At 51.5% G+C, this 253,996-nt stretch overlaps 6 protein-coding genes across 7 annotated transcripts; 2 read left to right on the top strand and 4 right to left on the bottom strand.

The window, feature by feature from the left end:
* Nucleotides 1-30,743: 30,743 nt before the first annotated feature.
* LRRC43 (leucine rich repeat containing 43) lies at nucleotides 30,744-43,954 on the top strand. Its single transcript, XM_062182838.1, has 12 exons — nucleotides 30,744-30,848; nucleotides 33,009-33,248; nucleotides 34,125-34,235; nucleotides 35,511-35,653; nucleotides 36,257-36,495; nucleotides 36,962-37,149; nucleotides 37,403-37,638; nucleotides 38,870-39,011; nucleotides 39,152-39,259; nucleotides 39,354-39,542; nucleotides 39,762-39,795; nucleotides 43,827-43,954. Exons 1-12 carry the CDS (start codon nucleotides 30,744-30,746, stop codon nucleotides 43,952-43,954), a joined length of 1,863 nt encoding a protein of 620 aa, XP_062038822.1.
* A 1,670-nt stretch (nucleotides 43,955-45,624) lies between these two features.
* Nucleotides 45,625-46,954, top strand: B3GNT4 (UDP-GlcNAc:betaGal beta-1,3-N-acetylglucosaminyltransferase 4). Its single transcript, XM_062182000.1, has one exon. The coding sequence runs from the start codon at nucleotides 45,628-45,630 to the stop codon at nucleotides 46,687-46,689; it is 1,062 nt and encodes a 353-aa protein (XP_062037984.1). The 5' UTR covers nucleotides 45,625-45,627; the 3' UTR covers nucleotides 46,690-46,954.
* A 185-nt stretch (nucleotides 46,955-47,139) lies between these two features.
* Nucleotides 47,140-62,348, bottom strand: DIABLO (diablo IAP-binding mitochondrial protein). Of its 2 annotated transcripts, XM_062181998.1 has the most exons (6): nucleotides 62,264-62,348; nucleotides 61,877-62,003; nucleotides 55,868-55,999; nucleotides 55,131-55,241; nucleotides 54,353-54,449; nucleotides 47,140-47,602 (listed from the first exon to the last, which is right to left on the bottom strand). In XM_062181998.1, the coding sequence occupies exons 1-6, from the start codon at nucleotides 62,311-62,313 to the stop codon at nucleotides 47,406-47,408; spliced, it is 714 nt and encodes a 237-aa protein (XP_062037982.1). In that variant the 5' UTR covers nucleotides 62,314-62,348; the 3' UTR covers nucleotides 47,140-47,405. The 2 variants fall into 2 exon arrangements, with proteins under 2 accessions (XP_062037982.1, XP_062037983.1); XM_062181999.1 differs by lacking the exon at nucleotides 61,877-62,003 and having other exon boundaries at nucleotides 62,264-62,330.
* Nucleotides 62,349-62,659: 311 nt separating this feature from the next.
* On the bottom strand, nucleotides 62,660-64,301 carry LOC133751793 (uncharacterized). The gene is made up of 2 exons (XM_062181921.1): nucleotides 63,459-64,301; nucleotides 62,660-62,809 (listed from the first exon to the last, which is right to left on the bottom strand). The coding sequence occupies exon 2, from the start codon at nucleotides 62,803-62,805 to the stop codon at nucleotides 62,671-62,673; it is 135 nt and encodes a 44-aa protein (XP_062037905.1). The 5' UTR covers nucleotides 62,806-62,809; nucleotides 63,459-64,301; the 3' UTR covers nucleotides 62,660-62,670.
* Nucleotides 64,302-66,616: 2,315 nt separating this feature from the next.
* Nucleotides 66,617-94,581, bottom strand: VPS33A (VPS33A core subunit of CORVET and HOPS complexes). Its single transcript, XM_062181920.1, has 13 exons — nucleotides 94,466-94,581; nucleotides 92,938-93,003; nucleotides 90,591-90,718; nucleotides 89,689-89,875; nucleotides 87,146-87,262; nucleotides 86,179-86,353; nucleotides 82,937-83,127; nucleotides 77,441-77,567; nucleotides 76,536-76,603; nucleotides 75,789-75,926; nucleotides 73,021-73,158; nucleotides 69,678-69,846; nucleotides 66,617-68,752 (listed from the first exon to the last, which is right to left on the bottom strand). The coding sequence occupies exons 1-13, from the start codon at nucleotides 94,565-94,567 to the stop codon at nucleotides 68,571-68,573; spliced, it is 1,788 nt and encodes a 595-aa protein (XP_062037904.1). The 5' UTR covers nucleotides 94,568-94,581; the 3' UTR covers nucleotides 66,617-68,570.
* A 1,767-nt stretch (nucleotides 94,582-96,348) lies between these two features.
* On the bottom strand, nucleotides 96,349-234,132 carry CLIP1 (CAP-Gly domain containing linker protein 1). Its single transcript, XM_062181922.1, has 26 exons — nucleotides 234,092-234,132; nucleotides 229,519-229,571; nucleotides 187,564-187,756; nucleotides 184,861-185,420; nucleotides 175,780-175,904; nucleotides 173,137-173,359; nucleotides 167,033-167,230; nucleotides 166,414-166,517; nucleotides 162,848-162,908; nucleotides 151,830-152,774; nucleotides 149,197-149,313; nucleotides 146,885-146,942; nucleotides 146,002-146,085; nucleotides 145,103-145,259; nucleotides 141,336-141,501; nucleotides 141,022-141,237; nucleotides 135,719-137,974; nucleotides 134,496-134,612; nucleotides 131,317-131,423; nucleotides 127,040-127,160; nucleotides 110,354-110,406; nucleotides 104,104-104,221; nucleotides 103,787-103,937; nucleotides 103,071-103,120; nucleotides 98,617-98,741; nucleotides 96,349-97,994 (listed from the first exon to the last, which is right to left on the bottom strand). Exons 3-26 carry the CDS (start codon nucleotides 187,646-187,648, stop codon nucleotides 97,769-97,771), a joined length of 6,423 nt encoding a protein of 2,140 aa, XP_062037906.1. The 5' UTR covers nucleotides 187,649-187,756; nucleotides 229,519-229,571; nucleotides 234,092-234,132; the 3' UTR covers nucleotides 96,349-97,768.
* Between the last annotated feature and the right edge of the window lie 19,864 nt (nucleotides 234,133-253,996).

The following is a 253,996-nucleotide window of genomic DNA, read 5'->3' as shown; positions in this document are numbered from 1 at the left end:
CAAGCCCACACCTGTCCCAGGGGAAAAAGTCCTCGTGACACAAAGCAAGACCTTGGGCCCAGACCTGGTCCCTGGAAAGGTGAGTGGTTCCGGGGGTTTCCGGGGGCTGGAAGGAAGTCCTTTTCCATTGAGCCAAGCAGCAAGCATCTCTCTTGTTCTTTTCAGTGTTTGGAGTCCAGCTCCACATACGTGGGATCGTAAGACATGCTAGGGGCATAATTTGGACAAGTTCGAACGGGCCGGGGAGGGAGTCGCAGTTCGAGCGCCCAGGATAGAGGCAGAGCGTCGGGAAGGAGTGCATCCAGTGCCGGGACGTCAGCCCCAAGCCACGTGTAGCAGCTGCAGCCGTAACCCACGCCTCTGAGCCACCTGCACACTGGTGCAGCCGATCGCCCTGTTTCACAGAGGAAGAAACCAAAGCCGTTCCCGAGGTAACCCGAGTGAGAAGGCCACAAGGTCCTGTCCGTCTTGCCCGTGACAGTGCCCTCTCTGTCCTGCTGCTGCCGAGCCGGGTCCTGGAGAAGCATCTGTGGCCACCCCTCCCCTGACAAGAGCTCCCACTAGGTTTTCCTAGGCAACCCCAGGGCTCTCCCAGGGAGACCCCGCGGCAACCTCTCCCCCACCCACCGCCTCGCTCCCTCCGCTCGGTTTTCCGAGCAGGTCGCGTTTGCTCTAGTTCTGTTTCTCTTTTAAGGTTTTCCCAAGGCCTGTTTCCTCCAGCCAAGCCCTTCCCCCATCTCTAATTCTTCTCCCAGAGTTCCTGTTTTTCTTCAGGTCTTTCCTTAACCAGCCGTGATATTCCTGGCATGCATACACTCACGTGTGTGCACACGCAGGAGGTCAGGTCACCTGGTTTCTCCTCCTCCCCACGACTCTGAGCCCACGAGGACAAGCACAGAACTAGCACGCGGCAGATGCCAGCAGGCAGAACCAGCGCTGCCCCAGGCTCACATCCTTCGGGAGGGTGGGCTGGGGGAGGGGGTTCTGGGCACGACCTCGGGATGGGGAGACGGGGATTTGCAGGGGCAAACTTCAAGGTCTAAGACGCCACAGTCATTTTAACAACTTCACTCGAGTAACCCAGCTTGTGGACACAAGGGTAATCGGAAGCGTTCCTCGCGACGTGGACTTGACCCTGCAGAGTGGTCACCTGCAGAGTGGTCACTCTGTGTGGCCTGTCAGGATCTGACAGAGACGTGGTGTGGTCACACTTGTCCTAAGTTGTAGTAAGTACGCTTTCTGCCTTTCCAGTTGAGCAGAGCGTCAGCGTATGCGGAGGTAGAGAGCAGTGTGATGAGCCCCACACACCCTTCATCCACCTTAGCGAGCAGTGCCTCCTCCTCTCTGCCCACCCCCCCGCCACCCGCCCCAGTCATCCCAGAGCCTGTCCCCGACCCCGTGTGTCCCCAGCAACAGTGTTCCTTCCAGAATTGCAAGAATCCTGCAATGTTGGTCATTTAAAATCTCCCCAGGGCTGTGAAAAGCCCCAAGGCCACAGTCAGTGAGGTCACTGTTTAGAGGCAGCTCTCCTGCCTAGATGGGTTTGGTAATCTCTGAATCCAGTCTGGAGACACCAGCAGGCTGGTTGGTTCCATTACAGTGGGGCTGGGGCAGCGGTAGCAGATCTTCCTCCCCGTTCCACTCACCTGTCCACTGCCCTCGTGCCATCCTGGTGGTGTCACCCCGGTCCTCCATGCTGGCCAGCCATGGCAAGTAACCGAGACACCCAGAAGCTCCCCCGGTTTCTGTCCCTGCTCCCCCTAACGCTCGCTGTGTCGCCAAGCTTTCCTTCCCTCCCAGTCCCCTCATCCCAAAGGCTGGCTGTGGACCACAGCAGTGGCTTCACCCGAGGCACATCTGTCTCCATCCCAAGCGCGGGGCACTGAGATTGGGTAGGAGCAGCGCTGACCACGCCGAGGGGGCGAGGACTGAGCCAGGAGGGCAGGATGACAGCGCTCGGTAGGGGAGCGCAGCGCCACTGCTCTCAGCCTCTCTCTGATGCCCTCCTTGTCCTGCCCCTGGGGCTTTTTGTTATTTGTTATCAGTTATCTGCTCTGCCTCTTGCATTCTTCTGTTCCAGTGACTCATTTCTCTGTGTTCACAAGTTTCTCTTTCTCAAATCTCTGCTTCACACCAACTTGTAACTTTCAGCCTCCCCTCCCGAAAGCCTGGCTGTCCTCAAACACCCTGCAGCCAGCCCAGGCTCTCCCTGCCTCCCCCTGCCCCCCACAGCCTCCCCACCCCCACTGCCATCCCAGAAACCTCCTGCCTGGACAACTAGAATATTCTCCACATTTCAGCTCTTGCTTCCCGTTACTCAACTCACCACCAACTCAACTAGGATGATCTTTCTTTATTATTATTATTATTTAAAGATTTATGTATTTATTTGAAAGGCAGAGTTGGGGGGTGTCTTCCATCACTGGTTTACTCCCCAGATGGCCACAACAGTCAGAGCTAAGCCAGGCCGAGGCCAGGAATCAGAAACTTCATCTGGGTCTCCCACGTGGGTGGCAGCGACCCAAGAACCTGGGCCAACTTCTACTGCTTTTCCAGGTGCATTAGCAAGGAGCTGGATGGGAAGTGGAGCAGGCAGGACAGGACCTGGTGCCCATAAGGGATGCCAGCGTCACAGGTGGTGGTTTAACCCACTGCACCACAAGACCAGCCGGTAAGGCAGTCTTCTTCAAGATGCTTACAATGGATTACAGCCTTCCCTCTTAAACCCTCAGCGGCTGCCTGTTGATTTTTTTTTTTTTAAGGTTTACTTATTTATTTGAAAGGAATAGTGAGAGAAAGAGGGGGGGGGGGAGGTTCCATCCACCTATTCACTCCCCCAGATGGACACATGGCCAGGACTGGGACAGACGGAAGCCAGGAGCCAGAAGCTTCTTCCTGGTCACCCATGTGGGTGGCAGGAGCTTCAGAACTTGGGTTATCTTCCTCTGCTTTGCCAGACACATTATTAGCAGGGAGCTGGACCAGAAGTGGAGCAGCTGGGACTCAACCCGGCACTCATACGGGATGCAGGCATCGCAGGCAGTAGTGTAACCCGCTGTGCCACAATGCTGGTCCCTCCTGCACTTAGAATGAAATTCTGATCCTAAGCTACCATCTCACATGATCTGGCTCCTGACTCCCCTGGGTGAGTGACAGCTGTCGTGTGCCTGGGTGTCTCCGGTGACACGTGGGCAATCACCACAGCTGCTCGACAGCCTGGCCTGGCCTGGCCCCCACACTTTGAACTCCCAGCAGCCACCACTGCGCCTTTCTGTGCCTTCGTCACTGGCCGCCTTCTCCGTAGTGTAACTGTTGGTCCCCCTCCCCCCCCCCCCACCAACAGGGACCACGTCTCCCTTTATCAGCCATCTACCATTGCACAGCCCCTGCATCCTGGGCACCCCGTAAGGGCGTGATTTAAATCACATCTACCGCTACCTTGCCAGGGCGAGGCAGCAGCCGCCTATGAAGTATTACTGCTATTACTGTGCCCACTCTAGAGATAAGGAAATTGAGGCTCAGACGGTTATGCAACTTGCCCAAGCATCCCTGCCACCCCGTACATATCTGAGCTGTAGTTCTGGGTGTGTCCAACCAAAGCCGAGAGCTGTGCCCTCCGTCCTAGTGCGCCAGCCTCCCCCCCTCCCCCAGACATCTTCAAAGGAGCTGGTAGAAGTGGGATTATCGTCCTGACTTTACCCATCACAAGGGCACTCAACACCAGGAGCTGATATTGCATGTGATGGTGGAAGATCAAGGAACAAGACAGGCATGGCCATGCTCCCATGCTGTCCTGGGCAGCTGGGCAAGACACAGAAATGCCAGGCACTCAAATGCCAGGCACTCAGATGGGAGAGGAAGGAGTAAAACTGACTTCTCCCCTCCAGTTCCTCACTAGGCCCAGTGCCTCTTGAGAGTGGTGTGGCTGTAGACAGTGAACCCATCTCTCTGTGCGCTGACCCGGGGCTGGCCCCGGGAGCCCTGGGGGCCACGCCACACACACACAGACCTGTCAGAGCTAGGGAATGGGTTTGGCAGGTTGTAGGGCACAGATGAGCATGGAAAATCGCTGCACTGCTTCACACAGCCACGCAGCACAAACCAAAGTGAAGAAAGCAAGTCCGTGCACCAGGTACTTGGAAAACTTCATGGGAAATGGAATTCAAATATAAGCTTATTTTTGTGCAAAAAATTTTGAAATTCTTGCATTAGAGGTGTCGTCAGTTCATCAAAGTGCATATTAGGGAAAAAAAACTAAGCATGGAGTTCAAACATGTTTTACACCAAAGTAAATTTATCTTTTAACAAAATGTTTCTTGGGCCAGCCTTGTGGTACAGTGGGTTAAGCCACCATCTGCCATGCCGGCATCCCATATCAGAGCTGTGGTTCAAGTCCCAGCTGCTTCACTTCTGACCCAGCTCCCTGCTCTTGTGCTTGGGAAACCAGTGGAAGATGACCTGAAGACTTGGGCCCCTGCTACCCACATGGGAGCCCTGGAAGAAACTTCTGGCTCCTGGCTTCGGCCTGGCCCAGCCCTAGCCATTATGGCCATTTGAGGAGTGAGCCAGCAGATGGAAGATCTCTCTCTTTCTGTGTCTCCCTCTCTCTAACTCTGCCTTTCAAGTAAATACATAACTCTTTTTTAAAACATGTTCTCCCCCCCCCCATAATTTGAAAAGCAGGGTGACACAGAGAGATCTTCCATCTCCTGGTTTACTCCAGAGCCAGGAGCTCCATCTGGGCCTCCAACTTGGGGGCAGAGACCCAAGTCCCTGAGCCATCATCTGGTGCCTACCAGATACATTAGCAGAAGCTGGATCAGAAACAGGCAGGGGATTCAGTTCCAGGAGATTTAATACAGGAGGCAGGCCTGCATCCTAAGCCACAGCATAGCCCACGGTGCCACAATGCCAGCCCCTTAAACTTATCTTTCAATTCTATTTTTCCACAAATTTTACTTTAAAACAAATTTTTAATTTGAAGGAATTTAATACATTATATTCTCAGGGTCACAAGAAATGCATAATTAATATTTTATCACTGTCATTGATTCTCATGTTGATGTGATACTAATACAAAGACAACACCGCCTGAGTCCCAGCCGCCCCACTTCTGATCCTGATATTATTGGGGCCGGTGCAGCGGGTTAACGCCCTGGCCTGAAGCGCTGGCATCCCATAGGGCACTGGTTCGAGACTCGGCTGCTCCACTTCCAATCCCACTCTCTGCTGTGGCCTGGGAAAGCAGTAGAAGATGGCCCAACTGCTTGGGCCCCTGCACCCATGTGGGAGACCCAGAAGAAGCTCTGGCTCCTGGCTTTGGATCAGCTCAGCTCTGGCTGTTGTGGCCATTTGGGGAATGAACCAACAGATGGAAGACCTCTCTGTCTCTCTCTGTCTCCCTGTCACTACCTCTCTTTGTAACTCTGTCTCTCAAATAGATAACCCACTACGCCACAGTGCCGCCGCTTTCCTTCCTTTTCCTTCCTCCCTCTCTTCCTCTCTCTCTCCCCTTCCTTCCTCCTTCCCTTCCCTTCCTTTCCCTTTCCGTGTCCATGAACCAGCTGCTGGGGCGGCTGCCTACCTCTGCATCGGCTCAAAGAACCTGGAAGTAGGGTTCTGCTGCCTCGTGGGGAGGTGGCGCTCCCCTGGGGTCACAGCTGCGGAGCTGTGTCCACCTTGGTTTTCTGTACACCTTGACTCATTCCTTATCTTGGCTACTGTGAACCATGCTGCTATAAACATGGTGGGGCAGGTGTGTCTGATACAATGTGTTCATGTCTTGGGTATATACCCAGTGGTGGAATCATATAGCAAGACTATTTCTGTGTGTGTGTGTTTTTTTTTTTTTTAAGAAATCTCCATATTGTTTTCCACAGTGGCTGCGCTAATGTACATCCCCACCAGCAGGGTATAAGAGCTCCCCTTTCTCCACATTCTTGCCAGCATTTGTTACCGTTTTTGGGTAATAGCCATTTTGGCGGGGTGAGGTGATATCTCATTGTGGTTTTCCTTTGCATTTATCTGATGGCTGGTGATATTGGGCATTTTTTTCATATATTTGTTGGCCATTTGTATTTCTTCTTTTGAGAAATAATGAGGTCCTTTGCCCATTTCTTCTTCTGCTGCTTCTTCTTCTTCTTCTTTTTAAAGATTTATTTGAAAGGAAGAGTTACAGAGAGGAGGAGTCAGAGAGAGAGAGAAAGGTCTTCCATCCGATGGTTCACTCCCCAGATGGCCCAAACGGCCAGAGCTGCACCAATCCAAAGCCAGGAGCCAGGAGCTTCTTCCGGGTCTCCCGCGCAGGTGCAGGGGCCCAAGGACTTGGGCCATCTTCTACTGCCTTCCCAGGCCACAGCAGAGAGCTGGATCATAAGTGGAGCAGCCAGGACTTGAACCAGCACCCATACAGCATGCCAGCACTGCAGACAACGGCTTTACCCGCTACACCACAGCACCAGCCCCGCCCATTTCTTAATTGGATTGGTTTGGTTTTTTTGTTGTTATTGTTAAGTTTTTTGAGTTGCTGATGTATTCTGGATATTAATCCTTAGTCTGGTAGCTTGCAAATATCTCTCTCAGTCTGTTGGGTATCTCTATTGATCATTTCCTTTGCTGTGCAAAAGCTTCTGAGTTTGATATAATCGCATTTGTCTAGTTTTGTCTTTGTTCCCTGTGCTTTGGCGGTCTTGTCCAAGAAGTCGTCCCCTACACCAATGTCTTGGGGTGTTTCCTCTATATTTTCTTCCAGCAGCTTCATAATGTCAGGTCTTTTTTTTTTTTAAGATTTATTTATTTATTTGAAAGAGTTACACAGAGAGAGGAGAGGCAGAGAGAGAGAGAAAGGTCTTCCATCCAATGGCTCACTCCCATTGGCTGCAATGGTCAAAGCTGAGCTGATCTGAAGCCAGGAGCCAGGAGCTTCTTCTGGGTCTCCCACATGGGTGCAGGGGCCCAAGGAGTTGGGCCATCTTCTACTGCTTTCCCAGGCCATAGCAGAGAGCGGGATTGGAAGTGGAGCAGCCGAGTCTCGAATCAGTGCCCTATGGGATGCCAGCGCTTCAGGCGAGGGTGTTAACCTGCTGCGCCACAGCACCAGCCCCAATAATATTAGGTCTTAAATTCAGGCCTTTGTTCCATCTTGAGTCGATATTTGTATATGGTGAGGGGTAGGAATCTAATTTCATTTATATATATAATAATATATAAATATATATATACACAGTTTTTGCTGGCACCATCAAACCTTTTGAAATATTCTCACACAACAACACTGAACAGAATAAAGTATTTAGGAGGCGATTTAACCAAGGAAGTGCAAGACTTACATGGAAAATGACACCGTGTTGCTGAAGGGTATATTGAGCCACAGAGAGGGGTGGTAGCCTGACAAGGATAAGCCTTGCAGTGTGCTGAGCGAAAGAAGCCAGACGCGAGGTCTCGCGCAGTGCAGACAAACTCACAGAGGCACGGCAGACTGGTGGTGGCCGGGGACCAGGCGGAGGGTAGAGAAGGACCGCCTAACGCACCTGACAGAGTTGTGGAACCTAGCACAGGTGGCGCTTCCACAATGTTACAAAAATGCCCAATGCTGCTACTCTACACTGCAAGATGTTCATTCCATGTCATGTGAATTTCACCTCAATACAAAAATGCTGAAAGAAATTAAAGACCCAAATATGGGGAAGCCCCCGGTGCTCACAGTTAGGAAGACTCAGTGTCGGCATCTCCACCCCCACCCCCCACCCCAGCAATTGGCAGATTCCCGGCCAGCGCCATCAAAGCTCCAACTGCCTTTTTTTTTTTTTTTTTCCCAGAAAGGGACGAGGTAATCCTAAAATTCATGTGGCCACTGATCTTGAGAAAGAAGGAAAAAGGTGAAATCCCATTTCCCAATTTTAAAACTTACTCTAACTCTACAGTAATCAAGGAAATGCGGTAGACTTGTAGATCACGGAGTAGAATTGAGAGTCCAGAAAAAAACTGTGAATCTGTCATCAAATGATTTTCAGCAAGGGAGAGAGCAGGCTTTTCAGTAACAGGTGTGGGGGATTAGAATAGGGTAAGCCTTCATGACAGCTTTTTAGATATGACATCAAAAGCATAAGCAACCACGGAAAAATAGGCAAATTTTACTTCCTCAAAAATTAAAAGCTTTATGGGACCGGTGCGTTGGCATAGGGAGTAAAGCCCCTGCCTGCAGTGCCAGCATCCCATATGGGCTGCAGTTCAAGTCCCAGCAGCTCTACTTCCGATCCAGCTCTCTGCTATGGCCTGGGAAAGCGGTAGAAGATGGCCCAAGTCCCTGGGCCACGTGGGAGACCCAGAAGAAGCTCCTGGCTCCTCGCTTCAGATCGGTGCAGCTCTGGCTGTTGTGGCCAACTGAGGAGCGAATCAACAGATAGAAGATCTCTTTCTCTCTCTCTCTCTCTGCCTCTCCTTTTCTTCTCTCTGTGTAACAGTGACTTTCAATTAAGTAAATAATTGAAAGCTGGGGCCGGTGCTGTGGCACAGGGAAAACCCTGACCTGAAGTGCTGGCATCCCAAATGGGTGCCGGTTGGAGTCCCACCTGCTGCTATTCCGATCCAGCTCTCTGCTGTGGCCTGGGAAAGCAGTAGAAGATGGCCCAAGCCCTTGGGCCCCTGCACCCACGTGGGAGACCAGGAAGAAGCTCCTGGCTCCTGGCTTTGGATCGGTGCAGCTCTGGCCATTGCGGCCATCTGGGAGTGAACTAGCGGATGGAAGACCTCTCTCTCTGTCTCTACCTCTCTCTGTAACTCTGTCTTTCAAATAAAATAAAATAAATCTTTAAAAAAATTGAAAGCTTCTGTGTATCAAAGGACACTTCCAAGAAAGTGAAAAGAGAACCCCCAGAGTGGGAGAAAATATTTGTAAATCATATGTCTGATAAGGGACTATAACCCAGAACTCACAAAGATCTCTAATCAACCATAAAATGACAACCCATTTTTAAAAAATGGACAGAGGATTTGATGAATAGATCTTTCTCCAAAGAAGAGCTATAAGTGGCCAATAAGTAGAAGAAAGGATATTCAGCATCAGTAGTCATTAGAAAAATACAAATGAAAACCACTTCACACCTAACTAGGATGGCTACCATTAAGCAAACCAACGGAAAAGGAAAGTAAGTGTTAGCAAAGGTGCAGAGATATTGGAATCCCGTCCATGGCGACTGGGAATGTGGAGCGGTGTGGCCGCTGGGAAGACTCAGGCAGGTCCCCCAGAAGCTGAACAGGGAGTGACCGTGTGGCCCGGCAGTCCCCAACCCCAGGCGTCCACTCAAAATAATGAAAACAAGGTCTCAAATAGAAACATGTCTGCTGAGGGTATAAAATTTCATTTTTAAAAATTTATTTATTTGAAAGGCACAGAGAGAGAGAGAGAGAAAGCTCCCATGCTTTGGTTCACCACCCAAATGCCCACAATGGCCAGTACTGGGCTGGGCTGATGTTAGGAACCCAGATCTCAATCCAAGTCTTCCAAGTGCTTGAGCCTGCTATCCCCCAGGGTGTGTGCATTAGCAGGAAGGTGCATTGGAAGTGGAGCTGGACTCCAGCATCCCAAGTAGCATCTTAACTGCTAGGTCAAATCTGCCCTGAAGCATTATTTTTAAATTTTTTTGAGTGGACAGTGAGACAGAGAGACAGAGAGAAAGGTCTTCCTTTTGCCGTTGGTTCACCCTCCAATGGCCGCCGCGGTAGGCGCGCTGCGGCCGGCGCACCGTGCTGATCCAATGGCAGGAGCCAGGTGCTTCTCCTGGTCTCCCATGGGGTGCAGGGCCCAAGCACTTGGGCCATCCTCCACTGCACTCCCTGGCCACAGCAGAGAGCTGGCCTGGAAGAGGGGCAACTGGGACAGGATCGGTGCCCCGACCGGGACTAGAACCCGGTGTGCCGGCGCCGCAGGCAGAGGATTAGCCTAGTGAGCCACGGCGCCGGCCCCTGAAGCATTATTTTTAATAGCCACATGTGGAGACAACCCAGGTGCCTTTGAGTAGGTGAGCGGATAAACAAATGGGACGTATTCCTACAGCGGAAGGGTATTCGGCCGTTAGAATGAAGTTCTGGGGCTGATCTTGTGACACAGAAGATTAAGCTGCTGCTTGCCACACCAGCATCCCGAATCATCACCAGCTGGAGTTCTGGCTGCTCTGCTTCTGCTCTAGCTTCCTGCTAAAGTGCCTGGGGAGGAAGCACTTAATGGCCCAAGTGCTTGGGCCCCTGCCACCCACGTAGGACACCTTGATGCACTCCTGGCTGCTGACTTCAGGCTGGCCCAGATCTGGCTGCAGTAGCCATTTGGGGAGTGAACCAACAAGTAGAAGATTTCTCTGTCTCTGTCTCTCTCTGGCTTCCTCCTTCTCTCTGTCATTCTGCCTTTCAAATAAACAAATCTTTAAAAGGATGAAGTTCTGACAACTGCTATAACATGGATGAACCTTGGAAGCATGCTGCTAAGTGAAAGAAGCTATACACGCAAGGCCACATAGCACATGGCTCTGTTTCTGTAGAACAGGCAGGGACATGGGGACAGAGGGAGACTGGTGGTTGCCTGGGGCTGGAGAAAGGAGAACAGTAAGTGTCTGGTACCAGGATGACAACAACATTGCAGCATTAGGCAGTGGTGATGGTTGTATGCTCTGTGAACACACACAGCTAAATTGTGCATTTAAGGGCCAGCAATGTGGCATAGCAAGTTAAGCATCCACCTACAACACCAGCCCCCGATATGGGCACCGATTTGAGTCCCTTCTCGGCTGCTCCACTTCTGATCCAGCTCCGTGCTCATGGCCTGGAAAAGCAGTAGAAGATGGCCCAAGTCCTTGGGCCCCTGCACTCACCTCATGTGGGAGACTCAGAAGCTCCAGTCTCCTTGCTTCAGATCAGCTCAGCTTTGGCCATTGCGGCCATTTGGGGAGTGAACCAGTGGATGGAAGACCTCTCTCTCTGTAACTCTGCCTCTCATGTAAATAAATAAATAAATAAATATATTTTTAAATTGTGCACTCAGGGACTGGCGCTGGCACGTAGAGGGTGAAAGCTGCCGCCCAAGTCTGGGTCTCTGTGGGAGACCCAGAGGAAGCTCCTGACTTCAAATCGGCACAGCTCTCGCCATTGTGGCCAATTGGGGAATGAACCAGTGGATGGAAGACCTCTCTCTCTGCCTCTCCTTCTCTCTCTGTGTAACTCTTTCAAATAAATAAATAAATTTTTTTTTTTAAAAAGCGTACATTCAGAGGGATGAAGTAATTTGCCTAATGTCGCACAATATGTAGTAAGGAGAGGACCAGACACGAAACCCAAGAATTTCTGTTCCTCACACAAATGCTATTGGAGGAAGACATTTCTGGGGTCATTAAATAAAGTATTAATTTAAAAAAAAAAAATGAAGCCTCAGAATGGTTACTCTGAATATTCTCTTTATAAAGTCCTGGAGTTTTGGCCGGCGCCGCGGCTCACTAGGCTAATCCTCTGCCTTGCGGCGCCGGCACACCGGGTTCTAGTCCCGGTCGGGGCACCGATCCTGTCCCGGTTGCCCCTCTTCCAGGCCAGCTCTCTGCTGTGGCCAGGGAGTGCAGTGGAAGATGGCCCAAGTGCTTGGGCCCTGCACCCCATGGGAGACCAGGAGAAGCACCTGGCTCCTGCCATCGGATCAGCGCCAGCCGCGGCGGCCATTGGAGGGTGAACCAACGGCAAAAAGGAAGACCTTTCTCTCTGTCTCTCTCTCACTGTCCACTCTGCCTGTCAAAAAAAAAAAAAAAAAAAAAGTCCTGGAGTTTTGGGTCATCAATTAAAGGGCTTGGTTATACTGAGAAATTTGTTATTCAAGGAGTGGTCTGCCTCTGGTGGGCTGCCCTGGTTGTGCCATTCTGCCGGGGGTGTAGAGTAGATGCACAGGGGCTGGTGCTGTGGTGCAGTGGGTTAAGATGTCATCTGCAGGGCTGGCATCTCATACGGGCGCCAGTTCAAGTCCTAGCTGTTCCACTTCCCATCCAGCTCTCTACTAATGTGCCTGAGAAAGTAGCAGAGGATGGCTCAAGTCCTTGGGAGCCTGAACACACATGGGAGACCCAAAAGAAGCTCCTGGCTCCTGGCTTCGTCCTGGCCCAGCCCCGGTCCTTGTGGTTATTTGGGGAGTGAACCAGCAGATGGAAGATTTCCCAGTGTCTCTACTTCTGTGTCACTCTTTCAAATAAGTATGTAAATAATAAAAATGTTTAAAAGAGAGTAGATGCAGAGTGGACCCTCACCCGATTTCAGAAATCAGAGAAAAGAAACACATTTATAAACCCACTGCTCCACTGAGAAGCCAAAGTATTTTACCTTTGCCAGTACCTCAAATTCACATTGCTCACTTGTCATCTTGTTTTCTCTAGCTGATTTTATTTATGTATTTTTTAAATTAAGAGATTGGCATTTAGTACCACAGTTAAGACAGAACTTGGGATGCCTACACCAAGTGTTAGCATGCCTGGGTTTGAGTCCCAGCACTGCTTCTGACGCTAGCTTTCTGCTGACGTATACCCTGGGAGGCAGCAATGGCCCAGGTGCTTGGATCCCTGCCACCCCCATGGGGTACACAGGTCGAATTCCTGGTTCCCAACTTCAACCTGGCTCAGCCCTGGCTGTGGCAGGCATTTGGGGAATGAACCAGTGGATGGAAAACTCTCTAAAAAAAATTCTTTAGAAACTGAAATCTTGTTCATTTTACTGATTTCCAAAATATACACTAGATACAAAAATTTAGTAAAATACATAAAGTAAGCTATTCCCCTCAGAAATTATTGTTTCTGGTGTTTCAGCCCGTATGTGTTACATGGAGTGCATGACTCTCTCTCTCTCTCTCACACACACACACATGTATTTTTAACACAGTGGGGGTATAATCATAAATATAGTTTTTGTTATTTATTTGAAAGTTAGTGCTACAAAGAGAGAAGGAGACAGAGATCTTCCACTTTCACTCTCCAAATATCTGCAACAGCCAGGGCTGGGCCAGGCTGAAGCCAGGAGCTTCTGCGTCTCCCATGAGGGTGGCAGGGGCCAAAGTTCCTGGACCACCCTCTGCTGCTCTCCAAGGTGCACCAGCTACTGCAGCTAGGACTCAAACCAGCGCCTATATGGGTTGCTGAAGTTGCAGGCAGCAGCCCGACCTGCTATGCCACAGTGCCAGCTCCTCCCCTTTTTTTACACTTAGCCAAAAGGCAGAGAAGTGATTTTTTTAAAACTATTTATTTGAAAGGCAGAGTTACAGAGAAGTAGAGAGAAAGAGAGAGAGAGAGATCTTCCATCTGCTGGTTCACTCCCCAGAGGGCCACAACGACCAGAGCTCTGCCAATCCGAAGCCAGGAGCCAGGAGTTTCTTCCAGGTCTCCCACGTGGGTGCAGGGGCCCAAGGACTTGGGCCAACTTCTGCTTTCCCAGGCCATAGCAGAGAGCTGGATTGGAAGTGGAGCAGCTGGGCCTCGCACGGGTGCCCACATGGGATGCTGGCACTGCAGGTGGCAGCTTTACCTGCTACACCACAGCACCAGCCCCATACTTCTGTAACCTGCTTTCATAAATTTTCACTGTTTTTGGAGCATTTTACCATGCAATTATAGGTGCTCTTTGAGAAAATTATTTTGAATGTAGTCTGCTCATTTGCCACATTGTTTTCAGTCTGGGTTCCTGGATAGCTGAAAATGAATCTCTCAGATCTCCCATTTAGGGAAGCGTCACTGCTCTATCCTGAACCCGGTGTCCCCTCCCTGGGGCGGCCTTGCTTCGCACCAGCTTCTGGCTTGCGCCTGGGGGACGTGTGACTCCCTGCCAGGAATTGGCTGGGGGCCTTCCCACACGCCTTGCTGAAATCTCTCAGGAAGCGAGTGCAGGCTGCGAGTGCCCCTCTCTCGCCTGCTCCCTCCCTGGCCCCATGGCCCTGGCTCGCTGCTGCTGGCTCGCTGGGCTGGAGGGGTCCCCCAGCGCTACGGAGCACGCAAGCGCCGGGTGTCTGCACCTCTGTGATCCTCTCCTCAGAAGGCTGAGAGCCCCCCGTCGGGGCAGAGCCCCCTACAAGCCTCTGTTGCGTATTTCTGCAAAGGGACTTTCTCTGCGCAGCCCCCCTCCGCCGTTATCTCCGGAGAAACTGCTGCTGCCGCCAGGGGCCTGGCGCCTCCTGTTTATCTGCCCGCGGAGTTTCGAATTGATTTGCTGCTTGATTTCTTGTTTCCTCTCAGCTTTACTTTTTTCCCCTCGGCTCCCTTCTCTCCTTTTCTCTCTGTCATTACCTGATTTCCTCTTCTGTTCCCTGTCTGTGTTCTCTCCGGTCTCTTGATTCTGCAGAATCAGAAAATGAAATGGTTCCTCACAGCCCGGGTATCCCCCGGTCTTCCTTGACGGCCTGGGAAAGTTGGAAGCTTTCGCTCCACCTCAGAGAAGCAAATCGCATGGTCACATCACTGTTTTGCTTCTCTGTGACCCTTGGTTCTCTGGTTTTTCTCGAGTCACTGGCATTTGACTCATTTTGGACTGTTTGGCCCTGGGAATTGCTCGGTGACAGGAGACGACCTTGATCACAAAATGCCAAGCTCTGCTCGTGGTTTCGCCCCTCTCCGGGCCCTGAGCCGCTGGAGCGTCAGGCCCCGGGGACGTGTGACACCCCGCGTGGGATCGGGTTTTCCCCGCGCTGGTGCTGCGGCAGGTGGGTGGTCTTGGCTCTGACGTGAACCTCGGCCCCTAATCTCCCCATCTCCCCTCTCTTTCTTGTTTCTGAGAATCCGTGAAGGGAGGCATCCAGGCTAATGTCCCCGGCCTGGCGGGCCGCCCACACCAGGCCTGTGGGCCTCGCGTGGGGCACACCGAGCCGGCGCGTCCTGACGCCTGCCGCCGCCCGCAGGGGCGCAGGAGACCCCGCACGCCCGGGACCCGTCCTGACGGGAAATCCGTGGGGCCCAGAAGCACAGCGAAGGTGGCCGGGGCCGAGGGGAGAGGGGAGAGGGGCGCGAGGCACGTCGGCTGAGCTGACGGCTCGGGGGCTCCTGTCAGGGTGAGTCACGTGGTGCGCCCCGAGGCACCGCCTCCTCAGACAGGCGGCGGCAGGCGCGCGCGCGCCGTGCGGCCCACGGAGTTTGCGCACAGAAGCCCGCGTGCCGTCGCGGCGTCGTGGTGTCGTGCCGTCGTGCCGTCGTGGCGTCGCGGCGTCGCGGCGTCGTGCCGTCACGCCGTCGTGCCGTCGTGCCGTCGCCCCGTCTTGCCGTAAAGGCGGGCGGCGAGGTGCTGCCGCCTCTCCCGGCTGGGCCGCTTTTCCAGCGGAGAATCCGCGGTGAAGGGCTGTGGTGGCGGGGACGCCTCGGCGGTGGCCTGGCTGTTGCTTGTCGCCGTCAGGTTAGTCACTTCACGCGACCGGCCCCACACGAGCGCGAGGAATGCGGTGCGTGATGACGTCACGACCGCTGTGTCTGCATCAGAGGTTTTCCAGCCCCATTGTAATTATTATTTTTTTAAAAAAAGATTTGTTTATTTAAGAGGCAGAGAGAGAGAGATCATCCATCCGCTGGGTCACTCCCCAAATGGCTGCGCCGGCCCGGAGCTGGGCCTGGCCGAAGCCAGGAGCAGGAGCTTCTTCCAGGTCTCCCAGGTGAGTGCAGGGCCCAAGGACTGGGGCCGTCTTCTGCTTTCCCAGGCACGTTAACCGGCAGTTGGATCGGAAGTGGAGCAGCCAGGACTTAGACCGGCGCCCAGCCTTGCAGGGAGAGGCCTGACCTACTCCGCCAGGGCCGGGCCCTCCGCGGTAAACTTACTCGGCTGCCGTGATACACGCAGCCTGCCCCGAATGTCCTTGTGCGTGGCTACACTAGGAAAAAAATAGAACTGTACATTAAGGGGCGAACTATATCATAGTTAATTGCATCAGCGGGGCCGCTGAGGGCCGACTGCTCCCTGCCGACGCCGTAGCACCTGGGAGGGCAGCAGAGCAGGCCCTGGTGCTTGGACCTGCACCCAGGGGGGCCTGGCTCTCGGCTTCACCTGGCGCAGCCCTGGAGGTTGAGGGTGTTTGGCGAGAGAACCAGCAGGTGGAAGCTCTCTCCCAGTTTCCCTCCGTCTTTCAAATAAAGTGAAAATGAGTTTTCAGTCACTAAGACTTTTAAGACCGTGACAAGCACAGAGCGTTAAGACAGGTTGGGGTCCCTCTGAGCACAGGGCCCTGGCACTGTAGCCCCCAGAGCTGGCCTTGTGCTCCGGAGTGGAGTCTGGGATGTCGTGCCCGGGAGGGGAGAGGCACGTGGCTGGTCCCTGGGCCTCCGCATGGAGCAGCTCCGCCAGGGGCCGGCCGGGAGCTCCAGTGTGGTTTTAGTCAGAAGCGGGCTGTGGACTCGGCACACCGCCGGGGCCAGCGGCTGAGTCATACCTAGAAGCACTGGCTTTCGGTGGAAAGCTGAGAGATGCGAGGCTGCCACCAGGTCCGTGGAGCCCCGGGGCGGGGGACAAGGACACAGGGCGGGGTGGGGGGGCTGGGAGCCTGTGACTCACTGGGGAGCCCGCCGGCCAGCACAGCTCCAGCCTGGCTTCCCCGGCTTCCCCAGCCTTTCCCGGGGCGGCCTCCTGGAGCACAGGCTTCCCTCGCCAGATCCCACGTCAGGGAGCCGGCAAGGCCCCCGGAGCAGTCTCTCCTGTCAAAACCATCAGAACCCTCTTCTCATCCAGCAGGGGGCACACCTCCGGGTTTACTTAACTCATTTATGAAGGACTGAGTGCAACACAGGGGAGCCCAGGGAGGGGAGGGGAGGAGGAGAAACTGGTGTCCAGCTCTCTTCTGTCCATCAGCGAGGAAAATGACTCAGGGGTAAACAGCTCTGGGCATGTGCTTGGGGCCCGCAGTCACTGTAGCCTTGGCAGTCTCCATCCATAGAAATCAGTTACATTCCACTTCCTCCCGTTCTGGGACAGAGTGCCAGCACGTAGTAGGTCTGACCAAAGTCCTCTCTCCAGGGGCAGAGCCACGGACAGAGCACTCAGGGTTGACGGGAACTTCTGTCATGTGTGGTCCGGCACGGTAGCCACCGGCCCCATGGCCACCAAACTCTTGAAATGTGGCCAGTGTGACTGAGTTTTAAAAAAATGGTTCAATGTGAAATTATTTTAGATTTATGGAAAAGCTGCAGACGGTATGGAGCATCCCCCCAGTGCTCACCCAGCTTCCCACGCCTGAGCACCCTTCATGGCCCCGATGCGGTCATCACCACCGAGGTTAGCACTGCCCAGTGTTAGGAACTAGACAGTAGGCTTGGGTTGGGTTTTTATCTCTTGGTAAAGATTTATTTGAAGAGCAAAGTGACAGAAGGGGGGAGACAGGGAGAGACATCTTCCATCCTCTGGTTCACTTCCCAGATGGCTACAGTGGCAGGACTGTGCCAGACTGAAGCCAGGAGCCTGGAGATCCATTCAGGTCTCGCATGGAGTGGCAGGAGCTTGAGCACTTGGGCGGTCTTCACTGCCTTTCCCGGACCATCAGCAGGGAGCTGGATCGGAAGCAAGGCAGCCAGGACTGCACCGGAGCTCGGAGACGAGATGCTGTGCCACACCAGCACCTTGCTTGGGTTTTGACCAGTTTCTCTGCTAATGGCTGCTGCCCAGTCCAGGGTGCGCCCAGGTCCCCATGCGCTATTGAGTCGCCAAATCCCCTGGTCTGTGGCAGTTTCTCAGCCCTTCCTTGTTTGTCACAACCCGGACATGTTCGGAGTAGGGGTGTTGTCGAGGGCCTGTCCCTGTGGGTCTGATGGAGACAGGATTGGGGGTGGGGGGGTGAGGTTTGGGGCAGAAGGCCACAGAGGGACTGAGGCGCCCGTCCCTTGTCAGGTTGGCACGGCACCCATAGGACTGATGACGTCCACCTGGCTTGCTGGCCAAGGTGGTGTCTGCCAGGGCCCTCTTCTGGGCTCTGGTCACAGGGAGTGGATTCATAGTCCAGCCCACCTTCAGGGGTGGGGAAAGCTGAGTTTCCCTCTTGGAATCTGAATCTGGAACCCTTTGAAGGCTGTTTGAGGTGCCTTCCCCACTCGGTTCCTTGGTGCGTGGCAGGTACTTGGAGGCTGTGCAGCTTCCCTGTCTCTCCTTAAAATTTCACTGGCAGGGTGCGCCTTGCTCCAAGGAGCTGTCCACACTGTTGTGTCCTGGGCCTCTATGCGTCACTCACTCATTCAAGTTCACCATTTCAGGTATCTGTCAATCATTTACTTTTGTCATGATAGACTAGAAGAGGCTGATTTTTTCTTTGAAAGGATATATTATCGTTTTTGAGAGAGCGTTCCCATATGCTAGTTTACTCTCCAAGTGCCCACAGGAGCCAGGAGCTAGGAACTTAGTCTGGCATCTGAGTTTCCCACATGGGTAGCAGGGACCCAACTACGCGAACCATTTCCTGCTGCCCTCCAGGGTCTGCATTAGCAGGAAGCTGAAATTGGGAGCGGACCCAGAACTTGACCCAGGCACTCCAATATGGATGCAGGTGTCCTAGCTGGCGTCTTAACTGCTAGGCCAAATGCCTACTCTGGGGGATTTTGCTAATAAAAGCGAAGGTTTTCTGATAAAGAACAAAGAGAGTGAGTGTGTGCACCACAGGGGAGTTTTGGGAAGGACTGTCCTCAGACTCCACCTTGTTGCAAAGGAGGTGCAGCCCAGTGTGGGAGCTGAGGAGAGAAACACACCTGCAAGAGAGAGAGGAGCCTCCGAGTCCGAGCCACTTCCCCCGTTTGGGTGAGCTTACACAAGCCACGCGTTCTCTTTGGGCCTGGGTTCTCCCAAAGATGAGATCAGAGGAAGGTGCCGATTGGCTTAGGATCAGCGGTTCTTGGGCTTGAGAGTGCTTGTTAAGACAGGCTTGATGTGGGGCCAGCGCTATGGCATAGTGGATAAAGCTGCTGTCTGCAGTGCCGGCATCCCTTATGGATGCCAGTTCAAGTCCTGGCTGCTCCACTTTGGATCCAGCTCTCTGTTATGGCTTGGGAAAGCAGTAGAAGATGGCCCAAGTGTTTGGGCCCCTGCACCTGTGTGGAAGACCCAGAGGAAGCTCCTGGCTCCTGGCTTCAGATCAGCCCAGCTCCGGCTGTTGTGGCCATCTAGGAAGTGAACCAGTGGATGGAAGACTTCTATCTCTCCCCCCACCTCTGCCTCTCTGTAACTCTGCCTTTCAAATAAATAAATAAATCTTTTAAAAAATCATTAAAAAAAAAAAAGGAAAAAAAAGACCTGCTTGATGGATGGGCATTTGGCACCATGAGTAAGATGCCACTTAGACGGCTGTGTCCCATGGCCACAGTGCCCAAGTCAGCTCCACTTCTGATTCTAGTTTCTACCTGTGTGCACCCTGAGGGGCTGCAAGTGATGCCTTCAGCTCTTGGGTCCCTGCCACCCATAAGGGAGACTGGGATGAAGTTCCAGGCTCCTGGCTTTGAACTGCTCAAGCCCTAGCAGTTGCAGGAATTAGGGGAGTGAACCAATGAATAGAAAATCTCTTTTTCCCTTGTCTTTCTGCCTTTCAAATTAAGTAAGTAGATAGATAGATAAAATTTAAAAAATCATGGGGCCAGTGCTGTGGTGTAGCAGGTAAAACTGCCTCCTACAACACCATCCCATATGGGCATCCATTCAAGTCCCAGCTGCTCCTCTTCTGATCTAGCTCTTTGATATGGCCTGGGAAAGCAGCAGAGGATGGCCCAAGTGCTTCGTCCCCTTTCACCTGCATGGGAGACTCCGAAGAAGCTCCTGGCTTCAGGTTGGCCTGGCTTTGGCCATTGTGGCCATTTGTGGAGTGAACCAGCAGATGGAAGACCTCTCTATGTCTCTCCCTCTCTTTGTAATTCTGCCTCTCAAGTAAATAAATAAATCTTTTTTTAAAATGTAAAAATTACAAAACCAATTGCTGACTGCACGCAGAAGGTCTGGTTCTGTAGGAGGGGCTCAGGATGTGTATTTCCAATACGATGTCACCCTATGCTGCCATTGCTGGGCCAGGAACCAGACCATGCTTCCAGAACCACCCATCCAGTTTGTCTCCAAGAACCCTTGACAGCTTTGGAGCCCACACGTACTCAAATGGGAAGTTCTGTGGGCCTAGCTGTAAAGGAACCCCTGGTGGAAAGATGGAGCAGACCCTTGGGACCCTGGGCATGCAGTGGGGGCCATGCACAGGACACTGTGCTGTGCCAGGCGTGGCTGGGAGGGGCCGGGCCGGGCAGAGCAGTGAAGTACTAACTGGGCCTGGCTTCTACCACTCACCAGTGCATGGACTAAGTGACTGCCTGCCTCAGTTTCCCACAGGGAGATCAGAGACGGCACTGTCATGACGTAAAGAAAACGCTCAGTAAATATTTATTGCTGTTGAGATTATTTTTGTTACCAAGTTTGTCCAGTGGGGGAAATGGTAGTGACACAGATAATGTCTACTGTGTGCACATGGGTTTCTGGAACCTTCCTGTACTCCCTCAGCCACGATACCACCCAGCTTGGATTCCCATTTGCTAGTTTCAACACCCTCACAAAAATCCAGAACAGATGACAAGAAAAATTCAATATAATTTATTAAATAGATTCTGAGGGGCTCCTCCAAGGAGCACAATAAATAGCAATAAATTAATGCAGCCCCCTCCTGCCTTCGAAAGGGTATTATGAAAATAAATAGAATTCCACGCACAGGAGAGAAACACTCCTTACACACCAGGACTGGCAGCAGTGGTGCAGTCTTTTCCAAGTTGACTGGGGAGTCCTCAGCCTTCCTGGGCCTGGCACTCCGGCTTCACTAGAACTCTTCATCGACGGTGTGGACCTCGTAGCTCATGGTGATGGCCTCGCACCGAGCTCCCAGGCTTCTGAGGCCGGCATGAACCTGGGCCATGCACCGCGAGAACTGCTGCAGAACAGCCAGCACGAAGCTTTTGCACTCCAGGACAGTAGGCGTCGACCTGCAAGGCATGCCAGCTTCTGGCTCGTCCTGGGTTGGTTTGTCCTGGAGTTTGTCCAGGTGTTCTGTGATGATCTCAATGAGAGTTTTGTTGCTTTGATCTTTGATGGCCTGGAGATGCATCTGGATCGCTCCGATGCTGCTTGATGAGTGGGCACCGGGAGCGAAACACGGCAGCGAGGGTTGTGTGTTTGGCTGTGGCACGTTATTCTCTTGTATATTCTGTGGAACAGGGAGGAGAATTGGCAAGCATTAGGTTTGCAGTAACAGCTGGAAGTCCGGCAGCTAATGGAACCAGCCAGAATCACCCTCAGCTGCCTGCTGGGATGACCCTCCTGGGGCTGTGGCCGTCGTCACTCCCTTTGCAGTTGCTTGTCGGAGCTGGCTCGAGATGCAGCAGCAGCCCCGGCACCTGTGCCCTCTGCCTCCTGCCCCATCTCGCTGAGGCCTCTGCAGCCTCTGGAGTCTGCCCCTTGACAGCCACTCCAATCAAGGTCCTATGCTTGTCCCTCGGGGCCTCCCAGATGCCAGGGGAGGGCTTTCCACACCAACCACGAACCCCAGACCACCCCCCTCCCTCTCTCTCCCTGCAGACTGTTAGCCCTGGGTGAGGACGAATGGCTAAGAGCACCTGTCAGCCTGAGCCGTCTGTCACTGTGTGCGCATGGGTTGTGTTGCTGAGGCCACGGCTACACAAACACCAGAGTAGATGGGAAGGGCAATGCCAGTTTCTCCAACCGCGTCCAGGTTTTGATATTTGTTTGCTTGTTTACTTAGAGCTACCTGATCCCTGAGTACTGACATCTGTTTAGTCCCACCCTTGACTCCTGACAGCCAGGCTCAGCTGACACAGACAAGTGGCTGGGACGTCTAATCCAGCCAGCTGCACCCCACCACCACCACCGGGCGGCGAGACATCCTCGCTGGGACGTCTTCCAGCTTAGATGGGCTGGCGCTGCCCCTGCGTGCGAGGTGGCCCAGCTGAGGCAGGACAGCTCATTTCCTAGTCTTGTGGCCCAGAGGGGTGAGGGGTTTGGGGTAATGAGGCCACTAGCGTAGGCCCCACACCCCAGGAGAAATCACCAAGGCTGTGGCTCTCTGGGCCGGCCTCTGCCTCTGCTGCTTTCCTGAGTGTACCTGTGCCCTCCGGAGACTCTGAGCCTGCAGCTTTCAGCCCTGGCCACAGCTCGGCCTCCACAGCCGGGGTAATGGAAGGCATTGCAAACAAATAGTTTGGACCAGAAATCTTGAGGGTACTTACATATTCTTCCAGCAGCTTCTTAGACAAGGTCTCTAATTCTCTGAATATCTTTTTCATGTCACACGGTGATGGCGTAGGTGCCGTTCGGCACAGCAGCCAGCTTCCCGCATAGCAGAACAGGAACAGAGCAGACTTCGTGAGTCCTGGAGAAAGAGCCACTGTGTGAGGTACACGGTCAGACCCCCGCCCCCCACCCCAGCTTCAGTCGCTGAAGAAGCCCTTGTTGAGCTCCGCAGGGTGGAAACCTCCCAGAGCTTTCCACCAGAGAGCAGCAGGCCGGGTACCTGTATGAGAGGCCATGGCAAGACAGCGAGCAAGGCCTACTTGGGCAGCAGCTCCCAGAGCCAGACGTGCTCGCCATGGCCACCGGGAGATATATAAAGGGCCCAAGCGAGGCAGAGGGGAGTCAGTGTCCCGCCCATGGCAAAATCATTGCTCAGCTTTTCTCCAGAAAACACTTTCAAGATGTGGCCGCCAGACCATGCTGAGTGAAAGCAGGGCTGGAGGAAACAGTGAGGTTACCCTCAAGGTAGGCAGCAGCCTGACTCAGTGCGCACACACGCTGTCACGACACAGGAAGACACACACATCTGGGCCATTCTTGGAAAGGGCTCGTTGATAATGACTAAAGGAAATTCTGCAGCCGGGTCGCCAGGCACAGCCGCCAAGGAGCAGATGACTTAGAGGAGCTGAGGGCAGGCACCTCACGTGGAGTGTCTGTAGGACGTGCACATGGGGTTATCTTTGGAAATTTCTGAAACCAGGCCCATGCCAGGCTGTGGGCACGGCCCGGCTAACCGCTCTGAGCGTGGTGAGTCTAAGGCTTCCCCCACACTCCGCCCTACCTCGGGCACCTCTGGACTGTGCTGCACCTTTGCAACTCAGGCCCTAGAACCAGGGATCATTTTCTGAAATCACTGGTTCCTATTTTGAACACCATCCTTGACCAGGCTGTCTTCTGTGGCCTTGGGAATGGCCAAGAATAATTTAGGCAAGGTCTAAGGACCAGACCTAGCAGATCAACACAGGGGTGGGCTAGGAGTGGGGGGTGATCTGCTTTAAGTCAAGGGGCAGGGAAAAGCCTGTCTGAGGAGGTAACATTTAAGCCAAGACCCAACAAATGAGGAGGAGCCAGGCTGCAGGATATGTGGACACTAACACCAATGGCCTTAAGCAACAGTGAGCCTGTTGTCCCTCCAAGAGCAGGGGCTGGAGTGAAGTGGGACAGGGGAGGGCATCGGAGAGGTGGGCAGGGGCCGGATTCCAGAGGGCCTTGTGGCCATGATGAACTTGGCTTTAAGGGGCTGGTGTAGACAGCAGGTTAAGCCCCTACCCCACAGGAGAGCACTGCTTCAAGTCCTGGCTGCTCTGCTTCCAGTCCAGCTCCCTGCTAACGTGCCTGAGAGGTAGTGCGTGATGGCCCAAGTATTTGGGCCCCTGACACCCATGTGGAAATTCCTAGCTCTCGGCTTCAGTCTGGTCCAGCTCTGGCTGTTGAGGCTGATTGGGGACTGAATCAGTGGATGCGAGAACTTAGCTTTTATTTCAAGTGTGGTGAGACACCATTGAATGGCTTCAGGTAGTGAAATGTAGACTCTGTGTACTTTAAATGAGAGAGAAAGATAGGCTATGAGTGCAGAGTAGATTGGGAGAAGTCTACACGGCAGCAGGAGGACCAGTGTGGGGAGAGGCAGCTCTCGTGGGAGGGGATGGAGGCCACAGACCTGGCCCACAGACTGAGGCAGAAGTGAACCAAGGGTGGCTTCTGAGATTTTAAGAAAGCAAATGGGTGAGTGATATGCAGTGAGGAAGAGAAGTCAAGAGATGGGAAATCAGGAGTCCTGCTGGGAAGAGGTGAGGTTGGGCTGCTGGTGTGCATCTGTGCATCGCCTCAGCCCCTGGATGGAGTCCAGAGCCAGTGATGAGGGCAGGTCTGGGCAGCCCGCAGGTCCCAAGATGCACAACAGGAACCTCCTGCCACCCTGAGTCCCCCTTTCCCGCCAGCCACTGCTGTCTCTCTTCCTTCTCATCCCCGCTCCTGACACAGCGGCCTGCAGCACTGCAGTGGCTCCCACCCCAACAATGTAACCAAGCTCCTCTAGCAAAATCTGGGTAGGCACGGCTCTTATCCCATAAATTATGCCACGTTGCAAGGCAAAGGGCTCTGTAACTGCAGTAAGTGTTACTAGTGAGTTTACTTTAAAATAGAGAAATTAGAGGCAGGCATTTTGCCTTATGGTTAAGACACTGGTTATCATGCCTGTGGCCCACAGTTCGAGTGCCTGGGTTCAGAGCCTGCCTCTGGCTCTTGACTCCAGCTTCCTCCCAGTGCTGACCCTGGGAGACAGCAGTGATAACTCACATAGTTGGGTTCTTGCCACCCACATAGAATATGTGGATTGAGTTTCCAGCTCCTGGCTTTAGCTTTGGCCCAGCCCCAGCTGTTGTGAACATTTGGTGAGTGAACCAGTTTTCTCTCTCTCTCTCTAATTCATTAATTAAAATGTCAATAAACAGATAAAATAGAGGAATTATCCTGGATTACCCAGGTGGGCTCTTTATACTTTTTTAAAAAGATCTATTTATTTAAAAGGCAGAGAGTTGCAGAGAGAGAAAGATCTTCCATTCACTGGTTCACTCCCCAGATGGCCAAAAGGGCCAGGGCTTGAACTGAACCAAGCCAAAGCCAGGAGCCAGGAACTCCACCTGGCAGGGGCCCAAGCACTTGGGCCATCTTCTGCTGCTGTCCCAGGCCATTAGCAGGGAGCTGGATGGGAAGTGGAGCAGTCAGGACTTGAACCAGTGCTCTTAGCTTGCCGGTGTCACATTGGGCAGTGTGTGGCACCGCTGTGTCTACAATACCGGCCACCGTAATCAGCTGAGCCCTTGAACATAGGAGGGCAGAGTCCTGAGAAGCACTCGGTTGTCCTTGCTGATGGAAGGTGGAGGGGCTGTAGGGAGGCCCGAGGAGGAAGTGAGTTTGGGCCGCAGCCAGTGAGCTTGCCAGGGAGGCCTGAGCCCAAGATGAGGTGCTGGCCCAGCCAGCCCTTTACGTTCACTCCTGGGGACCCTTAGCAGAGGCTACCCACACGGGCCTCGGACCTACAGAAACTGTGAGACTGTCAGTCTGGTGTTTTTGAAAGTGCTAAGTTTGTAGTGTTGGTCCTGGCAATGATAGAGAGCTAATACTTCCAGAAGTTCATGAAAAATACATGTTTTGAAAAGTGACGCATGGATTTCATATTTTTGCACCAAGATAAACATCTTTTTTCCCCCAAAGAAACCTTTTATTTAATGAGTACAAATTTCATAAGTACAACTTTAGGAATATAGTGATCTTCCCACCATACCCGCCCCCTACCCTCACTCCCACCCAATCTCCTCCTCCCTCTCCCATTCCCAGTTCCATTTTTCCATTGAAAACAAACAAACAAACAAAAACCACACTGTTCCTCAACAGTCAAGACAATGGCCGTTCAAGTCGTTGCTTCTCAAAGGGTCAATCCTAGAGAAGGTTCCATGCCCTGCTGAGAACAGTGTCTGTTCTGCAACTGTAGAGAGGAAAGTTCTGTAGGTACCTGTGTGTTAGCTCCACTTGGTCTATGGTGTTGATTAACTCTGCTGTCTCCTTGCTGACTTTCTGTCTGGTTGATCTGTCCATTGCTGAAAGTGGGGTATTGAAATCCCCCATCATTTGAATCTCTGTCTCCCTTTAAATCTCTTTTTTGTTGTTGTTGACAGGCAGAGTTAGTGAGAGAGAGACAGAAAGGTCTTCCTTCCGTTGGTTCACCCCCCAAATGGCCGCTATGGCCGGCGCGCTGCACCGATCCGAAGCCAGGAGCAAGGTGCTTCCTCCTGGTCTCCCATGGGGTGCAGGGCCCAAGCACTTGGGCCATCCTCCACTGCACTCCCTGGCCACAGCAGAGAGCTGGCCTGGAAGAGGGGCAACCAGGATAGAATCCGGCACCCCAACTGGGACTAGAACCCAGGGTGCTGGCGCCACAGGCGGAGGATTAGCCTAGTGAGCCATGGCGCCAGCCTCCCTTTAAATCTCTTAACGTTTCTTTTTAAATAGCCAGGTGCCCTGTAGTTAGGTACATATACATTTGTAATAGTTACATCTTCCTGACTTTTAACAGTTTTTGCGTTAAAGTCTATTTTGTCTGATACTACGATGGCTACACCAGCTCTTTTTTGGTGTCTGTTAGCATCGAATATCTTTTTCCATCCTTTCACTTTCAGTCTGTGTGCATCTTTGTCTGTGAGATATAGGGAGCAAATAAATGGGTTTTGCTTTTTTTGATCCATTCAGCCAATCTGTGTCTTTTAACTGGAAAGTTAATGCCATTTACATCCAAGGTTCTATTGATAAGTAATGACTTTGCCCTGCCATTTTTCCATAAATATTCCTATTTTTTACTTTGGATTTCCTTTGAACTTCCTTTACCCTTTCCATAAGGATGACCATGTGTTCTGTGTTTCTGTGTGCAGCACATCTTCTGCAGGGCTGGACAGTGTCTGTTTATCATGGATGGTCTTTATTTCATCTTTGTCCATAAGTGAGAGCTTTGCAGGGTATAGTATTCTGAGTTGACAGTTTTTTTCTCTTTGGACTTAGGATAGATCTTGCCACTTTCTCCTGCCTGTAGGGTTTCTGTTGAGGAGTCTGCAGTGAGTCTAATTGGAGCTCCTCTGAAAGTAATCTGACGTTTCTCCCATGTGCATTTTAGAATCTTTATGTTTTACTGTGGAGAGTTTGATTACAATGTGTTGTGGGGAAGATCTTTTCTGGTCACGTCGGTTAGGAGTTCTGTGTGCTTCCTGTACTTGGATGTCCCTTTCTTTCTCCAAATTGAGGAAATTTCCTGTTACTATTTCACTAAAAAGGCCTTCTAATCCTTTCTCGCCTTCCACACCTTTGGGAACTCCTAGAACCTATATGTTGGGTGATTGGATAGTATCCTATAGATTCCCACAGTGTCGTTCAGTTTCCTAATTTCTTTTTCTTGTGTTTGGTCTGACTGTATAATTTCCTGTGCTTTATCTTCTAAGTCAGACATTCTTTCTTCTGCTTCACCAATTCTGTTGTTAAGCATCTTTTCTGCAGACGTTGTGAATTATCCTGGCACGTGGCCAGTGACCTGGTGCTACCGGCCCTCTTGGGTTCTCCTCAGCTGTCACTTGAATTGACCACTCCTGGTACCTCATGGTGCCAGCCACTTCCAGCTTCAGGACCTCCTCTTGCTCCTCTGTTGTGACGCTGTCCTGATGCACTTTGCCGTCTGTGGCACCTGTTCTCTGTAAGCTGGATAACTCCTTGTCTCCTTTCCCCCACTTTTTTAAATTAAAGTTTTTGTTTTCCATTTATTTATTCATTTGAGAGAAAGAGACTGAAACTGGCCTCGCATCTGCTGGTTTGCCCCCTGAAGCTTGCAATGGCCAGGGCCAGGCTGGGCCAAAGCTGGGAGCTGGGGACTCAGCCCAGATCTCCCGCGTGGATGACGGAGACACAGTAACTTTTTTTTTTTTTTTTTGACAGGCAGAGTGGACAGTGAGAGAGACAGAAAGGTCTTCCTTGTCCGTTGGTTCACCCTCCCAGTGGCCGCTGCAGCCAGCATGCTGCAGCCGGCGCACTGCGCTGATCCGAAGCCAGGAGCCAGGTGCTTCTCCTGGTCTCCCATGCGGGTGCAGGGCCCAAGGACCTGGGCCATCCTCCACTGCACTCCCTGGCCACAGCAGAGAGCTGGCCTGGAAGAACGGCGACTGGGACAGAATCTGGCGCCCCAACCGGGACTGGAACCCGGTGTGCTGGCGCTGCAGGCGGAGGATTAGCCTAGTGAGCCGCGGCACTAGCCAAGACACAGTAACTTGACTCCCACTGGTGCCCCCAGGGTCCGTATTAGCAGGAAGCCGAAGGCAGACATGGAACCCAGGTGCTTTGACGTGAGATGTGGGCATCTGAACCCTTGACTTAACCAGCAGGCCAAATGCCTGCTCATTAATTTTTTTTTAATTACTTATGTATTTGAAAGGTAGAGATACAGAAACAGAGACACAGAGAGCTCCTATTCACTGGTTCTCTCCTCCATGCCCGTAACAGCCAGGGCTGGATCAGGCTGAAGCCAGGAGCCAGGACTCAGTCCAGGACTCCCCTATGGGTGGCAAGAACCCAGCCACTTGCGATGACCACTTGTCTCCCAGGGTGCACCCGCGCAGCAAGCTGGATTCACGAACACAGCAGGAACGTGAACACAAGCACTTGAATGTGGGATTGGGCGTCCCAAGTGGGACGTTAACTGCTGAGCTGAACTCCTGCCCCTGGCTCTATTTCAGTGACCCCCTAGTGCTTGTACGCATTTACGGGGTACAGTATGGTAGTTTGGTCCATGTGTGCAGTGTGTCGGCATTGCCATCCCTTTGAACATGTCTCATTTCATGACTTGGGACCTTTGACCTCTGCCAGTTATTTAAAAATATATCATAAACTGTTAGAGACCGTTCTTACCCTACGTGCCCTACTGTGGTCTGGAGCATCAGAACTAATCCCTCCTGTCTAACTGTAGTTGGGTCCCTGCCCGCCCCTTCTCCCGTGCTTAGCCCTTTAATTAATGCACATCCAGCGTGCTCACCCCAACCTGTATTCATTACACTCGAATGTCTTTTTCCTTCAGGATCTAAATGTCCTCCTGAGTGTCCCACCTGTGCTTAGGCGCAAGGATCTGACGCAGAGCCATGATGACCGTGGAGACGGAGGACCTGTTTGTGAAGTAAGGTTCCAAGAGGTGGCGGTGGAAAGGGAGGGTTGAGGGTGACTTCTGGGTCTCTGGTTTGGATGGATGGTGGTGCTACGAACAGTGGATCCCAGAGAGAAGGAAGCATTTGGGGCTTGCGCGAAGTGATGGATTCGATTTTTAACATGGAAGTTAGAGCTAGTATGTGATGCTTGGGTGACGACACACTGCAGGCCATGGAGCCTGAAGGAAGGGACTAGAGACATACACGTGGCTGCTATCCGTGGATTGTGACTGATGCAGCTGTGTGCTGTGGGAGACGACCATGTGAGACCCAAGAGGTGTGGAGGCCTGGGACGTGCCTTGGTGATGGGACCAGGAGAGGAAGACGGTTTCGTCCACGACACTGAGCAGGGAGAGAAAAGTACCAGGAGAAAGTGTTGTCATGGAACGAGATGAGTAGTTTTTCGGCAGAGGAAATGGTTGGCGTCCTCCTGAGCCAGGAAGAGGTCAAAGAAGATAAGGGCTGAGGAAGTTCACCGTTCGGTGACATGAGGTCATGGGAACTCTACAAGGGGAATTTGAACTTCACTAGGGGAGTCTGAATGCTGTAGGATATGGTGGGAGCCACGGCGGTGGTTTGGAAAGTGAGGAGAAGAGAGTGCAGGCTGCTGTGTGAAGAGCGGGGATGAGGGGCCGCCGCCAAGGCGCAGCAGGTAAAGCCTCCGCCTGCAGGGCCGGCATCCCATGTGGGCGCCGGTTTGAGTCCCGGCTGCTCCACTTCCGATCCAGCTCTCCACTATGGCCTGGGAAAGCAGTGGAGGATGGCCCAAGTCCTTGGGCCCCTGCACCCACGTGGGAGACCTGGAGGAAGCTCCTGGCTCTTGGCTTTGGATCGGCACAGCTCTAGCCATTGCGGTCATTTGGGGAGTGAACCAGTGGAATGAGGACCTCTCTCACTTTCTCTCTGCCTCTCCTCTGTGTAACACTTTCAAATATAAAATAATTATTAAAAAAAAAAAAAAGGCTGGGCAGATGTGAGAATAAGTGGCTGCTTTCATGGGTCGGGGGTTTCCTTGTGGGAGGAGAAAAATGTTGAAAATTAGATTGTGGTGAGTTGTGCTGTGCAAAGCCCATGTGTACACTTAGACACGTATGTGTATATATATTTATTTAAAAGGCAGAGAAGAGAGAAAGAGTTGATTCATTCACTGGTTCACTCCCCGGATGCCTGCCTGGGTTGTGCACGTGGCCTGGACCCACCTATTTGAGGTTCCCCGGGGTGCAGAGCTGGACTCAAACCAGGCACCAGGTCATGAGATGTGGGCGGCCCAAGCGGTAGCCCATTAAATGGCAACGTTTATGGGATGTAAATCACACCTCCACCACGATCTGCCTTTCCCGGTTCTAGAAGCCAGAATCTGGGAGACAGAGACCTCAGGCTTGGGTCAGGCCGCAGCCCAGCCCAGGACGCCCTGCCTGGAGCCGTGCCAGTCCTGTCGGGTGGAGGTGGTGACCAGCATAGGGAAGTGCTCAGCCCCGCTGGGAGCCCCGGGTGTGAGGCTGCGGGCTTGCGGGGTCGGGCGCGCTGCTGCCCCAGGATTAAACATGAGGGTAGGAGAGAAAAGCCAGGTGGTGTGGGGGAGGTCTCTGACCCCCAGCCCGAGGGCTTTTCCTCTGCGGAATCGCGGATCCAGCGGTTGCCCCCTCTCGCGATTTGCCCCCTCTCGCTGGATCTGGCGCGCTCCCGCGGCTGACGGTCACCTAGCAACGTGGACAGTGGCGGACAGCCATGGAGGGGCGCTCAGCTTCCGGGCCGGGGACCGTGAGCGCGGCGGTGCGCGAGCACCTGCGGCAGCTGTGCCTGCGCGAGTTCCCGTGTGGCACGGGCAGCTGGGTGCGCGCTCCGGGGCCTGGGCCAGGGCCGGGGAGTGGCTGTGGGGACCGGGACGCTGCGGGGCTGCCCGGAACAGGCCCCCACCTGGGCCTGGCTTGAGCAGGGCTGTGTGCTGGACTCCAGCTTCTGGACGCAGGTTTCCCTGTGGGGGCAGGGCTTCCGTCTGAGCCCGATTTCTCAACCTGCAGGCACCGGTGGGCAGAGGCTGGGGCTGCCCTTCCTGGGAGCGGGCTGTTGAGAAGCGCTTTCCACCCCGCGGTCCCCTCCCTGCCCCTGGGGTCACGGGCCTTTCCCCCATGGCTTTCAGAGGGAGGAGAGCCTGATGTGGCTCAGGGGGCCGGAGCTGCTGCCCCCTACTTTCCAGGCTCGGGGGAAACAGAAGGAAGTGAGTTGCTACAGCTGAAGAAGAAAGTGGTTTCTGCACCCACGAATGACCTTCCCCTCTGACTTCAACCTGGGCACGGGTTGCACAGATGTGACCCTGACTCTGTGTGGCCAGAGGCTCTGGGTCATCAGCTAGGTGCCCAGGATGGGGACAAAAATGGTGACATGGAGAACCAGGGCCCAGAGAGGCCTGAATGGTCTTGGTGGCCTTGGTGGAAGCTGGGCCTCCCCACAGAGAAGTGGGCAGAACCCCTTTTTGCTTCCTGGTTCCCTTCTGTAGGAAAGCTGAGCCATAGTCAGGGGTGCACAGAGCCGGGGCAGCGTGCTGGGCGCCAGGCAGGACGGGGCACTGAGGCTTCACAGGTGCATGGAGCAAGGGGTGGGAGGGAGGCTCGCAGGTGCATCCCTTCGCATCTCGGGGTCTGGGTTTGCCTTTGCAGCCTAACAGCCTCTTCAGAAAGCTTTTCTTGTGATCAGAGCCCCCGCAGGCTGCCTGCAGTGCCTCTGGCCCTTAGGTAGCACGCTGGGGCCACAGGGAGTCCTGGCTTTGCAGAGATATTTGCAGCATCCTGGGGACAGGACCCAAGCCTGAACTTGAAATTCGTGTTTGCTGGCTGTGCACCTTGCACACATAGCCTGAAGGTCTCTTAAACAATATTTTAAGCAGTTTTGCGCTTTGGCTGTGACGGCTCACGCAAGGTCAGATGTGGAGTTTTCCGCTGGTGGTGTCATGTCGGTCGTTGCTAGGATAGTTTCAGGTGTTGGAACATGCTGGATTTTTGGGTTGGCAGTTTAGGGATGCTCACCCTGTACATAAATGTTTGTAAGTTTAGTATGAAATATATCATCGGCTGGCGCCGTGGCTTAACAGGATAATCCTCCGCCTTGTGGCGCCAGCACACCGGGTTCTAGTCCCGGTCGGGGTGCCGGATTCTATCCTGGTTGCCCCTCTTCCAGGCCAGCTCTCTGCTATGGCCCGGGAAGGCAGTGGAGGATGGCCCAAGTCCTTGGGCCCTGCACTCCATGGGAGACCAGGAGAAACACCTGGCTCCTGGCTTCGGATCAGCGAGATGCGCCGGCCGCAGCGGCCATTGGAGGGTGAACCAACGGCAAAAAGGAAGACCTTTCTCTCTGCCTCTTTCTCTCACTATCCACTCTGCCTGTCAAAAAGAAAAAAAAAATAGTTGAAATATATCATCACTTTTACTTTGTTTTTTTTTTTCAAGGATGTATTCATTTTGAAAGGCAGAATGATAGAGGGAGAAGGGGGAGAGAGCAAGAGAGAGCTTTCATCTACTGGTTCACTCCCCAGTGGCCACAAGAGCCAGGACTGGGTCAGGCTAAAGCCAGGGGCCAGGAACTCCATCCAGGTCTCCCATGTGGGTGGCAGAGACCCAAACGCATGGGCCGTCTCCTGCTGCTTTCCCCGGTGCATTAGCAGGGAGCTGGATTGGAAGCAGAGGGTACAGGACCTGGACCAGGCACTCTGCTGTGGGATGCTGGTGTGGCAGGCAGCAGCTTACGCCGCTGAGCCCCAGCACCGGCCTCTGCAGCACTTTTACTCCAACTCCAGAAGAAACCTGTACGGGCAGGAATGGACTCTAGGCATTTTGTGTCTTCCCCCTCTGAGGTCATATCCACAGGCAGTAGTTACTCAAAATTATCTTCCACGCATTGTCCAGAGCTCCAAACATCTCACCCCCAGTTATCCTCCTTTATTATCTTTCGGGTTTTGAGTTTTGGGCCTAGAGAGAGGCATCCCATCCACCCTTGCAGAATAAGTCTCGCTTTGGTCCTCGAACTGGGCAAACGTGGAGGGAGCCGGACCCCAGAGAGGAAGAGACAGTGGAAGCCCTGCTGGACCTCGTGCGCAGCCCCCACTCGCCCTGGGCTCTGCCGAGCGGCTCCAGCACGGAGGACCAGTTCCTGCGAGAGCTGGCCATCCAGGACCCACTGCTGCTCAAGGACTCCTTCTTCTACTCCTACTTCCGGACCCTGCGGGTGGTGGACAAGGAGGTGAGTCTGGGGGTGAGGGTAGGGTGGCCGCTCCAAAGTTCTCCACAGCTCCTTGGTGGAGGCCGGGGGAGGTCTGCCTTGGCCAAGGGCAGCTGTGCCCTGCTCTCTGATGGAGCCCACCGGCTTGTCACCAGGCAGGGCCTGAGCTCTGCCATTCTTCATGCCTCCAGGAAGGAGAGCCTTGGTGTGCCCTCCTGGGTCTCAGCAGAGACCTTTGGGAGGGCCTGCCATGGGCTTCATGTGGCCTGAGGGTCAGGGCCAGGGAGGGCTGGTGGCACAGTGCTGGCGTCCACGTGTGCTGTCACAGAGCCTCTGCTTGGCTCGGTAGTAGCCCAGCGCTGGCACGGAAACTTGGTCTCAGGCTTCCGTCTCCCTGGAAACAGGGCCACAGCACGGTGCAGGGAGGAGGGGTGGCCGAGTCATGCCGGGTTCCTGAGTTTACTTCCAGCAAAGCCCTTCCACCCTGGGAAAACCAGCCTGGTTGGTGGCCCCCAGGGAGAGAGGCCCAGCTAGGAAGGGCTCCCGGTGTCTCTGAGACCACCAGGCACTGACCTGCTCTGTGGAGAGCAGGGTGACGACTGTAGTCCCCACGTACCCTCGGTGCCAGCCCACCAGGAGGCCGGGGGTCCCTGTTCTCTGCCCTCCCCAGTGGCACGGGCCCCAGCAGAAGGCAGAAGACACCCCCAGTCCAAGGAGGCGAGGGTGGCAAGAGGCCTTTGAGTCGGGGCAGAAGGAAGCAATTCAGGACAGGCTTCTGGGGAGGCCAGAGTGGCGCCAGGGCTGGGTGCGGGAGCCCTGGTTTCCCTGATGTGGACTTGGCTCTGCCCACGCTGCCCGGCCCCTCCCCGCCCCCAGCCTCCTGTCCTTCCCTCCCAGGTGAGTCTGGTGGATAAAGACCTCCTGAAGTTTCTAAAGCTGGAGGAGCTGATTCTGAGCGCCAATCACATCAAGGAAGTGGACGCGGCCAATCTGCCCAGGACACTCAAGGTAGAGGCGCCCGCTCTGCCAGAGGCCCTGCCCCTCGGCAGCCCTGCGCAGGCTTACCCAGGCCTTCCGGGTGGAGGCCACTATCCTCAAGTGAAACATGAAGCCCTCCACCCAGCAGTTCTCTGCCCAGGCAGACACCCCAGAGAGGCAAAGGCAGGGCTTCAGACTCTTGTTTACCTGTGCGCACAGCAGCCAGGAGGTAGAGATGGCCCAAGTGTCTGTAAGCAGGTAGCCAGCAAACATGGCCCATCTACCGTGACACGGAAGGAACGCGTGACACCAGCTGCAGTGTGGGTGAGCCTTGAAATCGTGGTGCTAAGTGAGGGGAGCCACTCACAAAAGGGCAAGTCACGTGTAGCTTGTGTGTATAGACATGCAGAAAGGAGTTAGAGGCTCCGGGGGCTGTGGAGAGACCCAGGCACTGCCACTCTGTGTTTTGGGGGCTTCCATTCAGAAGGGTGAAAAGGTAGTGAGAGTGGTGCAGCATTCTGGATGTAACCAGTGCCGCTGAGTTGTGTCGTGTGCAGTGGGGTAGGCTGTTGCTGCGGGGGCCTGCACCCCAAAATGGAGTGCCTGTACCCCAAAATGGAGTGCCAGTTTGAGTCTCTGCACTTAAAAAAAAAAAAAAAAGATTTGTTTTATTCACTTGGAAAGAGTGACAAAAAGAGGAGGAAAGAAAGGTCTTCCATCTGCTGATTCACTCCCCAGTAGCCGCAATGCCAGGGCTGGATGGCTGAAGCCAAGAGCCAACAACTCCATAGGGGTCTCCCACATGGGTGCAGGGGTCCAAGCACTTGAGCCATCTTCTGCTGTTTTCCCAGGTGCATTAGCAGGGGGATGGATCAGAAGCGGAGCAGCCGGACTCAAATCATTGCCCATCTGGGATGGCAGCATTGCAGGCAGCAGCTTAACCTGTGCTTCTGATCCAGCTTCCTGCTAATGTGCCACTCACATGGGAGACCCAGATGGAATTCCTGGCTCCACTGGCCTGGCCCACCCTTGGCCATGTAGGCACTTGGGGAGTGACTAGTGATGGAAGGCGATCCTTCTGCCCTGTCTCCCTCTCTTCTCCTCTTTCTCTGTGTTTCTGCACTCTACCTTTCAAATACATAAATAATACATAATTTTTATAAAGGGAGTCTGGTTGTCCAGAGGGGCAGGGCGTGAACACCTGAGTTTTCTCCTCCTGAGTGTCCCAGGCAGAAGAAGCAGCCAGTCCTCTGCTGCCCAGCCCTGCCCAGCCCCGCCCAGCACTGCCGTCCGCTCTGCTTGCAGGTGCTGGAGCTGTACGGCAACGAGCTGGCCAGCATGGAGTCTCTGTGTGTCCACCCGCCGCCCCCGGGCCTCCAGCACTTGGGCTTAGGCCACAACAAGCTCCTGGGCCCGTTGGAAAGCCTGTATGTCACCGCCAGCCACTGGTAACTCAGACCCCCCGTGGGAAGGGCTTGGGCGAGTCTGCCCCGGCTGCCCACTCCCCGCGGGCCTCAGTCCTGGGCATTAACTAAGACTCAGTGACGACAGCACCCCCGGAGCCCAGGGAAGGATCCTGCAGGTGTCAGCCGGGGCTCTGCTCACCACCGCTCAGTGTTGCTGGGACCATGGTGGGCACTGCCAACACTTAGAGCATCCCCACCTCTGCCTTCTGGACGCCAGGAGTGCCCCCGTTCCCACCCCGCAGGGACCGCCTGTCACGGTGGGAGCCACCGCCCGGGACAGGTCTTCAGGATGCTCCACTGTTCCTGAAAGCCCAGCGTCCCCGGGAGGGGGTGCGGAGCAGTCCGCAGCCCATGGTTGCTGCCCCTTGTCTCCTTGGAGGGTGAGCCGTGGGACGCTCAGAGCCCTGGAGGTGCAGCCACGTGGCAGGCCCCACGGAGAAGGCCTGGGTACCAAGGCGAGGCAGAGGCAAGCTGTGGAGCCCTGAGGTCAGCCAGACCGCTGTCCTCTGCCCTGGACGCAGGGTGCTGGCCCCTTGCTCCACAGGCTTCTGAACTCCCTGGTGGGGTCTCGCCCCCACCCCCCAGGCCCAGCCTTGTCTCCCTCGACCTGGGCTTCAACGACCTGACCGACCTGCAGAGCATGATGGCTGCCCTCCGGAGCCTGCGGCGCCTGCGGCTGCTGGTGCTGCAGGGGAACCCACTGGCCCTGGTGCCGTACTACCGCGGCTTCACCATCGACAGCCTGGCCCCCCTCTGTGTGCTGGACGACATCACCGTGTCCCCCAATGAGAAGCACCAGTTCCGGGGGCTCAGCCTCCACGGTGGTGAGGGGAGCTGCACCCCAGCGCCTGCCCTCCTGGGTACCAGCGCCTTTGGCCCTGAGACCCCCTACCCGGACAGGTGCAGTTTCTTCCCAGGCGTTGGTTTCTGAGATTTGGGGACAGGGCCTTCCGTTTCTCCACCTCTGCGGTAGCTTTAGATCGCCCCCTAGCGGCCCATGGCGCGAGGTGCATCAGCGCCAAGGTCAGAGGGAGTAAACTATAAAGGAGAGCGGTGCCTGCAGTGAGCTGGACACGTGCTGAGGTCACCCTCTTTGACCACCTGTGCCAAGTGTCCGATGAGACAGACCTGGAGAACAGGCAGGGAAGGGTACCGTGACTGACCCCACCGTCACGCGGTTGAACGTGGCACAGCCGAGCTCTGAGGCCCTGCCCAGGACGCCCCTCGCCTCGGGTGGGGTCTGCCGGCCTCTGTTCCGTGGGCCCCTGAGTCCCGCACTCTCCCTGGCAGATCTCTTGGCACACGCGGCGCAGTTAGTGGTGACCATTGGCAATATCAGAGGGGTTCTGGACAGCTCCGTCTTGGACCCTGAGCCAGGGCCCGAAGGCCCGTTTGCCTCTTACACCTATTACGTGACCTACGACTTCGTGGAGGATGAGGAGGGCGACAGGAAGGAGTACAGTGGCGTGCTGGCCGAGGTGCGCCCCGCGCTGCACCTGCAAGTGTGGGTGGCTTTGCACCTTGGCGCGGCCCTCTGGTTCCTGGCCCCCTCCCCCGGCCCCGGCGATTCCCACGTTCACGCCGCCCCCTCCCCGGCCCGCCCTGCGATTCCTGCACCCGCGCCCGCCTCGGGTCTTCACCCTCCTGCGGGTTCACGCAGAGCTGCGGCCCCCAACATGTAGGTGCGGGCACGCGAGGTGCGTGAGGCGAGAGCTCTCGTGTCTCTCATAGATCGTCCAGCCGTCCCCCAGCACCGAGCTGCTGGGCGAGGACTTCAACGAAGACTTCCCGGAGGAGTTGGGTGGGGAGGCCTCCGAGGAGGCGGAGTCTGCAGAGTCTGCGACCACCGAGCTGCTGGACTCGGAGCTGTCCTTGGTTTCGGCCGCCCTGCCCAGGTCCGGAGACTCGGCCGAAGAGCTGGCGAAGCTGCGGCCCCGGATGGATGACCACCTCTGCCTGTCCCCAGGGTGAGGGGACCGCCTGCGTGGGGCCTGCCCTGCAGGTGGGGCTGGCGTTCCCCTCCCCTCCTGGGCTCCAGCACCTGCACCCAAGCAGGGGGTCCCGGGTCCCCAAGGGGCCAGGTTGCTCAAGGCCTGAGACAGTAAAGGTGGAGCTCTTCATTCATCGCTCTGCTTGAAACCCTTTTTGGTTCAAGTCCTTGATCCATCGGCCCAGTGTGGTTGGCGCCCTCCCCCCCAGGCTGCGTGTCTGGCTCTTTGCCAGCATAATGAGCCCCATCCCATGTCTTCCATGAGCTACTTTAAAACAACAACAACAATACTTATTTGAAAGGAGAGAGAGAAGTCTTCATTTGCTGTTCACTCCCAGGACGGCCGCAGCAGCCAGGGCTGGGCCCACGTGGGTGCAGAGGCCCAAGCACTTGGGCCGTCTTCTGCTTTCCCAGGCCACAGCAGGGAGCTGGATTGGAAGAGGAGCAGCAGGTGGCAGCCTTACTGGCTATGGCACAGCACCAGCCCTTCCATGAACTTATGTGTCCTGCATTTTGTCTTATTTGATAGGAATCTTACTTCTTTAAATGCCATTTTTCTTTTTAGCTGATACATAGTAATTATATTTAAAGAATTATTTTAAAAATTTCATGGAAAACATGCATTATTTTTAGGCTTCATTTTCACACAGCATCTTTTAAAATTATTTGAGAAGTGGAGAGAAGGAGAGGGACACGCTATTGACAGAGCTCTTATTGTCCACATGTCTGCAGTGGCCATGGCTGAGCCTGGCCAGAGCCAGGATCCAGGAACTCATTCTGGTTCTGCGTGTGGGAGGCAGGAATACAACTCCTTGAACCAGCTCTGCTGCCTCCCGGCTCTGTGGTGAGCAGGAGGCTGCAGCCAGGCTTGAACCCCGGGTGCTGTGATGCGAGAGGTCCTAACTGGAGCCTCAGCCAGCAGGCTCAGTGCCCGCCCTGGGGGCGCTTGCTGACCTTGGGATCGCTGAGAGGCAGTGGGGCTGCCTGTGGGAATTTGTAACGTTTGCTGCTCCCTTACTCTGACTTGGCTGAACTGAAAGCTGCCTCACGGGGCCGGGCCGTTACCCTCGGTTGTGAGCTCAGTCCAGCCCCACAGGAGGCCTCTCTTCGCCTGACCTCCCCTCCTGGGCTTCTGGTCCCGTTTCCTGCCGGGGTCCTGCACTGTGCTGGAACCCGCATGATGAGCCCTTGGCTGCACCGCCCCCCAGGACAGTCCTGTTCAGCACAGCCCGCAAGCCCTGGAGCGAGGTGATCGCCTGTGGCTACGAGATGCAGCACGGCCTGAAGGACCTGGTGCCGCTCAAGGCCTTCCTGCTGGCAGGGACCACGGTGACTGTCATGGAGGAGAAGGTGGGCCCCTCTGCACTGCCCACACCAGCTGCCCTGTCGCCCACTCCCTGTTGGCCACTCAGCCTCCCCAGGGGGCAGGCCCCCGGCGGCCACAGCCTATTCCCTTCCTTGCTCACTCCAGGCCACGCCCTGCCCCCTAGATCCTGTCTTGGCCCTTGATGTCACCCTCTGTGGACAGTTCCTTGCCTACCAAGAAAGGGAAGAAGGAGAAAGACAAGAGAGGGAAGGCAGAGAAGGAGTCTCCCAAGGTACCAGCCGGGCAGGGCTAGCTGAGCCAGGGGCCCCCGCGGGGTGACCCTGGCCTCACCTGGCCCCACCCCACCCTCCCAGCCTCCCCCACAGGAGCGAAAGGGGTCCAGGAGGAAGAAAGAGCCTCCCAGCGAGCTTCGGCAGGATCCGCCCGTCACGCGGGTGCTGGGCAGCTGCCTGGTGGTCCTGGAGCCCCTGCTTGCAGGGGAGCCCCTGGTGTCCACTGTGTGCAACTTTGGGGTGGTCCGCACTCCGGAATCCGACAGGCTCATGTTTGCCAGGGTACAGGGGCCCGGGCCATGTCCCTCCACTGTGCCCTCCCCCACCCACAGAAGCCCTGCACCCAGGTCAGGGTGGGAGATGGAGGCTGCGGGAGGGGCCTGGCACTAGGAGTCACCCCCGGGGTTCTGGCATCTTGGGCACAGCCTGCCTCAGGTGTGTGCCAGGCTCCCTCAGGAGCCCCCCACGCCAGTGAGTGTCTCGTTTCCTGTTCTCTCTCAGGACTCGAAGAAGGCTAAGAAGGGTGCCAAGAAAGGTAAGTGCCGTGGCGGTGACTGTGGAGTGCAGAGGGGTGGAAGGAAGGAGGTGGCATCTTCCGGTCCCTGGCAGGGCCACGTCCATCCCAGGACCAAGTCCTGGGCCTTGCCTGCAGCCCCCAGGCCCCGTGGTGGGAAAAGGCAGGGGCGTGGGCAGCCCAGGGAGCTGCGATCTGTGCAGAAGGAACCTGGACGTGCTCTGGGGCAGCAGTCGCAGCTCTGAAGTAGTGAAGTGTCAGGCTTGAGTTTTAGAGGCTTGGAGGCACTGCCAGGAAGCGGGGAGGGGCCAGGAGGCTGCCGCGAGCACACCGGGCAAGATCGGCAGAAAAGCCAAAGCCACCGCAGTGTGCACCCAGTGTCGACTGGGGAGGCACACGAGTGGCTGTGCAGCACTAGGCCTCGGAGCGCACGGGCCCAGGGCCCGGCCGCCCGCTGTGGGATGTGCGGGTGCGATCAGCGAGGCCCAGGGCCCGGCCGCCCGCTGTGGGATGTGCAGGTGCGATCAGCGAGGCCCAGGGCCCGGCCGCCCGCTGTGGGATGTGCGGGTGCGATCAGCGAGGCCCAGGGCCCGGCCGCCCGCTGTGGGATGTGCGGGTGCGATCAGCGAGGCCCAGGGCCCGGCCGTCCGCTGTGGGATGTGCCTGGGACGTGCGGGTGTGATCAGCGAGGCCCATCAGCGAGGCCCAGGGCCCGGCCACCCGCTGTGGGATGTGCCTGGGACGTGCGGGTGGGATCAGCGAGGCCCAGGGCCTGGCCGCCCGCTGTGGGATGTGCGGGTGCGATCAGTGAGGCCTAGGGCCCGGCCGTCCGCTGTGGGATGTGCGGGTGCGATCAGCGAGGCCCAGGGCCTGGTCGTCCGCTGTGGGATGTGCCTGGGACGTGTGGGTGTGATCAGCGAGGCCCAGGGCCTGGCCGCCCGCTGTGGGATGTGCGGGTGCGATCAGCGAGGCCCAGGGCCCGGCCGTCCGCTGTGGGATGTGCGGGTGCGATCAGCGAGGCCCAGGGCCCGGCCGTCCACTGTGGGATGTGCCTGGGACGTGCAGGTGCGATCAGTGAGGCCCAGGGCCCGGCCGCCCGCTGTGGGATGTGCAGGTGTGATCAGCGAGGCCCAGGGCCTGGTCGTCCGCTGTGGGATGTGCCTGGGACGTGCGGGTGTGATCAGCGAGGCCCAGGGCCCGGCCGCCCGCTGTGGGATGTGCGGGTGTGATCAGCGAGGCCCAGGGCCCGGCCGCCCGCTGTGGGATGTGCCTGGGACGTGCAGGTGTGATCAGCGAGGCCCAGGGCCCGGCCGCCCGCTGTGGGATGTGCGGGTGTGATCAGCGAGGCCCAGGGCCCGGCCGCCCGCTGTGGGATGTGCGGGTGCGATCAGCGAGGCCCAGGGCCCGGCCGTCCGCTGTGGGATGTGCGGGTGTGATCAGTGAGGCCCAGGGCCTGGCCGTCCGCTGTGGGATGCGCCTGGGACGTGCGGGTGTGATCAGCGAGGCCCAGGGCCCGGCCGCCCGCTGTGGGATGTGCAGGTGCGATCAGCGAGGCCCAGGGCCCAGCCGCCCGCTGTGGGATGTGCGGGTGTGATCAGCGAGGCCCAGGGCCCGGCCGCCCGCTGTGGGATGTGCGGGTGTGATCAGCGAGGCCCAGGGCCCGGCCGCCCGCTGTGGGATGTGCCTGGGACACGCAGCTGAGCAGAGTGGATGTGCGGTTGCTGAGGGCCGCGAGAGGGGAAGCGCAGTGACTGCTCGTGAGCGCATGATTTCCACTTGGGGTGATGGAAGGTTCTGGAATTAGGTGGCGAGGGCGACACAACATTGAGAATATACTGAAAACCACTGCATTATGCATCTTAAAGTGGAGAATTTTATGTTTTCTGAATTTTTTATCTCATGAAAAAGTTACCTTCAGTGTCAGGTACGAGGCAAGACTGGGGAAGGGCTGGCCTGCAGCTGGCCCCCGGGTTAGGGGGTGAGGTTGGCCAGGCTGGGCTGGGGCGCACGTCTGAAGGCTTTTCCACGAGGACCCCTCCCCTTTTTCACCTTCTCCGCCTCAGCCCCGCCTATCACCGACAGCAGGTGGATAGGGGCTGCTCTAGTCACCCCTCCCCCTCGCCCCTCTCTCACTCGTGGCCTGGGCCTCCGGGTTAGGGCAGCCCCGCAGGAAGCGCTGTGTGTATGGTTTAATTTCATCTCCTCTCCCATGTTGCCAGCGCTGGGCCGGCGGAGGGCAGGCCCTGGCCTCAGCACAGTGGCAGTGGTGCGCAGACCCTCACCGAGGGACCGGGCCTGTTGTGGGGGGCACTCCACCAGGATGAATGAGCTCAGGCCACAGAAGGGAAAAGGGTCAGCACCATTGTCTGGGCCTGTAACCTGCGAGGACCACAGTCCCGTTAGAACAAAGGCCTGGATTATTTATTTTATTTTTTTTTTTGACAGGCAGAATTAGAGAGAGAAAGGTCTTCCTTCTGTTGATTCACCCCCCACCCCCAAGTGGCTGCTGTGGCTGGCGCACCGCACTGATCCGAAGCCAGGAGCCAGGTGCTTCCTCCTGGTCTCCCATGCGGGTGCAGGTCCCAAGCACTTGGGCCATCCTCCACTGCCTTCCCAGGCCACAGCAGAGAGCTGGACTGGAAGAGGGGCAACCGGGACAGAATCCGGCGCCCCAACTGGGACTAGAACCCGGGGTGCCGGCACCGCAGGTGGAGGATTAGCCTATTGAGCCACGGCGCCGGCCTAACGCCTGGATATTTATAGGAAGACAAAGAGGTGAACGTGTGCCGTCCGTCATCCGGTAAAGCGGTGACCAAGCTGATAGAACAAGGAGGGCAGCAGGCACGAGGCGTTCCCGTGCCGTCCCCGCTGTGTCCACGCCAGCCCGAGAGAGAGATGGAACTGCAGGAGCCTGAGGGCTGGACGGGGTCATGGGAGCAGCAGGAATCCCAGGACATGGCCTGGGGAAAGGGGAGGGTGCCTGGAATGCAGGAAAAGCCCCGCACTGCTGGGGGCACACGCACTTGGATCCAAGGAGGAATCGAAAGGGAACTCGGATGAGGAAGAAAGCGAGACTAAAGGCCTGCATGGGCGCCCTGTGCTGTGCCCGCGGCCGGAGGGGCGCGGTTTCCCGGGCTCATCACCCTCTCATTGTCACCCGTCTCGGGTGGGGCCTGAAGCGCTGGCATCCCACATGGGCGCCTGCTGCCCCTCTTCCGATCCAGCTCTCTGCTATGGCCTGGGATAGCAGTGGAGGATGGTCAAGTCCTTGGGCCCCTGCACCCACATGGGAGACCTGGAAGAAGCTCCTGGCTTCAGATCGGCGCAGCTCCGGCTGTTGTGGCCATTGGGGAGTGACCCAGCGGATGGAAGACCTCTCTCTGTCTCTACCTCTCTCTGTAACTTTTTCAAATAAATTAAAAAGAGTTCTTGGTACTTAAAATAGCCAAACAGCAGGAGAAAAATGACTTCCTCCCCTGGACTGCGAGACCCAGGCGCACCGGGCTCGGTGAGACAGGTGGGCTGGGGTGGGTGGTTTTCGTAAACGTCTTTGCAAATCTCTCCCACCGGGCTTAACTGGACACAGCTGGGTTCTCGCGGCGGCTCTGCAGCTGGGGACGGCGTGGCTGTAGTGGTGAAGGAAGTCAGCCTCACGGGGCGCCGCGCTGGCTAAGAGGGAGTCGTCAGGGCTGTCCAGTAGCTGCTTTGTTGTTTACTGGTGTGACACCAAGCTCGAGTAGAGGTGTTCACAGTGTGAAAGCCCAGCCTGATCCGTGAGCTGGCCACGGTCCGCCCGCTACCCCCCACCCCCGCCCGGCATGGCTTGCCGGGCTGTGCAGAGGCTCCAGCGCGCCCGCCACACGCCTCCCGGGGCGTCGGAGGGCCTCTGAGCACCGGGGAGCTGCTGAGTCCGCCCGAGGACGCAGGTGTCCCCCGTGCCCACCCGAGCTCCCCGCCGTGCGAGAATCCGTTCGCAGGCGCGCTGCTCTCGGCCCGGCAAGCTGCCCCCCGCGCCTCTCCGCACTCAACACGCGCGTCTCTTGCTTTCTCAGAAAAGCCGAAAGCGGCGGCTCCGGCCAACGACAGCCAGTACCAGCCCGAGGCGCTGACGGTGGAGGTGCAGGTCCAGCTGAGCCAGTGCCGCACTGCCGCGGAGGCGCTGCACAGCTTCGCCGTCTAGCGCGGCACAGTAAAGCGGCGCCCAGCCCCGAGCCTCGCGTCTGCTTGGCGCGTCGCGGGCGGGGGGGCGTGGCCGAGACCTGGGAAGGGGCGCGCGGTCGCCCGAGGCCCCGCCCCTCCCCCCGAGACCCCGGCCCCGACGCGGGGGCGTGGCCAGGCCGGCCCACGGCCAGAGGCCGCGAGTCCCCGGCGTGGTGGGTGCTCCGGGCAGGGCTGGCCGCGGGAGCTCCCGGCCGGTGGTGCGGCGCGCAGGTAGGTCGGGAGGGGCGGGGAGGCCGCTGGGCCGCGAGTTCGCCCCGCCGAGGGCAGCGTGGTCGGAGGCGGGTGTCGTGGACCCGGGCTCTGGTAACTCCCGCTGATGGGCCCTTGCTCCGGGGACCCCGTCCCGTCTGCCCCCGAACCCCTTCGCAGGCCCTGGGTCTTGGCGGCCTCCCGCGCCCAGGGGTCCTGCATTCCACTCGGAGGGGTCGTGCGCCGCCCCTCCCTCCCGGAGCCCGCAGGGAGCGTGGGGGACGTCCAGGCCGAGGAGGGGCTCCGCGGGGCGGCGGACGGGGCCGAGGCCGAGCAGAGGCCCCGCGGCCTCGCCCGCGGATCTACTGGCCACACCTGCGGTCCCGCCGCCACCTGCCTCTCCCGGAGCCTCCGCTCCCCCGCGCGGCCGCGAACGTGCGCCTCCCCGGTCACCGTCCCGCCTTGCCCCCTGGTTTCTCCTCAGCGCACGGTTCGGGTGAGTCTGGTCTGCGTCCGTGGCGAGGGCAGCGGCCCGTCGGCCTCGCCGTCGCGGGCTCCGTGCACAGGTGAGAAGGGAGGACGCCCGGCTGCCTTGCGGGGAACCGGCGGCGTAAGGCCACGGCCTGGCTGTGCGGCTGTGACCCTGGGCGAGTCCCCCGGGGATGCGGTTTCTCTCCCTCCTTTGGGTCACTGCGAGACTTCACGAAGGAGAACCAGAATTGAGTAAGCGGTGGGCAGGGAGAGGCTGCAGCTCTCCCACTTGCTGGCCTGCTCTGTGCCGGCGGAACCGCCGAGACCCCTGCGGGCAGAGGCGAAGGGCGCGCGCTTCGGCGGCCGCTGCCGCCTGCTCCGCTCCCCATCCCGGGCTCGGTAGCTGGGGACACGCAACACAGCTCGCCACGTCGGAGCAGCCTCGAGTTCTTCTGGGAGATGATTTGACTTATTGGTTAGTCCAGAGTTGTTCTAGTTTACTCTCCAAATGCCCCCAACAGCCAGAGCTGGGCCAGGCCAGTCCCCAGCTGCCTTCCCAGGGTGTGCGTTAGCAGAGCCCGGGCTGGTCAGCCACTCCCACGTGGCACGTGCGGGGTCTCACTGCGCCAGACACCCACCCTAGAATGATTTTACTTGAGTGGAAGAGCTCCCAGTGTCGAGTTGCGCTTAGAATTTGACCCAAAGCTAAACGAAGTCTGTGCTGTTCACACGGACTCAGGTGGCTGAGCCCCGGGAAGGGGGGCCGTGTTTGTGGCGTAGGCTTCAAGGGGGGGTCAGTCACTGGGGGTTGTTGGCCCAGGAGCCCGCGTGCCGGGTGCAGCAGCTGTGCTGTTTCTGGGGAGGGGCTGGAAAGCCAGAGACCTGCTGAAAACAAAGCCCCAGTGGCAGCAGAGAGCTTGGTCAGCTTTTGGGGATGGGGACCCAGGCGCGCTCTCCTTGCAGGGCCCGGCGATGCCGTGCAGGCTGGGCTGGCTGCTCCTGTGCGGCCTTGCAGTGCTGCTGCCCGGCTGCCTGCTCTTCCTGAAGAAGAAGGCCAGGCCGCTGGGGGCCCCCGCGGCCCACCCGCCCTTCTGGGCTCCCCCCGGGCCCCGCCGCAGCCAGTGCCCACCCAACGACACAATGGCGGACGCCTCCCTGTTCCTGCCTGTTCGCCACCGCCTCTTCCTGACCTATCGCCACTGCCGCAACTTCTCTGTCCTGCTGCAGCCTTCGGGGTGTGCGCAGGACACCTTCCTGCTCCTGGCGATCAAGTCCCAGCCGGGCCACGTGGAGCGCCGGGCGGCCATCCGCAGCACCTGGGGCCGGGCGGGGGCCTGGGCCAGGGGCCGGCGGCTGAAGCTCGTGTTTCTCCTCGGGGTGGGGGGACCTGCCCCCGTGGCCCGGCTGCTGGCCTACGAGAGCGGGGAGTTTGACGACATCCTGCAGTGGGACTTCGCCGAGGACTTCTTCAACCTGACGCTCAAGGAGCTGCACCTGCAGCGCTGGGTGGCAGCCGCCTGCCCCCAGGCACGCTTTGTGCTCAAGGGGGACGACGACGTCTTCATCCACGTCCCCAACGTGCTGGAGTTCCTGGACGGCTGCGACCCAGCCCAGGACCTCCTGGTGGGAGATGTCATCTACATGGCCAGGCCCAACCGGAACACCAAGGTCAAGTACTTCATCCCTCGGGCTATGTACAGGGGCGGCCTCTACCCGCCCTACGCTGGGGGCGGGGGCTACGTCATGTCCAGAGCCACCGTGCGGCGCCTGCGGGCAGCCGTGGAAGCGGCTGAGCTTTTCCCCATCGACGACGTCTTTGTGGGCATGTGCCTGCGGAAGCTGGGGGTGAGGCCCACCCACCACGCTGGTTTCAGGACATTGGGGATCCGGCGGCCCCTGGACCCCCTGGACCCCTGCCTGTACCGAGAGCTCCTGCTCGTGCACCGCCTGTGCCCCCTGGAGCTGTGGACCATGTGGGCGCTGGTGACGGACGAGGGGCTCGACTGCACGGCTGCCCTCAGACCCCAGCTCTGAGCACCTGCCCGGAGGACGCCGGGTGTCGCTCTCCTACTGTGGAAGGAACAGGAACTGAAAACGGACTCGAACCCCTTCCCACCTGGGTCGCTTTGATTAAAACCCTGGAACCTGGCGCATGCCCAAGCACACCAGATGCTGCCGGAGGCCCTGGAATCCCCGAGCCGCCTCAGGCTGCTGGCTGCGGGGAGGGGGCTGCGGAGGCTCACAGAGCACACGTCTCCTTTTTTAAATGCCAAAAAATAAATTCTTCTTTGGGTAGGACCAGAAGGAACACAAGGCATGTGTCAGAGTCCTGGTGAGAGCACCTGGTGTGCCACTGACTCCTTGGCTTGACGTCCTTGGGGGTGGTGGGCCCAGGTCAGACAGCGTCACAAAACACTTAGAAATCTTACAAACCCGACAGGTTCTGCGCCCCCACCAACGCACATCTTTACGAAGAGGCAAGTGTGAAATCACTTTGAAAATTTAAGATAAAACAGGTTAAAAAGCTACTGAACTTGGGGCATAACAAACAAGGCCCCCCTCCGGCTCCCAGTAGCACTTGGCATGTGAGGTAAGAGCAGGGAGTGGGAGCAGCTGTGCGGGAGGGGTGGGCACTCACAGTTCACAAAGGCCTCTGGCCTCACTGGCCAGGGCGGGGCCTCTGCCTCTCTGGGCGGAGCCCTGGTGGCATTCATGCCGCCTTCCCCACTGTGCAGGCAGCCGGGCGGGCCTCAGTCCTCTCTCAGGTAGGCCTCCTGCTCGGGCTCGCCCCTCTCCTCCCCGTCCTCCTGGGTCTTCTGCCGCAGCTCCTGGGTCTGGGCTTCTGCCAGCTTTATCTCCGCTTTCTGCGAGAGCTGGCGCACCTCCTGCACCTGGGACTTCACCAGCTGGACATGGCTCCTGGCGGTCACCGAGGCCTGATCGGCTCCTGCAAGGACAAGACAGCTGCAGAGCGCTGCGTGCGGGTGCAGAGCCAGGCGCTCCTTCCCTGCCCCGCCCACCTGCTGTCCCCCAGCAGAGCAGACCACCTCTGGCTTCAGTCTGCACGTGGCTAACCCACGCCCAGGTATCAGCAACCAACATTACTGTGACTGTGAGTGCAACTCGGCCATCTTTACAGCTACAGGGGCTCACCCTTTACGGATTTAACTTTTCACTGAACAACTCATACATTTCTTTTTCACAAATTAAGAGATCACTAATAGGGGCTGGCACTGTGGCATAGCGGGTTTAAGCCCTGGCTTGCAGCACCAGCATCCCATATGGGTGCTGGTTTGAATCCTAGCTGCCTTTTTTTTTTTTTTTTTTTTTTTTTAAGATTTGTTTACTTGAAAATCAGTTTACAGAGAGAGAGGAGGAGAGGCAGAAAGAGAAAGGTCTTCCATGCGCTGGTTTACTCCCCAGATGGCCGCACCAGCCAGAGCTGCGTTGATCTGAAGCCAGGAGCTTCCTTCGGGTCTCCCACGTGGGTGCAGGGGCCCAAGGACTTGGGCCATCTTCCACTGCTTTCCCAGGCCACAGTAGAGAGCTAGATGGGAAGTGGAGCAGCTGGGATTTGAACCAGCGCCCACATAGGATGCTGGCAGTGCAGGCGGGGGCTTTACCTGCTGTGCCATAGCACAGGAGATCACCCTGCATGATCTCCAGAGATAACTCTCAACTCCCAAAAGAGGTTATCCTCATCTTTAAGAATGTGACAACATCCATGTGGAATGCACAGAAAAATACCATTAACATAAACATATGGCATAAGCAGCATTTATTATTTTTTTCATTTAAAAACGTGTTCCGCGCTCTGTGGTTCCCTGCTGCCAGTGTGATTCATGAGGATATGCACACAGTACTGATTTTGTTTCTAGACCATTTGTCTTAAGTTACTCATTAACAACACGCTCTGACAATGCTGACAGGGACTGAATACCTTCCTTCCTTCTTACCCCCGATGAATACATGTATGCATGTTTGTAGGCATGTATGTATTTGGCAGAGTTACACTGAGAAGACACACTTCCCATCTGCTGGCCAGGCTGACGCCAGGAGCCTGGAACTCCACCTGAGTGCCCTACATGGCTACAGGGGCCCCAGGACCTGGGCCTTCTGCTGCTGTCCCAGGAGCACTGCAGGAAGCTGGATCAGAAGTGGAGCAGCTGGGACTTGAGCTGGCGTCCATGTGGGACGCTGGCATTGTGGGTGGTACCTTAATCCACTATGCCACAACACTGACCCATCTTTTACTTCTGACTTTAATAGAAAACATTTCTGATATTAAGTCAGATTACTTAATCTTTATCATGTTAAGAAAATTTTCTCTTCATAATTGTATTTTAAGTTTGTGGATGCTTTATTTTTTTAAACTTACTTATTTGGGGGCTGCCACTGTGGCACAGCGGGTAAAACCAGTGCAAGTCCCGGCTGCTCCACCTCTGATCCAGCTCCCTGCTAGTGTGCCTGAAAGCAGCGGAGGGTGGCCCAAGCACTAGGGCTTCCTCCTGGAAGCAGCAGCTCCTGGCTTCAGATCGGCCCAGCTCTGGCCGTTGTGGCCATTTGGGGAGTGAACTGGCAGACAGAAGATCTGTTTCTCTTTCAAATAAATATTTTTTAAAAATTTATTTATTTGAAAGGTAGAGTGACAGCGAAAGAGGGTAAGACAGGCAGAGAGAAGTCTTTAATCTGCTGTCTCATTCCCCAAATGGCCACCATAGCCAGGGCTAGACCAAGCCAAAGCCAGGAACCTCTAACTTCATCCAGGTCTCCCACTTAGGTGGCATGAGCCCAAGGGCATGGGCCATCTTCCACTGCTTTCCCAGGCACGTTAGCGGCAAGCTGGATCAGAAGCGGAGCAGCCGGGAATGGAACCAGTGCTCATATGGGATGCTGGTGGCTTAACTGCTGCACTACAACAATGCTCCCGCCTCCACCCTAAACAGCTAAGTGCATTTTCCACAAACTTTCTGAAACCTCTCTCAGGTTTTGTTTTTTGTTTCTTTTTGACAGGCAGAGTTAGATAGTGAGAGAGAAAGGTCTTCCTTCTGTTAGTTCACTCCCCAAATAGCCGCCACGGCCGGCGCTGTGCCAATCTTAAGCCAGGAGCCAGGTGTTTCTTCCTGGTCTCCCATGCGGGTGCAGGGCCCAAGGACTTGGGCCATCCTCCACTGCCTTCCCAGGCCACAGCAGAGCGCTGGACTGGAAGAGGAGCGACCAGGACAGAATCCAGCGCCCCGACCGGGACTAGAACCCAGGGTACCGGTGCTGCAGGTGGAGGATTAGTCAAGTGAGCCAAGGCGCCGGGCTTTTTTTTTTTTAAATATTTATTTATTTACTTGAAAGAGTTACAGAGAAGGAGAGGCAGAGAGGGAGAGAGGTCTTCTGTTCGCTGGTTCACTCCCCAATTGGCCGCAATGGCCGGAGCTGGGCTGATCTGGAAGCCAGGAGCCAGGAGCTTCTTCTGGGTCTCCCATGCAGGTGTAGGGCCAAAGGACTTGGGCCATCTTCTGCTTTCCCAGGCCATAGCAGAGAGCTGGATCAGAAGTGGAGCAGCTGGCACCGCGGCTCAATAGGCTAATCCTCCACCTTGTGGCGCCGGCACAACAGGTTCTAGTCCCGGTAGGGGCACCAGATTCTGTCCCGGTTGCCCCTCTTCCTGTCCAGCTCTCTGCTGTGGCCTGGGAAGGCAGTGGAGGATGGCCCAAGTCCTTGGGCCCTGCACCCCATGGGAGACCAGGAGAAGCACCTGGCTCCTGGCTTCGGATCAGCGCGGTGTGCAGGCCGCAGTGCGCCGGCCGCGCCGGCCATTGGAGGGTGAACCAACGGCAAAGGAAGACCTTTCTCTCTCTCTCTCTCTCTCTCTCTCATTGTCCGCTCTGCCTGTCAAAAAAAAAAAAAAAAAAAAGTGGAGCAGCCAGGACTTGAACCGGCGCCCATAAGGGATGCCAGCACTGCAGGTGGCGGCTTTATCTGCTACACCACAGCACTGGCCCCTCATGGTTTCTTTATTTCTAGAACACATCTTGGATTTACATAGATTGTAATAGTCTGGGGTCGGTGCTATAGCACAGTGGGTTAAGCTGCTGTCTACTGCACTGGCATCCCATAGGGGCCCAGGTTCAAGTGCCAGCTGGTCCACTTCCAATCCCGCTCCTGCTAACATGCCTGGGAAAGCATCAGAGGCTGGTGCAAGTGCTTGGGCCCCTGCACCCACATGGGAAGACAGGGAGGTTCCTGGTTTCTTCCTGGCCCAGCCCTGGCTTTTACAGCTATTTGAGGAGTGAACCAGCTGATGGAAGCTCATTGGTTTAATAAATTAAGAAGTCATACTAATTGCATACAATTAAAACTCCAAATTCTACAACAGCCCTTTCTGATGTTACTTTTGCTCTAAAAAGTTATCCTTTCCATCTTTCCCTCATTTTTCATTTTCTCAAACCTATTGTTTTTTTCGCCTTTTATTTAATTCCTTCTTACATTTTAATTCTTTTGTCCTGCTTTTCTCTATTTTGCTGTTTTTGTAACTTAGTTAAGACTATTTTTAATATTTATTGCAGTGAACATCATTCATGGTCCTTGTGTATAAAACACATGCCTTTATTTCTTTTTAAATTAATTTATTTGAAAGCAGAGTTGCAGAGAGAGAAGTCTTCCATCTGCTGATTCATTCTGGCCAGAGCTGGGCCAATCCAAAGCCAGGAGCTTCTTCCGGGTCTCCCATACAGGCGCAGGGGCCCAAGGACTTGGGCCAGCTTCTACTGCTTTCCCAGGCCATTAGCAGGGAGCTGGATCAGAAGTGGAGCAGCTCGGACTTGAACTGGCACCTACAAGGGAAGCTGGCACTGCAGGCGGCATCCCTTTACTGGCTACGCCACAGCACTGGCCCCAACATATACCTTTAAAAAAAGCTATAAATTTCTCAGGGCTGGCGTTGTGGCAGATCAGGTAAAACCACCACCTATGATGCTGGCATCCCATATAGGCACTCGTTTTTATCCTGGCTGCTCCACTTCCAATCCAGCTCCTTGCTAATGGCCTGGGAAAAGCAGCAAAAGATGGCCCACTTGGACCCTGCACCCACGAAGGAGGACCTGGATGGAGCTCCTGGCTTTGGTCTGGCCTAGCCCTGGCTGTTGTGGCCACCTGGGGAATCAACCAGCAGATGGAAGATCTCTGCCTCTAACTCTTTGAAATAAAAATAATAATAATTTCTCTTTAACAGCCACTTTTGTTTATAACTCCTGGCTCTGCTGTATATACTGCATTGATCACAGTTCTAAGTATTTTCAAATTTCCATTTAAATTTTAAATATTTATTTATTTGAAAGCGCTATGGCTGGCACTGCAGCTCAGTAGGCTAATCCTCTGCCTGCAGCGCTGGCACCCCGGGTTCTAGTCCTGGTTGCTCCTCTTCCAGGCTAGCTCTCTGCTGTGGCCCGGGAGTGCAGTGGAGGGTGGCTCAAGTGCTTGGGCCCTGCACCCGCACGGGAGACCAGGAGGAAGCACCCGGCTCCTGGCTTTGGATCAGTGCAGCGCGCCGGCCGTAGCAGCCGTTTGGGTGGTGAACCAACGGAAGGAAAACCTTTCTCTCTGTCTCTCTCACTGTCTAACTCTGCCTGTCCAAAAAAAAGAAAAAAGAAAAAGAAAAAGAAAAAAGAGCTACACAGGGAGGAGAGAGAGGTCTTCCATCTGCTGGTTCACTCCCCAAATGGCTGCAACAACCAGGGCTGAGCCAGGCAGAAGCCAAAAGCCTCTTGCAGGTCTCCCCCATGTGCATCATGGGCACAGACTTGGGCCATCTTCTGCTGCCTTCTCAGGCCGTTATTAGGGAGCTGGATCCGAAGTGGAGCAGCTGGGACTCGAATCAGCAACATGACCTGCTACACCACAACACCGACCCTAACTATGATTTTTTTTTTTTTTTTATAATTTTTTTGACAGGCAGAGTGGACAGAGAGAGAGAGAAAAAGGTCTTCCTTTTCCGTTGGTTCACCCTCCAATGGCTGGTGTGCTGTGGCAGGCACTTGGGCCATCCTCCACTGCCCTCCTGGGCCACAGCAGAGAGCTGGCCTGGAAGAGGGGCAACCGGGACAGAATCCGGCACCACAGGCAGAGGATTAGCCTATTGAGCTGCGGTGCCGGCTTTTATGTTTTTAGAAGTATATTCTTAAGAAATTTTGTTGGTAATGGGTTGAAGGTCAGTGAATGCCAGTGAATGGTAATCAACTTCTTAAAAGATTTTGTCTTCCTTTTTGTGGGAAACTCAATTTCTCCTTGGGAGTCTATCAATTTTTGCCTCGAATCCTTTCTCTGCCTTTTAACAGAGCTCTGTCAGCTTTTATGGATAGCTTTCTTTTTTCTAATTTAAATCTTTCTGTTTTGCATCTGCCTCTATTAAAAATTTTTAGCAGGGGCCGGCACAGTGGGTTAACGTCTTGGCCTGAAACACTGGCATCCCATATGGGCGCCGGCTGGAGACCTGGCTGCTCCACTTCTGATCCAGCTCTCTGCTTTGGCCTGGGAAAGTAGAAGATGGCCCAAGTCCTTGGGCCCCTGCATGGGAGACCTGGAAGAAGCTCCTGGCTTCGGATTGGCGCAGCTCCAGCCATTGTGGCCAACTGGGGAGTGAACCAGTGGATGGAAGACCTCTCTCTCTCTCCCCTCTGTGTAACTCTTTCAAATGAATCTTTGAAAAAAAGTTTTAGCTAGAATTTTCTGATTATGAAAGTATCATTTTAATAAGTATTCTTACTGTAATCACTGATGTTCGAACTTGTTCTATTCATTATTTTACAGCTAGATCGGAAGCAGACCAAATGAGACTCGAACCAGCACTCTGGCTGGGATGCCAGTGTCACAGGTGGCATCTTAAGCTGCTGTGCCACAACACCGGCCCTCAATACTTTGTGTTATTTTCTGAGTTCCACTTCTTTTTAAGCCTTTACTGCCTCAACTGAATCTATAAAGTTTTTAAAAATTGACAGAAAAGAAAAAAGAAAACAACAAAAACATTTATTTATTTGAAAGGCAGAGTTACGGAGAAAGGCAAAGACAGAAATCTTCCATCTGCTGGAGCACTTCACCAATAGCCATAATGACCAGGGCTGGGCCAGGCCAAAGGCAGGAGCTGCTTCTGAGTCTCCCACATGGGTGGCAGGGATCCAAAGTTGTCTGCTTTCCCAGGCATATTAGCAGGCAACTGGATCAGAAGTGGAGCAGCCAGTACTGGTGCCCATATGGAATGCTGGTCCCCCTACTAATTTTTTAGTGTTTAAGTTTATTCTTCTGCATGCTTTCACTTCTTTGACAAACTGATCTGACTACTTAAAGGCTTGTTTTACACAACGGCAGTCCCATGTCTCTCTCTCGAAACCTCTCTGTTACTCTGCCTTTCAAAGAAATCAGTCTTTAAAATGGTCCATGATGGATTGAGGACCTCAAGTCTCATCCAGCTGTGTCACTGTGACTATTAATAAATTGGGTTATAAAAAAATAAAATTCTTAGAGTATTTGGAAGCAATCAGACTTTCCAGCTGTAGTGGTTTAATTGGTTTTTACAGACAACCTAATTTCCTGTCTGGTTTATTTGTACACAGGGAGAAAAGAGGGGCACTCATGTAAAGTACTGGTTACTACACACAAACCAGGAGAATTTCTCAGAGCCCCTCGCGAGCACACAAAGCCTCTAACCTACCAGTCTGGTACGCAGCTTCTGCGGCCATTTCTGAAAGACTGAGCGCTGTCATCCAGGTCGTCTCCAGTTTCAGATATTCTTGTTGTTTTGAGGTCATCTATGAATTGTTTCAGAGAACATGGAGAATTTACACAGAAGAGCACATTTGGGAATAGTTACTAATTAGACACTTTTATTAAATTTTTTAATACTCAGAGGTTGAAAGGCAGAATTACAAAGAGAGGGAGAGACAGAGGGGTCTTCCATCCACTAGTTCACACCCCAGATGGCCACAATGGAACTGCCAGGATATGAACTGGTGCCATGTGAGATGCTGGTGTCACAGGCAGAGGCCTAGCCTACTATGCCACAGCACCAGTCCCTAATTAGACAATTTAATTCAGGAATTAGGATACCACCATGAGGGGCCCGCACTGTGGCTAGTGGGTAAAGCCGCCACCTGCAGTGCCAGCATCCAGCATGGGCACTGGTTCTAGTCCCAGCTGTTCCACTTCCAATCCAGCTCTCTGCTATAGCCTGGGAAAGCAGTAGAGGATGGCCCAGGTCCTTGGGCCCCTGCACCCACATGAGAGAACCAAAAGAAGCTCCTGGGTTCGGATTGGCGCAGCTCTTGCTGTTGCAGCCAATTGAGTAAGCCAACGGATGAAGTCCTCTCTCTCTCTCTGCCTCCTCCTCTCTCTGTTAACTCTGACTTTCAAATAAATAGGTTAAAAAAAAAGAAGATCCCACCTTGAGGAAGGAACGCTGACACAGAAATGCCTGGTAATTCTTTGCTCACCTCAACTCTGGCTCCTATGATCACCTGCCACACTTCATCTTCCTCCTGGGAGTTCATTTTCCCAAGTAAACTTGTATATCGTCGGTACAGAGAAATCAGGGTGTACACAGCCTACAAATACAGAGTGAGTCTGAGCAAAGCAAGTGAGGCCTGCTGGAAGGGTTCACCCTCACCCAATGGCACACTCCTTAGAGGAAGAACAGGCATTACCCCAGGGCACTAGGATCTCCACTGATGCACTGTTTTTGAGTTTGTTAGCAATCAGCCATTCAGAACACATGAAGGAAAAATCAGAAGATTAAAATAAAAAGCTACTACAAAATGTAAGTAAAATAAATGTATAAATGAGACAAGTAATTTGATTATATACACTCATTTCTATTTGCTCAGCTCAGTGGTTAATTCTCAGCAAGGCTCTAGTGGTAGGCTCTGGATGACTTTACCCCTAACTAAACCAGATCACAACCTGTTTTTTTTTTTTTTAAAAAAAAAAGGTTCCTGGAGAAAGCAAAAATCAGTGATTTACCAGGACTGAAAAATACTTCTGTCAAGGGCCAAACAGCGAGTATTTCAATCGTTGTGGGTCTTGCAGTCTCTGCTGAAACTATTCAAACTCTCAGAAGTGTCACAGACATACTGTGAACCAGTGAGTGCCAATGCGTTTCAGACACAGCTATGGGGCTGCACCCACTTGTGACCTACAGTTTGCTACGCCCTGGCCAGCAGAGCAGACCCACCTTAGTGTACTCAGTGATTGCTTCAATCAGCGCATAGGTGGTTTGAGAGAGAAAGGTAGAGGTGCTGTCGGTCACCAGAGACACGGCCCTCCTCATCAGTGCGTCGTTACTCAGAGAATGCGGTTCTGATTCCTGAAAGAAACAGTTACTCAACTTTAAAAAATTCATTTGTTTGAAAGGCAGCCCAGTGGAGAGAAGGTAGAAGACAGATCTTCCACTCGCTGGCTGGCTCCCCAAATACCTGCTAGAGTTAGGGCTGGACCAGGCCAAAGCCAGGAGTCTGGAACTCAATTTGGGACTCCCATATGGATAGGAGGGACCCAGGGACTACTTGGGCCATCTGCTCTCCCAGGACAACGGTGGGAGGCTGGAACGAAGCCGCAGAAGCAGGACTCATCAGCACCCAGAAATGGGATGTGGGAGTTCAAGTAGCTGCTTAACCCTCTGCGCCACTACACCTGTCTGTTATTCAATTTTAACTCAAAGCTCAAGTTGAAAACTCTGTCACAGTCAGCCATGTTAAAATTTTTTTTTTTCTTACTATGTAGTTTTCTTTAAGATTTTACTCATTTATTTGACAGGTCGAGTTAGATAGTGAGGAGAGACAGGGAGAGACAGAGAGAGAGGTCTTCCATCCACTGGTTCACACCCCAAATGGCTGTAATGGCTGGAACTGGACCAATCCAAAGCCAGGAATCAGGAGCTTCTTCCTGGTTTCCCACGTGGGTGCAGCGACCCAAGGACTTGGGCCATCTACCACTGCTTTCGCAGGCCACAGCAGAGAACTGGATTGGAAGAGGAGCAGCTGGGACTAGAACCGGCGCCCACATGGGATGCCTACACTGCAGGCAGAGGATTAACCCACTGCGCCACAGCACTGGCTCCACTATGTAGTTTTCAAGTAGCAACTGCACTGTATTTCTCTGGATTAACTTTTTTTTTTTTTGGGGGGGGGGGATTTGACTAATTAAGGAAATATAGGGAAATAATTCCAGCATATGCTTTCTTGCTACTTTCAGGAGCAAACAAAGTATTTCTTAAATAAAATCCTAGTACTATAACCAAAAGTTCATAAAATCATGATTCATTAACAATGGTAGATGCTTGAGATACCAGAAAACACAGCTGCACTTTCTGCTCTCAGATTTCAGACAGGTGGGGGCAGGGAGAGAACGAGAACTAGGAAGGCATGCCGCCCCCTCCCCCTCTCATGGGCCTGAGGCAGAGGTCCAGGCGCACACAGGGAACACCTAGAAAAGGCTTAGGGATGCGATGAGGACTAAGCCGCGTCTCAGGGTGGAGGGTGGGGACGCCTGCATTCCGGATCAGAGGGCCTGGATTCAGGTCCCAGCTCTGCTCCTGACTTCGGCTTCCTGCTAACGCCCATTAACTTCATGCCAGCCAGGTGGGAGACTCGATGGCATCCCACCCTCTGCTGCTGTCATTTGGGGAGTTCATTAGCAGATGAAGACACATGTATCTGTCTCTCTGCCTTTCAAATGCAAATACATTTTAAAATGATCACAACTGTGGCCGGCACTGTGACACAGCAGGTAAAGCCACTGCCTATGACACCAGCATCCCACATGGGCACGGTTCAAGACCCGGCTGCTCCACTTCCGATCCAGCTCTCTGCTGATGCACATGGGAACGCAGCATTAGCCCAATGCTTGGGCCCCCGAACCCACGTGGGAAGCCAGATGAAGCTCCTGGCTCCTGCTTTGGCCTGGCCTAGCCTTGGCCGTTGAGGCCATCTGGGGAGTGAAATAGTGGACAGAAGATCTCTCTCTGACTCTCCCTCTAATTCTGACTTTCAAATAAATTAATCTTTTTTAAAAAAGTTTGAGAAATTGGAATTAAAATAATTTTATTTTGGTACAAAACTTTTTTGAAATCCATACACACCTTTTCCATAATAGCATTTTTCATTAAATTTTTCGATATCTGTATGCATAGATTTCAAACGTTTTTACACTAAAAATTTTTTAGGGGTTAGCATTGTGGCATAGTGGGTGAACCCACTGTGTGCAATGCTGGCATCCCATTAAGGGCATTGGTTCTAGTCCCAGATGCTCCACTTCCGATCCAGTTTCCTGCTAATGGCCTGGGAAACGCACAAAATGGTCCATGTATTTGGGTCCCTGCCACCCATGGGAAACCTGGAAGAAGCTCCTCATTCCTGGTTCAACCTGGCCTAGCCCCAGCCACTGCGGTCATCTGAGGAGTAAGGCAGCAGATGGAAGCGCTCTCTGTAAACCTGCCTTTCAAATAATCTTAAAAATTATTATTACACGAGAGGCAGAGACAGAATGAGAGAGATGAAGACAGCTTCCACCCACGGTTCACTCCCAAATGCTCAACATGGGGTGGGGGGGGGGGGAGGCAGAAACTGGGAACTGAAAACTGAACCTGGATCTCCATTTTTCTGTGAACTTTCTGAAGCACCTGTGTTAACTTTCCCTCAAAATCACACACTGGGACCACAAACGAAATCTCACTCCCAAATCTGCTGACTCAGGAGAGTGCCACAGGACTATCATCAAACATCAAAATATACACTATTAAATGGCCTGGAGAGGCAGCTGGCATTGGCCAGAGGCTAGGAAGGGGTTTAAAGAAATGTGGGACTTGGCAGTGAGGACAGCTGGGCTTAGAATGGGCAGGCACCACAGGAAAAGAACACATTAGCTGCACGCAAGCCACGTCTGGGAATCCAGCCTGGTTGGAACAGGTGGATTAAGGACAAGACAGCCAGGGCAACGGTGGACAGAAGGGCTAGGGTTTTAGTTCTGTACCACATCATAGAGCATCTGGGGGTTCTGAACAACGGGAGAAAGAGGTCTGTACATCAGGAAAATGAGTGACTTAGAGGTTCCAGTCAAATGGCCCAGAACTCAAGCATTTGGGGCTCAGAAAAGTAGTACGTGACCTAAAAATATCTTCCCAAGGAAGAAAGGTTGTCCTAACTATGGATGAAAATGGCCTGTTGTTCAAGCGAGGGTTTAGGGCCAAAGCTTCCTCAGCATAAATATATGACAGCAAGAGCGACACACTCAGGTGGGGTTGTGAGCCTCAGTGGATGCTGCAACTGTCTGTCATAAACGCAGTCAACATCACCATAAACACATCCCACAGGAAAACTTGCTGACACGAGGCTTACTAATCTCTTATCTAGCTCTATCCCACTAAGAATATAACTGGGGGGGGGGGGGGGGGGGCTCTGTGGCATATCAAGTTAATGCCCTGGCCTGCAGTGCTGGCATCCCTTATGGGCACTGGTTTGAGTCCCGGCTGCTCCACTTCCAATCCAGCTCTCTGCTATGGCCTGGGAAAGCAATGGAAGATGGCCCAAGTCCTTGGGCCCCTGCACCTGCATGGGAGACCCAAAGAAGCTCCTGGCTTCAGATTCGTGCAGCTCCGGCCATTGTGGCCAATTGAGGAGTGACCCAGTGGGTGGAAGACATCACTCTTTCTGCCTCTCCATCTCTCTCTGTGTGTAACTCTGACTTTCAAATAAATAAATAAATAAATCTTTTAAAAAAAATACTAAAAAAAAAAAATATAACCAGAGGCTGGCGCTGTGGCGTAGCAGGTAAAGCCACACCGCCTCCAGTGCCAGCATCCCACGTGGGCACCAGTTTGAGTCCTGGCTGCTCCACTTCTGATCCAGCTCTCTTCTATTGCCTGGGAAAGCAGAAGATGGCCCAAGTCCTTGGGCCCCAGCACTCGTGTGGGAGACCCGGAAGAAGCTCCTGGCTCCAGATTGGCACAGCTCCAGCCGTTGTGGCCACTGGGGAGTGAACCAGCAGATAAAAGACCCCTCCATATCTCTCTGCCTCTCAAATAAATCTCAAAAAAAGAGAATATAACCAGTTCATTTTTTAAAATGAGGTGCCACTTTCAAATCTAATGCCTTTGTGACATCTTTGCCAAGTTGTCTCAGACTGACATTTCCAAAACTGAACTCTTGATTTCTTCTTTTCAAAACTCACCCCTGGGGCCGGCGCTGTGGCGTAGCAGGTAAAGCCGCTACCTGCAGTGCTGGCATCCCATATGGGCACCAGTTCAAGTCCCGGCTGCTCTACTTCCAATCCAGCTCTCTGTTGTGGCCTGGGAAAGCAGTAGGGGATGGCCCAAGTCCTTGGGCCCCTGCACCCACGTGGGAGATGGAAGAAGCTCCTGGCTTTGGGTCAGCGCAGCTCTGGCCATTGCAGCCAACTGGGGAGTGAACCAGCAGATGGAAGACCTCTCTCTCTCTCTCTCTCTCTCTCTCTGCCTAACTCTTTCAAATAAATAAATAAATCTTAAAAAACAAAACCTCACCCTTTTCATCTCAGTAAGTTCCAGATCCATTCTTTCAGATGCTTAAGCTTTTTATTTTTAAAGATTTATTTATTTGAAAGGCAGAGTGACAGAGACGGAAAGACAGAGAGCTTCCATTCAATGTTTCACTCTTCAAACAGCACAACAGCCAGGTCTGGCCAGGGCAAAGTCAGAACCCAGGGACCACATTACACTCAGTGACAGGGGCCCAGCTACTTGGCTCCTCTTCAGCTGCTGTCTCAGGCTTAGTAACAGAGGCGGAGCAGCAAGGAGCACCAGCATTTGGCTATGGGATGCCAGTGTCACAGGCGGCAGTTTAACCCACTGCAACTCAATGCCCACCCATGTTTAGATCTTCGAAAAACTAGAAATCTGGCGCTGGCGCTGTAGCGTAACAGGTAAAGCCACCACCTGCAGTGCCGGCATCCCATATGGGCGCTGGTTCAAGGTCCTGCTGTTCTACTTCCGATCCACAGCTCTCTGCTGTGGCCTGGGAAAGCAGTAGAAGATGGCCCAAGCCCTTGGGCTCTTGTACCTGCTTGGGAGACACGGAAAAAGGTCCTGGCTCCTGGCTTCGGAACGGCGCAGCTCTGGCCGTTGGGGCCAATTGGGGAGTGAACCAGTGGGTGGAAGACTCTCCTCTTCTGCCACTCTGCCTTTCAAAGGTACAGCAAATCCTTTTTTCAATGGAGCTAACATTTTCCCTCTATCCCTAAATACTACTTAGAAGTCTTCAAAAAGTTAATGAAACATAGGTATTATGAAAAAAAATACATGGATGTTGAAATTTTTGGCAACAAAACAAACTTATCTTTTAATTCCACTTTTTCACAATTTTATTTAAAGATTTCTTTATTTGAAAGTCAGAGAGAGAAAGAGAGACAGGGACAGAGAGATCTTCCACCCCCTGGTTCACGCCCCAAAGGGCTGCAATGGCCAGGAGCTTCTTCCAGGTCTCCCACATGAGTGCAGGAGCCCAAGGCCTAGAGCCATCTTTCTGCTGCTTTCCCAGGCCACAGCAGAGAGCTGGATCAGAAGTGGAGCAGCCGGGACTCGAACCAGCGCCCATGTGGGATGCCGGCATCACAGTCGGCAGCTTTACCAGCTAAGCCACAATGTCACCCCCTCCACGAACGCTGACATACCTTCACTGTCTCCCCCATTCCACCCAAGTCACACGGGCGTCCCTGTCTGTCTCCCAGGCCTCTGCACCAAGGGCTCCCCGTCTGGAAGCGCTGCCCCTGCCAGACGCCATCATGGCTCACTGTACCACACCATCAGCTCCTCTTATTTTTCTTAGGTTTTGTTTATTTGAAAGGCAGGCAGACAGACTGCCGACTGTCTCCCATCCACTGGCCTGCTCCCCAGATGCCACCACAGCTGGGGCCCGGCCAGAACCCAGGCCAGCCTCAGAGTGTGCGTGGACGCCCGGGGGCTGGACCCGGGCCCTCCGACCCGGGAGGCGGCGCCCCAGGAAGCGACTTTTCCAGAGCGCCAACTGCCCCCGCAGCTGTTCCCGCCCCCGCACTCACCGCCAGCTCACACTTTACCTTGGCGCTTCGTCCCTGCTCTCCGGACACTCGGGGTCCGCTCCCTCCACGCCGCAGGGCACTCGGGAAGCTCTGTGCCCTGACCGCCACGGGCCCCTCGGACCTCCCTGCCCACCCGGGGCTCGGAGCGCCTTACCTGGGCGATGGGCACCGCACACAGCGTGACCCCAAGTCCAACCGCCGCCGCCCTGCGCCAGGGCCTCACCAGCTCCGAGAAGCAGCGCTTCGGGCCGCCGGCCGCGGCAGGAACACAGCGCCCGCGCCTGCAGGGACCACGGCGCCGCGTCGGCACGGCCGCCGCCAGGGAAGGCGGGCGCCCAGGGACCCGTCGGGGCGGCTGCAGTAACTGACCAGCGGTCAGCGAGAAACGAGCCGCGGGCTGCAGCCTCGGGCTCCCGAGGGGGCGGGACGCCGCGGCCCAGCCCGGCCGAGGGAAGCGCGCGCAGGCAGGGCCGGCCCCGCGGCCGCGCCGCCGCGCCCTCCTCGCCGCCTCCCTCCCTCCCCCGCACGGCCGCAGAGGTACCTGAGCCAGGCGGACACGCTGCGCGACAGCCAGATCCTCAGAGCCGCCATCCCGCGGCGAGCGGACGCCGGACGCACGCGCCGGAAGTGACGCAGCTCCGCGAGCGGGAGGGCGGGGAGCCGCCTCCGCCGGAGGGGGCGCGGCCTCATGGGCACGCCCCCACCGCAGAAGGCAGCCAGGATTGGACGGGCCGGAGCGAGGGGCGGGGCCTAGGGCAACGGCTGTAACGGTCGCGCCCGCTGCCCAGCAGCCGGAGGTTCCCTGTAGGGTGGGCCGGGCGGCGGGCCTGCGGGCGCAGAGCCTAGAGGGCGCGAGAAGCTGGCGGGCGGCCTGGGGCTCGGGCCGGGGCCGGGTCGGCTGCTCCGAGGCGGGAGGCGGGAGGCGGGACGGGCGTGGCGGCGGCGCTGTCACTTCAGCACCAAGAAGTAGGTGGTCCAGCCGGCCAGCAGCAGCGCCCCGATGAGCACCGTGTAGCTGAGGAGCACGAAGGCCAGCAGCTCCCGCAGCAGCTGCAGCGCGTGGATGGCGGACGAGCCCGGCATCGCCCTGCGCGGGAGCCGGGAGAGCCCTGGAGCGCGGCGGCCCCGGCCCCGGCCCCAGCCCCAGCCCCAGCCCCGGCGGCGGCCCCGGCCCCGGCCCCGGCCCCGGCCCGGCCGTTCCGCGCGGGACGCACACGGCAGGAACCGCCGAGGCCCGGCCTTGTTCCAGCAGCAGAGCGCTTGCCTCCCCCAGAGCCCGCCCGGACCGCTCTCGGCATTCGCCCCCGGAATTCCTCCCACACCAAAAGTTGTCCGCCTTCTTCGCTGGTCTGGGCTCGGAGAAGCGTGGCGCTCCGCGCCGCTGCGGTGGGAGCCTCCTCCCCGGCCCGCTCCTGCCACTCCCGCGTTTTTCGTGCTGCCAGAGCCGCTAATGGGCTGGTGCAGCGACGCTTTTCCTTGCCGTCGCTCGAGCTGCAGCCCCAGGTGTGGGAAGGGAAGGGAGCCCCGTGGGGCCCTCCCTGCAGCCCCTCTGCTACCCCGGCCGGCCGGCACCTTCTTGGTCCTGGGCTCACCTTCCCCTGGGCCCCGGCGCACCTGTCCTGGCACTTCTTAGCCCAGCTCGGGCGGAAGCAGGGGGGATGCACCACCGGCCTGCTCTTGCCTGCTTCCACTGCTGTGGGCCCTGGCCTCCCCTCGGCACCACCCATCCCACTCACTTGGCCAAGTTTCCGAGTCCTGCCCCGTGTGGCTCGCCTTCCTCCGGTGAGAGCAGCAGCACGGTCAGGCAGCAGCGCAGCACTCAAGGACTAGGTGTGGTCCGGCGGCCAATTACACCCCAGAGAGGTTCCCAGCTCGCAGAGCTGCGCAGGCGAGCTCAGCCGGGCGGGGCACTGGCGACCCCGCCCTCCGTGTGGCCGCCTGGGATGAGCGAGCGGGCGCAGACGGTACTTCCAGCCCCTTCTTGCTGTTCCAATCACTGAGGGTGGGCTAGAGGCCAACAGTTCCATTTCTAACAAACTCCCAAGGGGAGCAGCCCCAGCCACTCGGTCTGGGAGCCAGAACCACAGCAGGTGCACTCGGGACCACCCCGCTAAGGCCAAAGTCCTGTCTTCAACGGGCCAGGGCAGGCGTGCGGGTGAGAGCTCAGCTAATTTACAGAACCTGCAGCTTACAGGCACCTTCCCGGCCTGCCCACTTCCAATTCCAACCGCTCCACATGGGAGGCAAAAGGACACAGCTGGGGCTTCGGCGAGCAAACAACAGTTTCCCGGTTAACAAAGGCAAGCGTGCGCTTCGTGCAGCTCCCGGACCACCTGCTTGTGGTGCTGGCTTTCCTGAGAGGCTGTTTCTTCGACCTTTGAGAAAAGCAGGCAGTGTGGCCATCAGGCCTTCCATAAACATCTTCATCCAAGAAGCAAACGGCTCCCTAATCCAATCAGGATCTCATTATCGAATCACTGCCTCGGCAGACGAGGGCTAACGGGAGCAGGACATCATCCAGCTGCTCAGGAAGCGCTGAGCAGTAACTGCTCCCCAGGGGACGGGGCGTCGGAAGGGCTCCCAGGCCAGGCCGGCTGCGGCGCGCACCCTGACCCCAGCCCACGGGGCGGCTGGCTGCGGCTGTGCAGAGCCGGCCCAGCTCGGCTCCTCAGCATCAGGCCTTCCCGAGGCGGCCCCCGCTCACCTCCCGATCTGGGGTATCTGACAGCAGGAGTAACAAGCTAGGAAGATTACATCCCTTGGAGTTCAAGAAACCTTACATCACTGCCTTTCCCTCCCACTGTCTGATGTCCACAGCCGTGCGTCATCAGTAAACCGCACGGCTGAACACGTCACACTTGGGCAGTCATTCAGCGGCCGGGACAGTCTAAGGGATATCTGCTGTCTTTATGATGGCCCCCTTCCTGTCTGCTTCAGACACCTCGTTCATTTTGGTATTAGAATTTCTGGGGGCTGGCATTGCGGAGTAGCAGATAAAGCCGCTGCCTGCAATGCTGGCATCCCATATGGACACCAGTTCGAAACACAGCTGCTCCATTTCTGATCCAGTTCCCTTTACTGTGCCTGGGAAAGCAGTGGGAGATGGCCCAAGTCCTTGCGGGAGACTCGGATGGAGCTCCCGGCTCCTGGCTTCGGCCTGGCATAGCCCTAGCATTTGCAGCCATTTGGAGAACAAACCAGCAGATGAAAGATCTCTGTCTCTCCCTCTCTCTCTGTAACTCTGCCTTTCAAATAAATCCTTAAAAAAAATTTCTTCTTGGGGCCGATGTTGTGGTACAGTGAGTAAAGCGGTTGCCTGTGACACTGGCATCCCTTACGAGCTCCAGTTCGAGTCCTGGCTGCTCCACCTCTGATCCAGCTCCCTGCTAATGCATCTGGGAAAGCAGCGGAAGGCGGCCCAAGTGTTTAGGTCCTTGCAACCCACTCGGGAGACTCAGTGGACTTCTGGGCTCCGGCTTTGACCCGGCTCAACCCTTAGCCAGTGAGGCTATTTGGGGAGTGAATCAGCATGTGGAAGACTTCCTTCTCCAGTTCTCTCTCTCTCTGCCTCTCCTGCTCCCCCTCCCTGCTCTGTAACTACTTTTCAAATAAGTCTTTTTTAAAAAGTACTTCTTCTGGCCGGCGCCGCAGCTCACTAGGCTAATCCTCCGCCTTGCGGCGCCGGCACACCGGGTTCTAGTTCCGGTCGGGGCACCGGATTCTGACCCGGTTGCCCCTCTTCCAGGCCAGCTCTCTGCTGTGGCCAGGGAGTGCAGTGGAGGATGGCCCAAGTCCTTGGGCCCTGCACCCCATGGGAGACCAGGAGAAGCACCTGGCTCCTGCCATCGGAACAGCGCGGTGCGCCGGCCGCAGCGCGCCAACCGCGGCGGCCATTGGAGGATGAACCAACGGCAAAAAAGGAAGACCTTTCTCACTGTCTCTCTCTCTCACTGTCCACTCTGCCTGTCAAAAAAAAAAAGTACTTCTTCAACTCAACTCTGCTGACTACAGACATTTTGTCTGGATATGTCCGGCTTGTCTTCTATATACAATCGAGGGGCCTGCATTATGGCACATCTTTGTCTCTTCCCTCCTTCTCTGTAACTCTACTTTTTAAATAAATCTTTAAACAATGTAAAACAGCAAAAAATGCAGATCAGCATGTCATGGTGAATCATACATAGTTAAAATCTAGTACCAGGAGGGCAGAGCTACTATGGAATAGAACTCACATTAAGATCTTTACAGTTCTGAGAACTAAGTGTCCTTTTTTTTTTTATTTTTTTTTATTTTTTGGTAAATATTTATTTTGAGAGAGAGAGAGAGAAAGTCTTCCATCCACTGGTTCACTCCCCAAATGGCCACAACAGCCAGCAGCCAGGAATGGGCCAGGCTGAAGCCAGAAGCTTATTCTGGGTCTCTCACACGGCCCAGGCACTTGGGCCGTTTTCTATGGCTTTTTCCAGGAACATTAGCAGAGAGCTGGATCAGAAGTGCAGCAGCCAGGACATGAACTGGCCCCCATATGGGATGCCAGTGTCACGGGCAGTGGCTTCATCCATATGCCACAATGCTGACTCCCTCAACGTCCTATTTTTAACATTCCCTCTTTTAATTATTACTCTCTTGCTCCACAATTAAACCACAGTTACAATACTTATTTTGTGCTGGCTAAAACTCAAAATGTATAGTAAGACACAAGACAATGTCTATGTGGATTTCTCTGTTAGGAGGATTGCTGGTGTAGCAGGATTCTGCGTACCCCGCCAGATGAGAGCCCAGACAACCCACCCTCCCTAGGACAGAGGTACCATCCACACACCCTTCCTCACAGAGGGCACGCTCAGAGACAGACGACTTCAAGCAGTAAATGAACCTACACAAAGGAGTCTAATAGTTAACTTTCCACTCTGTATTTACATACAGATGAAGCAACTGCCTCACTACCCCTGTGCCACGTGCAGTCTGGAGCTGACTGAGCACACACGTGGAGCCCAGGGAGCGGGGACAACGAGGCTGCAGCTGGCATGTGTTCACAGGACAGAGGGAGGCCTGAGCAGACTTGCACTGAATCCCACGAGCCAAACACACCGAGGGACAAGGCGGGCTTTATCCTCTAAAGCAGCTGAGGCTGGAAGCATAAACGAATCTCCCTGGGAGAGCAAGTATTTGAAATAGGCTTTCCTAAAGAATGGTTTTCCATTTTAGAAACAGTTTGGCATGTCCAAATACTAAATGTCAAAGCCAAATTAATTTCATGAGAAGCACATATTTTAAATATTACCCCCACCACACTTCATTCTTACAATAAAGTGATTTAAAAAAAAAAAAAAGACAACGTGGGGCAAGCTTTGAGATGAGGTTAAGCCACCTCTTTGGTCACCCCGCATCTCATGTCAGAGTGCCTGGGACCGAGTGCCATCCCCACTTGGGATCCAGGTTCCTGCTAAGGCACCTGGGAGACAGCAGATGGTGACGGCCCAAGTACTTGCGGTCCTGCCACCCCTGTGGGAGACCCAAATGGTCTAGTTTCAGCCTGGCCCAGATCTTGCTCTTGCAGGCATTTGGGGAGCGAACCAGCAGATGGAAGATCTTTCTCTAATGTTCCTTCTCTCTGTCATTGTGCATTTCAAATAAATAAATAAAGCTTAAAAAGCACAGAACTTCTGACCCACTCATAAGATGCAGTGTAGCATACTCGTCAGAATTCCACCAATGAAAAGGCGGGGAATCCTGTGTGGTTACTGATGAGCCACGGAAGACACCTGGGCTGGGCCACTGTGTGTCTGAGGGACATAACGTGCAAAGGCCCACCTGGTTCTGGGGACGTGGGCAGGGCAGGGGCCATCAGTGTGGCCCCCTCCCCCGTGCTCTTCACTCCTCCAGTCCCTGCCGTGGAGCAGGAGGGAGGTGGGGACACAGTGGATTCCAACACTCCACCAACCCCGCTCTCGACCACAGCCTGAGAGTCTCCTGCAGCAGGAGCAGGAGCCGCTGAACTCCAAGGTCACGGAGGGGACGCATAGCAGAAGCTGAGGTCACCAGACCAGGGACGGAAACACTGGGCTAGATGTTTACAAGCCAATGGATGTGGGGAGAAAGATGGGAGGTGGTTACCAGGGAGACGGGCCTGCCAGGCGCTGAAGCAGCAAGAGTCATCCCTGTGGAGGGAGGGACGAGCTGGACACTGGGCCTAGGATGGATGGACACAGAGAAGGACTGAACGCGCAGCAGAGGCACCTGCCACGCCCAGTTCCGGAGGCACCATCGCGCCTCACTGGACGGCAACACCGCAGACAGCTGCTCCCTCAGCACCGTGTTCTTCAGTTTAACCCAGGGACACGCAGCTGACAAGAAGCTCCCCCAAGCCGCTAGCTTTCTTAGAAGGAACACGACAGAGACTGGTGACACCGCATACAGGGTGCCGCCCCGAGGGAACTCTACCCAGTGGCAGGAGGAGCTCTCGCCCGAGCAGCACTGTGTGCTGGGGTGGCCTTTCCACTCTGAATTTCACTTGTACCCCTGGCCCCTGCATGCAGCCTGCGTGCAGCCCAGGGGCCATCTCTCGCTACCCCTCTCCCATATTTCCAGGCACCTCTAATGAAGATCCTCAGCTGGGAAAATGCAAAACCAATTTCTCTTTTACCTTCTATTTCTTTTCCCTCCTATTCTTCTTTCTTCAAGAAATTAGGAATGTCAAGAGAGAAGCAGGAGGGAATACGCTGTAGTAGCACGGAAGAAGCTGACCCCAAAGTAAGTGTTGTGTTCCTGTTTCTTCCACGGGGTTTCACTTCCTGTCTGCAACGTCTTCAGAAGTTCTGCGGCGCACCTGCTGTCTCCTCGGCGCGCTAGAACGGTCTCTCCATCAGAGCCTCCAGCCAGCTGGTGCCGTTCATCAGCTTCGTGGTGGCGATGACATACTCCGTCCCTCCATCCTCCAGCTGGGAGAGAAACCGCAGCGCCGCGATCTCAGCGAAGGTCACACCCCCAAGGAAAAACACCAGCGTGACTCGGTTTTCTCCTGGTTGGCCTAAAATGTGAACATTTCAGAATTAGAAACTATTATTGGTGCGTCTCTTTCCACTTTTTATTTATTTTTAAAAGATTATTTATTTACTTGCAAGTCAGAGTTACACAGAGACAGGAGATCCTGGTCCTTGCTAGCGCACCTGGGAAAGCAGTGGAAGATGGCCCTAGTGCTTGGGCTCCTGCACCCAAGGGGGAGACCTGGATGAAGCTCCTGGCAAACGGCTTTGGCCTGGCTAGTGCTGCCATTTGTGGTTATCTGAGGTGAGAACCAGTGGATGGAAGACTTTCTCTGTCTCCCTCTCTGTGTAACTCTTTCAAAGTAAAATTTTTTTTTTGACAGGCAGAGTGGATAGTGAAAGAGAAAGACAGAGAGAAAGGTCTTCCTTTGTCCTTGGTTCACCCTCCAATGGCCGCTGCGGCCAGCGCACCGTGCTGATCCGAAGCCAGGAGCCAGGTGCTTCTCCTGGTCTCCCATGGGGTGCAGGGCCCAAGCACTTGGGCCATCCACCACTGCACTCCCGGGCCACAGCAGAGAGCTGGCCTGGAAGAGGGGCAACCAGGATAGAATCCGGCGCCCTGACCGGGACTAGAACCTGGGGTGCCGGCGCCGCAAGGCAGAGGATTAGCCTGTTAAGCCACGGCGCCGGCAAAGTAAATAAATAACTTCAACAAGAACCATTCTGTCCTCCACACGGATGAAAAGGCAGATGTGCCTTGGAAGACGCTGCGTCTGAACCTCGCACACACCGATCTGCAGCTCCAGCTCTTCCTAACTGCTGCGTTCCTCCACGCAGAGGCGCGGGTGCTGCTCCCGAGGGAGTGACGTGGTTCTCGCACTTAACGACCGCGAGAGCGGTCCTGGTCCCAAGCGCATGATGCAGCAACCGCACGACACACCCAGCGCGCCACGCCAGGCCGCCACTCACGTTTCTTCTGCAGCCCTGTGGGCAGGGGCTGCCGCTCCTCGAAGTGGGGCCCCGGGAGCATGCGGAGGACCTCCTCGATGCTGCGCCAGCCAGGCCGCGACAGCAGCTGGGCCAGCCGCACGCTGAGCGGCGCGTAACCGCTGTACACGTAGGATATGTCGGTAGGGTTCTGTTAAAGAAACAAACGGAAGCTCAGAGACTTGGAGACAGAGACTCGGAACTGCGGCTGTTTGGGCAGTCCAGAATTACTGATCTGTATTTGAAGGCAGAGATACAAAGCCTGTCCCCCTCCACACACACACGCACACGCACACATGCACACGCACACTGTGCTTGCTCCAATTCGCTCCACTCCAGCTGCGCGGTTCTCGGCAGCCAGAGCTTCCCTTTTGAGTCCAGAGCCGAGCAGTCAGCCCCAGGTTCTGCACATGAAAACCTGCCCTTCTGCTTGGCAAGAAACTCCCTGGGGGTAACGGAGCGCACCCTCCCCGAGGAGCAGCATGCACGACCTTTGAACCCAGCACTGTACTTTTAGGGTCCTTTGGGCTTTTCTCCTACAGAAGTGCTTGTAGGCCCTAAGACAGCGGACAGAGTGAAAACACATGAACTGAAACACTGTATGGAATGGCAAAAGGCCGGAAACAACCTCAACCTCTGTTAAATCCTAAGCTATATCCTCACAACTACTAAGTAGCCAGCAACTAAAAAGAAATAAGAAGGAGAAGGGGGAGACCACAGGAAATCTTCAAGACCCCGTAAGCGGTGGGGAAGTTGAAGACAACCGGAGGCTGTCCAGCGGGGCTGGGTCTGTGGGCCCCTGGGCCCCTGGCAGATGTCCGGGGCAGCAGGCACACGCCGAGGCTGGGAGGCGGGCATCCTCCCCACTGCAGCATCCCGTCCCGTAGGGGTGAGCCGGTGCTTCTAACCACATCTTCAAGCTAGTCGCAATTTCCCACCCAGAATTCGCAGAGGGGGCTGAGCCCACCCAAGAGGAGTTGGGCTGTCTCCAAGAGACTCCCACTGTCTCCCTGGCCCCAGGCCAATCAGCATACACAGTGAGGGTGCCCGTCCACTGGGCACCTCCACAGAAACACCCAATGAGAAGACAGTAAAGCCTTCAAGACCCCGGCACTCCCTGAGACCCAGCGTCCTGCGCAGGCGTGCATCTGCTCTCCTCTGACGGGACGCTTCACTGTCACTTTGCAAAACACAAATAAAGTCTCTGCTTTTTCGCAAAGTGTCTCCCAGCTTTTTAATTCCATACTAAGCTGAGGAAAAGAACCCACCAACTTGCTCCGGGAACCACTGTCCCCTCCGGGACCAGTAACACAACCCAAACCAGCAAGAAGGGACTTCAAAAAGTTGGTGGAAAATGAAATTTGGGGCCAGCGCTGTGGTGTAGCAGGTAAAGCTGCCGCCTGCAGCACCAGCATCCCATACAGGCACTGCTCCACCTCTGATCCAGCTCCCTGCTAATGTGCCTGGGAAAGCAGCAGGAGATGGCCCAAGCGCTCGAGCCCCTGCACCCAGAAGCAGCTCCTGGCTCCTGTCTTGGGCCTGACTCAGCCCTGGCCAGTGTGGTCAGTAGGGGAGTGCACCAGCGAATGGAACCTTCTCTCTCTCTGCCTCTGCCTCTCTGTAACTCTGCCTCTTATAAATAAGTAGGAAACAGAAAGAAAATGAAATTCAACAAGTTCATTTTGGGGCAGTAAAAAATTGAAACCCATGCAGTTTTTTCATATGTATTTTCCACAAATTTTACTTATTTAAGAGGAAGAGAGAGAGAAAGTGAGAGGGAGACAGATGTACTCTGAGCGCGCTCTCATCTACTGGCTCATTCCCCCAAATGCTCCCTGTGCTGGCTAGGACTGGCCAAAGCTCAAGGTGGGAACTCAACTCAGGTCTTCCACCCAGGTGCCAGGACCCGCTATCTCAGCCATCACTGCCGCCTCGCAGGGTCGGCATTCGCAGGAGCTGGAGCCAGGAGCCGGAGCCGGGGAGTGAACCCAGGAACAACAATGTGAGACACAGGTTTTTTTTTCTTTTTGACAGGCAGAGTGGACAGTGAGAGAGAGAGAGACAGAGAGAAAGGTCTTCCTTTGCCGTTGGTTCACCCTCCAATGGCCGCCGCGGTAGGCGCGCTGCGGCCGGCGCATCGCGCTGATCCGATGGCAGGAGCCAGGTGCTTCTCCTGGTCTCCCATGGGGTGCAGGGCCCAAGGACCTGGGCCATCCTCCACTGCACTCCCTGGCCATAGCAGAGAGCTGGCCTGGAAGAGGGGCAACCGGGACAGGATCGGTGCCCCGACCGGGACTAGAACCCGGTGTGCTGGTGCCGCAAGGCGGAGGATTAGCCTGTTGACCCATGGCGCTGGCCGAGACACAGGTTTTAACAGGCATCTTAACTACTAGGCTACATGTCCAGCCTTCTGTGAAGTTGAAGTTCTTGAAGCTCCCTCATATATTATGGACATAATGAAACAGAAACTAAGGGTACTATCGCTTTCAGGGAGAAAAAATTTAATTTTGCTATTGAAAGAGGAGACTGTCAAGTTATGAACCTTTATTTCCTTTATGACAAACCAAAAAGAAAAAGAAATCTAGAAACTTGCACCATTTGTGTAAAAATGTTTGTATATGTACACCACCTTTCTGGAAAGAGACTGAAAACTGGCTACAATGGTTGGCTCCCAGAACCAGGGTTCACTGTGGCAGGAAACTGACTTTTCAAAAGCTGCCTACCTCGCCTTACTCAAGCCACCTTGCTTGATTGTGGACGGGAGCCGGACATCTGCCACCTTCCCAGGCTCTGGGCCCAGCAGGCTGCAGGCTGTACTCGCCCCTTCCCAGGCTCTGGGCTCGGCAGGCTGCAGGCTGCACTCGCCCCTTCCCAGGCTCTGGGCTCGGCAGGCTGCAGGCTGCACTCGCCCCTTCCCAGGCTCTGGGCTCGGCAAGCTGCAGGCTGCACTCGGCCCCTTCCCAGACTCTGGGCTTCCTCTCTGACCCTGCGGAGGGCAGCTGGGTGCCCTGACCAGTGGCTCCTCATCCCTGGTTCTGCCTGCTGACTCTACACTGCTCCTCTCCAATTCCAGCAGAGGCTCGGGAACACCTCCCTGCCCTTTGGGCCTGGGCTGGCGAGGGCTCTCCACCACACCGGCAGTAGTCCCACCCTGACCACATCTACATTCTGTTCTCAAGACACCCAGTCTGAGAACATTCTCCTGCCTGCTGGGATTCTGATGGATACAACACATGAATGCACGCCTTTCACAACACGTTAGGAAGCTCTTTGTACAAAGTAAGGCAGGTGTCACAGGGAGTCAGGTAACGGAGAGCAGCCTTACTTGCTCATTGACGTCATCCATCCAGAGGCGCAGCGTCTTCCGGATGGTCGGGTAGTTGTTCCTGCCTCCCGTCTGCGGTCTCAGCAGGCCGGCCTTTTCCAGGTTGTGCAAGGTCAGTATGTGCTCGTAGCCGTAAGTCTACAAAAGATTCCATTTGGCCTTGATGTCAGATCAGGAAAAGCATTTCTGCAATTTTTTAAAATATTTATTTATTTGAAAGAGTTACAGAGAAAAGAGAGTGAGATCTTCTATCCACTGGTTCATTCCCTGGATGGCTACAATGGCCAGAGCTGTGCCAGTTTGAAGCCTCAGGAGCCGGGGTTTCTTTCTGGTATCCCCAGGGGTGCAGGGGCCCAAGCATGTGGGCCATCCTCTGCTGCTTTCCCAGGCCATTAGCAGGGAGCTGGAGCAGAAATGGAGCACCTGGCACTCGAAAGCCAGCGTCTGTATGTGTTGCCATCATCACGGGTGGTGGCTTTACCGGCCACGCCACAGCGCCGGCCCTGCCCAAAGGGCACCTCTGACAAATCCGCTTGTATTCCACGTACACTACTGAAGTCCAGCCATGACCGCCAGTGCACACAGCAGACAGGGCAGAGGACGAAACTTGTCCTAACGTGCCCGTTACTGTGAACCCAGCTCACGGCTGCAAGAGTGATTAACACTTTCAAAGTCAGTACTAAGACAGCATCAAGTAAACTCCAGCACATTTATACACGGGGTATAATTAGGTCAAAAACAAATAAGGCAGACCTACACTTCCTGATAGGAAAGACTTCTAGATATAGTCTTAAGAACAAAAGAGGTAATGTTTGCATAGTTGGATTTTGTATCTGCTGAAAAGCGTAACAGCAGCCACCACTTTCTACAAGGGACAGGCGCTGGTGCAGGGGCTGAGATGTCCCACATGGACTCCTAGCGTTCCAGTCCCAGCCCCGCCCCCAGGCCCAGTGCCCTGCTAATGCACATCCAGATGACGGCTCGAACGCCTGGGCCCCTGCCACCCGGGCTGGAGGCCCAGGTGCAGTCTGGCTCCTGGATTTACTTGGCCCAGCCCTGGCTGTTGCAGTCATTTGAGGAAGTGAACTAGCTGATGGAAGAGCTCTTTCCAAATGTCCAACTGTCTGTCACTTTCTCTCTTTCAAAAGAAAATAAACAGGCCGGCGCCACGGCTCAATAGGCTAATCCTCCACCTGGGGCGCCGGCACCCCGGGTTCTAGTCCCGGTCAGGGCGCCGGATTCTGTCCCGGTTGATCCTCTTCCAGTCCAGCTCTCTGCTGTGGCCTGGGAGCGCAGTGGGCCCTGTACCCACATGGGAGACCAGGAGAGGCACCTGGCTCCCGACTTCAGACCAGCGCGGTGTGCCGGCCGCAGCGGCCATTGGAGGGTGAACCAACGGAAAAGGAAGACCTTTCTCTCTCTCTCTCTCTCACTGTCCACTCTGCCTGTCAAAAAATAAAAGAAAATAAACAAAAACGTGAAGAAAAGAAGAGTATCTAGGAGCTGGGCACCGCTCTGATCAAGCGCTTTACTCACGTTAACTCTGCCATCTGTGTTACGACCCCATGAGTGGGCAGCACTGTTAGGTCCCTTTCACGCATGCCACCCAGCTCACAGCTCATAAGGAGCAGAGCTGGGCCTGGACTCAGCCATTCCCACTTGGTGTCTGTGTGTGTAAACTTTCTTCGTGTAGAGATGCAAACAAGGGCGTCTGGAAGTGGCTGACGCTGGTGACCTCTGGGGAGAGAATTGGGGGTGTCGCAGAGCACAGAGACGTTCCCATCTTGCTCCAGGTGCTTCTGCATTGTTTGAATTGTGTGTGATGAGGATGCACCTTATGTAAACTTGGAAAACGGTAAAAATAAAAACTAATGTTTAATTTTAATGACGGTGTACTCGGGGAAGGCACTGTGGTGAAGCAGGTAAAGTCACCTCCTGCAGTGCTGGCATCCCACCTGGTGCCAGTTCGCATCCCAGCTGTGCTACTTCCCATCCAGCAACAGAGGATGGCCCAAGTGCTTGGGCCTCTGCACCCATGTAGGAGACTTGGAAGAAGCTCCTGGCTCCTCGCTTCAGATTGGCCCAGCTCCAGCTATTGGGGCCTTTTGGGGAGTGAACCAGTGGATGCAGGACCTCTCCCCCCACGCCTCTGCTCTCTGTATCTCTGTCTGTCAAATAAATACATAAATCTTAAAAAATAATAGTAATAATAATGTGCTTAAACACTGCCTCTGATAGCGTCAAACAGAGGAGACACTTTGTAAATAACGGTGGGCTTTCCCTGTTACGAATACAGACTCAGTGTAGGTCAGCCTGCTACGGAACGGTTACAGAGACTTGGAACAGCTCTCTTTCTGCAGCTTAGGACCACGCTGTCAAGAGCATGGCACTAGACCCAAGTTGCCTGAGTCTTATTTATGAGCTGGGTGACTGTGGATGACTTAACAAGTCTGTGCCTCAGTTTTTTCATCCATAAAATGGGGACAGTGACGGTATCTAACTTGTAGGGATGTCATGAGGATAAACAAATGTATACACGCAAACCTCTTCCAAAAGACCCTGACATGCAGTAAATGCTCAGTAAAGGTTTGCCACTGTTGTTAACCTGCGGAACAAGAACAGACTTCAGAACAATTACTCTGGTATGACAACAATTAAAGGCAGTGGTAGCGATGCCACATTAGTTTTGTGAAGTATTTTTATCTTTAAGCACCTTTATTTTTTTAAAAAGTGCTTTCCCTCTTGGCAAGTTAATCATTTACACTGACCTGGAGAATTTCTCGTTTGTAATAATCCAGAACTTTCTGTTTGAGTCCACTATTGCACACGGACTGCAGGCAAACCAGCCTTAACACCTTGACCAACGGATGCTTCTGGGCGATGCAGTCCTCGATGTAGCTGTTGGCCTGAAGCAGAGACGCACGTGAACTCAGCATCTGCTCTGTGACTTGAGAACTCCAGGCTGATTAATTTCCAGGAGAACGGCTCGGTATTGTCTCCTCCTTCCCTACCCTGTGCCACGCACTCCAGCGGTCACCCAGGAGCCAGGGCAGTTGCGCCACTGGTCAGCCCCAAGGCTGTCTCTGAGGACAACCTACTGAGAGGCTGCCCAGGGCCAAGTCTACCTCAGGAACGCCAGGAACTTATTCAGCACTAAGCAACAGGAATATTTTTAGAAGCTGGGAATTTTCATAAGTGAATAATGAAAAATTTATTAACAGAACTGAATATTTAAGGAATTATGAGACAAAAAGCAAATATCTCAATTTCTCCATTATTCCCCTTTAAGAGCTTTGACTTTAGGGGCTGGGTCTCATCTCCACCCAGTGCAGAAGGCGTCATGAAAAGAAATGTGAAATATCCATTCCTTGACAAAATCTGCATTTTTACCTTTTGCATTTGCTCTTAAAAATATTTATGCAAGCCATGAGAATCACAGCAGTTCTTTTCTGGCTATGATATTATGTTTGATAAGCTTTCAACTATTTGTTAGAATAGTTTTATTGCCTACATACCTTATCAGTATCTATTCCAGACATAAACTCCTGTTCCACTGTTAATTTATCAAAGAAGTCTTCAGAAGCTAAAATATAACAAGCAAATTTTCAACTTAGAAATTAAATAAATGTAATCTGAGTCAGGTGCTTTCACACACAGAGCATGGTTAAGAAATAAGATGTGTAAAAATGAAAGCGAGCGAAGGCCAGACCATCCCGAAGAGAATCTTCTAAGAAGCATGGACAACCCCAGAATGCTGAACTCCTAACCTTCGTCAGATGCAGCTGACAACGGGCACCCTGAGGATCTGAACACAGACCTCAGCATTCTGTAGACCGAGCCCCGCTCAGCGGAAGTGCTTGTCACTTTCATCATCAGACCCAATCTAGCTTCAATTGTTTGCCATTTCTATTAATGTGAAAAGTGATTTTCCAGCATTATGTTTTATTTAAGAATTGAAGCACACTTCATAAACAGGGCACTGAACAGTCTCCCACTCAGCTTTGCCAGCCCTGTGTTTAAATGAACAAATGCCCGTGTTTGGCTTAATACACCTCTTTGGATTTCTTTCCAAATACTCAACATATGCTCTTGTACTAAGAAAGTTTTCAAGAGGGAAAAACCCAACCACACTGCTATAATTAAGTAACACTTTACAACCAGAAAAAAGTTAGACCAAAAATTAACTAATTTCATCTTACTTTGGGCAAACTCCTGGACAAATTTTTCATCTGTATCCCAAGTATTTTGTCATATGGTTACTAATGAAAACATTGAGTTGAAAACAAATGGAACGTTCTTAACTATGAACATGCGCCCGGCTCCCTCATGTTGCAAATCCTATGAGATGGTAACCCAGGGCTGACTTTGCCAAGGCCGGCTCCTGGCGCTGCCAACCGAGGCCCGGCCCTGCAGTACTCACTGGTGACATCTTTGATCAGCTCCGCAATTGAGGTGTGGTTTGCCAGGGAGCCTCTTGCCGCCTGCATGTGTGGCAGCTGGGAGACGAACTGCTTGATCTCCCCCACGGTCTTGGCGTTGTGTCGCTCCTGGAATGGGCAGACAGGCCACGCTGTTAGGTAGGGAAGAGATTCCACTTTGAGCTTTAATGTTTTTTTTTCTTTTAAGATTTATTTACTTATTTGAAAGAGTTACAGAGACAGAGGGACAGATACAGAGAGATCTTCCAGCCTCTGGTTCGCTACCAAACAGCACCAACAGCTGGGGCTGGGCCAGGCTGAAGCCAGGAGCCTGGAACTCCATCCGGGGCTTCTGTGTGGGGTAGCAGGGACCCACGTACTCTGGCCATCCTCTGCTGCTTTCCCAGGCGCACAAGCAGGAAGCTGGAGAGGAAGCAGGGCATCTGGGCACTGAATCGGAGCCCGTGTGGGCGGCAGCATCCCAGGCGGCGGCTTAACCCATTCTGAGGATGCTCCGTTTACATTACTGTGAAAGAATGTCCTACCCAGCTCCACACGGTCTAGAAAACCAGAAACGGGGCCGGCGCCGCGGCTCACTAGGCTAAGCCTCCACCTTGTGGCGCCGGCACACCGGGTTCTAGTCCCGGTTGGGGCACCGATCCTGTCCCGGTTGCCCCTCTTCCAGGCCAGCTCTCTGCTGTGGCCAGGGAGTGCAGTGGAGGATGGCCCAAGTGCTTGAGCCCTGCACCCCATGGGAGACCAGGAGAAGCACCTGGCTCCTGCCTTCGGATCAGTGCGGTGCGCCGGCCGCAGTGGCCATTGGAGGGTGAACCAACGGCAAAAGGAAGACCTTTCTCTCTGTCTCTCTCTCACTGTCCACTCTGCCTGTCAAAAAAAAAAAAAGAAAGAAAGAAAAGAAAAGAAAAACAGAAACGGTACGCACAGCAGCCCTCTGTACCTGCAGGCTTAACCAGCTTCAGACAGAAAATACTTGGAGAAAAACAGACGTTTTGTGCTTGTCATTATTCTCTAAGCAATAAGTAGCATTTACACTGTATGAGAGGTCTTTGAAAAGTTCATGGGAAAATCATACCACATTGTAGTCCTGTTTCTCCAGGATTGGGACGCATCCTTATATTTTGTATTATAAGTAACCTAGAGATGATTTAAAGTATACAGGAAGGGAGAGGCATCGGCCTAGCGTCTCTGCTCCACGCCAGGTCCCGGCTCGCTGCTCACGCACACCCTGGGTGGCTCAGGTGGTGGGGTCCTTGCCACTCACATGGGAGACCTGGACTGAGTTCCAGATGCCTGGTTCAGCCTGGCCCAGACCTGGCTCTTGTGTGTATTTGGGGAGTGAATCCGTGGATTTTAAATAAATCTTTGCCTTTTAAATAAATTAAATTAAATTAAATTAAATTAGAATTTTAAAGTATATAAGAAGATGCACACAAGTTATATGCAGGCACTGCCCCATTTATCTGAGGGACTTGAGCATCCCAGATTCTGGTACCCGCAGGATCCTGGAAGCGACCGCCCACTGCCCATGGACACCGCGGGGTATGAGCAGCGACAGACGGGCTCCTGGTGCCTGTCTCCCATGTGAGCACTTCACACGACAAGCGCCGACGACTGCCTTTGCTTCGTGCTGCCCACCCCCTGTGTCAGTATCTTGTGAGTGTCAGTGGAGGCCAGCACTAGCTAAATCACATAAATTCTGAGTAAAAACTAAGATGAAGAAGTCACATTGTGTGCAGAGGGGAGTAAACAGGACAACTCCTGTGTGACAGAATAGAGCCTTTCTGCTCTCAGTCTTGATTTCAGCCCACGAGCAAAGGGAACCCAGCAAAGTGATAAGAAGATCTGTGGGGTAAAATTTAATAATTTAAATCAAAGGTAACTTTGGAAATACAGAAATCAGGGGCTGGCATGATGGTGTAGTGGGTTAAGCCACTGCCTGCAACAGCAGCATCCCAGATGGGCACTAGTTTGAGTCCTGACTCCTTCACTTCCGATCCAGCTCCCTGCTAATGGCCTGAGACAGCAGCAGACGATGGCCTAAGTGCTTGGCCCCTGCACCCACATGGGAGCTCTGGATGAAGCTCCTGGCTTCTGCCTGGCCCAGCCCTGGCCATTGGGACCATTTGGGGAGTGGACCAGCAGATAGAAGATCTCTCTGTGTGTATCTCTCTCTGTAACTTTGCCTTTCTAATAAATAAAATAACTCTTAAAAAAGGAGGGGGGCTCTGATGCTGTGGTGTGGCAGGTAAAGCCGCTGCCTGCGATGCCTGCTTCCCATATGGCACCAGTTCGGGTCCCGGCTGCTCCACTTCTGATCCAGCTCTCTGCTACGGTCTGGGAAAGCACTACTAGAAGATGGCTCAAGTCCTTGGGCCCCTGCACCTGCGTGGGAGACCCAGAAGCTCCTGGCTCCTGGGTTTTACATCAGCACAGCTCCGGCCACTGTGGCCATCTGGGGAGTCAACCAGCAGATGGAAGACCTCTCTCTCTCTCTCTGCCTCTCTGTAACTCCGCCTTTCAAATAAAATAAATCTTAAAAACAAAATAAAATAAAGGGAGGCAGGATGCCAGTGCTGCAGTATAGTAGGTTAAGCCTTCTCCTGAGGCACTGGCATCCCATATGGGAGCTGGTTCTTGTCCTGGATGCTCCTCTTCCGATCCAGCTCTCTGAAGTGTTCTGGGAAAGCAGTAGAAGATGGCCCAAGTGCTTGGGCTTCTGCACCCAAGTAAGAGACCAGGAGAAGCACCTGGCTCCTGGCTTTGGATTGGTCCAGCTCCGGCATTTGCAGCCACCTGGGGAGTAAACCAGTGGATGGAAAACCCTTCTCTGTCTCTTCATCTCTCTGCCTATAACCCTCTCAAATAAAATAAATAAAAATCTTTTTTTTTAAAAAAAGACATAGGCCAGCACCGCGGCTCACTAGGCTAATCCTCCGCCTGCAGCACCGGCACTCCGAGTTCTAGTCCTGGTTGCCCCTCTTCCAGTCCAGCTCTCTGCTGTGGCCCGGGAAGGCAGTGGAGGTTGGCCCAAGTGCTTGGGCCCTGCACCCGCGTGGGAGACCAGGAGGAAGCACCTGGCTCCTGGCTTCGGATCGGTGCAGCGTGCTGGCCATAGCGGCCAGTTGGGGGGTGAACCAACGGAAGGAAGATCTTTCTCTCTGTTTCTCTCTCACTAACTCTGCCTGTCAAAAAAAATAAAAAGAAAAGGGAAAAAAAAAAAAAAAGAAAGCAATCATAACTATGATAACTCCTACTAAAGTAAAATCATACACTCAGTCAAAAATCAGTTTTCAAAAAACTCTCTCAGTTCACGCTTCCAGCCCAAATACCCAGTCGGTCATGTTGCTGAGTCCCTGTGTTTCAAAAGGGAGCTTAACACACCAAGAACTGAGCACGGGCAAGTGGAGGCAGGAAGGCGCTAACGAAGCCGCGACTTCAGAGCGCTGGGCTGCGGGGATTTCATCCCATTATCACCTGCCAGTCTCGTGGGAAGGACTCGGAGTCAGCACCACGAATCCAAGCCCTACTACACAGGATCTGCTATTTATCGCACAGCTGGCTGCTGCTTTGGCAACGAAGGAAATAATTTAAAAGAAGATAAAGTGTTTAAGATGAAAGCTTGTAAACTGCAAATACTTGTGTCCCCATGTCTCCCCAAAATGGAGGAAAAACTTAGCATAACACCTTTTATCATGGGTCTAGGAACACCTTTTATCATGGGTCTAGGAACACCTTTTATCATGGTCTAGGAACACCTTTTATCATGGGTCTAGGAACACCTTTTATCATGGTCTAGGAAAGACTTGAAGAGAGAGAAAATGAGGTGGGCCTTAAGCTGGCAGCTAAGATGTCGGCTGGGGGTCGTGTTGTGGTGCAGCAGGTTAAGCTGCCATTTGGGACACCCAGATCCCACACTGTAGATCCAGTGTGAGTCTTGGTTTCCTTGTTTTCTGCTAATGCATGTGGAAGACAATAGGTGATGGATCAAGTATGCAGGTGCCTACCACCTACATGGGAGCCTGGGACTGAACTTGGGCTTCTGACTTTGGCCAAGCCCACTCCTGGTTGTTGTGGGCATTTGGAGAGTGCTCCAGCACATTAAAGATCTCTCTCCCTGTCACTCTGCATCACTCTGCCTTTCACAGTAATTAACATTATAAAGGAGGGGGCAGTGTTGTAGCCCAGTGGGCCAGGCTGCCACGGGAACGCCTGGGCTCAGTCCTGGCTACTCTGCTCTTCTTCAAGGTTTTAACTAATTTATTTCCCTAAAAGGCAGAGTAACAGAGAGAGAGAGTGAGAGAAAGAAAGTTATCTTCCATCTGTTGGTTCACTTCCCAGATGGCCAAATAGCCAGGTCTGGGCCAGGCTGAAGCCAGGACCCAGGAATTGCATTCTAATCTCCAAGGTGGGTGACAGGGGCCTAAGTACTTGGGCCATCCTCTGCTGCTTTCCCAGGCCATTAGCAGGAAGCTGGATGGGAAGTGGAGCAGCCCAGATTTGAATAAGCACTTGGGATGCCAGCGTCATAAACAGCAGCCTCCCTGCACCACAGTGCCGGCTCCTCCCTCTATGCTTCTGATCCAGCTTGGTGCTCATGCTCCTGGGAGGCAGCAGGTGATGTCCCAAGAACTTGGGTTCCTGCCACCCACGTGGGAAACTCAGATGCAGTTACTGGCTCCTGACTTCAACCTGGCTGTTGTGGACATTTGGGAAGTGAATACGTGGATGAAAGATCTCTGTCACTCTACCTTTTCAAATAAATCAATCTTTAAAAAAATGATTTCGGGTAAGACAGCTGCATCCCACATCAGAGTCGCTGGGGTCAATCCCCAGGTCTAGCTCTTGACTTCAGCTTCCTGCGAAAGCACTCGCTGGGAGGCAGTGATGATGGCTCAAGTGACTGGGTTCTTGCTACCCACATAGGAGATTTGGATTGAGTTCCTGGCTCCCAGCTCCTGCTCCAGCCCTGGCCCAGGCCCAGCCACTGCAGGCATCTGGGGAGTGAACCAGCAGATGGGGTGTTCTCTCTGTGTTCCTGTCTCTGCTCCTCTGCTGTGGTGTAGGGGGTAAAGCTGCTGCTTACAATGCTGGCATCCCATGTGGGTGTCAGTGCGTATCCCAGCTGCTCCACTTCTGATGCAGATCCCGCCTAATGGCCTAGGACAAGCAGGGGAAGATGACCCCAGGTGTGTGAGCCCGATAGACCTGGATGAAACTCCCGGCTCCAGGCTTCGCCCTGGCCCAGTGCTGGTCATTGCAGCCATCTGGGGAGCAAAGCAGCGGATGGAAGATCTCTCTCTCTCTGTCTCTCCCTGTCTGCAACTCTTTCAAAGTAAATAAATAAATCTCAAAATCTGAATAATCCACAAAAAGGAAAAGAAAAAAGCAAACCGCGGGGCCTCCCCCGGTGGCCTCTGCAGCTACAGCAAAGCCCTGCCTGGCCGGGTGCTCCGAGCTCCGCTCCCAGGCTGCCTCACCTCGAAGGCCGCCGAGATGACCTTTGCCTTCTTGCTGAGCACCGAGCCCACCGCGTTGAAGTTCCTGTCCCGGATCTCGGCGTAGAGCTCCTCGGCAGAATTCAGCTGCAGCTTCTTCGCCTCGGCGGGGAGGTCCTTGCCATCGCCCTGCTTCTTGGGGGCGAACTTCTCGGGCGGCAGCTTGACGTAACCTGGCAACAGCGGGAGGGAGCAGCTTGGCGTGCGGCACAGAACGTGCAGCTCAGGAGAGGAGGTGGGGCGCTGGAGCCTCTGCCTGCCCGTGCCTTTTTCACGTCCTTTGGGGCTTCTACAGAAACCACGGCAGCAGCACCCAGGTCCTAAACTTTGACTCGGATTAGGCCACCTTTCCAGTCAAAAACCTTGCAGGCTCTCGCCGCTGTCTCTCAGGAAATGCCCCATTGGTGGGTCACGACATCACGCTGCTGGGTTTTAAGTCCCATTTAAAAGACAACTCAATAGCGACAGACACAGCAGGGGAAATGCCATCATACACCACACAGGCTAAGAGAAGCTGCTCTTTAAAGAAATAAACCCTTTGCTTCGGTGTTGTGCACACATGCACATCAAGGTGCATGATACATTTCACTCTGTGGGTTGCAGTCCAAAACAGTACGAAAGCCACTCTAGAACAAAGATTGCAAACCATGGCCTCAGGGCCAAATCCCACCCACTGCCTATTTTTATACATAAAGTTGATTGGCCCAGGCCATGGCCACTCTTTGTGTATCAGGTGCAGCTACTTCCATACTACAATGGCAGAGGCAAGGGGATTGCTCTGTGCAACCTGCTCTGAATAACACACAGAAGCCTAAAATATTTATTTTCTTGATCTTCACAGAATCAATTGTTTCCCCCCGCACACCTAGAATAAGCTCCCACATGTACCAGTGCCTTAAAATGTCAGCACCTTCTGACCCAGAACATCCTGCATTAGAAGCCGGTGTGGCCAAGCTGCCACTTGTGACTGGTGTCCCACACGGGAGCAGCAGTGCTGGTCGTGGTTGCGCTGCTTCCAATCCAGCTTTCTGCCAACGTCCCAGGGAAAGCAGCACAGGATGGATGAAGTGCTTGGGCCTCTGCTGTCCATGTGGAAGACCCCAACGGGGTTCCTGGCTCCTGACTTCCTGTTGCAGCCATTTGAGGAATGAACTAGCAAATGTCACTCTGCATTTCAAATAAGTAAGTAAATCTAAAAAAAAAAAAAAAAAACTGCAGAGGCCGGCGCTGTGGCGTAGTGGGTAAAGCCCCTACCTGCAATGCCGGCATCCCAAATGGGTGCCAGTTTGAGTCCTGGCTGCTCCACTTCCAATCCAACTCTCTGCTATGGCCTAGGAAAGCAGTAGAAGATGGCTCAAACCCTTGGGCCCCTGCACCCGCATGGGAGACCAGGAAGAAGCTCCTGGCTCCTGGCTTCAGACTGGCGCAGCTCCGGCCGTTGTGGCGGCCAATTGAGGAGAGAACCAGCGGATGGAAGACCTCTCTCTCTCTCTCTGCCTCTGCCTCTGCCTCTCCTTCTCTCTGTGTATAACTCTGACTTTCAAATAAATAAATAAATCTTTTAAAAAAAATACTGCATCAGGTTATGTAGGGAAAGAAAGTAATTGGATCTCTGAAACAAATCTCACGTTATGGCTAGCTTTATAACCACAAAAACAAAACAAGCTAAAATGCTCCACATTAGGGAAATGACTACAAACCAGACCACAATAGACACAGTGGATTTTAACGTAAGTAATAAATTATGCATATGTGGGGAAATGCCCATTATCCTACCAAGTGAAAAATGAAGTTCAAAACTATTTATACAACCTGATTCCATGTTCTTAAAAATTTACTTGAGAGGCAGAGAGTGAGCAAGACAGACAGAGAATGCCCATCTGCTGGTTCAGTCCCCAAGTGCCCCCAGTGGCGGGGCTGAGTCTGGCTGGAGCCAGGAGCCAGGACCCTCATCCAGGTCTTCTGCATGGGTGGCAGGAACCCAATTACCTGAGCCATCACTGCTGCCTCCCAGGGTCTCATTAGCAGGAAGCTGGAGTCATAAGCTGGAGTTGGGACTTGAACCCCGGTCCTCCAATGTGGGACATGGATGTCTTAACCAGCAGGCCAAATGTCCATCCCTGAGGGAAGGAGGCCTGGTGGACAGGGCACGGTAGGGTCTGTGGTGAGCTGGGGGCAGGACAGCTCCCCTGGGCACCTGATGCCTCATGGGCACATGGCCTCGGGGCTGCCAAGCTGCTAATATTTTTAAAGATTTGGCATAAATCAGAATTATTAAAAATTTCTCAATTTATAAATGGTGACACCAATGAACATCACGTGGGCCCAAACCAAACAGAGTGCACTTGTGACCTCTGACCTCATAAGCCTCCAAGCCCGGACTCCAGGGGCCTTCTGAGCCTCCGCTCGGTGACCCCAGGCTCCTGCCTCAGCCTTTTCCCCAGAGCGTTTCCCCATCTGTGCTCTCTGCTCCGGCAAGCGGCTGCCTGGTGGCCCATGTCCCCCGTGGCAGCGCCTCCGAAGAAAGTTGCTCTACTTTCCAAATCCAGGCAGACGCTGCCTCTTCCACCGCGCCATGGGATCTGCAGTGCTGCCCGTGCCAACCCTCGGCCTCTGCCAGCAGGGGCCCTGCACTGCCCCGGGCCCCGAACGCCTGGCCAGCCCTTGGGTCCCCGACTGAGCAGTGTGCAAACCAGGCCAGCATGTTTATGTTTGTAAGTCCTCTCTGATTTGCCTGAGAAGGAAGCGCCTTCTGCCAGGGTCACTGGGGGCACGGCCACGTGCTCTCCCTGCAGGGTTTCACTCCCAGGGTCCTGTGTGCTCTCTCTGTACAAGTGCACCACGTGCGTAGTCTGGACTACACAGGCACACCAGTGTACACGTAACACTTACAAATAAGTGTGGTTACAGGGTCTTGTGTCCCACATTTATTATTCTAATGGCTCCATGTATTTTATTATGTCCTCAACTTCTGGATAATTTATAAAGTGGCAAGACAAATTTTTACACAAAATCTGTGATCTCCTTTTCCAGATTCCTAAAGGGACATTCCTGGGCTCCGGACTCTCGGGCCAAGAGGTGGGAAAGTCTTAAGGTTGCCAAATTGCTTCCGAAACGGCTCCTATTAACCCGCACTTGGCAGTCATCACGAAAGCTGGCTCTCTGGCTTCACAGAGGGGGGCCGCCACGCGCCACCCACCAGCGGGAGCGGAGTCCCTACTCACTGTTCTGAATGCCGTAAATTTCGTCGATGAGTCCTTCGTACGTAAGCTGAGTGGCGAGAGGTGTTAATAAGTCCACGTTCCGGTCAAGCAGCAGCAGGTTATCAAAAACAGGGAATACTGAATTTTGGCTTCCGGTGAACTCTCTCTTCATCCGGATCATCATGTTGGCCACTTGCTGGAAAGAAAACACGGGATCAGCTGGGGCCCTCTGGGAACTAGCAGACTACAGGATTTTACTAAACAAAAGGAGACGAGCCGGGGAGAGCAGGACGGCAAGAAAGCCACGGCTACGGAGGAGCACTTGGGGCGGGCCGCCGGCTCCAACGCTGCAGCCAACGCGGCTGCTGCTTCCCAGTACAGCATAAAATCTGACACTGTGTGTTCTTGTCACTGGGAGCAGTTTTTCTACAGTTTTCCAAAGTCACTGCAAACACTGCATTAACAATGAGCCATCTTTCTCCACCGATCGACACGTGACCTCAGTTCATGCATGTTTCTGCTGAATGGAACCGGACTTAGAGCACGCTGCCCGTTCATTCCCGTCCCGCTCTCCACCAGCAGCCATGTCACCCGGGGCTGGACGGAGCTTCTCCAGCACCTGTGTTAGCCCCAAAAGGACAGTGACGTCACCATGTGCGGGAACATGCGGCGGCACTTCAGCGCTATGCCCGGGGGCCATTTTAATGAGCAAAATCAACAACAAGCACAGCTGTGTGCAAACTGTGACACTGGGTTCACCGGGTTGGGGACTTGTCCACAGTCTGAAAGGGCAAACAGGAGGCAGAGGGGCTCCAATCCTCACCACCTGGCCTGGCCGCAAAGCCCTGTGAGCGCTGATCCAGGTGCTGGAAGTTCACCTAGGCCAGAGGGCACATTCTCGGACAGAGACTTCGAGAACAGAGAGGCTCTGCTGTGTGTCAGAGGTTCCCACTGGGCCTCGTCTGGGAAGAAAGCAGCAGGTTCTCACCCGAGCGCAGTCTCCTTTCCCAAAGATCTGGGGGATGGTTCCGTACAGAGCTTGCAGGGTCATCAGCCCCTTGGCCGCGTGGTACAGGCTCGTCTGGTCGCCGTCCAGGTAGCACTCCTGCAGGGTAGGAGGACACAGGCTGGTACTGTTGGGCCGCCGGGTTCTGCCCCAACACTGCATCATTTCCATTCTTCCCCACGCTGCTGGGGACCCAAGTCCACTTCACAAGGCTGCCGTCTGAGGTCTCAGCCACGCAAGCAGCTTCCTCGGGCAGCGCTTCTGGAAAAGAAGTGTTCACCTGCGCGCCCACTCTTCTGAGTTTAAAACCTCTTAGATAGGGACAGGCGCTGCGGTGTAACTGGTAAAGCCACCGCCAAAGACACCGGCTTCCCATTTGGGCACTGGTTCGTGTCCCCAATGCTGCACTTCTGATCCAGCTCCCCGCTGATGGCCTGGGAAAGCAGCACAGGATGGCCCAAGTGCTGGGGTCCTTGCCACCCATGTGGGAGACCTGGAAGGAGCTCCTAGTTTCTGGCTTTGGATCAGTGCAGCTCTGGCCATTGTGGCCAATTGGGGAGTGAACCAGCAGATAAAAGACCTCTCTCTCTCTCTGTCTTTGTCTCTCTGTAACTCTGCCTTTCAAATAAATAAATAAATCTTTAACAAAAAACTATGCAGGGTGATCAAAATACTCCAAAATCAGTGAGTGGTGACAGCTGCACAACTCTGCAAATACACTAAAAACTACTGAAGTGCACACTTTAAAGAAATGGATTTTATGCTATGTGAAATGCAATAAAGCTATTTTTTTTTTTTAGAAATGTCACTTCTTTTATTTATTTTTATTTTTTATTTTATTTTTTGACAGGCAGAGTGGACAGTGAGAGAGAGAGACAGAGAGAAAGGTCTTCCTTTTGCCGTTGGTTCACCCTCCAATGGCTGCCGCAGCTGGTGTGCTGCAGCAGGCACACCGTGCTGATCCGAAGGCAGGAGCCAGGTGCTTATCCTGGTCTCCCATGGGGTGCAGGGCCCAAGCACCTGGGCCATCCTCCACTGCCTTCCCGGGCCACAGCAGAGAGCTGGCCTGGAAGAGGGACAACCGGGACAGAATCTGGTGCCCGGACCAGGACCAGAACCAGGTGTGCCGGCGCCACGAGGTGGAGGATTAGCCTGTTGACCCACGGCGCCGGCCAAGCTATTGTTTTAAAAACTTAACTACTTTTAAAGGAAAATGTCTACATAAAAAAACAGTAAAAAGTTAAAAGACCATAGACTAGGAGAAGATATCTGCAACTTTTATAGCCCATAATGATTAATATTCAAAATATAAAGAATTTTCGGGGCCAGTGTTGTGGCACAGGGGTTAAGCTGCTGCTTGCAATACTGGCTTCCCATACCCAAGTGCCAGTGCCAGTCCCAGCCTTCTGCTGACGCTCCTGGGAAAGCAGCAGAAATGGCTCATGCGCTTCAGTCCCTGCCACTCACGTGGAAGACCTGGATGAAGTTCCTGTCTCCTGGCTTCAGCCAGGCCCAGTACCGGCTGTTGCTGCCAACTGGGGAGTGAACCAGCAGATGGAAGATCTCTCTCTCTCTCTCTCTCTCTCTGCCTCTCCTTCTCTCTGTCACTCTGCCTTTTAAATAAATACATAAATCTTAAGAAAAAAATAATTTTCGGCCGGCACCATGGCTCACTTGGCTAATCCTCTGCCTGTGGCGTCAGCACACCGGGTTCTAGTCCCGGTTGAGGCGCCGGATTCTGTCCTGGTTGCTCCTCTTCCAGTCCAGATCTCTGCTGTGGCCCAGGAAGGCAGTGGAGGATGGCCCAAGTGCTTGGGCCCTGTACCCACATGGAAGACCAGGAGGAAACACCTGGCCACTGGCTTTGGATCGGCGCAGCGCTGGCCATAGCGGCCATTTGTGGGGTGAACCAATGGAAGGAAGACCTTTCTCTCTGTGTCTCTCTTTCTTTTTTATTTTTTAAATTTTTGACAGGCAGAGTGGACAGTGAGAGAGAGAAACAGAGAGAAAGATCTTCCTTTGCCGTTGGTTCACCCTCCAATGGCTGCCACAACCGGTGCGCTGCAGCCAGCGCAGTGCGCTGATCCAAAGGCAGGAGCCAGGTGCTTATCCTGGTCTCCCATGGGGTGCAGGACCCAAGCACTTGGGCCATCCTCCACTGCACTCCCTGGCCATAGCAGAGAGCTGGCCTGGAAGAGGGGCAACCAGGACAGAATCCAGCACCCCGACCAGGACTAGAACCTGGTGTGCCGGCGCCGCTATGCGGAGGATTAGCCTGTTGAGCCACGGCGCTGGTCTCTGTCTTTCTCTTTCACTAACTATGCCTGTCAAAAAGAAGAAAAAGAAAAAATAATTTTCAAGAAGAAAAAATGGCCAAATAAATGAAGTCATTTGCTTGTTCAGACAATAGGAACACTCAGCCTCACAGCAATCACAGAATCTGACTTCAAACAGTTTTGTGACACTTCCACACCCACCAGTTTTGTAACAGTTAGGGTCTGACGTCAGGAACAGGACAGACTTACTTTGAAGGCGCCCTCTGACTCCATGGATAAGAGATCCCCATCGAATGGGATGAGATCTAAGCTGTACTCCTCCCTGTGAATAAAAGAGCCCAGGACACCCAGGTCCTTCAACCGCTGTTCGCACAGCAAGCTCCGGCGTGGCACGAACAAGATGTGGAAGTCTCTGGCTGGGCCACGTCTGTCTTCGCTGCAAGGGAAACACAGTCCTTACTGCACGGGCTCCTCGGAGGCGCGCTCTAGTTTGCTTACTTCACCCCCACTGCCTGGCACCCAGCAGGCACCACCTGAGTGCTGGCTGGTACGCCTGTGGCCTCTGACTCTCAGACCCAAAGCAGGACAGCTGCTGCTCCCTCGCCACGCCCACCAAGGAGAGCAGCGCTCAGTCACAGCCCGCACTTCCAGCGCTCTCGCTAAGCATGGATGGGGCACGAAGGCTCCGAGGCTCACTGACATAGGCTATGTGTGTCTTACTGAAAACAAGCAGTTCTTCACCCAAACCGATGCAGCCACACAGCCTCCCATGTGCATGGAAGACCACCCCAGCTCCCACCTTGACTCCCCTTGACAGTGAGCTGCCAAAAATTGTCTGTATGCTTGTAAGATTTTAGGGGCCCCATCGATCAGTTGCACCAGAGTGCAGACTGCAGACCAAACTTCCTTTGAAGACCGGATGCTATATTAAATTTTAATCAGCCCTCATTTTGCTTATGCAATTCATATATAATTCATTAAAATATATTGAAAAATAACCATTAGAGCTTTGTTGTTGTTTTTTTTTTTTTTTTCTTTTTTTAAATCAGAGTCCTTTTTATTGATATAGGTTCAAATTTCCAGCTCAGGACACAGAAGCTATTATAAGAATCGATCTAATTTCTCTTAGACCAAAATGAGCTCTAAGATACCTGAGCACATTTTCAGCGATGATATCCATTAATTCTAGCCGGGGTCTGACAAAGAAAATAATATTCTTGACATCAGCTGCTGGCAAACGACTTCCTTTAAGTGTGAACATTTTTTCTACTTCATGTTCCTAGGAAAACATATACAGAAAAAATTAACAAAAACCTGAAGTTGACTTGGCATTTCCAAACTCAGAAAATTATAAACATTTCCAATCAAATGCATATTAGCATTTTATTACTCAAATTTAGAATCCCCCCCCCAAGCCGGCACTGTGGCATAGTGAGTAAAGCTGCCATCTGCACTGCCGGCATCCCACATGTTTGCTGGTTTGAATCCCAGCTGTTCCACTTCCAATCCAGCTCCCTGTTAATGCATCTGGGAAAACAGTGGAGGATGGCCCAAGCGCTTGGGCCCATGCACCCACACAGGAGATCTGGAAGCTCCTGGCTCCTGGCTTCAGATCAGCTCAGCTCCAGCCTTTGCAGCCATTTGGGGAGTGAAGCAGCAGATGGCAGAGCTCCAACTCTTCCAAATAAGTGAAAGAAATCTTTAAAAAAATGTAGTTCCCCCCAAACCAAATATGAAGGTACTTTGAAAAATTTGTGGAAAACAGAATTAAAAGATAAGCTTATTTTGGTAAAAAAAAAAAAAAAAAATTTGAAATTCTCGTGTACAAAGGTCTTCACAAAGTTTTCAGAGGAGATGGCATGGTATAGCCAGTCCAGCCACTACTGACATCACGGGCACCACTGGCATTCTGTATCAGAGCACTGGTTTGAGTCTTGGCTGCTCTGCTTCTGATCCAGCTCCCTGCTATGGCCTGGAAAAGCAGCGGAAATTGGCCCATGGCCCAAGTGCTTAGGTCCCTGCACCCACGTGGGAGACCTGGATGAAGCTCTTGGCTTTGATCTGGCTCCACCCTGGCAGTTGCAGCCACTTGGGGAGCGCACTAGTGGATGGAAGATCTCTTTCTCTGTCTCTCCCTGCCTGTCGCTCTGCCTTTGACATAAATAAAACAAAACCTTTTAAAAAGTTTATAGATGGGGCTGGCGCTGTGGCACAGTGGGTTAACGCCCTGGCCTGAAGTGCCAGCATCCCATACGGGTACCAGTTTGAGACCCGAGACCCAGCTGCTCCACTTCCAAACCAGCTCTCTGCTGTGGGCTGGGAAAGCAGTATATGATGGCCCAAATCCTTGGGCCCCTGCATCCGCGTGGAAGACCCAGAAGCTCCTGGCTCCTGGCTTTGGATCGGCACAGCTCCAGCCATTGCAGTCAATTGGGGAGTGAACCATCAAATGGAAGACCTCTCTCTCTCTCTCTCTCTCTCTCTCTCTGCCTCTCCTCTCTGTGTAACTCTGACTTTCAAATAAATAAATAAATCTTAAAAAAAAAAAAAAAGTGGGTTAAAGCCCCAGGCTGCAGCACCAGCATCCCATATGGGCGCTGGTTCGAGTCCTGGCTGCTCCACTTCCGATCCAGCTCTCTGCTGTGGCCTGGGAAAGCAGTAGAAGATGGCCCAAGTCCTTGGGCCCCTGCACCTGCATGGGAGACCTGGAAGAAGCTCCTGGCTTCGGATTGGCGCAGCTCCAGCCGTGCGGCCAACTCGGGAGTGAACCAGCGAATGGAAGACCTCTCTCTTTCTCTCTGGCTCTACCTCTCTCTATAACTCTTTCAAATAAATAAAATAAATCTAACAAAAAAGTTTATGGAAAATGCTATTACAAAAAAAAATTTTTGGGTTTCAAAAATTTCTTGCACCAAAATAAATTTATCTTTTAATTCCTCTTTCCATGAATTTCTGAAGAGCTTCTATGCATAAAAGACAAAATTTCAGGATAATGTCACTATTGGTGCACCAGCATTCAAATGACTGTCATTCAATAATCTATCAAAGACACCAGGTAATGGTCACACATTAGAATGCTAGAACAGCATAGACCACTGAACGGAAAATGTCAATCACACAACAGATTCGGTGTTTTGTTTATTCTTCTGAGAGGCAGAGAGAGACAGAGCTCTTGCCTGCTGGTTCACTCCCCAAGGCCTGCGACAGCAGAAGCCAGGAGACAGGAATTCAACCCAGGCCTCCCACCAGGGTGGCAGGAACCCAACCCCCTGAGCCATCACCACTGCCTTCCAGGGTCTGCATCATCGCCAGGCGGGGTCAGGAGCAGAGCCGAGTGCTGCAGTCAGGCGCCCTGATATGGGGTGCAGGTGTCGACCGCGACGCCAAACGCCTGCCCCGCACACAGCGTTCACGCAAACAGCTGTGCAAGCCACATACTCAGGTACTGCTAACGTGCACAATTACAATCCCGGAACGAACCCCAGAGAGCTCACTCACCTTCAGTAGTGAGTACTGTGCAATCAGGCCAAACGGTCCTGTTAAGTACTCATCCCAAACTATTGCCTGTGAGAGGGGAGAAACATTGTCGTTACAGCCAATCTCGGGAATTTCAGTAACACCAACACAAAACAGCGGTTCTGCACAGCAGGAGTATTTACTTCAAACTCTTGAGTCAAAAACTGCACTGGGCTCTGATCATATCATTAAGGACCAAGGAAAAGCAGCTCTAGGAGCAAGTCAGGCTCCTGCAGCCCTAGGGAAGCTCCCACAGGAAGAACTACAGTTTGTTGTGTAGCTGTCACTATCTGATGAAACTATATGGGAGGCGGTGCCCTGGCTCACTTGGTTAACCCTCCACCTGCGGCCCCAGCATCCCATATGGGCACTGGATTCTGTCCCGGTTGCCCCTCTTCCAGTCCAGCTCTCTGCTGTGGCCTGGGAGAGCAGTGGAGGATGGCCCAAGTGCTTGGGCCCTGCACCCCATGGGAGACCAGGAGGAAGCACCTGGCTCCTATTTGGGGAGTGAACCTACGGAAGGAAGACCTTTCTCTCTGTCACTCTCTCACTGTCTGTAGCTCTACCTGTCAAATGAATAAATAAAATCTTAAAAAGAAGAAGAAGAAACCCTACGGGGAAATGTCAGTGACAGCACCATCAATCTTACTTGACAGGCGGCCTCGGGGTTTCAGTACCTGTCCAGGTCCCTGGATCTCAGGAACGCACTGACAGGGAGCCAAAGCCCCAGCCTGCGACTTCTGGATACCAGACCATAGCTCCGGGGCCGCCTGGGTATCTCTACGCTACACTCCAGCATCACGCCTTTTTTAACTGAAAAACCTTAAACAGCTGGAAACCGACATTCAGTTGAAAGATAACGGGGATTTCTGTGCACAGAGGAAGCAACATTTTGCAGAACTTGAATTCACAGCCAGGACGCGACCCACGGTTTTAGATTCCTGTGACATCTGCGGAGTTTAAACTGCACCCCTACGGTTTAGCCTGCTTTATGCGCTCCACCTCCTGTCTCCCCAGGCCTGGTTCCTGAGGCTCCCGGCCGCACCGCCGGGTTCTCGGGGAGACGGGTAAATCCGCAAGAAGGGGAACACCGCTTCGGTCCCGTGAAGCCCCGGGCTCCAGCTCTGAGCTTCCTGACTCAGGGGGGCCAGGCTAGAGCCCCACCGTGTGTGCACGGAGGCTGCGGGTGTCGGTGCTTCAGGGGGCGCCCGGCGCCGGCACGGCCTCGAGCCTGGGGGACCTGGGGGACCTGGGGGCCTCGGGCCTGGGGGGCCTCGGGCCTCGCGCGGGCTCCAATCCGCTTCTGCAGACCCGCATGCCCCGCGGCTGCGGCTCCGTCCGCGGTGTCAAAACGCCGGCTGTGGCCCAGGCTCTCTCCGCTTCGCACGCGGCGCGGGGAACAGGACGCTGGGGCTCCTTTCTCCGCAAGCCCGCGGGGGACCTCGGGCGCCGCGAGCCCAGGCGGTCAGGGACCGGCCCGAGGGCGGCGCCGCTGCCTCTGGCCCCTCACCTTGCTTCCCGCGCACTTGTCCAGGAACTCGCGCAGCTCGCGGCGCACTGCCTCGCGCAGCACGTTCAGGTTCACTCGCCCGTAGGACAGGTGCGCCGCCATGTTCCCCCCGCCCCGCCCCCGACTCCAGCGGCGTCGGTCCCCTCAGTGCGCCGGGCGCACGCCGCTGATCACGTGGTAGCGTGTCCACGTGACCAGAGCGGCTGACGTGCACCCAAACCCGGAAGTAACACTCCGCCTTCCTGCCGCCTGGCGTCCGTCCCTTTCCGCTTTGTCGCAGCCTCAGAAGTTGGCCGGGGCCGGCTGGTTTCAGGTCCTGCCTTACATCGGGCGCTGACGAGGGGGATTAAAAAATGAGCCTGCTGTCACGCGCCCCGCCTAAAAATTGCGACTTCTGTCTCAGCAGCAAGGGTGCTTGGTATAAAATGGCAACTTAAATGGAAGTCACTTTGAATTATGTTCCTCAAAAGGCCCTAAACGTCGCACTAGTTAAGGCTCTTGGGGCCTGGGGGGCTAACATTTTCGGCCCGGGGCCATCAGCGCGGGACTGCAACACCAGCTGGGTCGGGGAAGTGCGCTGGCTGCCTGGCCTAAGGCGGGGAGGCCCCCGGGGGCCGTGAACGCGACCGTGTCCGTCAGTGACAGGCTGAGGGGTGACACTGAGGACCGCATTTGGAGACTGTGGGGTGGAAACGGGCCGTTCGGGTCTCGGAGTGTCCGGGCCCCTGAGCTCCACGTGGGCTAGGCCGGCTGGTGGCGGGGACTGCCATGGTCACATCGTGCGAACACACGGGGAGCCTAGCGGGCCATGTCTGAGCTGTCAGGGAGGGTGCCAACAGCTCCAAGGGGAGACCTGTTCAGGATGAAGGAGGCCCAGGCGTTCCCTCGCTTAACCGCCGCACCACAACGCAGCCCCTACAACGGGTTTTAAAAGCACCAATTTGACAGGCAGAGAGCCTGCGGGCTTACATCCGCCGGCTCACTCTCTAAATGCCTGCAGCGCCTGGGTCGGGGGGCGGGGAGGGACCCAGGAGCTCAGTCCAGGTTTCCCACGTGTGGCAGGGAGGGGAACGCAGGCACCCACCCCGCAGGCCCGCAGGTGTTCAGGTCTCCCGGATCAAGAGAGATCGCTGTGCTGCTACGGGTGCCGTAGAAACAGTACTCACATCCTCTGATCACCTGAGGTCAACACTGAATTGAGACCTGACTTTAGGGTATTGTATAGGAAAGGTAAGATGTATGTAAATGAAAGGCACAGTTAGAGAGCAAGAGCTCTTCCATCTGCTAGCTCCCTCCCCAAAAGGCCACAATGGCCGGGCTAGGCCAAGCTGAAGCCAGGAACCTGGAATTCCATCCAGGGGCCCAAGTACTTGAGCCGTCATCTGCTGCTCACCTGGGCGCATTAGCAGAGAGCTGGATGGGAAGTGGAGCAGCCGGGACTTGAACCAGCCGGCGCCCATGTGGGATGAGCCCTGTAACGTTCTTACCAAATTAGTAATGCTGCTTTGGAGACACCGTGGATGGACCTGTGTTTATAAAACTGATGTTCAGAAGCTTGGCACTGAAATGGTTCAGTGATCATTTCTGTAAATATCACAGCAACCTCTAGAGTTTCTGAAATTTCCATGGGCTAATAAAAACAGTCGCTACTACATGGTACCAATGGCACCACATATTTTTGTCATGTAATGGGATACAACAATGGGTAACAACCTTAGGTATTTAATGCTAAATGGGTCACAAAACACTTCGATAAAACCAGTTTCTTAAAAGCTATTTAGCAAAAAGACTGCAACAGAATTGCTATTGGGACCTGCAGAGTTTGCTTATTTGAAGAAAAACCACTGTAGAAAATACAGCAGGTAATAATGACTTTACTACCATTGACAAAAAGAATACCCATTTATTAAAGCAGATACAGAACACTTTTTTTGCTCAAGTTTTAATACTGCTTTACATGTTTTGTTTGTGAAACAGTTCCTATTATCTTCGGAACTAAAAATTTCACTGGTAATAGATTTATTTAATATTCACTTGTCCAGCACACAGTTGATCATCTTGAGGGGAAAATACAACAAAGGCATATATACAATTATAGACGTTCTTATTTATTATACATGTAGCATGGAATACACATTTGATGACTTTTTACATATTTTAGAAGACATTCAAATGAAGAGAAATGGATTCAGATTGGTTGATGAACTGTTCTGATGGTTGAGGTCTTTCATTTTTTTGTGATAAGAAAATCCAAAATTATTGTTGAATTTCTCATCATACATTCATCTAAAAACACAGTAAAAAAAAATCTTGTAAAGGAAGACTGTAGATTGCTTAATTTTGGTGTTGTCTAGTGGCTTAACTGACTGCTGGAGATATCTGCTAAAGAAAGAAAATGGAGAAAATCCTTCTAGTTGGGGATGGTAAACAAAACAAAACGGGGAAAACAGTTGCAGAGCCACCTGATGCTATTTTTGTCCTAGTCTATTATGTCGCAATGCTCATTTTAAGTATTTTCTTTTTCTTAAAGGTAAAAATCTGAAAAGAATGACATGTTGTGTATGTTTTTTCCCAAAATATAGATTTTTTTAAAAAATATGTACATATAATATATGGAAGCTGAACTTATGCAAAACCAATAAACAGGACAGCACAGTAGAGAAGTGGGTGCAGCATATAGAGTATAAAATGGCCCCACAGCAGGCTGGGGCCTCTCCCCTCCCTTCACCTGTTCCATGATTTTGTAATCACACCTACTTGTCATCAAGCCTGATAAAAAGGCACTACTGATAACAGGTAGTGCAAAGAGCTCAGATATTTCTTTGATTAGCAATAAAATACTTTAAATGAGTCAATGAAAATGCAAAATGGTACATTTTTTCAACTCATTCCAGTGTCAAAGCTTCACCAAAAAAAAAAAAAAAAAAATCTAAATATACAAAAAAATGCAGCCTGCAAATATTTTAGTGCAAATACGAAAAGTAACGGCATAATTTAACGTTACTTAAATAGGGTGTTTAAGGGGAAGGATGGTTCTGTGAGGCTTCTCCGGGCACAGTAAATGTAACGGCATCTGGTGCAGCGTCTTAAAACTGAAAAATCAGGAAAACAAAGTCGGGCTGAAGACTCACCTACTGAGTGTTTATTAGTCTAACCTAAAGGGCGATTTGTTCAAGATCAAAATATTTTCTTAGGTTTTTGGTGGGGGTCGAAAATAACGTGAGCTCTCGCGCAGTCTGCGCCCGACGCTGGTGTCAGCTGCCTCACTGCAGAGTCCGAGCGGCCGTTCGGGCCCGGGCGCCATCAGAAGGTCTCGTCGTCATTGCAGTTGGTTGCCCAGTGCCCAAACATCTCACAGATCTCGCAGTACGGGCGCTCCTCGCTCCGGCTGCCGTGGTGCGTGGAGTGCGGAGGGTCTTCCGACATCTGTGCCTGGGTGGGACAATCCTCCGTGTCGTGGAGGTCGAAGCAGTCACAGATGTCACAGAAGAGGCGGGGTTTCTTCTTGGACTGTCTCTCCTGGTCATCACTGCAGATGTGAACGGAAAAGTGGGAACTTTATCAGGACGAATTCCAGGGGCAGTTAACACTTGAAAATAAATTTTAAAAATAAGCAAGGACTAATTACAGCCCAGTCTGTGAGTCTCGGGTCTTAGAAGCATCTCTCTGGCCAGGTTTGCAGATGTCAACTTACGGCAAAGAAACCACAAGCAGTTTCTGTTTTCACAGTCTACTAACGTAACTTTTAAAGCACACTGATTGCGGGGCCAGCGCTGTGGCATAGCGGGCTAAGCCTCTGCCTGCAGTGCCGGCATCCCATATGGGCACCAGTTCTAGTCCTGGCTGCTCCTCTTCTGATCCAACTCTCTGCTGTGGCCTGAGAAGGCAGTGGAGGATGGCCCAGGTGCTTGGGCTCTTGCCCCCTGCCATGTGGGAGACCCAAAAGAGGCTCCTGGCTCCGGGCTACAGATCGGCTCAGCTCCTGCCACTGAGGCCGTTTGGGGACAAAACCAATGGAAGGAAGACCTTTCTCTCTGTCTCTCCCTCTCTCTGTCTGGAACTCTACCTCTCAAATAAAACAAAGAATAAAAAAATAAAACACTGATCTCGATGGCACTGAGGCTGCAGTCCACAGGGCCTATAAATGGTACCTGTCGTAGCTGTTCAGGTCCTCGCCGTTCCCGTTAAGGGCTGCCTCCGACATCATCTCCACCTTCATCTTGAGGTCTTGGTTCTTCCTTTGAAGGTCTACTATCACCGAATTTAGGAAATCAATCTGATTTAAAAAAAAAAAAAACACAAGATATATAAAGGCGTAAAACACACACAACCTTGAGTATGAGGAAGTCGTAACGTTTCACCCTCATGCTACAGAGTGTGGGGGACATCACAGAGGGGCCAAGGTGGCCGTTCCAGTCTCCGTGAGGATCAGGGACACAGAGACGTTTTGGTTGAAGAGCTGAGCTTGAACCAGGGCACCCCTACGAGATTTCACTTCCCCCTTCTCCCTTTCAATCCCCTGGAAGTGTTTAACGCAGCAGGTGCTGTGTTATACTGAAAAGCGTTGAAAATTCCATTTCAGTATCTTGCACTCTTCAGAAGTCAATCTTAAAATCTAGACAAATGGGCTTAAGTTTTTCTCCTTCTGCCACATAAAGAATATATGCACAAGTTTGAAAAGGCTCGAGAGGTCAGCTCTTCTTTTTACTCTAGAACCAGCCCAGGACTTCAGATTGAAGGCTAATGGGATGTCTAGCCAGCCACTCATTGGTAATGGCGAGGGAAAAGAGCCTGTCATCACGGTGGGGGTGGCAGGTCTTCAAAGGGAAGCTGAGGACGGACACTGCACAGGCTGACTTGGATGTGCTCAGAAGCACCTGTGCCACGACAGGGCAGGGGGCCGATGAGACGGCCCTCCCAGCAATTGCTTCTGAACCAGAGGTGCTTTCATTTCTTTAAAAAAAGGTCTTGGGGCTGGTGCTGTGGCCTAGCAGGTTAGGCCTCCACCAGCAGCACCAGCATCCTACGTGGGTCCCGGCTGCTCCACTTCTGATCCAGCTCCCTGCTAATGTGCGTGGGAGAGCAGTGGAAGATGGCACAAGTCCTTGGGCCCCTGCACCCATGTGGGAGACCTGGATTAAGCTCCTGGCTTCAGATCGGCCCAATTCCAGCTGTTGTGGCCACTTGGGGAATGCACAAGAAGATGGAAGATATATATCTCTCTCTCTCTCCGCCTTTCAAATAAATAAATAAAATTTTTTTAAAAGCTTCTTCTTTTCTACAAATAATAAAAAGATCTCATTTCTCTAAGTTGAAAGACCCGAGTTTACAATATTAAAATACGCATCTGTGCGGTCACACGCATTCACCCATACACAGCGCTGTGTCTGACTTCACAGGGGCGCATTCGGCCTCCCGCTGGGCAGGCTCCCGGCTGCACTCAGCAGCCTCTGTGGTTTGCCCCGGCACAGCACTGGCACGGCACCCTCCTGGCATCGCCAAGGACGCTTCAAAGACTTCATGGAAAAGTATTTTGGTGTAAATAAGTTTTGAAATCTAACCGTGGCTTTTTCACCATATGCACTTTCCACGAACCTTTTTGGAGACTCCCTGCATTTTCACTTCTCAAGCTGCACTTTCTAAAGTCATTCTCCTGCTACAAGCTCTGTTTCAGGAAGAAGAAAAAGCCACAAAACAGACGGAGAGAGAGCGGGAACCACATGCACACACATATGCACACGTGCACACACACAAATTAGGAAAACGTAAAACAAACCATTTGCTGATGGGAAGAAAAGTGTTGTCGGCAGCGGATGAAACGAACGGAAGCAGAGAGGCAAGGAGGGAGAGAAAACACGGTTAATACACGTCACAGCTGTGCGACACACGGTGCGGGACAGCGCAGGATCACGGTACCCTGCCCAGTCCTTTCCTGCCCCTCCGAGGAGACGACGATAAGGAAGCAAGCTCACATCACTGAGCGTTTGTTTGATCTGACTTCTGAGCAGGATGAACATGTACAAAATACACTGTTACGATGGCCTCAGTGCTTGGGCCCCTGCACCAGTGTGGGAGACCGGGAAGAAGCTCCTGGCTCCTGGCTTTGGATCAGCCCAGCTCTGGCCATTGTGGCCATTTGGGGAGTGAATCAGTGCATGGAAGCTTGCTCTCTTGCTGTCTCTCCCTCTCTCTCTCTGTAACTCTACCTCTCAAATAAATAAAATCTCAAGGGAAAAAAAAAAAAAAAGATGCGCAAAGCACCCATTGGCAGAGCAGTTCTACTTCTTGGCCTTTATCCTGCAGGAATACAAGTTCAGGTACAAAATGACAGCTGCCCAAGACAGCTCCTCTCGGTGTTTATAACAGACCTAAATTCAACCAATAGGGAGCAGACTAAATTAGGCACGTCTGTGTAATGGAATACTACACAGCTACAAAAAGGATACAAGCAGTGTATGTAGTATGCCATGATCATGCAAAAAACAGAGGGAGACTGAGTTAGTACTGGCTCTAACAGGGAGGGACACTGAGTTAGTGCTGGCTCTAACAGGGAGGGACTCTGAGTTAGTATGGCTCTAACAGGGAGGGAGACTGAGTTAGTATGGCTCTAACAGGGAGGGACACTGAGTTAGTGCTGGCTCTAACAGGGAGGGACACTGAGTTAGTATGGCTCTAACAGGGAGGGAGACTGAGTTAGTATGGCTCCAACAGGGAGGGAGACTGAGTTAGTATGGCTCTAACAGGGAGGGACACTGAGATAGTGCTGGCTCTAACAGGGAGGGACACTGAGTTAGTATGGCTCCAACAGGGAGGGAGACTGAGTTAGTATGGCTCTAACAGGGAGGGACACTGAGTTAGTATGGCTCTAACAGGGAGGGAGACTGAGTTAGTGCTGGCTCTAACAGGGAGGGAGACTGAGTTAGTGCTGGCTCTAACAGGGAGGGAGACTGAGTTAGTATGGCTCTAACAGGGAGGGACATTGAGGTAGTATGGCTCTAACAGGGAGGGACACTGAGTTAGTATGGCTCTCACAGGGAGGGAGACTGAGTTAGTATGGCTCTAACAGGGAGGGACACTGAGTTAGTATGGCTCTAACAGGGAGGGAGACTGAGTTAGTATGGCTCTAACAGGGAGGGACACTGAGTTAGTGCTGGCTCTAACAGGGAGGGACACTGAGTTAGTATGGCTCTAACAGGGAGGGACACTGAGTTAGTGCTGGCTCTAACAGGGAGGGACACTGAGTTAGTATGGCTCCAACAGGGAGGGAGACTGAGTTAGTATGGCTCTAACAGGGAGGGACTCTGAGTTAGTATGGCTCCAACAGGGAGGGAGACTGAGTTAGTATGGCTCTAACAGGGAGGGACACTGAGTTAGTATGGCTCTAACAGGGAGGGAGACTGAGTTAGTGCTGGCTCTAACAGGGAGGGAGACTGAGTTAGTGCTGGCTCTAACAGGGAGGGACTCTGAGTTAGTATGGCTCTAACAGGGAGGGACATTGAGGTAGTATGGCTCTAACAGGGAGGGACACTGAGTTAGTGCTGGCTCTAACAGGGAGGGACACTGAGTTAGTATGGCTCCAACAGGGAGGGAGACTGAGTTAGTGCTGGCTCTAACAGGGAGGGACACTGAGTTAGTATGGCTCTAACAGGGAGGGAGACTGAGTTAGTATGGCTCTCACAGGGAGGGAGACTGAGTTAGTATGGCTCTAACAGGGAGGGACTCTGAGTTAGTATGGCTCTAACAGGGAGGGACACTGAGATAGTGCTGGCTCTAACAGGGAGGGACACTGAGTTAGTGCTGGCTCTAACAGGGAGGGAGACTGAGTTAGTGCTGGCTCTAACAGGGAGGGACTCTGAGTTAGTATGGCTCCAACAGGGAGGGAGACTGAGTTAGTATGGCTCTAACAGGGAGGGACACTGAGTTAGTATGGCTCTAACAGGGAGGGAGACTGAGTTAGTGCTGGCTCTAACAGGGAGGGAGACTGAGTTAGTGCTGGCTCTAACAGGGAGGGACTCTGAGTTAGTATGGCTCTAACAGGGAGGGACATTGAGGTAGTATGGCTCTAACAGGGAGGGACACTGAGTTAGTGCTGGCTCTAACAGGGAGGGACACTGAGTTAGTATGGCTCCAACAGGGAGGGAGACTGAGTTAGTGCTGGCTCTAACAGGGAGGGACACTGAGTTAGTATGGCTCTAACAGGGAGGGAGACTGAGTTAGTATGGCTCTCACAGGGAGGGAGACTGAGTTAGTATGGCTCTAACAGGGAGGGACTCTGAGTTAGTATGGCTCTAACAGGGAGGGAGACTGAGTTAGTATGGCTCTAACAGGGAGGGACATTGAGGTAGTATGGCTCTAACAGGGAGGGAGACTGAGGTAGTATGGCTCTAACGCACATTTCCTAAAATCTCCAGGAAGAAGACACCTGTACCAGTACCGACCTGCTTGGGGCTTGGAAACCGAGCAGAAAGGAGACAGGGTTTGGAGGCAGGTGTTGCACTGTCTCTTTTTAATACTCACTGTGTGGAACAGGAATGCACTGCCCTTTCCAAATATTAAGTGGTTTTGAAAGAAACAAGAAAGGAAAGCGCGAGGGAGCAGTGATTACCTGGCTCTCCTGGGCTCTCTCGTCCTCTTCTGCCTGAGTGTCCGTATTACCTGACATCACACAGAGACAGAGGGGAGGCGGGTTTTAACACTTCACGTGGACTTCCTGGGAGTGCCACAGCCCTAAGGGGTCGCACAGACCCCAGCCCCGGCCCCCGTTCAGGCTTCTCCCTCAGGCCAACCGCCCTCTGGGTGAGGCCACCTGTCCCCCAAAGGGATCCCTCTCCTCCCAGGCCCTGAGCTCTCAGAGGCCATGAGTGCTGCTGGGATGGCGGCTGTCACCCACCCTCTCAAGAAGGTGACAGCACTCGCAGAGCCCAGGACGGCCCAGGAGGGGACAGCCGGGGAGAGCCGAGGACTGTGCCGTGGCGGCCCGGGAGGGGACAGCCGGGGAGAGCCGAGGACTGTGCCGTGGCGGCCCGGGAGGGGACAGCCGGGGAGAGCCGAGGACTGTGCCGTGGCGGCCCGGGAGGGGACAGCCGGGGAGAGCCGAGGACTGTGCCGTGGCGGCCTGGGAGGGGACAGCCGGGGAGAGCCGAGGACTGTGCCGTGGCGGCCCGGGAGGGGACAGCCGGGGAGAGCCGAGGATCGCGCCGTGGCGGCCCGGGAGGGGACAGCCGGGGGGAGCCGAGGACCGCGCCATGACGGCCCGGGAGGGGACAGCCGGGGAGAGCCGAGGACTGCGCCGCCCAGCCCACGGCCGTGCCGCCGCCTTACCGGAGGAGCTGCTGAGCTGCCTCTTGTTCTCTCTGAGCTGCAGCTCCAGGTTCTTCACCTTGAGCTCGAGCTTCACCTTGTCAGACTCCAGAGACTGCACCACGGAGTGCAAGGACTTGGCCGAGGCGTTCTCCCCCCTGAGCACCGTGACCTGAAACACAGGTGTGTCCTGCTCAGAGACTGCACCACGGAGTGCAAGGACTTGGCCGAGGCGTTCTCCCCCCTGAGCACCGTGACCTGAAACACAGGTGTGTCCTGCTCAGGCCCGGGCTGCGCCGACACACAGAGGCTGGGTGGGTGCCGTGCGGGGTCCCCACCTCGTTCCTCAGCTTCTCCAGCTCCGCGTCCTTCTCCGTGAGTAAGGCACTGGTGGTACGGATGGATTTCTGCAAGGAGGCTCTCTCTTCATCGGCATCTTGGATGTACTTGGATTCTCTAAAAGACCAAAGAGTTCAAGGTTCCACAAATCAACAGAGTGGGCAGTGTACAACTGTACAACAGACTCGCAACTTTAACTTTGGTGAATGTGGAAAGGGAGGAAAAAAAAAAGTATGACGGGGAAGTTACATAGGGGATTAAGGCTATTAAAGGCTCGCAAAATTTTACTTGAAATTTTACTTACTGTGAGGGGAGAAAAAGTTTACCTACGCATAGACATGCCAGAATCTGCATATCATTTGAACTTAAAGACACAAGTTAATAAACCTGGAAGATGTAGAATTAAAAACAAAAACCGTACCAAAATCTAACCCCAAGGTGAATTTTGTTACTTCTGGAGTAAATCATTACCAAGCAATAACAACAATTAAAATACAAACATGCAAAGCAGTTATACAGATGTCATGCAGAGCAGTTTTATGCTGGAAATATCGGTTGGTTCTCACTAATTTCAGTAACTTTTTAGCAAGTTCCGAGAATGTGTTTTAGGATCTCGTGGGCCAAAACGGGCACGCAGGTTATCCCCAGCATCCCGCTGAGGGGCTGCTCCTCCCCAGCCACAGACTCCGAGGAAGACAAGAACTGCTGGAAGGAATGGAAGGTGGCTCTCCCTAAAGCCTAGGACAGGAAACGCTCGTGTGGTTCTCCAGGTGCGGGATGAGAGCGTGAGGGAGCCGGGGTGGGGGCGGGCGGAGCACAGGGCTCAGGGAGAAGCATCTATCTGCAGTGTCTGGGAAGTGGGCAGAGAAAGGACAAGGGGAGAGAAACAGGGAGCGGGGCGAGCCCACACATGACAGAAGCCCAGGGGCAGGGCCGGGCGGGACCACTGACCGCAGTGTGGTTTCCTGGGAGAAAAAGGCATCAGTGGAGATGCTGGGGACAGCTAAGTAAAGCCTGTCCCGATACTGCGCCCTGGGGACGTAAGATGTTCACAGTGGGTGGGCTGAGTACAGGACATATGGGACCTGGCTTCATGGCCTTTGCAACTCTCCCGCAAATCCAAAACTACCTTAAAATAGAAGGTATTTGTTTTTTTTTTTTTTTTAATTGCATGCACTGTGGAACACAAAAGAAGAAAACCTGTATTACAAAAATCCCTTAGGACAAACAAAACTTGAGAGAACCGTCACAGGCTAGCCCACAGGCCGTCCCAACCCATGGCCCTGGTAAGCACAGAGCATGTGATGGTTCAGCCTGTTTTCAAACAGGAGACTGAGGCCCCGGTTAGAAATGGCAGGATGCACTGTCTGGTTAGTGAGACCCAAGCTATCCGGCACACGAGCTACAGAATTCTCATGGCTCATGGTTAAGTTGAAATTCTACATAAAGGTGGAAATAGAACGTGTCGCACTTATCTCATTGTGTGGCTTATGCTTATACTGCACAATGATAAGTAGTAAGAAAAGAATCTAAGACTGACGGCAATTTCTTGAATCAAAAAAACAAAGCACTTTTATGCACACCAGGAAGGGGTGTCCGTCAGTGCTGTTACACTACCAAGTAACACCTCGCGAGGAAACGAGGAAACGGGACCCTGGTGAGGTTCAGACGAAGCAAATGTAAATGTTCAGAATTTGTTTTTATTATTTATTTGGAAGGCGGAGAGACAGACTGCAGAGTTGCAGATTCTCTCCCCAAATGCCCACAACAGCTGGGGCTGGGCCGGGTCTCCCATGTGGGTGGCCGGGGCCCAGGCCCTTGAGCCATCACGTGCTACCTCCCAGGACTCCCTCCAGCAGAAAGCTGGGGTCAGGAGCAGAGCCAGGACTCGAACCCAGGCCCTCCAATATGGGCGCAGCTGTCCCAAGTGGCATCTTAGCTGCTATGCCAGACATCCACCCCCAAACAACACCACAAATGGAAGAAATGGGGGGCCAGAGGTGAGGTGCAGCGGGCTACACTGCTGCCTGCGATACCAGCATCTGACACCAGAGCAGCAGTTTCAGTCCTGGCGGCTCTGCTCCCAACCCACCTTCCTGCTAAAGCGCCTGGGAGGGCAGATGCCAGCCCAGTAGTTGGGCCCCTGGCACCCATGCGGGAGACATGGACGGAGTTCCTGGCTCCTGGTTTCAGCCTGACTCAGCCCTAGCTGTTGGTTGGGTCCTTCTGCAGAGTGAACCAGCAGATAGAAGATCTCTCTCTCTCTCTCTCTCTCTCTCTCTCTTCCTCTCTCTCTCTGCCTCCTTCCCTCCCTCCACCTCTGTCACTCTGCCTTTCAAATAAATAAATAAATGAAGAATGCCAGGCATTTTTGGCCACATATCTGATGCTATCCAACGACACAGTAAGTCTTGGGCTCCTCAAGTTCCTATTAAACTTATTTGGCTGTTGATTCTACTATAAAAACAATTTCCAGAGCTTCACTCATTATGAATGCAACTGAAATTTTAACAATGTGACTTTTAGTGTTTTAGGGAGCAATACCAAGGACTGAGGGCTGTTGAATACATCTCGATTCCCTTACAATCAGGAGCTGTTGGCTGAGATCCCAGACACTTGGTGCTGGGGAAGGATGAGTAAGCTGCCAGCTGGCCGAAGGAAACAGGGATGGGTGTCCTCCAGGACTCCTCCCCGCCTGCCTGCCTGTCCCCTGCACACACCTCCCAGCCAGGCTGCCTCCTAAGAGCACAGCAGACACACGATGAAGGGACACACCAAATGACAGGACAAGCACACCAGAGCAGCTCATCTCACTCACAGATCCTCGCTGCTGGCTTCTGTGGCCATTTCTCAGAGCAAACCAGGAGGGGCTGAATCAAACCATTTATGCCGACATTACACCCGAGTCCCATGTCCTATGCTGTTGGAGCAGGTTACAAGGACTCGGTATTACTAAAACACAAAGAGGGAAGAGAAAGCTAACATGGAAGAAGAGCTACAGGGCGAGAGATCTTTCCCTCTTCCCGGCCAGAGGGAACAGATCACCCAGATTCTTTTCTTACTACTTATGTAAGAAATAAATTCCAGTAATGAAGCAAATACCTTAAAGTGTTACTGGGCAAGCTTTACAAATGCAAGGTAACAGGAACCAAATATCAGAAACATGAAGAGAAATGCAAATACAGTGAGAACTAAATTTGCACTGCAGTTCTTTGCTGTGTACAGGTACCAAAAAGAAAATGTGTGTGTGTGTGCACGCGTGTGTACTGCTGAGAATAGTTTACAAAACAAAAGCAAGACACAGAGGGACAAAGGCAGCCAAAAAATGTATACAACAATCTGGTTTACTAAAAATATATGAAATTTATTTATCATAACGTGGATAGACTTTCTTTAGTCTTACCATTAAAGACACACAGATATAGCAAAGGAAGCAAGAGTAGGAAAGGGAAAAGAGAGGGGTGAGATGAGCATCGATCGGCAGCGCAGGCTCGGAGACAGTCAGACAGTCAGCAACCCACAGAGCGCTGGGGGGCGGGGGGGCCCAGGGCTCCATGGGACCGGGGGCAGCCATCGAGGGAGACCCCACAGTGACTCCAGCACAACCAGTCCTGACCCTCAAAAGCCCAGGCCCAAGACCTTGGTGTCCCTTCGCTGACATTGACCAGCCAGGGGAAAGGAAGGGGCAGGGGCGCTCAGAGGCAGGGCCCTCCCCACCCCAGCCAAGTCCTGGGAGCCACAGTCTGTGGTTGGCCCTGCTCTCTTGGTTACGCGTCTTGCAGTCTCGATGGAGAGAGGTTTGCCCAACTTGGAGACCAGTTTTCAAAGAGATGGTTATACTCTTACGTTTGGAGAAAAACTTTCACTGTGTGTTACTTGCAATTCAATGTTTACAGACACCAAAATAACACAACAGATACAGGATGCTGCTGACTTCTTAAGGATAACTAGTCTCATCCCACAGTCAGCAGCTCAGCTCTGCTCTTCAATGTCACGGCCTCAAGTGTTACAAACTGTCTCGCCTACTGCTGGGTGGTTACCACTTCTCAATTACACTGTTGCTTCAACGTTCCATGTTTACCTGAACAACCACATATCAAATACTCTAATGATTTAAGTACTTGCAAAGCTTTTTAATTAAGAGCACATCAAGTTCCTCTTGATACTCTATGCTCAATAAATTTATTTAACCATAGACCTAAACAGGAATCCTTTACCAAACTGACTTTTAGGAGGCATTTAAAGGTCCAAATTAGCTAAAGTACATTATCATTTTTATCTACATTTTCTGGTCAAAATAAGCAGTAATTTTCAAGAGGGAGGCCCCTAAACATCAGGGACACAGAAGGGGAACAGAGAGCCAAGTCAGGGCAGGCTTTCAGTCCCCGATCCGTCCTCTCTCAGAATCACATGCCTAATTGTGTTCTGAAAAGCAAGCGAATCAGTTAAAGTCACAGGAGGACTAATGGGCAAGTATCCTGTTTTGTTCCTACAGGTAAACAGCAAATAGCAGTCCCTGAAGCACAGTGAGAGGGGAACCTGCACAGAATCTGGAGACTAAAGCCGCGTCTGTCACATTAGCCCTGAGTCCCTGGCCAAGCGGCCTAACCTCAGTTTCAAGGTTTTAAAACACAAGCCCCTGGGGCTGGTACTGTGGCATAGTGGGCTAAAGCCTCTGCCTGTAGTGTCGGCATCCCATATGGGCGCCAGTTCTAGTCCCGGCTGCTCTTCTTCCGATCCAGCTCTCTGCTATGGCCTGGGATAGCAGTGGAGGATGGTCAAGTCCTTGAGCCCCTGCACCTGCATGGGAGACCTAGAAGAAGCTCCTGGCTCCTGCCTTCAGATCAGATCAGCTCCAGCTGCTGCAGCCATTTGGGGAGTGAACCACTGGATGGAAGACCTCTCTGTCTCTCCCTCTCTCTACTTCTCAAAATAAATAAATAAAATATTTTTAAAAAGAATACCTTCTTTAAAAAAAAAAATGCAACCCGCACCATCTAATTCACTTCTGGGAACTAGGCAAGGGGAGGGACCCTGTCCCTCGGCCCCTTGGCCCCTCGGCCCACCAGCCCATCTCCACGTGTCTGTCTGCAGAGAGCCACAGGGCAAGCCGTCTTCATTGCCTCACGTACCCTCGATGATGGCTTACGTGAGCTTTTTTTTTTTTTTTTAAAGAAATAAAACCTTAATTGTGTAAAATTAAACACCCCCAGGCCCACAGGGGGCAGAGCTCTGCTTGGACAGAGGAACAAGGCCAAGGCCCAGCAGACTTGTCCTGGAACCTGGCCAGGCCAGCAGCGTGGCCGTGGTGAGACACACGTGCGCCTTGGAGTGTCAACATGGCCTTAGTGAACTCTGAAAGGAGAATTAATCTAAGTCTATCTTAACTGAAGACAGAAAGGAGGACCGGCACCCACGGACCATGGCTTGCTGTCCTTTACGAAGCAGCTTATGGAAAACCCGGTATCTTTATGGGCCAAATCAAAGAGGTCTTCAACCCCTAAGTGACCGCCATGCTGGCAGCAGGGGACATGGCCAGTGGAGACACACATGTCTGGCATCAGGAGGACAGGGAGACCTGCTCTGCCCTGGCCAGGAGAAATAAAACACTTTGGCAAAGCATGGAGGAATTCTATTCCTATTCTTAAAGGTTTGCTTTTTCATTTTTAGTTCTGTTTTTAATAAACAAAAACAGGCGCACTCTCGTGATGTATGTCCTGCAGTAACTTATCAGGTAGGACGGGCTGTGTTCTCAGCGACAGCTCGCACCACACCTGCCAAACGCACAGGGAAGGCACTGAGTGTCTCTGGACAAAAACTGCACACAGTGGAAGGGCAGGCGGGGACCGGCAGGCCACTCTCACCCTTACTCAGAAAGGACTGGAAAAGCTACCCTGCATTTCCATTTCAATCTGAATAATAACGGCTATTTCTTAGAATATAAACAGAAGCATTTGAAACAGTGTTACCTATTATTAAACATTAAGCTTTTTAGATAACTGAAATTGGTGTTTATATGCACATTGACTACTGTATGTAGAATTATAGTATTTTTAGTTACTGAAACTAGGAGGTAACAGCAGTATTAGACAATCTGATTGCAGAACACTTCTGAATAAATGCATTTAACATGGCTTAAATATTAAGATATTCCTACATTAGCAACAGTGAAACTTCTGCAAATGAACTTTCGCAACCTTGTAACACACACACACACACACACACCATGAACACAGAAAGCAAGCCTACCTCTTTTTCATTTCTAACAACTGATTATTGAGCACAGATCTTTCTTCTTCCAGCTGGAAAAAAAAAAAAACAACACATAAAAAGGTTCAGTGTGTAGTAAGGCCGCAGAGAGGCCATTTCTCCCCCACACTCCCAGGCTCAGGGCAGCTACGGCAAGTGCTCTCTGCCCAGGCAACGATGCAGAGCGGGTGGTCACAAGGTCAGAGGGCATACAGCTATTAATTTACGCGTCACTCATGGCTGGACTGACTCCAGTTCCTCACGGACCTGAATAACAACACCCTGAGTAGCACATGGCACACCCTGAGTGAAAGCTTCGCTGGTGACACGCTGCTTCCTTTCTCAAACCACATGACTCGCACAGGGCTGGGAACAGGGGCCTCGCCTGACCCACACGTTAGGTCAGCACCCACTTACGGACTGGCTACCATATTTCCAGCATTTGTTTCTTACAGGAGAGTTACAGGAGAAATTTCCAGTGGCCCTTTGCGTCTAAAATCCTATTCTTAGTCCACAGAGGAGCAGAAAGCAGAGAGAGTCAAGTGGTTCATCTTGAGAAAGAGGAGTCATCTTTATCCCAAGCCTGCACCACAGCACAGTTTTATCAAACAAAAATTTCACACCACAGAAGGGTGAAGAGGCTCTCGATGTAGCTTTGCTTCATGAATCAAAGGATGGCCTCAGGAGGGTGGTAGTTCCCCAGAGTGCAGAAGCAAAGCCACTAGCTCGTCTGAAGTTACTGATGCCCACACTTTAAGTTTTTTTTTTTTTTTTAAGACTTCTTTTATTTATTTGAAAGACAGTTACAGAGAGAGGTAGAGACAGAGAGAGAGAGAGAGGTCTTTCCATCTGCTGATTCACTCCCCAAATGGCTCCAACAGTCAAGAGCTGGGCCCATCCAAAGCCAGGAGCTTCTTCCGGGTCTCGCACATGGGTGCAGGGTCCCAAAGACTTGGGCCATCTTCTACTGCTTTCCAAGGCCATAGCAGAGAGCTGGATTGGAAGTGGAGAAGACAGGACATGAACCAGCACCCATATGGGATGCTGGCACTACAGGATGGGGCTTTAACCCACTACACCATGGCACCGGCCCCACTTTAAGGTCTTTTAAAATGACTCTTGGGGCCAGCGCTGTGGCACAGTGGGTAACGCTGCAGCCTGCAGTGCCAGCATTCCATGTGGGTGCCAGTTCGTGTCTCCCGACTGCTCCATTTCCAATCCAGCTCCTTGTTAATGTGCCTGGGAAAGCAGTGGAAGATGGTCCAGGTCTTTGGGCCCTTGCACCCGCATGGGACACCCAGAAAAAGCTCCTGGCTCCTGGCTTCGGATCAGCCCAGCTCTGGCCATTGCGGCCATTTGGGGAATTAACCAGTGGACAGAGACCCCTCCCCCCGCCTCTGTCTAATAAATAAATAAATCTATAAAAACATAATTCTTAAATATGTGTATATTTAACATAAACATGCACTTATCATAAATCTAGAGGTTAATGTACTGGTTTTCTACTGCAGATTCTTTGCTTTCCTAGTCCACTAAGTTTCTTTTTTCTTTTTTAAAGATTTATTTATTTATTTATTTGAGAGTCAGAGTTACAGAGAGAGGGAGAGACAGAGAGATCTTCCATCTGCTGTTTCACTGCCCAGATGGCTACGATGACTGGAGCTGAGCCGGTCTCAAGCCAAGGAGCCAAGAGCTTCTTCTGGGTATCCCAGCCCAGCAATTGCATCCCCCACTGCTTTCCCAGGCCACAGCAGAGAGCTGGCTTAGAAGAGGAGCAGCCAGGACCAGAACCGGCGCCCATATGGGGTGCCGGCACTGCAGGTGGAAGCTTAACCTACAACACTACAGCACCGGCACCATCCTCTAAGTTTTTGCTACATGAATAATTCACAGAAATATTTAGAAGGAAAGGAAACAAAAAGCGTAGAAGGCAAACTTTTTTAAGATTTCTTTTTATTTACTTGAAAGGCAGAGTTACAGAGATAGAGGGGAGAGATGGGGTTGGGGGGAGAGGGAGAGAGAGAGAAAAAGAGCTTCCATCTGCTGGTTCACTCCCCAAGTGGCCACAACAGCTGGGGCTGGGCCAGACCAAGTAAGCTACCTACCACTTGCAACATCAGCATCCCAGATGGGCACTGGTTCAAGTTCCAGCTGCTCCCCTTCCCGTCCAGCTCATTGCCAATGTGCCTGGGAAGGCAGCAGAGGATGGCCCAAGTGCTCGGGCCCCTGACACCCATGTGGGAGATCCAGATGGAGTCTCCTGGCTCCTAGCTTTGGCCTGCGCCAGCCCAGGCTGTTGTGGGCATATGGAGAGTGAACAAGCAGACGCAAGAGTCTCTCTCTCTACAGTTGGTTCCCTAATTGACAAATGGGTAAAATGTATAATATTAAAAAGACAAAAAAAAAAAAAAAAAAGAAAAGTGAATCTTGGACAGTATGTGGGATGGCTGGAAATCTCAGACTGCTGGTGGGAATGTAAGACAGTAGTCAGTTTGGGAAACAGGTTGACAATTTCTCATGGAACTAAACACACACACAGCAATTCCAAACTCCTAGGTGCTTACCCAAGATAAAGGTAAACATACTTCCTGCTCTGTGCATGAATCTTCAAAGCAGTTATATTCATAAAAGCTCCGAAGTGGAATCACCCAAGTCCAAACGGATAAAAAATTTTGATGTAATCGCAGACTACCAATTAGCAACAACCAGGAGTGACTGCTGGCACACGTAACATGCATCAGCCTGCCCTGCACCAAGCTGAGCGACAGAAGCCACGAGACAGGGTACATTTCCCAGGATTCCTGACTCCGTGCTACTGTGGTCAGAGATCATACTTTGCAAGATTTCAACCCTTTGTAATTTATTGGACTGTCTTACGGTCCAGCACATGGTCTGTCCCGGAGTGCGTTCCCTGTGCGTTTGAGACCAGCGTGTATTCGGCTGCTGCTGGACGGCATGTTCTAGAGGTGACTGTTGGGTCTAGCTGGTTCTTGGTCAAGCTTCCCGTTCTCTGTTGATCTTCTGTGCAATGGTCTGTCCATTAATGGAATCAATGGAGTACTGAAGCACTGAACTATTATTGCTGAACTGCCTGTGTCTGTCATTTTTCGCTTTGTGTAGTCTGGGACTGTTATTAGACGAGTATATGTTTATAATCATTACATCTTCTTGACAGATCAACCTTTTTATCATTATAAGATGTGTCTCCCTACCTCTAATAACAATGTTTGCCTTAAACTCTATTTGGGGGGTTGGCACTCTGGCATGGTGGGTTAAGCCTCTGTCTGCAGCACTGGCATCCCATATGGACATCAGTTGGAGTCCCAGCTGCTCTACTTCCTATCCAGCTCCCTACTAGTGGCCTGGGAAAATAGCAGAGGATAGCTCAAGTGCTTGGGCCCCTGCATCCATGTGGGAAACTTCGAAGAAGCTCCTGGTTCGCCCAGCCCAGCCACTGCAGCCATGTGCGGAGTGAACCAGTGCATGGAAGGCTCAGAGCCCGAGACTCAGATGGGCCCTCGATGGGAGCGAGTGAAGCCGGGATGCTCACAGAACAGAGAACTCTCTCGCTGAGCGCGTCTCATCAGGCCGGTGCTCACCCATTTCCCCAGCGGGGTGGTTCACATCTGGGCTATCCCAGTCTCTTCTCTAAGCAAGCATTCTGAGCTCCAAAATAGCCGCTCTACCCGAAGCACCAAATGCACTCCCTCTGCCTCCCACACGCGGCCACCTGCTCTGGGAAGGGGAGAAGGTAGTGGGGTGAACAGGAAGAGCAGGGCTCAGAGCACAGAGCAGGGCGGGCAGGATGCAGCCATGCACTGCTCACATCCCGCTTTCAGGGCTGGCCTCGGTGCCCGGCTTCTGGGCGTGTCGGCAGACAGCTCAGCAGGACGCCCCTGCCGGGATGGCCACACTTGCAGTCACCTCTGCCAGGGTCATGCCCCCTCCCCATGACCGACCCACATGGGCTGATAAAGACTGGCCCTCAGAGTCCAGCCTGGGACAGGTCTGCAGGCTTCTCCCACCCCGGAGCTGTCCACGGCGTCGGTCAAGGCTGTCGGTGCACCTGCATCAGAGCTCAACTTCTCCCTCTCCCCGGTCCTATTTCCGTCCCCTCCTCCCCCTCGGGTGCAGCCCCGGGGGCTGTGACGCTGAACACTCAGCCTGCAGCAGTGTGCTTGGAGCCCTTAGAGGGTGCAGAGAAAGGCAGCATGTCTGAAAGACCGGTTTGAGTTCACACAGATACACGTGTGTATTATAAGTGCACAGACCTGAGTGCATTTGTACCCTGAAAACACACACACACAAGCAGCACTGTCTCATGTAGGTAGAAGGTTGCTGCTGATGCGGCCACAGGGCGGGGGATCTGCGACTGACTGAAGCCAGTGCATACAAAACCATGTCACCTCAGCTTTAAATCTTCACTCCGAGGGCACCAAGACAGCAGCTGCTCTTGGCTTAAGACTGCGAAGTGCAGCTCTGTCCATCCTCAACTACGCACGGGCGAAGCGCCAAAGACCCAGAGCCTCCAGCCGAGACCCTTGGCCGCCACGGTCTGGAGGGACCACAGTGCCAGGGAAAGGCTTTCTACAAATCCCCCAAGAAGCTGAAGACGACGACTCCGGAGAAGTCTGGAGGGATGGCATGTCACAAGCAAGAAACAGAAAATATGCAGAACGATAACAGGCAGGCTGTGAGAGACCCTCAGGACTAAACCTCTCTCTCAGCTCGGATGAAGGAAGATGCCCACGGAACCCAAGCAGACCACGGTTCCCTAAGTTGCAGATAAAATTCTAATTTTTAAAAATTATTATTTTTAAAATTATTTAGCTATTCTACTTTATTTGAAAGCCAGAGAAACAGAGACCTTATATCCACTGGTTCACTCTCCACACTTCTGCAACAGCTAGGCCAGGCCAAAGCCAGGAGCTGGGAACTCCATCCAGGTGTCCCATGTGGGTGGCAGGGACCCAAGTACCTGAGCTGTAACTGCTGCCTCCCAGGGTGTGCACTAGCAGGAAACGGTAACCATGAGTGGAGCCGAGACTTGAACACAGGATACAGGCATCCTACACAGAATCTTAACCACTGTACAAACGCCTATTCCTTTCTATATCTTCTTGAACTGCAGTAACAACCATGGTTGTTTTTTTCTTTGATATTAGTTATTGTGCATCATTTTTTCCCCAATGGGTTCTCTTACTGGATGTCCATACAATCCACTATAAGTTTTATTTACTTAATTTTTAACATAGTGTTTGGGCTCTGCACCCCATGGGAGACCAGGATAAGCACCTGGCTCCTGCCATCAGAACAGTGCGGTGCGCCGGCCGCAGCGCGCTACCGCGGCGGCCATTGGAGGGTGAACCAACGGCAAAGGAAGACCTTTCTCTCTGTCTCCCTCTCTCTCTCACTGTCCACTCTGCCTGTCAAAAAAAAAAACAAAACATATTTATTTATTTAAAAGGCAGAGTTAGAGCGTGTGTGGAGAGGGAGGGAAGGAGGGTGGGAGAGAGAGAGAGAGAGAGAGAGAGAGAGAGAGAGAATCTTTCATGTGCCGGTTCACTCCCCAGTGGCTACAATGGCCAACACTAAGTCAGGTTGTTCTTCTGGGTCTCCCACTTGGGTGGCAGGGGCCCAAACACTTGGGCTATCCTCTGAAGCGTTTCCTAGGCCATTAGCAGGGAGCTGGGTGGGAAGTGGAGCAGCTGGGACAGAATGCTGGTGTTGTAGGCAGCAGCTTTACCCACTACGCCACAATGCTTTTTCTTGAAGGTTCCATTCTTCCTTCACTTGGTGAAAATTTCTTTCTTCCTTCCCTTCCTTTCTTTCAAGATTTATTTATTTACTTGAAAGGCAGTTAGAGAGGGAGATTGGTCTTCTGTAATGACCTGCATTGGGCCAAGTCAAAGCCAGGAACCAGGAACTCCATTCAGGTCTCCCGTGTGGGTGCAGGGCCCAAGCACTTGGGCCGTCTTCTGCTGCTTTCCCAGGGTTGTCAGCAGGGAGCTGGATGGGAAGTGAGGGAGCTGGACTCCAAATGGAGCTTACATGGGATGCCAGCATCACAGGGGGTGGCTTCCTGTGCCGCACCACAGAGCTGCCCGGTGGAAATCTCTTCACCCCATCTCCCTTCTCCCAGTGCTTCTATTGAGTCTTGTGCTCAGGGAGGCTAACAATGCTCATCTGGACTACCTCTATTTTCCAGGGTTACTATCTTTCCTTTAATTGCTTTAATATCTCTGCTTTCTTCTTCATTATGGCTTTTCCTTCACATTTCTGTTTCTCATTTATTTGGAAGTTCTGATACGTTGTGGTCCTGGTCTTCTGTTTGTTTCCTTACCTCTTCACTCTGTGTGTTGCAGGGCCAGGGTTGTGAAGTAGAGGGTCAATCTGCTGCCTCCAATGCATCCCACATGGGCACCGGTTCAAGTCCCGGCTGCTCCACTTCCGATCCAGCTCCCTGCTAATGTGCTTGGGAAAGCAGCAGAAGGTGGCCCAAGTGCTTGGGCCCCTGCACCCACATGGGAGACCCGGAAGAAGCTCCTGGCTCCTGGCTTCAGCCTGGCCCAGCCCTGACTGTTGCGGTCACTTGGGGGAGTGAACCAGTGGATGGAAGACCGTTCTCTCTCTCTGTCTCTCCCTTTCTCTGTAACTGTGCCTTTCAAATGAGTAAAATAATTTTTTTTTTTTTAAAGTTAGTGTGTTGCTTCACCATCTCCTTGAGTGGCTGTTCTACTCAAACAACTCGAGTTTCCATGCAGCACAAGGCACTGCTTTCCTTCGGCTGCCACGCTCTCATGGCCTGCATTTCTCACCTCCCTCTGCATTCCTTTTCTCTGCTTCAGTTCCATTTCTTTTCTTTCTTTTTAAGATTTATTTATTATTTGAAAGTCAAGAGTAACACAGAGAAAGGAGAGGGTAGGTAGAGAGAGAGAGAGAGAGGTCTTCTATCCGATGGTTCACTCTCCAATTGGCCGCAATAGCCGGAGCTGCACCGATCCAAAGCCAGGAGCCAGGAGCCTCCTCCAGGTCTCCCACGTGGGTGCTGGGGCCCAAAGACTTGGGCCGTCCTCCACTGCACTCCCGGGCCACAGCAGAGAGCTGGATCAGAAGTGGAGCAGCTGGGTTTCGAACTGGCGCCCATGTGGGATGCCAGCACTTCAGGCCAGAGCGTTAACCCGCTGCGCCCCAGCGCCGGCCCCTCCATTTGTTTTCAAATGTTCATCTTATTGTAGACAGTTCTACCTGGAATTCCTGTGTGTTCACACAAAGAAGCAACTTTCCCCATGCCCTCCCCACCTTTGAACTTCATCTCCAGGCCACAGCTGAACAGCTGGGCTCGTTGTACCTGGGCCAGGCCAGGGTGGGCAAAGTGGGACCAGCCGAGGCTGTGCACAGACGCTGTGGGTCCTTCTCCTGCAGTTTCTCTGAGGGCCCCGAGTCTAAGCAGAGGCAGCCCCGTTCCCACAGGACACTGAGCTCGGGCTTCAGCCTCAGGGCAGGTTTCGCAGCTCGGCTTGGGCAACACTGGCTCTCACCAAGGGCCCCGGCTTCTTCTGTGCCTGGAGGGTGGCTGTGTGACCCTGTAAGAGCTCAGGACTTCTTCCCATGCAGGAGACAGAACCACAGCAGATCCCTGCTCTGGCCTCACCCTGGAAGCCTCCGCAGTGCTTGCAGGAACAGCAGCCACCTGGGGGCTGAGTGGATGGAGGCCACATGCTGAGGGTGGCAGCAGGCTGACCCCGCCTGCCCACCCGTGGACCTAGGATCACCTGGGAAAACAAGCCAGGTGGCTTGCCCCTATCTGGGGTGTGAGCAGCTCTGGGAAGGACTATGGCAGTTTTCCCTGCCTCTGGCTGAATCCCGAGGTGGCTGAAGGCTTCCGGTTATAAAGGCTTCTTGACTTTTCCCAAGGCTGCCTACTCACCTCCTCAGGCTAACCTTTTCCAAACTGCACTGGGCACAGGAACGGGAAGTATCAGGATGAAAATTCTCAGAGGGCTGGTGTTGTGCAGAGGTCAAGCTGGGGCATCAGTTTGAGCTCCAGCAACTCCGCTTCCAAGGCAGCTCCCTACCAATGTGTCTGGCAAGGTAGCAGATGATGGCCCAAGTACCTGGGCCCATGACACCCACATGGGAGACCCGAATGGGAGTCCCTGGCTCCTGGGTCAGCCTGGCCCAGCTCTGGCCACTGTGGTCATTTGGGGACTGAACCTGTGGATGGAAGATCTCTCTCCCTCCGTCTCCCTCCCTCTCAGTCATTCTGCCTTTCAAGTAAGCAAATCCTTAAAAAAATTGCTGATGATCTTGCTATTCATCTTCCTTTCTACGTACCCCAGGAACACAAGTCATATTTGTGTTTCTCATTTGCCAATTTCAAAGTTCACACCCTGGGACCAGCATTGTGGCACAGTGACACCGACATCCCGTATGGGAGGGTGGGTTTACATCATGGTGCTCCGCTTCGGATCCAGCTCCCTGCTAATGCTACTGGGAAAGCAACGAAGGATGGCCCCGGTGCTTGGACCCCTGTCACCCAGGCGGTAGACTCGGATGGAGTTTCAGGCTCCTTGTTCAGTGTGGCCATTTGAGCAGTGAACCAACAAATGGAGGGTTGGTATCTCTCTCCCCCTCTCTTTCTGAAATGCTTTCAAATTAATTAAATAAATAAATCTTTTAAAAGTTCACAGCTTGGGCCCGGCACTGTGTCACAATGGGTTAACGCCCTGGCCTGAAACGCTGGCATCCCATATGGACACCGCTTCTAGTCCTGGCTGCTCCACTTCCCATCCAGCTCTCTGCTATGGCCTGGGAAAGCAGTAGAAGATGGCCTAAGCCCTTGGGCCCCAGCACCCACGTGGGAGACCTGGAAGAAGCTCCTGGCTCCTGGCTTCGGATCAGCACAGCTCTGGCTGTTGTGGCCAATTGGGGGGTGAACCATCGGATGGAAGATCTCTCTCTCTCTCTCTGCCTCTCCTTCTCTCTGTGTAACTCTGACTTTAAAATAAATAAATAGCCGGCGCTGCGGCTCAACAGGCTAATCCTCCGCCTTGCGGCGCCGGCACACCGGGTTCTAGTCCCGGTCGGGGCACCGATCCTGTCCCGGTTGCCCCTCTTCCAGGCCAGCTCTCTGCTGTGGCCAGGGAGTGCAGTGGAGGATGGCCCAAGTCCTTGGGTCCTGCACCCCATGGGAGACCAGGAAAAGCACCTGGCTCCTGCCATCGGATCAGCGCGGTGCGCTGGCCGCAGCGCGCTACCGCGGCGGCCATTGGAGGGTGAACCAATGGCAAAAGGAAGACCTTTCTCTCTGTCTCTCTCTCACTGTCCACTCTGCCTGTCAAAAATTTAAAAAATAAATAAATAAATAAATCTTTTTAAAAAAAAGTTTACAGCTTGACCTTGATTGGCTTTGCTGGTTCTCTGGAAATACTATTTATTTATAAACTTTTTTGGAAGATTGATATTCATTTATTTGAAAGTCAGAGTTACAGAGAGAGAGGTAGAGAGAGAAAGTGAGAGGGAGAGGGAGAGAGAGAGAGAGCGAGAGAGAATCTTCCATTGCTGGTTTACTTCCCAGATGACTGCTATGGTCAGGGCTGATCCAGTCCAAAGCCAGGAGCCAGGAGCTTCTTTTAGGTCTCCCACATGGGTGGCAGGAGCCCAACACCTGGGCCACCTTCCTCTGCTTTTCCTAGGGCATTAGCAGGGAGCTGGATTAGAAGTGGAGTAGCCAGGACACAAACCAACACTCATATGGGATGCCAACATTGTAGGCAGCGGGCTTTACCTGCTACACCACAATGTCAGCCCCAAAAATATTTTAAATTAATTTCAGAGTGCCAGAGAGACAAACAGAAAGACAGAGAGACAGTAAGAGCAAAACCATCATCCATTGGTTCTTTAACAAATGCTTGTAGTGGCTCCTGGCCAGGGTCCATGAAACTGGGAGCTGGGAACTCAGTCGGGGTCTCCTAAGTGGGCGCAGGGACCCAAGAACTTGAGGCATCACCGCTGCGCCCGACTGTGTGTCAGCAGGAAGCTGGAGTTAGGAGTGGGGCTGAGAACCGGACCCGGGCACTCCCATCGGGGATGAAGATGTTCTAACCACTGGACCACATGCCTGCCCCTGCTGAAGGCATTTCAGGCACCAAACAGCTACGTTCCCACCACGAAGGGACGGAAGGGAAGGGGATTCCTGTGCACCCAGCAGCCCCCAAGCCTCGAGCAGTGACACCCGACGATCACTTCCCAGAAACAAGCCGCGGCCAGCCAGAGACAGCTCTCCCCCGACACTCAGGTCTGGGAGCCCGGGAGCGGCTACAGGCATCAACCCAGTTTTGTGTTTGCAGCTGTGCTGAGACCTCCGCCAGGCAACACCACTCAGGAAACGCAGGTCCCGTCCTCTGCTGCCCGTCCATGGGGCCGACTGTACCCGCATTTCACACAGGAGCAGGGGAATCAGCGCTGCCCCCACCCTTAGTGGTCATCCTCCCGAAGTCGGGCACCGGCGAGGTCTGGAAATCATAAAAGCAGGCGTCTCACAGGGACTCCTGCAGGACGCACAGGGCTATTTTTAGGATTCTCTATGAAAAGAAAAGAAAAGAAAAGAAAAGAAAAGAAAAGAAAAGAAAAGAAAAGAAAAGAAAAGAAAAGAAAAGAAAAGAAAAGAAAAGAAAAGAAAAGAAAAGAAAAGAGCGCCGTGTGTGGCTTCCACTTGCCCACATGGCAGCGCCCGGCCTGAATTGGCACCGGATGCTTCTACCATCCCCCTGCAGCAACTGCGGCACTCATCTGGGGACTGGGCTTCCGGCGGCCACAACTCAGCCACCAAGCCATGAAACCGGAGGAACTGGAACCTCGTGGGGAAGCAGAACGCGCAGTCACAGTCTCTGCTCCGTACCTGCCACCCCGCCCAGGCGCTCATTCACACAAACCCCGGGTCATGTCCGCTATTCCTTTCTCTTAGCCTGGGTGGGGACAGCAGAAGCCAGGGACTACCCCCAACCCCAACACAGCAGAGAACTGCAAAGCTCTCTCCTGGAGACAAGAGGCACGTGCTGGAAAATGAGGAACCCCACCCCGCCTTGCTCACTGCGGTAGGGGGTGGGAGGGAGGTGTCAGAGCAGACCCATGACTGGCAAGTTAGCAAGGAGAGGCGGGAGGTGCAGAAGAAACATGAGCAAGCTGAGTGGAAGAGGCAAACGAGGGCGCAAGGATCGCAGGCGGCCGCGCCAGTGTCCACAGAGGACGCAGAGGGAGCCCCTCGTGTGTGATGACTTCAGCAGGCATCACTCCCGGAGTGCCCAGTGGTGGCAAAGAGCAGCCAGGAGGGGATGGTGCAGGTGAGAGCGAAACGTAAAGGCAGCAAACGGATTACTCTTACAAAAAGTTTGCAAGAAAAGAAGATAAGGCAGTAAGAGCGTGACTGGTGGGGTAAGATTCAGAACCGCTGTCAGGGAATGGGTAGCGTCTCCCATCCCAGAGAGAAGCCACAGCGGCCTTGGAGCAGCTGCTGGAGGCGCGGTTGCACATCTCAGGGGTGAAAAACCACGCATGCACCGGCAGGAAGGCATCCAGCCATGGGGCGGGACGAAGGACTGACGCTGCCGCCTAGGCCCTGCGGCACCTCACAGACACGCGGCACTCAGTCAAAGAAGCCGGCCACAGGAGGACACCCAGCGTGGGGCTCGTGTGAATGCAACATGCGGAACAGGCAAATCCACGGAGACTCGAAGCACATCAGCGGCTGCCAGGAGCTGCACGGGAGCAAAGAGTGGGCAGTGACTGCCTCGTACTGAGGTGATGAAAACGCTCTGGAACTCGACAGCAGCAGTATTTGCACAAAATTGTGAGCGTCGAATTGAATGCCACGGACCGTGTATTTCACCACACACACGAACATACACATAACCAACTCAGAGCAGCAAGAAACTGCACCTGAGAGTGAACAGTCAACAGTAATTCTAGTGACAACTTTCCAGTGGCTTAAAAGCTTATTTATTTGTAAGGCAGAGCAATGTGCTAGCTGGCTTCCATCTGCTGGTTCCCTCTGTCCTTGATAGCCAGGGCTGGACGGGGCTGAAGCCAGCAGCCCGCAGCTCCACCTGGGTGTCCCACGTGCACGGCAGGGACCCCAGTACGTGAGCCATCATCTGCTGTGCACTCGCAGGACGTTAGATCAGCAGCTGAGGAAGGACTCGACCCCAGGTCCTCCAACAGGGGTGTGGGCAACTTAACCCCTGCACAACGCCAGCCCGAGTGCACTTTTGTAACACTGTTGGACCTCCCACCACATGCCTAGCTTCCAGGTACTTTATCTTAACAATAAGTATCAAGTAAGTAAACATAATTCCACTGGGTGCCAGGATAGGATACTAGCAGGGAAGACAGGCTTCAAAGTTAGATTTGATTTCAGCTCTCATCTCCTCCTTGGCTTAACTGGTGTCCTTAGCAGTGAGCTGGATCAGAAACAGAGCAGCTGGGACTTGAACTGGCACCCACTGGGGATGCCAGCATTGCAGGCAGAGGCTTAGCCCGTTATACCACAAGACGGACCGCATTACTTCACTTTTTTTTTTTTTTTAAGATTTATTTATTTATTTGAAAGTCAGAGTTACACAGAGAGAGGAGAGAGGAGAGAGAGGAGAGAGGAGAGATGGGAGAGGAGAGATGGGAGAGGAGAGAGGGGAGAGGAGAGAGAGGAGAGAGAGGAGAGAGAGGAGAGAGGGGAGAGGGGAGAGAGGAGAGAGGGGAGAGGGGAGAGAGGAGAGAGGGGAGAAGGGAGAGAGGGGAGAGGAGAGAGAGGAGAGAGAGGAGAGAGAGGAGAGAGGGGAGAAGGGAGAGAGGGGAGAGGGGAGAGGGGAGAGGGGAGAGAGGGGAGAGGGGAGAAGGGAGAGAGAGAGAGAGAGATCTTCCATCTGCTGACTCATTCTGCAATTGGCCACAACGGCCAGAGCTGAGCCAATCCGAAGTGAGGAGCCAGGAGCCTCCCCTAGGTATCCCACGCAGGTGCAGGGGCCCAAGCACATGGGCCATCTTGTACTGTTTTCCCAGACCACAGCAGAGAGCTGGATCGGAAATGGAGTAGCCGGGACTTGAATCGGCGCCCACACAGGATGTTGGCACCGCAGGCGGCGGCTTTACCTGCTATACCACAGCGCCGACCCCATTACTTCACTTTTGAGCCACTGCTTCCACATCTATAAAATCTTCCTATCTCAGAGGCATACTGCAAATATTTTATGAAACAACAGTAACACAATTAGCTCAGCAAATGAACCAGTCACAGTGCTGCTCACAGAATAAACGAAACAGAGCAGGGCCCGAGGTCAGTATCAGGCTAAGTCAATCCAGTCTCCATTGTCCTAATTTTAGAATGAAACACTCAATATTGTGAAAACACTAGAAATGAGATTTTTTTTAAAATAACTTTTTTTTAAAGATTTGTTTATTTGAGAGGCAGAGTTACAAAGAGAGGGAGAGACATAGAAAGAGGTCTTCCATCCACTGGTTCATGCCCCAAATAGCTGCAGCAGCTGGAGCTGGGCCGATCCTAAGCCAGGAGCTTCTTCCAGGTCTCCTACATGGGAGCAGGTATCCAAGGATTTGGGCTAATCTTCCACTGTTTCCCAGGCCAACAGCAGGGAGCTGGACTGGAAGTAGAGGAACTGGGACTTGAACCGCTGCCAAGAGATGCCAGCTCCACAGGCAGAAGCTTAACCTAACTACTCCACAGTACCAGGCCCCAACTTTTTTTTTTTTTTTTTTTTGGACAGGCAGAGTTAGACAGTGAGAGAGAGAGACAGAGAGAAAGGTCCTCTTTCCGTTGGTTCACCCCCCAAATGGCCACTACGGCCAGCGCGCTGCGCCAATCTGAAGCCAGGAGCCAGGTGCTTCCTTCCAGTCTCCCATGAGGGTACAGGGCCCAAGCACTTGGGCCATCCTCCACTGCCTTTCCGGGCCATAGCAGAGAGCTGGACTAGAAGAAGAGCAACCGGGACAGAATCTGGCGCCCCAACTGGGACTAGAACCCGGGGTGCTGGCGCCGCAGGTGAAGGATTAGCCAAGCGAGCCATGGCACCGGCCAACACTTTTTATTTTAAAGTAACATTTAGGGGCTGGTGCTGTGGCGTAGCAGGTAAAGCCACCACCTGAGGCACCAGCATCCCATGTGGGCACTGGTTCGAGTCCCAGCTGCTCCATTTCTGATCCAGCTCTCTGCTAATGGCCTGGAAAAGCAGTGGAGGATGGCCCAAATGCTTGGGCCCCTGCACCCACATGGAAGACCTAGAAGAAGCTCCTGGCTCCTGGCTTCCGTCTGGCCCAGCCCTAGCCATTGTAGCCATTTGGGGAGTGAATCAGTGAATGGAAGCTCTCTCTCTCTTTCTGCCTCTACCTCTTCTTATCTGTAACTCTGCCTTTCAAATAAATAAATAAACCTCAGGGGGGAAAAAAAAGTAACATTTCTAAGGTGGGCATTTGACAGGGGATGCCCACATCCCATACTGGAGTGCCTGGGTCTGAGTTCTGGTTCCGGCTCCCAACTGTAGCTCCTGATAACACACACCCTGGGAAGCAGTAGCTGATGGCTCAAAACCTTGGGTCCCTGCCCCCTGTGTGGGAGACCTGGGTTGAGTTCCTGGCTCCAAGCTTAAGCCAGGACTCAGCTCAGCCTTTGGCAGACACTTGGGAGTGAACCAGTGGATCAGAGCTCTGTCTCTGTCTCTGCCTCTTTAAGGAAAAAAATCACTAACATTTCTCCCCAGCAGCATAGCCGGGTAGCATATTTCCCAACACAGCTGATCAACAGTTGGACTTCACTCTAGAAAGCAACTATGCAAAAATTTGTAGTTTACAGAAAATACACAGCACTCTCAATTCTCGGAAATTTATTACACAACAGGAGTAAGAAAAGCCCAACGAGCTCATCAGTCTTTCTTTAAACTAAGGTTGCTTCTAAGTTACTTTAAATGGGTGAATCTCCACTCTTGAAATATCTGTACCAAGGGATGAGTGTGATCTTTCTTGATAATCAATATCATTTTTAGCAGTCTCCACCATCAAAGCCTATCACGCTTTAGTTCATACCCATTTGTTTCTTTCTTCAGAGTAAAACACAGAAAACTACAAACAGCAGAAAAATGTATCCCTCTCTTTAAAAGGAAGTCACTTGCTCAGCTGTTCTTATTTTCTAACACCCTGCAAATGGCTGGTTTTAAACTTTTAATCACAAAACCTTCTCAGCAGGAAGCCAAGGGAAATCCTTCCTGGGAAAGGGGGGCGGGCCGGAGGGGCCCGGGAGCCGCTGCCAGGGCACCTGTCTCCTCTGAGCCCCTTCCACTCTCAGCCACAGAGACCGGAGTCCAGCCAGGGCCACAGCGTAAGAGGAGGGGACGACTCTTACCACTCTACACAGAGACGTTCAGTGAAGTGAGAAAGAACAAGACGAGAACAGACTCCGTGCTCAGCCAGGCCCTCACCGACACGCTGGGTCGGAGACGCCAGACACAGAGGGTGCTCCGGCCTGCACCAAGGAAGAACGGCCTCTTCAGATCCAAGAGCGCCTACTTCACAGGGCTCCGGCCCTCGCGTGCGGAGAGGAGGAGACCCTAACGAAGTCACACACCCGCCTCGATGCAACGGCTAAGTGACACTGAGCAACCTGTAATCTCGCTTCTGCCACGTCCCCTTCTCTGAATGAGGATAACGTCCGTGCCATCTCTTTACAAGGCACGGTAGGGATGAACTTATTTGTTGTTTGCGCCTGTCGTGCAGTCAGAGCCACAGAACGTTAGCAAGCACTGCCAACGGCAACAGCGGCAGCATCCTGGTGTGCCTTTCACCAGCTAAGAAAACCGTGGAAAGCTATAATCAACCCTGTCACGCCTGGAACCGATTCTCCAGAAAGTGTCTTCACCACAAACCAAACCGAACTGCATCAACGAACTACAGCAGCCCAGGTGGGAGCCGGGGCAGAAACAGCGAGAACTGATGCTACCCAGCAAAAGTCTCTTTAAATTGTAGTTCCAGGTGCTGCTCTGAGGACAGATGTGAGTGACAGCTCAGCACTTGGACTCGACTGTCAAGAGGGGAGGACCGGGTGCTCCTCAGCACCACGTCTGTTCCCTGGTTTAACCATCTTCTGCGGCTCACATATGGAAGCAACGGGCTGTGGGCTTCTTGTGTTCATTCTGGCTATAACACACATTCCACGTGTACCAGCGAACACCAGCGCCCGGGCCACAGAATCCCATTAAGAACTGTGGGAACATTTTCGTAACTTAAAAAAAAAGAAAAGCAGGGTTCTGTTTAAATCAGCTGCCAGTCCTCGCACCAAATCCATAGTCCTGGACTGTTTCAAAAACTAATTTTGATCACCAAAAAAAGTAAAAAATCTCAAGAGAACAATGATTCTGAAACCTAAGCATCGTGGGGAGCAGACACTGCCCCTTCCCATTCAGAGACAGGGCTGCCGGAGGAAGATCTCGCTCCCAAGTTCCTGGGCCCTGTGCTTTCTTTTCTCCCCCAAGAACCTGCCAGTTCCCTCCTGCCCTGCATCCCAGGAGACTTGGAATGACCCGGCCTCCCCGGGCGGACCCAGCTCCGAGGAGCCTGCTGGCCCAGGACAAACAGCAGCAGGCGGCGTTGGCGCGGCACACAGCCCCCCACCAGCTGCCCACTGACCTTCTGGTGACTGGTGACCTCGTCCCTGCTCCGTCCCAGCTCCTCGGCAAGTTTGATGTTCTCTTCTTGCAGCGCTGAGAGCTGCTGGGACTTCTGAGCGGCCGCCTGCTTCAGGGTTTCGCTGCAAGGTTACCATGGAAACGAGTCAGGCAGGGAAACTGGGGGAGACAGCCAGCCCCACAGCACCGAGGAGAATTTATCTGGGTCACGTGCCCGCAGGAGCCACAACAGGGAGCGGCTGCACAGCTCCAGCCCCTCAGATAGGGTTGTCGCCCACAGTCATTGTATTTAAAAACCTGACAAACACGACGCCCCCTCCCACCACCTACACTGATCCCATCCGAAAAGGAATTCGGCTAGGAAGTAAATGACAAGTGAGGTGGTCAGCGTAAGCCCTCTTGTCTCTAGAAGCATCTCCATGAGATAATCACACTAAAACGCACTACACTGCTAACGTCATTTAGCTTGCTGCCAAGGCACTCTGTCGAACCGCACAGATCTGTAATCTGTTTTTCTCTGGCAGAAATAAAAACCCAGCGGTCCCATTTACCAGTACCTGCCTGAGTTAATCCCTGAGGGGAATCTGGGTATATTTTTAGAACTAGAGGTTAAATTCCCAAAGGAAACATGATTTTCTAATTAAATAACAGGCATCTTGTTTTGATAGTACAATACCAATTTGCAATTAAAAGAACCAAATGAAAATATAATAGAGCCTGCTAACCTGTACCCAAGAATATCAGCACATGAAATAGGAACAGTTATAGCATCTAGTTATTTAAATATCTTCCCATTATTAAAAGTAATCTAAAAATACATCCTAAATTATTACCCTTTACATATAGGTATTTAAAGTATTAGATTTGGGCACTGGATTTTAGTTTTATGCCATAGAAGGCTTTGACGCAATTACAAATTTTTAAAGAATTCTGTGCTGGATAAACTCCTTAGCAAGCTGTCGTATGTGGCTGAATTCTGGATCCAGTCATTGGGGTGTGAATCCATCCGTGGATTCATGAACACATCTATTTTTAACTTCAATTGTCTAATGGGTGGCAGTGCCTGGCATCTTCAATTTTCTCCATTTTTAACTCCCCATCTACCTATAATACCCATCCTGGATGACTTCCTGAATCTGGGGAAAAAAATCTTTACAAAAATTCTCCTACAACACTGACTGAGGCTTTTTACAGAGATGTTTTTGGCAAGGAAATCTGAGAAGGAATTTCAGTCTCAAGTGTTTAGTCATTCAAAGGCTGGGAGCCTCATCTCAATTAGGGATCTATGCACGCACACCCGCCTCACCCCCCCACTCCCAAAAGAGTATTACGAAAAAGATGTGCATGGATTGCAGGTTTTGCACCAAATTGAAAGTATCTTTTAATCCCACTTTCCATGAACTTTTTGAAATAGCTTCGCTGGATGTATGTACACACGCGGTACAGCTACAGTTCTTCTCCTGGTCAGAGCACATGCCTCTGTGATGGACTCAGCCTGATCCTGACGTCCCACCTCCCAGGTGGTCACTGCCTTCGGCAGGTCTTGCAGAGGGGCGAAGTCTGTGCTCCCGTTCCCTCTCTGTCTTTTAAGGATTGGTTTTAAAGTCCTTGGTTTATATTAAGACCCTGCGGTAAAGGAAACTGAGAGAGTCAAAGAACTAAAATTTTAAAATGGCCAAAATGACCTAAAAAAATGACATTTGATGTTTGACAATCTACAGACGGCTCCCGAGCATTTCTCATTTCTCCCCAAAGCTAAGGAGGTGATGTGATTACTTGTGTTCTAAGCTGAGAAAACGGAAGCTCAGAGAAGTACAAGAATTTGACCTAAATCAAAGCCAGGAAATAGCACTGCCACTGGGGGCGGGCTCAGTCGCGATCCAAACACGAGGACACTCGGTCTCTCTAGCGGGTCGTGTGGAACACATTTCACAGAGGAAAAAGGCTCTCAAGGCCCAAATTCTGAAAACACTCAAGGGACGATTCTGAAAATAGCTACAAAAATATTTCTAACGATGTTTAAAGAAGCTACATTTCTATCTATAGGACAGGGTATCTTCAAACAGAAAAGCCTAAAGTAAATGACAAAATAAGCATTATTAACACTGACCTACAAACATTTTACTTATGAATCCATAATAAATCTGTAATCATGCTAGATGCAAGAGCACTTCAAAAGGTCCAAGGAAAAATGGAATTAAAAAATAAGTTTATTTTGGTGGAAAAAAATTTTGATATCCATAGCTTTTTCCTAATACGCATTTTTCACACTTTTTCAAGACCCATGTATGCATGGACTTCAAAGGTCTCTGCACCAACATAATCATTCGATTCCATCTTCCAGGAACAAGTTGAAGTATACTTGTATATCCTAGACTCTGTTACTGTGCCAGATGAGAAATTAAAGACAAAAAAATCAGATTGTTTGTACTGTTTTTCCTAAGATCCAAAATTATGCATCAGTGAGGAAGCATTTCATGGTCACTCTCACTGAAAACAGAAGCTGGCTGGCCAAAGTCAAGAGCCTTGCTAGAGCCACTGTGCTAAGGGCACAGAGGGAAAGAACAGCAGGTCCCAGCTGCAGGCAGGATGCTCTGAGGGAGGCTCCGGGTCTACAACAGATCCACTCTGGCCCGGCCCCCTCATTACCTAGTGTGGCCCAGAGAGCTCAGAGGTGGGGCTATGGCAGTGGGAGGTTGGGTAGGGGATCTTCTGCCGCTCACATCCTCCCTCACCAGCTCCCTGCGTAACACAAATGAACTAAAGTCAGCTCAGTGTCCGTAACGGCCCAGCTTAGCAGAGCTACTGTGTCTCGGAGACAAGAAACCCTGACCGTAACTGAACTGTGAGATGCAATCACCCGTCTCCTGACCCATTACCTACCTGGATCATTTGGCTTTGAAAGGCCCTAAAAATCTAAACCTCTCTTCTCGGCCATAACCACAACTGAAAATCTATAAATGTAAGCAGGACTGTGGGAAACTGTCTGGATGTAACTTAGGGAAACGTCATTAACAGGAAGGGAATCCATCATCATCATCTCTTCAAGTGAGCGGCTCAGATCCGGTTAGTCCTAGGAGGACTTAGAGCATCGCAGTGGTTTACTCCATGCGTGGTGGACACAGAGTGCTGCGGATGGTGCCTTGGGAACAGCAGCTTGAAAATGCTGCTGGTGTCTGCATCTCACCTATTTGCTTTTTTTGGAGTCGGAAATAAATGACACAACCCCTTGGAGGGCAGGCACGGCGTGTGATTCACCTTCCTGTCTTTCCTAGCTTGACTGCACCTGACGCAGAGGACATACTCCTCCATCACCCACGGGGTGACTGGCTTTGGACTGTCAGGTTCATGCACTGTGCTTATCAGAAGACTTAGTGGAATCTTCACTGTAACCATCAGTTAAAATGCCAGATAAATACCAATCTAGTCACTACAGTAACTAAATGTGAAAGGCAAAGACTTAAGTCATCATCAACAAAGAAAACATGAACAGCCCACATGCCTGAAAAACCAGTCAGCAGGCTGACAGATAAAAACTAAGGCCCCCCAAACGCCGAGACTTAATTTCCAAGCCATCAGATTTAGTTACTCTTAAGATCAAGATATTGAGGGGCTGGCGTTGTGGCACAGTGGGTCAAGCCACCACTTAAAAGCGTTGGCATCCCGTATCAGAGGGCCGCTTCGAATCCCGGCTGCACTGCTCTGCTTCCAGTCCAGCTCCCTGCTAACGTGCTTGGGAAGGCGGAGGGTGGCCCAAGTGCTTGGGCCCCTGTACCCACGAGGGAGACCCAGAGTGAGTTCTTGGCTCCTGGCTTCAGCCTGGCCCAGCCCTAGCCATTGTGGCCATCTTGTGAGTGAACCAGTGGATGATGGAAGATATCTCTCTCTCTCTCTCTGTCAGTCTTTCAAATAAATAAGTGTTTTTAAAACATCAAGCACTGAAAATCCTGAACAAGACACCCTGGTTTTTGTCCTATAGAAAGAGTCTTGAGGGAGTTAGCAAACATCTCTGAGGGTTGAGACTGGCTTCCCTGCCCACAAGTAACCTCCCGCCTGACTCTGCCTGCATCTTCATGAGCTTTACAAAGCCACCACTCATCAGCGAGCACGCAGCTCACCCTGATCTTTTCCTGTGGCTGTGGGGACAGTTCTGGGAGGCAGGAGAGTGGCAAGGACATTTTACTTTTTCTCTTTTTCATATATTAAAAAAAAAAAAAGCACTGTTTCCACTTAGGCAATTGGAAATAAGTTCTGAGTCTCAAAGGAGAAGCAACTTACATTTCTTTCCTAAATTCTTCCATTTTTTGGTTCTCTACAGTCAGAAGTTCTTTTGACTTGTTGAGCTCTTCCACATTCTTCAGGTTGTTTTCTTTAAGTGTGTCCAACTTAAACACCAAGAGAAAAAAACTTGATGAAATTATTCCGTTTCCACGTGGCATGACTGGGTCAATTATTCATGAAAATGTGTATTAGAAAAAAAGATGAATCAGTCACTTGGAGAAAAAAAACACCAAAAACAGTCACCTGGGTGAAGAGATTACAAGTGAAAGGCTATTATAAAGCTCAAACCTCGTCCTCGCAGGCATCCCACACTTCCTGTGTGTGGCCAAATGGCAAACTGAACTGCTACAGAAATCCAAACACAAGCTTCCTTTCATCTTATGCACAAGCCTCAGTATTTATCAGCGAATCTGCTAACCAAGTATGACCCATCGTCAAAAAATGAATAAATAAGAAACTAATGACATCAGTAAGAATTAATCTTCGTAACAAAACAAATCCCCTTTGCTTCCCCACAGATTAGTCATTTAGAGTATGAGATTTTTCAACATCAGTAACAATTTATATAGTCTTCAATTCAAAATCTGTTGACTTGAATCAGGATATTTGTGGACTGGGAAAAAATTGAACTTTGAAGAGCAAAAAGCCATGCAGTGAGGGAGTGCATGTTTCCCACACACAGTCCCGTGGGAGACACGGCCAGCTTAGGGCCTGGACCCTGGTGGGAAAGCCACACGACTGGGGCATGCAGGTATGTCCCGGACCACAGCCTCCAGCAGGTGCCGGACCCCAGGTGCACAGCTGCCGTCGAGGCTGGGGACTCAGACGGCTGTCGCGACTCGGGGTGTCCCAGGCCTCGTGCACTTGTCTTCTACAGCCAGAAAGGGAGCCGTGTCCTTCAGCTGTGTCGCACGCCCCCGTCCCCTGCTAGTCTGAATGCTACCACCTCCCTTCCCACGCCTCTTACATGCCAGGTTCATGTCACCACCGGCCCAGGAAACGGCTCATCCTGTCTGTGTCTGGCTTCAACAGAGACACCAGGGTTAAGTTACAGGAGGACACGACTCCGTGGCTCATTCCAAAGGTCAGCGGCTTCCCTTGAGTTTTCCGTTTACTCTCAGCGCCAACCCTGATTAGGATCTGTGATCGCTTTTTAATGCTTTCACATTTTTAGGCTTCTCTCAGGCTTGTCAGTTCCCATAAATGCACTCTTTTCTAGGCTTTACTTATTTATCCGACAATCACTTCAAAACACTCCTGTCTTTGTAGACTTTGAACTTTGACCTTCCACAACAAGGAGGCCTCATATGCAAGCTGCCATCATTTGGCGATTCCTTTCCTTGTTTTAGTTCCTTATTGTCTTCCCTGCCTATCACTTTAATGAGCATCCAGAGTCTCACAGAGCTTCTTACAGCTGTTTTGGCAAAGGTTTCCGAGGAAAGAAAGGGTTGGTGGAGTGGGCATTTGGCAGAGCAGCTAGGACGACGCTTGGGATACTCAGAGTGTCAGAGTTCAAGTCCCAGCTCCACTCCCAATAGCAGCCCCCTGCTAGTGTGCACCCCTAGGAGGCAGCAGGTGACGGATTAGGCACTTGGGTCCTTGGCACTCACATGCAAGACCCAGATTGAGTTCTGGGCTCTAGGGCTTCAGACCGACCCAGTCTCCACTGTGCCAGGCATTTGAGAGAGGAACCAGCATATGGAAAATGTCTCTCTCCCTCCCTCTCAAATAAAATTAAAGTTTAAAAATATGGTTGGTGGGACCAGCGCTGTGGCATAGCAGGTAAACGCCGCCATCTGTAGTGCTGGCAGCCTATATGGATGTTGCTTTGAGTCCCAGCTGCTCCACTTCTGATCCAGTTCTCTGCTGTGGCCTGGGGAGCAGTAGAAGATGGCCCAAGTCCTTAGGCCCCTGCACCGCATGGGAGACCCGGAAGAAGCTCCTAGCTTTGGATCAGCGCAGCTCTGGCTGCTGAGGCCAATTGGGGAGTGACCTAGTGGATGGAAGACCTCTCTCTCTACCTCTCAAATAAACAAAAGGGATCAAAGAAGGGAAAACCAAGGAGAAATCCAAGTTAGAGAGAGGCAGAGGCTGAGAGAGAGGTTCTCCATCCACTGGACTACTCCCCAACTGGCCACAATAGCCAGAGCTGCTCTGATCTGAAGCCAGCAGCCAGGAGCTTTCCCCGGGTCTCCCATGCGAGTGCAGGGACCCAAGCACTTGGTCCATCCTCTACTGCTCCCCCTTGGCCACAGCAGAGAGCTGGATTGGAAGTGGAGCAGCCAGGACTTGAACAAGTGCCCATATGGGATGCCTGTACTACAGGTGGTGGCCCTACCCGCTACGCCACAGCACCGGCCCCCAGTCCAATTATCTTGACACCACAAATCCATCCCCAGTCCAAAAAATGACACAAAAGGGAATATGGCATTGAATTAGGCCAAGAAAATGCCTACTTAGATCAAGCTCAGGGCTAGGGAACAGAACCCAGTGGCTCAAGGTAGGGAGATTTGAAGAGGGAAATGTGTATGTGCTATGAAATAAAGGATACGGGCCGGCGCCATGGCTCACTTGGTTAATCCTCTACCTGTGGCACTGGCATCTCACATGGGCGCCGGGTTCTAGTCCCGGTTGCTCCTCTTCCAGTCCAGCTCTCTGCTGTGGCCCGGAAAGGCAGTGGAGGATGGCCCAAGTGCTTGGGCCCTGCACCCACATGGGAGACCAGGAAAAGCACCTGGCTCCTGACTTTGGATCGGCGCAGTGTGTCGGCCGTAGCAGCCATTTCGGAGGTGAACCAATAGAAGGAAGACCTTTCTCTCTCTCTCTCTCACTGTCTAACTCTGCCTAATTAAAAAAAGAAAGAAAGGATACATAAACTAGACAGTGCCACAAGGACCCTCTCTCACCATTGCTGTCACTCAACAGCTACCTCAGAAAGCCACGCTGCAAGGACTTCCCTCTCAGTTTGTAAAGGTTGGTCCTAACAAATAATTGATGAAGTAATACATTTTATTTAATATTATCGCATCTCTGGTGTACATTTGACTCTACTAACATGGGTCAAACCTGCATAAGGCCACACTTAAAAAAAAATAAGCAATCCTGCGTTAGTGATCAAACATTCCTCGAAGCTGATAAGCGGTTCTTTGTACAAAAAGCCATTTAAATCTGATTACTTCATTCTGCAGTTTTGCATTTGTTTGCTTGGTGTCCTCCAGAGAGGCCAGAGTTTCCGTCTTCTCTTTGGTCATCTGTTCCATTATCTGCATGGTGTCTTCTGCTGTTTGAGTAGCCTAGACACAAGAGAACACCGTGAGACAGGAAGGCACTCCCTAGGACGCTGCCGGGTGACAGGCTGCGCTACACAGGCAGTCTGCGAGGTCTGTCTGGGTGAGGGGGGCACACAGAGAGGACAACACAGTCACGGCCCCACGGGGAAACAAACACGCCAAGACACAAGAGGTCTTCCCTCTCACGCAGAGCAAAGTTCAGACCCTTTCCTTGCTGTTTTTCCACAGTCAACTACTACGCAATTTGTCTGTTTTCCAGGGCCCTCTACACCTGCAGCCTCCAGGGAAGGCAGCGACCTGCACCGCCAAGCGCGCTCTCGTCACTCTGGCTTATGGCTGAGACCGCGAGACCACTTGGCGGGAACAGAGGAAACCCCCTCCTCCGCTGGTCTGCTCTTCGTCATATTTGCTGCGAGTTTAAGGGACTGGTCTTGCCGTTTCAAAACTGGGGCTTCTGGAATTTAGGTTGAGATTTTTTTTTACGAATAAAAATTATTTGGGCAGCGACAGCATAAGACTCAAGTGTTTAATGAGAAGTTGTGGATAATGAATGTAAACATGGCTGTGAATGAAAACAAGACATGCATATGGAGACAAGTTCTTAGGTGTTCTACACATAAATGATTTTAAAAATTCAAAGATTTTAAGATTTCATTTGGTCTCATATTTACGGGAGTTCTGAATTCTATCTTCCCTACTGTCAGTCATGGGGATGTCAGGGGACTCCTCCAATGCAGACGCACAGACACAGCTAAACAGTCAAAAGCCAAAGAGAAGACACTGTTTCAGCGTGTGCCCACTTCACTGTGGCTCTTCAAGGCTTAAGAGCCACAGTGAACTCTTTCCACAATGTTTTTCCTTAAATTAAAAGATAAATCCTTTTTATTCACAGCAGGCAATTTTTTTTTTCCCAAACGGGGAGACTCCAGCAATTAGACATTTTGCAGAGAGCTGCCCGTTCAGACTGTGGTGCACAGCAGGAGGCACACAGCCGCTGACTTAATGGGGAGGGTCTTCCTAAGCAGAATGGGGAGCCGTCACCTATGCCGCTAGGTAGTGCCCGTGTGAGTAAGGCGTCCGGCGCGCAGCAGCTGCCCCTCTCACTTTACCGTGAATGAATGAAGGGCCTCGAGCTCTCTAATCCTAAGGGTGAGCTTGCTCTTGTCTTTCCTCAAAGTGCGGTTTTCCGCCTGCGACTCGAGCAGGCTGGCCGAGATGTGGCTGTTGGTGGTGGCCAGCTGGCCGAGCTCCCGCTGCAGGACGAAGTAGCTCTCCTCCAGCTTCTCCTTCTCCTGCAGCAGCTCGTCCCGCCGCAGCGCCGTCTCCCTCTGCTCGGCCAGCAGGCTCTTGTTGTCTTGCATCACCTTGGCTCTCTCGGCCAGGGTCACCTCGTGGTTCAGCCGGAGGTCGTCCAGGATCTTGGTGAGGTAGCTGTGCAGCTCCTGGAGCTCTAACTTGGACTTGGACAAGGTGGCGAAGTCGCTCTTGAGAGTCTCTATGTTGGCGGCCAGCTGTGCCGTTTCCGCACTCAACAGCTCCTTCTCCTTGATTATCTCCACCACCCTCTGCTCGGACGTGGCCTTCTCCTGGATCAGCGCAAATTTCTCGGCCTGTAGCTCCTCGGCGCGCACTCTCAGCTCCGCCACCTCCTGCTCCAGGAGCACCAGCCGCCCGTGCAGCTTCTTGTTCTCATACAGGGATGACTCGCTTTCCTTGGCTCTGGCCTCCTTCTCCAGGGCCAGGGCCTGCTGCGCGGCGTGGATCTCCTCGCTCAGCTTCTGACACTCCTCCTGCAGGTTCAGGCCGTCTCTCAGCAGCATGTTCTTCTCGCAGCAGCAGGTCTGCAGCTCAGCGTTCAGACTCTCCCTGGCTTGCAGCATGTCCGCGCGCTCCTGTTCCAGACGCTTCCTGCTGTCCTGGGCCTCCTTCAGCATCAGAGAGAGGTCGCACTTGCTCGACGCTAGCTCCTGGTTTTCCCTTTTTGTCTCGAGAAGCTCCTTCTTGAGGGCATCAACGCTGCCCAGCAGTTTCATCTTCTCGTGCACGACGAGTCTTCTGTTGGCCGACTCCTGGTCGTACTTCCTTTTGAGGTCTCCTAGGGCTTTGATGGAGTTCTCTCTCTCTGCGAGTAGATCTGCGTTTTGCTTCTCCAATGCCGACTTGTCTTTCAAGAGACCTTCCTGCTGCCTCCTGAGCTTGGTCAGTCTCTGGCACACCATCTCCTTCTCGGAAGCCAGGCAGGCGATCTTCTCGCTCAGGCCCACCTCGGCGTGCGTGGCCTCCTCCGAGCATCTGCTGAGCTTCTCGGTGATGGCCCTGCTTTCACTCGCAAGTTCTTCTTTCTCAGCCAAGAGCCTCCGCTCGGAGGCGGCCAAGGCTTCCTTTTCATGGAGAAGCTGGATGTACTCGGAGTCTGTGATCGCCCGGCTGGTCTTGATCTCCTCCAGGAACGCCGTGAGGCTCGTGTTCGTGGCCTGAAGCTGCCGCGTCTCCAGCTCGGCCTTCCTCAGAGCTTTGCTGGCGCAGTCCAGCTGAGCCCGCAGCCCGGCGGCCTCCGAGCTGAGCAGCTCCTTGACCTGCAGGGCGGCCTCCAGGCTGGCATTCAGCTTCTCCTGGCCTTGGAGCAGCGCATCCTTCTCCAGCTGCAGGTCCCGCTTGCTCTGCAGGAGCCCGTCCCGTTCCACCTTCAAGGCTACACACGTGCTATCCAGACTCGACTGCTTCTCTAAAACCGACCTCTTCTCACTGGTGAGGTCTTCGATCTCCTGCACCAGGGCCTTCTGATCGGTGGCCAGCTCCTCATAGGAGCTCTGCAGCTTCTGAATCACGTCATCCTTGTCTTTAGCCAAGGCAAGGTTTTCGGTAAGCAGCTTCCTGATCCGGCCCTCCAGGTGGTCTTTCTCCTCCCGATGCCTCTTAGACTCGGCCACCAGAGTATCCTTGCTGACCTGGAGCTCTCGGACGAGCACCTGCAGGCTCGCCTTGGAGGCCTGCAGAGAGTCGTTTTCCACACTCATCTTCAAGACTTCTTCCTGGGCAACGTGGATCTCCTTAAGCAGTTTCTCTCTCTCCACAGCCAAAGCTTCTTTGTCGCGATACCCCTGCTGGTAAAACTGCTTCTCCTCTAAGACTTTCTCCTTTTCCGAAGCGAGGGCTTCGTTGACTGACCAGAGTTTCTGTTGGTCTTCCTGAAGCAAGGTGATTTTGGCCTCCACTTCTACAAGCTTTGATAGCAGCGCACCTTTCTCTAACTTTAAAGCATTTCCCTCCTGAGCAAGAAGCTGCTTCTCTGACTTCAGGCCCCTCAGCTCCTCTGACATTAGTTCAATTTCTTTTTTGGCTGATGTTAACAAATAGGTTAGCGACTACAGAGACAAAAGATGGAAAGAATGGAAACAAAAATGAAATCAAGCAGACAAATGCAAGCCCAGATAACTTACGGCAGCCTAAATCATCAATGGTTAGCATTCTCTATGGTAAACTTCATAGGAACTATCTGAATAACTAGGTAAACAGAGCCCATGAAGGGATGACATTAAGCAAGTTGGCTCTGCGAAGGACTCATAACTGTTGGCTGGAAACGACTTGTGAGATTACTTTCTGACAGCTACCGAAAAGATGAAAATGGTAGCTTGATCCTGATGTCAGCGCACATGACTCTCTGGCCACGTCAGTTACCCAACTATTTATTTCTTTGGTAGAAGGATTCCCAAAAGAATATTTTTTTAAATACGACTCAAAGAACTTTAAAAATTATTATACTTTAATTTTTAAAAAAGGAAGCGTAACAAGGGAAAATAAATTGATATTTATCAAACTTCAGCCCTTAACTCACTAAGGTCAGCCACTGGGATGAGAATGATTGAGTCTTAGTATCACAGAACATACTAAAAATACAGATGGGGCTGGAGCTGTGGCACAGCGGTTTAAGCCACTGCCTGCGACACCACATCCCTGAGAGCCCCAGTCTGAGTCCCTGCTGCTCCACTGCTGACCTAGCCCACTTGCAAATGGCCTGGGAAAGCAGCAAAGGAAGGCCCAGGTATTCGGGCCCCTGCCCTCCACATGGGAGACCCAAATGAGGCTGCTGGCTCCTGGCTTTGGCCTGACTCAGTGCTGCTTGTTGTGGCCATCTGGGGAGTGAACCAGAGGATGGAAGATTCTCTCTCTCTCTCTCTCTTTCTCTCTCTAACTCTCCCTCTAACTCTAACTTTTTTTAAAAAGATGCAGACCATCTTTGGGAACTGAAATGAATAGATCACTTCTGTAAACATATTAGTTTATATGAAAGTTTGACCTCGGTGTCTACACTAGTGCCATCCGTGATGTTGTGCAATGATGTGAATGTTCCTACCTAAAATGTCCCATCTAAAAGCCAAGTGACTCCTAAGCGTTTGAAAAATGATGAGTGTAACCAAGGAGCAGAATCTGTAATTTCATTCAGTATTCCAAGTTTAGCTTGAGGTGGCCTCACGTGGCTAGTGGCCGCTGAAGTGGACAGCACAGTTCTAGACCATGGGCTCCTGAAATTAGGAGTACGGGGGCTCTGAGGGTTCTGTGGGCCTCCTGAAATTGTGCATCAGACTTGTGGGTGCACATGGCAGCACTCCTGGGAAAATACCTTTGGGTCGCATCAGGCTCTCCACTAAAACCAGATATCCAAAAGGCTTTGGACACGGAGCACGCCCAGCATTTTGACCAAATGACCTTGGGACAGCAAAATGAATGGATGATCTTCCACAGACCATGGAATGCTGTAGTTAGGTCGGGCTGCAACATTTTAAGGAAATGCTACAAAACTGGAGGCTGGCCAGATAAGGGGAACCACAGAGAGAAATGACCAGAGACTTACATCCTGTGTTTCAGGGAAGAGAAGCCTGGACTGCCCGCAGGTAGCAGAGGGCACACATGGACGAGGGCACACGTGGCCTCCTACATGTTCTAAGGTCCACTTAATAACAGCGGGTTCTCTACGGGATTGGTGTCAAGTCCTCTTTTAACATTTGTTCCTACTACTACACCCCCATAGAAGCATTTCTCTTAAACATAAAGAAAAGCATTTACTTTTCCTTGATCAGTAAAAAACTAAAAAGAAGACAGACTGAACTTCATAAAGTTACTGGGGTCAAAAACTACACTGGGAAAGAACTCCCGTCCAAGACAGACCGAGGGCTGCGCCTTCTCCTGAGACGCTGGCCTGGTCTGTCCGGTGGGTTGTTTCCCCTTTACACGTCACCACCTCACCTACCACTAAAAACGAACAAAAGCTGCACTGGGCACAGGTACAGTCCCCACACCATAAAATGAACTTCAATGTATCAAGTTCTCCTGCATTTACAAGATTTCCTCACTACCAGCAGCCAGCCTCCTTGTCCACAGGCTCACAGTGCCAGGGTGTGTGTGTGTGCGCGTGTTCATGCACAACGTATGTGTGCGCTTCTATATGTGTGTAGAGCTGTGTGTGTACATGCACACACGTATGTGTGCGCTTCTATGTGTGTAGAGCTGTGTGTGTACATGCACAGACATGTGTGTGCCTGTGTGTAGACGAGCCATGTGTGTACATGCACACACGTGTGTGTGCTTCTGTATGTGTAGAGCTGTGTGTACATGCACACACGTGTGTGCGCATTTCTGTGTGTAGACAAGCCATGTGTGTACATGCACACACGTGTGCGTGCTTCTGTATGTGTAGAGCTGTGTGTACATGCACACACGTGTGTGTTCATGTGTAGACGAGCCATGTGTGTACATGCACAGACATGTGTGTGCCCGTGTGTAGACGAGCCATGTGTGTACATGCACACACGTGTGCATGCTTCTGTATGTGTAGAGCTGTGTGTACATGCACACACGTGTGTACGCATTTCTGTGTGTAGACAAGCCATGTGTGTATACATGCACAGACGTGTGTGTGCGTTTCCATGTGTGTAGAAGAGCCGTTTTTGTGTGTGTGCAGGAGCCCTCCCTGCGGTCCTCTCCTGCAGGTGGGCTCTGCCCAGTTCTCACTCTGTCTGTCTGCTCCCCTTGGCCGGAGAGGTGGGCTCTGCCCAGTTCTCATTCTGTCTGTCTGCTCCCCTTGGCCTCTGCCTCTCACTTTTCTGTCCTCACTGGAGTTCAAGGCGGCACTGGGCTCAGCACACAGGAGGAACGTGCTCTCCGACACCAGAGACCTGCAGCAAGCAGGAAGAGGAAGCGTAGGCCATACAACAAACTGACAGCAGGGAGCAAGCAGCACAGAGGGCGGTGACAGCGACATGGTCCCCCTTCTGGGGAAAGACCTGCAGCTGTCGCCACCCTGAGAAGCAGCAGCAGAGGGCAGGGAGCGCTGCAGTCCACCACCCGGAGCCGGCTGTGTGCGCTCTGACCAGCCCTGCAGCCACGGCCCGACGCACTCCCTGCAGGGACGCACTCTGGCCTTGTCGGCTTGCGCTCGCAGCTCCTCCACCTCCTGCAGCAGCTCTCTGCTCTCCGCCTGGGCAGCCCTCAGCTCCTCCTCCGTGCCCAGCAGCGTCTTCTGCAGGTTCTGCAGGGCCTCCTCGTGCTTTGCTTTCATCTCAGAACTGACTTTTTCGTACTGGGCCTTCAGGTCCTGACACTGGTTGTGGCTGGTCTCCACCTTCTTTTCCTGCAGGAGCCACGGGGAAGAGGTGAGTCACCCAGCCATATTCCGACCCCCTCATCGCCTTCCACACCAGCAAGAGGTCCCATCGATCCCCTCTTTACCAGGTCCAGCAGTTTCTCCTCCAGCTCCTTCTTTTCTTCCTCGTGTTTCACAGCTGCTTCGCGCTGGCTCTGTTCAGCTTTGAGAGCTGCTTCTCCAATGCTTTTCTGCAGGAAACTTGCATTCTCGTTAGCCTTTGTAAGCTTTAGCTGTAATTCCTCTACACATCTAGGATAAGTTTCAATACGAAGTGTCAGATTTTTCATAAAAATATATTTAAGAATTAAATTGAAAATATATTACTGATAATAATTGTATTAATGATGACTAAAATTCACAAATAACTAATAACATCCAAAATAGGCTAATTAAATGACAGGGGTGAATATTTAGCCTTGCAGTTAAGATACCTGTAAGGCCCAGTGCTGTGGCATAGCAGGTAAAGCCGCCACCTGCAGTGCTGGCATCCCATATGGACGCCAGTTCAAGTCTCAGCTGCTCCACTTCCAATCCAGCTCTCTGCTGTGGCCTGGCAAAGCAGTAGAAGATGGCCCAAGTCCTTGGGCCCCTGCACCCACATAGGAGAACCAGAAGAGGCTTCTGGCTCCTGGCTTCAGATCAGCACAGCTCCAGCTATTGCAGCCAGGAAGGAAGACCTCTCTCTCTCTCTGTTTATAACTCTGCCTCTCAAATTCTCAAATAAATACATCTTCACACAAAAAAAAGATGCCTGTAACCCACATAGGAGCACCTAGGGTTCAGGACCCAGCTCTGGCTCCTGACTCCAACCTCCTGCAAATGTAGACCCTGAGAGACAGCACTGATGGCTCAAGGAATTGGGCTCCTGCCACTCATATGGGAGATCCGGATTGAGCCCCAGCTCTAGGCTATGAACTAGCCCAGCTTTAGCCTTTGCAGCCATCTGGGGAGTGAACCAGTCAATGAGGGCTCCCTCTGTGCATCTCTCTGCCTCCCAAATAAATAACTAAAATTTAATAATAAATAAATAACATGATTTGCCTGAAGAATAAATTTTAACAACTGTGATAGATATAAATACATTAGAGTCCCAAGCACTGACTGTAAATGTTAATTATCGTATCTAAGTACATCAAGAAGGAAAAATTAGTGCAAAATAAACATATTAAAAAAAATTCGGGGGCTGGTGCCATGGCACAGTACATTAATCCTCCACCTGGTGGCACCAGCATCCCATATGGGCACCGGTTCTAGTTCTGGCCACCCCTCTTCCAATCCAGCTCTCTGCTATGGCCTGGGAAAGCAGTAGAAGATGGCCCAAGTCCTTGGGCCCCTGCACCCACATGGGAGACCAGGAAGAGGCTCATGGCTCCTGGCTTCAGATCTGCACAGCTCTGGCCACTGCAGCCACCTGGGGAGTGAATCAATGGAAGAAGACCTCTCTCGGTCTCTCTCTCTCACTCTGTATGTAACTCTACCCCTCAAATAAATAAATAAAATATTTTTTTAAAAAATAAAATTAGTCTAGAAAGTTTCAAAATTATAGCAGACCAAATTACCAAAAGCCCACCGTAGTACAAAATGGTACACAGATGACAACTTAAAGATCAGCTTGAAGAGACACAGGCAGAGATGAACAGAGATGAATAAAAACGGGCCATCAAAGGCTTCAGAGAGCACAGGAGGGAAACAGGGCAGGGGCAGTTCTGCACTGTAGCCCCAGAAAACACCTACAAAGTGCAACTCCCTGAAGGCTCTGCTCGGAACCACAGGCTCTGAGCTGCACCGGGTGAATGGAACTCTCCAAGGACCAACTCTTTAAGAAACAGAGTTCTAAGGATCCTGAGGACCTGAAGTGACACCCTGACAGGAGGGACTCCATTTTAGAGCACCTGTGACTCCATCTTGAGAAAGCACCCCTGACCGTGAGACTCTGGTCTGAAACTGACCTACAGCACTCAGACAACAGCCCTCCACTACAGCACACGTGGCAAAGCACAGAAATCTCCCAGTGTGATCGCTCAAGCTTGGAAACAGATAGGCTGCACCCGGGTTAATAAGAGTGGAATCGGCCGGCGCCGCAGCTCAATAGGCTAATACTCCACCTGCGGCGCCGGCACCCCGGGTTCTAGTCCCGGTTGGGGCGCCAGATTCTGTCCCAGTTGCCCCTCTTCCAGTCCAGCTCTCTGCTGTGGCCCGGGAGGGCAGTGGAGGATGGCCCAAGTCCTTGGGCCCTGCACCCACATGGGAGACCAGGAGAAGCACCTGGCTCCTGCCATCAGATCAGCGTGGTGCGCCAGCTGCAGTGGCCACTGCAGTGTGAACCAATGGCAAAAAAAGAAGACCTTTCTCTCTGTCTCTCCCTCTCTCTCTCACTATCCACTCTGCTTGTCAAAAAAAAAAAAAATTAATTAAAGCATTTGGTTTTTATATGAAAGCTAGTAAAAGGAAAAAAGTCAAACCAACAAGAATTTCTGAGTAAAGACAAGAAGAGATGGTAAAAGAAGCTCCAGCTCCGAGGAAGTACGAGGTAGTAAGAACAGTGAGAGCTCTGGGGCCACACTGCCACATCCGAACCCTCAGGCACCTGCTTTAACCCTGGTAAGCCTCAGTGTCTTTTTCTTTAAAGCAGGAATACTGCACTCATCTTGTAGGATTATCATGAAAATTAGAACACATACTCCATATTAAGCTGCAAAGTAAGCCCTTAATAAATGTTACTTTTCATTTCATTTAAATAAGTTCAAAATATTTTAACTGTCTATATAAAAGATATTATTGCCATTGGTAAACCACAATCTATTCTTTTTTTTCTCCAAAGAAACCTTTATTTAAGGAGTACAAATTTTATAAATGCAACTTTAGGCATATAGTGATTGTTCCCAACATAACCTCCCTCCCATCCTACCTCCTCCTCCCTCTCCCATTCCTAGTCCCATTCTCCATTAAGATTCATTTTCAAATCACTTTATACACAGAAGACCAACTTTATACTAAGATTTCAACAATTTGCACAAACACACACACACACAGTTTGAACACAAGTTTTACACTAAATTCTCACAGAACTCCTTGAGGACAGATGGCCTGCATGGGAAGTAAGTGCGCAGAGACTCCTGTTGTTAATTAACGCTCTTATGTATAACATCAGTGATCACCCGAGGCTCTTGACATAAGCTGTCACGATTATGGAAGCCTTTTGAATCCACAAACTCTGTCAGTATTTAGATAAAACCATAAGCAAAGTCAAAGTTCTCTCCTGCCTTCAGAGAAAAGTATATCCTTCTCTGATGGCCACTTCTTTCTGCCGGGTTCTCACTCACAGAGATCCTTCATGTAGGACATTTGTTTGTCACAGTTTCTTGGCTTTCCATGCCTGAAATGTTCTCATGGGCTTTTCAGCCAGACCAGAATGCCTTAAGGGCTGATTCTGAGGTCAGAGTGCTATGTAAAGTGACTGTCATTCTATGAGTCTGCTGTGTAGATTGCTTCCCATGTTGGAACACACAACCTGTTCTTAAAAAGAAAAAGGGTTTATTTATTTCAAAGACAAAGTGTCAAAGAGAGAGGGGGAGAGCTTCCATCAACTGGTTCACTCCCCAAATGGCTGCAACAGCCAGGGCTGTGCCAGGCCAGAGCCAGGAGCCAGGAACTCCACATGGGTGGCAGTGGCCCAAACACTCAGACCATCTTCCTCTGCATTACCAGGGGCATTAGCAGGGAGCCGGAGTGGAACAGAACTCAAACCAGAACTCTGATACGGGATGCCAGTGTCTCAAGCAGAGGCTTAACCCACTGTACCACAACACAGGTCACAGGCACACATTCGAACCGCCAAAGCCACAGGTACCTCTCTTTAAGTCGCAGCTCATCATTCATTCTGCTCAGCTGGGAAGAATTATCTCCTGACATCTTCATTATCTCTGCAATGTCGTTTTCCAGTTTTTCTTTTGCCTTGACCAACTGCTCCTCTCTTTCATCTCTCTCTCTAAATTTTGCCTCCATATCTGAATACAAATAGAAAAACAAATAGCACTGCTGTGTTATAATTGACAAAAGTAAACTGAATATATTCTTGCTCTGGGAACATCTGCATAAAAATCACACGCTAGCAAAGACGACGAACAATAAATGAGATTAAAAGAAGCGGTAAGATAGAGAGTGGTGAGGGCAAGCGCTGGGAGGTTAAAATCTGAGACAGTGACATGTCTGAGAAGACTGAATGGAGCAAGGACAGGGTGCAAAGGCACGGGGGCAGGAAGACGCAGATGTGTCCCAGCGTCACCATGGAGTGTGCAAGCAAGAAGGGGAGGCTGAGAGGAAACCAGGAGGCACAGGGGCCTGACCATGGCAGGAACCACGGCTCTGACCGAGGGAGGTGGGGGCCCCGGGCAAGCTGGGGCAGAGAAGAGACAAGGTCTGACTTCACTCCAGCTGCCGTGCTGAGAACAGACGGGAGCAGGACAAGGGCAGAAGCAGGGACGGCGGTGAGCTGTTATGGATGGCTGTGGCCTTGGATCAAGGACAGCAGTGGGAGTGGTGAGACTGGATGAATTCTCTTTTGGAAACAGAGTAAAGAGACCTCATGGAAGGTTACATATCTCAGGCAAGCATTTCATCACATTATACACCACGAAGAGTGAGGAGGCTATGCCTAAACAGTGGGTATGTAGTGACAGACTACAATGATCTCAAACCCTGGGAAGGCTACCATACGCTCAATGCTTAGCGCCAGCGCCACCTCCTTACCTGTTAAATTCTCTCTCAGCCTTTCCAGTTCAGACGACAGCAGGTTAAATTGTTCCTCCTTTTGGTGTAACTTATTGACAGTTTCTATTGAGGGTAAAGTTAAATGTTTAATATATTTCATGATTAATAAGCCATCTGGCCTTGGATGTCTTACAACACAACTAAATCATACGCTTGTGAGAGCTGAGAATACAGAAATACAGAAGTCCCACTGCAAACCACGCCACGCACTGTGATCCTAGGGACCCAGCATTCAGCCCCCTTGTCTCACCCCTTTGCACTCAGCTCTGTCCTCTTGTCAGTGGAAACTCAGGAAAGTTACCAATGATGAAAGTTTAAGCGGCTGCCACCGTGGAACAGTGGGCTAAGCCACTGTTGATGACACCGACCTCCCCTATCAGAGGGCGGGTTTGAGTCCCAGCTGCTCTCTCTCAAATTCAGCTCCCTGCTAACACGCCTGGGAAGGCAGCAGGTGGATGACCCAAGTGCTTGGGCTCCTGACACCCACACAGGAGACCCGGATGAAGTTCCTGGCTCCTGGCTCCAGCCTGTGTCAGATGTGGCTATGGTGGCTATTTGGGAAATGAACCAGCAGAAGGAAGATATCTCTCTGTTTCAAGGAAATAAAATAAACCTTAACATCAAAACACTTCCCCTAAGAACACTTAACATTTTAACATGGAACGAGCCTTAAGTGAAAAGAAGAAAGAATCAGCTGGGGGTCTGAGGCTTCAGGAAGCCAGTTCCTGTGCATGGAGGGGACCTGGAGGACCCTGGGATAGGACTGCAGGCAGCACCTGCTCCGTGCATTCAAGGCCAAGCCCAGCCTGAGCAGGACGCGCCCTGGCGTGACGCGCTCACGCCCGCCCCCTGCAGGACGCACCTTGCATGCTTCTCTGAACAGAGACCGCCTCTTCGGAAGCATCAGCAAACTTTTCTTCCTGAAGAGAAAGGAACGGACATTCAGAAAGACCTCAAGGGAGGGAGTGGTCAGTCACAGCCACAGTTCTGCCTACGTTCTGCTGCTGGTGTTGTCTCGCTGAAATAACAAATGTGGGGGCCGGCGCTGGGGCGGAGCAGGTAAAGCTGCCGCTCGCAGTGTCACAGTGTCAGCATCCCACATGGGCGCCACATGGGCTGCTCCGCTTCTGATGCAGCTCTCTGCTATGGCCTGGGAAAGCAGTGGAGGATGGCCCAGGTGCTTGGGCCCTTGCACCTGTGTGGGGGACCTGGAAAAAGCTCCGGGCTCCTGGCTTAGGATCAGCTCAGCTCCAGCTGTTGCAGCCATTTGGGGAGTGAACCAGCGGATGGAAGACCTCTCCCCCCTTACCCTGCCTCTGCCTCTCTGCAGCTCTGCCTTTCAAGTAAATAAATAAATCTTTAAAAAACAAACAAACAAACAAACCTGTAGGCCACAACTCTACCACATGTCTACCCTGCACCTGTGTGCACATACATGCCAGTGAGACCATCCGTGCGTGTGCATGGATGTGCACGTGTGCACGTGGTGCATATGCACACTTTGGAATGTGGCCGCTCCCAGAGAGCAAACCTTCTTTTCAGAAATCTGCCTGAAAGAGTAGAGAGCTCCAAGTGTTCATTTCTGGAGCAGACTGGGCCGGGCTCAATGCCAGCTGCTGCTTCACAGGAAGAGGTCCACTGCTCACTGCTGATCAAGGTCTTCCTTCCTAAACACGACAGCAGCAAGACAGAAACACTCTCCCGGCGTCCTGATGAGTTCAGAGCTAGCCACACCAACAGGATTTTTAACGAGTATTTCTAGGGGCTGGCACTGTGGCACAGTGGGTTAATCTGCTGCCTGTGATGCTGGCATCCCCAAAGATCACCAGTTTGAGTCCCAGCTGCTCCACTTCCAATCCTGCTCCCTGCTAATGTGCCTAGGAAAGCAGTGAGAGACCACTCACATGGGAGACCCAGATGGAGTTCCAGGTTCCTGGCTTCATGCTGGCCCAGCCCCAGATTTTGAGGCCATTTGGGGAGTAAACCAGTGAGTGGGAGATCCCTCTCTCTCTCTCTCTATCCAACTCTACCTTTCAAATAAATAAGTCTTTCAAAAAATTGAGTGTCTCTAACTTAAGGTGTTTATACAAAGACGGGCACTGGAGCCGCAAGTCCATCGGTGCACAGACTGCTCCGCTGTGCCCTTCCCACAGCTGGACGCTCGAGCTGTGTGCTCTCCGATGAGGTCAGAGAGGAGAGGACGGAAACTTTCTTTAACGAAAGGCTGGGCATCCTAGAAGGTTAGGGAGGAGGGCAGAGAAATGACACGAACCTAAAAACATTTTCTTATGGGAAATCAAATGGTGATTCCCAGGGTGCTTTCTTAAAATGTAGCTAAGATATTACACACGGGACCGTCCCATAGAACCTTCTGCACCGGTGGAAACGCCCTCCATGCACACGTGGCTACTGAGCACTTACCACGGAGCTCCCGTGATGGAGGAACTGAATTCTACACCTGACTGTAACTCATCTCAATTTACACAGCTACAGTTAGACACTCACCACAGAAAGAGGACAAGTTTGTACTGCCACAGCCAGACAACAGAGCCACACACTTCTATTCCCCGTGGCTATCAGCACACTGGTGTGAGAAACGGGCCCAGGAGGACAAGGGCCAGGAGGACGGGCCCAGGGTCTCCATAGCCCTGACTTCCCTCTGCCGGGATGCATGAGGGCCACTGCTGCTGTTCGCTAGGCTCAGCCATGATGCAAGAGGCAAGGTAGAAAAGAAGCAAACTCAGAAGAGGTAAGGAAAAAGTACGTCTAGCCTGAGAGTCAGGAAAAAAGACACACATGAAAAGAAAAGTAATTTCGTGAGATGGAATAAACTGAGTCATAGAAAGCATATTTTTTTAATTCGTTCAATTAGACAGCACCCGGCCTCGCCAGCAGAGGGCACCGATGGCCCCAGCCAATCTGGTAAAGACGGGGAAGGCCTCCCTGTTTGGTGAAAGCAAGCAGTCGGGAACATTCCAGAGTAGAGCTTGAAAAATAAACAGACAAAAAGGTAACACCTACCTTTGTGGCTAGTTTGGGCTTTGGTCGGCCTCCCCTCTAGGTCATTACTAGCCAATAACTAACAGTCAATTTAAATCAACATTGTCAAAGAGAAAGAAAATGGCTGCAGTAATGGTTTGTTTCCTCAACGGAGAGCCACTTTGCGGTACTCACCAAGACCCGCAGTTCCGTTTCCAGAGCCTCTTTCACTCGACTAACTTCACTCAAGTTTTCCTCGAGTTTAGTAAGCTTGAGCTCCTTCTCCTGGAGCTCTCTGGCAATGCCACTAGCCTAACACACAGTCACATGGCATAGGAGCAAATGAACAAAAAGGAATGAGAAAAAATAAAATGAAACAAATGTAATAAACTTAGGAGAAACAAACACAACAAAACAAAGCTGGAAGGGATAAAACGTTGGGTTTTTTAATCCAAAGAAGTCAAGGACTTTTCAGTCAGTTCTAGCTAGGATTGTCTCACGGCTGTTGTGGAGTCAGGAAGCGCACATGCGAATAAGCCCCTGCTCGGCCTCATTTTCTAGACTTTAAAAGTCTTGAACACAGGAATGGACATGTGCACTCCATTGTTTCCCTGTATTTCTGGACATGGCAATAGTCACGAGAAATTGGCTTTCGTTCAATCTCGAGGTGAGAACAGGAGCAGCGGCAGCAGCTCTGCGCTCCCTTCCAGTCGGCTTCTGTGTCCTGACTGGCCTGCTGGACCCACATGAGGAGATCTGAGGAAAACGTGCTGTGGCCAGTCTGCCACCGCCAGCCATGGCCTCCCGGCAGTCTCTGCCATCGGTCTGCCTCACTGCTCCCCGGTGAACCATCACAACCCTTCCTTCTTTGCTACGAGTGCAGCTTCTCCCGCAGAAAGTTCCAGAACACTCAGCATCAAGTCAGCACTCAGCTAGTGACAGAACCAGGGACTCCTCGGGACAACCCTTGATGATGAAGCGACAGCGGACAAGGCCGCTTGCGAGAAACGGGACTGCTGGGTGTTTCACACGGTTTCCTGTGCCTTGACCAAAAGCACACCAGTCCAGTCTTTTCTCAGAACAGCCAGACGTGGGCCGGCACAGTAGCACAGCGGGTAAAGCCACTGCCTGCCACGCCAGCACCCCATATGGGCACCGCTTCAAATCTTGGCTGCTCCACTTCCAAACCAGCCCCCTGCTAATGAGCCTGGGAGAGCAGTGTAAGATGGCCTGACTGCTTGGGTCCCTGCACCCACATGGAAGACCTAGAAGAGGCTCCTGGCTCCTGGCTTTGGGTCACCCCAGCTCTGGCCATTGCAGCCATTTGGGGAGTGAACCAGCAGATGGAAGATCTTTATCTCTCTCTAACTCTGCCTTTCAAATAAATTTTTATGGTGTCTTTTTTTAAAAGATTTATTTATTTATTTGAAAGAGTTATACAGAGAGAAGAGTTACACAGTGGACAGAAGACCTCAGAGAGAAAGAGAGATCTTCTATCCACTGGTTCACTCCCCAGATGGCCACAACGGCCGGAGCTGAGCCGATCCAAAGCCAGGAGCAAGGAGCTTCTTCCAGGTCTCCCATGCGAGTACAGGGGCCCAAGGACTTAAGCCATCTTCTACTGGTTTCTTAGGCCATACCAGAGAGCTGGATTGGAACTGGAGCAGCCAGGACTAGAACCAGTGCCCATATGGGATGCCAGCACTGCAGGTAGTGACTTTACCTGGTATTGCCACAGTGCCAGCCCCTTAACTAAATTTTTAAACAAAACAGAAATAGCCAGACTTAGAGCGTGTTCTTCTGACACAGAAGAGGCAATGCAAAGAGCTGCGGGCTCTCGGCCTTCCTATGGGGGGAACGTTGTTTATCATAGCATGTTAATTCACCATAGTCAAAGCACTCCGTTTATGTTCTGCTTTTCTATGAAACCCTACCGACAGGGCAGTGAAGCAGGTGGGAAAGGAGAAGACTGTAACCTCTCCCCTCTGGGTGATCCTCTGCCTGGCTGGGAGACCGCCTGCCTAGCCCATGCAGGAGGTTAAGAAGGCACGGCACGCCATGTCCCCCGGGGAAAAAACCTAGTCGAGGGCTCAGCACACTGGGACCCCCACACATGATCTGGCTGCTGGCAGCTGGCAGGGACCCCAGGCACATTTCCCCCACCCCCACTTCCTGTTGAAGGCCTTGTAACTGTCAACTAGGTAAACGGCTCCAGACCCATAAAGACCATCTGGAAGGCTACATAGGCTACGTGACCTTCAAGCTGACTGGAGAAGTGTGGAGGCGCCAGTATCTGCTTTATCCTTTAGATTTAGTGTCGCTACCCTGAGCCAGCTACTCCCCCTTGCCTGCCCTATAAAAGCTTGTGCCCGGCTGTTACTGAATGGACGTGTTCACCAAAACCGACTCTGGCGCTTCTTCTCCAAGAACACAGTCACCCCACTGTCCTGACAGCGTGGGCCTCACAGGACGAGCCCACAGCCCTGCTCTTTCTTTTTATCTGAACACCAGCGTGCCGGGGAATTCTCTATTTTAAACAGAGGTTACAGACCAGAGCTAAGTTTACACAGCATAGCCCAGTGACAAAGTGACAGATCAAAGGAAACCAAAATAAACTCCTATGTTTGGGCCACGATTTCCTCTGATCTCCTCAGGTGGAACCAAGCTCAAGACTCTCAGGTGTTACCCGGGAGCACCACGCACTTCCTTTACTTCCTTTTGATTAAACGGGGAATGAGGAGGGTGGATCACCTCAACCCAAAAGGAACACATAACAACATAATGACCGGTGGAGGGAAAGACAAAAGATGGAGGCTGTGGATACAAACCTTGCCGCGCTCAGCATCCTTTTCAATCTCTAAATTTGTAATCTGTTTCTCAGCCGCCTCGAGCTGCTGTCTAAGCTGCTTGATTTCCGATTTACCTTCGGAACTGGCCTTCCGAAGCGCATCAAGATCCGAGAGCTTCTCTTCGGTCGCCTTGAGCTGCGATGTAAAGCTATCGAGAAGCTCGGTCTGCTCGCTGCACCTGGCTCGCAGCGCCTCTAGCTCCTTTACCTTTGTCTCAGCCTCCTGCAGTCTGTTCAGCGTGTCCTCCATCTCCACCAGGTGCTGGTCCTCTGCTCTGTCCAGTTTCGACTTGAGGGCCTCCAGACTGTCCTCCTTCTCCTTGATGGCCTTCAGCAGTTTGGCCCTGAGGGCTTCGACCTCCTTGGCATGAGCAGACCGCTCAGAGTCCTGCTGGTTCTGCAGGCTTTCTATCTCATGCTGGTAATCCAGTCTCACTTTCTCTATCTGCGCCTTCAACTCCGCAAACTCGGCCGACTCGGCCCCCAGCCCTTTGTTGAAGGACACCTTCAGCTCCGCCATGGCCTGCTGGTGGGACGCGATGGCCGTCTCCAGCTTGGACTTCCACAGCGCGATCACGTCCGCGTTCTCCTTGTTGGCGTGCTCAAGCTTGCTTTTCAAGGACTCGTTCTCCTTGGAAAGCTTCTCCGTGGCGGCCTGCAGACCCTTGATGTCCTTCTGAAATGCTTCTTCCTGGGTTCCAAAATGCTCCCTCAGGGAAGCCATTTCTCTCTGGTGCTCGGCCTGGGCGGCTTCCAGCTTCTCTTGCAAAGAGCTTATCTCTTGCAAAAGGGAAAGCGACACGTCCACGTCCCCAGCAGGCTTAGTGCACTCCAGCCTTCTCCGCAGCTCTGCCACTTCCTGTGCCCTCAACGCTAGGTCTTTCTCTAGCTCCATTATACGTGACTTTTCTGACACCGTGGCCACCTAGTGACAGCAGTCCAAAGAAAAAGAGATCATTTAAATAGCACATCACTGATGAGCTTGTTGTCCTGAACCCTGGAGACCTCCAACAACTCCCCTGTATCCCGCAGCACTCAAGCTCTTAGAAAGGTTTACAAGCCAAGATGTCTCTAACTCTGATCACCATGGAAGCCCAGTTCTGGTAGCTCCAACTCAAAGCTGTAATCTTTGGTAAATTTCTACCCTTTTGAGATGCTAAAGCAATGTAAAACTGATATTGAGTTTAACTCACTCCAAATTTACTTTTTTTCCCTAACAAAACAAATCAAGGAAGTACCCATTAACCGGATCGGTAAGTCATCCCAGAGCTCTCAGACCTATCTGCCGGTCTTCCCCACTTCCCCACTGTGCCTCACCCTGGATGCATACAAGCTGAGCTAACGTCTGGGGGGCCTCCCAGAACTGCGTGTGCAGGACAGCCCTGTGCGGCATCTCAGCTCTGAGAGACGTGCTGGAGGCACACAATACACATCACATTTTGAAGACTTGGGGAAGAAAAGAGCTTAAGGTTTCTGGCTAATAACTGTCTTTAGAGTGATTACATGGTGAAGTGATAATACTTTGTGTCGTGTTTTAAGTATATTAGTAAACTTAATTTCACCTGTAACTTACTAAAAAGTGTGAGTACCAGAAAATTGCAAATTGTACATCTGTGGCCTGCATCACACGACTCTTGAATGGTACTGGTATACAAGGTCTAAAATTACCTATCGAACATTTCAATGAATACCATATCACCTGTGGAATAAAAACCTTCAACTGGACAATGAAGAATTACTTTACTAACCTTTTTCCTTAAAGACAAAGAAAGATAATTACTTACCTGAAGTTACAGGTAAGACTCTTACAAAGAGCCCACTTTTGGACTTTACAGTTCTATCGGCACTGTGGTGTCCGCATCGCGTTCCCTAACCCAGTGGTTCTCAGCTGCTACCACTATGCACACGAATCACCTGGAATGTGAGTCGGCCCTCAACTTTCCAGCTGCCCACACTTATTTTGATTCCATCTGAGCTCTGGGGTTTGAAAAATAAACATCCCAGGGCTAGGAAAAACACTTTCTCAACCTGCGTCTTTTAGTCTTAAAGAATCAGTTCTGACTACCACCTGTCAAGTATGTGGAAAATGGTTTCTTCAGGTATAAAAATCATTTGACTAACCTGGGAAATAGAAGGGAACATGAATCATTTTTAAAACATCAGTGGGCCCCATATTTCAAGCATCAAAACTCCAAATTTAAGACCCCTCCCCCACCCTGCCTTTATTGGAACAAAAGTAACAAACGTGTTCCTTTCATTTCTTCTGCCCACCTGCAAGGTGTGATTCCAGTAAAAATCCACAAGGGAAGAGGAAGAGAACACACTTGGGTCTCCAAAGCAGCAGAATCAAGTCATAAAACAATGAAGAGCTGACTCTAACTGCTGCACTCTGTGGTTCTACAGAGTTTGTGGAAAATTGAATTAAAAGATGGCTTTAGGGTAGGCGTCTGGTGCAGCTATTAGGATAGTGCTTCGCCTACATTTCATATCAAAGAGCCTGGATTTGAGCCCTGACTTCCCACCAGCACACAGTCTGGGAGGCAGCAGTGACAGCCCAAATACTTGGGTCCCTACCACCTACGTGGGAGACTTGGATTGAGTTCCAGGCTCTTGACTTCAGCCTGACCCAGATCTGTTGCAGTATTTGGGGAGTGAACCAGTGGATGGGGTTCTTTCTTTTCTGCCTCTCAAAAATATTGAAATCCATTTTTTAAAAAGATTTTTTTTAAAAAGTTTTTTAAAAAAAAACTTATTTAAGGGGCCAGCGCTGTGGCGTAGCAGGTAAAGCCGCCACCTGCAATGCCAGCATCCCATACAGGCGCTGGTTCTAGTCCCAGCTGCTCCACTTCCAATCCAGCTCTCTGCTATGGCCTGGGAAAACAGTAGAAGATGGCCCAAGTCCTTGGGCCCCTGCACCTGCGTAGGAGACACAGAAGTAGCTCCTGGCTTTAGACTGGCACAGCTCCAGCTGTTGTAGCCAATTAGGGAGTGAACTAGCAGATGGAAGACCTCTCTCTCTCTCTTCCTCTCTCTCTCTCTCTGGCTCTCCTTCTCTCTCTGTGTAACTCTTTCAAATAAATAAATAAATCTTTTAAAAAACTTATTTGAAAAGCAGAGAGATGGAAAATCTTCCATTTGCTGGTTCACTCCCCCTAAATGCCTGCACAGTCAAGGCTGAGCCAGGCCAAAGTCAGGGACCGCATCCTGGTTTCCCACATGGGTAGTAAGGTCTCCAGTACTTGTGCCATCCTTTGCTGCCTCCCAAGACGTGCATTGGGAAGCTGAATCGGAAGCTGAGTAGCCAGGACTTGAACCAGCACTCCAAAATCAATGCCTCCAGCCTTGGCTTAATTCACTGTGCCACATACCCATCGCAGCATTGTTTTGCTAATTTATTTGAGAGGCAGAATTACAGAGGAGGAGAAAGAGAGGGAAGGAGGTGGATAGAGAAAGAGAGATTTTTCCATCTACTGGTTCACTCCCCAAATAGCTGCATTGGCTAAAGCTGGGCCAGGCTGAAACCAGGAGACCAGAATTCCATGAGTCTCCCACATGGGTGGTGGAACTCAAGCACTAGGGCTTCCACTGCCTTCCCAGGTGCATATTAGCAGAGAGTGAGATCAAAAGCGGAGCAAGGGCTGTACATAGCGGGTAAAGCTGCCGCCTGCAATGCCAGCACCCCATGTGGGATGCCGGTTCAAGTCCCAGCTGCTCCTCTTCCAATCCGGCTCTCTGCTAATGCACCTGGGAAAGCAGTAGAAGATGGCTCAAGTCCTTGGGCCCCTGCACCCGTGTGGGAGACCGGGAAGAATCTCCTGGTTCCAGGCTTTGGATCAGTGCAGCTCCAGCCACTGTAGCCATCTGGGGAGTGAACCAGCAGATGCAAGACCTCTCTCTCTCTGCCTCTCTGTAACTCTGCCTTTCAAATATGTAAATCAGTCTTAAAAAAAAAAAAAAAAGTGGAGCAGCTGGGACTGGAACAGGCACTCACAAAGGATGCCAGGGATGCAGGTGGTATCTTATCCCACTGTACCACAACACCTGCTCCGAGCTTGTTCATAATATGCATCTTCCATGATTTTTTTTTTTAAGATCTAGTCATTAGCATCGATTTTCAAAATTCCTGCATTGGGGCCGGTGCTGTGGCACAGTGGGTTAACGTCTGGGCCTGAAGCACCAGCATCCCATATGGGCGCCAGTTCAAGTCCCGGCTGCTCCACTTCTGATCCAGCTCTCTGCTATGGCCTGGGAAAGCAGTAGAAGATGGCCCAAGTCCTTGGGCCCCTGCACCCGCGTGGGAGACCCGGAAGAAGCTTCTGGCTCCTGGCTTTGGATCGACGCAGTTCTGGCCATTGCAGCCAATTGGGGAGTAAACCATCAGATGGAAGACCTCTCTCTCTCTGCCTCTCCTCTCTCTGTGTAACTCTGACTCTCAAGTAAAAAATAAATCTTTAAAAAATTTTTTTTGCATTAACTTTTAATTCTGTTTTCCACAAACTTTTTGAAGCACCCTTGTCGTTCTTAGCCACAAAGAAGTCAAATGGAGAAAATGTCATATAAAAAAGTGAAAAGAATGTGATTATTCTTTTATGTCATTTTCATAAGGAAGAATAGCATTTCCATTTATTACTTTACTTCCCAAAGTCTGTCCACAGCCTAACCTTCCCATGTGTCTGCCTCTCCCACTAGTCTGAGGCCAGGCAAGGCAGGAGACACTTCTTACTCCCGCCTAATAGTGCCATGGCACTGGGCACACCTGGTAACACCCTGCGGTTACAGGGTGGACCACCTGAAAGGAACTGTAAAGCGCTTCCTAAGAGGGATGTGAGTGATAACAAACTGACGTGGGTTGCTGGTTATTTCCACACTTGACATAACAAGAGTGGGGACCAAGAGACACACACACGAGTCGAGGGAAGACAGCAGCTCTCTGCAGAGCTGGGACCCCCGTGCTGTGAATGCTTGTCTTGTATCCAGAGCAGGAAAAAAGTGCCAGAGTTGCTTGCTGACAATATTCAGATACAGGAGAGGGGGTCAGAAGTTTACAAAACACCTCCTTACTTTGTCAACAGGCCACACAAAGGCCTCGGCCCACTTGTCCCTTCTATTTCCCACATCAAGTCTTTGCCTCTTGGGTAACAAAGAGACAGCACCAATTCTCACTTTTTTCTCCCCACCAAATATATAGAAGAAATATTAGTTTTAAGGCAAACTGAGAACATTCTTTCTTCTTTTAATAAAAAAAAACCTCATAATTTAGGGAGGAAAAATATTCCATTGTCTACATTTTTAGATAAGTCAATCAGTGATCTCTTGCCAAGAGAAACTTCCACAAATATTAATAATGCAAAAGAAAAATCAAGATCCCAAATTTGATCAGAGACATAGTTTTTCAAATTTTAAAGTTAATATTTGGGCAACTTAGCCGATCACAGTCAGAGTCCTGATTTCAATGTGTGAGCACTTATTCTGCCTGCAGATGACTGATTATTTCTTAAGGCTTTCGGCACAAAAGCTGTTTCTGTAACAGGCTCCACCCTGTGGTAGGTGAGCCTAACCTGCTCGAGCGTCACCAGCTGGAGCTGCGTGGTGTGACCTGGGACACAACTTGCCCTCAGAGTCTCAGCAGGAGCAACACCACCACCTCCCTGCTAGGGCTGTGCTGAGACTCAATCATTCTTTTAAAACATTTAGTGCTGGGTTGGTGTTGTGGTGCAGCAGGCTATGTGGGTCCCGGATGCTCCACTTCCGATCCAGCTCCCTGCTAATGCAGCCGGGAAGGCAGCGGAAGATGGCCCGAGCATTTGGGCCCCTGCCACCCACGTGGGAGACCAGAAAGAAGCTGTGGGCTTCTGGCTCTGGCCTGGTCCAGCCCCAGCCGTTGCGGCCATTTGGGGAGTGAACCAGTGGATGCAAGACCTCTCACTCTAACTCTGCCTTTCAAATAACCAAATCTTGAAAAACAACAACAACAACAAAAAGCAGTTAGTACAGTGCCTGGCAGGAAGTGAAGCAACACTGGTGTCCCGGCCACACCAGCCGTTCCGATCCCAGCACGCGCCTCCCTCCTCAACACTGAGACTCCTCTTCTGGGTGGAAAGGAGAGAGACGCAGAGAGACCAGCTCCCCAGAAAAAAGAAAACCGAGGTGGAAGTCCTCGGGGTCACCATGTCCTTCTCCCAGGGGCCAGGGAGGACAGCAGGAAAAGATTTCTAAAGCAAAACAATGGTAACAAAAATCATTTAGAAAACCCAGTAGCCAAGAGGAGGAGAACAAGAGGACAATTGACTGCTTGTGGCAAACTGGAGAAAGGTATCTCAAGGTATTAATACAAAGAACCTCAAGTTATATAGCGGGGATGGTTCTGATCTTGATTCTGGTTGAGCTAACCATAGGACTAAGTCTTTCCTTTTGACAAAAGGTTTGATAAAAACACATCTGGGCCTCCTGCAAATCTAAGCTCATGAACACCTGCAAGGTCCCAAGACCAAACTCAGGTTGAACCACTGGGTCAAGGCTCAGGCCAGCTGCAGGGCAGGTCTCCCGAGGTGTCCACCGTTCACACGCATGGGGCTGCTCCATGAAATAGCGAAAACCATTACCCTAGTGTCTTCTAACTCCCTCTGGAGTTTGTCAGCTTTGGTCTTTTCAAAGAGCAGGCTCTGTTCAAGCTCCTTAATGCGGGCATGCTCCAGTTTGGTCTGCGTCTGTTAGTGAAAAGGAAGAGGAAGAGAACACCACAGTGCTACCACGACATGCCAGCACGAGAGAGGGGAGTGCGGCATGCAGCTGGGCCACCGGCACCTTCCGCCAGAGGATGGACAGAGAGGGCATGGAGGAGGCGGGGGAGGCTGGGGCGAGGACGCACGCTACGGACAGGGGTGACGGTGGGCGGGGCACAGGAGCTGTCTGTCGAGAAAGGAGAAATGGAAAACACATGAGGCGAGACGAGGTGTCAGATGCATGCAGCCAAATAGGTTACGTTGATAAGTGAAGTTGATCAGCACACATTAGAACAGTTAATGCCCTCTGAGCTGTGGTTTCCCTCCTGCCCAGCAGTCAGTGGCTGTTTGAGATTAACGTGTACATAACGGAAGGGAGACCAGCCGCCATCACATGACAACGTTCTGGGCCTTAGAGCGTCCCCCACGTCCTGAACGCAAGTCCACAACCTGACAGGAGCAAGGGTCAAGGGTCAACCCGCAGGACCGGACTCTTGAGCGCAGGGCTGGGGACAGCCCAGCATGCCTTGGCTGACACAGGAGAGCAGGGTCTGGGGGGTTCTCATCTTGTCTCCCAAGGCAAAAAAATGGAGTAAGAATTACAAGGGAAGGTTCAGTCATGATTACCCTGCAGGGCCTCCATCTCAGGAGCAAGGGCTCGCTGCGACGGTAAGGCTCTCCTGATTTTTACCCTAAGGTACAGTAGCTTCCATCAGCTCAGATGTTAGAGAGGTGGGAAATGGGGGCCGGCACTGTGGCGCAGTGGGTAAAGCCCCAGCCTGCAGCGCCAGCATCCCACATGGGTGCTGATTCCAGTCCCGGCTGCTCCACTTCCAACCCAGCTCTCTGCTCTGGCTGGGGAAGGCAGCAGCAGAAGGCCCAAGTGTTCGAGCTCCTGCACCCACGTGGAAAACCTGGAAGAGGCTCCTGGCTTCTGGCTTCGGATCAGTTCAGCTCTGGCTGTTGGAGCCATTTGGGGAGTGAACCAGCGGACAGAAGACCTTTCTCTCTCTCTGTAACTATGTCTTTCAAATAAATAAAATAAATCTTTAAAAAAAAAAAAAGAAAGAAAAGAAAGGTGGGAAATGGTGACTCAGCACAAACAGCGCTGTTAGGTCCTGATGTGGCCTCACTGGTGCTGTGTGCTTCCCTCCGCTGTGCAGACATGACTTGATGGAGAAATGGGAGGCAGGCTCCTTCTAACAGGACCAAGCGCAGCAGAACTGCAACCTTGAAATGGTCTGTGCCTCTTTCCCCACAAAACTCTCTGACCCAACAGGTTAGCACAGTCAGCAGCTGGCAAAACCTAAGGTGGAGCTGCTCTCGTCAGCTGTAGGTCCCTTGTACAAAGTGAGTATCTCAGGGCCAGTGCTGTGGCGTAGCGAGTAGAGCTGCCACCTGCAATGCCGGCATCCCATATGGGCACAGGTTCGACTCCTGGCTGCTCCACTTCCTATCCAGCTCTCTGCTATGGCCTGAGAGGGCAGTAGAGGATGACCCAAGCCCTTGGGCCCTGCACCCGTGTGGGAGACCCAGAAGAAGCTCCTGGCTCCTGATTGGCCCAGCTCTGGCCATTGCGGCCAATTGGGTAGTGAACCAGTGGATAGAAGACCTCTCTCTCTCTCTCTCTCTCTCTCTCTCTCTCTCTCTCTCTCTGCCTCTCCTTCTCTGTGTAACTCTTTCAAGTAAAATAAATAAATCTTAAAAAAAAATTGAGTATCTCCTAGTTCTCACTGGGCCATTACAGACAATGTAAAGATGACAAAGTTGACACAAAGTAGTGCAGAGCTCCGGTAGAAGGTGGGGCAAGACACAACCACCTTCACCCCTCCCCCCCCAGGGCCTCCTGGGGCCCCCGGTGCATTCAAGAGGTCACTTTTATATATAAACCATCACTGGATACTTACAAATGAACACAAAATAAAATTTTTTAAAGTTTTTTTTTTTTTCAGCTCTTTAAACTCCAGGAAAATAATGAAATAAAATCCAAACCTAATTGTCTGGATAGTCCCCTTGGCCTTTCCGGGGGCTTTAGACAGAAGCTGTTCAATTTACCCAATTTTCCAGGAAAAGAATCTACTCCAGATTTGCATCATCTGGGTCCCAGCCTTGGGAAGTGACACCAGCAGGAAAAAGCCAAGGCGACTGCACGCCCTCACTCTCCGCTGAGCTGGGCGTCCTCTGGGCGAGAGGTCACTACTTGCAGACTAAAAACCCAATCCCCGGGCAGGCTCAGCAGGGCCTCCTCTGCACTGCCCCTTTCTTAGAATACGGCACAGAGTATCCCAGGAGGAAGTGCTGGCACAGGGGTCGGAAGGAAAGCGAAGGCTTTGCGGGAAGCGCGGGGAGGCGGGAGGGAGGTCCCATGCAGAGTGACACCGCGCAGCCAGCCTGGTGTGGGAGCAGCAGAGAGACCCAGACCACTGCAGCAGCTGCACAGGAAGGAGCCCTTCACAACGAGGCCGCTTGAAAAGCCCAGCCTTGAGCTGTCCACCACAGCTGCCAGGAGTCGGGACCAAGAAAAGTCGCCCCTCGTTCTGATGTCGTCCCCTGGTGGCGGCCACTGGGAAAATCCCTCATCTGTAACTAGACTCTCAAAACACACGGACCGGGCAGCCCTGGAGCAGCCACCACGGGTGCACGCACTGGCGCGCACTGGCCAGCAGGGGGCTCGCGCGACTGCCGGGCTCTCCCGCGTGGGAAACTTTGCCCCAGGGTTCCCGCTATGCCAGCACCTTGGTGCTTCCGGCTTCAGTCAGCTGCCTGCGCTTTGGGAAAATTCTATCAAAATTAGAAGACACTGTGAACTGGGGGAAGGCAGCCGGGACCCCAGATAGCTTAAGGTGGGTATTTTCTTTTTTTGTAAAATTCCTTAAAAGCAAACATTTGTCTATTTGTTCATTAAACAAATGAATTTACAAAGCCTAGTCATTAGATACAATTTCTTCAGGGAACTAACGTAATTGCTCGGAAAGCCACATGCACAAAAATATTAAGGTCAGAGTATGCAGTTAGTGTTTGAGTGTATCAATAAGCGTTTTAATCTGTAATCAATCTGTGTTAACGAGGGAAATATCCACACAGTTAAGTGCCCTCTTACATTCTCAGGATCTTCAGAAATCTGGCTCTTTTGCTATCAGTAAAAAAATAAAAAAAAAATTAACGACAAAAAAGAAATTCAGCTAATGTCCCAAACCGTGTTAGGGCTTCAGGATCACTTTATTTGATTAATTTCAGGTGAGTTTATCAGACAGCCTATGCTAGCCCAGCCTGATGTAAACTTGGCCCTTCCTACAACGCCACAGCCGTGTTTCACACGGATTAGGTGATGACACGGAGCTTCTAATGAGGCCCCGCGTGTTTTTACATGGATGAGAACAACACAAAAACCAACTAAAGGAAAGTGACTGGTTATGAAATGAGTGAAGGGGACACCTGTTAAGTCGCTAATGAACCATTTACCTCTGGGCGCTACGTGACTAGAGCCTACACTCTCTGTCGACTGTGACGATTTCCAAAGAAATCAGAGTTCCGTTTGCAAAGATGGTGCAAGCGGCCGACAGACCCCAAAATCACAGTAGTAGCAAAAACGTATATTCATTCTGAGAACTGCACAGACTGCAACTTTCACTAAAATATTAAAGAAAAAAATCTGCAAAATTTGAAAAAGCTACTTTACACTTTAGATCCAGCAGTGGTATTTAATACAAAAACTAACATGAATAGTGGTGTTTAAGGAAAACCTTTCTAAAATATGAAAAGGCCATGGAAGTAAACAGAAGCTGAAATGCAAACTGCTCTTGTTTGTTACGCTGGCACTTACTTGTTGTAGAAAATGAACCACTAGAGCATTCGTTTATCCCTTCTACAGGGTTGTAAAGGATCGGTCCTGCCTGACAAGCAACGCTAAGATAAAGCCAAGGGCTTTGTTCTGGAGGATGACGACGCAGAATGTCCTCGAAGCTGCCACTTCTCACCATCAGAGAACCACAGCCTCACCGGGGCTGCCTAACTGCAGACGCACCGCCAGGTCTATGACTTGACTGACTGCAATTCATGGTTTTGAATTCAGAGTGATGAGGAAAGAGTAGCGAACACTGGACCCCGCCACAGGCACAGGACACCAGAGCCACAGAGCTGCCAGAGGGGGCCGGGGCTCCTGCCACTCCCGTGACTGACTGTTCTGGCCACACCCGTCGGCGGGCACATGGCGTCACCCGCATTTCCCAGCACGGGAACCCACAGAAGCTTGAAGAGAGCCGGAGGAGGGGTTTACCTCGAGATCTCCTTTGGTGATCGATTCTTCTTCAACCCGGAACTGCAGGTCCTCAACCTTCCTGTGGAACAAACCCAAACCGAGCACTCAGCAGAGGAGCCAAGACGAAAGCCTCACGCCCACCCCCGGCCCCAAAACAGAGCATCAGCATGCTGGTGCGCTCGGCAGATGGTGGTGGGAAGAGATGCCTGTGGGCGCAGACCAGCATTGGCAAGCCTGCTCTGGGTCTGGAAGTCCCCTGATCACAAACGCCAGACCAGCCGAGCCGAGCCGAGCTGAAAAGGACACGGTCCGACCACTCAGGTGGAAAATGGGCTTGCAGGAGCATGGCTCAGCAGGCGTCTCAGGGTGAGGCTGGTGTGCTCCACGTGCAGCAAGCCCCAGCCCCAGAGCCCCCAGGACCACACCAGCACCTGCTCCAAGTCTGAGCTTGAACGATTTAGGGGGGAACCAATCAGGGATCCTGTTTCTTTGATTCTGAAATTCACATTTTCTCACATTTGAGAATCTCTGATACTGGGTGTGGGTTTTATGGATGCCATCACAAAGTTAGTGAAATAGAATGATATTCTGAAGACTGACAAAATCCAAGTGACAATGATGTCATGAATCTAAAAATCTGGGTGTAAGGCAAGGAGGAAAGGGGACACATGTAAAACAACACACAATCCTTTAAACTCACTAGCACGTCCAGCAAAAGTAAGACTAAAAAATGCTTTTCAGCAACAGGGCAGGTGTTGTTGGTTTGCTGGTTAAGCTGAAGCTGCACTGCCAGCGTCCCCTATCAGAAAGCCAGTTCCAGTCCCTGCTGCTCCATTTCTGATCCAGCTCCCTGCTAATGCACTTAGGAAGCCAGCAGGAGATGGCCCAAGTGCTAGGGCCCCTGCCACCCACGTGGGAGACAGGATAGTTCCAGGCCCTTAGCTTCAGCCAAGACTAGCTCCAGCCATTGCAGCCATTTGAGGAGTGAACCAGCAGATAGAAGATCTCTCTGTCACTCTTGCCTTTCAAATAAACAAATATTTTTAAAAAGATTTCAGGGACTGGGGCTGTAGTGTACTGGATACAGCCATCACTTCTGATCCAATTCCCCACTAATGTACCCGGGAAAGCAGCGGAAAATGGCCCAAGTGCTTGGGCCCCTGCACCCACATGAAGACCTGCAGGAGAGTCTTAGCTCCTGGCTTCAGACTGCCCAGCTCTGGACATTGTGGTCATTTGGGAAGTGAACCAGTGGATGGAAGATTTCTCTGTCTCTCTCTCAATCTCTTTTCAACACTGCCTTTCAAATAAATAAATAAATCGTAAAAAAAAAAAAAAAGTATTTCAAACTGACCTAATTCTTGGATTGTCTTACGTGTCACAGTTTTCTTCTTTCTTTTTTTAAGATTCATTTTATTGATTTGAAAGTGAGTGTTACAGAGAGGAAGAGGCAAAGAGATCTTCCATCTGCTGGTTCATTCCTCAGGTGGCCACAAGGGCCAGTAGTGGGCCAGGCCAAAGCCAGGAGCCAAGGGCTTCATCCTGTGTGGTCTCCTATGTGGGTGTCAGGGGCCAAAGGACTTGGGTCATCTTCCAGTGCTTTTCTTAGGCCATTATCAGGGAGCTGGATTGGAAGTAGAGCAGCCAGGACATGAACCGGTGGCCATATGGGATGCCGGCATCACATATGGAAGATCTCTCTCTCTCTCTCCCTGTCACTCTTTCAAATAAATATTTTTTTTTTTTGGACAGGCAGAGTGGACAGTAGAGGGAGACAGAGAGAAAGGTCTTCCTTTGCCGTTGGTTCACCCTCCAATGGCGGCCACGGTAGGCGCGCTGCGGCGGGCGCACCGCGCTGTTCCGATAGCAGAAGCCAGGTGCTTATCCTGGTCTCCCATGGGGTGCAGGGCCCAAGCACTTGGGCCATCCTCCACTGCACTCCCTGGCCACAGCAGAGAGCTGGCCTGGAAGAGGGGCAACTGGGACAGGATCGGTGCCCCGACCGGGACTAGAACCCGGTGTGCCGGCGCCGCAAGGCGGAGGATTAGCCTGTTAAGCCACGGCGCCGGCCCCAAATAAATATTTTTTAAAAGTATTTCAGGGACTGGGCTGTAGTGGATACAGCCATCAATTCTGATCCGGTTCAGCTTTACTTACTAAGCCAGCAACAGTTTTCTTAGTAGACTATTACATTTCTCACAGACAGGGACATTCTGTCACCCACCAGACCTAACTCAGTTTCCTAAGCATCAGGAGACGTGCACCTAGCATCTGCCGTCTCACAGGACCTGCTCCTGGTGGATGGAGGAGTACTTCCACACACTGACAAGGCTGTCCAGGCAGCAGGTGCCAATACATGCGTTTCAGATTACTCAGGCCAACTCGAAATATTCCACATTTCTTGGAAAAAGGCAGATCAGAGCAAACTCTCCTACACAGAGTCCAATTTCTGCAGAACACACATTCTCTGGTTCTAAGGATTAACACAGATTGTTAATAGGGAATTCTTTGTAAGCTTGTTAAAAGAAGGCCAGGGTAGGTATGTGGCACTGTGTTTAAGACTCCATAGCGGGGGTGGGGGGGTTGGTTAACGGTCGGTGTTGTGATTTAACAGGTTAAGCCACTGCCTCCAACGCCGACATCCCATATTAGCACCAGTTCGAGTTCGGGCTGCTCTACTTCTGACCTAGCTCCCTTCTAATGCACCTGGGAAGGCAGTGGAAGACGGCCCAAGTATTTGGGCCCCAGATACCCATGCCAGAGACCTGGATGGAATTTGAGGAGTGAGCCAGTGGACAGAAGATCTCTCTCTCTCTCTCTCCTGGATGGAATTTGAGGAGTAAGCCAGTGGACAGAAGATCTCTCTCTCTCTCTCTCTCTCTCCATGTCTCTATGTAACTCTGCCTTTTAGATATACAAGTAAACTTTTTTGGTTTTTTAAAGATTTTATTTATTTATTTGAGAGGCAGAGTTAGAGAGAGAGGGGAGGCAGAGAGAGAGAGGTCTTCCATCCGCTGGTTCACTCCCCAGATGGCCGCAATGACCGGAGCTGTGCTGATCCGAAGTTGGGAGCCAGGAGCTTCTTCCCGGTCTCCTATGTGGGTGCAGGGGCCCAAGGACTTGGACCATATTCTACTGCTTTCCCAGGCCACAGCAGAACTGGAATGGAAAAGGAGCAGCCAGAACTAGAGCTGGCACCCAATGGGATGCTGGCGTTGTAGGCAGAGGATTAACCTACTGTGCCAGAGCGCCAGCCCCCTGGAGACCCCCGCATCCCGTATCAGAGGACCAGGGTTGGGATGCCAGCTCTGCTTCTCACTGCAGCTTCCTGCTAACACCCACCCTGGAGGCAGGGGTGACAGCTGAAGGAGCTGGGCCCTTGCCACCCACGTGGTAGACTCAGATGGAGTTCCTCACTCCTGACTCTGTCCTGGCCCAGTCCCCCGGCTGTTGCAGGCATTTGGGAGTGAATCAGGAGATGGGAAACAGCGGGAGCTCACTCTCTCCCCTCCTCCCCATCAAATACAATAAAGCTGAAGAGGAAAGAACAGGCCAGCCTTGCACCAGGGACAGCCCGGAATCACCTCTTCTCCTCTTCTAGCTGGTTCAGAAGCTCCACCTTCTCCCTGTCGGCCGCCTCCACCATCGTTCGCAGCTGGTCCATCTTGGCCTCCAATTCCAGGACATGCTGGGGAAGCAAGGATGTCAGTGAGCGGCTGCTTTCTGACCCACACGCAGGCCCAAGAGTACCTCCAAGGAGCTCAGGTGAGTGCTACCATGGTGGGGCATTACTCTAAACTCCTTTCTACCTATAGGTTATTCTCGGCAGCTTTCCTGGAAGCAAGATGACGAAAAACCACACCACTGAAGCCATCAAGGGCAGTGTGAGAACAACTCTCAACTTCTCTGCAGGTGAAACACACACAACAAATAACCTGCAACCAGGACCCCAGTAAACGAGCTGGCCTGACACGGACAGGCCCGAGACCCGGCCCTCAGCATCCAGAGACTGGGGTGGGGTTGAACAGAACAAAACTTCATCTTTGTGACCTGGCACCCAGGTCCCAGCTTTCAAACAAGCCCAGCCAAGACATCTACACCCATTTCCTGTGCACGGCTCCGAGCGCCAAGGATGCCTTCAGCCTCCTCACTCCACCTAGACACCGTCACCATCTCCGCACCAAGGTCGGCGCCAGACTTCACCTGGTCGTGGCCGTCCCGGGCCAGGGCTAGCTCCTGCTCTATCTCCCCCACGTGGCTCGTGGCCTTGGCCACCTCCGCCCTCTCCAGGTCCCGTTCGGCTAGCAGCTGCTCAATGTGCTGCTGCTTCTCCTTCAGGGCCTCCTGGAGGGCAGTGGTGCCGGAGATCTTCCTGGCGTACCGGGAGGAGGTCTCGGTCAGCTGCAAGGGAAAGTCAGAGACGTGAAGGGCGACGGCGCTACTGAGGGTACAGCATGCACAGCGGCAAGCCCTCGGCGAAGCACAGACACGCCTGGCTCACAGGCCGCCAGCAACCGGGAACGGCATCTCAGCAAGCAAACGAGACAGCGCGTGCCTTTGTCTGCAAACCTCACAAAGAACATACCAGTGTCAAGAGCTCACGGAACATTCAGGAAAGTGGTAGCAAGGGCAACAAGTGGCTTAAATCACAGCTGCTCTGAGTGCAGGCATCAAGGCCTTGGAGGAATCGAGAAAAAGTCCACAGGACCCCCTGAAGAATTTCCTCTATTTCACTCTACTTCCGCCTGAGTTCTCCTCCTGTGAAGGTATTTTGATCAGTCTTTTGACTTGAGGCTGACACTTTTCTAAGCTTCTAAACACCAGTCAGTAACAGAGAGATCACCTCTGGGGTCACAAATCTTCCTCCACTGGTTTGTTGGTTGGATCTTTAGGTTAGCACTGTCTTCACCTTCCTCTCAAAGGGGAAGCCCTGGGAGATCTCACCCAGGAACCCGGCCTTTGGGACTTGTACCTCAATCACCAGAGAGACTTACAAGAGTGAGGGGGAAGCTCTGCCTTCCAAAGCCTGAGCGGGTGAGTGAGCATGTGTGTGAACACGTCTGGCAGGTCTGCACACCAGAGAAAGGAAGGAAAAGGAGACAGGGAGAGGAAAAAGAAGGGAAAGAGAAGCTTGTGGAGAAGTAGGGGAGGAAGAGGGCACAGAGAGAAGACGGGGTGGGGGGAGAGGCGGGCGGGACTGGGTACTGACAGGGCCGTCTCAGCACCGCCGTCCACTCATCTTGGCTGCTTCACACACCCCGTCCCTGCGGCTCAAGGCCGAGGAACGCTCCATGGAAACCCCAAGAGGGTAACTTCTGCTAAGTGTAGCAGGGCACCAGGAAGGTGAACAGTCTTCTTCCCGGCTGGGCTAGGAGGCTGGCGGGTGGTCAGGGAACGGCCTCTTCCTTGGCAAGCACTGGACCACGGCCATGTGCTTAGTGACTGCTGGCTCCAGCTCAGCTCCGCCTCTCTTTCACCTCCCACGGTCAAAGCCTCTCTCATCATCTGGATGCTCTCTTCTTAACACCCTTGTCACGGACGCGGACTGACAGTCACGATCTTCCATCCATAAGTACCTGCTATCTGATAACCATGAGAGTAAAAGGTTCCGACCAAAACCAAACTGCCCTCTCACGTGTCATTTAGTCAACATTTTTTTCCTTTTAGTTTTATTATTTATTGAAAGGCAAAGTGACAGCAGGGGGTAGGGGGATAAAGAGATAGAGATAGAGATAGAAATACAGAGCTTCCATCCCCTTATTCATTCCCAAAATGCTCACAATAGGCAGGACTGGCCCAGGTGGAAGCCAGGAGCCTGGAACTCCATCTGGGTCTCCCACATGGGTGGCAGGGAACCAAGTACTTGAAAGGTCACTTGCTGCTACCTCCCAGGTGCATTAGTAGGAAGCTGGAATGGAAGCAGAGGAGCCAGGACTTGAACCAGCACTCTGACATGGGATGTGGGTGTCCCAAGTAGTGGCTTAACCCCCTGCACCACAACACCTGTCCCTACTGAAATACTTAAACATACTGCAAAGAAATTCCTACTCTCTGCTTTAACCATCTGACCCGGATTTTCCAATTGCACTATTTAGTTAAATTGTACTTCCTCTTACACTCCTTCCTGAACACATGAACAAAGGGTTCTCAAACCGTACAGCCAGTGTCGTGGGGTAGCAAGTCAGACCATCACATTTGCACACCAGCCTCCCATAAGGACACTAGCTGTTGTCCTGTATTGCTCTGTTTCTGATCCACCTCCCTGCTGACGGCCTGGGAAAAACAATGGAAGATGGCTCAATCACTTGCACCCCTGCTGCCCCCATGGGACCCCTAAGTGAAGCTCCTGGATCATGGCTTCGGCCTGGCTTAGCCCTGGCCATCGCTGGCCATCTGGGGAGTGAACCAGTGGTTGGATGATCTCTCTGTCTCTCCCTCTCTCCCTCTGTAACTTTGATTTTTCAAAAAAAATAAATAAATCTTAGAAGAAAAAAAAAAGTTCCCCAACTAGTAGAGATGCCCCAGGGCACCAGGACAAACTCACAGGGAAATGAGTGGTATTTTCAACTTGCAAGGGGAGGCGGGCATTGGACTTAGCAGGTAAGCCAGTCCCTGGTTGGGAATATAACAGTGTGCTGGTTGCCTTCCTGTCCACTCCTGATCCCGGGGTTCCTCCTAATGTGCCCTAGGAGTTAGCAGGTGATGGCGCAAACAGGTTCCTGATGATGTCCACATGGAGTACTGGCAAGAACTGGGGAGTGAACCAGCAAACAGTAGAACTCTCTCTGTCTCTGCCTTTTTCTCTCCCTCTCAAATAACTAATAAATAAATAACTTTAAAATAAATGAAATAGGGGGCCAGCGCTCTGGCGCAGTGGGTTAATACCCTGGCCTGAAGCACCAGCATCCCATATGAGTGCCAGTTCGAGACCCGGCTGCCCCACTTCCTGTCCAGCTCTCTGCTATGGTTCAGGATAGCAGTAGAAGATGGCCTAAGTCCTTGGGCTTCTGCACCCACGTGGGAGACCCAGAAGAAGCTCCTGGCTCCTGGCTTTGGATTTGCACAGCTCCAGCCGTTGCAGCCAATTGGGGAGTGAACCATCGGATGGAAGACCTCTCTCTCTGCCTCTCCTCTCTCTGTGTAACTCTGACTTTCAAATAAATAAATAAATGTTTAAAAAAAATAAATGAAATAAAATTTCCAGGACACACAACATCTGTGGGACACCACAAAAGCCACTGTCTCAAGACAACTCGGTTTCGGCGTTAGATCGCACTACGATCTGTTCTGCGACATCTGTCTTTGCAGGGCTGGGTTTTGCCTACTGTCATGACAAAAAGTGGGCCGGTGCTGTGGCTCACTTGGTTAATCCTCCGCCTGCGGCGCCGGCATCCCATATGGGCGCCGGGTTCTAGTCCCAGTTGCTCCCCTTCTAGTCCAGCTCTCTGCTGTGGCCCAAGTGCTTGGGCCCTGCACCCGCGTGGTATACCAGGAGGAAGCACCTGGCTCCTGGCTTCGGATCGGCGCAGCACCAGCCGCAGCGGCCACTGGGGGGTGAACCAACGGAAGGAAGACCTTTCTCTCTGTCTCTCTCTCACTGTCCACTCTGCCTGTCAAATAAAAAAGCAAAAGCTGTGTGAAGATCAGCACAGCACAGGAAATGAGGGTGGACAGGGTGGACAGTACCCAGCTGCATCACACTTCGTGACAGGAAGTCACTGTGGTTATGAAGAACGGAGAAAAAAAGGATGTTTCTTTCAATTTCTTTGTTTTCTAGGACAGAAATATGTCTACAGCAATAATACTGAAATCACATTTTCAATTATTCTATATCCTTGTCATATTCTCTTATGGTCATTTCTTGATTTAGAAACTACATCAAGGAGCTGGCGCTGTGGCCTAGCGGGTTAAGCCTCTGCCTGCAGTGCTGGCATCCCACATGGGTACTGGTTCAAGCCTTGGCTGCTCCACTTCTGATTCAGCTCCCTGCTAGTGAGACTGGGAAAGCAGCAGAAAACCAAGTCCTAGGGTCCCTGCACCACTTGGGAGACCAGGAAGAAGCTCCTGGCTCCTGGCTCCAGCCTGGCTCAGCCCCAGGCATTTCAGCCATTTGGGGAGTGAGCCAGGGGATGGAAGATCTCTCTCGCTCTCTTTCTCTCCCCGCTCTCTCTATATAAATAAATGCCTTAAAAAAAATAAGAAAGAAAGAAAGAAAAGAAACTACATAAAGACACACAAACTAAGCTGTCTCACAAGGCAAGGGGCCATCGTCTCTTTCATCAGTTATCTTCATTGCATCAGGTGAGCTGGGGGAATCAGAATTAGTCTGAAAATAGGAGTGACCAGCAGAGCAGGTACCAGCAGAGCCTGATACTTCCCAGAGAAACGGATCAGTCATTTCAAGGTGACTAAAGTTCCTCAAGAGATCAGTCCTAATCCAGAGCAGACATGCGTGAACTGTTCCTACAACACCAAGGCAGACACGATGCCCACAAAAAGAGTTTGCTGACCCACTGTGAGAAAGACTTTGTCCACACAGAGGGTTCTGGGTTTCTTCTCCTCCACTGTTCCCATAAACCCATTCCTTGGGGCCCACACTGTGGCTTAGAGGGTTAAGCTGGTGCCTGCAGTACCAGCATCCCATATTGGCACCAGTTGGAGATCCGATTGCTCCACTTCTGATCCAGCTCCCTGCAAATGCACCTGGGAAGGCAGTGGAGGATGGCCCAAGTGCTTGGGCCCTGCACCCCTGCAGGAGACCAGGAAGAAGCTCCTGGCTCCTGGCTTCGGCCTGTCACAGCCCTGGCATTGCAGTCATTTGGGGAGTGAACTAGAAGATGGAATATCTCTTCCCTCTCTAATTCTCCCTTTCAAATAAGCAGAAAATAAATCTTAAAAAAACAAAGATATAGGGGCAGGTGCTGTGGCATAGTGGGTTAATGCCCTGGCTTGAAGCGCTGGCATCCCATATGGGTGCCAGTTCTAGTCCTGGCTGCTCCTCTTCCTTTTTTTTTTTTTTTTCTTAATTTTTAGATTTATGCTCCCCTTCTGATCCAGCTCTCTGCTATGGCCTGGGAAAGCAGTAGAGGATGGCCCAAGTCCTTGGGACCCTGCACCCACGTGGGAGACCAGGAAGAAGCACCTGACTCCTGAACTCAGATAGGTTCAGCTCCAGCCATTGTGGCATTTTGGGAGTGAACCAGCGGATGGAAGTCGTGTCTGTCTGTCTGTCTCTCTATATATATATACACCTCTCTGTAATTCTGTCTTTCAAATTGCAAACTGCAGAGTCTAAGCGCACTTACATCACTTGAACCAAGCTGCAGGAGGAAAGCCCCACTGGCTGGCAGGGCAGCGCAACCCCCACTGAGGCCCCCCTCCTTTCCCTGGCCAACGACAGCGGAAGGGACGGCACAGAGTGGTCAGGGCCGCGCCGCCCTGCCGCTCGACCACACCCCCGGCGGGTCCGGCTCCCACCTGCACTTCACTATGCTGAAGCTGAGGCCCTGAATCCAGCCTGGGCCGGAGCCTCCTGCTGCCACTTGTAATTCCAACAATATTCAACAACATTCACATTGCTTCAAGTAAAATAAGCTTAAGGACGGGATGAGGTAATAATAGTCAGTGCTTCTGACACTAAGAAAAAACCGTGTTAACAAACAGAGAACGAGGCACTATTTTACTTTAATTCTGATGATTCTACTTTCGCTGCTCTAAATGGGAAGGCGGGAGAGGGAAAAGGAGGAGAGGTAAGGAAAAGAGGAAACAAAACAGGACAGGCCTTTTCCCAGCATCCTTTCAGGTTCCAGAACCTTCTGCGTCCTCTGGCCACATCAGGAACATGCCACACATATTAACTATTTTCTGTTAGGCTGTGTTAACATAATACTAAACTTCTAAGAACATGATTTTTTTCAAAATATTTTAGTTCCTAAAACTGAAGTTAAACAGAAAAAGACCTATGTACCTGAGGAAAAAGATCCCTCCAATTTTCCTGACATTTTTGGCCTCAAGTAATTTCAGGTCAAAGAAATCATCCCAAAATGTTAGGCTGAGCAGTACTTATTACAGAGTCAGCAAAAGCTGGCACATTTTTAAGATTTGTTTAATTTGGAGAGAGCTACGAACAACACTTTCCTGTTTTAAAAACCCGTATTCCTGTTGGAGTTCCGTTTCTCAAGACTTACTTGCAAGGATTTTCACAGCAAGCTACGGGCAACAAGCGCACAAGGACAGGCAAAGCAGGTGCACCGGCGCGCGCATCTGTCACGCCAGAGAAGCAGGGACAGACTGAGAGGGCGGCTTACTAATCCTGTCCGGCTGGGCTTGCTGCTCACGGACGAGGCCACCGAGCTCATGGAGCTGAGGGAGGAGGCCGAGGGGCTGCGCTTCAGGCTGGCGGGCGTGGTCGCCATCACTCGCCTCACCGCGGCGGCCTTGGCCTTGGCTGGCGTGGTGGAAGGGAAGCCAATCTTGGTCACTTTGTGGACAGGCGCAAACAAGCCGTATTTGGGCTGACACTGAAAGTACCTTTGGGGAACAAGAAGAACAGTAACAAAAACACAACTTTATTACAAGAAACAGCAATTATAACCAAAAGGCTCTCCCGGCTCCTATCTTGTGACTGGATTGCTACAGAATCCCCGCATCGGCACCCGGCATTCGCAAGCACACGAGCCGGTAACCCACCGGACAACGCACCAGTGACAGCACGGTACACAGAGGCACGCATCTGCAGCCCAGGTTCCGTGCACAGGGCGTAGCTAACAACTGTTCCTGCCCCGTAAACACGCAGCAGAGGAGCTCAGCAGCACGGGAGCCCCGCTCGGTGAAACCGTGCCAGAAAAAGGAGGAAACCCAACAAGCACCTACCTCTGGCAGATCCACTAAAGCAGAGATAAAGAAATACCAACCAGCGATGCCAGACATCTGTTCCCCTCAAGAGCTGCAATGTTTGAATACCGAGAAGGGATGGCCGCCAGCGGGGTGACTGTAGTTCACAGTAACCCCCATTTAGGAGGGGACAGAAGTTTGTGCAAGGGTATACTGTGAAAAAGCTATGCACGAATTTCTCTTGCACCAAAATAAACTTGTCTTTCGATTCCCTGAACCTTCCGAAGTACCCTTGTGTTTGGGAACCTGAAGGCTCCAAACATAAAGGGAGGATAAGGAGATGAAAATGTCAGTTACTGTGACTTGATCATTACACGCTGGTGCAAAAGCCAAAATATCACAGAGTAACCCATAAATATATACACTTGATACATGCTAATCAAAAAATGTGAATAACTCTTGTAGAATGTTTTAAAAAGTTTTATAAAAAATAAAAAAAAAAAAAAAAGAAGGGGGAACCGGCACCATGGCTCACTTGGTTAATTCTCTGCCTGTGGCGCCGGCATCCCATATGGGTGCCAGTTCTAGTCCCGGTTGCTCCTCTTCCAGTCCAGCTCTCTGCTGTGGCCCGGGAGGGCAGTGGAGGATGGTCCAAGTGCTTGGGCCCTACACCCACATGGGAGACCAGGAAGAATCACCTGGCTCCTGGCTTCGGATCAGCCCAGTTCCAGCCATAGCGGCCATTTTGGGGGTGAACCAACGGAAGGAAGACCTTTCTCTCTGTCTCTCCCTCTCACTGTCTATAACTCTACCTGTCAAAAAACAAAAACAAAAAACAAAAAACAAAGGGAAGTCTTTTTAAAATTTTGTTTCTTTTCTTTTTTTTTTTTTAAAGATTTATTTATTCACCTGTAATTCAGAGTCACAGAGAGGGAGAGACACAGAGAGAGGTCTTCCATCTACTGGTTCAACCCCCAAATGGCCAGAATGGCTGGGGTGGTGCCAGCCCAAAGCCAGGAGTCCAGAGTCTCCTCAGGGACTCTTGTGTGGGTACAGAGGCCCAAATACCCAGGCCATTCTCTGCTGCCTTCCCAGGCACATCAGCAGGGAACTGGATTGGAGGTGGAGCAGCCAGGACACAAACGGGCACCCATATGGGATACCAGCAGCACAGGCGGCGGCTTCACCTGCTACGCCACAACACTGGCCCTGAATTAAAAAAAAAAAATTACTTATTTAAAATGCAGGGTGACAGAGAGAGGGAGAGAGAAAGGGAGAGAACTTCCATCCACTGGTTCACTCCCCAGATGGCCACAATATCTGGGTTTGGGCCAGGCTGAAGCCAGGAGCTCTGAACTCCATCCTGGTCTCACACATCAGTGCAGGGACCCAAGCACTTGAGCCATCCTCTGCTGCTTTCCCAGATGTATTGCCAGGGAGCTGGATCTGAAGTGGAGCAGCCAGGACTCAAAACAGTGCTCATATGGGATGCCGGTGCCCCAGGGGCCAGCCCAGGCGGGCTTTCTAATCATTGCAGCACCAAGATTCATATCTGAAGTCACTGGCATTGTAGTTGGTAGATTGAGCCCATGTACTCATAATCAATTTGTGTATGTTTCTAAGTAAAATGTTAGCCTACGTTTTCATAACCAAGCGACACATTCATACACTGTCTACCATACTCCTGCTAAGGCATCTCGCCGCACACGGCAACGCATTTCACAAGAAGTGTGGGAAACCCCTTTGCATTCCTCGACCCTGGGGGCAGGGGGTCTCCTTGCGGTGGCAGAGGTCTGCTTGCTGGTCTACTCGCTCGCCACAGGGTGCGATTCTCACTAGACAGGGAGACAGTTTTTCCTAACAAAGCTGCTCCTCACTCCAGCCCCACCCTGGGGAGAACCACCACCACCAAAAGGGAGAGAAGCCAAAAGGCTGCCACAGTATTTCCTCTGGTTCGAAAAGTAAGCTGCATGCTTGTGTGTATGATGTCCACGCAGACGGAGAGAGACAGGAGATGGAGGAGGTCAGGAGATCAGAGAGCAGCTCTCGGGAACGCACGTTTCCATCTCGCCACACACACTCGTGAGACCCAAGATGCTGTTCAAGTGCAAACTAACCTCGTCCCGGCGACGGCGCCATCATTCTTCCCGAGGGGCTCGTCCAGCTCCACACCACACCACTCCCCCTTGGCAAAGTCGGTCTCCCCAAGAAAGCGCACTACACCAGCCTTGGTGCCTCCAACCTGGAGGAAGAAAAGGTTAGAGTGAAGAGACGAGCCCACTTCTTCCACTTGCTCCAGCTGATCACTAAGTGCTGTGTCCCAGCACTGAGCACTGTGTGTCATCACTGAGTACTGCGTCCTCCACATGAGTACTGTGACCACCATGTGAGTACTCCATCTGACCACTGAGTACTGTGTCCCCTCACCGAGCACTGTGTCCCACCATGTGAGTACTGAGTCTTACCACATGAGTACTGTGTCCACTACTGAGTACTGCATCCCACCACTGAGCACTGCATCCCACCACTGAGTACTGCGTCCCATCACTGAGTACTGCATCTCATCACTGAGTACTGCGTCCCTCCATGTGAGTACTGAGTACTACCATGTGAATACGGTATCCCACCACTGAGTACTTCATCCCACATGAGTACTGCATTTGATCATTGAGTACTGTGTCTCATCATTGAGCACTGTGTCCCACCAAATGAGTACTGAGTCCTCCACATGAGTACTGTGACCACCATGTGAGTACTGCATCCCACCACTGAGTACTTCATCCCACATGAGTACTGCATTTGATCATTGAGTACTGTGTCTCATCATTGAGCACTGTGTCCCACCAAATGAGTACTGAGTCCTCCACGTGAGTACTGTGACCACATGTGAGTACTGCATCCCACAACTGAGTATTGCATCCCATGTGAGTATTGTCTGATCACTGAGTACTGTGTTCCAGCACTGACCACTGTGTCCCATCCAGTGAGTACTGAATAGTACCACATGAGTACTGTGTCTCATTGCTGAGCACCACGTCCCATCATGTGAGTACCGAGTCTTACACATGAGAACTGGGTCCACCACTAAGTACTGCATCTCACCACTGAGTACTGTGTCCCACGTGAGTACTGCATCTGATCATTGAGTACTGCATGCCATCACTAAGTACCGCATCCCAACACTGAGTACTGCATCCCCCACTGAGTACTGTGTCCCATCACATGAATAATGCGTCCCATCATCGAGTACTGCATCTCATCACTGAGCACTGCGTCTCATCACTGAGTACTGCGTCCCACCACATGGGTACTGTGTCCCACCACTGAGTACTGCGTCTCATCACTGAGTACTGTGTCCCACCACACAGGTACTGTGTCTCACCACTGAGTACTGTGTCCCACCACACAGGTACTGTGTCCCACCACATGGGTACTGCGTCCCACCACTAAGTACTACATCCCATCACTGAGTACTGCGTCCCCCCCTGAGTACTGTGTCCCACCACTGAGTACTGCATCCCATAACTGAGCACTGCGTCTCATCACTGAGTACTGCATCCCACCACACGGGTACTGTGTCCCACCACTGAGTACTGCATCTCATCACTGAGTACTGCATCCCACCACATGGGTACTGTGTCCCACCACTGAGTACTGTGTCTCATCACTGAGTACTGTGTCTCATCACTGAGTACTGTGTCCCACCACATGGGTACTGCATCCCACCATTGAGTACTGTGTCCCATCACTGAGTACTACGTCCCGTCACTGAGCACTGTGTCCCCTACTGAGTACTGCATCCCACCACGTGTCCCAGGGGCTTCTCACCTCATCTTCTCAAGTTCTCTTGAAGAAAGATCGATAAAGTTGCCTGTGTAACTCACATAAATCAGTGGTTTGATACCTGGTATATCCCAATAATGAAATAGCCTTTATAATATTTAGTCTTTAAGATGTAGGCCGGCGCCGTGGCTCAACAGGCTAATCCTCCGCCTTGCGGCGCCGGCACACCGGGTTCTAGTCCCGGTCAGGGCACCGATCCTGTCCCGGTTGCCCCTCTTCCAGGCCAGCTATCTGCTGTGGCCAGGGAGTGCAGTTGAGGATGGCCCAAGTGCTTGGGCTCTGCACCCCATGGGAGACCAGGAGAAGCACCTGGCTTCTGCCATCGGAACAGCGCGATGCGCCGGCCACAGCGCGCTACCGCAGCGGCCATTGGAGGGTGAACCAACGGCAAAAGGAAGACCTTTCTCTCTGTCTCTCTCTCACTGTCCACTCTGCCTGTCAAAAATAAAAAATAAAAAAAAGATGTCTACCAAATTATTCTCTCCCTCAGAAAACTACTTTATTACTCCAGAGCGATTTTCCTACTTCAAAATAAATATTTTTGACAAAAACAAAACCTTTACAACACAAAAGGAAGAGAAAATTCATCATAATACCTACACTTCACCAACTGGAGTTTATCTTCCCATTCTTCCTTTGCACCTTTATCCACATGGAGGACAAATGTCCACTTATCCACACAGCACGTTTGGTTTGGGCCTCTCTGTTACATGAAAATGTAAGTACCCCATGTGGGCATCAATTCAAGTTCCAGCTGCTCCACTTCCAATCCAACTCCCTACTCACTGGCCATCTGGGGAGAGAACCAGCAGATGGAAGATTTTCCTCTCTCCTGTCTCCCCCTCCCCGTAATTTTGACTTTCAAATAAATAAATCTTTTTTTTTAGTAAAAGGGGGGGCTTTAAAATACTTGATGCTGTTGATCTTTTTCACTGAGAGCTGCTCTGTTTCTTCACAAAGGTTAAAATTGCCATTCTTCACATTTTACTTCACATCAACAGTTCACAGCTGTGACTCTCTTGTCCTAGCCACTGCTTGATGTCAATTATATTCAAACGTCAATTATCTTCAAAATTACTCCAGCAGCACTTGTTAATTATCCCTCTTTTACCACTATTTTCCACTACAGAGAATCCCACTCTCGCAGAGCACATGGGGTATGTGAGTCTCCACAGGTTCCAAAGACACTCAGTGTGCGCCGTTCCCCACCACCTTCTCTGATGTCACAAAAGGCACTCAGTGTGCGCCATATTCCACCACCTCCACTGACGCCACAAAGGCACTCAGTGTGCGCCGTTCCCCACCACCTTCTCTGATGTCACAAAAGGCACTCAGTGTGCGCTGTGCTCCTCCACCTCCACTGACGCCACAAAGGCACTCAGTGTGCGCCGTGTTCCACCACCTCCACTGTTGCCACAAAGACACTCAGTGTGCGCCGGGCTCCTCCACCTCCACTGACGCCACAAAGGCACTCTGTGCGCCGTTCCCCACCACCTTCTCTGATGTCACAAAAGGCACTCAGTGTGCGCCATATTCCACTACCTCCACTGACGCCACAAAGGCACTCAGTGTGCGCCGTGTTCCACCACCTCCACTGTTGCCACAGACACTCAGTGTGCGCCGGGCTCCTCCACCTCCACTGACGCCACAAAGGCACTCAGTGTGCGCCGTTCCCCACCACCTTCTCTGATGTCACAAAAGGCGCTCAGTGTGTGCTGCTCTCCACCACCTCCATTCCTGCTGCTTTACCAGCTGGATCCTAACAGCCTGCACCAGTTCCATTCAATCACTGCACTACTTCAGAAGATTATCTGGTTTTCTGACATTTTTTTCTAAGCATCTCTTTCAAACTCAATTTCTTTTTAAAAGTTCCTCCATTCATGGCCAGCATTGTGGTGCAGCGGGTAAAACTGCCACCTGCAAATCCAGCATCCCACAGCCAAGCATCAGTTCAACCTGGCTCTCCACTTCCAATTCAGCTCCCTGCTAACGCGCTGGGAAAGCAGTGGGAACCTGCCCAAGAGCTCTGGCCCCTGCACCCATGTGGTAGACCCAGATGAAGACATTGGCTCCTAGTCTTGGAGTGGCCGGCCCTACTCTAACCACTGCAGCCATCTGGGGAGTAAACCAGCAGATGGAAGATCTTTCTCTCTCTCTCTCCTGTTCTGTAACTCTGCCTTCAAATAAATAAAATTTTTTTAAATGTGCAAATAACTCCTAATTCTAATTCTGTGGTGAATCTAAGACAGAAGTAGAAGATCTTCTGGAGACTAAACCAGCAACTCGGCTACAGGAAAACTGAGTGACTAAACTCTCACTTTAGCAAATCTGGGATTTTTAAGTTCTCTCATTCATGCAATATGTATTTCTTGAGTGTTTAGGCCCTTGGAATACAAAGATAAATAGAATACAGGGTTGGCCATTGAGTGAGAGAAAAATTCAGATAAATATAATTCCTGTCAAAAGTGGTAACCAGAGCCGGTGCTGTGGTGCAGCAGGTTAAAGCCTTGGCCTGCGACACCAGCAACCCATACAGGCGCCAGTTCAAGTCCCAGCTGCTCCACTTCCGATCCTGCTCCCTGCTAGCGTGCCTGGGAAAGCAGTGGAGGATGGCCCAAGTCTTTGGGCCCCTCCACTCACATGGGAGACCTGGAAGAAGCTCCTGGCTTCAGGTTGGCACAGCTCCAGCCGTTGGGGCCATTTGGGGAGTGAACCAGCAGATGAAAGACCTCTCTCTCTCTCTCTCTCCTCTCTCTCTCTAACTCTGCCTTTCAAATAAATAAAGCATTTTTTTTTATAAGTGGTAACCATGTTGAGAGATTTCTGCAAAACGCTGTGGGAACAGAGACACACATCCTTCCTGTAAGCTCTTATGAAACAAGAACACTGATGAATTCTGCTGGGTCAACAAATGTGGCTACACACGAGACTCTTAATCCCTCTACACCTCCCATCTCTTCATTATCAGCTCAACAAGCTGTTTAATCTACTGTGCCTTGGTTTACAAGGCCATAAAATGTGCAGTGAGTGCTAATGAGGGATTGCGCTAGAGGAATTTTAGGAGCAACAAAATTTTCTAAGGTGGCTTCTAACCTGCCACACTCTAAGCTAAACAGCTTATTTTTAATTTGTAAATGTGGCTAGAGGGTGTGTGCCAACTACAGCCTGAGCCCTCATGTACGGCTCCATCGTCCACTCCATGCCACTCCACCCCACCCAACCGGACCACGGTGAGCAGGTGCCAGCTGCTCTGGGCCCTTCCACCCAGCAACGCTCTGCACAGGAAGACAGATCCTTCACCAGGGCTCTCCCCGTGGACTGTGATTCTGCCTCCTGGTGTCACAGGTCACAGTATTACCCCTCTCCCTCAAGGGTACCATGTGACAGCTGTGCCCCATCCAGCAGCCTGTACTGAGCCCCTGCCGCAGGCAGGGCAGTGGCCTAAGGGCTGGGAATGCAACAGTGAATGAGAGGGAAGCTCCATGTCTTCATGGAGCTCAAATTCTGTTCCGGGAGAAGTGGACGAAAGCAAGAGATGAAGCAAACGAGGGCTCCACAGTGAAGGTGCTGCCGAGACGCCTGTCCCGAGGGCCATCTGAGCCCCGACCCAAGTGGCTGCAAGGGGGCAGAACATCGCAAAGTGGGGACGTGCCTGGGGTGTTTAGGAACAGCTGGAGCTGGGGGGGCACCTCCAGGAAGGAGGAGGGGGAGATGGGAGAGGGAGAGGGGTCTTCCATTTGCTGGTTCACCCCCCAAATAGTTGCATAGTTGCAACAGCTAGAGCTGGGCCAATCCAAAGCCAGGATCCTGGAGCTTCTTCCGGGTCTCCCACGTGGGTGCATGGGCCCAAGAACTTGATCCATCTTCCACTGCTTCCCCAAGCACATTAGCAGGGAGCTGGATTGGAAGTGGAGCAGCTGGGACTCAAACCAACTGGGAAGCCGGCACTGTAGGCTGTGGCTTTACCCACTATACCACAGTGCTAGCCCCTAAATATCTCATTTTAAAAATATTTTTAAACTATTTAAATTTTAATGGAAAACACCAATAAACCTACCATTTCTCCCTCTGGGGCAGGTGGGTCTCTAACTACCTTGGCGACTTTCATATGGAACCAGAAGCAAAACGCCATGTGTTGGCTTTCCTAACCTACTGCGATCAGCAGACAGAAAGTGTCTCAAGATACTTTCCTAATAATGCTTTAAAACGTCACAGGATCAATAAAGTTGTTGGGAGTTAGGGGAAGTGATCTCGCACGCAGCCCTGAGGCCTGAACAGTGATCAGGCTTGTCTGCCTCAAATTCCAGCCCCCCACGCTTACACAAGGCTCTTGAGGCTGGACAGACACCAGCTGTGGCACGCCTGGCTTAGGTTTGCAGAAAGAAACCACTGCCCAATTACTGAGCCCCAAACTCCACGAAGACCAAGCCACTCCTTTAAGCAGTCGGATACTAAGGGATTTTACCCTGGAGAACCTCCATCACTGAGACTACATGTCATTTTCTAATTTTAATTTATTTATTTCAGAGACAGACACACACACGCACACACACAGTGCTGTAGTTCATGGACTCACTCCCCAGCCACCTGTGAGGGGCAGGCACTGAGCTGACACTGCTGCCTCCCAGGGTCTGTGTTAGCAGGAAGCCAGAGTCAGGAGCTGGAGCTGGGCTCTGAACCCAGCCATCCCAAAATAAGAGATGGGTGATTTAACCAAAAGAAATGTATCTTTTAATTTCATTGCCCTGTGAACCTTCTGAAGTACTCCTGTACAGTAAAAATGAAAGAAAAAGTAAACAAAAAACTTTCTATAATGGAAGAATATTTGAAACAAATCCAAAATTGGCATAGCAAGCAAGCATTAGCCAAACATCAAGATTCACACTGAGGGTGGGTGCTTGGTGCTGCAGTGGCCACTGCTGAGACACCCAGGCCCAGTCAGAATCTCCTGGTTAGAGACCTGGCTCCACTTCTGGCCCAGTGTCTTGCTAACGCACACCCTGGGAAGCAGCAAGTACTTGGATTCCTGCCACCCAGTACTCGGCTCCGGGCTTCAGCCTGGCCCAGCCTAGGTACTGAGGGCACCTAAGGAGTGAGCTAGCAGATGGAAGATCTCTTCTGCTTCTCTCTCTGCCTTTCAAATAAAAAAAAAAAAAAAAAAAAAAAAAAAAAAAAAAAAATTAATTAATTAAAGCAGTACTTCAGCTGCAAAAATGAGAAAAACAGCTACCATTTCCTGCATGTTTACTGTATCCCAGGAACCACAAAGAATTTTACAAGCATTACCTAACTTATTCCTCACAGCAAAACTATGAAGTTAGTAGTATTATTAACCTCATGCTTATAGGCTAGAAAATTTAGAAGGTAACTATCAGGGCCAGTGCTGTGTTATAGTGGGTAAAGCCAGCACGTGCAGTGCCAGCATCCCATATGGGCGCCAATTCGAGTCTCAGTTGCTCCATTTCTGATCCAGCTCTCTGCTATGGCCTGGGAAAGCAGTGGAAGATGGCCCCTGCACCCACATGGGAGACCTGGAAGAAGCTCCTGGCTCCTGGCTCCTGATTGGCCCAGCTCTGGCTGTTGTGGCCATTTGAGGAGTGATCCAACAGATGGAAGACTCTTTCTCTCTCCCTCTCTCTCTCTCTCTCTCTCTCTCTCTACCTCTGCCCCTCTACAACTGTGCCCTTCAAATAAATAAATAAATCTTACAAAAAAAAGTTAACTATCTTGCTCAGGTCACAAAGGCAAACCTGGGACTCAGCTTATGTTCTCAGCACAACTGCCACTCTGCCTCTCTTGACAAAATAAAAAGAACAAATCAATCACTGGTGCAAACTCAGAGGTTCTAGAATGCACAGCACACAGCCCTTGCACCCTGTGTTCCCTGCTTATTACTAAAAGAGAATCCACACTACGTTTCCTCTTCTTCCTAGGTCTAAACCCGATCATTTAAAAGGCCCAAAGGGACACTGGTTAGGATACCCACATCCCCTGTCAGGGTTCCTGGGTTTGAATCACAGCTCTGGCTCCCAATATCACCTTCCTGCTAATGCAGACCCTGGGAAAGCAGTGATGACGACTCAACAGCCGAGTCTGCCACCATGTGGAAGACCTGGATGGAGTTCCTGCTCCATCCCCTCCCCACCAACCAACTCTTTGCCACCTCCCACCCCCACGGCAGCTGCAGGCATTTGGGGAGTGAACCAGAGGATGGGAGCTCTCTTTGTCTCTCTGTCTTTCCAATAAATAAATAAAAACACAGCAACTCTAAAACAATACCCTCTCATGTCTGAGTTTTCCAAAACATTTATGGAAGCAGGATCTTATTATATTTATACACTACTATCCTTAAAGCCAAAATTAAAGGGCTGCATGTGGTACAGTAGGTTAAGCTGAGGCTTGTGACTCCAGCATCCCATACAGCAGTGCCAATCTGAGCCCAGCTGCTCCACTTCTGATCCAGCTCCCTTCTAACGCACTTGGGAAAAACATCAGATGGTGGGCCAAGTACTTGAGCCCCTGCCGCCCATGTGGGAGACTTAGATGGAGTTCCTGTCTCCTGGCTTTGTCCTGGTCCAGCTCTCATTATTGTGGCTATTTGGGGAGTAAATCAAACGATAGAAAATCTCTAGGGGCCAGTGCTGTGGCACAGTGGGTTAAAGCCCCAGCCTGCAGCGCTGGCATCCCATATGGGTGCCGATTCTAGTCCTGGCTGCTCCTTTTCTGATCCAGCTCTCTGCTATGGCCTGGGAAAGCAGTAGAAGATGGCCCAAGTCCTTGGGCCCTTGCACCCACATGGGAGACCTGGAAGGAGCTCCTGGCTCCTGGCTTCGGATCAGCTCAGCTCTGGCCATTGTAGTCATTTGGGGAATGAACCAGCGGAATGGAAGATCTCTCTCTCTGGCTCCACCTCTCTCTGTAACTCTTTCAAATAAATAAAATAATTCTTAAAAAAAAAAGAAAAAGAAAATCTCTATCTCTACTCCCCTGACCCATTCCTCTACCTTTCAAATAAATAAATAAATCTTTTAAAAAATAAATAAATAAAAACCAGAAGGAAAAAAAAAACCCACAAATGTTTATAAAAACCATATTCTTTTGGCTCAAGTGGTAAATAAAACTAGCATATCATTGCAAATCTATGCTTGTGGCCATGCCCTACACAAAATGCAAGACAGTTTGGAATTTGTTTATGTATTTACACATAAACTGAACCAACAGAAAATTTGATTAATTCTTCTGAAAGCGAGTGGCCAGTCTGTGGGCCAAGCGACACCTTAACTGTGTATTTCACCCCCCCACAGGGGAGTCTGTCTCAGCTCAGCACCACCAGAGGATGTGTCTCCTCAACTCACCAACACCCGGTCTCCAATCTTGAGCTCTCTTTCTCCTTTCTTGATTGACCCAGCTTCTGAAAGGTTGGAGATGGATTCGCTGGCAGTTTTCGTAAGGTTGCTGATCTGGGATGTCGCTGAAGGTTCCTTTGCTGTTGGCTGGGGCGACTTATGGGAAATGTTTGCGGGGGTGGCTGGGGAGGACACCACGCTGCCGGCAGACGGTGATGTGGCTCTGGAAGCTTGAGTCGTCTGCACGCCATTGGCTTCGTCTTCTGCTTGGACCTTCCGTGTTAACTTTGACGGTCGGGTAAAAATGCCCTTCAGAGGTTCACACTGGAAATAACGAACTCCAGCCACCGAGCCATCGTTCTTGCCTATGGGTTCATCTAAGACAATCCCAGCCCACTGGCCTGGTGCAAACTGGGTCTCTCCAAGAAACTGGATAAACCCAGGCTTATTGCCGTTCACCCAAACGCGCTCCCCAACACGGAAGTCATCGACAAATTCCTCCTGAGCCTCAGAGGACGGGACACTTGATGCTTTTTCGGCGGATACTGTTTTTTCTACTGGAGCTGCAACTGAAGACAGAGGACAGACAAGGTTCAATTTCAGAACTGGGCAGATGACCTCTAACTTTAAGGAAAATAAGCCAGGCAAAGCCCACAGTGAGAGAAGCTGCCCACAACTCCTGCAGAACTGTTCTGGTTTTTGTTTTTTAAGCAAAGAGGCAAAGAGTACTTGATCCATCACAACCACTGTCTTTCCTTTTTTCCCAATTTTAATCACTCATCTTTACTGATAAAATGACTCCTAGGCAATACACATCCTCAGATATAAATTTAAGGTGGGTCAGTGTTGTGGTGCAGCAGTTTATGCCGTCGCTTGAAGCCCTGGCACCCCAAATCACAGTGCCAGTTCAAGTCCCAGCTGCTCTGCCTACAATCCAGCTCCATGCTCATGTGTGTGGGAGAGCAACCCATGACAATCATGTGGGAGACCTGGAAGAAGCTCCTGGCTCCTGGCTTTGGCCCAACCCAGCAGTGGCCATAGTGGCCATCTGGGGAGGGAGCAGTGAATGGAGGACCTCTATCTGTCTCTCCCTCCCTGTCTGTAACTCTTTCAAAGTAAATCAATCAGTTTTTAATAATAAAAACTCGTCATTGATTAATATTGCCAAATATAAAATCCTATGTCCTGGGCCGGCGCTGCGGATCAATAGGCTAATCCTCCACCTGCAGCGCCAGCACCCCAGGTTCTGGTCCCAGTTGGGGCACCGGATTCTCTCCTGGTTGCTCCTCTTCCAGTGCAGCTCTCTGCTGTGGCCCGGGAGTGCGGTGGAGGATGGCCCAAGTGCTTGGGCCCTGCACACGCATGGGAGACCAGGAGGAAGCACCTGGCTCCTGGCTTTGGATCAGCGTGGTGCGCCAGCCGCAGCGCGCCCACTGCAGTGGCCATTGGGGGATGAACCAACGGAAAAGGAAGACCTTTCTCTCTGTCTCTCTCTCTCTCACTGTCCACTCTGCCTGTCCAAAAAAAAAAAAAAAAAAAAATCCTATGTCCTTTTTTTTAAAGATTCATTTATTATTTGAAAAACAGAGTGACAGAGAGAGAAGGAGAGGCAGTGAGAGAAAAATATTCCATTTGCTGGTTCACTCCCCAAACAGCCACAAGGGTTGGGGCTGGGCCAGGCAGAGACAGGAGCCAACAACTCCGTCTGGGTCTTCCACATTCACAGCAGGAGCTCAAGCACTTGGGCCATCTTCCACTGCCTTCCTAGGCCATAGCAGGGGCTGGAATTGGAGGCAGAGCAGCCCGGCCTTGAACTAGCGCTCTGATATGGGATGCTGGTGTCCCAAGAGGCAGCCTAACCCACTGTGCCATAAGGCCAGGCCAGAAACTCTATCTTTTAATTAAACTCTTCTCAACTGTTTTCAAGAACATGAATTTTTATAAAGCTGTTTTTTTTTTTTAAATAAAAATTTCTAACTGAAGTTTTCATACAGGATCATTTATTTGTTGTTAAGAAAAACATGAGGGGCCGGTGCTGTGGCTTGCTTGGTTAATTCTCCACCTGTGGTGCCACCATCCCTTTTGGGCACCGGGTTCTAGTCCCAGTTGCTCCTCTTCCAGGCCAGCTCTCTGCTGTGGCCCAGGACGGCAGTGGAGGATGGCCCAAGTGCTTGGGCGCCTGCACCCGCATGGGAGACCAGGAGGAAGCACCTGGCTCCTGGCTTCGGATCAGCGCAGCGCTGGCCGTAGTGGCCATTTGGGGAGTGAACCAATGGAAGGAAGACCTTTCTCTCTGTCTCTCTCTGTCTCTCTCACTGTCTATAACTTTACCTGTCAAATTTTCAAAGAAAGAAAAAAAAAAAGAAAGAAAAAACATGAGGGGCAGGCATTTGGCATGGTGGTCAAGACCCCTCCTAGGATACCCACATCCCATATTGGAGCGCCTGAGTGTGAGTTCTGGCTGTTTTGCTTCCAATCCAGCTTCCTGCTCATGTGCCTGGGAGGCAGCAGGTGATGGCTCAGGTACTTGGGTCCCTGCCACCCACCTGGGAGACAGGGAATGAGTCTCTTAAGACTCCTAGCTTCAGCTGGCCCAGCCCTGGCTGCTAAGGGCATTTGGGGAGTGAACCAACAGACAGATCTCTCTGTCTCTCTGCCTCTCAAAATAAAGCGAAAAGAAGAGGAAAGGAAAGGCAAGACACAAAGCATCACCAGCAGCAGGTGCCTTCAAGGCGGAGCTCCCTGGCTTGAGGATCCTGCTGGGGGCCTTTAGCCCACTGGGCTTCAGCATGCTCATCTTCCCAGGACGTCAGCGCTGTTTCTCTCTGCCTCTGGTCACTATCTTTCCCCAACCATCGATACAACTGTGGGTGTTTCTATAGCAAAGTCAGCCTCTGGAGTGAATCTGCAAAGAGAAATACATAAAAAGATTGTGGACACTGCAGGACAAAGGAAGCAGGAGCACAGATAGTATTAAAGTAGCTTTCAGAGCTTGAACTTTTCCTTACGCTCGTTTATGGTAATAAACCATCTCTATACAGAACCTAAAATATGGAATAAATAAAAAAAAAAACACGAAAATGCTGCTGAAATGGACTTAAAGGCAATTGTCCCAAAGAGAGTGGTTAAGGCGAGCAATACTTTCACTTTGCTTTCTATTACCTAGTCCTGCCAGACCAGTACAAAGACTCAAGCAATCCATACAAGGGGGTTCAGAAAAATTTGCACCAAGCAACGGAGGAAGGGGAAGGCAGCTCTCAGTTTTTCTTTATCCATTTCTATGCTGCCTATGTTTTAGCATCACCAGTCTGTATTAGCTGAGTATTTTTAAATATGCAGCATAAAATTATGTACAAGTTAAACCACAGGAGGATTCAAGCTCTAACAGAAAGTCTCTTCTGGGAAGAGATGCAGGAAACTTATCTTTGCTCTGTCTGGAAAAACACAACACAGTTCTGCTTTACTCAAGACCAGGTATGCATCCTGGGAGCAGGCAGAGTGTCTCCTCACCTTCCTGCCACCTGCACAGGAAGTGAATTAAGGCAAAAAAAAAAAAAAAAAAGGAAAGAAACGGGCCGACACCGTGAAGTAGCTGGAAAAGCCGACACCTGCAGTGCCTGCATCCCATATGGGTACTGGTTCAAGTCCCAGCTGCTCCACTTCCAATCCAGCTCCCTGCTAATGTGCTTGGGAAGGCAACGGGTGATGGTCCAAGTCCTTGAGCCCCTGCCACCCATCTAGGAGACTTAGATGGAGTTTCTGGATCCTGGCTTTGGTCTGGCCCAGCCCCAGCTATTGAAGCCATGCAGACATTTGGGGAGTGAACCAGCGGATGGAGGATCAATCAATCAATCTCTCTCTCTCTCTCTCTCTGATCGATTTCTCTCCGTGTCATTCTGCCTTTCAAATAAATAAAATAAATCTTTAAAAAGAAAAAAAAAAAAAAAAAAAAAAGAGGGCCGGCACTATGGTGTATAAGGTAAAGCTGCCACCTGCAGTGCCAGCATCTCATATAGGCACCAGTTCGAGTCCCAGCTGCTCCACTTCCAATCCAGCTCTCTGCTATGGCCTGGGAGAGCAGAAGATGGCCCAAGTGCTTGGGCCCCTGCACCCGCGTGGGAGACCCAGAAGAAGCTCCTGGCTCCTGACTTCACATCAACTCAGCCCCAGCCATTGCAGCCATCTGGGGAGTGAACCAGCGGATGGAAGACCTCTCTCTCTCTCTCTGTGCAACTCTGCCTTTCAAATAAATAAGAAGAATGGGAAAGGAAGAGGGAGGAGGAAGAAAGGCAGGAATATGGGTGGGAGGGAGGTGGGGGGAAGAATCTTCATGTTCCCAAATCTGTGTATATTAAATGCATGAAGTTGTGTTCCTTAAAAACATTAAAAAAAAAAAAATCCTGAAGAGAACACAGGCGAGCAGGTCATGGGGAGAGGGAGGCGGGGACGGGGAGGATGGGTCCGGGTCTGACTCATCAACTGTGGCAACCACCAAAGCTAGGAGAGGCGCCTGAGGCGGGCTCCCCTGAGCCACAGAAGCAACCAACCCCGTCACTGTCAGTCCCTCCCCTTGGACCTCCAGCTTCCAGAACAGTGAGAGAACAAAGGTCATCAGTTCCTGGTAATTTTTTATGGCAGCCCAGGAAACAGACACAGCCATCTAAGTTTCTCTGCTCAAAAATAATCAGAAGTACGGGGCCGGTGCTGTGGAGTAGAAGGTTAAGCCTCTGCCTACAATGCTGGTATCCCACATGGGCGCCAGTTCTAGTCCCAGCTGCTCTACTTCAGATCTCACTGTATGCTAATGCACCCGGGAGAGCAGTGGAAGATGGTCCAAGTCCCTGGGCCCCTGCACCCATGGGGGAGACCCAGAAGAAGCTCCTGGCTCCTGGCTCCAGCCATTGCAGCCATTTGGGGAGTGAACCAGCAGGTGGAAGATCTCTCTCTCTCTCTCTTTCTCTCTCTCTCTCTTTCTCTCTCTCTCTGTATTTCTAATAAATAAATAAATAAAACTTTTTTTTTTTAAGTAATTAGAACAAATGGAAATCAGACCAAAGCAGGTGCCTTATCCATCTCGCTGTGCGGCCCCATGCTTCCTGAGAGGGCTTGGGATGGTAGGTGTTTTTGAAGAGTCAGAGATAAATTGTGTCGTTGGAAGACTTTGATAACAGAGAAAACCGCAGGGTTGCCTGTCCTGCCAGTTGAGCAGCAGGTTCCCAGCTCCTCACGGCCACCACTGCCATGACTGTCGAGTGGGTCTGGGTGCGAGTGTGAGGGCCAGGCGGACGGTTCTGACGCACAGTCAGGACTGAACTCTCTTGCTTACTGTCGGATCCTCAGCACACACAGCTTCAGACCTTCAAGCCACGACTGGCTTCTGCTCCGGCACCGGACAGGCCTCCTCCAGACACAGCTGAGAAAGGCTGCGCACTGTTCAAAAACGTGAGCAGCCGGGGCTGGGCTAAGCGCGGAAACTAGGCTGGCGCCTTCCTCACTCTTCACGCTGGGCCAGTATCAGAGTGACCAGGGTCAAGCAGGGGAGGACAGCATAGACAGAGGCGGCACGGGGGAAGCTATTATGACGGCAAGAAAAAAGGATGAAGTCCAGCAGTTAAGATGCCCACATCCCATTTCAGACTAACAGGGGTCCATGTCCAGCTCTGGCTCCCAGCTCCAGCTCCCTGCCAGTGTAGTCTCTGGGAGGCAGCAGTTGGCTCAAGTGTGTGGGTTCCTGACACCCATGTGGGAGAACCTGACGGAGTTCCCAGGCCTGGCTTCAACACGGTCCAGCCCCAGCATTTGGAGATTGAACCAGCAGATGGGAGATGGGAGCTCTATATATCTCTCTTTCCCTGTCACTCTGCCTCTCGAATTGTAAATATTTTCCTCAGGCAAATCAGTGAGCTCTTGGGTTCAGGTCAAGCACTGCCTAGATAAAAATGTTTAAATCCACCACAGTGAGCAGCTATGCAAGCCTCAGCCAAATTTTTCAGCTCAACATCATAAACTCTCAGAATCTGACGACCTACAAGCCTCAGCCTGAGACATAGAACCAAAAAATGATGACAGACTATGACTTCACTGTCCAATCCCACGCCCTGGCTCTCAATCCATCCGAGGTATATGAATCCCAACCCAGGGAACTATGAACAAGATTTAACGAAGGAGAAAAATCTAGTCTGTCTCGATAACAGCTAGGAGCAACAATACCAATGCTGGTTTTTTTAAATCCTCGAATTTAAGTTTCTTCTTCGTGAATTACTAATGCCTGGCATGTCAGGCTTGCTTCAAAAAATCAATTCGGGGCCAGCAGGGAGGCGTAGCGAGTAGATCTGCCGCTTGCAGTGCCAGCATCCCATATGGGTGCCGGTTCTAGTCCCGGCTGCTCTTCTTCCAATCCAGCTCTCTGCTATGGTCTGGGAAAACAGTAGAAGATGGCCCAAGTCCTTGGGCCCCTGCACCCGCATGGGAAGACCTGGAAGAAGCTCTTGGCTCCTGGCTTCTGATCGGCGCAGCTCTGGCCATTGTGGCCAATAGGGGAAGGAACCAACGGATGGAACACACCTCTCTCTCTCTCTCTCTCTCTGCCTCTCCTTCTCTCTCAAATTCTGACTTTCAAATAAAATAAATAAATCTTTTAAAAAAATCAATTCACTGAGACACAAAAGAGCAAAGTCTTGGCCATGGTACCCATAATGTATAATGACCAAGAAGAGACATCTCTGTACCATGTTTCAAAGTCAGTCAACGTGAGGCCAGCACTGTGACATAGCAGGCAAAGCCACTGCCCTGAGACACTGGCATCCCATATGGCTGCTCTACTTCCCATCCAGCTCCCCACTAATGCACCTGGGAAAGCAACAGTAGATGGACTGCATCCACATGTGAGACCTGGAAGAAGCTCCTGGCTTCAGATTGGCCCAGCTCCAGATGTTACAGCCATTTGGAGAGTGAACCAGCAAAAGGATAACACCTCCCACCCTGATAACTCTTTCTTTTTTTTTTTTTTTCTTTTTTGACAGGCAGACTGGACAGTGAGAGAGAGAGAGAGACAGAAAGAAAGGTCTTCCTTTTCCATTGGTTCACCCCACAATGGCTGCTGCGGCTGGCACACCGCGCTGATCCAAAGCCAGGAACCAGGTGCTTATCCCGGTCTCCCATGCAGGTGCAGGGCCCAAGCACTTGGGCCATCCTCCACTGCACCCCCAGGCCACAGCAGAGAGCTGGCCTGGAAGAGGAGCAACCGGGACAGCATCCAGCACCCCGACTGGGACTAGAACCCGGTGTGCCGGCGCCACAGGCGGAGGATTAGCCTATTGAGCTGCGGCGCCGGCCCGATAACTCTTTAAAATAAATAAATTTAAAAAAAAAAAAGCAAATGTCACATTGAAACTAATCAATCCCAAAAAGCACGCAGAAAGGAAGAAAAATATGTGCTAGCCTCAAAAATAAGCTGAGCATATTTGGATTGCTGATGCTTGTGCTCACTGAATCAAGAGATTTAGACCTAAAATAAGACAAATCCCCTCCTCCACCCTCCCAACAGGCAAGAACCATTAACGCAATGGAACATTACAATTTAGAAATAATTTTGGTCCCTGTAATTATCCCAATTAAGCTTCACAATACCATAGATACTATTACGCTTGCTTAACAAAAGAAGAAACGCCCCAGAAATCAACAGGAGTGTTTCCTCATTTGTTGGTCACCTGCCATTTTAGTCATTCTGCTCAGAAGCAGAGAGGTGAACACAGATACTGTGATTCCAAAGCCCAAGGTCTTTCCACTAAATCTAAAATCCGAGTTAGGAGATACCACAGTTCAGGGGTTAACTCGTCCCTAGGGATGCCAGCATCCCGCACTGGAGTGCCTGCTTCAACTCCCCACTACTCCACTTGTAATACAGTTTCCTGCTAATGCGCGCCCTGGGGGGGGAGGGGGCAGCACTGATGGCTCAAGGACTTTGGGTCCCTGCTACCCACATGGGAGACCTGGATTGAATGCCAGGTTCCTGGCTTTGGCTTGGCCCAACCCCAGCTGCTGTGGGTACTTGGGGAATCAACTAGCCAATAGAAGAGCTCTGTGTGCCTACACCTCCCCCGCCTTTAAAACGAAATGAAAACAAATAAATAAGTTTTAAAGATTTATCTTATTTATTTGAAAGGCAGGATGACAGAGAGGAAGAGAGAGAGAGATCTTCCATCTGTTGGTTCACTACTCAAAAGGCCAGAAGGGTCAGGGCTAGATCGGGCTAAAGCCAGGAGCCAGAAACTCCAACCAGGTCTCCCACGTGGGTACAGGTCTCCAAGCACCCAGGCCATCCTCTGCTGCTTTACTAGCCACATTAGCAGGGAGCTGGACTGGAAGCAGAGCAGCTGAGACTGGAACCGGGGCTCTGATAGGGGATGCAGCTCTCGCAGGCGGCGACTTAACCTTGTGCGTCACTTGTGCATAACTGTGTGTCACAATGCCAGCTCCATGATATTGTTTAAAACATAAAGTGCTTAAGAAACAAGTGGTGGCACTCTCTGGTACTTGGTGCTCAGCCTAACATACAACAAGATGCCATCTATTCATTCTGTAAGTATTTCCTGAGAAATGATTGTGCAAAAGGCACTGTTCTATTTCTTCACCTTCCCATGGGTACGGCAGGACCAGAGAAACCCATGGGAGGCTCAGAGTCCTGACACACAGTTTTGTCTTTGAGCAAAGAAAAGGGTGCTCACTAGGGAAAGGTAGTAGGGTCGTCAAGCAGCAGTACCCAGGAGGTTTGCGATGGGCTGTGCACCCAGTGTCTCCCACTGCTTCTACCTCTCTCCCCTGTAACAACTTTCCATTCAGGCTCAGATACACAGAAGGTCCCTAGCTATATTCAACCACTATCAACACTTTGTTAGATAAGACAAAATGGAAGGAAAAGCAAGGGAGCTGACGGTGATTTTAAAGGAATAACTAAAGAGTGGTAACATGGGACAAGGCCTCTGAGATGGGAAGCAAGGGAAGTCAAGAGGTGGAGTGGGGCTGACAGTGAAGACACAGGGAGAGGCCAGCAAGCAGGCCAGATATGCTGCAGCCATTCGGGGGTGAACCAGCAGATGGGAGTCTGTCTGTCTCTCTCTCTCTCTCTCTCTCTCTCTCTCTCTCCATGTCTCTCCTCCTCTCTTTGTAACTCTGCCTTTCAAATAAATTAAAAGTAAAAATTTTTGTAAAGAGTTGGAGGGAAAAGGAATAGAGAACTAGGCTCGGTCAGCAGCAGAATGCAGCAGTGCTGGGCCGAATAGAGAGACTGCCTATCCTGCATTGTAACCAAAACACGCACACTGGGGCCAGCGCTGGGGCGCAGCAGGTCAACACCCTGGCCTGATGCGCTGGCATCCCATATGGGCACCGGTTTGAGACCTGGCTACTCCACTTCCAATCCAGCTCTCTGCTATGGCCTGGGAAAGCAGTAGAAGATGGCCCAAGTCCTTGGGCCCCTGCACCTGTATGGGAGACCTGGAAGAAGCTGCTGGCTCCTGGCTTCAGATCAGTGCAGCTCCGTCCGTTACGGTCAATCAGGGAGTGAACCATCAGATGGAAGACCTCTCTCTCTCTCTCTCTCTCTCTCTCTCTCTCTCTCTCTGTGTAACTCTGACTTTCAAGTAAAATAAATAAAACTTTAAAAAAAGTGCACACCTTAGAGGCTTGTGCAGTGGAGTAGTGGATTAATCCACCATCTGCAGGGCCAGCATCCCATCTGGGCACCAGTTCAAGTCCTGGCTGCTCCACTTCTGATCCAGCTCCCTGCTAATGCACCTGGGACAGCAGCAGAGGATGGCCCAAGTCCTTAGGCCCCTGAACCCACATGAGAGACCCAGAGGAAGACCATGGTTGCTGCCTTCAGTGTGGCCCAGCCCTGGCCGTTGCAACCATTTGAGGAGTAAACCAATGGATGAGAGACTTCTCTCTCTGCAACACAGAGAGGTCTCCCATCCCCTGGTTTACTCTCCAGGTGGCCACAAGGGCCAGGACTGCATTAGGGAAAGATCAGGAGCTGGATTCCACCTGTGTCTCCCACGAGGGAGACCAGGCACCACTGGATCGTCTTCCGCTGCTTTCCCAGGTGTGCTGGAAGGCAGCCAGGCTGGAAACGGAGCAGCAGGGACTTGAACTGGTGCTCATGTGGGACGCCGGTGTCGCAGGAGGTGACTTAACTCACTGCACCCAAAACTGGCTCTGAGGCCTGTACTGAGCGCCTGCCTCCCAGCTCAGTCTGGTGCAGCTCTAGCTGCTGCAGGCACCTGGGAAGCGAACAAGCTCATCTCTGTCTCTCTCTCTGCCTTAGAAATAAACAAACATTTTTGAATTTTAAAAATTATATTTTAGGGCCGGCACCGCAGCTCACTTGGCTAATCCTCCACCTGCGGCGCTGGCACCCCAGGTTCTAGTCCTGGCTGGGGCACCGGTTCTATCTCAATTGCTCTTCTTCCAGGCCAGCTCTCTGCTGTGGCCCAAGTGCTTGGGCCCTGCACCTGCATGGAAGACCAGGAGAAGCACCTGGTTCCTGGCTTTGGATCAGCGCAGCACGCCGGCCGTAGCAGCCATTTGGGGGGTGAACCAACGGAAGGAAGACCTTTCTCTCTGTCTCTAACTCTCCTGTCAAAAAAAATTATATTTTAAAAAAATAACCTATACATAATGAACCTAACATTTAACATGCAAAAATAATGCTGTTTTGTAATAATGTTACAAAACAGCACAAAAATGCAACAGTACTGGTAAGGCTTGATTTCTTAAACTGGCTGGGTGTACATGAGTATCTGCTTTATTGTTCATTATATGCAAACAATGGAGATCTTATTAAACTGTAGATTCTTATCTATACACGCTCACCCACATTTATTTCATATGAATTCAAATTTTTAAACATGAAAATGAATCAAAATGAAGAAAGGTGACTGTGTACTGCCAACCTAAAAAGAAGCACAGCCCAGGAAAGTCTGGAAAGGAGGCTAAAAACAAAAACGCCCAGGGGCCAGGCAGCTGGCACACAGCAGCTCAGACACCGCTTGGGACACCCAGACCCCACACTGGAATCCCTGGGTTCGAGTTCCACCTCTGGTTCTAATCCAGCTACCTGCTCATGTGCACCCTGGGAGGCTCAAGTACTGAAGTCCCTGCCATCCACACGGGAGACCCAGATGGAGCTCCAGGCTCTTGGCTTCAGCCTGATGCAGCGCTGACCTGCAGGCATTTGGGAATGAATCAGCAGATGGAAGATTTCTGTGTGTGTGTGACTCTCTTTCAAATAAATAATATTTTTAAAAATTTTTTTAAAGAAAATGTCTAATTAACTGACACCAGAAACAATAATTCTCTGGAAAAGAGATCCGGCGAGGGGTCGGCGCTGTGGCGTACTACGTTAAGCCTCCGCCTGCAGCGCCAGCATCCCATGTGGACACCTACTCTATTTCTGATCCAGCTCCCTAAAGGCCTGAGGAAAGCAGTGGAAGATGGCCCAAGTGCTTGCACCCCTGCACCCACACGGGAGACCCGGAAAGAAGCTCCTGGCTCCTGGCTTCAGATCGGCCCAGCTCTGGTGATTACTGCCATTTGGGGAGTGAACCAGCAGACAGAAGACCAACCTCCCCCTCTCTCTAACTCTTCCTCTCAAATAAATCAATCTTTTGAGAGAGAAAGAGAGAGAGAGAGAGAGCGAGCGCCAGTGAGTGGGTGGAGCAGGCACACTGCTATTGTGGAAAAGCAGTGTCACGGTCACGAGGCTGTTAGGACATCCAAGACAATGTTCCAGAGCTCCATGCTCATGTTACAGTTCTGGTTTCCAATAGTGACCAGAGCATCTCTGGCACTTCTCTCATAAACACACAAAGCTATATTTGATAAACTACAGTCTCTAAACTAGCAAAGTATGATTCAAGAGTCTAATCTCTGATTTTTAGAAATGATCTTCGGAGCTGACAAACCCGAGGACAGATCTGTAAGGCGGCAGTGACAACAGGTCCACCTCCTGCACCCCAGATTTTACTCCCGTAATACAGCAGCTCTCAAAGACCCTTTCAGGGGATCAAAACTGGCTTCCTGATAATATTAAGATTTTATTTGCATTTCACTTTGTTGCTCTTTCCACTGACGGCAAAAAACCAATTGGTGGATAAAAACTACGTGCTCTCTTGAGGCAATGGAACAAAACCATGCTATTCTTTCCTGTATCTTATACCAACAGTACTTACAGGGAAAAAAATGCCACTTCCATTTAAGAATGTGATGGAATGGGGTCGGTGCTGTGCTACAGAGGGCTAAGCAGCCAGCTGTGACACCAGCATTTCATATCAAAGTGCCAGTTGAAGTCCCTGCTGCTCTGCTTCCTGCTAACATGCCTGGGAAGGCAGCAGATGGTGACCCAAGCTGAGCCCGATACCCATGTGGGGGACCAGGATGGAGTTCCTGGCTCCTAGCTGCTGGCTTTGGCCAGGTCCAGACCTGGATGCTACAACCATCTAGGGAGTAAACAAGCAGACATTAAGACCCCTCTGCCTCTCCCCACCCCCACCAGGAAGACTTTCAAATAAATAAATTTTTTTTTAAATAAAAAGAATGTGATGAAGTACTCGATGGAGAAGAAAAATAATTAAACTTCAACACTTGGGAGCAGCTATGTGGCAAAGCAAGTTAAGCTGCCACGTGGGATGCCGGCATTCTATAGTGCAGTGCCTGGATCAAGTCCTGGCTACTCTGTCCTTTTTTTTTAAAGATTTATTTTATTTATTTGAAAGTCAGAGTTACAGAGAGAGAGAGAGAGAGAGAGAGAGAGAGAGAGAGAAAGCTATCTTCATCCACTGATTCACTACCCAAATGACAGCAACAGCCATGGCTGGGCCAGGCCAAAACCAAGGGCCAGGAGCTTTACCCAGGTCTTCTATGTGGGTGACAGGGGCTCAAACACTTGGGCCATCTTCCATTGCTTTTCCCAAGCCATTAATTAGCAAGGAGCTGGACTAGGAGTGGAACAGCTGTGGCTGGAACCAGTGCCCATGCAGGATGCTGGCATTGTGGGCAGTAGCTTTACCCACTACGCCACATCACTGGCCCCTACTCTGTACATCTGATCCACCTTCCTATTAATGCGCCTGGGAAGGCAGGTGAGGATGGACCCTATGCTTGGGCACCTGCCACTCACGTGGGACACCTGGAGGGAGTCCCTGGCTCCTGGCTTCAGCCTGGCCCAGCCCTGACTGATGTGGCCATTTGGGGAGTGAACCAACGGACACAAGATCGATGTAGCCGGCGCCACCGTAGCTCAATAGGCTAATCCTCCACCTGCAGCGCCAGCACACTGGGTTCTAGTCCCAGTAGGGGCGCCGGATTCTGTCCCGGTTGCCCCTCTTCCAGTCCAGCTCTCTGCTGTGGCCTGGGGGTGCAGTGGAGGATGGCCCAAGTGCTTGGGCCCTGCACCCCATGGGAGACCAGGAAAAGCACCTGGTTCCTGGCTTCGGATCAGCACGGTGCGCCAGCCGCAGCGGCCATTGTGGGGTGAACCAACAGAAAAGGAAGACCTTTCTCTCTCTGTCTCTCTCTCTCACTGTCCACTCTGCCTGTCAAAAAAAAAAAAAAAAAAAAGAAAGATTGATGTCATTGACAGGGAGGAGGAGGACGAAGAGAGAGAGAGAGAGAGAGAGATCTTCCCCACATGGGAGATCACGTGGGTAGTAGGGCCCAGACACTTGGGCCGTCCTCCACTGCTTTTCCAGGTGCATCAGTAGGGAGCTGGAATGACAGTGGAGTAGCCAGGACAGGAACTGCCTTCCATATGCGCTACAGGCAGTGATTTACCCACTACACTACAGTGCTGTCCCTAAGAAATAAATCTTTAAAAAAACAAAACACACACACACACACACACACAAAACTAAGCTTTCAAGGCAAAGTGAGAATTTTGAAAAACATAGCTTCCTGTCAGCCTGACAGCCTCCATTCAATACCAAGGAGCTTGGAGATGAGATCAAGGGCATGAACAAACGCAGTTCTTAAATATCACAATGAGCTGTGAAAACATTCCGAAGACTGCATAACCTTGGATCCGTACTTTCCAACAAAATCACACGTGTAAAGGATTAATGCAAAGCACAAACCAGACCAATATGTTTTATTTATTTTTTAATAGCTTTTATTCAAGAAAAAAAATTCATGGGGCCAGTGCGGTGTAGTAGTAGGTTAAGGCCGGCGCCGTGGCTCAACAGGCTAATCCTCCTCCTGCGGCGCCGGCACACCAGGTTCTAGTCCCGGTCGGGGCGCCGGATTCTGTCCCGGTTGCCCCTCTTCCAGACCAGCTCTCTGCTATGGCCTGGGAAGGCAGTGGAGGATGGCCCAAGTGCTTGGGCCCTGTACCCCATGGGAGACCAGGAGAAGCACCTGGCTCCTGCCATCAGATCAGTGCGGTGCGCTGGCCGCGGCGCTGGCCGCAGCACGCTGGCCGTGGCGGCCACTGGAGGGTGAACCAATGGCAAAAGGAAGGCCTTTCTCTCTGTCTCTCTCTCTCTCACTGTCCACTCTGCCTGTCAAAAAATAAAATAAATCAATAAATAAGTAGTAGGTTAAGCCTCCACCTGCAGCGCCGGCATATCCATTTGGCCACCAGTTTCAGTGCTGGCTGCTCCACTTCCGATCCAGCTCCCTGTGTGTGGCCAGAGAAAACAGTGGAAGATGGCCCGAGTGCTTGGGCCCCCGTATCTGCACGGGAGACTGGGAAGAAGCTCCTGGCTTCAGATCAGCCCAGCTTTGGCCGTTGAGGCCATTTGGGGAGTGAACCAGAGAATGGAAGACCTCTCTTCTCTGTCTCTCTCTTTGTGTCTATAATTCTGCCTCTCAAATAATAAATCATTTTAAAAAATTCATTCATATCATTTCAGATTCTAAGAAACTACGACATATTAAGTTTTGGAGTGGTATCAAAAAATAAAATCCACAATTATCTGAAAATTCTGTTAAAATATGCTTTTCCTGGCCTATACATCTGTGTGACACCAATTTTTTTCATGCAAATCAACCAAACAACTTATCACTACAGATTAAATGCAGAAGCAGATGGGAAAATCAATTTTTCTTCCACTATACCAGAAATTAAACAGATTGCAAAAATGCAAAACCATGCCATCTTTTGATTAAATTTTTGTAGTAAAAAATAAGAATAAAAAAATAGGGGCCAGCACTGTGTCAAAGCAGGTAAACTGCCACCCGCAGTGCCAGCATCCCAAATGCTGTCAGTTCAAGTCCCGGCTGCTCCACTCTGATCCCGCTCCCGGCTAATGCACCTGGGAAAGCAGCAGAAGATGGCTCAAGTACTTGGTATCCTGCACCCACAAGGGAGACCCAAAAAAAGCTCCTGGCTCCTGGCTTCAGCCTGGCCCAGCCCTGGCTGTTGAAGTCATCTGGGGAGTGAACCAGAGGATGGTTCTCTCTCTCTCTCTCTCTCACTCTCTCACTCTCTCTCTCCCCCCCTGCCTCTCTGTAACTTGGCTTTTCCAATACATAAATAATATTTTTTTAAAAAATTAGTTATTCTGGGCCGGCTTAACAGGCTAATCCTCTGCCTTGCGGCGCCGGCACACCGGGTTCTAGTCCCGGTTGGGGCACTGGATTCTATCCCGGTTGCCCCTCTTCCAGGCCAGCTCTCTGCTATGGCCCGGGAAGGCAGTGGAGGGTGGCCCAAGTCCTTGGGCCCTGCACCTGCATGGGAGATCAGTAGGAAGCACCTGGCTCCTGGCTTCGGATCAGCAAGATGCGCCGGCCGCAGCGGCCATTGGAGGGTAAACCAACGGCAAAAAGGAAGACCTTTCTCTCTGTCTCTCTCTCACTATCTACTCTGCCTGTCAAAAAAAAAAAAATAGTTATTCTGGAATGAGTATTTGGAGTAGTGGACAAGTTGCTGCTTAGAATACCTGTATCCCATACTGGAGTGTCTGGTTCAAGTCCCAAATATTCCACATTTCTGATCCAGCTTCCTGCCAATGCACCCGGGAGGCAGCAGATCATGGCCCAGGTACGTGGATCCCTGTCACCCACAAGGAAGACACAGATGGAAATCCTGGCTCCTGGCTTTGGCCGGCCTAGCTCATGCTTTTGTAGGCACTGTGGCAGTGAACCAACAGATTGAAGCTTTCTCGTTCTCTCTCCCCCTATCTCTTGCCACTCTACCTTTCAAATAAATAAATAAATCTTTAAAACTTCCATTTCATTAGGGCTTCAAGAAGCGTGCAATTCTAAGAAGTTCAGAAGTGTAAAAGACTTGAATGCCAAATGAGCCAGTTTAGTATTTACTACCTTTTTACAAGATTTATTTTATTACTTTTTTTTTTTTTTTTTTTTAAATTTTTGACAGGCAGAGTGGACAGTGAGAGAGAGAGACAGAGAGAAAGGTCTTCCTTTGCCGTTGGTTCACCCTCCAATGGCCACCGCGGTAGCGCGCTGCGGCCGGCGCACCGCGCTGATCCGATGGCAGGAGCCAGGTGCTTCTCCTGGTCTCCCATGGGGTGCAGGGCCCAAGCACTTGGGCCATCCTCCACTGCACTCCCTGGCCACAGCAGAGAGCTGGCCTGGAAGAGGGGCAACCGGGACAGGATCGGTGCCCCGACCGGGACTAGAACCCGGTGTGCCGGCGCCGCAAGGCGGAGGATTAGCCTACTGAGCCACGGCGCCGGCCTATTTTATTACTTATTTGAAAGGTAGAGTTACACAGAGAGAGAGGTCTTCCACCTGCAGGTTCACTCCCCAAACGGCCACAACAGCCAGGGCTGGGCCAGGTTGAAGTCAAGAGCCTGGAACTCCATCCTGTCTCCCACATGGATGAAAGAGACCCAAGCATTTGAGTCATCTTTCACTGCTTTCCCAGGTGCATTAGCAGAGAGCTGGATCTGAAGCAGAGCAGCTGGGACTTAAACATGTGCCTATATGGAATTCCAGTGACATAAGCATTGACTTAACCCACTGCAATGCTGCAACACTGGGCCCAACAATTGCTATTTTGTTTTTGTATAATTGGTTGTTACAGCATTGCATTAGGAAACTGAGTAACACAACAGGCCTGACCTTAACAATCCATGAGAAAACCTAATGTAAGGACACAAGCAATAGAAATATTTTATGCACTAACACTGGAAATGTATACATGGAACAGGTATTTCTTTTTTTTAAAAAAGATTTTGTTTTAAAAAAAGATTTATTTATTTGAAAGACAGAGTTACAGAGAGAGGTAGAGCTAGAGAGAGAGGTCTTCCATCCGCTGGTTCACTCCCCAGATGGCTGCAACAGCCAGAGAAAGCCAGGAGCCAAGAACTTCTTCTGGGTCTCCCACATTGGGTGCAGGGGCCCAAGGACTTGGGCCATCTTCCACTGCTTTCCCAGGCCACAGCAGAGAGCTGGATCAGAAGAAGAGCAGCCAGGACTAGAACCGGCACCCATATGGGATGCTGGCGCTTCAGGCCAGGGTGTTAACCTACTGAGCCACAGCGCCAGCCCCAACACGGCATTTCTAAGGGCAATACCCAGACACACAGCTGCCCTAATGCAGTGGTTTGCACAATGTGTGGCATCAGAATCACCTAGGAATTTGGTAGAAATCAGCGTTCGGCCTACTGGTTAGGACGCCCACATCCTGTATCTGAGTGCCTGGGTTCTCCGTTCCTGACTCCAACTTCTTGCTAATGAGACCCTGGGAGGCAGCAGTGATGACTAACGTAATGGATTCCTGCACCCACATGGGAGACCTGGACTGAGTTCCTGGCTCCCACCTTCAGCCTTAGCCCCAGGCCTTTGTGGGCATTTGGGGAGTGAACCAATGGATGGCAGCTCTCTCTGCCTCTACTTAAGACAAGACATTAAATAAATAAATAAATAAATAAATAAAAAAGAAAAGGCATAAAGGGGCCCAATGTTGTCAGGTAGTGGGTAAAGCCACCACCTATAATGCTGGCATCCCATATGAGCAATGGTTCATATCCTGAGTGCTCCACTTCCAATCCAGCTCCCTGCTAATGTGCCTGGGAAAGCAGTGAAAAATGGCCCAAGCCTTGGGCCCCTGCATTCATGTGGGAAACCCAAATGAAGTTCCAAGCTCCAGGCTTTGGCTTGGCCCCACCCTGGCTGCTGTGACCATTTGGGGAGTGAACCAGCAGGTAGAAAAACTCTTTCTGTTCCTCTGTCTCTCTCTCTCTCTCTCTCTGTAACTCTGCCATTCAAAATAAAAATAAATAAATCTTTTTTTTTTTTTTAAAGAAGACAGAAAGAAAGGACTGTAAACGCTAAACCTACTAAAACAGCCCTGGAAATGGGCCCAACAATCTAGAACTTAACAACTTCACAAGCCTTTCATGTGATTCTGATGCTGCAGTTTGAGAACCACTGATAAATTATTGATCAGAAAGTAATCTGAGGCCCAACTTCTCAATTACATGCATGCAAATCACCCATATGACTGACTCCCAGGAGGCTCCGCAGCAGCCTGGGTGCCTTCCCTCCTCCACGCTCCTGTTCCAGAGACTCTTCCGGCCTAAAAACCTCCCACAGCCAGTGCACACCCATCCTGCCACCCCCCACTGTGTCCAGTCTGTATCTCTCATCACACCTGGCACACCTGAAGCGCACGCACGTGTGTGTGTGTGTGTGCTCTACAGATTCCACCAACTCTAAATCCCCCAAAGGGAGAACCTGAACGTTAGCCATCTTCATGCTTCCCACAGCCTTTTATAAAGAATGCTCACTAAGTAAAATCAATGGGAAAAATTAGTCTCGAGTATTTTAATAACTCTACAAACCAGGAGGGTGCAGTGCATCCAGTATTAACAGATGCTTGCTACAATGACAAAAACGTGGCACAGATCTGAGCTCAAGGAACTTACACTGCGGTGGGGAGAGAAGACCCCACGGATGAAAAGCGACCATGACTACAGCACAACTTAAGAGAAGGGCCTCCCTGTGTGGCCTGCAAGTGCTCGAGAAGACCAGAGGACCAGTCGGCAAAGAGAAAAGTACAGTGAGTGCAGGAGTTGCCACTCCAGATTTTTAAAAAGAAAAAAAAAAGTTTCAGAAAAGACAAAAGAAAGGGGGGATGCATAAGACATGTGGACGGTAGAGTGAGCTCAGTGTGACCAATATCAGATCTCCGTAAGACATCAAGTTGCAAAGGTCAGGGCTCCGAAGATTCTTAGAGATCAAGCCAAGACATTGGCTCTGTCATCGATTTTACTTGCCTTACACTTCAGATGAGCAACTTCCTTTACCTCAAGATTCTACTGGTCCAAAATAAAACCTGTCCAGGGCTGGGCTCTCCATGTAGCAGTCAGGACACCACACGGGACACCTGCATTCCAGACTGGAGTGCCTGGATGGGAGTCCCAGCTCCACTCCCAATCCCAGCTTTGCTAACGCACACTCTAGGAGGCAGCAGGCGATGGCTCAAGTGGTAGGGTCCCTGCCACCCATGTGGGAGATGCAGATACAACTCCAGGCTCCTGGTTTGGCCTGCCCCCGTCCCAGCCATTGAGGTCATTTGGTGAATTAACCAGAGGATGAAAGATCTCTCTCTGTCCCCCCTTCTCTCTGTGACTCTGTTTCAAATCTTATAAATAAATAAATAAAGCTGTGTTACTGCCATGCCAGTTCCAGAGACACATGTGAAAGGGAACACAGCTAGTGGACACATAAAGGACCCCGGAATTCAATGTTTGCAGATTCTACAAGGGGACGGCACTGCGGCGTAGCAGGGTAAGCCTCCGCTTAGAGTACCGGCATCCCATATGGGCTCCTTTTGTGTCCTGGCTGCTCCTCTTCCTATCCAGCTCTCTGCTCTGGCCTGGGAAAGCAGTAGAAGATGGCCCAAATGTTTGGGCCCCTGCACCTGTGTGGTAGATCCAGAGGAAGCCCCTGACTCCTGACTTCGGATCAGCTCAGCTCCAGCTCTTGTGGCCATTTGGGGAGTGAACCGGAAGACAGAAGACCTTTCTCTCTGTCTCTCCCTCTCTGTCTTTAACTCTGCCTCTCAAATAAATAAATAAAATCTTTATAAGATTTTTTTAAAAAAAGATTCTGTATACAAGGTGGGCATCTGGCATCCTGGGTGTCCAAACCCCATGTCGTAATAACCTGAGCTCAAGTCCCAGCTCTGCTTCCAATTCCACCTCCCCGCAAATTCGCAGCCTGGGAGGGAGCAGGCGATGGCTCATGTACTTGTGTTCCTGGCTCCTGGCTTCTGCTGGCCCAGCATAGCTGTTGTGAGCTTCCGGGAAGGAAACCAGTAGATGGGAGAGCATCTGTCTCACTCCCTGTCTCTTTCTTTCAAATACAAATAAATAAATATTTTAAAAATATATTATAGGTTTTATGTGTTTAGAAAATAGGGAACACTGGATGATGCTTTCAAAGTGAATCTGCTTTGGGGCTGGTGCTGTGGTGTGGCAGGTTACGCTGTGCAACATCAACATCCCATACAGGTACTAGTTTGGGTCCCAGCTGTTCCACTTCGGAACCAGCTCCCTACTAGTGCCCCTGGAAAAGCAGTGGAGGATGGCCCAAGTGCTTGGGCCCCTGTCACCCACATGGGAGAGCTGGAAGAAGCTTCTGGCTCCTGGCTTCAGCCTGGCCCAGCCCAGGTTTTTGTGGTCATTTGGAGAGTGAACCACCTCTGTGTCTCCCTGTCCCTAACTCCTCCTTTGAAATAAATAATCTTTTTAAAACAAACAAATAAAAAAAAGTGGATCTTCTTTGAGGTGGCCATTTTGCCTATTTGTTAAGATGCTGGCTAAGAAGCCCACGTCCCATGTGGGAGTGCCAGGCTTCGCCACCATGCTCCACCTCCTGCTTCCTGCCCATGTACAGCAGTGATGATTCAAATAGTTGGGTGCCTGGCACCCACATGGTAGACCTGGATTGAGTTCCCAGTCCCTGGCTTCAGCCTAGCCCGGCCCCAGCTGTTGCAGACATTTGGGGATCAAGTCAGCAGATGGGCATTCTCTTTGCCTCTCAAATAAATAAATGAAAAAAATCTTTTTTTAAAAAAGGAACATCTACTTCAAAAAACAGGCTGTGGAGTCTGGTACCGACATGCTCCATGGGGGGTAAAAAGGAACAGCAAAACAAAATTGTTATTGTTTGGGGGAGAGATTAATTCTCTCAGCTTAAACACAGGAAATCAAATGGAGAAGACGACTCCAATACCGACTTCCTGTGTCACTTAAGCAGCAGAGGGGAAGGGCCTGACCCGGTCAGCTCTGGCCCCTGGCCCCTGCCCTCTCGGGTGGCACGAACGCTCCCAGCAAAGGCCTCACCCGGTCGGCTCTGGCCCCTGGCCACAGTGTTCCTGCCTGGCACAGGTTTACGTCTGGAGATGTGAAGGAGCAGACTTACAAAATGGCCAAAAAGGGCCGAGTCCCTCAGCAGCTGGTGTGGTCCTTACAGACACCCTTGACGCTGCTGCCCACACGGGTGCTGTGAGGGGCACCCACGCAGGAGACTGGGAAGAAGCTCGTGGCTCCTGGCTTCAGATCAGCACAGCTCTGGCCATTATGGCCAATTGGGGAGTGAACCAGCAGATGGAAGATCTCTATCTCTGTCTTTCTCTTTGCCTCTCTCTCTGTGTAACTCTTTCAAATAAATAAATAACGAAAAAAAAAAAACACAACTACTATTTAAAAATATCTTTTCACTAAATACAGAGTGTCTGACATCAACGTGTTTATTTTTTATCTAGTGAATTCACAGCAGTCCACACAAACCTAGTAAGACAAGAGAGGGTACCTCATGGTGTCTGCAGACCTGGGCCAGGCCTCAGCTCACATCCTGCCGGAAGATGGCAACACATTCGAACCACCTGGCTACGAGGTCACGATGATGACCTCACAAATAGGAATTCTGAGGCTGGTCTGTATCTAGGCTAAAACTTGCTACTTTGGGGAAAAAAACAAACAAACAAACTCCAAGGTTCTCTATCCCTGGCTGTGGAGCTGCTGACTGGAGAAACGTACTTGTTCCCTCAAAAGTGTCCTCTCATTTGAGATGAGCAGCACGGCCAGCTACAGCTCAAACCAGAAATGTACACAGGGCTTCAGAAGTTCCCAGAGGGGCTGGTGCTGTGGCTCAGTGGGCTAAGCCATGACTTGGAAGCTAGCATCCCTCTTAAAAGAGCCGGTTCAAGTCCCTGCATCTCCGTTTCTGATCCAGTTCCCTACTAATAGGGCTGAGAAGGCAGCAGATGACGCTTGAGAACCTGAGTTCCTGCCACCACTTGGGAGACCTGGATGCAGCTCCTGGCTCCTGGCTTCACCCTGGCCCAGAACTGCTGGAGCCATGTGGGGAACCAGTGGTTGGAAGATATCTCTCTCATCATTCTGCTTTTCAAATATGAAATAAATAATAGTTCATGGGAAAATGGAATGAAAACATCAATTTTACTTTGGTGAAAAAAAAATGCATAGCTTTTTCCTAATTCTCATTTTCCACAAACTTTAAAAATTTATTTATTTGAAAGTCAGTATTAGAGAGACAGAGGGAGACAGATCTTCCCTCTGCTGGTTCACTCCCCCAATGGCCACAACAGCTGGGGCTGCCATAGCCAGGAGCTCCATCCAGGTCTCCCACATGGTTACAAACACTTGGGCCATCTTCTGCTGCCTTTCATTAGCAGGGAGCTGGACTGCAAGTGGAGCAGCCAGGACTCAAAACGGGCGCTCCTCTGGGACGCCACACCGCAGGCTGTGGGTTAACCCCACTGGCCCATTCCTCGAACTTTCTGAAGGCCTCACATTTACATAACTCAAGTTTGCAAGTTTTTATTTTGGCTCAGTTTCAAACTTTTTCTTAATATTCTGGAAAACTAGTCTCTGTGTAAGAACTCTGAAAACTGAGCAGGAAGTAGATCATAAATCTAAAATATCACCCATTACCTTGCCATTCTGCTATACTGGTAACTTCACCAGCCCCAATATTTACTCTATTTACTTACTAAGAGGAGAGGTAGAAGACAGACATGCACTTTGAAAATCCCCAAAGCAGAGATCCCCACTACAGCTGTGGAGCCAGATCTTTTACTCAGAAAAGGCAAAATGGCCAAGTTGTTTCTTTCCCACTTTGCTGAGTTCTGGAGCTCACAGGCCAGTGTGGAAAAAGCACTCGTGAAAGCCGGGGCGGTGCTGGGGTGCAGTCTGAGTCCCGGCTACTCCCTTTCTGACCCAGCTCCTTGCTAACTACTGGGAAGCAGCAGACGACAGCTCGAGTGTGTGAGCTCCTGCCACTCACAGGGCCACCTCCATGTAGTTCCTGGCTCTCGGCTTCAGCTTGGCCCGGCCCTGGCTGTTCTGGCCAGTGAACTGGCAGATAGGCAATCTGTCCTTCTGCCACTCTGTCTTTCAAATACATAAATCTTTAAAAACAAAGAAAATAACCAGTGAAATTTTACTGTGATTCCTAAGAAGTTAAAAATTCTTATATTGAAGGAACTCTAATGAAGGATTAGCAATAATCACCTCCACACATTGGGCTTCTGGTAGGTTTTGCTTGTATACATAAACCTTGGGGTTTTGGGGGTCTTTCTAATGTTATTTAAGGATAATTAATTTCTTTTTTTAAAAAAAGATTTATTTACTTATTTTAAAGTCAAATTATACAGAGAGAGGAGGAGAGGCAGAGAGAGAGAGAGAGAGAGAGAGAGAGAGAGAGAGAGAATATCTTCCATCCACTGGTTTACTCTCCAGATGGCTGCAACAGCCAGAGCTGCGCTGATCTGAAGCCAGGAGCTAGGAGCTTCTTCCAGGTCTCCCACATGGGTGCAGGGCCAAGCATTTGGGCCATCTTCTACTGCTTTCCCAGGCCACAGCAGAGAGCTGGATCAGAAGTGGAGCAGTTGGGACTTGAACGGGCGCCCATATGGGATGCCAGCACTGTAGGTGGCGGCTTTGCCCACTATACCACAACACTGGCCCCAGGATAATTAATTTCATAATCAGGAAAAAATATCTAATGATCTTTGAGTCACATTAAATTGGCTTCAGGGGTCGGCACTGTGACATAGCAGGTAAAGCTGCTACCTGCAGTGCCAGCATTCCATATGGGTGCCAGTTCGAATCCTGGCTACTCCACTCCTGGTCCAGCTCTCTGCTATGGCCTGGGAAAGCAGTAGAAGATGGCCCAAGTCCTTAGACCACTGAACCCATGTGGGAGACCTGTAAGAAGCTCCTGGCTCCTGGCGTCAGATCAGCGCAGCTCTGGCCATTGCAGATGGAAAACCTCTCTCTCTCTCTCTCTCTCTCTCTCTCTCTCTGCCTCTCTGTAACTCTGCCTTTCAAATAAATAAATAAATATTTTTAAAAATTGACTACAATTGAGAAATTAAGGAATGGATCCTACAGTGCACAGGACCATGAAGGCAGTGCCACAGGGAAGGGATGTGGGCACACGTGGACAGTGTCTGGCCACTCACCATGCCCATTTACCTTCCATGTCAGATTCCCACCATATAGCCCTGCTCCCTCTGCAGCTGAGTATGAACCACATGCCTGAGTTCTAGCCAATGCAATGGGGTAGGGGGTGAGCTGTGTGCTATTCCTGGGCCAAGCTCACAAGAACCTCCCATGTGGCTTCCAACAGCTTGACGGGAACAGCCTTAAAGGCACAAACTGAGGATGGTGGAATCGCGTTGGAGGACGCAAGCGTGGGCCCCCTCGCCACATCTCCCCACCAGAAAACACCTACTCTGGATTTCTCCAGAACTGAAAATAAGTTTTTATCACTCCAAACTCTAAAATTAGGTTATTTGTTACAGTGGCTAGATTCCCTTACCGAACACTTGTACAGTGACAGAGATAAAACCTTTGCTCAGAGTTTTGGAATCCTCCAGACTAAGTAAACTACTCCAAAAAATTAACTTTGAGGACACACATCTGAGATGGAAATGCGTCAGACCAAAAAAAGCATAATAATATGAATAAGTAAAAGTAAAAAGTCATTTCACTGGCAAGAATGAAACTTTATTTAAAAATGTATTTATTTGAAGGCAGAGTTATATAGAAAGGAGAGAGAGAGGTCTTCCATCGGCTGGTTCAATTCCCAAATGGCCGCAATGGCCGGAGCTGTGCTGATCCGAAACCAGGAACCAGAAGCTTCATCTGGGTCTCCCACATGGGTGCAGGGGCCCAAGGACATGGGCCATCTTCTACTGCTTTCCCAGGCCATAGCAGAGAGCTGGATTGGAAATGGAGCAGCTGGTACTAGAACTAGTGCCCATATGGGATGCTGGCACTGCAGGCAGGGGCTTTACCCACTATGTCACTGTACCTGCCCCGAAGCATGTTTTTAAAACACATGGTTTGGGGACAGGCATGTAGCTCAGTGGTTAAGACACTACCCACATCAGAGTAGGTGACTGGACACACAGCTCTGGCTCCTGACCTTCTGACCTCCAGCCTCCTGCTGATAAAGACCCTGAGGGCTCAAATAATTGGTTTCCTGCAACACTTGGAGATCAGGACCAAGTTTCCAACTCCCAGCTCAGCCCAGCCCTGCACTGGCCAAGTAGGGCGTGAGGAGTGAACCAGCAGATGGAAGCACTCTCTTCTTTGTCTCTCTCTCAAATACATTTTTTAATTAAAAAATTGCAGCATACTGAAACTAAGGCTAACAATGACGTGATAACTGTTCAATCCTTTCCACTTTTTTAATATGCTTGAAATTACCCACAATAAAAGGCTTTTATTGCAGAAGATACATATTTTAATCAAATCTGGACATCCCCCTTTTTGCTGACCTCCTGCAGTCTTCTTTTTTTAATATGTATTTGAAAAGTAGAGTGACAGAGAGGAGAGACAGAGGTCTTCCACCTGCTGGTTTACTTCCCAAATGGCCGCAACGTCAGAGGCTGGTCCATGCCGAAGCCAGAAGCACAGCACTGGGTCTGGGTTTCCCAGGTGCACCGGCAGGGAGCTGGACAGGAAGCAGAGCCGGCAGGACTCTGACTCGGAAACCACGGTTGCGAGCTTGCGAGCGGCAGCTTAACACGCTGCATCACAACACTGACCCCAACCCTGGCATTCTAAAGACATGCTTAAATGATTTACAAAAACAAGACATTCCTCAAAACAAGCCATTCCCTAAAACAAGCACGGTGTAAATTAGGCTCAAATGATTCTGCTCTGATTCTTTCAAGCTTTGTTTATTAATTTTTTTTAAATGCCATGGCTCCAAAAAATAGAAGTATAGAAAGAGCTAGAGTGGGAAAGGAGACGGCTGGATTCTGTTCCAGCTACAGGACCTTGAACAATTTGCCCCCTCCCAGACCCTAGTGTCCTCACGACCACCTGATGACACTCATCAAACCCCACCCTTCTGAATCTCAAATTCAAAACCTGCAAGTGAAAGTTCACGGACTCAGGTGAAGCCGCTGTGGCTCTAACTGCCGGCAGTGGAGAAGGAACCTGGCTCTGATAAGATCGGCTTGACAAGCTCTGCCTCTCCTGGCACCCGCAGCGCCCTGGATGGCCCCCAGCAATCACAGCTCCGCCGAGGGCAGCCCTTTCCGGTCAGCTTCCCCTAGCAGCAGCGGGAAAACAAACCTGGAGACTTACTAAACCTGGAGATCCTGCTGGGAGGCAAAGCGGAGCTGAAGGATCGGCAGTGAATTTCGCCTGCCAGGAGAGGGAGTTCCGGCTTCCAGAACCCAGGGTTCCCCACGGCCCTGCTGCAGGAGCGGCGCAAACCCAGCACCAGACAGGCGGAGGGACTTACCTGGAGCCGTCCGAGCTCCTTTCTGTCCTAGAACAACTTCCTATGCCCGTGAACTTAATCACAGAAGGGGAGGGGGGCCACGTTCTGAGAGCAGAACAAAGTCTAGTGAGAGAGAGACTGTGCTCCCAGCTCCCGTCCTGGGACGGGGCAGTTCATTCACAGCAGCGGCGCGTCCTGTGAAGTCACGCTTATGTAAGTGCTGCACAGTGTGCCACTTGCTGCCCCCACCCCCAGCGAGGGAGACGTGAAACCTGAGCTCCTTGCCTGCCTTACACAACACCCGGGCAGCTTTCCAAGCTCAACGCTGTCACTGAAGAGGGTCAAGTTATTTGATTTTTTTCCCTTCTTTGTTTTATTTCTGTGTATACAGAAAAAACAAAACTGAAGGGTACTGGCATCTTTTCTTCAATTCCTGAATGAAAACAAAGGAGGATCAAGTCCTTCAACTGCACCTGAGACCAGCAAAACAGATCAGTGGTGAACTGAGCTCTCTTCCCAGAGCCAGGCCTGGTATCCCGGGCCCAGACATATTCTAGCCCCACTCCCGACGTCTCAGAACAAGGAGACACGGGCGGTCTCTCCCGAGCACTCTCCGGCCCTATTTCCTCCTTCTTGGCTGCTCCAGCCACTCTCAGGCTTGTGTCACTGGAGGATGAAGCGCTCCGCTCCTCTCTTGTTTGCGCCATCACGCTATGACTACGTTCCTCGTGGCCAGCACTGAGATGCGGTTTCTTTTTTCAGCCACAGGACTGTGGCACACAGAGTTGAGAAGAGTTCTTAGCTGACTCAACACCAAAACAAGAACCCACAGAACTGCAGCACCAAGTAACCGTGTCTTCCTCCCTAGGCACACGAGCCTGGTGCCAGCAGGAGGCTTCCCATCCCGGGGGCTGCTCAGCAAGCTCGAGCAAGCTCAGTGAAGCCGTGGGCAAGACGCTCAACCACCACGCCGACGAGGGGTGTTCAGAGGTGCAAGCCTCAAACTACACGACTGAACTTACTGACGCTGCTATGCTTTCTTAGGAGGACGCTGTCAGGCCAGTGCTGTGGCAGGGGGCTAAAGCTGCTGCCTGCAGTGCGGGCATCCCACATGGCGCCAGTTCAAGTCCTGGCTGCTCCTTCTCTCTTCCTTCCTTCCTTCCTTCCTTTAAGAGTTACACAGAGAGAAGAGATGCAGAGAGAGAGAGAGAAAGCAAGAGACAGAGAGAGAGGTCTTCCATCCTCTGGTTCACTCCCCAACTGACCACAACGGCCAGAGCTAGGAGTTTATTCCGGGTCTCCCACACGGGTACAGGGACCAATGACTTGGGACATCTTCTACTGCTTTCCCAGGCCACAGCAGAGCTGGATTGGAAGTAGAGCAGCTGGGAGTTGAACCAGCGCCCATATGGGATGCCGGCACTGAGGCGGTGGCTTTACCTGCTACACCACTGTGCTGGCACCTGCTCCATTTATGATCCCCCTCTCTGCTAACATGCCTGGGAAAGCAGTGGAGAAAAGCCCAAGTGCTTGGGCCCCTGCACCCACATGGGGGACCTGGATGAAGCTCCTGGCAGTTTGGGCCATTTGGGGAGTGAACCAGCGAATAGGAGATCTCTCTGTCACTCCTTCTCTAACTCTGCCTTTCAAATAAATAATATATAAATCTTTGAATAAAATTAGAAAAATGCTAACAGAAACAGATTGTTAGACAAATGGGTAATTTCAAATTTCCTGATAATGGCATTTTAGAAAATTTAAAAATACAAGTAAAAACAGTTTTAATAATACAATTCGGCCGGTGTCATGGCTCAATAGGCTAATCCTCCGCCTGTGGCGCCGGCACACCGGGTTCTAGTCCCAGTCGGGGCGCCAGATTCTGTCCCAGTTGCCCCTCTTCCAGGCCAGCTCTCTGCTATGGCCCGGGAAGGCAGTGGAGGATGGCCCAAGTGCTTGGGCCTGCACCCGCATGGGAGACCAGGAAAAGCACCTGGCTCCTGGCTTTGGATCAGCGTGATGCGCCGGCACGGCAGCCACTGGAGGGTAAACCAACAGCAAAAAGGAAGACCTTTCTCTCTGTCTGTCTCTCTCTCTCTCTCACTATCCACTCTGCCTGTCAAAAAATAATAATAATAATAATAAAACAATCCATATCTAAAATATGCCATCTAATATACTATCTAATATACTGTTTCAAAACGTAATCAAAATACGATTAAACATTCTTTTTTCATAACAGGTCTTTGCAAACTCATTGTGTATTTTCCACTGTCACCACATCTCCATCTGAACTCTCCAAATTTCAAATATTCAACAGACATGAGGCATGGGGCCTGTGTGACCCAGGCCCAGAATACGGGTGAAGGCACAGTATCAAGTAGGCTCCTCTTAGCAACAACAGTAAGGCTCCCAACCCAACATCCCAAATCCCATTGGCTATGCAACACACTTTCATACTCCATGACGACACACATGAGGGATACGGCAGAGAAATGTAAAACATCAAGTTGTGAATAATTTAATTGTTCTTAGGCTTCATAAAGGAAAAAGTAGCCCTTACAGAAAGAGGAACTTTAAAATATCTGACAGGGGATATTTATGAATCAGGAAGCCCTGTGGGTGGTGAAGGGCCACGCTAAGCCCACTGAGTCTGAAAACTGTTCACACGACACTCAAAACAGAGACGGGAGTTGCAGGTCAGAAAATGTAGTATGTGTGTCTCAAGATCAAAGACAGGAGCCGGGGGACAGCGGCTGGCAGGGTCAGGCCAACAGGGCAGGAGGCAGCATTTCAAGCACAGAGAGAGGGGTGACCGCTGTGGGACCGGAGCTGCGGGCGTGCTGGCTCTCCTGCCCTTCTGATCACAGGGAACCAGCGCCCAGTCAAGGAAATGTGTGAAGAGAATTCGGGGAGAGAGGCTGGGGACTGGTGGGCAGGCCTGGAGGCCGTGACTGCAGCGTCAGCTCTTCATTTCTTCGTACAAACGCTAATCAGTTGCCTCAGAAATAGTCTAATAGTCATGATTTAAGATGTAAGACCCGGGGCAGAAAAAGCCTCACTCTCACTGTCTCAGTCCACTAGTCTTTTTTTTTTTTTTTTTTTTTTTTAAGATTTATAAATTTATTTGAGAGACAGAGTTACAGACAGAGGGAAGGGACAGAGAGAGAAGAGAGGTCTTCCATGTGTGGGTTCACTCCACAGATGGCCACAATGATCAGGGCTGGGCCAATCCAAAGCCAGGAGCCAGGGGCTTCTTCTGGGTCTCCCATGCAGATGCATGGGCCCAAGCACTTGAGCCATCTTCCACTGCTTTCCCAGGCACATTAGCAGTGAGTGGGATTGGAAGTGGAGTAGCCAGGACTTGAACCCACATCCATATAGGATGCCGTCGCCACAAGCTGAGGCTTAACCTACTACACCACAGCACCGACTTCAACAGTCAGTTCGTCTTAAGGAAGCAACAAAGAGAACACTCCTTGGCACACTGACACACTGTAATCAAGTGCCAGCTGCTCTGAACGTGTGCCCTGACAACCACCCTTGACCCTGGGTGGACAATCTTGTCCAAGGCAGAGCACCTGGAAGGCTCAGGTGCGTCAGTCAATGCCGACTGACAATGAGTGGCGTGAAGCCACCTGAGGTCACTGCCGGCTCTGGGCCCCAGAAGCTCACCCCTCAAACACAGGGGGAGTGTGTGTGATGTCACCTAACACAGCTCAGGGCACAGCCACAGAGGAGCCACTGCATGCTAAGTTAGACAAAAGGAGAAGGCAAGCAGGCCCCGGGTCACTGGTTTCTGCAGCAATTCAGAGGCTGAGTGAGGGGAGCAGGACACGATCTTGAACACGGCGGCGGGGCAGGGGCCCTCCGGCAGCTCTGCTTGTGAGAACGGGAAGGGAAACTCCACACTGCGCCTTTATCCCGCCACCTCAGCAGGGCATTCCACGGCTCAGAAACAGCTGGAAGACTAGACAGGGGAGAGGTCGCATGGCGCTGCCAGAACAAATGCTCCGAAGTGGAAGAAAACCATCTCCCAAAGCAGGAAGAGATGGAAAGGTGATCCGTCTTCCAGAGAGCTGCCCTGCTCGCTGGAGGGACAGCCACGAGAGGACTGCAGGGCCTCGAACCTGTTCAGAAGTTCAGAGCCCGGGAAACACGCAACGGCCTTCCTGAGTATCACGCAACACTAGGACACAGTACAACGTCTCGGATTTCTAAATATACGGTGGCAGGAGCCTAAGACTTGAAGAAACTAAAAATCCCTACACAAAGTGAAAAATCAAATTAAGAAAACTATTTCACTATTTAATTTTTCAGATAAAATGGAAAAAGAGGCATCTTAGTTGAACTTGAAAACAACCACCAAAAACCACCTGGCTGAAAAACAGATCCTCACAAGGACTGAGAGCTGCCTGATGCCTCTCTCAAGGTCATCCAAGTCATTTCTGTACCACCTTTTATGTGTTTTTAAGGGTTTATTTATTTATTTGAAAGGCAGAGAGGCAGAGAGAGAGAGAGAGAGAATCTTCCATCTGCTGGTTCACTCCCCAGATGGCTGCAATGGCTTGGAGCTGCACTAATCAAGAGCCAGGAGTGGCGCCGCAGCTCACTAAGCTAATCCTCCGCCTGTGGCGCCAGCACCCCGAGTTCTAGTCCCAGTTGGGGCACCGCTTCTGTCCCAGTTGCTCCTCTTCCAGTCCAGCTCTCTGCTGTGGCCTGGGAGTGCAGTGAAAGATGGCCCAAGTGCTTGGGCCCTGCACCCGCACAGGAGACCAGGAAGAAGCACCTGGCTCCTGGCTTCGGGTTGGTGCAGTGTGCCACCAGTAGCAGCCATCTGGGGGGTGAACCAACGGAAGGAAGACCTTTCTGTCTGTCTGTCTCTCTCTGTCTAACTCTGCCTGTCAAACAAACAAACAAACAAAAAGAGCCAGGAGCTTCTTGCAGTGTACCTCTTTTTATAAACTTAGTTTAAACACAAGCTAAAGGCAGAGTTGATGATAACTTATACATTTCAGAAATCATTACAAAGTATGACACAAAACAATACAATAAGGGGCCAGCACTGTGGCACAGAAGGTTAAGCCTACTTCTGCATTGCCAGCATCCCATATGGGCACTGGTTCAAGTATCAGCTGCTCCACTTCCAATTCAGTTCCCTGCTAATGCACTTGAGAAGGCAGCGGAGAATAGATCAAGTACTTGGGCCCCTGCACCCACATGGGAGACCCAGAAGAAGCTCCTGGCTCCTGGCTTCAACCTAGCCCAGCCCCAGCTGTTGTGGCCATTTGGGGCGTGAACCAGTAGATGGAAGGTCTCTTTCTTTTTCTGCCTTTCAAATAAATTTATTTCAAAAAAATAAATTAAAGGAAGAGAAAAGGAGATATGGAGGATGCAAGCAAAACTACAATGTGAAAAACGGCAACTTAACCACGGTGCTGCATGTCCACGCCTTTGTTCAGTTCCACACGGCTCCACTGAGCTCATCACCTTGCTTTCACGGGATTTACCACAGCAACTCTAAAGAGAGCCAGGCACCAGGGCAAGAGCCCCCACAGCCGTCTGCTAAGGCAAGGTCCCCACCTGCCACAGGGACGTGCTAGTTCATTGTGGTCAGAGCGTCCTGCACAGGGTAGACTCTTTTCATTCCACTGTCAAGATCATTAACCAATATCAACATTTCTTCAATGATCTCCAGCTCCCCTGGAACCCCATCAAGTGTTCCATCACTGCCACCGGGAGCCCACTGCTGCCATCACCCCGGCTTCACAGGGAAGCCGCACCGAAGGATGTCAGGTGAAGTGACCCTGGGGCGCACACTGTGATGCAGGTTAAGCCGCTGTTTGGGACACCCGATTCCCGTTATCGGAGTGCTGGACTGAAGGCCTGGCTACTCCGCTTCCGATCCAGCATCCCTGCTGATGCACCCGGGAAGCAGCGGGTAACGGCTCAAGTCCGTGAGTCCCTTCCTGGCTGCTGCAGCCACCTGGGGAGTCAATCAGCAGACGTCAAGGCATCTTCCTTTCTGTCTCTCCCTCACTCTGTCACTCTTTCAAATAGGTAATCTTGGCCGGCGCCGTGGCTTAACAGGCTAATCCTCCGCCTAGCGGTGCCGGCACACTGGGTTCTAGTCCCGGTTGGGGCGCCGGATTCTGTCCCAGTTGCCCCTCTTCCAGGCCAGCTCTCTGCTATGGCCCGGGAAGGCAGTGGAGGATGGCCCAAGTCCTTGGGCCCTGAACCCGCATGGGAGACCAGGAAAAGCACCTGGCTCCTGGCTTCAGATCAGTACGATGCGCCGGCCGCAGTGGCCATTGGAGGGTGAACCAACGGCAAAAAGGAAGACCTTTCTCTCTGTCTCTCTCTCACTATCCACTCTGCCTGTCAAAAAAAAAAAAAAATAGGTAAATCTTTTTTTTTCTTTTTTTTTTTTTTTTTTTTGACAGGCAGAGTGGATAGTGAGAGAGAGAGAGAGAGAGAAAGGTCTTCCTTTTGCCGTTGGTTCACCCTCCAATGGCCGCCGCGGTAGCGCACTGCGGCCAGCGCACCGCGCTGATCCGATGGCAGGAGCCAGGTGCTTCTCCTGGTCTCCCATGGGGTGCAGAGCCCAAGCACTTGGGCCATCCTCCACTGCACTCCCTGGCCACAGCAGAGAGCTGGCCTGGAAGAGGGGCAACCGGGACAGGATCGGTGCCCGACCGGGACTAGAACCCGGTGTGCCAGCGCCGCAAGGCGGAGGATTAGCCTGTTGAGCCACGGCGCCGGCCAAATCTTTTTTTTTTTCTTTTGACAGGCAGAGTGGAGAGTGAGAGAGTGAGAGTGAGAGAGAGAGAGAGAGAGAGAGAGAGAAAGGTCTTCCTTTTTGTCGTTGGTTTACCCCCTAATGGCCACTACGGCCAGCGCACCGCACTGATCCGAAGCCAGGAGCCAGGTGCTACTCCTGGTCTCCCATGTGGGTGCAGGGCCCAAGCACTTGGGCCATCCTCCACTGCACTCCCGGGCCACAGCAGACAGCTGGACTGGAAGAGGAGCAACCGGGACAGAATCCAGCACCCTGACCAGGACTAGAACCCGGAATGCCAGCGCCGCAGGCAGAGGATTAGCAAATAGGTAAAATCTTGAAAAAAAAAATTAATAAAGTGTGGGGCCCACGCTGTGGTGTAATAACTTAAACCTCCACCTGTGGTGCCAGAATCCCATATAGGCACTGGTTTGAGTCCCGGCTGCTCCACTTCTGATCCAGCTCTCTGCTGTGGCCTGGGAAAGCAGTGGAAGATGGCCCAAATCCTTGGGCCCCTGCACCCACATGGGAGACTTGGAAAAAGCTCTTGATTCCTGCCTTTGGATCAGCGCAGCTCTGGCCATTGGGCCATCAGGGGAGTGAACCAGCGAATGGAAGAGCTCTCTCTGTCTCTACCTCTCTCTGTAACTCTATCTTTCAAATAAATAAAGTAAATCTTTTTTAAAAAATAAACAAATAAATAAATAAAAATAAAGAGAGCCAGAGCCCTACATCACGACTACAGCTCGTCTTCAGCCATCTCTCACCTTACTGGACCAGGACCGCGGGATCTATTTGCACTGGTACTCTCTACATACCCATGTGTAAGTATTTATGCATATTTCAGCTACAATACGTAGGTCAGACATTTGGCACAGTTGTTGAAGACTGCACTTGAGATGCTCACATGCCACCTTGGGAGTGCCGGCTTCAATTCACACCTGAGCTTCTCATTCCAGTTCCTGCTAATGAGCACCCTGGAAGATCGCAGGCGATGGCTCAGATAGGGGTCCCAGCCAGCAAGGTGAGAGCTAGACTAAGTTTCAGACTCCAGACTTTGGCTTGGATCACCCAGGCTGTTGAGGGTATCTGGGGAGTGAACCAGTAGATGGGAGATCTCTATCTGTCTCTGTTTCTCTCTCCCTGACTTTCAAACAAATGAAAATAAGTCATTCATGAAGTAAAATAAAACTAACATTAAAATTAAAAACACAAACTTCCCATTTCTAAAAGGTAAAGTACAAAAGATGGAAGGTAAATAACAGGGGCCAGCGCTGTGGCACTGCAGGTAAAGCCACTGCCTACAGTGCCAGCACCCATATGGGCGCCAGTTCAAGTCCCGGCTGCTCCACTTCCGATCCAGCTCTCTGCTATGGCCTGGGGAAGCAGCAGAAAATGGCCCAGATCCTTGGGCCCCTGCACTCACGTGGGAGACTGGGAAGAAGCTCCTGGCTCGGGTCTGGCCCAGCTTTGACTGTCACAGACAACTGGGGAGTGAACAAGCAGATGGAAGATCTTTCTCTATCACTCTTTCTGTAACTCTGCCTTTCAAATAAATAAATAGATCTAAAAAAAAAAAAAAAAAAGAAAGGAAGGAAGGAAGGAAAGAAAAGAAAAGTCATGTTTCCACTATATGTTTAAATATGAGTGTAGGGGCCAGTGCTATGGCACAGCAGGTAAAGCTGCCACCTGCAACGCTGGCATCCTATATGGGCGCTGGTTCGTGTCCTGGCTGCTCCACTTCCTATCCAGCTCCCTGCTAGCGGCATAAGAAGAATAGCAGCAATGGATGAAGTGCTTGGGCCCCTGCCACCCATGTGGAGATCTGGATGAGGCTCCTGGCTCCTGACTGTGACCTGGCCTAGAGTCGGCTGTTGCAGCCATTTGGGGAGTGAATCAGCAGATGGAAGATCTCTCTGTTTCTCTCTCTCTCTCTCTCTCTCTCTCTCTCTCTATATATATATATATATATATATATATATATATCTTTCAAGTAATAAATAAATCTAAAAACTTCAGAGTAAAAGCTTACTTAGACACTAAAGGACTGACTCAAGACATTAAAGATCAGAAAGTCAGTTGGCTCCTTAATTTAAAAGGTGCTACAGAGGCCAGCACTGTGGCAGAGGGAGCTGAGCTGCCTCCTGGGATGCTAGCATCCCATACAGAAGTGTTAGTCCTGAGTCCCAGCTAATCCACTTCTGATCTAACTCCCTGCTGATGGCCTGGGAAAGCAGCAAAAGATGGTCCAAGTGCATGGGACCCTGCAACCATGTGGGAGACCCAGAAGCAGCTCCTGGCTCCTGGATTCTGGCTTCTGATCGGCCCAGCTCTAGCTGTTATGGACATTTGGGGAGTGAACCAGCAGATGGAAGTCCTCTTTCTGTCTCTCCCTCTCTCTCTCTCTGTAATGCTGCCTTTCAAATAAAAAAAAAAAATCTTAAAAAAAAAATAAAAGACACTGTTAGCAAATAGGAACACTTAAAGTGACAGGGTCACCACTGTGGTGCAGCAGGTAAAGCCACTGCCTACAATGCTGGCAGCTCTCTCTGTCACTTCCTCTCTCTGTGTAACTCTGACTTCCAAATAAATAAATAAGTCTTTAAAAAAAAAAACTTAAAGTATGTGTGACACAGTACAGACAAGACACTGTACCCAGAGTTTCAAAGTCCACAGCAGTTTGACAAAGCAGCCAGAGAGGGTTACAGAGCAGCCCAGGCAGAGAGCTGGGCCCTAGACAACATTTTTACAAAGATGGAAACAAACTCTGTGCGATGATGCAACTGCCTGCAGCTAGGAACGTCTGCACAGCTCGGTCTGAGTGCAGATTTACAACTTACAGACACAAATAAGCAGCCGCCCAAAGTTCCTCCACTGCAAAAGTTTTTTTTTTTTCTTTTAAATGTAAGGCTGAATAACGTGAGCCATTTTGCAAATTTACACAAAATTCTATAAAATTTCTATGACTTTGTAACGCCAGTGTACAGCACTAGCTTACAGACGGATCTTCAGCAGGACTGAAATGACCAGCCCCGGTTAGTACCTCCAGAGGCCAATTACACTCATGTGTAACAGGGAGCAGAGTGCTTAACATAGCGACAGAAGACTTCAGACTCAGAGAGACTGCAGCAATCTAGTTCAGCTTCCTCATTTTACCACCGAGGAAGCAGGTTTGAAAAGTGAAATCACTTGGCAAGGTCACAGTTACCTAAGAGTCTGGGACTTAAACCCAGATCAGAGACTCCTGACCCTAAACTCTGCTGATGAACACAAGGTACACAGCCGTGAGACGCGCCTGTCGAGCAGGTGCCGGTCTCCCCAGGGCAGAAGAGGGCGCTCACTGCTGCTTGTCCTTTAACAGTCAAGCACGGCCATGCTGAAAGCGAACGCCCACCAACTGTTTGTTCTGAACACGAAAAGGGCACAAAGAAAGCTCACAGAGAAACCAAGAACTTCCTAATGGGCTTTTTTTTTTCTTTATGAAAGCTTTCTTGTTTTTACTTTGCCAATGAGCAAATGGGCTGTTGTAGACTCTTAGATCCAACAGAGAAAACCACCACCCTTCTCCTTCCACAATACTGAGAAGCACCTGGCTATTTCAAGAGTGCTATCAGTCGACCAAATTTACTCACCAGCCCGTCAGACTGTTTCCGTGCAACCCCCACTAGATGGGGTAAGTGGAAACTAGGAATTGGCTTCATTTCAATTTTAAAATGCAGCTTCAGGAGCCAGCACTGTGGCACAGCAGGTGAAGCCACCGTCTGCAGCACTGGCATCGAAATGGGCACTGATTCAAGTCCTGGCTGCTCCACTTCTGATCCAGATCTCTGCTAATGCACCTGGGAAAATAGTGGAGGACCGCCCATGTGTTTGGGTACCTGCACCTATGTAAGAAACCTGGATGAAGCTCCTGGCTTCAGCCTGGCCCAACCCTGGTCATTGCAGCCATTTGGAGAGTGGTCCAACAGATGGAAGATATCTCTCTCTCACGCTCTCTCTCTCTCTCTCTCTCTGCCTCTCCTCTGTAACTGTGCCTTTCAAATACATAATTAAATATTTTTTAAAAAATGACCTGTGCAGGTAACCTGCTACACAGAAACACAGGAAACTGTAGCAGACCTTACAAAGAAAAACCCCACCTTTAATTAAATTGTGGGAAATAAAACGATACACACACAGACAGGCCTAAAACTTGGCCAGGCACACGTCTGACAGCAGGAGCACGAGTTGCTTTTCCATGCTGAATAGTGAACTCCTTGTAAATCACAAGTTCTTCACAGACAACTGTTCATTAAAAATGTGCCCTTCAATAACGACACTCCTACTCAAACCAGCTTTCCAAAACATGACAGGGAGAGAGAGTTTTAATTTCCTACATTGGTAAAAGTGTTTTTCGCCTTTTTTTTTTTTTTTTTTTTTGACAGGCAGAGTTAGACAGTGAGAGAGAGAGACAAAGAGAAAGATCTTCCTTCCGTTGGTTCACCCCAAAAATGGCTGCTACGGCCAGCATGCTGCGCCAATCCGAAGCCAGGAGCCAGGTGCCTCCTCCTGGTCTCCCACGCAGGTGCAGGGCCCAAGCACTTGGGCCATCCTCCACTGCACTCCCAGGCCACAGCAGAGAGCTGGACTGGAAGAGGAGCAACCAGGACAGAATCCGGCGCCCCAACCGGGACTAGAACCCGGAATGCCGGCGCCGCAGGTGGAGGATTAGCCTAGTGAGCTGTGGTACAGGCCCTCCATTCTTAAAACAACAGAAAAAAAATGCAAGGTTGAAACCTAGCTTCCTTTAGCACTAGGTAAGGAAGACTCAGAGACTACTGGGAAATAAGAAAAAAAAGAGTTTCAACATTTACTGTGTTTAGCATACATTAATTCATATAATCTTCACAACCCCCACCTGAACCAATTATCACCCCCACTTTACAGAGGAGGAAATGGAACTCCAAAAGTTGAATAATTCATACAAAATCTCCCATAAAGTGCCAAAGCTGGGATATGCTGCCAAGCAAAGCACTAAATTCCTGATCTTTTTAAAAGTATTTATTTATTGGCCGGCGCCGCGGCTCACTAGGCTAATCCTCCGCCTTGTGGCGCCGGCACACCGGGTTCTAGTCCCGGTCAGGGCACTGATCCTGTCCCGGTTGCCCCTCTTCCAGGCCAGCTCTCTGCTGTGGCCAGGGAGTACAGTGGAGGATGGCCCAAGTGCTTGGGCCCTTCACCCCATGGGAGACCAGGAGAAGCACCTGGCTCCTGCCATCGGATCAGCGCGGTGTGCCGGCCGCAGCGCACTACCGCAGCGGCCATTGGAGGGTGAACCAACGGCAAAAGGAAGACCTTTCTCCCTGTCTCTCTCTCACTGTCCACTCTGCCTGTCAAAAATAAAAAAAAATAAAAAAATAAAAAGTATTTTTTTTTTTTACTTTTTTTTTAAAAGGCAAAACAGGCAGATGTTCCATCTGATGGTTCACTCCCGAAATAGCTGCAACAGCTGGTTCTGGGACAGACCAGAGCTAGGAGCTTGGGACTCCTTCCAGGTCTCCCATGTGGGAGGCAGGGATTCATGGACTTGAACCACGGCCTGCTGCCTCCCAGGGTGCACATCAGCAAGAAGTTCAATCATAAGCAGAGCAGGAACTTGAATCCAGCACTTTGATATGGATGCAGGTATCCAAGCAGCGTATTAACTGCTGTACCGTAACACCCCCTCTGAACTAAGACTCCTGCTCTGCCTTCCCTCAGTAGCTCTGGGCTCCTCAAGAGCAGAGTAGTGCCTGCTTTTCTCTACTTTGTATCCCCAACGACTTAGTATAGTGTCTCCCTACTGTAGGTGCTCAACAAGTATCTGATAAATATAGAATTAAAAGACAACTGGGGCCGGCACTGTAGCACTGCAGGTAGAGCCACCATCTACAGTGCCAGCATCCCATATGGTCACCAGTTCGAGTGCCAGCTGCTCCGCTTCTGATCCAGCTTTCTGCTATGGCTTGGGAAAGCAGCAGAAGATGGCCCAAGTCCTTGGGCCACTGCACCTGTGTGGGAGACCTGGAGGAAGCTCCTGGCTCCTGGCTTTGGATCAGCTAGGCTCTGCCTGTTGCGGCCATCCAGGGAGTGAACCACCAGATGGAAGACCTCTCTCCCTCTTCCTCTCTTCCTCTCTCTCTCTCTCTCTCTCTCTCTCTCTCTCTCTCTCTCTCTCTGCCTCTGCCTCTCTGTAACTCTGCCTTTCAAATAAATATATAAATCTAAAAAAAAAAAAAAAAAGACAACTAAGGGATTGGCAGTATGGAGTGTGGCAGGTTAAGCTGCCACCTGTGGTACAGCATCCTATATGGGCACCAGTTTGATTCCCGACTGCTCCACTTTTTTTTTTTTTTTTTTAAGATTTATTTATTTATTTGAAAGAGCTACATAGACAGAGGGAAGGCAGAGAGAGAGAGAGGTCTTCCATCTAATGGTTCACTCCCCAACTGGCCGCAACAGCCGGAGATGCGCCAATCCAAAGCCAGGAGCCAGGAGTTTCTTCAGGGTTTCCCACACAGGTGCAGGGGCCCAAGCACTTGGGCCATCTTCTACTGCTTTCCCAGGCTATAGCAGAGAGCTGGATTGGAAGTGGAGCAGCCAGGTCTCGAACCGAACCGCACCCAGAGGGGATGTGGGAGCTTCAGGCCAGGGTGTTAACCATTAACCTGCTGTGCTACAGTGTCTTTCCCTGCTCCACTTCTGATCCAACTCTCTGCAGGCCAGTTGGAAAGCCAGTTCAAGTCCCAGCTGCTCCACTTCTGATCCAGCTCTCTGTTATGGCCTGGGAAAGTAGTAGAAGATGGCCAAGTCCTTGGGCCCCAGCACCCACGTGGGAGACCTGGAGGAAATTCCTGGCTCCTGACTTCGGATTGGTGCAGCTCTGGCCGTTGCAGCGATTTGGGGACTGAACCAGCGAATGGATACGCTCTTGCGCACGCGCTGTCTGTCTGTCTGTCTCTCTCTCTCTCTGCATCTGCCTCTCTGTAACACTAACTTTCAAGTAAATAAATAAATCTCTAAAAAATATAAATGACAACTAATACCAGTTCCCATATTGCAATGCCTCCTGTGAGTTGCAGCTTATCTGCTTCTGATCCAGCTTCCTGCTAATGCTCCTAGGAGGCAGCAAACAATGGCCCAGGTCCCTCCCATACAGAAGACGTGGACTGAGCTCAGGGCTCCTGGCTTTGGCCTAGCTCAGCCCCAGCTGTTGCAGGCATCCAGGAAGTAAACCAGCAAATGGAAGATCGACCTCTCTCTGTCTCCCTGTCTCTCTATCACCTCTGCCTCTCAAATACATAAACAAATAAAAACTTTTTTAAAAAATTGGAATTTTTTTCCTATCCCTTTTTATCCAGAACAGTAACATAAAATTACTCTGTACTTTGTTTTTATTATTAATATTCTGAAAGCTAAAAAAAGAATTGATAAATTTCTTCAAAGACACTCTCTATACAAATGGCCAAAAGATGGCCAACATCACAAGTCATCAAGCAAATGCAGACCAAAATTACAGACACCACAGGGGCCGGCGCTGTGGTACAGAGAGTTAACACCCTGGCCTGAAGTACCGGCATCCTATATGGGCGCCGGTCAAGACCGGGCTGCTGCACTTCCGATCCAGCTCTCTGCTATGACCGAGGAAAGCAGTAGAAGATGGCCCAAGTCCTTGGGCCCCTGCACCCATGTGGCAGACCTGGAAGAAGCTACTGGCTCCTGGCTTTAGATCAGTGCAGCTCTGGCCACTGTGGCCAACTGGAGCGAACCAGCCGATGGAAGACCTCTCCCTCTCCCCCTCCCTCCCTCTCTGCCTCTCCTCCTCTCTGTATGTAACTCTTTCAAGTAAATAAATAAATATTTTAAAAATAAATAAAGGAAAAAAACAAGACAACCTCACAGAAACTTCACTGGAAAACTTTTTTTTTAAAAAAGATCTATTTATTTATTTGAAAGAGTTACATAGAGAGAGAAGGAGAGGCAGAGAAAGAGAGAGAGGTCTTCCAACCGCTTGTTCACTCCCCAATTGGCTGCAACACCCAAAGCTGTGCCAGGAACCAGGAGCTTCCTCAGGTTCTTCCCACATGGGTGCAGTGGCCCAAAGGCTTGGGCCATCTTCCACCGCTTTCCCAGGCCATAGCAGAGAGCTGGATCGGAAATGGAGCAGCCAGGACTCGAACCGGCGCCCATATGGGATGCCAGCACTGCACATGTCAGCTTTACCCACTGTGCCACAGCACCAGCCCCTGGAAAACATTTTCTGAAATCTAAGCTTGGGGTGGGTGTTAAAGATATCACTTGGGATGTCTGCATCTTATATAGGAATGCCTGAGTTTGAGTCCTGGCTCCCCCTAGGACTGAAGCTTCCTGCTAATGTGCACCTTGGGAGAAAACAAGTGAGGGTTCAAGTTCTTGAGTCCCTATCACCCATGCGAGACTCTGAACTGAGTTCCTGGATCCCAGCTCCAGCCCAGCCCAGCCCTGGATGCTGTGGGCATTAGGGGAATTAACCAGAAGATGGAGAATCTCTCTCTCTCTCTGCCTTTAAAATGGAAAAAATAAATTCTTTCACTGGATTCTATACTAGATTCTCAATGTAGCAACCTAAGCAAACTACACGAGCCTTACAACAGAAATCAGTGATGCAGTTTCATCTGACAAAGACGCACACCTTTGTCTAATCGCCCAAACTCTTGTACACAAGAGTTTTCATGATAAAAGTTTTATTTCATTAGGCTATAAAAATTACCCAGCCTATAAAGTTTATTTACTCTATAGTCTGGAAAGGAAAAGTCTAAACAGGTTCCTTCCTGCATTGGGTATTAGAACATAACATCTCCACTAAGAAATCAGCATGTGGGTTAAATCAGAGAGCAAGCAGGAGGTCAAAAGACTTCATCGAAAGATTTTCAGGGGCTGGCACTGTGGCGTAGTAGGCTAAGCCTTGGCCGGCAGTGCCAGCATCCCACATGCGTGCCAGTTTGTATCCTGGCCGCTCCTCTTCCAATCCAGCTCTCTGCTATGGCCTTGGAAAGTAGCAGAAGATGGTCCAAGTGCTGGGGCCCCTGTACCCACATGGGAGACGTGGAAGAAGCTCCTGGCTCCTGGTTTCGGATTGGATCAGCTCTGGCTGTTGCGACCATTTGGGGAGTAACCAGTGGATTGAAGACCTTTCTGTCTCTCCCTCTGTCTGTCTGTAACTCTACCTTCAAACAAATAAATACAATCTTAAAAAAAAAAAAAAAAAAAAAAAGTTATTTTAGGGCCAGTGCTATGGTGCAGCAGGTTGGAGCCCTGGCCTGCAGCACCAGCATCCCATATGGGCACCAGTTCAAGTCCCGGCTGCTCCACTTCTGATCCAGCTCTCTGCTATGGCCTGGGAAAGCAGTGGAGGATGGCCCAAGTGCTTGGGCCCCTATACCCGAGTGGGAGACCTGGAGGAAGCTCCTGGCTCCTGGCTTCGGATTCACTCAGCTTTGGCCATTGCGGCCATTGAGGAGTGAACCAGCAGATGGAAGATCTCTCTTTCTGTCTAATTCTTTCAAATAAATAAAATAAATGTCAAAAAAAAAAAAAAAAGATTTTTAACAGGGTGGGCTTTTAGTCCAGCCATTGAGACACGGGATAAGATGTCTGCATCACTTATTGGAGTGTCTGGGCTCAATGCCTGGCTCTGGCTCCTGACTCTAGGTACCTGCTAATGCAGACCCTGGGAGGCAGTGGCGATGGTACAACTAATTGGGTCCCTGCCACCCACATGGGAGACCTAGACTGAGTTCCCAGATCCCGGCTCTGAAGAGTCAATCAACAGATGGGAGTCTCTGCCTCTCTCTGCCTCACAAATACATTAATTTTAAAAATCATTCACAGGGCCAGGGTTGTGACACGGTAGATTCAGCCGCCACCTGCAACACCGGCAACTCATACAGGCACCTGGCTGCTCCACCTCTGATCCAGCATCCTTGCTAATGTGCCTGGGAAGGCAGCATAAGATGGCCCAAGTCCTTGGGACTCTGCCACCCATATGGGAGACCCAGATGGAGTCCCTGGCTACTGACTTTGGATTGTCCCAGCTCTGGCTGTTGTACCCATTTGGGCAGTGAACCAGTGGACAGAAGACCTTTCTCTCTATCTCTCCCTCTCATGTCTGTAACTTTACCTCTCAAATAAATACAAAATATTTTTAAAAATTCACTTTAGGCCGGCGCCGTGGCTCACTAGGCTAATCCTCCGCCTTGCGGCACCGGCACACCGGGTTCTAGTCCTGGTCGGGGCGCCGGTTCTGTCCCGGTTGCCCCTCTTCCAGGCCAGCTCTCTGCTGTGGCCAGGGAGTGCAGTGGAGGATGGCTCAAGTGCTTGGGCCCTGCACCCCATGGGAGACCAGGAGAAGCACCTGGCTCCTGCCATCAGATCAGCGCGGTGCGCCGGCCGCAGCAAGCCAGCCGTGGCGGCCATTGGAGGGTGAACCAACGGCAGAGGAAGACCTTTCTCTCTGTCTCTCTCTCTCTCACTGTCCACTCTGCCTGTCAAAAAAAAAAAAAATTTTTTTTTTCACTTTAAAAACTATATATTTTTCAGGAAAACATCCCTATTATTGCTTCTCTTTCCTGAAAACAAAGAGCAAACGGATGCCTTGTATTTCAGGTCACTGCTTGAGCACTAGAAGGCATCTGCAGAACAGGAGGGGGGACCTCATTAAAGCCGCCTTCGCTTCTGACATCAAACCCGAATTTCAGACGGTTTGCACATCCTGAACATCTGGGTCTTCAGGCCCTTAATTTGAGAAGATATTATTAATCAAGAACTCAGCGATTTCAGTGTAAAAAAATAGGCAGAAGTTAATCTGGGAACTGATCCAAGCTATACTTAGACATAAGTAAGCAAAGCAGAATACAAAAACCAAACTACTTAAATCATGTTGGTAGCAGATGAGAACTTACACTTATGTAAAACTCCAGGGAGGCAAATGCCTGCCTGTAGCATCAGTGGGATCCCCGAGAAGAGGCGGACGGAGATGCTGCAGAGGGTCCCCAACAGGAATTCTGGGACACGACTATTTCCTCTTCCCAAAGACACGCAAAGAATAGTTTTAAGATGTTGTTGGCAATAAACAGACAATTAGAACACAGACCCACCCATTGAGTTCGTGCGAATGGAATCCATCCTTCTGGGAGTGCCAGATGGAGACCTAAAAAAAAAAAGCTCTTTTACTAACTGTGGCCAAGATTCCTTGGTACTTGGTGCCAGAGCCAGGATATTAACCCAGATGTCCTAGCCAAATTCAAGGTTGGTTAAGTGCAGTTTGCCAAGCTACAGAGGGGGAAAAAAAGGCTTCCTACTGTTCCCCTGATTGAAATCTGAAGAGGTCACTCTTCCTTGAAATTCTTGCACGCTACCATCAGCCAACATGCTTTCTCTTAGAAGTACACCGTGAATTCAACAGCTGATGTGAAATGTATGGATTCTTGGAGTTCCACCTCTGTGGGAAACACACTATGTGCATTAAATGCATATAAGAAACCCACAGTAGGCTGGTGCCCTGGCTCACTAGGCTAATCCTCCGCCTGCGGCGCCGGCACCCTGGGTTCTAGTCCCGGTTGGGGTGCTGGTTCTGTCCCGGTTACTCCTCTTCCAGTCCAGCTCTCTGCTGTGGCCCGGGAAGGCAGTGGAGGATGGCCCAAGTGCTTGGGACCTGCACCTGCTTGGAAGACCAGGAGGAAGCACCTGGCCCCTGGTTTCAGATCAGCGCAGCGCGCCGGCCGCAGCAGCCACTTGGGGGATGAACCAACAGAAGGAAGACCGGAAGACCTTTCTCTCTGTCTCTCTCTCTCTCACTGTCTAACTCTGCCTGTCAAAAAAAAGGGAGGGAGGGAGGGAGGGAGGGAGGGAGGGAGGAAGGAAGGAAGGAAGGAAGGAACCCACAGTAGTTTAAAGCTCCCTAAATAGTTATCTAAGAAATTCATATCCAGGGAATACTGACACTGATTTCCAATTAAGACTGGAAAGACAATATAAATGTTTATATTGAACATAAATTTGAAACTTAAAAGGCAAAAAAGGGAGCTGGGATGGGCGTCTGGCACAGCCAGCCACAAACCATACCCATGTGCCTGGGTCCCAGTCCAAGCCCTTTTCCGGTCCCAGCTTCCTGCCAATGTGCACTCTGGGAGGCAGCAGGTGTTGGTTTAAGTGCTTGGGTCTCTGCCACCCAGGTGGGAGACCCAGATTGAGTTCTAGGCTCCTGGCTTCAGCCTGGTGCAGGCCGGACTGTTGCAGCCATTTAGGAATTGAACCAGGGAATAGGAGATCTTTCTCTGTCTCTCTGCCTTTCAAATAAAATGAAAATTTAAAAAAAAAAATTTTTTTTTTTGTTTTGTAAGAGGAGAGCTGTGCTTCCAGGAGCACAATTCCAGAAAAAAAAAAAAAATATATATATATATATATATATATACACACACAGAAACATCAGGTGCAAGGCCTGCCAGGAAAGAATACACTCAGCAGCAACTATGACTCAAAGTTTCACTGCCAAGGTGGCCTGTGCATTGCTTAAAATAACATAAACCTAATGCTGCGTTCACCAGCCACGTGGCCTATCATTCACTTTACCTTCAAAACTAACCACATGACATAAAGTCATGACCTATCTTTTAGGATCTCTAAATATTTTAACAAAGACCTATCCAAGGACTACAACTCAGGAGCCATGAACCACCTGCCTGCTCCCAGGCGCGCTGCTCCCTCTGGGCTCCACAGACCCTCACAGGCTGCAGCTCTCAACTCTAAAGCCACTTCCTCTGCCATGTCTCCTCTGGCTACCTCCCCAACACTCCCATTACCCTCACCTTTATTCCCAAAGCTTCAGATCCCCCAGCCACGTGTCACTTTGTGTTCAGACCTGAATGGGAGTTCAGGAGAGCAGGGTTTTCTGCCTGTCGTAATCAGTAATCACGGCTGCATCACACACTGGATGCTCCCTAAGTACCTGCTGCATGAATAACAAACAAGACCTAATTACAGCCCACAGGTAGGCACACCACAGCTCCAGAAACTGCCTTGGGGGAGAATATCACTACATGGGGAAACCAGAAGCACGACTAATAAATACTACACTCGACCTCCCACCTCATTTGTGCAGGGAAGGAGGAAATAAGTTGATTATTTGAATAGTGGAAAATTCAATGAGGTGAAAAGCCTCACTTTAGTTAAGACAGACGAAGCTTTCATCTAAGGTTAACAAATATTAAATCACCCTCCTGTGACTTTACAATCCTTCCTTCTGCTTTTTCCTTTAGATTTGACCTAGAAAACCAGTCTAGGGCTGGCGCTCTGGCATATCAAGTAAAGCCGCCACCTGCAACGCTGCCATCCCGTATGGGCACCAGTTGGAGTCCCGGCTGCTCCACTTCTGATCCAGCTCCCTGCTAATGTGCCTGGGAAAGCAGCAGAGGTGGCCCCTGCACCCACCCACGTGGGAGACCTGGAAGAAGCTCCTGGCTCAGGCTTGGCCCAGCTGTAGCCATTGTGGCCATTTGGGGAGTGAACCAGCAAACTCTCCATAACTCTACCTTTCAAATAAATAAATAAAATCTTTAAAAAATCAAAATTTATACTTCATGGTTTCAATTACTTAAACAAACACTGACTGAGCATGTGGAATTCTGTAGAATTCTACAGAGGATACCAACACTGGAAAGCAAGGTCCCTGCCCTAGACAGACAGACATGTACACACATATATATGCTAATATATGCATATATATTAACATGTATTTAGGAAGATCAAGAAATCTAGCTGTGAATACTAATGAAGAACACCAAATGGCCAATATTCAAAGCTGCCTCTCTTTGTAAGACAAATCCAGCTCTTAAGACACTAATCACTAGTTTTCAATCACATCATCAGGCAGTAACAGACAACCATTGCTGAATTAGTTCACATGCATTATGGATCATATAGAATGTGATGGACTCAATGTTAGACACCAGGTAAAAACTAAAAAAAAAAAAAAAAAAAAAATTAAAAACTGCACCAAATTCTAAATCCTTGAAGGACAGAAGCCAGGTTTCCCTAAGTTATGCCTTAGCACAGGCTGGAGTGCAAACAATGACTCTTGAAAAATCTTGATTTTCAGACAAATATTCATGCAGGCTCTCACCGATTCCCCCCACCCCCCTTTGAACTAGGCCTAGTGGGAAGCCAAAGATGGACTTCACCGCTTTCTATGAACCTCCAACACTGGGCACGGGGCGGGCATTTAGCCTAGTGGTTAAGAGTCCTGCATCGCACTTCCGAGTACCTGGGTTTGGTCCTCAAATTCCTAATGCAGACCTCGGGAGGCAGCAGGGTGGCAGGGACTGGGTACCTGCGATCCACCTGAGAGACCGGGATTGACTCTGGGCTCCCGGCTTCAGCCTCAGCCACTGCAGGCAACTGGGAAGTGAACCAGTGGGTGGAGCTCTTTCTCTCAAATAATTAGGGGTGGGGAGGGGGGTCTCACAAGCCCCTGGCCAAGGAGTCACCTATTTCCTTTGCCTCACTCAAGTCTGCCCTTGCTCTATGCCAGAGATTCACTGTACCAACGTAATAGCTAAACACTCAGAAGACCTGAGTTCAAATTCCAGTCCCACCGTTTATGGGTTTCTTGTCACTCGCCAGCCACCTGACCTGTCTGTGCCCCTCCATCAATGAGGACAGTAATAACACCCTCACTGGGTTGGCCGGATGAAATGACACAGACACAACACCTGCCTGAACCCCACAGCCCTCCATAAATGTTCACTGTTATTATTTGCAATGGGGGGGGGGGCACGCCTCGGATCCTTGCCACAGCATCAAACCCCGAAGTCCCAACGCTGCTCCCGGGATGGAGAACGCCATCGCTAACAGCAGGCACCCGACCCAGCCCGAGCAGCGACCCGAACTCACCGCGCTCCCGGGGCCACGCTGCCGGCCCTGCAAGAGGAAGGAGGCCAGGCTGCTGAATCACACCGGGCGCGACACACACCGCCGCGCCGCCCTCCGCCTCCAGCGCAGCGTGGCCCCAACCCGACCCCCGGCTCAGCCTGCCATTTCTCCCAGCCCGAGAGGACGGCGCCCGCCAGGTGGGCGAGCCACACGGCCGGCCGGCTCCGGCTTCTGCTCTGGGAAGACAGCTGCGGGGCGAGTCACCTGCCGCGAGGCCCCGGCCCGGCCCGGCCCCGGCGGGGGGCTCGGGTCAGCGGGCGCCGGGGTCAGTCCGGAGGCCCCGGAGCTCCGGCCGCGTCTCCCCGTCCACCCGCCCCGCTCGGCGGGGAAACAAAAGCCGGGCCGGCCGGGCAGGGCGCGCCGGGGCGGCCGGGGAGGCCCGGCCCCGAGCACCGCGCGCCCAGGGCCCGGCGCGGCTCGGGTGGACGGGCGGCGGCGCCCGGGGCAACAGGTCCCGGCCGGCCCGGGCCTCCCGCCGTCCGGCCCGGCCCGCAACCCTGCGCCCGCGAAGGCCGAGGGCAGGGGAGAGGGCGCGGGGCAAGGAGTCCAAGCTCCATCTTGAGGCGGGCGGAGGAAGGGAAGGCCCGGCGCGGCGCTGACAGGAAAGGCCGCTCTGCCGGCTCCTGAGGGGGCGCCCCGGGTCCCGCGGCCGCCGGGGCTCAGCTCCCCGGCCCCGGCCCCACGCCGGCGCCGGGAGCCGGGAAGGGGAAGGGGACAGGGCCCGCGCCGCGCCCCGCTCACCGCCTCGGACGCCGCCGGCCGCCGCCACCTGCCCCACTGCAGCCGCCGCCGCCGCCTCCCGCCTCCCGGTTCGTCGGCTCGGGGCGGGGGAGAGCGTGACGCGCAGCCACCGCCGCCGCCGCGGGGCCGGGCGGACGCGCGCCGCCCGCAGAAGACGCCGCGCGGCTCCTCCTCCCCGCGCCCGGCCGCCGCCTTCGCCGCCGCGCCCGCCCCGGCGCCCGGGCCCCGCCGGCCCGCGCCCCCCGCCCCGGCGCCCCTGCCGGCCCGCGCCCCCCGCCGCCCCCCGCCGGCCCGCGCCCCCCGCCGCCCCCGCCGGCCCGCGCCCCCCGCCGCCCCCGCCGGCCCGCGCCCCCCGCCGGCCCGCGCCCCCCGCCGCCCCCGCCCCGGCGCCCCTGCCGGCCCGCGCCCCCCGCCGCCCCCGCCGCCCCCGCCGGCCCGCGCCCCCCGCCGTCCCCGCCGCCCCCCGCCGGCCCGCGCCCCCCCGCCGCCCCCGCCGGCCCGCGCCCCCCGCCGCCCCCGCCGCCTCTTTTGTCTGCGGCCCCGAGAGGCGCCCCGGCTGCCGCCCTCACGGCCTCGCGAGCCCCGGGGCGCCGAGCAAGGTGCGCGGGGAGGCCCGAGAGGCCGGCGCCGAGGGGCGGCTCGTCATTTGGGTGTGTGCCGGGTGCCAAGTGTTCCTAGAACCTGCAGGTCAGCCCTGCTAGCTCCCTTCGGTGTAGACCATGTGTTTGACCCGGAAATCGGCTGGAAGGAGCTGCAGGTTAGGTTTGGGGAGAACCACCTCAGCTCTCCCATCGCCTTCGGGAAAGATGCAGGGTTAAAAATCCCGGACACAAGCCCACCGCTGGCTCCCTTCCTTGGAAAAAAAAAAAAAAAAGCCTCTTTATACGCCCCGGTGGCTTGGACGAAAGCCCTGGTTACTGCCCGTCCCCACTCCTCCCCCCAGGGATCTCCTTTAAAAGCTTTTGAAAGGGGTTGGAGAGACACGGCCACAGCCTGCTTGCGGGTGCGGTAGCAGAGGGCGGCCAGCGTTTCACTCCCACGGACCATGGCAACCCCAGAAGCCCCGCTCAGCTGTCAGGAAAACCCGGGATTCTGCAGCGGCTCAGGGCTGGATCAGGGCTCCCCACCCTGGCTTCCTCCTCCTCCCCGGAAGAGAATAATCTAATCGGGAGGATGACCCCCTTTGCTGACCTTTATTCAAAGCACCGTGCTGGCCTGGACCAGCAGGCACGCACACAGCTGGGGAAGGAACTAGTTGGAAAAGCACCTTGGTCTGAACAAAGTAAATTCGTCTACGGTCCCTCCCTTCCATTCATGTCTTAAATCGCAAAAAGAAATCCACTACCCAGCTCCACTCACCCCAGTTTATAAGCTGCAAGGTCAGGTGGTGGTGGCACCCCAGAAATCCAGGGTCCCCATTCCTCGCCCTCTCACCTGAACACTCGGCCTATGGAATCACAGGAGCTATAGCCTGGGGCAGAGACCCAGCTACCATGGGGTGCAGCGGGAAACACTTCTGGTGTTTCTCCTTTACCCATTTTGTTGTGTCTGCCCTTATGAAAAATGTCTGTGTTTTGCTCATCATGAATTTTTAGCATTAATTTTGATTTTTCAGAGATATTGTGGGGCTGGTGCTGAGGTGTAGGAATGCAGTGCCAGCATCCCATACGGGCGCTGGTTCAAGTCCCAGCTGTTCCACTTCCAATCCAGCTCCCTGCTGATGGCCTGGGAGAGCAGTAAAAGATGGCCCAATTGCTTGAGCCCCTGCACTCATGTGGGAGCTCCTGGCTCCTGACTTTAGATCAGCTCCACTCTGGCTGTTGCAGCCATCTGGGGAGTGAACCAGCGGATGGAAGATATCTACCCGCTCCCAAGTCTGTAACTCTACCTCTCAAATAAATAAATAAATAATGTGGGAGTTCAAGTCTTACCCCCACTTCTGATTTAGCTCCCAGCCCCTGCATACTTGGGTCCTTGAAACCCTGGTGGAAGATCTGGATTGAGTTCCATTATTCCTGGCTTCTGCCTGGCCCAGCCCTGGCTGTTACTGGCATTTGGGAAGTGAATCAGTGGATGGAAGATTTCTCTCTCATTTTGCCTTTCAAATAAATGAAAATTAACATAATTTTAATATGTACATGTATCGCATCACAATATTATTTACCCTGACTGCCAAGTTCTTAAGGCCCCCTTCAATGTTGTGACCAAGGCCCAGTCCCAGTCCCAGTCTACTACCAGGGTCTCATAACAGTGAGGCCAGTGTTAGGACTAAAGAAGTTGCCAGAACCTACTTCAAAGTAAATGTTGGCATTGCATTTTCAGATTAAGCCACTGTGATTTTTTTTTTTTTTTTAAGGTTTACTTATTTATTTGAAAGGCAGAGGCAGAGAGAAGGGGGTCTTCCATTCCCTGGTTCATTTCCCCAAATGGCTGCAATGGCCGACCGATCCAAAGCCAAAATCCTGGAGCTTCTTCTGGGTCTCTCATGTGGGTGTAGAGGCCCAAGCATTTGAGCCATCTTCTGCTTTCCCAGGCACATTCAAAGGGAGCTGGGTCAGAAGTGGAGCAGCCAGGACTCATACTGGCACCCTTATGGGATGTGGGCACTGCAGATGGCGGCTTTACCCGCTATGCCACGCCACTGAGCCCTCCGTTGTGATTTTAAAATGCATGCCTTTTGTAAAAGCGTAAGAACAGCTCAACTGGCCAGGCTTTGGAAGACTGAAGGGAAGTGGCCAAAGGAGAAAGCCAAGTGGAGAAGTCGGAGAACACTTGTTTGTTTGTTTGTTTTTGCTTGTTTCTGGAACAAAAAATAAAAGTTTAGCTGTAGCATTAATGTATCCAGTAGGGAAAACTAAAAATAATGGTGAAACTCAGAAGAGAGGAGGGGTCCTGTGCCTTAGCCATAGCAAAAAGTCAACAGATGATGTCTGCTGTTGATACATAAATAACAACACGTTTTTGGAGATGTGGAAGTTGCCTTCAGAAGAACTAAAAGAAAAAATTAGTGGTTTCTGGGGAGCAGCGCAGGAATCGGGAGGGATGGGGCAGGTAAAGCTGTCACCTACAGTGCCCGCATCCCATGTGGGCCTTGGTTGGAGTCCCGGGTGTTATGCTTCCAATCAGCTCCTTGCTAATGCGTCTGAGAAAGAAGTGGAAGATGCCCCAAGTACTTAGGTCCCTGCACCCACGTGAGAGCCTTGGATGAAGCTCCTCACTCCTGGCTTCAGTCTGGCCCAGACCTGACCATTGCAGCCATTTTTGGAGTGAACAGTGGATGGAAGGTTCATTCTCTCCCCCCCCCCCCCCCCCAATGCATGACGATGCCTTCACAAACTATTCTGGACCAAAAATTAATTTTGTCACTGAAACCAATTAAGACTGCTGTATCTCCTTTCTAGAAACAACGCTGATGGTGGTGGTTTCATGGAATTTTTTAAAAAGCAAAATGATAAGAGAATGACAAACTCGTAAATTCATACAATCCCTTCTCAGAGAGAAACCATCTTGTGACAACAGAAGCCGTATTGTAAGCGCTCAGCTAACAAAGAACAGCGTCGGCAGGGCACCACATATCATGATGTAGACTGTATTGGAGCCTTCTAAATAGACTAGTGCTCTGAGTACATGCAGTTTCCCGATGCGGGGGTGGAACAAGATCACGTATAAAATTCTTGCCATAAACATTTTTAAGAGTCTGTGACTTTTATCCAAGGAAGCAAAACATCTGTGACATCAGGGAGTGATCGAATCTGACAACTATTTGTCGAATACATGAATCGCTGACTTTATCTGCAGCAACAATCAGACTGACTGAAGTGCATGTGCACACATGTTCGCTCACAATAGTCAATGGGTGAGAATCACCCAGATGTCCCCCAGCTGATGAGTGAATCATGGTACGTACATACCTCCAGTGGAGCATCACCCTGGAAGGCAGGGTGGGGTGGGAGTTTGACATAGGCCCAACTTCCCATATCAAGTACTTGGGTCCCTGCCACCCATGTGTGAGACCTGGGTTGAGTTCCTGGCTCCTGACCCCACCCAGATTATTGCAGAAATCTGGGGAAAGAATCAGTGGATGGGGACTCTTTCTGCTGGCCTTTCCAATAACTATTAATTAAAATTAATTTTAGAAAAGACTGACGGTCTTGAGGACCCTGGATGGTCCTCAAAGACTTTAGGTTAAATCAAAGAAGCCAGAAGCAGGTACGGATTGTGAGATTCATTAATAAAATATTCAGAATAGGTAAATGCCTGGAGGCAGAGGCAGCTGGGGGATTGCCAGGGCCTGGGGCAGGAAGGCGTTGGAAGCAAGTGCGTAACAAGTATGAGGCTTCCTTCTCTGGAGATGAAAACGTTTGGATTATATAGAGGTGGTGGGTGCAGGAAGCTGTGAGTATACTGAACGTCACTGGAGTGCACACTTTAAATGATTAATTTTGTGTCGCGTGAATCTCATATAAAAATAACCAGTGGGGCCCACGCAGTGGCACAGTGGGTTTAGCTGCTGCCTGCAGCACTGGCATCCCATATGTGTGCCAGTTCGAGTCCCGGCCACTCCATTTCTGATTCAGCTCCTTGCTAATGTGCCTGGGAAAGCAGCGGAAGATAGCCCAAGTCCTTGGGCCTCTGCACCCACATGAAAAGAAGTTCCTGGTCCAACTTTGGCCAATGCAGCCTTCTGGGGAGTGAACCAGCAGATGGAAGATCTCTTTCTCTGTCTCTCGCTCTCTCCCTCTATTAAAAAGAAAAGAAAAACCTCTGCCTTTCAAATAAATAAATCTTGAAGAAAAGTATACAATTCAATGGTTTCTGGTATAGTATATGATTACTTTTTAAAATTGTGGTTAATACATAAATAATACAAAATGTGTCATTTTATCCACCCTATAGTGGCATTGATTTCATTCAGTGTTGCACCACTCAAAATAGGATTTTTGCAGAGAATAACAAAATGACTTGAGATGCTGTAATGGTCAAGTAAGAAAGAATTTTTTAAAAATTCCTTGTAGGGTAGCATTTGGCCTAGTGGTTAAAACTGGTTAAGATGCCCACATTCCATGTCAGAGTACGAGTTCAGTACCTGTTTCTGACTCCTGCTAATGCAGACCCAGGAGGAACTGGGTCCCTGCTGTCCCTGTGGGAGCACAGGTTGATCTTACCAGCTCCTGGGTTCAGTCTGGCCTCGTCCCGGCCTCAGTTACTCTGGGGAGTTGAGGAGTAAACCAGGGGAAGGAAGATCTCTGCCTCTCTGCCTTTCAAATACATTTTTAAAAAAATTTTAAAAGGATTGTATCATTCAGTGAGGTTGAGATTTGTTTTATTTCTTAAATTGTCATTATTCTATCAAAAATCATAAACTAGTGTTAGAACTCATCAGCTTGAATCTTCCATTTCCCTGTTTGTGCACAAAGCCCTAAGACTCATAAAATTTCTTAACATCTTTTTTTTTTTTTTTTAAGATTTATTTGTTTATTTGAAAGTCAGAGTTACAGAGAGAGAAGGAGAGGCAGAGAGAGAGAGCGGTCTCTTCCATCTGCTGGTTTACTCTCCAACTGGCTTCAATGGCTGGAGCTGCGCCAATCCGAAGCCAGGAGCCAGGAGCTTCTTCCAGGTCTCCCACACAGGTGCAGGGGCCCAAGGACTTGGGCCATCTTCTACTGTTTCCCAAACCATAGTAGAGAGCTGGATTGGAAGTGGGGCAGCTGGGACACGAACCAACACTCTTGGCATCTTTATTTATATTTATAAAGATTTAAAACTCAGAGTTACAGAGAGAGAGAGATCTTCCATGTGCTGGTTCTTTCCCCACATGGCTGGTATCGTCAGGGCTGGGCTGTGCCAATTCAAAGTCAGGAGCCAGGAGATTCATCTGGGTCTCTCATGTGTGTGGCAGGGGCCCAAGTTCTGGGCCATCTTCTACTGCTCTTCCTGGGCCATTAGCAGGGAGCTTGATTGGAAGTACGGCCTCCAGGACTCAAACCAGCACCCATATGGGATGCCAGCATTGCAGGTGGCAGCTTTAACCACTATACTACAATGCCAGCCCCTTTCTTGGCATCTTAAATCAGTTTTCTATCCATCATACCCTGTGCTTTTACACTTTGTAACTATGTGAAAACTGTAAAAGCTAAACTTGGCACCTTAGTGAGAAAGTTAATTTTAGTTTAGTGCGTTTCTTTTGTCATCGTGGAGCAAGGCTTCGGCTATTCAAGTCAATGCTCCCTTCTCTGTTTACTTCAAGGAGCTAAGTGCAGAAGAAAAGGCATTTGTATTTTTTCCATTATGCAGTGCTTTAGGTTTGACAGTAAAAATACAAACAAACCAGCAAATAAAATATATATTCCTGAAATACACACACACACATATATATATATATATGAAGTTAAAAAATTCAAATTCAAATAAAAGTTTATTTTGGTGCAGAAAAATTGTAAATTCATGCATTTTAGGAGTCCTCAAAAAATTCATGGAAAATGCATATTATGAAAAAGAGCTTCATGAATTTCAAATTTTTTGTACCAAAATAAACATTTTAATTTGATTTTCCTATGAACTTTAAAGAGTTTTTTAAAATTTACTTACTTGGGAGGCAGAGAGACAGAAAGAAAGACAGAGAAAGGGCTCCTATCCCTTGTTTTATTTCTCAAATGTCCACCACAGCTAGGACTGGGCTGGGCTGAAGTGAGGAGCCAGGTGCTCCATCCAGGTCCTATATGAGTGACAGGAGCCCGAGAACTTGAGCCATTACCTCTGCCTCCCAGGGTCTACGCTAGCAAGAAGCTGGAGCCAGGGACCGGTGTTGGGGCTCAGCAGGTTAAGCCACTACCTGTGGTGCCCACATCCTGTGTTCCCCTCTACTACTTCACTTCCAACCTAGCTCTCTGCTGATGCGTCTGGGAAAGCAGGTGAGGATGGCCCAAGTGCTTGGGCCCCTGCACCCGTATGGGAGACCCAGAGAAGCTTCTGGCTCCTGGCCTCAGACAGGCCCAGCTCTGGCTATTGTGGCCATTTTGGGGGTGAACCAGCAGATGGAATCTCTCTCTCTCTCTCTCTCTCTCTCTCTCTCTCTCTGTCACTCTGCCTGTCAAATAAATAAATAAATCTTTAAAAAAAAAAAAAAAAAGAAGAAGACACTGGGACCAGGGATGGAATCCAGGCTCTGTGATACGGGACATGGATGTCTTTTTTCTTTTAAAATTTTTCTTTATTTTTTTATTTGAAAGGGGGGGGGGAGAAGAGAGAGGGAGAGAGAGAGAGAGAGAGAGAGAGAGAGAGAGAGAGAGAAATTTCCTATCCACTTCTTTACTTCTCAAATGCCTGCTATAGCCAGAGTTGGACCAGGCTATGCTAGGAACTCAATGCCAGTCTCCCATGTGGGTGGCAGGGACTCAGGTATTTGAACCATCACCTGCTACCTCCCAGAATGCACCACAGGAAGCTAGACTAGAGAGTGGAGCTGGGACTCGAACCCAGATACTCAGATATGTGTAGTGCAGAATCCCAAGCAGCGGCTCAACCCCTTTACCAAACACCTGCCCCCCATGGAGATGTCTTAACTGATGTTCAACTGAGTCTATGCCAAATACCCACCCCCATGGACATTTCGCTGCACCTTTACATATATACCAACCTGTATATTTGATGGCTCAGTGCCCAAAATCATAAAATAAATTTTATCACTTATGCTATCTCCATCAGAAAACAGCAAATGAAGTTGATCAAAATAGTATTGCTCGAAGGAAATTAAAATGCAATTTCTCCCTCATAGACAAGTTAGCCTTCAACTGTGGGCTCACAGGCCACTAAAGCCACTGGCAACAGAGGCAGCCACTCACGTTCTCCATGTCTCCAAGCTAAAAATAAATCCAGAGCGGCACCGAGCAGGCCTCCCAGTCTGAAGAGCAAAGGCTAATTGCTCGTTACAATCCTGTGTCCTTGGGAGAGCAGCAGGCAAAGTGTTATTATCCTCATTGCATAAATTAAAGAGCTGAGGCCAGGTAAATCAAATGCTCAAGGCTACTGGAGTCAGGTTCAAATAAGATCTAAACTCAAAGTTTACAGGCCAGCCTGGGAGTTTGGCTGAGTGGTTAAGACACAGGGTTGGGGCCGTGTTGTAAGGGTTAAGCCACTACACGTGATACCAGCACCTTATAAGGCTACTGGTTCAAGTTCCACACACACGTGGGAGGCCCAGATGGAGTTCTGGGCTTCTGGCTTCAGTCTGGTCCAGCATGGCTGTTGCAGTCACTTGGGAAGTGAACCAGCAGATGGAAGGTCTCTCTCTTCATCTGCCCCTCCCTCTCTCTGTAATGCTGCCTTTCAAATACATAAATAAATCTTAAAAAAAAAAGACACTGCGGGGGCCGGTGCTGTGGAGAGTGGGTTAAAGCCCTGCCTGAAGAGCCGGCATCCCATATGGGCGCCGCTTCTAGTCCCGGCTGCTCCTTTTCCGATCCAGCTCTCTGCTATGGCCTGAGAGGGCAGTAGAGGATGACCCAAGCTCTTGGGCCCTGCACAAGGGCCATTAGAAAGAAGCTGGAATTTGATGCAGAATCAGAACTTGGGTTCAGGCACTGAGATATGAGATATGGGTATCCTAGCCCAGTGTCTTTTTTTGTTTTTAAAGATTTATTTATTTGAAAGACAGAGTTACAGAGAGAAGTAGAGACAGAGAGGTCTTCCATCCTCTGGTTCACTCCCCAGATGGCTGCAACAGCCGGAGCTGCACCTATCTGAAGCCAGGAGCCAGGAGTTTCTTCCAGGTCTCCCACAGGGGTACAGGAGCCCAAGGACGTGGGCCATCTTCCACTGCTTTTCCAGGCCACAGCAGAGAGCTGGATTGGAAGAGAAGCAGCTGGGACTAGAACCAGTGCCCATATGGGATGCGAGTACTTCAGAACGGGGATTTAACCCGCTGCGACACAGTGCTGGCCCCCATCCCACCTCCTACTCCATCTCCCACCCCATTTTTCATTGAGTCTTTTTTTTATTTTTTATTTTATTTATTTATTTATTTTTTGACAGGCAGAGTGGACAGTGAGAGAGAAACAGAGAGAAAAGTCTTCCTTTTGCCGTTGGTTCACCCTCCAATGGCCGCCGCGGTAGCGCGCTGCGGCCGGCGCACCGCGCTGATCCGATGGCAGGAGCCAGGTGCTTCTCCTGGTCTCCCATGTGGATGCAGGGACCCAAGGACTTGGGCCATCCTCCACTGCACTCCCTAGCCACAGCAGAGAGCTGGCCTGGAAGAGGGGCAACCGGGACAGAATCCTGCTACGCCCACAGTCGTGCCGCCTGCGTAGCAAACGCTGCCTCGTCGGGACGTGGAGGCTGAAGGGTTGGGGTCAGTGCTCTGCGGGGTGAAGCCCCAGGCGGTTCCTAGGCAGTCAGCGGTTGTAATGACCTCTGGCGCAAATGGAAGCCGGAAGGCTTCAGCTTGGCTCAGAAAGCGCTCTTTGTTGCCGCTCTTGCTAATGCTGTTTTGCTTCTACTCATTGTGTTACGTGCATACAAGTAGTTTCATGGTAGTATAGCAAGAACCTATAAATTTCACCTTAGGGAACATTTCCTTGTGGGCACCTCCGTTTATCCAGGCAGTGTACAATGTGGCTTTGGTATTAACTCCAAATGACACATTGGGAACATTGCTGGATCGTACGGAACAATTGGAACTGCTTAGCCCTGCCGAACAGCTTGGCGCAACAGAGGCCCAGCTAGATGTTATTGGGAAATTCACATAGCCCACAAGATGAGAAAAGACAGTTATGGAGAAACCTGCCATCTATGGAGAGGCTAGCCAGATCTCGTCCACCATGGTGCTTATACACAGAACAAGAAAGAAAAGACATAATTAAAGATATGATGCCTGCGCTGCGCTATTGGTATGATAGCGACCATTAGGGAAGAGAACTTGTTAAAAGGCGAGGTGGTTGGGACAGCATGATTTAGAAATTTATAAAAGGAAAATTGTCTTTAAGTTAAACTTTATGTGACCTTAGACAATGGGTAAACTTGTTTCGCAGTTGTGTAATGTGAGAAACTGAAAGATTGCTCTTGCAGGAAAATAAACCACTTTCCCTCACACATAGGGCGAAATGTTCCCCTATCATGATGATTGTAATCACGATATTGTTCCCTTGAAGTCTGTATTTTCTTTGCCAAGTTCCGTCTAGAAATAGTATAAAAAGCACTGCTAAAAAGCAAATAAACGCAGCAGCATACTCGCAACGTGTGTGTCTGTCTGTCATTCCCCGCCGATTCCTGCTTCTCCTCGAGCCTTCGCCCTTGTTCTCCCTCGGTCTGTTGTCTCCACGAGAGGCGGTCCGCGGCAGAATCCGGCGCCCTGACCGGGACCAGAACCGGTGTGCCGGTGCCGCAAGGTGGAGGATTAGCCTGTTAACCCACGGCGACGGCCTCTAGGTCAATTTAAACAGAGCTCTCTTTAATTTAAACAGGCCTCCTTTATACTCTAATTTCCTCTTGTGTTGGCTACTCCACAACACAATGTTTACAGAGTGAGTTTTGCTACATCTGCAAGTCAGCTCACAGTAATTTTCCATTCTGTGTTGAAGTGGATCATGAGGGGCTGGCGCTGTGGCGTAGCTGGTAAAGCCACCGTCTGCACTATCAGCATCCCATGTGGGCGCTAGTTAAAGTCCCAGCTGCTCCACTTCTGATCCAGCTCCCTGCTATGGCCTGGAAAAACAGTAGAAGATGGCCCAAGGCCTTGGGTCCCTGCACCTGCGTGGGAGACTCGGAAGAAGCTCCTGGCTCCTGGCTTCAGATCGGCGCAGCTCCAGCCATTCAGCCATCAGGGGAGTGAACCAACAGATGGAAGACTTCTCTCTCTGCCTCTCTGTAACTCTGCCTTAAAAAGAAAGAGAGAGAGAGAGAGAGAGAAAGGAAAGAAAGAGAGAAAGGAAGAAAGAAAGGAAAAAGAAAATGGACCATGAGACATTTTCCTACAGAATATTGCACAGGGACACAATCCAGCCCTCGTGCTTGTAACCTAAGTCTAAGGGCCAATTCTAGTCATTAAAACCATTTATTTCTGGCCGGCGCCGTGGCTCAACAGGCTAATCCTCCGCCTTGCGGCGCCGGCACACCGGGTTCTAGTCCCGGTCGGGGCACCGATCCTGTCCCGGTTGCCCCTCTTCCAGGCCAGCTCTCTGCTGTGGCCAGGGAGTGCAGTGGAGGATGGCCCAAGTGTTTGGGCTCTGCACCCCATGGGAGACCAGGATAAGCCCCTGGCTCCTGCCATCGGAACAGCGCGGTGCGCCGGCCGCAGCGCGCTACCGCGGCGGCCATTGGAGGGTGAACCAACGGCAAAAGGAAGACCTTTCTCTCTGTCTCTCTCTCTCACTGTCCACTCTGCCTGTCAAAAATTAAAAAAAAAAAAAAATAAATAAATAAAAACCATTTATTTCCGTATGTGTTATTTATTTCTGCTGCACTGTGACCTCAAGCAGTTTCATCATTTCCTGAAGCGACCCTTGTGCTGTTTGACTCATCTTGTCTCTCTTGGACTAAAGTCAAATGTAGGGGCCACTGTTGTGCCACAGTGAGTGAAGTTGCCACTTGTATTACTGACATCTCGTATCAGAGCAGGGCTTCAAAATTAAGTCCCAGCTGTTCCACTGCCAATCTGGCTCCCTGCTGATGTGCCTGGGAAGGCAGCAGAAGATGGCCCAAATCTTTGGGCCCCTGCACCCACGTGGGAGACCTGGATAGAGTGCTGAGTTCCTGGCTTCAGCCTGAACCAGCCTGGGCCATTGCAAGCATTTGAGGAGTGGACCAACAGATGGGATCTCTCTCTCTCTCTCTCTCTCTCTCCCTCTCTCTGTCACTCTATCTTTTAAGTAAATAAATAAGTCTTTATTTTTCTTTTTGACAGGCAGAGTTAGACAGTGAGAGAGACACAGAGAGAAAGGTCTTCCCTCCATTGGTTCACCCCCAAATGGCCACCACGACCGGCACTGCACCGATCCAAAGCCAGGAGCCAGGTGCTTCCTCCTGGTCTCCCATGCGGGTGCAAGGGGCCCAAGCACTTGGGCCATCCTCCACTGCCGTCCTGGGCCACAGCAGAGAGCTGGACTGGAAGAGGAGCAACCGGGACTAGAACCCAGGGTACCGGCGCCGCAGGCAGAGGATTAGCCTAGTGAGCCGCGGCACTGTCCAATAAGTCTTTAAAAAAGATAAAGTCAAATGCACCCTGATTGGGCGGTTACATTTTCAGCCTGCTTGAACTTCCTGTAACGGTTTGAAGTGTGATGTGTACGGTGCTCTGCCTCCACTAGCAGTTCATCCCACACCTTCTCTTTTCTCCTGAGTCTGGAGATCCTGTTCCTCCCTCTCTACAGGAATCTCAGGCGAGTACATTGCCTATGGTAGGCAGTGTATAGTGTTTGTGCAGTCTCTTATTTTGTTCTTATGAATGAGATTCAACTTGTTCAACTTCAAGTTTTATCAAGCTGATGACTATTAATGATTAGTAGCACAGACACAGAAGCATTGACTTGAACTTGGGGCTTGGGCCAGTCGTGAGAAAAGCAAATCCTGCGAAGTTCAGTGTGCTCTTGGAGGGCTAAACATGTGGTGCACTGAAATTAGTTTACTTTGTTCATGTTACTATTTGACATTCTTATCTTAGTAGTTTCTGACGTTAGACAGCATCTTATTTCACTTTTTTTTCTCTTCTAGAAGTTACCTATTTTTAGTCTCATGTAGTCAGTTTTAAAAATAGTTTTAAGACGTATTATTATTCACACATGTTAGATTATATGGGTTCCACTAAGTAATGACATGATACACGAGAAACCTCAGTTTAAGACCTGAAGAGACTTACAACACTGCCTAAAATACTCAGTACATACCGGCAGCTTGCACCACACACTGAACCGCAGTGCTCTGGCTCGACTCATCAAGAAGTGGGATCTCCTTCCCGCTCTTTGACCTGGGCTTGCCGGCTTGCTGTAGAATGTGGGGGAGGGGCCAGTGCTATGATGTGGAAGGTGAAGCCTCTGCCTGCAGTACTGGCAGCCGAAGGCAGCCCCAGAGCTTGGGCCCTGCACCCACGTGGGAGACCTGGAAGAAGCTCCTGGCTCCTGGCTTCGGACTGGCCCGGCTCTGTCTGTTGTGGCCATTTGGGGTATGAACCAGCATGGAAGATCTCTCTCTCTCTGTCTCTCCCTCTCTCTGTAATTCTGCCTTTCAAATAAATCAATAAATCTTAAAAAAAAAAAAAAAAAAAAGGAATGTGGGGAAGTGGCGTTGTTTGAGTTCTGCAGCTCAGCCTCAAGAGGCCTTGTGAGCTCAGCTTTTGCCTTCTTGGAATGCTTTCCCGAGACAGCAAAGAAGTTGAGGCTCGACCACTGCACCGTGGGGAGAGGAGCCAGGTGACAGCCGGTTCTGAGGCCCTGGACAAAGGAGTAAGGCACCTGGGACCGGCCATCCCCAGTCATGTGACTGAATCTAGGGCTGTCCCTCCCCGGTCACATGACTGAATCCAGGGCCTCCATCCCATCATGTGACTGAACCCAGGGCCTCCATCCCCAGTCACGTGACTGAATCGAGGCCCTCCAGCCAACTTGCAGCATCATGGGAAATAGGCGCTATCGATGTTTTCAGTTGCTAAGTTTTGGGATGGTGTGCTGCACAGCAGCAATCTTTAATATACCATTACTGTCACTAAACCATTCGCTAAGTCTCAACTTACGTAGTAACAAAAGGCAGGGAGAGAAGCAAAATGTCCAGGAAACACACGTTTGAGGCCAGAATCATCTGAAGTTTTGACTTAAACGACCAACAAATTAGACGATCTTTATGACACTTGGCCATCAGCTTCTCAGGCATCATGATCGCCCTCCCAGAGGACGGGACGCGTCCCACATGCAGAACGATAACAAGATGGACTTTCTCCGTAACTTAGAAAAGTTGAGGGGAAGAATGGTTCTCAGAAACAATGGTTCAAGGATATAACCAGTCTGCGGATACCCGGCCACTCCCTGCAGACGCGTTCGTCCCCACTGTGTGTGAAGAATCTACATGATGGCTGGTGTCGTGGTGCAGCGGGTTGAGCTGCTGCTCCAGGACTGGCATCCCGTCGAGAGTGTGGGCCAGCGTCCCTGCTCTGACCCTGCTTCCTGCTAACGCGCCGGGAAAGTCCCACGATGGCCCAAGTACCTAGACCGCTGCACCCGCATCAGAGCCCAGGATGTAGTTTTCAGCTCTGGGCTTTGGGCTGGTCCAACCCTGTGGCCAGGTGGGGAACGAACCAGTGGATGGAAAATCGCTTTCTCTCTGAAGCTCGCTCTCTCCTTGTCACACTTTCAATTAAATAAATCTGATAAATAAATAATCAGGGGCCGGCGCCGTGGCTCACTTGGTTAATCCTCTTCCTGTGGCGCCGGCATCCCATATGGGCACCGGTTCTGTCCCAGTTGCTCCTTTTCCAGTCCAGCTCTCTGCTGTGGCCCGGGAAGGCAGTGGAGGATGGCCCAAGTCCTTGGGCCCCTTGCACCCACATGGGAGACCAGGAGGAAGCACCTGGCTCCTGGCTTTGGATAGGCACAGTGCCAGTCATGGTGGCCATTTGGGGGGTGAACCAACAGAAGGAAGACCTTTCTCTCTGTGTCTCTCTCACTGTCTAACTCTACCTGTCAAATAAGTAAAAAAATAAAATAAAATAAAAATAATCAATACATAACAACAACAAAAACTAGAGACCAATATCTTTAGGAACATAGATTTAAAATCCTCATCAAAATTCCAGGAATCTGGATCCACCAACACATAATTAAGTTTACATAATATGACCAAGCAGGATTTGTCCCAAGAATACAAAGTTAGTTCAACATCTGAAAATCAATTCACATAATACACCACATCAAAAGAATAAAAGACAAGAACCACATGATAACCTCTATTTAAAAAAAATCATTTATTTATTTATTTATTTATTTATTTGAAAGTCAGAATTACAGAGAGATTTTCCAACTACGGTTTTACTCCCCAAATGGCCAAAGCCATTTCTGGCAGAAGCCAGAAGCCAGGAGCTTCATCTGGGTCCCCTGTGTGGGTGGCAGGGACCCAAACACTTGGGCCATCTTCTTTCCTAGGCCATTAGCAGGGAGCTGCATTAGAAGTGGAACAGCCACAGATTTTTAATTGTTTTTTAAATATTTATTTATTTATTTATTTGAAAGGCAGAGTTACACAGAGAGAGACAAGGAGAGGCGGAGAGAGAGGTCTTTCATCCACTGGCTCACTCCCCAATTGGCTGCAATGACCGGAGCTGCACCAATCCTGAGCCAGGAGCCAGGAGTTTGTTTCCAGTCTCCCGCACAGTTGCAGGGGCCCAAGGACTTGGGCCATCTTTTACTGCTTTCCCAGGCCATAGCTGAGAGCTGGATTGGAAGTGGAGCAGCCAGGAATCAAATGGTGCCCATATGGGATGCCAGCACTGCAGATGGCGGCTTTATCTGTTACGCCACAGCGCCAGCCCCACAGCCAGGATTTTAATCGGTGCTCATATGGGATGCTGGCATTGCAGGTGGTGGCTTTACCTACTATGCCACAACGCTGGACCCTACACACAATAATCTTCATACAGAAAGCATTTGACAAAATTCAACACATAATTGATGATTTTTAAAAATTAAGAAACTAGGAAATCAACACAACCATTGACCCCATAACCGCGAGTCATTTCTGTGTAGTTGCTGCTGTTACTTACGTATTCTTTTCTGAGACACACCGAGGTGCGATTTCTTCTTCTTCTTCTTTTTTTTTAAAAAAGATCTATTTATTTATTTGAAACATACACAGAGAGAGGAGAGGCAGAGAGAGAGAGGTCTTCCATCCACTGGTTCACTCCCCAATTGGACACAACGGCTGGAGCTGTGCTGATCCAAAGCTAGGAGCCAGGAGCCTCCTCCGGATCTCCCATGTGAGTGCAGGGGCCCAAGGACTTGGGCCATCTTCCACTGCTTTCCCAGGCCACAGCAGAGAGCTGGATTGGAAGAGGAGCAGCCCGGACAAGAACTGATGCCCATATGGGATGCTGGTGCTTCAGGCCAGGGCGTTAACCTGCTAAGCCACAGCGCCGGCGATTTCTTCTTAAGAGGACAGTAGGCGGCTGGTGCCATGGCACAGAGGGGTTAACTCCCTGCCCTGAAGCGCAGGCATCCCATATGGGTGCCGGTTGGAGACCAGGCTGCTCCACTTCCAATCCAGCTCTCTGCTAAGGCCTGGGAAAGCAGTGTAAGATGGCCCAAGTCCTTGGGTCCCTGCACCCACGTGGGAGACCTGGAGGAAGCTTCTCGCTCCTGGCTTTGGATTGGCACAGCTCTGGCTGTTGTGGCCAACTGGGGAATGAACCATTGGATGGAAGACCTCTCTCTGCCTCTCCTCTTTCTGTGTAACTCTGACTTTCAAAGAAATAAATCAATCTTAAAAAAAAAAAAAGAAAGAAAGAAAAGAAAAAATAAAAAAGAGGACAGTAGGGGCCGGTGCTGTGGCATAGCCAGTAAAGCCACCACCTGCAGCACCGGCATCTCATACAGGCACTGGTTCGAGTCCTGGCTGCGTCACCTCTGATCCAGCTCCCTGCTATGGCCTAAGAAAGCAGTAGAAATTGGCCCAAGTCCTTGGGCTCCTGCACCCATATGGGAGACCCACAAGAAGCTCCTGGCTCCTGCCTTCAGATTGGGTCAGTTCTGGCCTTTGCGGCCATCTGGGGAGTGAACCAGTGGATGGAAGACCTCTCTCTCTGTCTCTGTCTGTCTCTCTCTCTCTCTCTCTGCTTCTTCCTCTCTATAATTCTGCCTTTCAAATAAATAAATAAATCTTAAAAAAAAAAAAAGAGCACAGTAAGGCACATCTTTGCCTTTCCATCTTAACTACACCTACACAAAGCGTTTTAAATACATTGGTAATGTTACTATGAACATCAGAATAAAGAGCTTAGAAAATTGCTTTAATTCATCAAAAATGAAACACATTTTTTGATGAAGGAAGTTTACATGAGGCCAAAACAGACTCAAGAGTTGGAAGAGGCCTTACAGATGAGGGATTTCAAAATCACATGCTGATGCTCTCGCAAGATGTCAGCCAGTCCCTACAAGGTAATACATAGGAGACGTGTTGTGGCGCAGCAGGTTAAGCCACTGCTTGGGCTGCCTGCATCCCACATCTGAGTGCTGGTCAAGTCCCAGCTACTCCATTTCCAATCCAACTTCTTGCTAAGGTGCCTGGGAAGCAGTAGATGATGGCTCAAGTGCTTGGACCTTCGCAGCCCACTTGGTAGACCTTATGGAGTTCTAGCTTCCTTGCTGTGGTGTGGCCCGGCCCTGGCTGTTGTGTTCACTCTAGAAGTTCACCAGTGGATGGAAGATCTTTGTCTCTATCTCTGTCTCTCTTGCCCTGCCTTTCAGGTAGATGAAAATAAATGAAGATTTTTTTTAAAGATTTATTTTATTTATTTGAAAGTCAGAGGTACAGAGAGGCAGAGGCAAAGAGAAAGAGAGAGAGAGAGGTCCTCCATCTGGTGGTTCACTACCCAGATGGCTGCAACGGTTAGAACTGTGCCGATCTGAAGCCAGGAGCTTCCTTCAGGTCTCCCACGTGGGTGCAGGGGCCCAAGGACATGGGCCATCTTCTTCTGCTTTCCCAGGCCACAGCAGAGAGCAGGATGGGAATTGGAGCTGCTGGGACACAAACCGGTGCCCTTATGGGATGCCGGCATTGAATTAAAAAAAAATTCAATTTCTGAAAAATGGTAAGTTTCCATTTTCAGATCTATGTCACTAAACAAAACTTTACTGAGCACTTACTAACCTGCTGGGCACTAGTGTGGGATCTGCCAGTGGAGTGCAGACAATAAACACAAAGTGAAGCTTGATAAAACCTGAGAAAGTGGAAAATGCTGTGAAAGGGAACAGACTAAGGCAGACTGGGAAAGACTGGGGTGGTATGTGTGTGTACTCTTATTTTTTTATTTATTAAAAAATGTGCTTATTCATTTGAAAGGCAGTATTGAGAGAGAGAGTTGGGGAGAGCTCTTTCATCCCCCAAATGGCCACAACAGCCAGGGCCAGGCCAGATCAGAGCCAGGAGCCTAGAATTCCGACCGGGTCTCCCACGGGGATGGTAGGGGGCCCAAGCATTCCCCACTGCCTTCCCAGGTGCACCAGCAGGAAGCTGCATGGGAAGCGGAGCAGCCGGAACTTGCACGGGGTCACAGGCAGCAGCTCTATCAGCTGCGCTGCAGCATGGGTTTCTGGGAGTAGTTGGAACTGAGGTTGTATGTCAGCATCTTGAAGGTGATAGGCTCAGACAACTGGTTTTCTATTGAAAAGTGATCTAAGCAGAGGAAACAGCTAGAGCAAACGCCCTGAAGCTGCCGCAAGGGGTCGGTGCTGAGGCGCAGCGGGTAACGTGGCCACCTGAGGTGCCAGCATCCCACATGGGCGCCGGTTCATGCCCTGGCTGCTCCATTTCTGATCCAGCTTCCTGCTAATGTGCCTGGGAAAGCAGAGGAAGATGTCCCAAGTGCTTGGGCCCCTGCATCCATGTGGGAAGACCTGGAAGAAGCTCCTGGCTTCTAATTGGCCCAGCTCTGACTGTTGTAGCCATTTGGGGAGTGAACCAGCTATCGGATCTCTTTCCCTCTCTCTCTGTAACTCTCTGCCTTTCAAATAAATAAATAAATAAATCTTTAAAAGGAAAAAAAAAAAAAAAAAAAGCGGGCCTCATTTTTTTTTTTTTTTAATTTACTTGAAAGGCAGTTAGAGAGAGAGAGATCTTCCACCCCCTGGTTCGCTCTCCAGACAGCCGCAAGCCAGGGTACAGGCAGACCAAAGCCAGGAGCTTTATCTGGGTCTCCCATGTGGGTGCAATGGCCCGAGGACTTGGGCCATCTTACGCTGCTTTTCCCAGGCCATTAGCAGAGAGCTGGATTGGAAATGGAGTAGCAGGGACACAAACCAGCGCTCATATGAGATCCTGGCATCCGAAGAAGTAGCTTTGCCCACTATGCTGTCCCCTCCATCCCCTTTTTCCCCCTTAAAGTGAGTGGTCTTTACTTCTTTTTTAACGTTTTATTTATTTATTTGGAAGAGAGAGAGAGAACTTCCATCTGCTGGTTCACTTGCAACAGGCAAGGGCGGGCCAGGCTGAAGTCAGGAGCCTGGAATTCCATCTGGGTCTTCCACGTGGGTAGCAGGGACACAAGTACTTAAACCAGCAGGCACAATAGTAAGGAGCTAGATCCAATTCGGAGGAGCCAAGACTTGAACCAGGCACTGCCATATGAGAGGTGGGTCTCCCACACACTTCTGTGGCAGGACTCCCGCCCCTAACTCAGGGAAGCTCCCATCTCCTCAGTCACGACTGCAGGCAACAGTGCCTACAGTGTAGCACGTGCCTGCCTGCCCTCCTGGTCACTCCCACAGCAGGGGCTGGGAATTCTCCCACAGGTTCCTAAGTAAACACTTTCAGCTGGACCAGTACAATGAACACGACTGTAATTGGTTACAGAATCCGAGATCTGAACAGATCCAGCCGGCAGGCGGAAGAAACAGGAATCGTGTAACCAACCAGCCCCTGAGAAACTGGGCCTGGCTCTGCTCCCACAGCCTGCCCGGATGCAGTCTCACTCATTCTCACTTGTGATGAACAAATCCACCTCACCACTGTGTCGGAGGTCAATCCCGGCTCAGACAGGGTACACCTCTTGTACTTCCAGCAATTTCTTGTATTCCAGAAATTCCAAATGTACCCATAGCGTTGTGAGTGAATCTTTTTTTTTTTTTTTTTAATTTTTGACAGGCAGAGTGGACAGTGAGAGACAGAGACAGAGAGAAAGGTCTTCCCTTTGCCGTTGGTTCACCCTCCAATGGCCGC

Source organism: Lepus europaeus, chromosome 23 (assembly GCF_033115175.1).
Source record: "Lepus europaeus isolate LE1 chromosome 23, mLepTim1.pri, whole genome shotgun sequence".
Lineage (NCBI taxonomy): Eukaryota > Metazoa > Chordata > Mammalia > Lagomorpha > Leporidae > Lepus > Lepus europaeus.
This window is presented reverse-complemented; position numbering and strand designations above follow the sequence as displayed.

What these genes read in the sequence shown, in the direction of transcription:
- LOC133751793 (XM_062181921.1), bottom strand. Translation starts at nt 62,805, where the DNA reads ATGCCGGGCTCGTCCGCCATCCACGCGCTGCAGCTGCTGCGGGAGCTG.
- VPS33A (XM_062181920.1), bottom strand. Translation starts at nt 94,567, where the DNA reads ATGGCGGCGCACCTGTCCTACGGGCGAGTGAACCTGAACGTGCTGCGC. An exon ending in ATCGCTGAAAATGTGCTCAG is followed by an intron (nt 89,876 to 90,590) that starts GTATCTTAGAGC and finishes TTTCCCTTGCAG; the next exon opens with CGAAGACAGACGTGGCCCAG. An exon ending in AGTCAGAGGGCGCCTTCAAA is followed by an intron (nt 87,263 to 89,688) that starts GTAAGTCTGTCC and finishes CCTACCCTGCAG; the next exon opens with GAGTGCTACCTGGACGGCGA.
- CLIP1 (XM_062181922.1), bottom strand. Translation starts at nt 187,648, where the DNA reads ATGAGCATGCTGAAGCCCAGTGGGCTAAAGGCCCCCAGCAGGATCCTC. An exon ending in TCACCAAAGGAGATCTCGAG is followed by an intron (nt 152,775 to 162,847) that starts GTAAACCCCTCC and finishes TGCTGTCACTAG; the next exon opens with GTGGCCACGGTGTCAGAAAA. An exon ending in GCTGAGAGAGAATTTAACAG is followed by an intron (nt 145,260 to 146,001) that starts GTAAGGAGGTGG and finishes ATTTGTATTCAG; the next exon opens with ATATGGAGGCAAAATTTAGA.
- DIABLO (XM_062181998.1), bottom strand. Translation starts at nt 62,313, where the DNA reads ATGGCGGCTCTGAGGATCTGGCTGTCGCGCAGCGTGTCCGCCTGGCTC. An exon ending in AGCGTGTCCGCCTGGCTCAG is followed by an intron (nt 62,004 to 62,263) that starts GTACCTCTGCGG and finishes TGGTCCCTGCAG; the next exon opens with GCGCGGGCGCTGTGTTCCTG. An exon ending in TCATAGGAGCCAGAGTTGAG is followed by an intron (nt 54,450 to 55,130) that starts GTGAGCAAAGAA and finishes AACAATTCATAG; the next exon opens with ATGACCTCAAAACAACAAGA.
- B3GNT4 (XM_062182000.1), top strand. Translation starts at nt 45,628, where the DNA reads ATGCCGTGCAGGCTGGGCTGGCTGCTCCTGTGCGGCCTTGCAGTGCTG.
- LRRC43 (XM_062182838.1), top strand. Translation starts at nt 30,744, where the DNA reads ATGGAGGGGCGCTCAGCTTCCGGGCCGGGGACCGTGAGCGCGGCGGTG. An exon ending in TGCGGGTGGTGGACAAGGAG is followed by an intron (nt 33,249 to 34,124) that starts GTGAGTCTGGGG and finishes CTTCCCTCCCAG; the next exon opens with GTGAGTCTGGTGGATAAAGA. An exon ending in ATCTGCCCAGGACACTCAAG is followed by an intron (nt 34,236 to 35,510) that starts GTAGAGGCGCCC and finishes CTCTGCTTGCAG; the next exon opens with GTGCTGGAGCTGTACGGCAA.